We start from the raw sequence: 288358 nt of genomic DNA, 5'->3' as shown, positions 1-288358 counted from the left end.
CTGCACAGAACACAGAGTCAGGACTAATGGCTGTAAACAAACTTTATGGGACCACAGGAAACTTAGTCACACCCATGATAAGTGGTTGTCCGACTAACTAAAATCATACTGGATTACAGATGCTGCCAGACAAGAAACTGTTGACTAGACAGTAATTATTTTCATTAGAATGGGGCTCAGTTCCCCAGTGAGAAGGCACTGTGCAGACCCATACAGGTGCAACATACCCTCGGACACTGCCTGCCCCATGTCCTGAGAGCTACAGCACAAGAGAGGTCACTCCGCCTATGCACACTCATGAGATGTAGGCTACAAAAATTCTACTGCAGAAAACTAGAAACCTGTCTCCCTACCTCACACAGAATATTTCATGTGCAGCATGTAATCGAGGCTGAGGAAGGCTAACCCTCCCCAAACTTCAAGTCATGGGGGGAGGGGTCAGTGGAGGATTTGGGGTCCCCAGAAAAGGCTCCCCCATCATGTCCAAAGGAGTGCTGGGGCACAGAATTTTTCCCATCTCAGGGCTGCAGTGGGGAGAAAGGGGAAGGAGCAAGCAAGAGTGAATCTCAGGAGGGAACAGATGGAAAGGGGATGGGGCTTTGGATGGGACCACCAATGGAACCTGGTAGGGCCCTGGGCTGAAAGCTCCAGCCAAGGCAACTTCAGCACAGTCACAGGTGAGGCTGAGAGCTCAACCCTGACTGTGGCCGAGCTCTCAGCCCTCCCTGCCCATTCCGTACCCCAGCCAGGGAGGGAGGGGCTAAGAGCTGTGAGTGCCACAGGTGAAGTCATATCTGGAATACCGTGCCCAGTATTGGGCCCCCTCACTACAGAAAGGATGTGGACAAATAGGGGAGAATCCAGCAAGAGGCAACAAAAATGACTAGGGGGCTGGGGCACACAGGCCTGCTGGCAGGAGAGGTTGCACAGGGGCCAACTCCCATAACACCCGGCAATACATACAGCAGGACCCTGAGCTCCTACCTGCCACCACTGCTACTGCGATGGTGACAGTGGCTGGAGCCCTGGCCTGTTAAATCACTTCTGGAGACCTGCATGGTGCACTCCAGGCAGCTGGGAGGGCTGTCTGGGAGAGGTATGGTGCTCTCCAAGCAGCACTGAAGACTACCTAGTCCCAGGCCCTCCCCTTGTGCCCAAGACCCCACTCCTTCCAGGGGTGTAGAGCAGGTCTCTCGCTGACCCTGGCTTGCCCAGGAGCCTGCTGAGACCATCAGCCCTGCTGGGGGCACATGACCTATGAGGAGAGGCTGAGAGATTTGGGCTTATTTAGTCTGCAGAAGAGAAGAGTGAGGCAGGATTTGATAGCAACCTTCAGCTACTTGGAGGGGGGTTCCAAGGAGGATGGAGAGAGGCTGTTCTTAGTGGTGGCAGATGACAGAACAAGGAGTAGTGGGGGAGGTCTAGGTTGGCTATTAGGAAAAACTGTTTTGCTCAGAGGGGGTGAAGCACTGGAATGACTTGTGTAGGGAGATGGTGGAATCTCCATCCCTAGAGATTTTAAAGTCCCACCTTGACAAAGCCCTAGCTAGGATGAATTAGTTGGGGTTGGGCCTGCTTTGAGCAGGGGGCTGGACTCGATGACCTCATGAGGTCTCTTCCAATCTTAGTCTTCTACAGTTATTCTGTGACATCAGCCTTCCCCCATCAGTGAGCTTGTTCCCTAGCTAGCAAGAGTGAGACAGATCCCCAGCTCCTCTAGGGAGCAAGTGAACAACTTTCCTGGGGCCCCCAAAAAGGAGAAGTGACATCAGGCTCCTCCCATTTTTGCTTCCACAGGCTGTTTTGCTCTTCCCTGTCTCTGCCAGAGGGGAGGGAGCATGTGAACAGTGTGCAGTGGGGTGGAGATGGGCAAAGGTGAGCGGGGCAGGGCCCAGAGAGGAGAGTTAGTGATACATTTGAGGGGCGAGGAGGGGAAGGGAGCAGACAGGCAGCACCTGAGAGCTGGAGGAGAATGGAGTGGGGGAACACAGGGAAGATTAAGGAGAGCCTGGAAGAGCCCACTCATATTTCAAATGACTAATTTTTCATTTGAAGGAGCTGAAGGAGTTTAGGGGCCCAACTCCTGGTGAATTTTTTTTTTTGGGGGGTGGGAAATTCCTGAGGTGCTTCTGCAAATCTTAGACCAAGCCATAGAAAGAAATACTCAACAACACGGGTAGTTGGTGGATGCTCGGTTGCCATTGATTTTCAGTGGGAGATGAACATTAACTACACTTTGTGCTTTTGAAAATCCTCCCTCTGAGTTTCCAGGGGAGTGTAATGGAAGCTACAGCCAATTGCAGGTTCACCTCCAACTCAGACCAGCCCCAACTGACAGGTGTTACCTTCTGACAGCAGTCTGGTAGCCTGCATGAAGTGAGATTTTGATCTCTGTGCAGTTCTTTTCTCTGCAGAGAAGCCAAGTGCAGAGTAGTCATAAGAGCTTGTTACACTAGGAGCATGATCTCCAGATCAGGGCTGAGGACCACTTGCAGATCAGAGCAGGAAAATATGAACAGCAGCAGCTTATGTCTTACCAGACCAGTCGAGAAGAGACATCAGTTTCCACTACAGTCAGTCTAATGACTTTCATGCGCAGTAATAAGACAGACAGAAAGAGATATTGAGAGCTGCCATAGGAAAGTCAGATCTGGAACTTTGAGCATGCAGCTACATGTAATAGGACTTCATTGACCTATTATATCCATCTTGACAATCATTATTTATTTATACATAAAGCAAGTACCATCATCATAGCAGTGAGGCAAAATTTTACCAGTGTTAGAAATCAAGCACACAAGAACACCCACAAGAGATGGCTCTAAGACAATGTTCTTTCCTAAGGGATAACAGAAGCAGACAAAACACTGTAAGTCAAAATATGAAGTAAATTAAAGGAAAATGTTTTACATTTTGTTCTGAAGCTCATTACAACAAACGTGTATGTAGCTATCGTCGAGAGCATCTTCCTCCCCCCACAACCCTCATTCAGGTTACAAAGACATTTTCCCTGGAATGCAGTTGGACCTCAAACTGACTGTCATTATTGCAGGTTCAGTTGCACCTTGGTAGGGCCCACATTCAGCAACGAATGTTTCAGTTATTCTCCAGATCTGAAGAAGTGGGTCCGTCCCATGAAAGCTCATCACCTAATAAATAATATTGTTAGTCTTTAAGGTGTTACAGGACTGCTTTTTTTGTTTTATGTGCACAGTTAGGCTGTGTTTGGGAAAGGGGAACAGCAGTATTATTCTAACTCCCTTTTCTGTTTTATTGTGCACTAAGACCAAGACTATGACAGTGGATTACACACGCGCGCACACACACACACACACACACACACAGAGGAATCGATCCTTGGCCCTTTGTAGACATCATGTTCTCAGTTCCTCAAGAAGAAAACCATGCTTCCACACTTTTCCATGTGTGCCCACTATAATTTGCCAGCATGCTGACTATGGCAAGTGACACAGACAGCTGGCACAACTCCCTGGGAATGACTGATCTCGCTTGGAGTGGGTGTTACCTCAGAAAAAAAAATTCAACAAAATCAATAGTGACTTTGGATTTCCCTCAGAGTATCTGAATCTTGCCCCCGAGATCCTTGGTTCTGTATTCACATCCGGGCTTTAGCTTTGTCTTTTTGTTTGGTGAAACTGGAGCCAGCTTTGTATCTGGCCCCAAATCGGGAGCACTCTTATGCCCATCCATTGGTTTAAGCACAGGTGGTTGCACTGACATCGGTGGGGTTATCTGCACTTAATGCAAAGCAGCAGAACTGCTCACACGCTCCAGGTAGGCACATTGCGAGCAGGGTCTCATTTCTGTGTGCCGCTTTTTTGCCCCTGCCGTGTTTACACCTATCATCTCAGCTGATCTCTTGCTCCTAACTCGTGGAATTATGGAGGATAACTTTACTCCTCAGTAATCCGGATGGCCTGGATGAGTAAGGTGAGCCATGCAGCCTCCTTTCTCCCAAACAACCCTCTAAGGACACCGGGAAAGGCAGGTGTTTCCCACTGGACACACTCAGTAATCATCTTCACACGGAAAGGAAGACCCATACAGGTGCAGTCATACAAGTCACATCTGCACTTTCATTAGTCAGTCTAGTGTTACTACAACCTTGAAAGAAGAGTATGGGAGGTGCCCAGGTGTAATTCATTGCAAATCTTCACTTATCTTCCCGCTCCTACCCTGACACAGATGTCCCTTATGCTTCCACATGTTTTACCCACCACCTGCATTAACCCTTCCAGCGTCAGCAGCTCTTCTAAGAACCGACCTGCCCTTGACTTAGGGTAGCAGTGAAGAGTTTTCAGACCCATCTGTTGTGTGGTTCTTATTTTAAAACACAACTCCTGCCATGAGTTCAAAGGCCTTGGCACTTGGAGTTCTCAGTTCTCTAAGGATCTGTCCCAGCTTATGGCTGCACATCTGATCGGGTTAATGGGAATTGGCAATGACTTCTACACCAATGCGCCATGACCATAAACAATTGTGTGGTCATTTAGAGATAGACTGTCACATAGGTGAGAGTGGCATATATAGAACAGAACAGCGTTATAGTCTGCCAGCAGTGAGGGGCAGGGCACATTTCCCCAACCCTAAGAAAAGACCAAGCCGACTCATATTTCACCATGCTCTGTGGAGGAGGAAGTTCCTGCAACTCTTGGCATAGTGCAACTTACTCCCTTCTATATTGCCGACCCGCCCGATGGGTACCAGAAAAGACGAAACGTGGCCTCTCCTATTCCAGTCTTCTCTGCCTCCTTCCTGCCCATCTGTGGCAGTACAGGGTATGTAGGCTTCATTTCCCCACCGCAGCCAGAGTCACAGTGTGAGCAGAGCTGAGAACAGAGGATGGGGCTGGACTTATTGCCATAAACGGCTGAGTAATGTCTGACAGCCTAGCCCAGGGTGGCATCCCCCATTTCACTGCTACAGGTTGCACCTCCTTCACCCAGCACCCTCAGGACCTGATTGTTCCCAGATGAGGGAATTTGCCAGAGGAAGGGAAGTCCTCCAGCCACCCAGTCTGCTACCTGCTCCTCTTATCCCTCACCCCCAGCTCCAGCCCCAGGGCCCCCCTTATCTCCTGCCAGACCTTGGCCCCAGCTGGGCCGACAGCAGCCAAGCCACCTCCGGATGCTGGCTGTGGAAGCTGGTTCCAGCCCCATGCTGGACATGGCCCCAACCCTGCCTGTGGCCCCAGCCATGTGGGGACCAGCTCTGCCTTGACTGGGCTTCTGGCACGGCCCCAGCCCTGGCCGGCATGCCAGACACTGCACCAGCCAGCAGGTGCCTGCCCCAGCTCAGAGGCTGGCTCTGGACCGTCCAGGCTGCCGGCATGGTCCCATCTCGCAGGTGCATGGTGTGGCCCCAGCGGGGCTGCTGGAATGGTCCCAGCCCCATGGGTGCCTGCTGCACTCCAGCCCCACAGAGGCTGCCTCGGGCCAGCTGTTGCCTCTGGCCAGGCATTCAAGCCGAGCTGGGCTCCCCTGCCCAAAGTGACTGGGCTCCCCCACTAACCTCCCAACCTGGAGCCTCTGGTCCAGTAACATCCCTGGTCCAGCCAGATGACAAATTTTGCCGGATGAGAGAATTCTGGTTGGGGGAAGTTCAACCTGTACTTCCCCTCTGGGAGGCCAATGGGACTAATCCTGCAGCCCTCATTCACAGCAGAAACCACTGAGACGGTGGCAACTCAAAGGGGAGATTCAGCTGAAACCATCATATCTGGACTGGTGCTGCACCAAAGAGCAGCCATGTGGATTTCACAGAGATCAGATGACAACATCATTGGCAGGCCCAGGCATAGGCGATGTGTAGGGGAAGTACTCAGAGGCCCACGTGCACCCCCCAGCACTGACCTCCCACACACTCACTGTCAGCACTGCACCCCTTCCAGGGATTGCAGGGGGGGGGGTCCTGCCCCTCCCCCCCAGTGGCATGGCTCAAAATCAGTGAGAGCTTCTTAGCTCATGCTATTCTCCAGCAGTGCACATCCAGTGGAGGCAGGGACTGTCCCGCATGCAACGGAAGTGGCACAGGTCTTCTGCTGGAAGGTACGGGTGGGGGTGGAGCAGGGGTGGAGAGAGAGAGGAACTGTGGGTGGGGCAGGAGTGGGAAGGGAAGGGGCACAGGCAGATTAAGGGTGCGGGTAGGGCCATGAGTGGGGAGGAAGTCAGGTAGGGGCACACTGCTGATGCCCCCTTAGAAATCCTCACACCGGTTGCCTCTGGGCCAGGAGCATAACTGTGGGAGCCAGGTCCCTCCAAAAGCAGCGCATGTTTTAAAGCTCATTGCTCTGATTTGAAAGAGACAAGTCTCCCATTTGCAAACCTGCATTCCAGCAGAACGCTGGCAGGCCGAGTCAACAACTGCCGGCGAAAAGCATCCGCTCTCTGTGGCCAATGTGGATTATTTCGTCAAAAACTAAAATCCAACGCCCGAAAACTTTCAGTTTGCATCCAAAATTGTTTAATTTTCTTTTGGGGAAAGAAACCCATTTTCTGAACAGCTCGGCTGACAATATGTCATCCTGACATGAATTTGCAGCACATTATTTAGCCACTAGATATCCCTTGGTGCAATGTGGAATTCCAGGTGGGAAGTGGCGCACAGTGGACCAGACAATAGAAAGGATGCTGTGAGGAAGCCCCTTTGCTAAATAACAATACGAGTGAACTAGAGTGCCTTGTATCTACCTAGAGTGCCTTGAGTGTTCTATCAATATCCCCCTTTAATACGAGTATCAGAGAGGTAGCCGTGTTATCTTTGAGAACAAGAAGTCCTGTGGCACCTTAGAAACTAACAGATATTTTGGAGCATAAGCTTTCATGGGCAAAGACCCAGGGTCATTGCAGTGGATCTTTGCCCACAAAAGCTTATGCTCCAAAATATCTGTTAGTCTCTAAGGTGCCACAGGACTTCTTGTTGTTCTCAAAGAGAACATGGCTACCTCTCTGATACTCGGATTAAAGGGGGATATTGATAGAACAGGCATCACAGAAACTTGGTGGAATGAAGACAGTCAATGGGACATAGTCCAGACCCAGGTACAAAATATATTGGAAGGACAGAACAGGCAGTGCTGACGGAGAAGTGGCATTATATATGTAAGAAATGTAGGATCAAATAAAGTAAAAACCTTAAATGAACCAAAATGTTCCATAGAAACTCTATGGATAGTAATTCCATGCTCTAATAATAAGAATATAGCATTAGGGATATTACTGATCACCTGACTAGAATAGTAACAAAGAGGAAGCTGTGCTAGTCTATACACTATCAAAACAAAAAGCAGTCAAGTAGCACTTTAAAGACTAGCAAAATGGTTTATTAGGTGAGCTTTCGTGGGACAGACCCACTTCTTCAGACCATAGCCAGACCAGAACAGACTCAATATTTAAGGCACAGAGTCTGTTCCGGTCTGGCTATGGTCTGAAGAAGTGGGTCTGTCCCACGAAAGCTCACCTAATAAAACCATTTTGCTAGTCTTTAAAGTGCTACTTGACTGCTTTTTGTTCTGACTAGAATAGTAACAGAGAGGAAGCCGTGCTAGTCTATACACTATCAGAACAAAAAGCAGTCAAGTAGCACTTTAAAGACTAGCAAAATAGTTTATTAGGTGAGTTTTCGTGGTCTAAAGAAGTGGGTCTGTCCCACGAAAACTCACCTAATAAACTATTTTGCTAGTCTTTAAAGTGCTACTTGACTGCTTTTTGTTCTGACTAGAATAGTAACAGAGAGGAAGCCGTGCTAGTCTATACACTATCAGAACAAAAAGCAGTCAAGTAGCACTTTAAAGACTAGCAAAATAGTTTATTAGGTGAGTTTTCGTGGTCTAAAGAAGTGGGTCTGTCCCACGAAAACTCACCTAATAAACTATTTTGCTAGTCTTTAAAGTGCTACTTGACTGCTTTTTGTTCTGACTAGAATAGTGATAATGACTATGAGATGCTAAAGGCAATTAGGCTATCAAAATAAAAACTCAATAACAGTGGTGGAATTTCAACAGTGTGTGGGCAACATCTCTAAAAACCAGCCCATTGGTTTAGCAACAGGGCTTTTCAGAGGTTTCCAAAGTGCTTTGAGACTCCCAGGTAAAGGTAAATGCATAAAAAAAACAGGAACCCATACCTGTGACAAATGGCTTGCCCTGCACGGTCACAATCAGTCCTGTAGCTTTCAGAGTTGCATGGGTGGAGGGGCAGCTGAAAAAATTGGTGGGCCCTTGGCCAAGGTGCGGGGGAGGAAGTAGGCTGACTCCACTCTGCTGGAAGAACATAAGAACGGCCATACTGGGTCAGACCAAAGGTCCATCCAGCCCAGTATCCCGTCTGCCGACAGTGGCCAATGCCAGGTGCCCCAGAGAAGGAGAACAGAAGACAATGATCAAGTGATTTATCTCCTGCCATCCATCTCCTGCCCTTGTACTGAAGGCTAGGGCACCATACTTTATCCCTGGCTAATAGCCATTTATGGACCTAACCTGCAAAAATTTATCGAGCTCTTTCTTAAACCCTAATAGAGTCCTGGCCTTCACAGCCTCCTCCGGCAAGGAGTTCCACAGGTTGACTGTGCGTTGTGTGAAGAAAAATTTCTTTTTATTAGTTTTGAACCTACTACACATCAATTTCATTTGGTGTCCCCTAGTTCTTGTATTATGGGAAAAGGTAAATAATTTTTCTATATTCACTTTCTCCACACCATTCATGATTTTATATACCTCTATCATATCGCCCCTCAATCGCCTCTTTTCCAGACTGAAAAGTCCCAGTCTCTCTAGCCTCTCCCCATATGGGACCCGTTCCAAACCCCTAATCATCTCAGTCGCCCTTTTCTGAACCTTTTCTAATGCCAATATATCTTTTTTGAGGTGAGGAGACCACATCTGCACACAGCACTCAAGATGTGGGCATACCATAGTTTTATATAGGGGAAGTATGATATTTTTTGTCTTATTATCTATCCCCTTTTTAACAATTCCTAACATCCTATTTGCTTTACTAACTGCCACTGCACACAGCGTGGATGTCTTCAGAGAACTATCCACTATAACTCCAAGATCCCTTTCCTGATCTGTCGTAGCTAAATTTGACCCCATCATGTTGTACGTGTAATTTGGGTTATTTTTTCCAATGTGCATTACCTTACACTTACCCACATTAAATTTCATTTGCCATTTTGCTGCCCAATCACTCAGTTTGCTGAGATCTTTTTGTAGTTCTTCACAATCCCTTTTGGTTTTGACTGTCCTGAACAACTTGGTGTCATCTGCAAACTTTGCCACCTCACTGCTTACCTCATTTTCTAGATCATTGATGAACAAGTTGAACAGGATCGGTCCCAGGACTGACCCCTGGGGAACACCACTAGTTAACCCCCTCCATTGTGAAAATTTACCATTTATTCCAACCCTTTGTTTTCTGTCTTTTAACCAATTCCCGATCAATGAAAGGATCTTTTCTCCTATCCCATGACCGCCTAATTTACATAAAAGTCTTTGGTGTGGGACCATGTCAAAGGCTTTCTGGAAATCTACGTATATTATGTCCACTGGGTGCCCCTTGTCCGCATGTTTATTAACCCCTTCAAAGAATTCTAATAGATTAGTTAGACACGACTTCCCTCTGCAGAAACCATGCTGACTTTTGCCCAACAATTCGTGCTCTTCTACGTGCCTTGCAATTTTATTCTTTACTAGCGTTTCTACTAATTTGCCTGGTACTGATGTTAGACTTATCGGTCTATAATTGCCAGGGTCTCCTCTAGAGCCTTTTTTAAATATTGGCGTTATATTGGCCGTCTTCCAGTCATTGGGTACCGAAGCGGATTTAAAGGATAGGTTACAAACCACTGTTAATAACCCTGCAATTTCACATTTGAGTTCTTTCAGAACCCTTGGGTGAATACCGTCTGGTCCTGGAGACTTGTTACTATTCAGCTTATCAATTAACTCCAAAACCTCCAAGGTGCAGGACCTTGGACAAAAAGGATGGGACTAGTGGCTAACATCCCCAACCTGCAGTAGTGTGGCAACAGTCGGGAGCCCTGTGCCCTTTTGAATTTTGTGGCCCCAAGGAAGTTGCCCCTGTAGCTTCCCCCTTTCCCTGTTAGCAGGCTTGGAGTTGCATGCAATGAATTGAGAGTCCATACAACACAGAAGCCAGAAGGTACGTGTGTAATACATGTCTGGTAGAGATGTTTTCTTTCAACTTGATGGGATGTTTTAACTGAGCAAAACTCCTCGCAGATCTCATATAAAGACATTCATAACAGGACTAAAAACCATTTCCTGAGAAAGCCAGCCAGGCAATTCACAGCAGCCATGTGCATGGAAATCCATGGCCATTTTTCCCAGCATCCCCTTCTGAAATTCAATATAGAGGGATGGTGATAATAAAAAGGTGTGATTGATATGAAATGTCAGCAGAACATCAAACCATACTGAATTTAATAACCACAGGGGTCCAGCATCAAAGAAACCAGAGTGGGATTATGAAACAGCATACGGGATAACGTTCAAATATGTGCTCTTGGGTTGGAAAAAAACCACTGGTTTGCTTCCACTGCTAGCGGCAATTACACTCATACGGTGTTTTTCATGCTGCGAGGAGCTGGCCTCGCTTGCTTGGGACTTTATGGTACTACAGTGCAGAATCTAAATCTGATGCTAATAAAGATCTATAGGTAGGTAGTACTTTTCTGCCAGAAGACTCATGAAGGACTTACATTGATGTCCTCTCTGCTGGAGGAACTCAGACAGTTGGTTTTTCCAGTGATCCTCAAACCACAAAATTCACATCTGGGATCTGCATACTGAACACACCATAATCTTAGGATGTTTGGATTCCAGGTTGTGGCTTCAGCCACTCCCTACTGATGGCCCATTTCCCCTGTGAGCTCAGCACACAAGGGCCCACTTGATAACCAGTGAGTATTAAAATGGACAAAGCATTCTTCTCTTCCCCTCCTCCATGGCTGGGCTGTGGCACCGCACACAAACTGCTGCTGCAATCCAGCCCACAGGTGGCTGCATTTCAGTAAAAAAAAACAAGAAGTCCTGTGGCACCTTACAGACTAACACATTTTTTGGAGCATAAGCAATTGTGAGAAAAGACCCACTTCATCGCATGTATGTAGCCATGCATTTCAGTCGATTATCGGACTCTGCTGTAACCACCTAGTCCTAAAAAAACAGTTTGCAGTCTCCAGAATAAAGTATCCTCTCTCCATGTCCATTCTCCTGGTCTTCCCAGATTTGACACAATGCAGAGGAACTCTCCTGAGGCAATTCTACCAGCTGTAGTAGGAGACCTAAGCTGGCCTCTTCCCAAACTACTTCAGTCTCCAGTCTGCTCCTTTATCCAGGTCCACATTAGACCTTACAGTCGATTGTAGATAGGCAATTCCAGCGACAGCAACTGCATAGCTGGAATAGACTTATGTATGATCGACTTACCTGGCTGTCCTCACTGAGGGAGGTCAATGGGAGAAACTCTCCCATAATACCTTCCTTACTCCTCACAATATTGAGGAGTACTAGAGTCAACTGCTGAGCCCTGGTAGTTTGATTTTGTGCATCCCTCCTACTTCTATTTTGGTTTCATTTTCCTCTCACTCAAACGGGGCGGGCGGGGGGTAGAGTCAGCTCATCTGTTATCTCTGCGGCCATCTGACTAAGAAAAGCAGCTGTTCCTCTATCAGCGGGACATTTCCACTGGCACCTCAAAGGGAAAATGGGCTTCTCCCTACATTTGTACACACTCCTGCTTCCATGTAAATTGGTGATAATGCTCTGCTCCCTTTCAGGTGGACCTAACTTTGGATTCTTGTGCGTTTTTCTCTCCTCCTCAATTTTTCTTGCAAACAGAACTTCTGTGAGAGACCTCAGTTTTCTGGTCCAGACTTGCCAGCTTCAGACTAATTACTTCTCACCCACCTGAAGCTTTTTGACATCACTGGTTGCCATGGAGGAGACAGTTGATTCTGAGGTCACAGGAACACCTCCTCAGGTTGGGAATAAGCAGCAAAAGCTGGGCTTACATTCAATCCCCTCTCAGGGGCACTCAACCCAAGGAGAGATGGGAGGGCAGGAAAACAGGATATGGTTTCTAACTAGGCTCCCTAGCAAGTCACAGAGCTGTTAATAAAGCCAGGTAAGATCAGAGATTTTCAGCCTCCTGAGGGGAGGGGTTATATGAATGTCAGGGGATCGTGTGCCACTGGCCCTTCCCACGTTGTCATATGGGAGAAAGGCAAATAGCAAAAACCCTTGTAAACTCTTTGAGCTGTCTGTGGCTGCTTGAAAGACAGACTTTAAAAGAGCCAAACCATTCACACCACACAATGCAACCAGCTTGGGTGATATGGACTCCACGATGCTGATGGTGTGATTGCCAATAGTTGAAGGACTTAAGCCATACCATCTCTTCAGCTTCCCTTGGTAGATTGCAACAGCTTAACAGACCACTGTGTTAGGGAACGCAGAAGAAGGCTCAAACCAACCAATTCAGATTTAAATCCAGCTTTCAACATCCTTAACCACTTTGTCTAAGTATTTGGATTCAGCTCCTTATACCATTTGTCTCCTTTCAGTCCGGGGCTGGATTCAATCTCACCTCTAGGTTTCTGACATGTAACCTACATTTTCCCTTTGCTCGGTTTCTTTCCATTACACCTGGTAATACGACTGTGGGCCATGCAAAAGAAATGCTTCTCCCTCCTGGAAAATTAGCACCTGCCCAGGGCTCAGGTTCACTGAAGGATTCAAGGGCACTTCACTGAAGTCAGACAGACTTCGCCAAAATTCTTGCGGGGCTCTGCAGGGCAGCACTCACACCCCAGTAATGAAGCGTGTGCCGTGTGTTCCCTATGGCAGGCCTGGTAGGTGCAAAGGAATAGCTAGCACTAGCACGGAACACAGACTGCAACTGGTGTGGCTACCGTTGCAGGGAAGCAGACCCAAGACAGGGAGAAGCAGGTTACTTCCTCCCCTTGCACACCTCAGCAATGCTCTGGGCCTTGAGGTTTATCCCCTCCCCACTTGCAGCTCACATCTTTGGAGCCAGTAGGCTGAACAGAAAGGGTTTTAAGAAGGGTCATCTCTTCTGGAGCTCACGTCCCACGCTGGTCCACTAAGGTTCACTCAAGCAGCTGCTAAGACCCAGGAGGGATTTTTCTCTTAGTGTAAGTGGACTGGGCACTGTAGGCCAGATCCTCAGCTAATGTAACTTGGCCTACTCCAATTCATGTCAATGGAACGGGACTGACTTACACCCAGTGAGCCGCTGGCTAGGTGTACTTTCTGACGCTGCTTTCCACCGCTGTACAGGTGTGATCATGCTAGGTCCGCGAGTGGGAGAATGGTCTAATGTCAGCAGGGGGACTTCTAGAACCAATGAGGGTTTGAGGGTTGTGCCTGGGGTACATATAGTGAAATAATATTTATCAAATATTTGCAGCTGATATCCCCTGTCATCTATCCAAATTATAGAGCTTACACGATCTTCTCTCCCCTTCTCCAGTGAGTGTGGTCGTCGTAAAAACAGTCAAGGTGACAGCCTGTTGGATGCCCCCTTTGATCCTGAGTGGCAGCCATATAAGCACATCACATGCAACTCCCCATCATGCCTACACCCTTATTAGGAGGGTCCAGCTTATTAGGTGGCTCAGGGAAGAATTCAGTCTCCAGGACACATTTCAGTCCTTGGCCTCTCTGCTTAGTAACCAGGTGTAGTGGTGGAGTTAGAAAGTCCTTCCTGTCTTCATCAGCACCCAGCGGAGGAGCCCAGAACTTCACAGCAAGCAAAGACCCTCCTAATAAAAAACATTCTGGGTGATGTGGAACAAGCAGACATAAGGCAGGTGGAAAGAGGAGTTGGCCAATCCCATCTCCTCTCTCCTGAGTCAGCAGCCCTCAGTGAAGATCGCTAAGAAACAGTCAATATTTTCTGGAGTGTGAAGCTGATCCGTCAAACTTCACGCTGTTTCTCTCCTCTTCACAGGGACTTCCCTCCACCATGCTGATGATGATTCTGGTGTTGCAACTGGTCATGGCCATTCATGGTGAGTGTCACACACTTCGATGTTGCCGTTGGGACCTTTCAAGGAACATGGACAAGTTCTGAAAGTCCCAAAAAGGGCTAGTAGCAAGTGCCAATGGAGTCTTCACAGCAGAATGCTAACTTTTATGGTGCCTGAGCCTGGAGGGTGGAATTTTTAACTGAGCATAAAGAAACTGAGGATCCAATTCTGATTAGAATTCCACAGGATTCCACTGCCTAACCCCTCCTAAGACTTCAGAAATCCCTCATGTCCTGAAGAATTCAAATATCTTAATAGCAGCTTGGGTTTGCTGGCAGTGTCCCCCAGAGCAGAAAAGCTACAGGATTTTGTTGGAGTGGATGCACAAATGTATTTGGGGAGGATGGAAGGGAGTTTGAAGAGACTGAAGACAAGCTTAAAAGAGCACTGCCTAAATGCAGATGCACCTGATAACCAGGAGCATGGCTTGCTGCCTCAATACATAAGCCATGTCCAGGCAAGAAGGCTAGAGAATGAATGTAAGTGGTGACCCGTTACAGGTTTTCTACCTCCAAAGCACAGGGTACCCCTGCAGGCACCCTGCCTTAGTTTCCTTCAGAAGTTCCCAGAAACATCTTTAAAACAATATCCCCCCGCCCCACCACCACCACTACTCCTGGGTCTAATTTATTTAGCATCCTTTAACTCCCCACATAAGATTCCTTACACCTACTTCAGGCACTTCCAGAGGGAGCCTTCAATTCCACAGCTCTACAGTTCTGGCCTTGCTAGCCTGTAAATTTGCCCCTTTACATCAGAGTTTCCACAGCCTTCTTTCTAGGGACTGAAGGCTAGCTGGGTTCTTCCTTCCAGCAACCCCTCTGACTCTGGGGGTGGCCAACCAGCTGTGTTGCAGGTGGCTCAGAGCCTGTAATATTGCAGGGGCAACTGCTAATGCACAGCAATTTAGTTCCTTGAACTATACATACAAAGGGAGGTTTTGACTAGACATTAGGAAAATTTTCCCAACTGTCAGGGTGGTTAAGTCCTAGAATCAGCTGCCTGGGGAGACTGTGGAATCTCATCCTATGAGATTGCTAAAAGCATCTCTCGAGGTCCCTTCCAGTCCTATGATTCCATCATTTCATCCTGCACTGTGGATGCTAAGTGCAGGTGTAGAACATATGGCCTGGGTTTAGTCAGAAGCAAAGTGGGGTCCTGATGGCTAATTTTAAAAGGTGATGACAGGAGGTGGCCATGGTGAGCTACGTAGATGCCAACCCCCATGAACAGCTTGTCCCACTTTCCTACTGCCCAGTAATCCGTGACAGGAAGATGGGAACTGAGGAATGGCAGCAGCAGAATATGGCTTTAACAAAGAATGCTTTTGTACCAGCGCTAGGGAGAAGCTGGAGCTTCTGGACAGCGAAAGACACTCAGGAGGATAGTTTTTCCTGGTATTATTCTTCAAAGGTACTTTGCAATACATTCATGCACGTAGTGGTGTGGATGAGACCTTCTAAAACAATCTTCCAGCAAATCCAGTGGTCTAGACATTCTAGATCAGGCCTGAGCGTGGGTAGAGGGAGAAGATATGAGATGTATGGTTATTCCAAGTAGGACAAAACTCTCCAGCAAGATCTTTGTCCTGCTACTCTAATGAATGCAAGTGAAAGTGGTCAGTATCTGATGCACACTTTAATAGTACTTGGCCAGCACCATGTGCTGGGCTGGTCAAATACATCAAAGAGCTATTCAGGAGATACATTATTTCACCCAAGCAGCTAGTCAAAGTCTGGGGCTCTGAGAATGTTCCAGTGAAATTAGTGATTGTCAAGTCTCTGATGGGGTTTTGGTGATTTACAAAGACGATAAAAAGTCCCCTGTCTCTGAAAACAGGAGGAATCAAAAGGTGAGAAACAGCTTCTTTCGTTCATGACACCAAGAACAGTCTTTTCAGACTGCGCCTCTGAGCCAAAAACCTCTCCCTGGATTTCCTCCCGGATCATACATTGTTTTCAGCTGTTCCTTCAGGCTGTCTGTGTATCCTGCTCCTCCTCCAGGTTTTGCCTTCCTTCAAACTCACACTTCCACTAAAAAGCCGTCATTTACAGAAGCTCTTGTGCAGTTTCGCATACTCCCTTTTCCTTAGGTGGGGGCATACCTTTGCAGATGAGTGAATTGAAGAGTGAGTTCATACCTATCAATCTAAGTCAGGTTTTCACTCAATCAATAATGAGGAATCACCCATCATATAAACTTTAATTTCACCAAATTCTATTATATGAGCAACTTTCCTGCCTGGATCACTGGGTGTAAGTCCAGTGGGGGACACTCATCTAAAGGGAATTCAATTAGAGACAGATGTCATGACAAACACCCAGGGTAGGACCTAGGGAAGCGGGAAAAGAGGAATTTAAAGTTGGATGCCCAACATCATATTAAATATCCACTAACTAATTTTAATTGTGATCTGAGACATCCAAGTGGGACACATTACATAGCATTGTCCATACTGTGTCAGACCAAAGGTCCATTTAGCCCAGTATCCTGTTTTCTGAAAAAGGCCAATACAAGGTGTCCCAGAGGGAATGAACACAACAGGTAATCACCCACTGGTCCATTCCCAGCTTCTGCCAGGGACACCATCCCTACCCATCTTGGCTGATAGCTGTTGATACAGCTATGCTCAAGAAACTTAGTAGTTCTCTTTTCAATCCTGTTATAGTCTCGGCCTTCACAACGTCCTCCAGTAAATAGTTCCCCAGGGTGACTGTGCATTGTGTATTGAAATACTTCCTTCTGTGTCTTTTAAACTTGCTGCCTGTTAATTTAATTTGGCAACCTCTAGGTTCTTGAGAAGGTGTAAATGTAAAATGTGTAAAATAAAAAAAGAAAGCTTTGGGGAGTAGTCATGTGTTGTTACAACTATCAGAAAGAAAGGACTCTTGGAGCAAGATGCGTACACTGTGCACAGCCGGCTCGGGGCAAACCAGGGACAATATGCTTAAGGCATGAGGCTTTCAAAGGCAGATATATGATCAACGGTGTCTGATTCTGTACTGAGGTTAAAGAAAATAAATAGTAAAAAGGAGTCACAATCAGCAGCAGGGGATGTCACTGACCTTCCCAAGGAGGGTTTGGGTGGATGATCTGGGGACCAAAGAGGGCGAAGCCAGCCAAGGGTAGCCATGACTGGGGGAGGAATGGGAGGAGGTAGGCAGATATGAGAAGTCAGAGCAGGGTAGAATTAGCAACCCACGTGCTATTATGGATGGCTGTTAATTGAATGATAAATCCTTGGTATCCTGTGATGGAAAGATCAGACGAGTCATGTGGACATAAGAAGAGAACCGATAGCGCTGGCAGTCCCCATGGGAGTTTCAGGTGTGTCCATGCACAGGCCTCTCTCGCTCATGCATGCCCTCTGTGCTGTTCTCTCTAACTGGCTTATTCTGCATTGTGTTCATCAGACAGCGGGGCAGAGGCTGGACAAGCACATCAAGATCATAGACAGACATCTTGAAAAGCACATGGAGACCTTAGGTACCTGGATCGACCAACATCTCTGGAGCCTCAACAAGTGGGTGCAGATGCACACGGGGACTCCAGACAACTGGGTGGATGAACATAGGGAGGGCCTACTCGGTTGGCTGGATGAGCACATTGGGGCCCTTAACAAGTGGCTGGACAGATACGTCTGGACCCTGAATGAGTGGCACGAGGAGTACATTGAGGGTTTTGACAAGGGGCTAGGCAAGAACATCCAAGAGAGGTGCTGGAAAGACCACACCACAAACATAGTTACGTGGCTGGACCACAACAGGACCCTCCAGGCATGGCTGGATGACAACATCATGCTACTCTACAAGTTGCTGGAGGAGCACGATGGGACCCCAGACAGGTCACTGGTAGAGTACACAGAGATTCAGGTCAAGCTGCTGCAGAAGCTTGTCAAAGTCCTAAGAGAGTTCCTGCACCAGTCCCTGACCACCAGCAATGACTGGCTGGAAAGACATGCCAGGGCCAAAGCAGGGCCCGCAGACAAGCATCCCCAGTGCCTGCAGAGTACATGTCTACAGGAGCTAGAATCTGAAAAGGCCCAAGAACAGGGGCCAAAAGACACCTGCATCACAGCCATAAGGAACTGGTTGGGGAAGCATGTTGGCACCATGGGAAAGTGGCTACAGGAGAACTTTGGAGGCCAATATCCAAAGAGCCTGATGTAGGGGTTTCATATGATGCCCACAGAGAACTGTGTGCCACCTCCCTCGTGGGCTGCATATTATTGTAGCTTAGTCATCATCCTGGGGGCAGATCCCAGAGAGCACAGACTGGAAACACTATCATGAATAAACCTGAATGCCAGGCCTCTGATCTCTCACTTCATTCATCTCAGTTACCTCCACCCCTTCTATCCCTGTTCCCAATACCCTGTTATGCTTCCCCACTCACCAGACCTATTCTCACAGGGGTTCGATAAATACCTGTGATTGGACAAAGAGACAGACCCCTCTTTCCTTCTAGTCCTCATTCTCCCTTTCCTTTCCAGGGGTCACCAACAAGCCTTAATTGTTCCTTCCTCCTCCCCCTTATTACACTGCCCCACAAAGTGGGAAGTGGAGGTCCATAATGGGCCATCTCCTGCACTCCTTCCAGAGACCATCTCTCAAGGAGCATAGAGCATTTTCTCCCTGGAGAGACTCCAAAAGGGCGCGATCAGGAAGAGGGTAGTGTCAGATGAGGAACTCCAGGCTGCACTCCACAGACCATCTTCTGGAAAGCAAAAGGGTATTCTTTCCCATCTGGCCTCCACCGCCCACCCTGCAGACAATCGCCTTCCTTTGTTTTTGTGTCTTAGGCACACAGCAGTGATCAGCATGAGGGGACTCCGCTCTCCAAGCCTTGCCAGGGTGGATTAGCAAGACCCCTCTTACTGTGCAAACCTGGAGCACACCTATGCCTCAAGCTGCAGCCGTCATTTTCCATCAGATAGATGTGCACGCACGAGTTATGACTGAGTTAGCCCAATTACAAAAAGTGTGGCCACGCTGGCACAGGCAGTGGGACGACCTAACTGCTCACCCAGGGTGCTGGGCACTTAATCAGATGGCTAGCTTGTTCCGCGGCCTGCATCACCTGGATTCAGGCCCACCAACAGGGGCTGGGGGAGGGTCAAAAGGGACAACTCCCCTGTCCTGCAGTTCAAAAGAGGCCAGGGCTCCCGGTGGCTGACACTACTGCTGTAGCAGCTGGAGCCCTGCATCATTTAAATTGCTGATGCAACCTGGGGCAGTGTTGAGGGAGGCTAGCCCCAGCCCCGCCCCTTCCACCCAAAGCCCCAATCCTCCTGAGGTGCAGAAACAGCCCCCCTGCCTTGCCCTGCGGCCCAGTGAATCTGTGGGCCCCACTGCCTGGTCTATTTACCCTGCTAGCTTTAGTGTAGTAGCTTAGGGTACATCTAAGCTTACCAGGAGATTGACTCAGTCTGGGTCGATCTCCTGGAGTTCAAGTTCACATGTTTACTGGGGATGCGTGAAATTGACCCCTGTACTCCTCAATCTCATGAGGAGTAAAGGACGTTAATGGGAATTAAGTTGATATGTCAGTGAGGACAGCCAGATATGTCAATCCTAGACAAGTTAGTTCCACTACACAATTGTCATCACTGGAATTGCATGCCTAGGACCAACGTTCAGGTCTAATGTAGTCCTGCCTGAGTCTCAGTCACAAAGATGCCACTTTCATTGAGTTGAATGACTCTCAGAGGCTTGGAATCAATCCCTTTGTTTCTAAGGCCTAGGCACAGGCAAGCATGCCTGGTCAGGAAGAGCACAGAAGCATGGACTTAACTTAAGCATATGCTGAGTCAATAAGACTTCAGCCATGAGTCAGTGCTTCCTTGAATCAAGGCCACGAGGCCCAACATGTGGCAGCAACATAGAAGTTTTGCATTGAGTCCTAATTCCACTGGAAGGACGCAGACTACAAAGCATACCAGAGCACTGTCAAACCCCATCCAGTTACATTTCAACTACAGCCTACTGGCTCCGTCTTCTCTCTTCTGGGATGGGAAGGGAAATGCAAAGGGTCAGGGCAGGCAGAGTAATCTCTTTTTAATGTAGTGCAGGGTGCAAAATCCACTCACAGCTAGCCAGAGAGAAACAGAGATTAATGACATGGTCTTGCTCGTGTACAAAAATTGAAAATTTCCATTAATCAATCTGCTTTGATGGCTCTCTCAGTACGGAAATATTCTAAACCACTGGGGCTGTAAAAGACAGCCAGAAAGACTATTAAAAGGCTTTTTCCCAAGTCTGCTACAACGTTATTGATTTCAAGTACTTAGATGGCTGTGTTGCCAAAGCAGCTGGACACTGCGCAAAATGTAATGTATTTATCCTGTGAGGTAAGGCAATACATTCCCATTTTACAGATGGGGCATAGAAAAACTAAGGCCAAGATCCTCAAAGGAACTTCAGGGCTTTGTCACTCAGTGTCCAAAGCCTATGTTTAGGTGCCTTGAATAATCGCAGGAAGACACATACACAAAGCTGAGGTTCAGGGAGTATATGTTTCCTAAACGAATGGGGAGAGATAGGTTCTGCAGAATGGTTTGTGGATCTGGAGTGTTTTGATGTCTGTTTTGTGCCCATTGACCCTTTGTCTAAGGGACAAACCTTAGACAAACCAGTTAGTCAACATTTTGATGGAATGGGGCATTCTGTCAATGACCTAAAGGTATGTGTGTTACTGAAAAGGAATTATCGCACCGTTTTGGAAAGAGAAGCGGCCGAGCTGGCTTTTATATTCAAATTCGGCACAGTAACACATGGTTTAAATCGTGATGGGAACTTTCTGAGTCACTATAGGGGCTCGTCTGCATACTTGGCTCAATCTAATTCTTGACCTTCCCCCCCACCCCTCCACTCTCTGATTTGCTCATCTTGATTATCTTTTTCTGATTTGTCCTCCTTGCTTACTGTTTTTGGTTCTCTGTGCCTTAAATATTGAGTCTGTTCTGGTCTGGCTATGGTCTGAAGAAGTGGGTCTGTCCCACGAAAGCTCACCTAATAAACCATTTTGCTAGTCTTTAAAGTGCTACTTGACTGCTTTTTGTTTTCACCTTAAAAAGTGATTTTTATTAACAAGGACAACGTACTTGTTAAGTATACTTGGTTGCTAGGTGTTACAGAACAACTAAAAAGGCAGATTAAAACCCAGAAAATTACTTCTCTGGGATTCAGTTTAAAAGTTACAGTGTACAGGGGGATGTGTCAGCCAGCCTGAGAAGTCCCACACCAAACCCAAAATAAAAAAATAAACCGATCACATCTGACTAAACATTCCCTTTCTACTCACACATCTGTTAAGCAAAGCTTGCTCTCGAGGCTTAGCTAGTACTGAAATCCTCCAGGCCTGGTCCCAGACTTGATCCATCTCTGTATCTCTTCTCTGGTCACACAAAGGACTCACTCAGCAGATAACTGCTTCACTTCAAAAATCCACCGCTCTCTTCACGTTGGCTCACCTGGCTGCTTGTCAACACAGGTCCCACTATCTCTAGTTTAACCCTTTACAAGTGATTCAGTTAACTGAATACTGGGGTCTCTAGAAAAGTGGTAGTAGCCTTCCCATCCATCACAAAAATAAACAGATCCCAACTACCTTATTCCTAACATGCAACATACCTGCCTAAGGTATTAGGGTCTAATTGAAAGTCCAGGAGAGACAACAAAAATAATTCCATTGATTAGTTGACTATATTTTCCAAATCAGAAGCAAACAATTTTATGGCAACATGTTTTCAGTCTCAGAACAGTGGTAAGTCAGCAAACTAGCCTTACTCAAGAGCAATTTTCCCAGGGGTACATTTGAGCAGAAGCTTGCGTGCATAAAGCACAAACCAATGGTGTTCTTGTGACTTCCCCAGAACAGAGTACAATGATGTTAAAATTTTGTTTTATTGTTTTAATGGAAGACCATTCTTCTTTTCTTTTATTTGTTCCCAGACTGATTGGAATTTCTCAAGGTTTGTCAATATCAAGACAAAATGCCAGTGCTTTGCACGAAGACATAAGGGAGGGCTACAAGCATATGGAGAATTTGTTTATCCTGAACTTTACACAGTTACAAAGCTAGACTTGTTGAAATCACCCTGCTGGGTGGAACCAGCAAGCATCCTGAAGCTACCCATTGTCTCAAGTCAGCTGATGAGACCAGAGTGGGATTTTTCCCTTGTCTTGTGGCTGACAAACATATTTACATATTTCAAAAGATGTTTGTATTCGTGGCTTACTTTCTTCTTTTCTTTTTTCAACAATGCGGTTTTCCATTGTTGTGAGAATGTCATAAAAAATAACCCAGCATCGCTGTTACCTAACCTCGTGGGTGTTTGCTTCTAGGCACTCCTGCTACGTGCTCTGATGTTTCCATGGGAGTTATTCCATACATGCGTCAGATGCAGTGTTTCCAACCTCAAACTCTTGGAAATCTTGAATGGTCCCCCCCTTCCCACCCCGAGCATGAGCTTGGCTTAAATATCAAGAGATTTTATAAACAGAACAGAACAGCAAACCCCTCCCACCCCTTGCATTCTTGTACAGGGAGCTCATGGGGACAAAGACTCTGTGTAGCTCTGGGAATGAACTGCCCCTCTTTGGCTTCTCAATAGCCAGCGTTCACACTGTTCAGCAGAACCTTGATAGGTCCATAACAAAGGGGGCAGCTGTGGAAGAGGGGGCTGGATTTGTTGCTGGGAGAAGCTGGGGATGGGGGAATACACCCAAGGCTAGAGGACTAGCCCAGCTTGCAGGAAGGTCTGGGATCTGTGCCTGTGGAACCCGAGGTAAGTCATTTAATCTCCAGCGCCTTCAGCTTTGTAGCGTTGAGGAGCACCTGTCCTCTCCTACCCTCCTGTGCACTTGCCCAGTGCATAGCTCAGGTCTATTGCATGGGACTCACACTGGATTCAGGGTCTTAAACCTACTGGATCTGAGCAGAGTTTCCTCTAATTTTGTCCATCCATCTGAAGAATAAATTTTGTTAAGTGCGCTGAGGTATGTGCAGATGTGCACCACCAGTAGAAACACAAGCTGCCCACTGTGGGCATTCTGCTAATGAGCTGGGCAGCATCTGACTCTCTCCTGGGTGGCTGCCCAAGCACTCATCTTACAGGGAACACTGGAGCTGAGTGTCATCTCACTGACACTCACTGTGAACCAATGCAAGTGCATTGACTTGGAGAGGTTGGTCTCAGTTACTATTAAAAGGGTGAGAAGTATCAGTCCCAAATGCATCCCCTTCCCATCCCTCCCTTAGCCAATGCCATATCTCCTGGGGTCAGAGCAGGTCAAGAGTTCTTTTCAGGGGAATAAACCTGACAGCTGGTGATCCTGTTTGCAGGGAAGGACTCATATGCCAAACAGCTTTGGGCTACGCCAGCTTTCCTGCATGCAGCTAGTACCACTGTGCACATCTATGTGACATCAAGTCTTTAGGCTCACCTCATGCTCAGTGAATGCAATTCTTGACCCTCACAGGTTAAAATGGATACAGTTGGTCATGGCTCGGCTGCCAGGTCCCCTCACCTAGCATGAGGACAAGCAATGTTGCCTCTGCCAGCTGGTGACAAGTACCAGAGGGGGAGCCATGTTAGTCTGTACCCACAAAACCAATGAGAAGTCCTGTGGCACCTTCTAGACTCACAGATTTTTTGGCGCATGAGCTTTCATGGGCAAAGACCCACTTTGTCAGATGCATGCTCCAAAAAATCTGTGAGTCTAGAAGGTGCCACAGGACTTCTTGCTTCTGCCGGCTGACAATGGAGGTTCTTGGACTCCTCTCCTTCATCACCCTGTTAAGAGGTCCATTGCTTACAGGGGGAAGAATGAAATAAGGGAGCATCTCAAAAGCTCCAGACCAGGCCTAACGGAGTACAACAAAGCAAGAAGGAGTGTTACAGAATGTGAGCGTTCAGATCCTTAGCCTTGGTCTACACCAGGCGGGTAAGTAGACTGCAGACACATAAGTCTAGTTACGGCAACTGAGTGGCTAGAATTGACTTATTTGCAATCTACTTTCCGGGCCATCCTCACAGAGGGAGGTCAATGGGAGAAACTTTCCCATTGGCCCCCCTTACTCCTTGAGATATCAAGGAGTACTGGGGTCAACTGCCAAATCCACATAGCTTGATTTCAGGCAACTCTACCAGGCTGGGTTGATCTTCCCAGTCATGTAGACATACCCTTAGATTGTATCTATTTTTCAGAAGCATATGAATATTTAATGGTTGGTCTGGGGATAAGGATATCACCCCTGAGATGTGTGGTGCCCATAACTAGTGATACTGACTGGGACTGGCTGGAATCGGTGATTTTCCTTTTTTGACAAAAATGCAAGAAGTTTTCAAAAACAAAACCAACTGCATTGTGCACACACTTCTGCTTCTGTGGACACCAGTAAATGCACCCGAGGAGCTGTGTGACAGCTGAGCCGATCCCAGCATACAACGGTCTAGACATACCACTTAGAGCCATCCCCTCACTGCCAGCCAGGCTGCCCTGCATTAATAATCCGAGACATGGGAGACACAAAGCTCTACTAAATCCTCTGACCTTCCCCCTTGCCTACTCAGCATTGTTGCCAAAAGAACATGGTCCATTGTTTCATTCTGCCTTGTTATACACTTTCCAGGAGACAAAGATTCCCACAATGTCCTTAAAAGACTGTATTTGATTCCCTCTTATGTCAGATCTGAACTAAACACTGCCCTAGGGCCATTCATAAGTTGAAAGTTCGGGCTACCATGTAGTCAGAGGCATAAGAGGATGGATCCAGTGCCTGCTGAAGTCAGCGGAAGACTTTAATTGGCTGGCACGAGTTCTGGATTACGCCCACAGAAAGAATCCTACACTGAATGACTCCAAAACCAATCTTCAAGATCTGCATTAACTAGGAAACTGCAGCACAGTTCCCTAGCCGAGTTCCCTCTAATTTTTTACATCCATGGGCAGAATAAATTTTGTTGTGTGCAATGAGGCATGTGTGGATGCGCAGCACCAATAGAAACATATGCTGCTGGCTATGGGCAGTCTGTGTTCCCTGTGAGCTGAGCATTTGGGTGGCCACCCAGGAGAGATTCAGGTGCCACCCAGCTCATTAGCAGTGTCCACCACAGGCAGTATGTCTTTCTATTGCTGGTGCACATTGGCACATGCCTTGGCGCACATAAAATTTATTCCACCCACGGATTGGAAAAATTAGAGGGAACACTAGCAACTGCCCCAGCGCTCAGCTTAGAGGAAACACTGCTCCTCATCTACACCTTCTCTCTTCTCAATCTATGTTCGCAAGAGCAACCTTTCACTGTGAATCGTGATGCCATTTATCAGGAGGGGGATTTGCCTGCCACTGCAGGGTAGCCAGCGTTTGCTGAGCATATGGTCTCCAAATGCCCATTTGGAAAGAGTGTTCAGTCTCCAGGGACAGCCCTGAGCAATCAGCTATGCACACACCCCATAAAACAGCTTTACAAGTAGCTCAGATACAGAACGCAGGCGCTTCCTCACAGCCGCCACGGACCACGGGGTGCTCCCCAGATGGGCTGTAGTAGCCAGCAGCATGGCAGCAGGAGCAATGAGCAACTCATTTACTCTCCCCTCCTCAGCTCCATGATCGTCGCATGGAAGGCGAGATCGGTGTGGACACAGTGCAGATGTGCACAGTTGCCATGCTGCATGTTGCTATGCCGGGAGCAATGTGAGTACATGAACGCTGTTTCCGCTGCCTCTCTCGTGCGAGCCATTATTTACAGTGCACGATTGTGCCAGTGGGGCCAACAGTCCCTGGGGAGCCCTGGAGCAAGGTGAGAGGGGGGCCAGCTCCATCCCCCCGGAAGGGGCAGGGCCAAGGGAGGAAGGGGCAGTTGGCCCTTAGCACCACTCAGACCACAGCACTGGCCCCCCACCCCCTTCACAAGCCACACAGAGTGGCACAGCTGCACCGCCATGCCATTTCAAAGGGGCCCAGGGCTCTGGACGCCATTGAAACCCCAAGCCCAGGGCAACAGCCCCTTTGCTACCCTCCCCTTACCCCTTCCTCCCCTGTCCGCAGACCTGGATTTTGATTGGAGCAAGGGCAGGCCCTGAACCATCATTTTCAGCAGTGTCACAGATTAGCCATGTATCAGAGGGGTAGCCATGTCACTCTGTATCCACAAAAACAAGAAGTCCTGTGGCACCTCACCTCAACAAAGCCCTGGCTGGGCTGATCTGATGGGTTTGGTCCTGCTTAAGGCAGGGGGCTGGACTTGATGGCTTTTTTTAGGTCTCTTCCAGCTCTATTGTTCTATGATTCTATGACCTCAGAGACTACCCGATTTTTTGGAGCGTAAGCTTTCATGGGCACAGACCCACAAAGATGAAGTGAGTCTTTGCCCACGAAAGCTTATGCTCCAAAAAGATCGGTTAGTCTAGAAGATTAGCCACGGAGACTGAAATGTCTCGCTTTGTTTCCGCTACAGCTGGTAGAGCTATCCATGGAAAACAATATTTATTGTAAATACAGCCCTTTTTTCCTTTGTGGATGGTTTGCAGACCAGTCCTGATTTCTGCAAGAGTTCTTAGTTATTCAGTCCTCCACTTAGATCTGTCAAAGACTTTTCAGTTGAAGGCTTGCTTTCAATCTGTATAACTAGCCATTATTCCTGTGGTTATTGTTCTGATCACTGATCTGGTTTCTGACTGAACCACACACCTGGAAAACAGAATAAAGATCAGCCAATAGCTTTGCTGGCCTGTGACTGCAGGTAGGTGTATAAACTGCAGCCATTCCTCAAATATTCATGCCAGCAAAAACCTGCTTACACAAATATTGACAGTGTAAACAACAGAGACAACTTAAACAGGAGTCAGAATTCAAGAATATGTTTACAAACATTGTTTCTCACTGTTTAGCTTACTCTAGCCTCACCCCAGGAGGGGATATTTTTGGAAAGTTTTACAAAATCCATTCAGCTGATTGAGTAAGATGAATATGGAAAAAAAAATCATTCACAGCTGTCAACGTTTTTTCAGATTGTGAGTGTGTGTGCACGCGCGCGTATGTGCGCTTGTATAATTCAAAGAAATGGCTTTGATTTAAAACTTCAGACTTGGCACACGCCTACAGTAGCCTTGATTGAGAAATGAGTGCTTTGCCTTGTTTGAAATTTGTTTTTGAAATAACCAAGTGATGGAAAGTAGGCTCCAGAGCCTGACACAATACCAAGCAGCAGTTCTGTGAATGCTAACAGGTGCGGGATCAGGTGTCGGAAAGATTGCCACTGCTGTCTCTGAATCTGAACATGCAACTGTTTGAAACACTGCAAGAAGACTTCTTTAGAAATATTTTTCTTCATGGTTATGTGCCTGCTAAATGGCTTGCTTGACTGAGCTCAGCTCAACCACAGCTTTCTCCCAAGACTGCGCCTTTCCTTAACTTGTCGACACTTTGCTATGGTTTACAAAAGGTTAAAGCCAGCAGTGTAACTGTGTCATGCCATGGCACACAGATGAATAAGGACACCAAAGGGTGAATAAGTTACAGGAGGCCCAGTAAAGTGCAAGTGAAGGAGCAGTGTCTGGCTGCTTGAAGACATACTCAACAAGGCATGTTCTCATTGGATTTTTTTAAACTTCATCGTGTTCAGTTCTGATAAGTACAGGTTGAACCTCTATAGTCCAGCACCCTCAGGACCTACCAGGTGCTAAACCAGAGAATTTGTCAGACCATGGGAGGCCAATATTTTCTAGCACATTACCAACACTTCCACTGTTTACTGGGCTCTTAAAAGATATTTGGGGCAAATTAGAGCTAAAACAGCAGCACAGAGCACTGAGAGCCATAGGCGGTGTCTGGAAACAAACTGCATGGGGCCACAGGAAATCTGGCCACACCCAAGATAAGCAATCATCCGGCTAAATAAGATCATGCTGGACTATGGATGTTACCAGAGCAGAGAGGGCCAGACTAGAGAGGTTCAACCTATGTAATTGGGCTGGTAATACTTTGAATAGCTTCAAGTTCCCTTCACAGGGAGTTTTACCCTCTTGTAATTGACCCCATGCTCCAAGGTCTGCATAAGTAATTTTGCCCAACTCCACACTAACCAACAGGTTGCATGCAGCATATGGGGATCCTTTTCTTGAGTCAAACCATTTAATCCAAAAATTTACATTTAAAAAAAATAAACAGCTTTGATAAAACAGAGCTTTCAGCAACCCTCTTTCGGTAGCCAAGAATTAGCAAGGAAAACACGACTTCCCATTTTCTAATTGATGCTCACGCCAAGACGCCTCAGGTATGTACAATCCCGAACAAACGTCTGTGGGGGGAATTTAAGCCTCAGGAAACCCTCTCTTGGGCAACGGGTGGTTTCCTGAAGTCGGCAGTTCTTCAGCAGGAGGCTGGATGTTAACTTTCTTAATAAAAAAACATTTTTCAAATGAAAAATGACTTGTTAAGCCACTTTTATGTCACTTTTGCAGTAACACATTAAAGTAAACAAACCCAAGATGTAAAATAAAATAAAAAGCCCACTACACCTGCAGAGTTTTACCAGCTCACATTACAAAGTCCTCTCTGAAGTGGTCAGGGAGCTATTTCCATTACAAACAGCGCATGATCTTGAAAGTAATTCAAAGAGCCAAATTAGGCAGATTACATCAGGGTGTATTTCCCTGCCGCATAAGGACTTTTGAAACACCTGCCTGACACATTCCAAATATTCAGAGGGAAACTGGACCCTGTCTGGCATCAGGAATTGTTGAAACATTAACAAAAATAGATATTTCTGTTCTAGTAAATCAAATTGGTTTGGTGTCCAAACTTTTCTTTTTAAAAAAACAAACCAAAAACATCCTACACCAATCAACAGTAAGGAAAACCAAGGGCAGCTCTATGTATTACATGCTAGCTGTGTATCATTAGAATGTAAAAAATGACACTTTCCTTTTTAACTTCCTCTGCATGTCAGTGTCCGACCTACTGCCTTTGCTGACCAGAATATGTTTGTAGTAGTTTGTAGAGTTGACCCTGGTAACACCATCATAGATGCTCAATTCATAGGTAACAGTGTGGCTGTCTGGGGTCCAGCCTCTAGCAGGAACTTAGGAGGATAAGCCTGCTACAGCCTTTGAGGTAACTGAGCTAGGTCTTCTAATTCACAGAGCAGACTTGTGTTTTTCAGATCCAGAAATCCTGGTTCACAATTCACAGCCGCCTGCCCCCTCAGAAGCAGCACACTGCGTCGAATCCTATGATGGGAAGGGACCTACAGAGCTCATCTAATCTAGTGCCCTGCACTTATAACAGGGCTAAGTATCAAGACCATTTCTGACAGTTGCTTGTATAACCTTCTTTTAAAAATCTGCAATGATGGAGACCCACAATCTCCCTCAACAATTTATTCCAGTGCTTAGCCAACCTGACAGCTAAGAACATTTTCCTAATGTCTACCATAAGCTGGCAGACTCAGGACTAAGCTGAATTCCTTTGCAAACAGATTTTTCCACTCTTTACATCTTCTCTCGTCTGTTTTTAAAATGCAAGCAGAGCAACGGTTTAATGGGCTTCTGCATTTGGTGACTGTGCCTTCTGCTTGTTTGATGAATTCTTCAATTTGACAGCCTCACAAGACCCTCCCTCCTCTGCCCCCTCATCCTTGAAAAGACAAAATAAATTGTGCTCAAGTTTTCATCCTACATTGTGTAGTTCGAGGCAGAGGGCAGGGTTCAGGGTCAGACAAAGTGGTCAGTGGAGCTGGTGACAAATGCCAAGTGGTTTTTCATGAGCAACAACTGGTCTTCTTGAATTTTGTTTTAATACCAAAAAAAATAAAAGTTCTTCCGTTTTTCAATTTTAAAAAAAATCCTGCCAAAGTGAGATTTTTGTATTTGGTTAAAAATTGATTAAACATAAAGAAGTACTAACCAGCCCTCATGCCGACTGAAGACTTAAATGTGAATCAAAGCTGAATGATTTTATTTTCTGGTTGGAGTGCTATCTTCCATCTGCCATTGCAACATTGCCTACCTAGGCCTCCTGGCCTACTTTTGGCAAATGAAAGCATGTTAGCTAGTTGGATGCTTTTCAGAGGCACAGATGGAGATTATTACGGACAGGTTACACACCAAATGGAGTGTAGGACAAGCTGAGAAGTGAATGAAACACTTAAATTCACTCACTACTCAACCTTTTGTTTCCTCTGTCAGGTTAAAACAAAATATTTGTTCTATAGCTGGAGGCGGACTGGGATGGCAGCGCTAGCTGGTTTAGTTTTGTTCTAAGGAGCCTGCGATAAGTAATGGAGGACAGCTGAGCTGCAAATAGAACTTGTAGGAAAACATTTTTTTCAAAGGGAAAATACCACAAACATTGCAAACAGTTTAGCAAAATTTTAGCAAAAAAAAGTGTTCAAAATAAATCAAATGGTTCACTGAGGGAGAATACAGATAGAGTCTAGTGTCTCCATTATTTCTATATGCAGATGATCATTTCAGCACCTGGTCTCTGGACAGTTTGGAGAGCAGAGAGAGGCGTAACAGTGCAGCCAAAGAGGCGGTTGCAGGGGCAGCCAAGTCACCAGGCCTGTAGCCATAAGAATCAGGAAGGAAGGTCTGATTGTGACAAAACACACTCTTGGGCCCACCCTCTACGCACACCTGCAATAACGTTTGCAGAAAGTACGCCTTGTAAAGTATCATCTGAAAGCTTGCGATTTGCAGGTCAGTATTGTCCTAATAAAATAGGTGGGACAACATCCCATATAAAAGTATTAGATCCCTCTTATGACCTGAACAGCCACCCCTACTCCCTACAGCCTCATAATCACTTCTGACATTTGTGCCTCATTTTTTGTACTCACGTTAAAATCCCTCCTCCTCCTCAATAAACTTATTTTATCTAATGCCGGGCATTGAATCTAAGTGCCTGGGAAGCTCCATTCAGGATAACACGATGTGTGCATATAGGTTCTAGTAATAAAATGACAGGCTTTGTATAAGTTTGTATCGGACAAGAGTGGGCTGCGCAGTGCAGGACATACATTTCTGAGGGAAAAATCTAGGTCAGGGAGCAGAGGCAGTTGTGGTCATCCCCCAGTATTACCAAGGCTGGTAAGAGCCAAGGTGTGCCTGGGTGCACACACACACAGGCAGAGGCAGCTGTGACTTTTATGCTGGAGGCTATAAGCAGGCCAGCATGGAGGCCAAAGGGAAATGTCACCCAATTAGGGGCAGGAGTGACCCAACTACTCAGCCTGGATTGCACGCTGGGTGTGCCACACTGCTATGTTTTAATCTTAGAGAGGAAGGAGCAAGAACTTGATGAGAAGGGGAAATGGTAGTGGTGTATCTTTGTCTGTCATCACTTCTCTCTCACGCTCTCCCTCTCTCTCAACCCCCTGGTGCTTTTTGCAGTCTTACATTTATTCCACACTCTGGGGACTCTGAGTAGGAAGCACTTTACAAATGTAATGAAATTGTTTCGGCAAACACTCCAGCAAAGGGCACATTTTCCCCACTTCGGTACACGGGGCCAACTCCCATATTAGTTCCCCAGAGCTACCTGGTGTCACTGAGAGGAACCTTTTGTTCTGAGGATGTAACAGAAAATGGAAATTGCAAAGAGGTCTCTTTTTGTCTTACATTTCGACAAGAAGGTGGTCACCTCTTTGTGTGACCACTGTCAGAAACGGACACAAAAAGACAGGATAATTATGAAAGCCCACGTGCAGCTTCACTTCAAGAAATGACCTTTCACAATGAAATGCCAAGAAAAATCTTTAAAAGAAAAGAAATGATCACACTGGCTGGATTTGGGAAGGCTGTGGGCATTGATTCAGCTACTAGCAGTGTGTAGAGAGGTGTGTGGCTTTTTTATCTATAATTTCTACAGCCTCATTGGCACATCTGGTATTTTCATCACTCTCCCATGAATAAATTCCAGTCTAAGTCCCAGCTTCGCTTGATACTGATGCAGTAACACCAGTCATAAAAATCGGTCTACGTGGAAAATTGTCAAAGCCATTTCTGACACTGGCACCCTACGTCCCATTTCCAAAAGGGACTTAGGAATGCTGCCTCAGGTATTTAGGAACCAAAAGATGCACATAGGCATTTTCATCCACATAGGATCCAGTAGTACCCTACAAAAATGAGGAGATACAATTTAGCTCTGAGAAAGCAGCAGGGCTCTTGCCTTCCTCTCTTAAGAGAGATTCTTACACAAAGAGGGGCTGGTGGTGGATTCCCTCTGCATGAGATTCTTTTCAAACATACATGTTGGGGGGGGGGGGGATGCTTGAAACCAGCTTTAAGAGGGTGAACTTCAGACATACCCAGCTCTCCAGCAGAAGCAAGTTCTTTAATCAGCTGTCATTCACATGGGACGCTGGCTGTTCTCAGGTGAGCCCTACAGGGAATGTCCCTGCTGACGTACAAGGTAAGCAAAGCAGACACATGAGATAGAAGCCGCAAGTGACTACAGGTCTTCCTTAGCTAAGAAGGAAATGTGACCCAGAGAAGGGAGATGGGATGAAGGGTGTCACAAGATGGTCTCATTCTACGGTTTGCTAAGCAGCGGAGTTGCAACAGTACTGCTCTGTGAAAGAAGTACGTGTATCTATGTGAATATAAGGTGTCGGTAGAGGACAGTCAAGAAAGGATGCAACATTCCTGAGTCTTGCAGGAACAATATGCACTGTAAGCAGTTTCTTAACACTCTTCACGTGTATCCCATAGGTACCCTTTGATGCCCTTTGTGGCAGGGTCACTACCATGCCTGGGCCCCAGACCTCTGTTTGGTCCAGAGTCCTGTGGTATGGGGCTGCCTACCCTTGTCTAGGTTCAGGCTTCCATCTGTTGGTGTGAAGAGCATTGGGTAGGAGCCCCCCCGGTCTGACTGACCAGCCCCCTCTAGTGTCTGGCTGAGCCCAGAGGTTACCAGGGACAGGGAGCTCAAACACCCGCCTGCAGGAGCCACTCACCTCCCCAGCTGTCTCTGACGCTGTTGGTATTCTCCTTTGCTAATCTCTCTCTCCTCCTCTGCTCTAATCTGCTCACTCCTCTCCAAACTCCTGTTCCACCCTCTCCCGGGCAAGGCCTTTACACCACCTCAAGTGAGATCAGCTGCCCCTAATTGATTTATAGCAGCCTCTTCCCCACTGCTCCCACTTTGCCTGTGATAACTCCTGATTAGCCAGGGCTGTTCCTACTGTTTAGAGCTGCCTCTCTCCCCTTCTAAGCTGCCCTCTGGCCTGACCCTGTCACACCTTGTTAACAGTTACAATCAAAAACTGTGTGTGCTTCCTCCTTAACATATGCAGCAATGCCCGGGTGTGATGGCAGATGAGCTACTGAACAGCATAAAGACTAGCTGGCCAGCCTTGTGGACAACTGGCAGCTCTGTTGAAATTGGATACTATTGTCCAAAGTGCCTTTTTCACCTTGTCTCACTTCTGCCATCCACCGTGCACCACACCACAGGTCATGCCAATGCACCAGCATTTTAAATGGCAGCCATTAGCTGAAAGCCAAAAGAGAATTCAGAATGTGCTTCTTATTTACTGGAAAAAAACAAGGAAGCTAAGCACATCTTCGTTACTATGTACTCAAGAAATAAGCCCGGGCATTATTCCTTCACCAGAGAAACCGCCCCACCCACCCACCCACCCCACTCATGTAAAATTCTTAGGATTCTGCACTGGAAAACCATTCAGAAAACAGAACTACCTGGACGCACTCAGCAGGGATGTATGATATCATTCAAAGCCTGTCATACACACACACCAACAGCACTGTGGGGTTAGAAAGTGCTTCTGACATGTGGGAGCTGTTGATTTTTATAGGGTTCTCCCGGGAGGAGAGGAGAGGGGCTGTTTTCATCAGTTCTTACCTCTTTATCTCCTTGAATTTTAAGAGGCAACTGCAAGACTGCTGTCACCAAAGTGAAAGTTGTTCTTATTATGTAATGGATCCCAGCTCTGTCTAAATGTTTGTTTTAATCCTTTCATAGGTATGTGCTGGGGATCATTACTTTCAAAATGCGCCTGGGAGTTGCATTACATAAGGCACTGGAGCTCATGTGTAATGAGGATGTCATGGTAAAAGTGTCTATTTTTATACTATACAAGTTTTAAAAGTGTGAAACCAGCACTCTGCCTGGTTTTATGGAGTTGAGAAAAATAGCTTATAAACCCAATAAAGCATTTCTTGGGAGCCAAGTAGATTGGCACATCAGCGCAAGAGAGGGTCAATACTCACCTTATAATGTACCGGGCAAGCTGTTGTCCAGCAAGACCTTGTATATCAGGAAGCTTTATGAAGAGGGAGGTTTTTTAACTCTTAATCACCTATGCTTCCAGCATTAGCCAACAGTTTCCTCCTTCATGCAAAGTGGAATTCTAAGAGCTTCCAGATGCACTGCTGGGCAGAGCTAAAGTAAGTATCAGTTAAATTAAATAACTAAATTAAGTAAATTAAGTAAAGATGCAAGACCAGCATTTGCTACAGTTTTCCCCACTCTCATTCCCCTGTGCTATTTTGCCTTATTTTTCTACCAAATCTACTGCATATTTTAAAGTTTATCTGTTTGATCAAGAACAACTCCTCCTAAATGTGAAGAGCTGGGACCACCAAATTCAGTATACAACTTCCTCTTATCATAGCCTAAAGCCACCAAAGGGTTTGCCCGTGCCAGGAAAACAGGATGTGCCTGGACTCTGAGTGCTTCTTATAAAACTGAACAGGAAACAGATGATCACCAAATCAAGTACAGGCCTCAAAATCGACATTACCATGTAGATGTTGAAAGAGACTGAACCAAGCTGAGCTAGAAAAATAGAATGATTCTGGAATAGGATTGCTTCACAATAAACCTTACAGAAATGAGATAAAATGAAGAAATTTGGAGTAGTGCACTCTTTTGGCCCACCTAAATCAATGTGTAAGGTTTGAAAATTATAAGAAAATGTTATTGGAAGCCAAATTGACCATAGCCCTTTTTTATTAAAACTTTGTGAACGATAAGAGGTTATAGGATGAAGAAAAAATATTTAATGGCATTCCCATTTTAAAAATTTTACTAAAATATTAAATTGAAAAAATTAACAATCCCTTTTTTAAGAAATCTGAAATAAAAGTTAACTTCTTAAAATAACACTGTATTTTTTAAAAAATATGAACATTCAATTTAAAAAAAAAAAAGTCCAGATTTGAGTTAAGGACCCAAGCAAAACCAGGTAAATCTGTTAGTAAATTAATATTTGCAAAACCCTTTTGCGTACTTCAAGCCAAAAAACTGTTGCCTCAGCTGCTCTGTTTGAAACATCTATGGAAAGTTCAGGATGAAAAAACACAGCATATCTTTAGAGTAGCTGGAAACTGTCGCTTTTAGGCAGAAGTCAGAGGTGGTTCTGCACTAGATGGTAGCTGAGCTTCTGTTCAATTTATAGATAGTCATATCCTGAACTAGATTTTTTTTTAATGTTGTAGCCATGTTGGCCCCAACAGATTAGAAAGAAATAGTCTGCACTTGAATGCTATTCATGTCACCTGAAGGTCCAAGCATGCAACTTGCTGGTGTAATCAGTTCCCCTAGGCACCTAACTAATGCAAATAGTATCTGCAGCTGTTTGCACCTGCAAAACATGCACAAAAAGGCAGGCCTGGTCAAAATCTGACTTGAAAAATTAGGCCCAGTGTTTGCTAGACTAGTGTAGTTCTACAACCCTTTCAGGACAGAGAAAACCCTGATGGAAAATCCCAAGCAGCCCTGAAGAGCCACTTTTTTAACCTGGGCCATGTTTCAAGAAGCAAAATTGAAAAAGATGCATGGCCTTTGTGGGGCAGTTACTGCACCATATGGCTTTGATACAGAATCACCTTCCCTCCAGCCCTGCACTCATGTGCCCAAGGGTCAAACCTGCAACTGATGCACATTTGACAAATAACGAATATTTAGATGCTACAAAAGTTACAGTCTCAATGCAGCTTACAAACCTTCATTCATTCCACTTCCTGACTCCCTGTGCAGTGGGGAAGCCCTCCCCATACTTTACAGAGGGGGAACCTGAGAAGTTAAGGACCCAATTTTCAATTTACGGCAATATAAACTGCAGCAACCATCGGTTAAACTTCTCTAGTCTGGAACTCTCTCATCTGGCAACATCCATAATCTGGTATAAATTTTGTTAGGGGAACGACCACTTATCAAGGGTGTGGCCACGGTTCTTGTGGGCCCATAAAGTTTGTTTCCAGCCACCAGTCCTGGTTCTCAGTGTTCTGTGCCATGATTTAACAGTAATTTACCCCTACATTACGAAGCCAATAAGCAGTGGAAGTGTTGGTAATGTGCTAGATAATATTCGCCTCCTGTAGTCCGGCAAATTGTCTTGTTCAGCACTGGTCAGGTCTGGAGAGTACTGGACAAGAGAGGTTCAACCTGTACGGTCCCAGACCTTTCCAACAAGATCCCTCTTCAGTAGGTTGTTGTATGTTAAAATCTCAGACACTTGTGCAGTAGTGCAATATAACATACCTAGCTGGAAAAGACATGTTTAAGATGTAAGTTCTTTCCAAACAATAGAGTCACTATTACAAAGAAACGTAAAGCACAAGAGCTATCCTGTAAAACAATACAAGTTTTTTTTATATTATTTATTGCAACCCTCCATCCTAGAGCTACATTTCTCTTTTTTTTTTTTTTTTTTTTTTTTGGTTTAGGGGTTTATTGTGTCCTTTGTGCATGTAAAACAATTTAGGAGGAAAACTTTGCATGGGCTATTTCCTTTACAACTTTCAAAACAAGTCCTGTTTCCCTTCCTTCCCCAGTTCCCATGAATTACCCAATTAAAAATGATTTACAGGATTTCTGGCATAGAATTGTGCGGGGGCCGGGGGGTACTGAATGGAAGAACCTTTACAGAGCACAAGATGAAATGGTGGGTTGTCTTCATGTTATATTCTTTTGGGGGCTTGAGCCAGATTTAGTTAAATCATTAACCATAGTGAAATGTACATAATAAAAATATTTTGCAGTTATAGCATGTATTCCCGCCAAGAAACTCAAAGCACAGATCAAGAGGAAGAATGCCTTTTTTTGTTAAAATACTCTCTGGGGACAGTCTCAGAGGCATGGTCATGCTAGTCTGTAGCCTCACCAAAAAAAAACAAAAAAACAAGTAGTCCTGTAGCACCTTAAAGACTAACAATTTTATTTATTAGGTTTTATCATCAGATCTGAAGAAGTGGGTCTTACCCATGAAAGCTCGTTACCTAATAAATAACCTCGTTGGTCTTTTAAGAGGCTACAGAACTGTTTGCTTTCTCTGGGATGCAAGAGAATAGGATTTAGTTCTGGTATCTACTCCATAATTGCTGCGTGACCTTAGCTAAATCATTCATAGGTCCACGATCCAGTTCCCCCTCTGGGAAGCAAGGGGATAAAGGGATATTTCTTTTCCAAGCCTGCTGACTGGTGGGGCAGCAAAGGGGAAGTCACCCCTGGGCCTGACCTTCCAAAGCAGCTCAGCACTCCAGCCTCCACTGCTACTTTGGCAGCAGTTGTGACTGGCACTCGGGGCCTCTTTGAAGTGTCACCTCAGCACTGCTCTGGCTGTGCACAGCACTGAAGGAGTGGAGAGACAACACTGTGGGCCAGGTGGTGCTGAGAACTGACTGTCCTTGTCCCCTCCCCTTGCAGAGCTGGACCCCCATCCCACCTTGCCCTGGCGGCTGTCAGCCCCACCGTTCCTTTCCCCTCCCTCTTTTCTATCCAGATTCTATGCTCTTCATAACAAGGACTGCCTCATGTCTAGAAGAGGGGTGCCCGGGGCTTCATGGACTTCTCACCACTCCTGTAATACTAATTATAAATCTTGACTCTTTACACAGTAACTTTAGGGTCAGATGCTGAGGTTCTTGTTCAGACAAACCCGTTGTGAACTGGAGCTGGCTTCAAGGGAACTAGTCTGGGAAAAAGATGGAGTAAAAATGAAGGATTTGGCCCATGATGTTTAATTCCACAGGTCGGGTTGATTAAACGCACCCTTTCCAGTGCAGTTTATGCTGCCATTTGTTCTAATTAAATGTTGATATTTTGTTTTGCCCAGTGCTGCTTCCACTTGCCTCCTTTGAGGCAAAAACCCCAAAACCACATCCAATATGGCTAGTCAGCCAAAAGCACAGTGACTTCTTTATTCCACTCCAATGCTACCTAGAGTATGGACAGACTGACATAAAGGAAACGTGTGAGTCAAGGCCACGAGGGTAGGAAAAATAAAGGTGACCCATAAAGTACTTCACCAACTTTCCTAAAGACTTCATGTTTGTAACTTGTAAATCATGGAAGTTTGTTCCATAATGGCTTTGCCAATTATGCTGCATTGCAGTGAAGATCTTTAAGAGCTCATGGTGACACAATGACTTGTTGACTGAATGTATTTACACAAAATTTCCTACATCAATCTTGGGGCACAAATAGAGGTGATGTAATAAAGCTGTGAAATAACTATCAACTGTGAAAAAAGCCAAAGCTGTCTCAAGGGCTCGGAGTCGCATTTAATTTTCAAAACACTTATGCTGAAGGCCTGGGCTTTGGCGTGTAATGTCCTCGTGACACAGAGCCTGGGAGAAGAACTTTAGTCAAAGCAACAAGTTTCACATTGTGTCTGCCTAGTGCTTCTGCATAGGGGTACCCATCAGAAAGAAACACTGCAAATAGAACAGCGCTGGGCAACTCGTGGCTCATCTGGGTTCTTTATGTGGCCCGCAATACATTTTGCTGCCCACTGCCCATGTGCAGAGTAGTCAGATTCTCATGGTTTCTGTCCACATCGGTTTTTCCTACTGGTATTACTAAAATGACACACGCATTGCGACAGTTCAGTTGGCACACCCTGCAAACTCTAGGTACACAAGCTCAGTCAGTAAAACTACCCTATCATGGGAGACCATCTTGGTTACCGCCATCTGGTGACCCACTGAGATGCAGGAGGTCCACTCGTGTGCCACACTCAGTAGCCTAGGTTGCCGAGTTAGAAGCATTTCAATATTTCCTGGAACTTATAACTCAGCCATAAAAATGTGTTCTGGACACCAGCATGCAGGGTCTTAGCCTAGTGTGAGAGAAGGGGAATGGTGGTGGGGGGTTAACTAATTTACAAGAAAGAAATTCTTTCCTTTTCCATATATAATTACAAGAGTCTACTTCCTCGCTTTCCTGGAGCAATTTTTGAAATCCCTGTTGGCCAAACTTCTAGAGAAACCAACAAATGATCCTTCAGAAATAAGCCTGCAACTGTCATGCTCTCAAAACCACATACCTGTGCCTGAGAAGAACCCCACTAACAAAGTTCAGGGCTGCGTCTAACTGAACCTCAAATCCACAGCCCAGAGATCTGGATGAAGTGTTCTCCCAGAATTTGACGAGACGATCTGGACAAGGTGAGTGGAAAGAGTCACAGAGGGAATCCCAATGTCTGCACACATTTTAGTCAAGGTATTGCTCACAAAATTGGAAACATGGACACACTGAGGCATGCCCTGTCATGATCTGATAAATGACAAGGGAGAGGTAAGGTAACAGACTGAGCAAAGCTGCAGCTGTGAGTTTGCAAAAATGAGCTGCAAACTTTACGAGATCAGAGTTTCATACAAGATGTCCAGTAAAGCTGCAGCTTCTCTCATGGTGTCAGTCAAATTCTATATTAATGACCTGGCTGAGGGGTTGAATTGCACTCTTAGCAAGTTTGCAGCTGACACTAAACTAGGGGGAAAGGTTGATACACTGGAGGGTAGAGAGAGGATCCAGGGAGACCGAGATAAATTGGAGGATTGGGCCAAAAGAAATCTGATGAGGTTTAACAAGGCCAAGTGCACAGTCCTGCATGGAGGATGGAGGAATCCCAAGCACTGCTACAGGTTCAAAACCAACTGGTGAAGCAGGAGTCTGCAGAAAATGACCTGGAGATTACAGTAGACGAGAGGCTTGATGTGAGCCGAAAGTGTGCCCTTCTAGCCAAGGTGGCTATGGTGTACTGGGGTACATTAGTAAGAGCACTGCCAGCAGAACTAGGGAAGTGATTATTCCCCTTTATTTTGCACTAGTGAGGCCACTTCTGGAGTAATATGTCCAATTCTGGGCTCTCCATTACAGAAAGGATGTGGACATGCTGGAGAGAGTCCAGCGGAGAATGACAAAAATGATTAGGGTGCTGGAGCATGTGATTTATGAGAGGCTGAGGGATTTGGGTTTATTTAGTCTACAGAAGTGTGAGGGGGGATTTGATAGCAGCCTTCAACTACGTTAAAGGGGGTTTCAAAGAGGATGGAGAGAGGCTGTTCTCAGTGATGACAGAACAAGGAACAATATTCTCAAGCTGTGGTGGGGAGTTCTAGATTGGATATTAGGAAAAACTATTTCCTCAGGGGAGCAGTGATGTTCTGGAATGGGTTAGCTAGGGAGGTGGTGCAATCTCCTTTCCTAGAGGTCATTAAGTCCCATCTTGACAAAGTCCTGGCCGTGATGATTCAGTTGGGATTGGTCCTGCTTTCAGCGGAGGGTTGGACTCAATCATCTCCTGAGATCTCTTCCAACCCTATGATTCAGTCTAAATTATGCCAAAAGTCCTTTCTGATATTAATATCTATGAATCTATTTTGGTCATCCCCCTTTGGTTCCTATCACAAGGTAGAGAAGCCTACAAACTCATGAAATTGTACAATAATGGGAAAAGACTCATATAGGTCAAACTTGCATAATGGTTTTGGATTGCATTTTGGCAAAAAGTTGGTTCTAATTCTATCCCATAAGGTTTAGGTAACAGTCATACAAATCACCATTCCGGGGCACAGGTGTGTAAGGGTAAAGGTGCCCCTTAAACTTTTCTTACTAGTGTTATTTGCATGTTGGTGGTGGGACGGAGACAAACCCACGTGATCTAAGCCAAGCTGTACAGGATCAATTTCTGATGGTGTGCTTGATGGAAACTCTCGGTGAGGTTTTAGGGCAGTCATGTGTCTAATATTATGAGACGCAACGTTACATAAAAAATAAGATCATGGGACAGCAGACTGACAGACGGTAAATTTCACAGTAATCCTGAACGATTAAAAACACCAGCCTGGCATCTATTCTAAACCAGCCTAACATCTGGGAGATCAAGTCATAAGAGAAGTTGTCAGAGCTGTGCCCTTTCACAAGAAATTGCAAGGACGTTTGCCAGTTGTGTGAGGCACGATTACAGACCGTGGCCTTTTTAAGCAGGTGATTTCTCTGCCTGACTTGTCAGTTCTCATTATTAACAGCACAGCCTTCACTCTCCTGGCCCTGAACTGCACAGGCCCATTTGCAAACTGGGTTTGAGGGGAACCCTGAGAATAGTGAGTGATCTGGCAATGCTAATCGAAAATTCACATCTGCCAGCAATTACGCTCACTCACCAGGCACAAAAGAATTTTGCTTGTTTGTACAGAACTGTAAATGAAACATGGCACTGGCTTTCAAATACAAAGATAAGCCTGTCATTGCCTCAGTTGCACATTAGCAAACTTTTAGACATGCCAGCAATTACTCTTTGGTTTCCAAATTGTAATGTGGCTGCATATTAACCATCAGTTTGCTCCCCTGGCATATTCTTTTCATTCAGAAGAAATTAATCCAGTTCCCAGTGCATGAATACACCTTTTTATAACAGAATTAATGAACAGGTAAGTAAACTCATGAGAATTCCTCCAGATTAATGATCTACAGGTTTAAATCAGCCAACTGTTGTAAAATAAAGAAGGTCAAATCCTGATAGGCACCGAGTGCCTCCCATGACATGCTGAGCATCCCTAATGCCTACCTGTTGCAATGGGAAGGTATCTCAAAGCAGGTGCTCGATACCTTTCAGCATTACACTGTGATTATGAAGAAGGTTGGCATTGTATAGAACAGCATACCTGGCTGTATGTGCTCTGCAACACAGTGGGCTGAACAGGGCATTGATGAGTTCAGCTGTTGCTAAAGGTGGCAACTGGAAACTCATAAGTACAGTAGAAGCCCAAGATATGTGCACTCAAGTGGTGTGGTGGGGAGCTGGCACTTGGCTGAGTGGTGTGGTGGGGAACTGGGCTGGCTGCCACTCCGGGGAGAGGGGAAACTAACCAGTGCTGCAGCTGCTGCCCTGGTCAGTTTCCTGGCTCTATCAAGTAACACGAAATTTGACTAATGTGGGGATGCACAAGAACACAACCGCCGCGTAAGGCGGGGGTCTACTGTACTCTAAAGATCAGCAACATGGCTGAAGTCTGGTATCTGTGACACAAGTTCTTCTCACTCATTGGACGTGCACCTCACCATCATTCGTGAACGTGCTGCACCTGTACACATCACAGAAACCCAAACTGGCAACGTCTCACTCGCACATCCATTGGACGCCAAGTGCAGGACTGTGAGCTGCACAACTAATACTACGGGACGAATTAACTACATGGGCAACGATTCAATCACAGATTATTACACTCCTGCCAAAGAGGAAGAAAACGAAAGTAAGAGTTTTGTATACAGCTATACTGATGTGTAATACTACCCAGTTACGTGGAAGAAGCATCCCCGGTATCTGTAACTTGTGTCAAATGTGTTTTATGACTTCATAATAAGGCCCTACTCTGCCTTATGATATGAGTTCAGCTCCTGGGCACCTGCTACTCCATGGCAGCTGCTTTGAAGACAATGGCAATTGTACTCACCAGAGCTAACAGGTTCTGTGGGCCCAAGAGCAAAATGGAAGAGGGCTCGCCTCAGGTCGAAGGAGCTGGGGCCAGCTAGCGCTCAGAACTGTCCAGAGCACAGCGCTGCACTCCCCCACACCCTTGCCATCAAATCCACACAGAGCACAGGGCTGTACTCCCACAACAATTGAAAGGGCCAGGAGCCCCAGGCCCTGGGACAACTGCCCTCCTTCCCCCAGCCCTTCTCCCCACCATTGGTAGGCCTGGTTGTACTGATGTAACCACCATGAAAATTTGCCATTTGCTCTCCAGAGGGCGTTTCAGGTGATGGGCCTGTGGTATTTAACTGACCAGGTCCTTGACTGGCGGCTCAGGGATAACCAGTAGGCCAGAGAATTGACTTTAGACAGCAGGGACCTTTCTCAGTTAGTCCAGAGGAAATGGCCATGAGATAGTTGACTGCTGAGCAGCCTTCCCTGTAAGCTGAGCACTTGGGTGGATGCCCAGGAGAGATTTAAATGCCACCCAGCTAATTAACAGAGCGCCACGCCCCCTTACTGGCAACATGTGTTTCTATTGGTGGTGCACATCTGTACATGACAAAACTTATTCTGCATTTTGATAGAAAAATTAGAAGGACCATTGCTGATGAGCTCCTGTGGTACACAGTCATGTGGGCAGGTGGGGGAATAAGAGAGTCTGTGTTACAGGCACTGATCAACACAGGGAACACAGAGAATGAAAGACTGAGGTATCTCTCTCTGTGTTGTACTGCTGATACAGGGAATTGTGGGGAAGAGACCAGAGATTGGCCTTTTGCCCCATGCACCCTCTTTCCACAGCCCTTGAGACCAATAGGAGAGGGCCCAGGTTAAGGCACCAGCCTCACAGGTTCCTGCCCTGTTGTGGAGATTGGAGGTTCTTAAACTCTTCCAGCTACTGTACCCCTTTCAGGAGCCTGATTGTCAGTAACTGTGCTGTGACACCTCTCTATGTTTATGTCTGATTTTGTAACACAAGTAGTTTTTAGGCCAGCTGAAATTTGTGGAGGTACGCAAGACAGATTGCTGGCTTTCTCATTTGTATATACACATGTGGAGATACACATCTTGTACAACTGGAAGGGACCTGGGGAGGTCATGGAGTCCAGTCTTCTGCCCTCTTGGCAGGACCAAGCACCATCCCCAGATCCCTAAATGGCCCTCTCAGGGATTGAGCTCATAACCCTGGGTTTAGCAGGCTAATGCTCAAACCACCGAGCTATCCCTACCACATACTTGTACAATAAATCAGTTACAATACAGGCCATGTCTACACTAGACAAAGTAAATCGACCACAGATACACAATTCTAGCTATGGCAGTTGCGTAGCTAGAATCAACCTATCTGCACTCAGCTTACTTGGCATGAAATTAACCTCTCAGGGGTCACAGTTGACCCCTGTACTTCTCCCGTCGACCTCCCTTACTCCTTTCATCTTGGGAGCAGTACAGTGAGTCAATCTTCCGGGCTAGTGTAGCCACAGACATAGTGAACTAGCAGTTCAGGAGAAAACATACAGAGCAGTATAAACAAGTCAGCTATATGAAATTTTAGTTTAGAGTGACTTCTCTAGTGCTTTTTTATTCAGCCGCTTGTAAAACTAAGCAAGTATCTATCTAGATGAGTTTGGCTACCCCCTGGAAAACCTTTGTGTACCTCAGGGATACAAGTACCTCTGGTCCAGAATCACTGGGGTAGATAAGTTCTGCATCCAGACTAGGGAGCATGTATGACCCTGCCAGGTACATTAGCTGAGAGCACACAGCGCTCCTGGGTCAGGGCTACAGCAAAGTTCAGTCTTGCGTTGATCCCTTGAGCTGCTACAGAATTCTGGCCAGCAGGCTCCTGGTAGCAGAGGATGCACCTGCAGAGGGGAGGATGGAAGGGGAGACTCCTGTTGTTCTCCCCCTCTCCTCCACCCCACATTGGGCAAGGAAGGCCCAGGCCCTGCATGTGTTCCACAGACATACTCCGAGTTGGTACGTAACCAAAGTGCTGAATTAGAAGCACATGTGTTAGGGGAGATGTGTGTGATAGAAGGGGCACCACAGAGACTTGATTAAAGCAAGACATTGACTTGGAGATTAAATTACGATGGTATTGAACTAGAGAATGGATGAAGCAAACAAAGGAAAAGGAGCAGTGACAACAAGAGGAAGGGAGAACATTGTGTCAGCAGAAAGAAATGAAAGGTTTTTGTAAAGGAGATTTTTGCTGACACAATAGAAACAATGTGATTTACACAGAGAAAGAAGGAAGAAAAGCTGGTCCTTGGTGGCAGATGCCCAAGCCGTCAAGCACCTGGGGAAGAGAGCCCAGGATATGTTTTTGCAAAAAAGAAGAAGTCATTGTAGCTGTCAAAGAGCCGGAGAGTGTATGAGAAAACAAGAGTGCAAAAAGCCAGGTGCTTTCTCAGGGCTGCATGCTTCCCCTGCTCAGGTAAACAAGGTTGGAGACTCTTCTGTGCCGAATCACTGGAAATAATCCAAGTACTACGCAGAAAAAAGGGCTTCTGTGAATAGATGTGCACCACAGATTGACATATTCCCCCCTGCACTAAGGGAGCCACAGTGTCAGAGAAGAGGGCAATAGCACCAGATAATGGATCCCGGAACAAATCCATTTCCCAAGGTGAAAAAGAAGTGCAGGATTAAAATAAAGGGATGCTATGGGGATACAACTCCCACTCTTCTCCTTGACTGGGGTAAGCAATCACAGAGGTCTCTGCTAGCTCCTCCTCCTCAGCTGGAACCATGCAAATTCCCTCCCGCTTCAGAAACTCTTATGTAGGCACTAACCTTTGGGATGCAGATGCCATGTGTGTGCAGTGCCAAGAGCAATGCGGCTCCCACTGACTCCTACATAAAATTAGTAATCTCTCCCATAACCACTGGAGGAGGAGCTCTGGACAGATAAAGTAAGTGATTTCCCCGAGTTAGAAGCACTTACAGTAGACAGCATCAGGTCTGGATAACCGTCACACACAAATGTTAAAGGCAGGAAGCACAGATAGGGGAACTTTTAAATACTATTTGATTAGTTCCACAGGACTCAAGTCTCACCCAGGGCTGGAAAGTGCCTGATTTAACAGCATTAATTTTGAAAAGGCTCAAATAGCAAGGCAGGCGCCAGAGCTTTTGTGGAGCTTGCCCCTTGCTGGACCACTCAGTGGCCTGTTAGGTTTGGACCATATTCTGGGTTCACAGGCTTTTAAACCCTCCTGATCTGGCTAGCTTCTATGCACTGGCCCTTTCCCTGGTCTGTAGGATCACTCCCTGGCATAGGTACTGCCTGGTACCCTCTCTCCAAACGAAGGATGACCCTCAAGGCCAGTGCTGAATATGCTCTCTCAATCAGACACCAGGAATCGGAATACACATTAGCTTTTAGGGAAATACTTGACCCTCTGAGGGCACATTTAACCTGGAGTTTAACAGAGATCTTAATTAGCTTACCCATGACAAGAATAATTTCCCCACCTTTGATATTCACAGGAATGGCATCCATCCCACTTAATTTACTCCTTCCACAGGTCCTGTTAACGATAGGTGACTTCTCCCCCAAATCCCTCTTTTACTTCTCCTTCTTCCTCCCCTCTGTCTCCCACCTCTCTCTCTCTCTCTCTGTCTCTCACACACACACACACACACACTATTATTTTTGCTCCAGATCTGAAGAAATGGATCTTATCCATGAAAGTTCATTGCCTAATAAATAAAATTGTTAGTGTTTAAGGGGCTACAGTACCGCTTGTTTATTGTGATACACCCTCAAGGCACTTCAGTGGCTTAAAGCATACTTGCCCCATGCTCTTAGGTGTCCCTAAACCCTCAACTGCCAGAAGTTGGGCCTAAACAACAGGGGACTGATTCATTGATAATTGCCCTGTTGATTCCCTCTGGCACTGGCCAGTGTCAGGAGGCACCATACTGGCTGGCCACCCGTGTTCTCCCTAGAGGTCTACTACTGGTTTTAGTTTAGCTGTTCTGGGACACATGATACCAAGTACCTTAAGGAACCAATCTTGCAGAGTGATTTCTAGACCAAATTCACATGCTTTGGTGCACATAACAAAATTTAGTCCAACCATAGATTGAAAAAATTAGAGGGAATACTGATCCTAATCAACTACATTGTTCCTTGGCCTTCATTCATTGACACTGACATTTAGCCTTGTTTGCTGCTGGAGTATTAAACAACCTCTATGCTGATTTCTACCATTCTAAAGCCATTCCACTAGCAAAAAAATTAAAGATACACCTCTTGGATTTTGCTGCTAGCTACATTTTCTGGCCCTTACCAAAAAGCCTTATGCAAAATTTGCAGAATACCATGGATGAGAAGAGGTCTAGAATCCAAGAGAAAGGAAATGTATAATGGGAAATCATTCAGAATTCAAGGTAAGGTTTCTGTCAGGGAAGTTAACAATATTTTTCAAATGTCTGGAGAAATGACTGGCAGCCTCACTATTGCAGAGTTTTATACTAGAAGAATATTTCAAACACAGTATGTATATCTGAAAAAAAAAAATCCCCTGCATAGAAAAGATGAGAAATCGGATTTTTTAAAAAGTAAACTAGTGTCCATACAGTTAAAGTGAAACGTATTTGAAGGATTTTCAGAAGGGAGATTATTACGAGCGTCCTTAAATGTCTATGCTGGTATTTGTATTATTATTTTGAATAGGAAATATTAAATATGAAAACCACATTTAAATGTTACGTGAACCTGAACTGTCAAAAGCCAAGAAATCCAAAGTTAAAACTGGCACAGTTCTCAACCTAGGCAATTAAAGGGGAGAAAAAAAAATTGAAGAGCCATGTGGCCCAAAAAGGGATCTATAAAAATGGCTTCTGGTCTTACTCAGCACATCTGCTCTCTGTGTTTATGTTCAGAATCATACTCCAGTTAGAAACATCAGCTTTGACTGTGGAGTTCTAAGACGCGTATTCCAGAAAAAAGCTGGATTTGATTCTGGCTCACACATCATCAGATTTGTTAGAGGGCCCTTTGCAACCTCAGTGTAGCTGTCTAGATATTAATGATGGAAGATATTGAGTTGAAGAATCTGTTACTATAAATTATGCACAAGCCAGAAAGAACTGACTTGGATTGTCAGATTCCAAGTTGAGTTTTCAAGGCTGGAAATTTGAAAAAAAAAAACAAAAACAAAACAAAACAAAACAAACACCTTTTTACTTGGAACCTAAAATCATTTATTAGGAGTTATTGAAATCTCAATTTTAAAGATATTTAGGCACATAAAGATACAGCTGGACATCCAGAGACACCAATATGCATCTTTAGCCACCTACATACCTTTAAAACTCTGGCTTTGAGAGACAATACACGTGCCAAAACTAATTTTCAGACCAAATTTGTCTGGTCTGGAAAAAGGCAAGATTTGAGAGGAAGAACCCAACTAGCCTTAAATTTTTGGTTCTGCATTTTTCCCCACACCATTATTTATTAAGGTGATTCTGTGGGTAATTAAAAGTGAATGTCAAACAACTCCAGCAAACAGTTTTACAACTGGACATGAACATTCCTTTTTCTGAACCACGGGGAGTTACATAGGCCTGGAGTCCTTGCACTCCAGCAATATTCATGGCACAGAGGTTGGCTCCACCAGTGCTCAGGGCCAGGTCTTTCCTCTGGCCTGCCTCCCACCCCCAGGTGCCTCCCACGTGTCCCTGTGTCCAAAGAATTTACTTACTGCAGTTCTGAACTCCCTCCAAGGGACCCGATCCCTATCTGCTCCACTCTGGCAGCTTCCAGCCTTAACTGCCACTGCAGTTCTCCTTGCACCTTCCATCCACCAGTGCGAGAGCAGGCTGATCCAGGGTGACCATTGGGTGGATCCTTCCCTCTGCCAGCAGGACCATCCACCAACACTGGAAGACCCTCACCCCGATCCCTAGCATAAGCGAGTGTCTGCAGTCTGACCTGAGCAGTTGCCTGGGGCTTGGCTGAGTGTTGCTTCACCCTGCCCCTCCCCGTCCACAATCCCTGCTCCAGCCCGAAGCTGGCCAAGGGGCCATCCCATCCCCCTAACCCCAGTGAGTCAGCAGCAGCAGAGGAGCCACACAGGTGATGGCAGGAGTAAGGGGGCTTCCTGGACCTGTAAGGAGTCTGAGGCGGACATACAGTGACAGTGATGTGGGGTCTGTGTGCTACTGGGGGGTGGGGTCTAAGGCCCCCTAGCCCAGATCTCACTGCTGCCAATGAAGAGAGGGCTGCAGGAAGTCCTCCTCTCTGGCTTGAGCCCCAGGGCACCCGGCCTGCACCCCTAACCCCTCAGCCCTGCACCAGAGCCTGCATCCCAAGCCCCAACTCACCTCCTGCACCACAACCCTCTGCCCAAGGCCTGGGCACCCTCCCACACCCTGAAACCCTCATCTCCAGCCCAACCTCACAGCTTTCACCCCTACAGCCTAACCTCTGACTGAGCCCCTTCCACATCCCAAGCCCCGCATCCCCAGACCCAATCCAGAGGAAGTGGGGCAGTACTTGGACACCATCAAAAATCAGACAAACCTGCCACCCCTGCTGATTAGAGATTTTGTCCTTAGAAAGCAGCACAACACAGGGATATGCTCTGTCACCTCATCCATTTGTCCTATTTATTTAGCTTTTCACAGTAACTGTGAGAGTTTGAGGCATCATAATCCTTGATAACCAAGTGTACTGCTCTTTTTGCATACGATATCCTGCTTTATCTCAGTGAAATATTGAGGACCCTAAAGAAGTTTTAATGACCACCAGCACCACATCTAGTTTCCACAGAAATAAGACTAACTCCAAAACAATGCTCTTAATTATTCTTTCAGTGACATAGATTAATTTTCCCTGATAAAAGCCTCTAGAAGGGACCAATCTCACCCAGTTTAACTAACTTCATAACTAAGAATGATCCACAATTTTCCATCTCTTCTTTTCTACGAATGATTTGGTTTTCAAGTAAACTTTTTTCTTTTCCCCCCAGGAAGCATCAGCTTTCCTCCAAAAATTGATTTTTAATTTTAAATCCTAAAACCTGAACACTGAAATTTTGTCAGTTTTTCATAGTTTGGAGCCAAAGATTTTCAAAATTGCTTCTAGCTATTTATTTCAATGTTTTGGGACCAACATTTTTGTTACCAAAAATGTAAACAAATCCAGTTTTGATTACCTGGGAAAAAATTCTGATGAGAATTTTGACAAAAATGATACTTTTTATCAAAATGTTCTGTGGAGGAAAACATTTTCTGACTAGCTCAGATGTATCTGCAACTCCTTTCATAAATTCATATCACGACTTCAATGGTGTGATAACTACAGGTTGAACCTCTCTAATCTGGAACTCCCATCTGCCAAACTCCATAATCCAGGATGCTTTTAGTTAGCCGGACAACCACTTATCATGGGTGTGGGCACGTTTCCTGTGGTCCCGTAAAGTTTGTTTACAGCCACCAGTCCTGGCTTTTAGCGTTTTGTGCTGTTATTTAGCAGTAATTTACCCCATCTGTCTTCTAAGAGCCCAGTAAGCATTAGAAGTGCTGGTAAAATGCTAGAAAATTCTCTCATCCAACACCAGTCAGGTCCCAAGAGTGCCAGATGACAGAGGTTCAACTTCTAATGTTATTTACATAGGACTGAGACAACTTGATATAAGTGAAGGGCCTTCCTCATGTCTTGTTCTTCCCATGAATCCTATTAGCATATCTACTATTCTTGCTTAGAAACCAGAATATACAGCTGTTGTACATGGCAGGGAAAGAGAGTTCACTTTTTAAAGGCCCCCAGAGAGAAAACGAAAGGTGATATTAGCCCCTCCAACTGGGATTTCCATGGCTCAACAGCTGTAATTCAATGTTAGGAACCAATTACAATTTACAAAAATTTAAAAGACACTCACATGAGAAAGCAGCAACACAGCCTATTACTCCTTCTGCCAATGACAGTTTGCTCCTTAACAAAATAGGAACTACTCTGCAATCATGGACAAAGAAATCAGTTACCCCAGAATAAAGATACAACTTTTATTCACCAATGCCACACGGACCTGGCAGCAAAGTTGAGATACCTGAGTCCACTTTACAATGTGGCGGGGATGTGATGGGGATTTGGAAACCTCCACAAGGGCAGGCTCACAGCACAGTGCAGATGTAGCCTTACAGGGAGAGGAGGGCTGAGCTGTCTGGATAATGCTCCTTTGCACATTCACACGCTAACGCTGACTCAAATACCAGAAACAAAACCCACCAGGCTTCTGCCTTCAACCTGAGCACAAACTTTCCCTTGTGAATGATAATCCTCAGCTCTTGTACAGATTCAAACTGATTTCCTATCACACACACTAAATAATGCTCAAACCACCCCCTTGGAGATATCATCAACCCCATTATACAAACAAGCATGGAGCGGTCAAGCTAATTCTCCCTAAGGCCACACAGCTGCTCAGAGCAGAGCTGAAAGCTGGGGCCTAACTGATGACCACTGCAAAGTCACTGAGTCACTGCTCTCACACACGTACCATGCCCCAATACAGCACATGCTGGAAGATGTGTCCAATCCATACGTCATTTCTAATCTTACTTCAGTGGGTAAGAGACATACTGTAGATAGAGATTCTCTCTCTTTGTGGGATTTCTGACCTGACCCCTTTCTGACCTGGGCTGGACCCCTTCTGAGGCAACTGGGTGACCCCAAGTTTCCAGGGACCATCGTATCGATGCAGAACAGAGTACAGACACTCAGTCTGCATGGCACAGGGCAGCCCAGGACTCCAAAGCTCAAGTGATCCACCAGCCTCAGCCACCCAAGTGGTTTAGATATGTGCACAGCTGCACCTGTCATTTAAGCAGACTGCAAGGAGAAGACCAACTGCTTCCTAAGCAGCCAAAACTATTTGCTGGGGAGGTAAATCATCTTCAACCCAAACGTGCCACGCGAGAGAGCCATTAATTCAGCATGTCGGAATGGCAATCTAAAGGAGGCAGTTTCTGTCCTTTCACCACACTGTTGTTTGCATCACACGCAGTGGGATTGTTCAAGATGTTACAGCATCCATCTGCTGACCCTCAGCAAGAACTGCCCCGTGCACAGCCACAAAGGCACTTGGTGACAAAATGCGAACCACTCCGACCTTCCACTCCCTCCCATCTGATTGACATTGGCATAACTCCCTTGGGGCAGATCTTTTTAACAAACACCGACACTTGATTTAACAATTGCCAGGGATACAGAGTGTACCACAACCCTTGCTAAGCTGTTCCAATAGTTAATTACCCTCACAATGCAAAGTTAACATTTTCAGTCTGATTTTCCTGTAGCTTCAGCCTGCAGCCATTGGATCATGTTACACCTTTGTCTTGCAGACCAAAGAGCCCATTGTCAAATATGTTCCCCCTAAGTAGCTACCTGTAGACTCTAATCAAGTCATAGTGATTGCAAACCAGTACTGTTCAGATGTAATAGCATTTACACCCATTTTGCCCTCACTTTACACTGTGTAAACGACTACACAAGGCGCCCAGTATCAAAAAGTTGAGACATCATCCAGGATAGTTTCAGTCCTGGCGTGAAAGCACCCCAAGGACATGACGTGAGAACAGCAACACAATAAAATCCATTCCTATTTCAGTTTTGGATGGGCCTATTTGGAATCACTAGAGCAGTGTGGACATTGCAGCTTTCTACAAACAAGACCACGCACATCTTGGAAGCTTCAGCCAAGTAACTGGGCAACATGGTGCAATCCGACAAAGTGTTTAAGCATGTAATGGGTTCTGCTAAGTCAGTGGAACAACTTATGCTAAGTGTTAAGTACATTTTCAAGTTATCTGCCTCACTGGACCGGACTTCTTGGCCACAATTGCAGGGCAGAGCCTAACGAGTTGATCAATGCCTGAGTTAGTAAATTTACTACAATTAGCTTAATCTGCATAAATGTATTTGTAGTGCTCTAACTGCATCCACACGCAGTGGAACAAGAGTTAAATCGGTGCAAATAGTGCATGTAGACAAAGGCCTAAGGGGCTCCTCTGGACGGCTCTCTTTGCATTGCTGGTGTTCAACGTGGAGTCATTCCTTTCACCACAGTGAAGTGAGACTGAAACACCAGAAGCTAGTTATTCTCCTCATCAAGGCTTTTTTTTCTGGGAGAATGCATCACCACAGAATTCCAGCACCTTTTTCCCATGAGAACACGAGAAAAATTTTCACCGCCAGTTCTGTAGCAGCGCAGGGACCAGGGCAGGAGCCCCCCGCCAATCTTACAGCAGCACAGGGACCTGGGGGAGGAACTTCTGCCATCCCACAGCAGTGAAGGGCCTGGGGCATTAAAACTGAACACCCTAATCCCTACGAGGAATCATCAGACTTGAGTTCTGGCACCCTTTTTTCTAGAAAAAAAGCCCTGCCCCTCATCATGTAATAATCAAATTCCCTTTCATGTGATGCATTTAAAAAAAAACTGGTTGACTCAACCAAATCCACTCATATTAACATCTAGTTACCAACCCACTAATGGTTCATGGGTTCATCCTCATAAACTATTAGAAATACCCATTACAGAACACTGGTTGGTGGAACTTTGATCACCCTGGGCTTGAGAGTTTTTTTGTCAATCATCTGTCACTTTACGTTATATCAGCATTGTTGTTCACATCAGCAAAGATGCTCTAAGGGAAGTAACCAGAGGCAAAACTCTGATGGGAGCCCTGGAAACAGACAGAGTGCATCCCTACCCAAGTTCAGTACAAACGTGCTTGACAACTTCTCTGTTTCTTCCGGTGAGGGGAAAAAGAGAGAGTGTGCCAATGAATCAGCATGCCATTTCAGTCCAATAAAGTTTAAAAGTCGCTTTGGTGGGAGACCAGATTTCAGTTGTTATCCTCTAGTCTAGCTGAAGGCCCAGAAAAGACTCACAAAGCAGTTTAACAATATGGCAATATACCATGACACCAATGAACAGTTTGATCTTAACACAAGGTCTGGTCATGAAAAATAAAATAGGTGACTCAAAGAGGTGAGGTATTTGACAATTCTGGATGCAGTCTTTTGAAAATCTGATCCAGCAATATTTTTTGGGACGCAAAACTTCAGAGAAAGACTTCCTGCAGTTTCTGGTGTAAGAATATAATATTCACAGAAGAGACTAGATGAGGCCCTAAATGGTTTTGTGGAACATTTAATGCTGAAGTGCAGCTAAAAGCTCCAACCCATGAACAAAGCTCCTAGATGACAAGACTAAAGAAGATTGAAGAAACCACAACTTAGTTAGGAAAAAAATCCTTTTTACCTCAAGCATGTCTGAAAGTTAACAGCTGCTACCTCCGTCTTGGGCTTTCCATAGACATCATTCCAGGAAGTAATTGTTTAAAGGACAGGCTAGAAAGTAAATTACTGTTTGAGGAAGCAGCTAGTGAGGAAAAGGAATGATGTGACTGAACATGCATGGGTCAAAGTTTCAAATTGCCACCTCTGTGGTACAAGATCTGCAGACCCATCTCTTTGAGGGCACACAATGGTCCTAACCAACAAACCTGCAAAGACACACACAGTTAACTTCAGTGAGATGGTTCACAGCATGTGAAGTGACAGGCATCAAAAATGGCACATGTACCCATCTTTGAAGAACCAGAGCTGTAGACTGTACACTTTTCAGGGCCTGGAAACAGGTCTATCTTTTTATTTGTACAGGTCCTAGCCACTGGCGCCTGATCCATATTGGGACATCTAGGGTTGTACCATAATATAATAAATGGTTATTTTGCATGTGAATTGTGTAATTAGATGTATTACCCAATCTATGAGCATCACATGGTAGTTTTTAAACCCCATTTTCACAGAAGCCAAAAGAGACATGAGGTTTTTATTCCTCTCTGCTTTAAAGAGCATGAATTACTACCATTTTTGTTCACTGTCAAAGCCCATATTTAAAGTCTGTGGCCAGCACAGTAATGTTTACTGTTTAGCATATTTGAGGTTACTTTAAGTTGAGCCTAAGTGGATGTTTTGGAATAGTTGGTTAGCTTTGGCCTCAGTTTCCATAAAACGTTGTGTGTGGTAGAGCCAGTCACCACACTTGTAGTCAAATATTTTGATGCCGGGATTGGGTTGGTTAAAGGTAGAAAAATCAAAAGATTTAGCATAAGGGGACAAGGTTTGGCAGGGTTTCCTGTTCAAAGCAGCATGGAAAAAACCTGGTCTGTTATACAGAATCACAGAAATGTTAGGCTTGAAGGGCCCTAAAGAAGTCATTAAATCCAATCCCACATCTGAACACAGAACTGTGTATAATTAGACCACTCCTGGACAGATCTAACCTCTTCTTAAAATCCCCCAAAGGGGAATTCCACATCTTCCCTTGGAAGCCTATTCTAGTGCTTACCTACTCTTTTGGTTAGAATGCGTTTCCTTACATCTAACCTAAATCACCTTTTTGCAGATTAAGCCCATCACTTCTTGTCCTGCATTCAGCTGACGTGAAGAACAAATGATCACAGTGTTTGTTCTAACACCCTTACCATATTTGAAGAATTAGCAGGTTTCCCTAAATGTCTTCTTTTCTCTGGACTAAATATGCACTGTTTTTTGGTTTGTTTTCTTTTAACCAACCCTCATAAGATTAGGTGCCCTAAACCTTAAGAGATAGTCCAGCAGAGAGCAGCAAAAATGATTGATGTGTCCACATCGCTTCTAAAGGACAACACCTAGAATTGGACACAGTTAAGACTCAGCAATGCCAGGCAGAGTAGGACAATTACCTCACATGTTGTACATACTACTCTCCTGTCGATACACCCCTGACAGTATAGGCTTTTTTCACTATGTCACATCGTTGACTCGTATTCAGTTTGTGATCCACTGTAACCCCCCAGATCCTCTTTAGTAGCAGCAACTCCTAGCTAGTTATGCCCCACTTATAGTCGTGCATTTGATTTTTCCTTCTCTTACCTCAAGCATGTTAACTATTATACTTGATACTTGTCCTTATTGAATTTTGTCCGGTTGATTTCAGAACACTTCTCCAGTTTCTCAACGTCCTTCTGAATGCTAATTCTGTCCCCCAAAATGTAGGCAAAAGTAGTAGATATACTAATAGGACTCATGGGAAGGACAAGAGCGTCAGAGCCAAAATGAGAGTCTGGCACTGAGCCCAGGGTCAGAGCTGGACTGAGACACCAAGGGCAGGGTTTGGTAACAGATCTGGTAAGCTGGAATCAGGAGTCAGGTGAGCAAGCAGAATGCAACGTAGCAACCAGACAGGAACTAACCCTGTTCCATAGACAACTTTCTTCGGCAGAATGGCTACCTTCCAACAAGGGGGTGTGATTGCTCAAACCTCCAGCCTCTGTGACTGGAGGAGGCTGTAATGTTGCTTTGATTGATTGGCAGGCTGAGCTAGTTCATTATATGACTGGAGTTGCCTTTTCTTTTGCTACCGGCTAGTAATCATTTGTGACTGTAAGTCCATTTAATCGTTAAAGTGTCTAGGTTTTGTGTTTGGGTGCTTTAAATTGTCTTCTAAAGCAACATCTATGTTATTGATTCGTTTAAATTAACTAGTGTTTGTCAAAAAGAAACTGAAAGACCAAAGTAAAGACCATGAGCAGCAGCCAAGCATAGAATTGACTCATAGAACTGGAAGGAACCTTGAGAGGTTATCACCTCCAGGCCCCTGCACTCACAGCAAGACCTAACACCATCCCTAGTAGATGTTTATCTCATCTGCCCCTGGGTAATTGAAAGCTGTTATTGTGAAATACATTTGAGGCCCCAAGAAGGGTCAAATTCACAACATGGAGTTTACAAGTCCAGTGCACTAACCACTGAGCTGTTCCCTAAGGTGGAGCTGGTATTTAGCATGACGTAGCAGGGGAGGTGTCAGACAAAACTGACAGAAGGATGGAGGCAGAGTGTAAGGAAAAATTCACTCCTAACCCCAGTACAATGGCCCACAATCCCATACAGCCCGCTAAGCACTAGAAAGCTGTTACGCAACATTTTGTTTCTTCAGTGTTCCAGGTCTTTTGTGAAAGGTAGACCTACCCTGGATATTAGCCCAAGGATTTAAAAAAATAGGGCTTGGAATGAGAGGAAGAGGAAACTGAGAAAAACCAGCAACGTGGACAAGATGCTGGGTTGAATGGGCAAAGAGATTCGTAACCAGGGCTGAGTTTATATGACTAGTTTCCTTTTCCAGTCCGTGATGTCTTCCTGAAGCAATCTTTCCAGCCTTCATTCATCATGAATCAAATCCAAAGCCAAGAGAATTGACTAAAGAGAGGTGAGTGGTATTGGAAGAGGGATTCAGAGGTGAGTTGGGAAGAACAAGGGAACTGAGAAGACAGGAAGGGTATGAAAATGAGGAATATGGTATAAAAGGAAGAGGGAATTGGCCACATTCAAATGGCTGGGGAAAGAAGTAGCCACAATGGGTTAGATTCTCAGATGGTGTTAGTGGGCATCACTTCATTAACACCACTTTCCATCAACTGAAGGTCTGGCCCAGTGACCCTAAGCTTCAGGCTAGGCCATATTCGTCTTCAGACTGCAGGCTTTCCCCACCCTAAGAAAACAAGCAGCAGCATCTGCTTCCAGAGCTTGTTTTAGCCAAATGGAAAAGGTGCCAGACACCTGGAAAGCCATATGTGAGGCTCTTTATGTTTTACTGCCAAATAAGAGAGATCCTGCTGCTTTTCTGCAGAGAAATCATGACATCCAGTGGTCAGTTATGTTAATCACAGGGCTTTTACCTTAGCCCTTGCTAGCCAATACCTGCTCTTGGAGAGATCCCAGAAGTTGCCTCCATCCTGATTGTGTGTTCGGTATTATTTCACTCTCTTGGGGAATTTTTGAAGCTGTTCTTGCTACTTTGGCTTCAAGACAACAGAGTGATTCTGCATTTTTCTGTCAGTGCATCTTTGAAGCTCTGTTCTGTGGGACTTTAAGGCACTAAAGGAGGGGATTAATTTTGTATGGTAGAAAGAGGTCCTTTCATAGACTTCCATAGATCAATAACACCTTTTCAGTGGAGCTCTAGATCTGGGTCCCACGTGAGAATAACCTACACAGAGAGAAAAACTCCATGTCTTTCAGGAGATGGGTATTTCCTCCAATTTCTGCCATTGTGGGACAGGGTTAAGAGAATGGTTTTGCCCAGAAGTGCAGAAACACCCGCCTTTGATCCATACAGGTTGTGCGACATCAGGAGAACACAACTTGATGCAGGTTCCCGAGTTTCCTCCAAACTTTTCAGAAGGGGAGCAAACATGATGCCAGATCTGGCAGCATGACAATCCTCCATGCATTGGGCGAGTCCTTACGCGCCTTCTCATCTCCAGACCTGGACTGCCATTGCTGGGGCAAAGTGGTAGCCTGCAGCCATGCTGGAAACGCCCCCACCCCAGCCCCCCCAAAACAGGGGCAGAATCCATCTAGGTATGGATGCTACAAAGAGCACCAGATCTTTGCAAAGTTTAGAGGCCTGCTGCTGTCTGTGCAAACAGTAGTGCCACAGATGTCAATGCAGTAAGGAAGGAAGAACTCTGCCCTTGTGAGGGAGTCACCAAGAAGGAGAAAAAGCCTGTGGACTCCACTACTGCCACACTGAGAATGTCTTTGTTCCTGTGTTTCTATAGCACCCCATGTCCCTCACACTCTATAGGGTGTTTATCCCCACAGCACCTCCATGAGGCAGGGCAGGAACGTTACCCACACCATGCAGATGGGAGCTGAGGCACAGAGAGAATAAGGGTCAGACTTGCCACATGCTGTAGGCAGCTGAAGATGTAGATAAATACTGAGGAATATAAAAGCGTACAAGCACCTAACTCCCTTTGGTTTCAGTTGGGAATTAGGGACCCAGGCACTTCTGAAAATCCCTCCAGATACCTAGCTTCACCTTTAGGCATCTAAACACATCTAAATAGCTGACCTTACGTGGCTCTTCCAAGGTCACACAAGAAGTCCGTGGTGGGGTCGGGGGAGAGGTCAGTTGAACCTGGTTTCCTAGCAACCAGACACAATCCCAGCTAAGACCCCACTGCCAACTGGAGCTTCAGGGCACAGTTGTTGCGGCAGGGTAACCTAATTACACTAACACTTTTTTTCCCCCCCCCAACATTTACTGAGAAAGCCCCTAGGATGAGAAGAGGCATCACCAGCAAAGCAATCGGCTTCCATTCTCCTGCCCGCTGTGTTAAGAAGCCAGCCCTCCAGCCTCCAGGGTTATGCTTGCATCAGAATTATCATAGTTGGAATTAAGTCTTTGTAACCATTTTATCACAATCTGGCTTGATCGTTTTAGGACAACAGTCAGGGAAATAACCCAGAGGATCTCTGAATTTTCACAGTACTCTGGCTTCCTAGACTGCAGAGTTGGTTTTTAAAATCCATTTCCTCAGCAGTAATTACAGAGCTTTATTTCTCTGAGGTTTTTTTTTATGACTGTCTCCTCATTTTGTATTGAACACTTTTGACCCTGAAAAAATAAAAAATCGTTACACACAGATAGAGCATCTCTGATCAGTCAGACAGATAGGTTGAACGGAAAACCCACCCAGAGGGAAAGTATTTAGCAGTTCACCAGTTTACAGCAGTGGAGCAAACACGACAAATTCATCTGAAGAAGTGGGTCTGCCCCACAAAAGCTCATAACCTAATAAATTATTGTTAGTCTTTAAGGTGATACAGGACGGCTTGTTTGTTTTGTTAGAATACAGACAAACATGGCGACCTCTCTATTACTGTGTAACAGGGGCATTCTCTCCACAGCACTCAGCGCAGTTCTCCAATCCTAATCCCCAGGAGGGACCATTTGCTCTGAGAGCAGGCTGGGGTTCTGAAAGCCAAGGCAGCAGACTGGAAGTCAGGAATCCTCCCTCTGACAAAAACTCATTCTATGGGGTCAGTTCAGTCCCTCATTTCTCCCTCTTTCCTTCCTCGTTATCATGAGGCCCTCAGGTGAGGCGGTTTAATTGGAAATGGTTGCATTTATAAAGCAGCAGGAAGATGCACAGTGCAAAATGTCATCATTATAGTCTCATTAAGGACATAGTATGAGTTACCCAGCCACAGGGTCCAAGCAGCGTAGCCAGCCCCTTGCGTGTGTACAGGTCAAAAGGTCAAAAACCCTCAAGCAAACCTTCTCCCCAGCCCATGATGTCTTTGGCCAAGTGTCTGAGAAGACGTATAAACACACCTCCTTGGTTATATGCCAGTAAAGGCCCACGGGCAACCACAAATAGCTCTGTAACCACTGCAAACAGCTGGAGATTGGCAGAGAAACACAGAGCTGGCAGAGCTCTCTCTAGCCATTCATAATGGCACCCACTGTACACACACCCAAAGAGAAATGAAAGAAAAAAGCTATGTGCAGCTAAAAAGGGCAACGTGGTTTCATGGCTACAGCAGTGGAGTAAGGTTAAGAGGTTCATGTACTCTGGTATTAGCTTTCCATAACCTCAGGCAAGTCACTTAACCTCTCCATGAGCCAGTGCCTCCAGCAGGACACTGGACCACTCCTCCACCTTGAGATTTGTAAATGAAAAGCCCAATAGAAGCTCAAAGGTGTCTCTGGCACTGATGTAGAATGTGGTACCCTGAAGGAAGGAAAAATAAGAGGCAGCAATGGCAAAATCACTGTAGGTGAGCCAAGTGGGTGAAAACCTATCCTTCCAGCCTAGGGTGAATGAACATTACACCAAACTCAGAAGATAGAACCCAGCTTCAAAGCAGCTGAGCAACACACAGGACAGCCTCCAGTCTGGTACCAGTCATTGCATATTTTGTGCTATACCACAGGACCTGCAAAGTTCAAGATGAGTCATGGCGCATGTTTGTAGGAGGAGGGGGAAGCAGGCCAACGGGGTAAAGAGAGGAAAAACATTAGACAATAAGACTGTTCTGGTAGGACCATTCTCAATTGTCTTCTTTCGTCAATGATAAGTTGACTCAAAGGCCTGGATTCTCAAAGGTCCTATACATCCATCAGTGAGAATTAGCCTTTGAAGAGCTGAAGCCAAGTGATTTGTTGCTGACTTGACCCGTGCTGGATACGGCCGAGGAAAACATGTATAGTGCCATGCTGCCCCTAGCAAAACCCTAAAGACAGTTGCAATTTTTTCCAGCCAAAATGGTCTTTTTCTCAAAAACACAAAGCTTGATAGAAACTTTTTTTTAGTGATTTTCAAAACGTGAAATTCTTATTTACCTAAGTTTCTTTTTTTTTCTGAAACATACTCAGCTAACTTATTATTTATCTCAGTGATATCCTGGAGCACAAAGTCCCACAGGTTAACCATATATTCTGTGAAAAACAAAATGGGATGTCAGAGGCATGACACTTTGTCAGGGGGTTTGTGCAGAGCCTTGGCACATCCAAGGATGCGGAGGTGGGGCGGGGGCTGATGACTGCAGACCCTTCTGTGTGTTAAGTTTGTTAATATTTGTATTGTGATAGTGTCTAGAGGCTGGAACGCTAACAGACCCTTGTTGAACTCGGTCTTGTTCAAATACATAGAAAGTCTCTAGGCTGAAAAGCTTACAATCTAAATGGACAGGGCAGACAACTGTGAAAGAGAGTGTGACAAAGTCAGCCCCTGTGGGTCCCTGCGCTTCCTGGCGGTTCTCTGTTGTGCCTCAGAGACTCACGGAGACCCCTTATCTGCCCAGGCCTTTCCAAAGGCAGGAGTCTCCAGTTAGTGAGCTATCCTCATCATAGGCAAGTCCAGAGTGGGGAGGATAAAGCCAGTCCCCTTGCAGGCCCACGCCTGCTCCAGTGAAGTAATCCCTCTGGGGAAGGGTGGGGGCAGTCCAGACCCACCCTCTACCCTGGACTCCGGCCCAGGGTCCTTACGAGGACAAGAGGCAACTGGCAGGGTCTCTACTCCTACCCCAAAGTAGCAACCTCACCCTGGGCCACTTCACCCACCGCGTCCCTGTGGTACCTTCTCGCTCGCTCGCTCTGCTCTGCTCCTCCAGTGCGTCTTCCAAAACCTTCCCCCCTGCTACCAGATGGGGAGCCTTTTATAGGGAGCACAGGGCCCCTCTGACCAATGGGGGCCTGGGCCTAGACAGGGAACAGAAACGCATTGGCCCACCACCCAGTATACTGTCCTTCTAGAAGGCTCCAGAAGCTTCCAGGTAAGGGTCTGCCACAAGATGCATAAGAGAAACTATACGAAGGGCACACACCCGATCTCCTAGCTGCTATGTGGCTTCTACCTATTATCTCCTGAGAACAGAACTTCTACAGACTGACTGAAGATCATGATGAATTTCCTTTGCTCCAATTCCATTCGATGATCCCTTTTCCATGTTCTGGGGCAGTTAATTTGAGGAACTGATAATTTTTTGTGGCATCTTAATCTTAAGATCTTCCTTTACACTCCTTTTAACTCTTCTCTTTTCCAGACTAAACAAACATTGAATCATGAACATGTAGGATTGGAAACAACCTCATAAGGTCAGGTTCAGCCCCTGCACTGAGGGCCAGACCACGTGTCCCAGGACATTTCTTCAGCTACCAAGAGTGTGCTGAAGCCTAGCCTAGTTCCATCACCCCTCCGTTACAACCAGGCTGTTCCTCTTTCACCACATCCACACGTACCATTATTTTCAATTTCTCCAGCAAGCGTGGAATATAACGCAGGCATTCTGAGGTGGACGACGCTTCTACCCAACACAGTCTGAACTCTGTTCCCCAGGCTTCCTGTTCATTCCCATTGTAACTTCCCATCTACTGCTAATCCACTCATCAGTCCAGCAACTAATTCCCATGTGTTCCTAATGCCCCAAGAGAAAATGGCTAACTGCTCTCCACTAAGTCTGCAGTGATTCCTGTGCCACAGTAACATGAGTGAGCAGGCCGCTACAGCTCTGTCACACCAACTAAACCTAAACAAGCCCTGACAGGTGTTTGTCTACCCTATTCTTAAAAGCCTCCAAAAGCTGGGATTCCACCTCCTCCTTCAGAAGCCATCTCTGTAGCTTCACTACCCTGACAGGAAATATCTTCTAATGTCTATCCTACATCTCTCTTGCTATAGATTAGGCCCATTAATTATTGTCCTATCCTCAGTGGACATGGAGAACAATTGATCACCATCCTCTTTAACAGTCCTTAACACATTTGAACTTGGTTATCAGGTCTCCCATCAATCTTCTTCTCAAAAGTCTAAACATGCCCAGTATTTGTAACCTTTCTTCACAGGTCGGGTTTCCTAAGATGTTGATCATTTTTGTTGCTCTCTGGACTTTCCAATTTGCCCGCACCTTCCCTGAAGTGCAGATCCCAGAGCTGGACACAGTACACCTGCTGAAGCTTCATCAGTGCAGACTGAAGCAGGGCAATTCCCGACCTGTGTGTTACATACAACACTCCTACGAATACCCCCGCACCCGACCTGATGTTCATCTTTTTCACAGCTGCATTACATTGATGATTCAAACTCAATGTAATATCCAGGATAACCCCCAGATCCTTTTCAGCCAGGCTACTGCTGAGCAAATTATTCCACGTTATGGTTGTGCATTTGATTTCTTCCATCCTCAGCAAAATACTTTGCATTTCTCTATTTCATCTTGTTGATTTCAGACCAGTTCTCTAATTTACCAAGGTGATTTTGAAGTCTCAGCCCATCCTCCAAAATGCTTGCAACCCCTCCAAGCTTAGTGTCACCTGCAGACTTTAAGTGTATTCCCCACTGTGTTATCTATCATAAAAGAAAACATTGAATCGAGCTAATAGCAACCACTCCTCAAATCTGCAATCCTTCCGCAGATATAAACCCCACCCAGACCTCTAACCAGCTTCTAGCATGCTTTTGAGGGATTTCCAAACCAATGAGGTTTCTAAACTGAACCTCTAAAATGTCTGAGGTTTTCCCATCCCTGTCTAGCACTTTCCAAGGGCACACTCCCACTGATGCTGAATGCAGACTTCCAAAGGAACCAGAGCATGGTCAGGAACCCATCTGGTTACTCTATAACGAGTTAGTAGGCTCTTGGGAAGTATCACGCAGTGATGGATAAACCTCAAACACATTGGGAGGGTCTGTGCATAAAACTTTTTGATCTCAACGTCTGAACTAGGGAGAGGATGAGCCTGCAGGCACACAAACAGTCTGATTCAAGAGTGCTGCTATTAGCACAAAAGTCCTTGGTTTTACAAGTTAAAAATATATATATATATATATATATGCAGCTAAGGTTACAAATCAGCTTGCCCTACCTTATAAACTCCTATTCCTGTTAGTTCTGGATGGGCCGGTTCTGAGATTGCGTTCAGATCCTCAGTTGCCTAGGTCTCCACCCAGCGAGGACAGGTTCAGATGGCAGTGGGATCTGTACCTCTCAGTGCTCCAGCACCACATGAAGTAGAAGCAGGTTTGAAAAAACAGAGCTCTGTGGGGAGGACCTGCTCTTTTTTGCCATTGCTTTTTCTGGCTCCATATTAATAGCAGTTTGTACATTGGAAGTGCATAACGTGCTCTTGGAATAGGTGTAACTTAATGGTCAGTGCATCTTACCAGTTCCCTGCTCTGATGGATGCCCAGAGGATAGGATTTTGTTACAGACAGTGTTCCTTGGAAGCTGAGTGCTTGGGCAGCCACCCAGGAGAGACTGAGGTACCACCCAGCTGATTAGCAGAGTGCCACTATACCCACAGCTGTTCCTACTGGTGGTGCACGTCCACACATGCCTTGGTGCACATAACAAAATTTATTCTGCCATGGATGGAAAGAAGTTGGAGGGTACACTGGTTACAGCCCCCAACTTTAAAGTCTGGCTTGTTAGCTGGAGCTATAAAGACTCTTGGTCTTCGCCTCTGAAGGCCCCCAGTTCAACCACATGGTGGCCTTCACATCAAGAAAAGTTCTGGCAATGAGATAGGGGCTGGACAACAAACCACGAGTCTAGTCTCCATGGAAAAAACTCTCTCCCCCCCCGTCTTATGGGCCAGCTGCTGAGCTCTGCAGATGAAGGGTCTGAGTTTCATTCCCACAGTGACCCGTTTCCCATCACTCAGGCAAGGTAAAGGAGCCACTTAAAGGCCTCATTGCTCTGCCCAAGCTATGTAAGTGCTTGAATGCAAGGAAGAATTAGGCCCAGGGGAGTTGCAAGGCTCAGCACATAGTGCTGTAATATCACAGCTGCATGCTTGCACCATGCACCACTGTAGAAACCCCAGTTGTGCAAAGGAGTTGTGACAAGTGAGAGTAGGGTTATATACTGGCACTGCCCTCCCCCCACTACAAAGAGCAGGTCTTAAAGCAGTCAGTGGGGGGATTCAAAGGGCATATGAGCAACTGCTACTCTTGGATGTCCAATGGAGTAAGATCGGATTTCTAATTTTAGCTTTCAGGAGGAACTTTGTGTTTGGTCTGGCCTGGCTGGAGAGCCATCGGCAGAGGCCTGCAGCTCTAAAGCTAATAGGTCAGGAATTCAACCTGGCATCCTGCATCCCTGTACACTGATGAGCCTTTGTTATTTCTCAGTGAACTCTCACTTTCCTGCCTGCCTTCGGAGCTGGCCTCTAAGAAGGTCACAGAATGGGAAGTTAGCAGGTCCGGTGGCACCACTCCCGATGTGCTCTCAGTGCACAAATGACTTTAACTGTGTGCACCGCCGCATCAGGTGAAACTGAGTTCTCAGACAACCAAAGCACCTAAGAAGTGCTGTCATTTTTCAGCTGACGTTTCATGCGACTGAAGGGTTGTACAAAATAGCTTGAAGGAAGAACTGGACCAAAACAAACCTGGTCAGATTTAAGGCATGAAAAAAGCAGCATTAACTTTTTTTTTTTTTTATTAAATATATAATATAAGTACAGGTTGAACCTCTGTAGTCCAGAACTCTCTCATCCAGCAACAACTGTAATCTGGCATGATTTTAGTTAGCCGAACCACCACTTATGAGTGTGGCCAAATTTCCCATGGTCTCAAAGTTTGTTTACAGCCACCAGTCCTGGCTCTCAGTGTTCCGTGCTGTAATTTACCCCTAAAAGTCTTCTAAGAGCCCAATAAGCAGTGGAAGTGTTGGTAATGCTGTTAGACAATATTGACCTCCCATGGTCTGGCAAATTCTCTGGTTCAGCACCAGTTCCAAGACTGCTGGACAACAGAGGTTCAACCTGTTGTACTGGTCCCAGCCAGTGGTGGCTGCAGGAAGTGGTGTCCAATGGGCAGCTTCCTGCATCTCCCATTGGCCAGGAATGACAATCCATGGCTGAAGACAGCTGAAAGCAGCCCACGCCTGCAGATGCACATGTAAATAAAGCACCAAGGGCCTGCCAGAGGTTAACCCTGGTGAACGCTGGTTAACCCTGGTGAACCACATCCAGCCTGCAGGCCACCTATTGCCTGCCCCTACCTGCATAGACCAGAAATCACCATACAGTCTGAGCCCTGGTAGGGTCAGAGCTCTCACTCTTTGGAGCCAAATCAGACACCCTGGGCAGCATTTAAGGCAGCACTCCGCCAGCCACACTGCTCTGGGAGTAGCAAGCTAGGAGGAGCACCTGTAACGCACACTCCCATCTATGCATGAAGTGAGGTCACCATGCACAAATCACACCTGTTCTATTGCTGGCAAGGGAGGAGCTGTGAGCACCAGCCACTGGCCACTGCTACCTGAGACAGCTGAGAACTGCCACATTCCACAACAGCTGAGAATCTTGCAAATGACAGAGCAAGGGCAGGAGCAAAGGGTGATGGGAGTGGGGCAAAATTGGAGCAAAGGATCTGCCTTAATAGCTTGCTGCCCATGGTCCTAAGAGAGCCATTTTCCTCTGAAGGCAGCAGAGCCACCCCTAGCACAGCCTGGAAAAGCAGCCTCGCTCCAATCTGCACATACAATGGATCCAGGAAATATTAAATCCAACTGCTGTGGAGAAAATGTGTTTTATCAACAAAAAAGCCCATCTGATTTATTTTCTAGCCTCTCGGTCACTGAGGTATGCTATCTAATGTGGTGAGACTACTTCTAGGAAACTAGCCTCTCTCTGCCATGAGTCATGGTGTTTGCTTTTCCCCTCTTGCTTTACTCATCTGAGCCCTCCCATCTTATGATTCTAGACTAGTTGAAAGGTCATAATTCATAGTAAGGGCTGTGGCTTTCGTCCATAACTTGAGCCAGGGGACTGAGTTTTTCTTGCCCTTCCCTTGTTTCTCTGTCTCATTCTCTCCTTGGCTGGGGCTCACCTCAAGCTAGACCCTACTAGGCAGTACCTGAGCAGGCAGGAAGGTTAGTTCACTGTCTGGTGAGCTTCCCTCCAGTGTTACTAACATTGTAGGCACTGGCTTGGCTAATTTGTGCTGGGTTACACAGTTCATCATTACTAATAACTTACCTTGATGGAGCACCATTCACCCCAAAGGCTGTCCCAATGGTATAAATCACTTCAGTCTGCACTCAGATACAGCCAAACCTCACTGCAAGGATCGACAGTCATCATGGGTATGTGCTGTCCCTCAGTGGGACTCTCTGCTGTGCTCTCTTTGGACTAAAACCCTTCCCTAAAAATAGGACTTTCAATTTATTTATTGCACCCACTCCAATGAGAATTTGGGACCAGCCTTGGTCTGTCGTGATACCGGTTGGTACTTGCATAAGGACCCTCCTTAGGAGGCTTTGTTGAGATAATGTTAGAAATTCTCAACTGGCATCCATCCTCAGAGAGTTTAATAAAAGAACTGCTGGAATTGCTCTCTTTCCAACTGGGCAAAGGTCTTGAAAGCTGCTATGGCAAATTACAAGAGTAATTGATGTTGGCTCCCTTGGCCAAGGCACATGCAGAGCTGATCCATGTAAAATACATGGTACTAGCCTTAAAAATGACCCTACAGTATTTTGAATTGAAACAGGTATTCTTAATTGTGTAACAGCTGTGCCCCATGGAACAGCTGTGGTGGTCCACCTCATGGATGGGTATACTTCAGTGGTAAGTGACAATTCTTGTTAGCTATTTAATGTTATTTGGAAACCCCTGTGATAAAAGACACCATATTAATGTATATTATTATTAATAGCATTAATTTCATAACAACCTTTTGTCTCACATTGTGGGGTGATCAGCAGAACCTGGGTCATCCTGAATGTTTCTTATTCTCCAGTTCATGACTCCTTTAACATTGCAGCACTGTGGATCGGATTCTTTTCCCATCATTCCAGTTCACGGGGCTGCAGACTGTATTTCTGTAGAAGTACTTCAAAGTATTTTCCTCCATCTAAAATAAAAGCCCAGGTTATTTGTTAAATGACTGTTTTGAACTTGAATCCAATATTTTTAGTTTAAAAATGTTTTTTTTAAACTGGAAGCCATCCAAACTATCCACAAGTTTTATAGCCCAGCTTCCTTATGAGTCAGGATATTTACTGCCAGGTAAATATTATTTTAACTTTTTCTCCATGTTGTAGCAGTGACATCTAGTGGGTAGTAGTCAGCTTAATGAACTGCAAGGAAATAGGAATCTGTTGATAGACAGGGACTGCTCCAAGTCACAATATCGAAAGTCCATTAGCTGTAATGGAAACTGGATCAGCTCCTTAGAATCAATCAGTTCTTACCAGAAAATGCTAATAAGGAACCCTGCATTGTGACAAGGGTTAGAAGAGGTGACGGTTGGAGTCCCTTCTAACTCTACGAGTCTATGACAGGCTGTAGCTTTTCTGGAGGCTCTGTTTTTGTCAAGCAATGTGAAATGCAGCCCAGTCCCTTCCTTGGTCTATTTTGGACACTCTCAGCATGAACATGCCTTAGCACTGTGAAGCCCAGACATTTTATTACAGTAATCCACCAGGTGTATCTCTGTCACTTGAACCCAGGCCAGGGCAGAAGAAAGGTCCAATGGGGAGGGGTCAGAGCATGAGCCCACTAGGAGCAACTCCCTTGACTGTGGCCATGTTCTTTGGCCCTCATGACTGAGGGGTGGCTGGGCCAAACCTGAGTCATGTGTTGACCCCACACAACAGGTCACAACTCTCAAAGTGGAGAGCCAGGGCAGCTGCATGGGACAGAAGCTGCTGGGTGAGTAAGGATGGACATGCACTCTCCCACCCTTCCTCCTCTCTGCTCCAGGCCAGGGAAAAGCATACATTTGCTGACAGGCTCACAACCACAACCCACTGTTGTGATGGAACCCAGCATTTGGGCAACACTGCATTAGCACACGCCAGCAAGCATCTGTGCCTCGAGCAAAAGCGAGAAGAAACAGCCTAACTTTCCTATAGTATCATACACCTCAAAGCAATTTACTGCTTGCAATCTAAATACCATGGCCATGATCCAGCACCCACTGAGAGCAAGAGTGGGACCAGCGCACACAGTCATGCTTAACTTTAGGCAAGCAAGTGCACAGCCCTCAAATTTTGACCCTGGAGTAATGCAGCATCAAGGTTGCCCAAGTGAAACTGGAAGCATCAACACATGCATAAGATAAGGTTCCCAATACAATACTAGAGTGGCTATTTCACTTAAGTGTCATGCTGTATATTCCTAATAGAGGAGGGGTCTTTTAAATCTGTAGCTTAACATGTTTTTGTTTATTATGAAATGTCATTAAAAGTACATCCTAATTCAATGATAAAGCTCTGGTTTTAGCTCCCCCCCACCCCCCGCCCTTTCAGTGCCTTTGCCTTAGAAAAGGTCTTGGGCCCTAAAATTGTCAGATTTCCTCTGAAGGCCAAAGAGCATGTTGTGTGTAACGATTGAAGAAAATTGGTCACATGGCTCTGGAGTGAGAGGTCATTAAAATTGACGCTGGTTTCAAAGTTAATGTAAATGAAATGTTTCTTTTTGTTCCTCTAGCTTGAAAACACTTGTTCAGCCTTTCCATGGAGTCAAATTGGCACCCTTGCTCAAAGAAAACAAGTAGTAATTAATAAAGCTATGAATGAGGAGGGTTTTTTTGCTTCTAGTTCTGGATCTTCTCCGCTGCTGTTAGTTTGCCACATAATTCAGGAGGTGGAGCAGCAGCAATGTTACGCTTTGATATGTTTATGCCCCGTGGCAGCTGCTTACAGCTTAGAAAGACCAGAAATATTTTTTCAGAGCCAAGCGATCTCTCTTCAATGCAAGACAGACGCTGTGTGATACAGCTGCAGGATCAGAGTTCTAGTTTTGGCTCTGCAGGTGTGTCTGTTTTATTGTGGAGGGAATTACTTCTCCCTTGGGCAGCAGTGCCAAGACTCCAGAGGAAATATAGCTGGCCCAGGGGGCTGCTAACTTAATATTTGCTATGAGTCTGCCGATTGCATGAGCTATTGCCAAGTGAGCCGCACCTCCCCAAGCACAACCCAGGATTGCTAGCTACTCCATGCGTGTCGCTCCGTACGATGATTAGTTCTGAAATCTGGATGCTGAGAATTGAGATGTTTTTTTCCAGGTTTGTAGTCAAGCTGCTGCCTTCTTTCTCAATGGCAGGCTGAGGTGCTGAACAGTAAGACCCCATGGGCAGCTCAAGCACCAGAGCGGGTAACTCTTTCAAACCCATTGCTGTGTGTCTCCAATACTTGGTGAAGCTCACATCCAGAACCAAACTGTGCCACTTGGATCTGACCTCATTAGGCCCCTTCTGTCAGGAGGAACAAATGCTCAAATTAGATCCTTAATTCTTATCAACCCAACTTGCCTGAATATACCCCGGGCAGCATCCTTTCCAGAACCAGCCAGCATGGTCAGATGTCATCTCCAGCAATTACACACTATTCCGTTGCCCAAGGCAACATAGTGTACACGCTGAAAAGTGGCATCTTAAGGCCATTGGCAGGGGAGATCTCAAATAGTCCGTCAAACTCAACAGAGATATTTATACACCTTCACTTTCAAACATGTGCGAGCTTCTCCCTTTCTAAATTCATGCAGAGCAGGTAAGTGCTCGACCTCCCTGAGCCAAGCCTGCCTCTTTTGTTTGACCAGCTAGTTCTTTTTCTAACCTACTCCCATAAACATATTTGCATGTTGATTTGGCTGTTTAATGAAGGGTTGGGAGGAAACAGACTGCAGACCATGCATGTGACTTTGGTATGGGCCCAGCTACCCTATAGAAACTTCTCACCCTGTCCATTCGTCTGTTTAGTTTACATGACTGGAAATGGCCTGTAAAGTTTACACAAACAGGTCCAAAAAACAGGCTCAGAAGTTTCCCCCCACACGCTTTTTGGAGTATCAAGTAGAGACAGTTTTCCTCAATGACTGGACTGAGCATTAACAAGGGAAAGTCCAACACAATGAAGATTAACCAGTGCAACACCACCACCATAACTCTTGGAGGGGTGGGGGTGACCTAGAAGAAGTGAAGCAGTTCACCTAATTGGGAAGTATTATGGGCATAGATGGAGGAACAAACAAGGATATCCATGCCAGGATAGGGAAAGCAACAGCTACATTCAAGACTCTTCATTCCATATGGAGTTCACAAATATTTCCATGCTTTACATATTGAGTCTGTTCTGTAAAGCTATGATCTGAGAAGTGGGTCTGTCCTACGAAAGCTGATCACCCAATAAATTATTTCATTAGCCTTTAAAGTGCTACATGACTGCTGTTTTGTTTTGATAGAATACAAACTAACACAGCTCTCTCTCTGTTACTATTCAACAAGCATGAAGAGTGAGCTCTTGTATGGATGTGAGACCTGGCAAACTAAAAAGTCTCCAAATCACAAGCTACAGGCCTTCATGAACAGGTGCCAGAGGTACATCCTTCACATCAAATGGCGAGTCTTGATCACAAATGGGGAAGCTTTGGAACAGAGCAGGACAAGAACCACTTGATGTTCAAATCAAGAGAAAAGAGTGGGACTGGCTAGGCCACGCTCACAGAAAACCATCATCCACCATAGCCCATCAAGCTCTCACGGGGAACCCTCAGGGAAAATGCAAAAGGAGGAAGACCTTGGACAACGTAAAGAAGCTCTACTGAGACTGAAGGACAACAACTGGGGTGCTCCTGTGATCAGCTAGAAATTTTGTTCCGAGACAGAATGAAGTGGAGGAGACTTGCAGATGACCTGTGCTCCAACTGGAATACAAGTGTTAAGTCAAATCAAGTAAATTGTCAACCAGAAGTGAAAGTAAATGGCTGCGCCCTGGTGCACAGCTCCGTCAAGAGTTGGCTGAGCTGTGGCAAAAGCCAGTAGGGAGCTAGGTGAGGAGCTGACAGGGACTTGGGCTGCAATAGGACAGTACCTGTCAGAAATGTTAAGTTACTTTCACCTCTGATATCAATGAACCAGTTTTGCATGTGAGATATACCATGTTCAGTCTGCAGTAAAAAGTCATCTCCGGCTATGATCTCTTAAGCAGAAAGGTCAGTGATTGGTACAGAGTTCTGCACAAAACTCAGGCTCTGGGCATGGCTATTCAGCGGATGAGAACTTTTCTTTACAGCGAATCAATACTAGAGTTAAGAGCCACTGTGCTGCTGGAGCTGTCTGTCACCTGTTGACAAGAGGCATCAAATCAAGGTCTTCACAGCCAGTGCTCACTGAAGATTACTAGCACTTTGCACCTAATATGTGCAAGTTTCATGAGATGCTGTATCCATTGCTTTAGCACTGGGGCTAAGGAGTTTCACAGCCTGGCATACTTGATACCCAATGCAGAGGCTCACTTAGCCTCCTGCCCCTCCTTTCACACCCCAGCACCTGACAAAGACATGAAGGGAGTGCACATGGGCAAGAGCAGCTGACTCTTAGGAGGTCTGGAACATCCCCAGGGCCATAGGAAGTCATGGAAGCTGAGAGCACTCAGTGCCATAGGATTTGGACCCTATGATTTTCGGAGAAGACAGAGAAACTCATTCGCCGTGAGATGGAACTGGTGGGGTTTGTTTCTTACCACTTGCTGAGGAACAGAGGAGTTACGAAGATAAATACGACTCAAAAGCCCGAAGATATCATTCCACAGGCAGGCCAGGAAATTAGGCAGTTCCAATGACCAGCAAAAGCACAACATGTTTGTACTGAAGAAGTTATCAAGAAAGCTTCCATCCTGGTTCTGGTGAACAGTAGGGGGATGATGCTTGTGGAGTCTTGGCACTGGCAGCTGCCTTGCTAGGCCCATGCTGAGCAAGGTTAGATGACAAGGTACTTAAATGCAGTCCGGTGTGGCTGCCTAGCACCCTTTCTAGGATGGAACCAGTGGTAGCGATAGCAGGAAATCTATGGCAAGGAAAGTCTAGTGTAGATTCCACACTGATGTCCAAGTTCCGCGCTTATCTTTCCTGCCATCTTGCCTTTGTGAATAGTCATAATTTACACAGCAGTCAAATGTTGCCTCCCAATCATCTTCATTCCCTTGTTTGGGCTTCTGTAGCTTCTTCCCCCATTGATGCAAACCAGCTGTTACCCACAGTAAAGATTGCAGCTTGCTTTTCAATGGTAGTCCTCTCTTCTCCCCCACACCCCCAACTCAGATCCCATTGGAATTCTAACAGCCAAACTCCCATAAGTTCAATAGTAACAGAGAGGGAGCCGTGCTAGTCTATATACTATCAAAACAAAAAAGCACTCAAGTAGCACTTTAAAGACTAACAAAATAATTTATTAGGTGAGCTTTCATGGGACAGACCCACTTCTTCAGACCATAGCCAAACCAGAACAGACTCAATATTTAAGGCACAGAGAAGTTTCTTAGAGAGCATGTTGCATAGATGCTCGCTGAAGTCAGCGTAAATATTGAGTCTGTTCTGGTATGGCGAACAGGTTCTGGTATAGGTTCGTGTGAAGATCTCAGACTGTATGTGGAAGTTAAAGGTCGATCTACTTACTCATAGTGTTGCAAGCAGGTGAACTATAAAGAATAGTTTTGCTCCCTCCCCACCTGGCTTCTGGCGATTAAATGACGTGACAATCTGAACCTAGTCATAAAGTTATAACGGGATGTCAAGAAATTTATTGCCATGCCTGAAAAAGAAAAACATTTCAACATCCCTCTGGCCTCTCCACAGTCTTACAGCCTGCTGAGAAGTAGGATCTAAAAGTGTGGGCCTCACCAATTCCTGTGACCTTTGACTTTATTTGGTGGCATTGTTTTTCACTCAGCTGTAAAAAAAACCTGAATTCTGAGCCTTTTCAAAGAGGCACGCATCTGGAATGTTCCGTGGCAATGCTGGTGCATTAACCCAAGCGGTGTTCCTAGGCAGTTAAAGGTAATTGCACATAGAAGTTGTGCAAAACCTCAGTAAGGCGATTTACTCCTCACAAATCATTCAGTTTAGACCGGGGACTTGGCCATATTCCCTTGAGGGCCAGATCTGATCTTCCCAGTTCTATTTTTTTGTATCGTACCTGAAATGTATCACCACTATTTAATATTTTGTTCTAGATGCTGTTGTCTTCCAGCCCAAATTTCAGACACAGGAGAAGCTAGGGCATCATACTATTGTAGCTAAGTAAGCCATCAAAGTTCACCAGTTGGCAAAGTCTGTTACCATTTTAATCAAATTAGTTATTTTTCTATTCTATAACTAAAAATATCACTGATTTCCTTATTCAGTGCAATGAGGGGACTCAAAAAAAATATCCAAAACACGGCTGTTGTGTGTGTAACTCTAGGAGATTCTATTCTTTAATTCTACAGCTCACTACCAGACAGGGCACCACGTAATGAAGAAACCCTGCTCCTTGAGCTACATTGGACAAGGTTTGGAAGGCTAATGACAGGCATGGAAGCATTCCTAGGAAAGTCGTGAAGGACAAGAGTAGAACTGCTTACAAAGTGGTAAGGGATATTTCAATTGTTAAAAAAATCAGCAAAAATTAACATTTCTTGGTCATTTTGAGTTTTCGTCATAATATGGTATATTATGACCCAAGTCAGTAAAATATTGATTGTGTCATTTTTCCATAGAAAAAACAACATTGACCAAAATGGTTCAACCATCTCTAGATGACAGTAAAATATTGGCTGAATATTAAGCACAGCGCTTGGCAGGAGGTAATTGTGACATCTGTGGTCGAAACAGGGAGTGAATATCTGGGTGACCTGCTGAGCCAGATCCAACAGTGTCCTGGAGGCAGGGCTGGGATAGAATGGAAGCTACTTGTGCATCTCCTATTTGAGTACTGGTGGCTGGATTGCTGCACTGGTGCAGAATGGCAGATCCACTGGGCTTCTCCAGCCATGCAGACTGCCACCTTCAACCTGCCCCCTGCTCCTGCTGTCCTGCCTGACAGCACCCCCTCATTAGCTGGGCTCCTACATACCGTGCAGAGGCTCCATGAGTCTGGGATATTCCCTGAGCAGAAGGGTTCTGTGAAGCCCTTCACAGCAGCCAGCTGAAGCAATAGGGCCATAGGCCAACCAAGAATCAGCCCCCAATGTTAAAAAGAGATGGAATACTGACCCAGCCCAGGATTTTCCAAAAAACTTAATGGCATTAGCCACCAAAACCCCATTGACAATCTGTGGGATTTGGGAACCCTTTTCCCTAAGCCCAAAGTGGGGTATTGAAACACCTAGAATACTCCACTGCTTGTATGATATATAGTCATTGAGGTTTATACCCATCATGCACTCTGCTAACATGACAAAAAAGCAGTCATGTAGCACTTTAAAGACTAACAAAATGATTTATTAGGTGAAGAGCTTTCATGGGGCAGATCCACTTCTTCAGATCTGGAGACAGTCAATAATTTTCACTTTCAGTCCCCTTGGGTACAATGTCCATCTTTTTGCACTTGGAGAAAAAGATGATGTCTCTCTGGATCTGTGCAAGTTTTTTTTTTCCGTATAGTTAGTGGATCTCCAGATCTGAAGAAGTGGGTTTGCCCCACAAAAGCTCATCACCTAATAAATTATTTCATTAGTTTGTAAAGTGCTACAGGACTGCTGTTTTGTTAGGATACAGACTAACACGGCTACCTCTCTGTTACGATTCTGCTTACATGGTGTAAATGGCTGCGTGATTCAGGGCCGAACAGGGCCCATGCTGTCTCAGTAACAGGAATTCCATCCAGACGTGATAAGCTAAAATGGCCCGCTCTCCGTTAGCAATACAACCCCAGAGAGGCCGGCACTGACTACAGACTGAATGACTCCACTTGCTCAACACCAGAGCCAAGGGAGGAGAGCGATTTCTGAGTTACAAGCCAACAATGTGTTCTTAGCATGGGACGTGAATGGGTTTGGGGAAGATTTAAGACTCCCAGAATCTCAACATCATGAGATGCTTTGGACAGTAAAGGCCCTGCTCTTGGCAGGAGGTGTTAAGACACAAAATTGCTCTTACAGGAGTTATGAAGATAGTTCTGCACCTGTTTGCTGCAGCTTTGCCAAAAAAAAATGTTGGAGGGTGTGAAGAACTCATCGATAAACTAGACGAGGAACAAATGTTCTGTCTCCATTCCTGTCTCATGCCATCGAGGAAATAGCCCCAGTTCAAACCCTTCCTCATCACTCAGCAGCCAAAACAATGAGTTACCAAGACAGCATGTTAAACAGTGGAGAGTAAAAGGAACCGGACGCACAATCAAAAACAATTCAATGCCATGTGTCCCCATTACTATATCTATGTTAAAATAATTTAGTGTCCATTTAAAAGATGACTTGAATGTAACCAAATGATGGGAATGGGCAAGTGACAGAGTATGTCTCCCAACCTCTCTGAGCCACTCCTGTCTATTGTCTGTCTCGTTTATTAGAATGTCAGCTCTTTGGGGCATGGATTGTTTCTCACACTCTCTGTACAGCACCTTGCACAATGGAAACAGGATGTGAGTTGGAGCTCCTCCAAGCACCCTGTTGTGCACATAATACAGTGATAAAGGGCATCTAATATGATAGGAAATGTTTTCAAAATGACTAGCAATTTCAGTAGTGTCTTTTAGAGGAGAGGCCATTTGAGGTGTCATAAGGGGAGTTGGTTCTCTCAGGATGGTGACGGGCACCTTCTGGTAGTCAGGCCACTTTAAAGAGTCTCATATTGGACAACCAGAAAAACCGAGACACCCTAAGATCACTGGGCAAACTTGGCCTGTAGTTTTCAAGTGGAAACAGGGAAGTCATGCTTGTGTTCAATACAAGAGCAGAGTCAAAAGGACCAGGGTTGCAATCGACATGGTTTGAAAGGACCCTATAAAGAAAAAAGTTGCTCACAACATTTTTCAAGAGTGATAGATTCAAAAGCAAGAAGGGTCTGAACAGGTCTGAGGGGAGCAAGGAAGCTGGAGGAACAGAAGCCCAGGTAGCAGAGGGAGCATACGTGTGGAATAGAGTCATGCAGAGAGGAAGAGAAGCTGCAATCATACAGCTAGAGGGAGGTTTTCAAAAGGTGCTCACTGTTGACCAGGGTGTGAAAGTGACTCAACAGGTTCTTACAGGTACTGTCCTATTGCAGCCCAGGTCCCAGGCAGCACTTTAAACAGCATTTGCATGGATTTTGCTGCAGCTCAGCCAGCTCTTGCTGGAGCCCTGGCACCAGGGCGCACCTGCTTACTTTCACCTCTAGTGATGACTCAACCGTGCTTCCATGGACTTTTAGCTGGATCCAGCTTGGGCTAGTGCTCACCACTTTGAGGAATCCAATCCACGCTCGATGAAAAGACAGAGAGAAAATGTTGCAAAGAGAACACAGAGTACAAATGCTGAGCATCTGGGCCATAAAGCACCAGAGAGATGGTGATCTAATGTCAGGCCAGCTCCTCCTGGCTCGTCACCCACCTCTACAAATGCTTCTAGTGCTGCTGCCCAAGAGGAAATGGATGTTCTTGCTGCACAGCACCTCAGCCCTGGCTGAGTCCAAGGACAAATACCTGGTCAGACATGTGTCATTCCAAAAATCACTATGCACAACTTCTTGTTGAGTCAGCATAATCTACCATCCAGCTTTGAAAAGGTGTCTCACTAACGAGTAATTACCCTATCATCTAATGTGGCTGGAGCTGCTGGAAATGGTGATTGTTTTTCTATGTTATCTATTGTTTCAATTTTATCAGGCCTCCAGTTTGGGGGGAAAAAATGGGCCATAATTTAAGGATAACAGTCTGATTTTGACTGCCATTTGGCAAAAGTCTAGTACAAACAGCATGAGCTACTTAGTACCACGTTCCAATGTGGTCATGTGAATTGTACTAGCTGGGGTTGCATAAATGTAGCAGAAGCCAGACTTCTGGAGGAGAAGCCAGATATATATCACACCCTAGTTGATAGCCAGAAAGTAGTACACCAGACTGCCAGGCCCTTTAGTGGTGTTTGGCAGGAAACGGCAATTGAGCAATCTCTCAACAAGGATGGTGGGAGGAATCGGCGTCTTTGCACGAAGGATCGAGCTCTGACCACGTATTACCTGACTGCACATTTTAAGGCAGCCATAACAGCGATAACACAGCAATACCAGATTGCGGCAAACAAGCTACCACAATGTGTCTGGCTGCCCATGAAACTGCAGTCCAAGCTATTGATATAAAAGTTGTGACTGAAAGTATTAGCAAACCCTCTTAGCCCTTAACCTGGAACGAGCCCAGAAAAGACAGCCAGCTGTGAACAGTACAATGTCTGCTTGGGCCCCCACCTGAAACTGCAGCATGTTTGTGTGTGAGCACAGGGAACGACACACCAGAAATGAAGCTGTAGGCTGCAGAGGGGTGAAGTGGACCTCTTTGATCCTGTTAAAAGGCCTAATCTCAAATTATTTGGTAATTGCATTCAAACAGTTGAAGAAAAGCAGCAGCGGACAGCACAAGCTGTAGTTATTCGTCAGGAGATGTTCAGCTAGCTGACAGTGTCCAGTCCAGCTGCTGATAACCAGAGCTTGATGAAATAGGAGCTGGCACCTTCCCCACTCGTCGACTTGGATGGCTCTCTCCAACTAAAAACCCAAAAGAGCAATGCACTGTTTTAACTGGATAAAAAAACTCTGTCGGTTGTTGAGTTACCAGCATCTGATGAGCCAACATTAGCTATTACTGACTCATGACGCATCTGCAGATGGTGTTTGCTGAAACTGCCAAGTGCAAAACTTTGGGGGCTTTGCCTGATCAGCTGCTGAATATTAGACTTGGACTAGAATGACAATACACTGCTCAGAGAGTCCCGAGAGGGAATGTCCAAGAGCATGAAGCTCAGAACCCCACTGCATTTGCCCCATGACCAAAGCAACATTTAGCGATGATATGAGCTTCCAAGAACACATCAAACATTGCCAAGTTTGTCCCAAGTGATGGAACTGTGACATGTGAGTTGAGAAGCTCACCTGGTCATAAAGCACGCCTTGATAGAGGCTTTCGCAACATTGTTCCAGCAGTCACAGTAGAGCCTGGCACAAAAATGTTCAATACCAGACTTCAAGACAGATCACAAGGAAGCAGGTTCATGGTGGGAGAGAACAGGACAACAATGTGGAGCTTGGACTCTGACGTTGTGTCTATGTGCCCAAGATATTGCTCTGTTCTTGGAGTAGATGAATTCTATTTCAAAACTGGCATTGGCCAAGAAAGAAGAGATTCATTCCCATGCACAGAGGGGCTCTGGAGCTGGGAACAGAGCGTCTTAGATTGCCAAACATTCGTGCTACTAATGGATGTGACTACTTGAAGCTTTCAGTGTCGTGGGAATAACAGAGGACTGAAGGCAAAAGCTGCAAAACCCAGGGCTGGCATGGGAAAGGGCTTAAAACATCTTGTGAACAGCATATCTCAGAGGCAGGGACAAAGTCGCTCTCTCTTTCTGCTGGTATTTTTATTGTACTGTGATAAGAGGCAAGAGTCTGTGGACAACATGGGCTGCGAATTGTTTGTTAGGAACAAACAAGTATGGACTCCTATTGGTGGTCTCTGAAACATGCAGATTAGCAACCATGCACACACAAAAGCTCATCATCTCGTCCTTGCTAAACAACAGCTGGCTCCTTCCGTAGCACAGGACAGCTGGTGCCTCGCATGATGGTGCAGCCACCTACGCCAGAAGCCACCCTCACCTTTGTGTAGAATCACTGTGCCCAACAAGGAGAGGCAAACACCTCGAGAAAGATTTGGTGACCTCAGACTCATGCTGCTGTGACAGTGACAAGGGGGCAACAGAGCACCCAACAGTCACAGATTCGGAGGAGGGGGAGGAGAAATGTTGCAATCATCTGCAAATTACCGTGACTGTTTTTGTGAGCCAGTAGAGCTTGAAGGGGTTGCCCCTTAGACATTCATTAGCTCAGAAATGTACACGGGGTGAGACATTACTCACATCATATATACACACAAGACATTCTCTGGTCCTTCTACTAAGTGTCGTTACTGTTTTATAAGCAATTTACATGTGTCATCATAATTCTCAGATGATCATTATGGTTGGACCAAGCGTGCGCTCGAGATGTATAATTGAGGAGGAAGGGTCTTACTACCAGCATAACTTCGAAAAACAGACAGAAAAAGTTCTCACATCAGTCTATTCTACAAACAATGAGAAATATTTTCACAAGTTACCTGGTACAAATAAGCTTATATTGTTGTGTGACAACAAACTTTTGCTGAAGCCAAAGATAAAAGAGTTTGGGGAAGATTCATAACCCCATCACCTGAGGCTAAATATTTCCCCAACTGCATTATTTTGAGTACATACTTACACTATCCATTGTATTTAGAAGCTTCCAGATCATTTTGATCAGAATCCAACCATATTGCTATGAGTTATGGCTCTTTTTTAATTTTGTTTTGGATGCCCAATAATATTTAAACATTCCAGGATACAGAAAAGCTACATCCACCCTTGGGATTGCCACCAGATACGTCCCTAACATCTGGTAGCAACATATTTTTCCAGGTGACTGGTTACCCCTTAGTGCCCAAAATGGGTTTGAACTGCATGAACAGCAACTTTAAAGGGATATCTCATCAGACATCCTATCGCCATCAGCACGATGGCTACGAAAGAACACAGCACAGTTTCTTCACTGGAACATTTCATGTGGGCCAAATTAAAACCTCAGCCATTCAGGAGCTTCCAAACTGTGGAGAAAATGGTGGAAGAAGTGAAACTCCCAGCAAGTGTCACTTGAATGTGTGTCTTTGCACAAACATTCATTCTGGAAGTCTTCATGCCATGAGCAGAGTCATTGATTTCACTGCTGTTTCAGTTATCAAGTCATAAAGGGAAAAAAAAAGAAAAATAGAATCATAGAACACTAGAACTGGAAGGGACCTTGAGAGGTCATCAAGTCCAGTTCCCTGCCCTTATAGCACGACCAAGCACCATTTGTATCAGCCCTGTTAAGATATTTATTCAACCAGTGCTTAAATATTGCCCATGATGGAGATTCTACAACCACCCAAGGCAGTTTATTTCAGTGCTTAACCACCCTGTCAGGAAGTTTTTCTTAATGTCCAACCTTAACCTACCTAGCTGCCATTTAAACCAATGGGTGCTTGTCCAACCCTCAGAGGTTAAGAAGAATAATCTGTCTCCCTCCTCCATCATCTATCTCAAGTCATTGATTGCACACTCTAAATGCCGATCAGCAAATAGTCAAAAGCGGATCAAAGCAAATCAAAGCAAATCACTCATCCATAGCCCTGAGGCTGATGCAAGTTCCCAGGGAGTATTCAGAGTCTTCTGAGCAACAGATTCACACAAATTGGGGTGCTTGCAGGAAACCCACTAACAGAAAGGAAGGTCTCAATTTGTCAGATAAATTATGTATTTCCATTTCAAACCCTTTAAGCCAGCTGTACTCATAAAAAAAATAGAATCGTAAATATAGTGGAAGAGGGCATGTATGTACTGAAATACAGAGGTAACTAGCAAGTCACAAGAAAACTGTTTGTCCTGGAGGAGCTAACATCCCCACAGGCTACCAGCAGAAATTAGATCAGTACTTTGGAATCCACTCTATTGGGCAGGTTTCCAATTACTCAGCACATGCTAAGCCACATTATCAGCAGCACCCAGTTTGCTTTTTTTGGTTCCCAGGTAGGAGCCGAGCTCAGTTGAAAACCTGGCCCTAAACAGTCAAAAGTGACAACCTGGCTTTGGACCTACCATTTCCCTCCATGGTCATAGGATGCAAGAGAAAAATGAAACCGAGGGTAAAAGGAGACCCTGTCCAAGAACAGCAGGCAGAAATTGTTCTGCTAACTTGCTTTCAAAGTCCCCTTATTCCCATGAGGGCTAGTGTAGACGTAGCCATATAGCTGCAAATAGACTGCTATACGGTGGTGTTTCATTTTGGATTTCTGAGCTTGCCAGCAGATTGACTACACACACACACACACACACACACACACACACACACACACACAGAGCTATTTTGAAATATCACATCAGACACTTTGGCTGCATCTATGCTAGCAAATACTTTCAAAAGAAGGAAGCTCTTTCAAAAGAGCCCATGGAGCGTCTACACACAAAAAGCATTCTTTCGAAAGCAAATTGAAAGAATGTGGCTCTCCTTTCGAAATCACTCTTCCTTTCAAAAGCTTCTTTCAGAAGAAACCCTGTCTAGATGCTCTGCAGGGCCCTTCTTTCGAAAGAACAGGATTTATTTTCCATCCCCAGCCCATTCTTTCAAAAGAGCAGGGGCTGTGTGGACGCTCTCTTTTGATCCTTTTTTTGCATGTGGACACCCTCTTTCAGACGAGATCTTCCAGAAGAGCTATTTTGAAAAGTTATTTTGAGAAAACAATCGTTATTTTGAAATAACTCTGTAGGGTAGATGGAGCCTCATACTACTTATAACAGCTTCATTAATAAATAAACATGCAGAGCTTTACCATTCAGGTGGCAGTTAGTAGCATTATATGGTCTTTTGTTAATCCACAGGTGACATGGCTTTAAGCAAGCTCCCAGCTGCATGAGGGAGGAGGGGCGGGGCTGAGCTCCCATCTCGCATGCCTATGAAAATTAGCTCACGTGCCACTCTTGGCACCCATGATGGAGGTTGCTGACACCTGACCTAGTGGCTCCAGGCAGGATCAGGGCCCCATTGTGGCACGGACAGTTGACCTGCACAGCAGGTCAGTTACCAAACTGGACACAGACCTCAGGCCAGTGGACTCATCTGACCCACTGTGTGCCAGGGCTCTGCTCAGGTGTACTGGGCACTCTGACTGTGGGCCTTGTTTAATCTGGGCTGGGATACTGGTAAACACACCATCTCTGCTGCAAGTGTTCAAGCATGCTAGCTTAACATTTGCTGACCATGAGTAGCTGTGACATATCACAGCACAGTCAAGGCCAGTAGTGAGCTGTGGCACCTCTGCTCTGCAACCTTGGGTGTCTTAGAATGCCTGGCTGAACTAGCTCCTACTTGGGCTGCAGACAGACTCCCAGTGTGAAAGCCACATGCGGCATGTACTCTTGGGTTACACTCTGGTTCTAACTGGTCACACCAGTAGTGTGAGCCCTAATATACTCCCAGTCTCAGATTTCCCCCTGAAATGCATGTCCTGTATGGCCCAGCCCTCCCAGACAGCACAAATATTTTAAGCCAATTGGTCCTTTAAAGGAACATTACTCCAGTTTGTTACCTTAAATGGTTATCCAGACACTTCTATTTAAACATACTGGATTAGATGAAACAGGCAAAAAAGTTTATCAACTACAAAGAGAGCTTTTAAGTGAGTACAAGCAATAAGGCATTAAAGTCAGAAATGGTTACAAGAAGATAAATGTGTGTTCACGGATGCCTAACAAACTATATTAGATTGAAGGAAAGTTTCTCACTACATTCTCCAGTCAGGTACTGACCAAACAATCAGGTCAGAACCCCTCTGCAGAGGTCAAAGAATATTTCCTCTCTCTCCAGCTGCAGTGAATGTGATGAGCAGGGAGAGTATGAGGAGTGCTTTGGGTGTTTGTCTCCCTCTTTTTGACATTTCACTCCACCATTCGAAAAACATCTTTAGCTGGGCATTAGGAGACAAAAGCTACGTCTACATGTGAAGCCTACATCGAAGTAGCTTATTTCGATGTAGCGACATCGAAATAGGCTATTTCGATGAATAACGTCTACACGTCCTCCAGGAATGGCAACGTCGACGTTCAACATCGACATTGCGCAGCACCACATCGAAATAGGCGCTGCGAGGGAACGTCTACACGCCAAAGTAGCACACATCGAAATAAGGGTGCCAGGCACAGCTGCAGACAGGGTCACAGGGCAGACTCAACAGCAAGCCGCTCCCTTAAAGGGCCCCTCCCAGACACAGTTGCACTAAACAACACAAGATCCACAGAGCCGACAACTGGTTGCAGACCCTGTGCATGCAGCATGGATCCCCAGCTGCAGCAGCAGTAGCCAGAAGCCCTGGGCTAAGGGCTGCCGCACACGGTGACCATAGAGCCCCGCAGGGGCTGGAGAGAGAGCGTCTCTCAACCCCTCAGCTGATGGCCACCATGGCGGACCCCGCTATTTCGATGTTGCGGGACACAGATTGTCTACACGTGCCCTACTTCAATGTTGAACTTCGAAGTAGGGCGCTATTCCCATCCCCTCATGGGGTTAGCAGCTTCGACATCTCGCCGCCTAACGTCGATGTTAACATCGAAATAGCGCCCAACACATGTCGCCGTGACGGGCGCTATTTCGAAGTAGCATGCACGTGTAGACACGGCTAAAGTGTCTGTGTGAAAGGATGTTCCCTGATGGTTTCTCCTCACCTGCTGGAGCTTCCTTTCCTATTTGATGATTTTTGTGCACTGCTTAAATGCCAGTTAAGGCGAGCATATATTTCTTTGTTTAGGGGAGGCCTGTTTGCCAACATCTGCCTGCGCAGGGCTGTGGTGTTTGGCATAGGTGTTAATATCATACAGGGGGATCCTATAATTTCACATGCAATATTGCCACACGCACACATTGTCAATCACAGAGAGGTAGCCATGTTAGTCTGTAGGTAGATTTTGTGAGGCAGACCCACGAATTCCAGATCTGAAGAAGTGGTTCTGCCCCATGGAAGCTCATCACCTAATCAATTATTTTGTTATTCTTTAAAGTGTTACACGACTACATTTTTTCAGGACAGTGCTGATCAGCAAATTATGAGCCTTCAGATGCTACTTTGCAAGGCATGCTTTGTACAAGGATTATTATAAGTGTCTAGGATGGGAATACCAGGGTGTATTCCAGAACAAGTCAAACTCACTCAGATTTACTCCCTGTGAACATGCAAAAGAGGCATGAGCATGGACAAGGCCAATTCATTTGTTAAGACTTGAACATGTCAACAGCAGGTGAGCTGTTGCAATTAGCCCAGTGGGATTACTCACCTGAGTCACATTTCTCACATGCGTAAAGTTTGAAGAGCTGGACCAGAATTTTGATCACTGCTTCTGCAAGCTTGTCTTCTGCATCTTCCCAGGATGGTATGCAAGAACATAACTGCCATACTACATCAGACGAAAGGTCCATTTAGCCCAGAATCCTGTCTTCTGACCCATTCCCTGTCACCCATTCCCAGCTTCTGACAAAGTTGTTGAGGGACGTCCTGCTTCAATGACTACAGTAATTTAGTACACAGAGAAATACAGAGAAACCTGGACAGTAAGCTGTGCTGAGAGGCTGTGCATGTGAATACGGTGATATAATTTCCAGTCTTGTTCGGCAGACCCGAGCAGGCTGGATGCTTTGGAAGTGGCCTCCAATATTCCTTGGTGCTTCTCTTACTCACGCTCTGAAACACAATGCCTGTTGTGATTTGCACCTGCAGAGAAGAGCTGGACCTTATACGTGGAAGGAAACTAAAAGTTTTATGCCCTTGCTAGTGATTTCAAAGGGAAAACTAATGCATTCGCCACCATCACTCTTCACCCTACTATCATCCAGGGCTATTTCAGTCCCGTTATGCTGTAATACTTGCCATGAATGTGATTTGTTCTTTTTTCATTCCAGTTTTCTTTCTAAGCCTCATCGAGGGAGCCCTCTTGGAACTTTATTGCCTTTCCCTGAAACACGGTTGAACTGCAGCACCTTGGACAATTGCTGCCTTTCTACCCCGTTCAGAACTCTTAAGCCATTCCATGCAACAAGCTAGGGCCAAAGGTACCAGCCTGGCAGGGTATACTTTCACAGAGCTGTTAAGTAAAGCGACAGTCTTTTCTGTGAACACAAGCATAATGATCCTTTGGCTTGGTGGAGGACAGATCCATGGAGGTGCTGAAGACCAGTACCTGAAAAACAGCAAACAGAGGTGAAAACCACCTCTCCAAATCACTGAGACAAACCTTCTAAATAAAGACACAGCTACTTCAGGTACCAGAGTCCAGTCTGGCATGCTGGCTACCCACAAGCCTAATTTCAAAAACAGCCCCTTCCAGGCTCACCGCCTTCCTTTACAGCCCTGGCTCGCCAGTGGGAGTGCCTGGCTGGAGAACCCTTCTTCCTACAGCCTTTCCCCAGCATACCTCTCAGGTAAATGGCCATGTCCGTTTGTCAGGCACAAGCAGCATCAGGTACAACCAGCCTTAAAGTAGCAATGGGCAGCAGCTACCTGCTGCTTTTCTAGCCAGTAAATATTCCTGTCGTGGCCCAGGTTTTTCTGCTTATCAAGGAGCAGACAGACTCTCTGAGCTGAGGTAATGAGCCCTGTACCTCATGGGGGAGCCCACAGCCCAGGTACTAACCTGTGTATTAGGCAGGTGCTCCACTGTCGGGTATCCTGTGTCATCTATTTCACTCATCTAGAAAGGTGCCATGGCCAGGTGAACCCGCTTCTGGCTATGAGTCAGCCAGTCACTGCAGAGAAATACCCACCACTCTTACGTCCTACAGCACTCAAAGGAGTTGGCATTCCAGCAGTGGAGGGGCAGAGCTTGGGAGCTGAGGGGTCACTCCATGGGACTGGAATAGACCATCAGGGGGTGGACCAAGCAAGAGCAGGTCTCTGGAGGGATGACAGGAGGCCAAGAGAGAGCAGGCCGCTGGCGGGATGGAGTGGGAGTCTGAGAGCAGGCCACTGGCAGGGCAGGGTGAGTAGCCAAGAGAAAGCAAACCTCTGGAGGGATGGTGGGAGGCCAAGCAAGAGCAGGTGGTTGGGAGAGGAGGATGTGAGGTGCCCCTGGAGTCCATGGAGGACGAAGGGCAATGAAGGGCAGCACAACCACAGAGGTGAGGGGCAACAAAATGCAAATTAGCCCCAGGCACCATTTTCCCCCAAATTGGCCCTGCCCAGGAGGCAGCACACAGAATAGCTCCAAGCCCAGGCTCCCAGGGGATGCAGCCCCTGATCTCTGCTCCACAGGGAGGGCCTGACAGCTAGGTGTGACAATCACAGGGCCCCACTCCACTGTGGGAGCCTGTTTCCAATTCACAATCGCAGGTCAAAGTGCCTCAAGTCTGCTGGAGGGGGACAAGTGACACTTGCAACACAGTCTATACGCCCTTGGGAGCACAGGTCCCACCAGGGGCGCAGCAGGAACTTGTCTAAGCATGGGCAGCAGGAGGGGATAGGGGAGGAGCCACCAACTAGGGCTGCACTGGGCAGTGCTGTGAGCAAGAGGGAGGAGAGGGGAAGCCAGTATAGAAAGCCAAGGAAGGAGGGAACACAGCCAGCTGGACACAAGAGGAAGATGATCTTGGCAGCAGGAAGACAGGAAGGCAAGAGAGGGCCCCAAGCACCGAGCAGAGCTCCTGGCATTAGGAGCAGCAAGGACAGGGCAGATTCTGCACCTGTGAGAGAGGAAAACCCAGAGGGAATTTACAGAGCCTCCCAAGCAGCATCCAGAAGGACCTCAGGGAGCGACCTCTGGTTCCCCCGAGTCTGCAGGAAATGCTCAGGGATCTGCCAACAGCAATAGCACGAGTGCAGCCCAGAGCCACTAGAGCTCTGCAAATCTACAACCGGGGCTTTTCTCTTTGGAGAAAACCAGGTGCTGGATCTCAGCCCCAAACCGCCCCACCCCCCGCAGGCTTAAACCCCTCTCAGCCCCAAACCGCCCCACCCCCCCCGGCTTAAACCCCTCTCAGTGCCAAACCTGCCCCCCCCCAGGCTTAAACCCCTCTCAGTGCCAAACCTGCCCCCCATCCCCCCCCGGCTTAAACCCCTCTCAGCCCCAAACCTGCCCCCCATCCCCCCCCAGGCTTAAACCCCTCTCAGCCCCAAACCTGCCCCCCATCCCCCCCCAGGCTTAAACCCCTCTCAGCCCCAAACCTGCCCCCCATCGCCCCCCGGCTTAAACCCCTCTCAGCCCCAAACCTGCCCCCCATCCCCCCCCAGGCTTAAACCCCTCTCAGCCCCAAACCTGCCCCCCATCCCCCCCCAGGCTTAAACCCCTCTCAGCCCCAAACCTGCACCCCATCCCCCCCCAGGCTTAAACCCCTCTCAGTGCCAAACCGCCGCCCCCCCCGGCTTAAACCCCTCTCAGCCCCAAACCTGCACCCCATCCCCAGGATTTACCTGCCTCAGCCAGCAGCTCGGCGCGCTGCTCACCTCCCTCTGCTGCTGAAGTGTGAGACGGCGGCCTGGAGCCTGTGCCCACCCCCCCCACGCACTGCAGGCGGATGGTGCGCTCCAGGCAGCAGCGGCACTAGCGCCGGGTGCTGCGGATGGGCGCTTCCAAGCCAGCAGCAGTAGCAAGGAGAGGGGGAGCAAACAGCTGACAGAAGAGTGGCTGCCTCTCCTCCCCCGCCGCAGCTGGAGTGAAGCTGCCCGCTCTCCCACTGGCTGCTGCCACTGAGTGCAGCGCCCGGCACAGGCTGCAGCAGCCGGGCAGCGCCAGTCAGGCGGGTGGGAGCAGGGCAGCAGCTAGAGAAGGATGAGGATGCCTGGGCTGGGAGCAGAGGAGGCGGCACTGGCCATGGGGGTGAGCTGGCTGCTTTCTTCCCCCTTTCCCTGGCACAGTCAGGAGGCGCCAGGGGGGTAGGGGTAGGGGGGAGCCAGGCTCAGCCACCTCCTTCTTGGTGCGGCTCCGGTAGGGGCAGGCTCAGCCACCCCTTTCCCCAGCTGTCCTGCAGGCTTAGCCCCCCGACCCTGGTGGAGCGTGCAGGCGGCTGGGTACAATGCCATCATCAACACAGCCATGTCCTGCCAGCCCAATGCACAGCTCTGCCCACAGGCGTAGCCGCTCCCACCGCCTGCTCCGAAACATAAGGCTGCAAACAGGGCCTGGGAGGGGCCCCCTGGGTACTCTCTCTCTGGGTCCTCCAGGGGAACGTGCTCTGTTCACCAGCGTAAGGTTCTTTCCTAACTGCCAAACCCACAAGCTCACCACGGGCTCGGGCACAGAGGCAGCCCTCTTGCCATGCTCCACCAATTGCAGAGGTCCCACAGGCTATAGCCGGCGCTCATGCAACACCCTCCCCCACCCGCAATGCAGCCCTCGGGGCGCTTGTGCAGTGTGGTTGCCAGCAGTGGGCTTGCCCAGGCCTGGGAGATTGGAATGGAGCAAACCGTGCAGCCGCTGTATGTAATGGACTGAAATCTGCTGCTGGCTCAGGCCTCCACCTACTCAGGGCCACGAAGCTCCTTGCAGGAATACCCCACCTACAGGCAGCGTACAGAGAAGTAGCTCTGACTGCCCCCGCAGGAAGCATTCTGGGGATGATGGAGGGGCCCATGGTAGCGCGACTCTCCAGCAGCAGGAGAGCTGCACTGTCTCTCTGGGTCCTTGCACAGGGATGCATTCAGGCCTCAGTCCGATGCCCTTGTTCTGCAGGGCCACCAGGATGAAAAGCCAAAGAAACCAATTTCCGTCACTAAAATAACCAGTCTGTCAGAATACATCCACCGAGCGTGCGCACAGGGCTGACTGCAGGCCTGTGGGCACCTACCACCTACAGAGCACCTTGAGAACAGCTCTGACATTACCCCCGTGAAACAGTCTGCTTGTGAATGGGAGTGAATGTGCACGAGTAGAGGGCACTCTGACTGTGAATAGACGTGCACCCCCGCCCCCAGGACCCTTTGAATGCACATGCACAGACGGCAGGTCCGCTCGTGAACATGCACGCCCATGCATGGAGGGCTAGTCCCATTAAGAATGCATCCATGTGTGCCTGCACTAGGGGCAGGTCTGCCGGGAAGGTGCCTTTATACTTCATCGCTTTTTACAGTAGAGCTGCATTTTAAACCCAAATCGCCACGCCATCCCAGGTGAATCGAATCCAGTCCTGACTTTCCATGAGTCACCTTTAGGGCTGAAAATATCTAGATTTGCTATCAGTCTGAGGAAGAGATTTTAATATATGACTTTCAGTCCACACTGTGGAGGAAATAAGACTTTTCCAATCCAAAATATCTCCAGCTGCACTTTCCTCTAGCATTTGAGCCTCCGGATGGGATTGCAGGAAGGTGAGCTGACTAACTTAACGCAGCAGACTAGCTCAGAGGTTACAGGGCCAAAAGTAATTGAACTCCAAGTCCCCTAACAACAGCACCTCAGCTATGCATTTAGAGCATAGACCAGGTATGTCCAGCCCGCGGGCCGCATGCGGCCCTGGACAGCTAGTAATGCGGCCCCACAAGATAGTAAACTTTTAACAGTATTATGTGATTTACATACATTAACTATATTATATATTTTATATGCGGCCCAATACAATTCCTCTTCACTCAATGCAGCCCAGGCAAGCCAAAAGGTTGGATACCCAAGGCATAGACCATTCGCATGACCAGACAGGGTGAGTGCAAACGCTACATCATCAAGGGCCACAAGCTGTAACCAAGTTTTGATACCCTGATTTGGGTGTGCAATTTCTACCCTGATCTTGCATGAATATGTGAGCAGGGACCAGCTTGTCCAGACAAGACAGAATGTTCCTTTCCAACCAGAGAGAAGAAATACAATTTCAGCACAGTAAGGGCATAGTGGCACGAGAAGCTGTGCGGATACCGGCAATGTCCAACCTTGGTATCAATTGTCATCCGTCAGTAAGGTCCTCCCCAGACTAGTTACGCTCTGTGTCCCAGCCAGTGCCCACACATCAGCAGCGTCTAATTCTGTCCCAATGGCAGGTTGCTGCAGGGTCCAGAGTTAGTGTGTTTAATCCTGGCTCTGCACGGGAGGGTAACCTCCCAGTCCCACTTGCATTTCTGTTTTCCCTAGCTCAGTGCCATCTCTCTTCTCTCGTCTGGGGCCAAGAAGCTTTTGCTGATTGCTTTTCAACATTGGATGAGGAAGTGCTTCTCTGCCTCACGCTCTCCTTGGTCGCATTACCTACCTCACCTCGTTTGCCTGGTGTTGGCCTCTAGGTCCTAATTTTACAACCCTACCTCTTCTTGGTGTTGGTGAGATGCACTTTCTCCCACATGCACACAGACACCAACTGACAATCTAACGAGCATACCCTGCACCAAGACGCGACACAAAGCCACCACTGCATTTCAATCAAGTTCTTCCCCATCTCAGTCTGAAATATGGAGGTAGCCTACTTACCCTACAGCAGGCACTAGCCTGTCATTAACACTATCAGGACATCTGTTAGCCCGACACAGATAGCAGTCCCTCAAACTTTTAGTCCTCTCATCCTAGGCAAAATTCACCAACACAAACGATGCCCTGACCTTGACCAGCGATTGAATCACCTTGTTCTACTGCCCTACAAAGATCAACATAAAGCAAAGCTTTATTATTGGTGAAGGCAAGACAAATGACCTCATGGTTAGCATAGACAACTGGGACTCGGGAATCTGGACTTAAGTCTGGCTCTGCCATCAATAGTCCCTGTGAGGCCATAGATAATTTATTTGGGCCCCTGTTTCCAGCTATGAAAGGGGAATAATCCTTCCTTTCTCCAAAGCATTTGTCTTGTCTGTTTAGATCGTAAAACTAGGAACCACTGGTATGGGTTTGTGCAGCACCTATCACAATGCATGCTGCATTATTTTTATTTATTTTATTTGTTATTTAATGCATTTGTGCCTTTGCTCAAAGTCACCCAAGAGAGCAAGCTGTTCCAAGTTTGAAAGAAACCATCAATTTGCAAATGGACACTGAGCAAAATCATCATGTAAAAGACAGCGGGAAGCCTTGGGACTGGGGAAAATTAGATTTACCCAAGCAAAACATTTTTTTTAAATTTGATAACCCCTAGCAGTCTTTAGACATGAGCTGCGCCTCAAATCTAGCTAGCAGGAAAAAGCAGCTTTCCATTAGCAGGAGGAATTTTATATAATGCTAAAACACTCAGGAAGCATTTGCTTCATTTCTGATGGAGAGTTTCACCTATAAGCAGCATGCACTGGTACGTGTTTAAAAAAAAATATTTCCATATGCTAGAGGAATGCGCGTGGCTCGCCAAAGAAACGGGTTGTTTCACCAGCGGGCCCAGAGCTGTTTTTCAAAGAAAAACTATTGCAGAAACTAGGTATGCACAGAGGTGCACTAAAGCAAGACTAACTGCAGTGACCTTCCAATGACCTCACCCTCCTCCGATTACAAAAATGAAAAGGGAGTTAGAAAAATCTGAGGCTAATTAGTCGCCTTTTTCTTTTCTTTTTTTCCTGGAGACATGATGAAATTTCCTGAAACAAAAACTTGAGCAACTTCTATAAAATACTTCTAACTTTGGTGGAAAAATAAATGATTGTCCTTTTATCTCCTCATTCCTGAGGTGCAAAACTGGCCCACTTCTGTTTGCGCAGATGGACTGAAGGGAAAACACCCAAGGAAGAAGTAAATGGCGAGATTCTTGGCACCGGCCGTTAAGTGTGAAGTTATTCTCAGGGCTGCCTGTTTGTTATTGCAGCCGGAATCATTAAGATGATATGGAAAGCTGCTGTCTGGGAAAAAAATGGGAAGGCTCGTGTGTCCTGAAATATGATTTGGAAGGAAAGCCCTGTCTGCTGTGCGGGACCCGTGGGACAGCGCAAATGGGGACCACTCTCAGAACACACCCGTCGCACTCCAACTGAGCTTCACTTCCTAGAGTTGCCGTAAATCTTCTGAACTATTTGTCCTGTTGGGTCCTAGAAACAAGGATGAATTGTTGCACTGTGGAGCATGGGTCCATCCCTCTGTGATAGGTCCATCTACAGCTGCTGTCCAGTGAGATGAATGGCCATGCCACTAAGGCTCAACTTTCACAGCTGTGCATTGGCAGAGCAGCAGCTGATCACACCCTACAGCTAGTAACTTTTAACATAATGGAGCCTTTTTGGACAGCACTATCCCTGTTGTCAGGGAGAAAGCCTGAGAAGTGCAGAATGGTGCCCAGGGAGGCAAAATTGGCTGTAGCTAGCTGTGATCTGACATCTTAGTAAAGCATTTGATATGGTCTCACATGATATTCTTATCAAAAAACTAGGCAAATACAATTTAGATGACGCTACTACAAGGTGGGTGCATAACTGGCTGGATAACCGTACTCAGAGTCTCGTTCTTAATGGTTCTCAATCCTGCCGGAAACGTATAACAAGCGGGTTCCACGGGGGTCTGTTTTAGGACCAGTTCTGTTCAGTATCTTCATTAACGATTTAGATATTTAGATAGTATGCTTATTATGTTTGCAGATCATACCAAGCTGGGAGGGGTTGCAACTGCTTTAGAGGATAGGGTCATAATTCACAATGATCTGGATAAACTGGAGAAATGGTCCGAGGTAAACAGGATGAAGTTTAATAAGGACAAATGCAAAGTGCTCCACTTGGGAAGGAACAATCAGTTTCACACATACAGAATGGGGGGAGACTGTCTAGGAATGACTACAGCAGAAAGGGATCTAGGGGTTATAGTGGACCACAAGCTAAATATGAGTCAACAGTGTGATGCTGTTGCTAAAAAAGCAAACATGATTCTGTGATGCATTAATAGGTCTGTTGTGAACAAGACACGAGAAGTCATTCTTCTGCTCTAGTCTGCACTGGTTAGGCCTCAGCTTGAGTATGGTGTCCTGTTCTGGGCACCACAGTTCAAGAAAGATGTGGAGAAATTAAAGAGGGTCCAGAAAAGAGCAACAGGAATGATTAAAGGGCTAGAGAATGTGACCTACAAAGACAAGCTGAAAGAACTGGGCTTGTTTAGTTTGGAAAAGAGAAGACTGAGGGGGGACAGGATAGTGGTTTTCAGGTATCTAAAAGGGTGTCATAAGGAGGAGGGAGAAAACTTGTTCTTTTTGGCCTCTGATGATACAACAAGAGGCAATGGACTTAAACTGCAGCAAGGGAGGTTTAGGTTGGACATTAGGAAAAAGTTCCTAACTGTCAGGGTGATCAAACAGTGGAATAAATTGCCAAGGGAGGTTGTGGAATCTCCATCACTGGAGATATTTAAGAACAGGTTAGATAAATGTCTATCAGGGATGGTTTAGACAGTACTTGGTCCTGCCATTAGGGCAGGCGGCTGGACTCGATGGCCTCTTGAGGTCCCTTCCAGTCCTAGTATTCTATGATCTTACTATTTTTAACGCAGTTGCATAGGAAGCTATGTTAGGCTGTTTCAGCAAAAACAATGAGGAGTCCTGTGGCACATTAAAGACAAACATCTTTATTAGGGCATACACTTTCAGGGCAAAGCTTTCTCCACCCTTCCCTCACACAGCCCCAGTAGCATTGGCTGCTTTAAGGCCAGTTACAAGGGAAGAGTGGTTGTAAAGAGACGTGTCCCTGAATTTTGCTCACTGGGACAAGTTCCGTGGACAACTGACTGAAATGGGGTACCACAGCTGTGAACCAGATGGCAAGACAGCTCAGCCCACCTCAGCTGGTGAGCCTTATCTTGGAGACAGTTAGCTCCAGCATCCTTAGTGGAGATAGCTGCCATGGCTGATCATGGCCATGGGAAGGGTAGCAGCCTCTGAGAGCTGTGACACTGTTCGTTTTGAGCTGTCCAGATCAGGTCTTTCCGTTGGAGCCAGTGCAGTGAATACAGCACAAGGGAGACATACTTGTGTCACCCTGTGTGGCTCAGGTGAGGCGATGGGATCCCTGCAAGCATGATAGTTTTAGACAGACGTTGGGCTGTGGAACCAACTCCAGCTTCCTCATGATGGTCTGTTGTCATCTCCCCCGCCAGCAAGAGCTCCAGACAAGTCATGCCTGGAATTATTTTTCCTGGGGCCAGTTCTGGCTGGGACAGGAGGGGGTGCACCCCCTGGGACAGCTGATGAGGAAAAAGGGCATTTCTACAAAACGAACTCTTAGCACCGGATCCCCATGGAGAACTGCGCTCCTGCTCCTTCACGCCAAGGTCCTGCCCACCAGATTCCAGCGCCTTCTTGTGATCCATTTCTTCTTAGGCCCATCAGGCCAAATTCAGAGGGGATGCAAGTAGTGGGGGGAGTCATCTATGGGAGATCCTCTGTCAATGCATACCACATTCGAGTGGGGCAGGAACACCACCCAAGTGCTCTGCAAGGATTAACTGGCATAGGTGACCTTCTTCGATGTATCTCAATCAGCCCAACACTCACTGTTCCGGGACTTGCCTATCCCATTCATAGCTGCTGGAATGAATTGGGCCTGGGATGCTGCCAAACTTTGAAGGTTTTCCATCATACACAGTTTGGTTCAGTGGCTCCCAGCCACTCCACTATAGAAATTCTTCCAGTGCCCTGATCCAGCTAAGCATTTGACCATCACTAAGGTATCCTGACTCCACATACAAAAAGGATACAAGTTTTTCTGTCCATGGAACAGATGGCAGAGAATTAAGGCACGAGCCAGTTCCCTGGAACTTGCTTCCTAACTCCTGACTCAGTGCATTCCCTTTTGAGTGAGAAATGTTGGCAGTTCAGGCCAAATCCTCGTGGTTTGGACTTTTCCTTCACATTTTGATCATCAAGCAGCAAGGGCGTGTCCTGGCCTGGAGTGCGTGCTGAGACCCACAGATGTGTGCATGTCGGAGAGAGATGATGAGAATGTATTTGACTGTAATGTACCAAACCAGTCCAGAGGGATTTGGGATGAATGGTGGACATTGTCAGCAATCCCAGACCCTCCCCTAAACCAAGTCTGAAGAACCACTGAAATATACAGACAATCAGTCTGCAGGGTGACACGTGCTCCCACATATGCCAAATGAATCACAGACTCACCAGACTTGGTAGATCATCCAGCATGTCCACCAGCTACTTCAGTCATTGTACTGACACCAAAACCCCATGCATGATATTGGATTCCCCCACCACTGGGAGATGGCGTTTTTGCAGTGGTGACAGAATGTTAGGAAAATAAGGGAGTGGCCTTTGTAAGTAAATATTTACCACCATATTCTGTACTCCCTGTCTGAAGAGCAGAGGCTCCTGAGATATATACCTATCTCATCAAAATGAAAGTGACCTTGAGAGGTCATCAAGTCCAGTACCCTGCACACATAGGAGGACCTAGCATGAGCCCTGACAGATTTTTTTTTTAAATCTATTTGCCCCAGGTCCCTAAATGGCCCCCTTTGAGGACTGAACTCACAACCCTGGGTTTACAAGGCCAATGCTCAAACCATTGAGTTCGCTCTCCCCCCAACTCACATTTCCTGGGAAATGTTAGCTAGTGAGCAAAGAGAAGACAGTCACACATACAGAAAGATTATAAAGCCAGAAGGCTGCATTAGACTCAGATAATCTGACCTCCTGGGAAGCTTGAGCCATGGGCTTTTCCTGAATTAATTCCTGTTTGAACATGGGTGGAAGGAGGAGAGAATATATACCTACACTTTGAAGAACCATACTGTGAACTTCCATGACCTGACGGAGTCTCTTCAAGAGACCTGATCCTTTTTCCAACAGAACTTTATTCCACTGAACAGTACTGATTACATCAAATGCTGAGATTTCACCTTTTTGCTCTATTTATTCTAGCTAGAGAAATTAAGGCAGAAAAATTCCTCTGCTGCTTGCCACCATTCCTTTGGAAAGAAAGTGTATCACAAAAGACGTCACAAAAACATTTCTAAAAGCTAGTCTGCATCTCATGCAATGGCTTGTTCCCCTCTTCCCCCTCATCTTGTAAATACCAAGTCACTTGTTTGGAAAAGGGACTGAATTATTCTAAGTTTTTAAAGATGGGTAGCCCTCAAAAATATTGCCCTTTGTAGCATTCAGTGAAATGGAATGAATGAGGCATTCGCAAGACACCCCCACACATTAAATCAGCCAGGTCTTGCCATGAAGAGCAATGGAAAGCAGCCAGCCAGCCAGGCTGGAAAACCTACACAATCCCCATAGTTTAAGAGAGTCGCAAACAATGCAAGCCAGAGCTGAGCTAGCTCACACACAGGTTGTTGGGCTAGATCTAGGACTCACTGAGCAAAATTCCATGGCCAATGTTATGCAGTAGGTCCAAGCAGATGCTCACAAAAGGTCCCTCTTGGCCTTAATATTTATGAGCTTTAAAGCAGTGCACCATTGAGAGATGTTCGTGTCTGGCCCCACCAGATCCCACCTTGGTCCTTTGTCCTTCCTACCCAACTCTTTCAAAGTTTTGTTCGTCCTCAGATCACAAGAGCTGGGGAGAGGGTGTTTACGTTCTTTCCATCCTAATGGGCCGTTCCAGCTCCTGTCTCGACAGAAGAATTACTGAAGGAATTCACTTTTCTTATGAGAACTGTGGTCCCACAAATTAAAATAAATACCCCAAGCTTTCTAAAAAAACCAAAAATCTAAGACTGGGGAAAAAACAGACAAGAGATACAGACGTCTCACTTTATTTGTGCTAAACTTTGCCAAGAAAAAGATGAAACTGCAATTCTTCTGAAAGTTCAGACAAGAAAAGCTGTTTCTACTTGAAACTTCCATCTGAAGCCTGTCTGAAGATAAAAGGCCACCCAGTCAGTGGGCAGATTTACCATGCTGGCCACTGCAAGGGATCAGAGGATAGTTTATGGGATTTGGCAGGCAAGCCACCTTGTTTGCAGTGCAGTATGAAAAGGAAGTTATTAATAGATTGATACATTTCACATGAACATGCTGGAGCTGAGTAACTTCACCACCTACCAGAAGAGTCTATAAAACAAGTAGTGGGAAAATGTTTTACAGCTTGTTCTCCAAGTCTGGAAGGGAAAACCTTGTATCGGGAACACTCATTCTCTTGCTCCTGTTGGCAGGGTCAGCTAACTCTTGCAGTTATTGTTGTGCATGGGATCCCTGAGACGAGCACCAGGAATAAGCTTTCAAGCTTACATATTGCTTTCATAGCTCCTTCAAAATTACTGCCCACTGCTCTTCCAGAGGACATGTATCTGAATTCCTGGCACCAGGACCACGTGCTCTCCCTTGACGAAACTCTTTAAAAGGTGGACTGAAAAGTTGATGGTGCATAGAACATTGCTTTGGGATGAGTTGAACCAGGGACCCATCCCCAGGTCTGAAAAAGCATCAAAGTCTCATACCTGAACTAAACAAACAATCAGACTCCTCACTTTCACAGCTGTAGAAGATTTGAAAATCTCCAAGTACTCTTCCCAGTCAAGGGAGACAAAGCCACAGCTGGTTCTTCCTACGGGTTGCTCATAGGATTCTTGATTGTTTGTATTGTTTTAAGGGATTTGATGGTTTTGGAGGAAAAGTTTAGAAGAATTTGCAGGAGTATGAGGGGCAGGACGCAGAACTAGAGAGGTTTTCAGGAGTCAGGGGCAGCATGGAGGCACTTGTAGGAGAATAGAACAAAGGGTCATAAAGGTGGAATAGCCAGATGTATGGTCCAAAGAGGAAGCTGGAACAGACAGATGCTAAAACCACAGGCATAGCTACACAGAACTTTGGCTGACATTGGTAACTGCTCCTCACTTTGCCCTCTGATCACTTACCAAGGTCAGTATTGCCATGTCTCCAATTCCTTGAAATCTCTCATAAATCCCTAGGTCTAAATGGGTCACGACAGTGCTATGAATCCCTTATGTTTTGCCTATCCGCTGAGGAGAATGGCTCACTCAGCATGCACCAGGGATGGTGGTAGAAGTGCTTGCAAGTATTGTCAGAAAGGATCCTGGTTAGGAAGAAGAGAGTTTTGACTTCTTTTGCTCCTCAGTTAGAACTTAGTTGAACAGAGGTTCTCTTCTGCAGAATAGAGCACTGTGAACATTTTTGATTCCATTTCATTTTGGCTTAGTTCAACATTAGTTTGGGTTCCCCTGAGCTGCCACACAGCCCCATGGAACATGTTGTTTTCTTCTGTGAGCAAGGCTCCCCAGCCGGACTACAACTCCCACAATGCACCTTACTCACATGACTTCCACAGGCCACAGCAGTTCAGCCAAAAGGAAGAATAAAGTGCATCATGGGAGATACAGTCCAACTAGGGACCCCACTCAGACTAGACTAGGGCCTGAGACAGCAAAGGAATCACGGAGGAGATGGCTGCCTCTCACTTTCTTCCAAGCACCTCAATCTCTTCAATAAATCAACAAGCCAAACAGCCTTTCTGCATTTTCAGGGCTGCTGTTCCATTTAGTCTTGGAAAAATCAGTGGTGTGTCTGAACACACGTCATTGCCATGGGCATGAGGGTCACGAGAATTAGAGACCATCCCGCCCGAGGATATGGCAATGCTCTGACACCACACGAGCATCATGGTGTCTCCATTAATCTCCTCATTGCAAGACCATTGGCAAAGGATGAGATGTTTCTCCAGCTTCAGTGAACACCACAGCAGAGCCTACCTCACCTCAGCTCTGGGAGTTTTACAAAATTACAGATTAATTCTAATGTGCGGCTGTGAAGCGCCTCATTCAGAAAGATCCCTAAAATTAGCTTCGTCTCCTGCACCAGAAGTTCCTCTTGAGGTACTGAACTAAGCCTGTTTCCCTTCCCCATGTAGTGATGAGATGCATGTCACTGTGAGCACACTCTGGGTTAAACATAACCCTTAGTGGTTTCTCATAAAACTTTTCTTTTGCTCAAAGTGACACAGATGCTATATTGCAATCTTCTCCATCAAGCACTGGTGCTGGAACTAGAGGTTTACGGGAGGACCAAAGCATGTTGAAGCACCTGTCACCTGCATCAAAGGCCTTTGCCATCAGACTGCAGCGATTCCACGCAGCTGTGGTGCTCATTGTGTCTGGATAAACCAATAGGCATAACACGCCACCCCCTCCTGCTCTGGATCACAAGACAGCACCCTTCGTGCGACCATCAGACTTAGCCATGGTGATCTGCCCATTCATGATCGCCAGGCTCAGCCACTAACATCCTGGGCCTAGGAATTAAATTTGTGGAAAAAAATCTCCAGTTGGTTCAGTACCCAGCAGTTGGCTTGTTCAGTAGCACAGGATGCCAAGCCCACATTCACGCTGTGTTCTGCTCTCTTCGCTGACTTCCTGTGGAACACTGGGTCAGAGGCCAGGTTTCAGCCCTCAGCTGCCAAGCTCTCTACAGGTTCTGCCCAAGTCACTCAAGGAACTGCCTCCCTCCATGTGATCACAGCCTCCCACGGCTGTCACAACCTGCCAGCAAGGAGAGAGGTAGGTTTGTGTGGGCAAAGAGACTATATGACCAAGTGAACTCAAGAGCAAAGACTGATAAAAACCAGACACCTACAATCCCTGCTTAGATATTTGCTTATTACTAACACATTCCAAAACTTTGACACCATGAACAAGAGTTAAGGGAGTTCACATTTGCGAGTTACTAACGGAAATTTGCTCTTAGACTGACCCCATGGATTTTCCTCTCATCACAGCATTTCCAGAGCTAGAAGTTGATGGACTGAGCCTGTTTGCAAGAGGGGTTGGTTTCACAGATAGGGAAAATCCCACAGATCCTCTCAGTTACTCCTGGGTGAATTCTACAATTGTTGCATTTGGAGCCCTGGTAAAATTTCAGAATGCCCCCAGGACTGTTTTAGCGCAGGAAGATTCTGTAATATTTCCAGAAAGCTTGTTTGCACCCTTTGCTATGCAATTTAGGAAGGGGAAAGAAACAGTCTGTTCTAGCTGCTTCCTTACTGTAGTTCATGAATTGACTGAAATGTGCTTTTTACTTTCAGCAGCAATCACTTCAAGAAAGGTGGCAACTGCTTCTGAGGCCGGTTTGCTGTATCCTACCCACTTCAATTAGGGAACAGTGGTATTTTTCTAAGGCTGTATTTGCCTGGGATATGTAGGCTTAGTATGAATTTGGTAAAAGCCAGATAAAGAATTTTTCTGTTCAAGTGCATCTGAGCTGAACAAAGGAAGGGAAAAAAAACTTGATAAAATTATGGCCAAATCTTGCAACAGTTAACTCCAGATTAACTCCCACCAATGCCGTGTGATGTTCGCTTGAGCTACTGGGAAGTGCAGTTTTGTTAAATAGAAACTGGCTATCCAGGAAAAGAGACAAGTGAGCAAAGCGTTAACATATTTAAATGGCATGGTTAGCTGTACATTCCTCTTCTCAAATAGTACATCTGGCTAGCAAGGCCTGTTGGGGGAAGGTCAGAGGAGCTAAGAAGCAGGTAAGCACATTCAGTACCATCCAGCTCACACATACCTAGAATGATCACAACTCTGACGCACTACAATCCAAAGAAGCTTTGTAACCGCATTAGGGGGGTGCAATCCAGATGAGCATGGTGTACTATCACCACCTGCCTTTAATCCGGGGTGCCTTAAACGTTCTGAGGCTGGAGCTCACAGCCTGGACACTGACAGCCTGCAGACACGCATGCCCTGCCTGTGTCTTAAGCAGTGCTGATTCAACAGCTCTGAGTCCACCTGCTTGCTTATTGCACCCCATTCAAACTGGTATATGCTGGCACTGGTTACTTCTAGCAAGAGGAACCCAGTGCTCTATCCGTGTCAAATTCCCTCCCGCCTCCCCCCTCTCCCCTGCCCTGCGGCCTGCCCTCCCATGGGACAGTTAGAATACATGTACACTTCGGGAAAGAGTCACGAGCTGGCGGTCGATCTTACAGGATTCAATTTAGCACACCTAAGTGCTCACCTGAACAGTCATGGCAACACCATTGATGCCAGTACTCCTGATGGTCATGACGGGCAAGGGAACTTGTGCCAATGTGGATGGAGGTAAAAATCAGCTTTAGATACATCACAGAATCAGAAGAGACCTGAGGAGATCATCAGGCCAAACCCCTACTTAAAGCAGGAACAATCCCAACTAAATCATCCCAGCCAAGGCTTTGTCAAGCCAGGACTTAACCCCTAGGGGTAGAGTTTCCACCATTTCTGTAGGTCAGGGATGTGCAAAGTAGGAGGTGGGCTCACTCGGGGAGTGTGTGTGAAATTTCATAAGTGGGGGACAGCATGATCAGCTCTGATCATGATCATCTCAGGACCACTGATCTCATGAAATATGTTGAAACACATTACTGCTTTTATGCATCTGTGCACATGTACATACAGATTAATAAACTTTTCACATTCTACATACTCGTTTTCTTACACATGCCAAAAGGTTGTTCCCCCCCCCCACACGAACATAACCGAAAGTTCCATTGGTTTGGATTACATTGGCAGGTTGGGGGACCCCACTAATTGCAGGGATGAACGGTGGGGCATGACATAAAGTTTGCTCCCTGTTGTTCTAGGTAACCTGTTCTAGTATTTCACCACCCTCCTCGTGAAACTGTTTCCTAATATCCAGCCTAAAACTCCCACACTGCAGCTCGAGACCATTGCTCCTTATTCTGTCATTTGTCACCACTGAAGACAGCCTCTCTCCATCCTCTTTGTAATTCCCCTTCCAGAGATTGAAGGCTGCTATGAAATCCTCCCTCACACTTTTCTGTACACTAAATAAGCCCAAATCTCTTAGTTTCAACTCATGTCATGTGCTCCAGGCTCCTAATAATTTCTGTTGCCCTCTGCTGGACTATCTCCAATGAGTCCACATCATTTTTGCAATGGGAGGGCTCAGAATTGGACACAATATTCCAGACGTGACCTCACCAGTGCTGAATAAAGGGGAATAATCACTTCCCTAGATCTACTGACAGTGGTCCTACTAATGCAGCCCAATATGGTGTTAACTTTCTAGTCTACAAGGGCACATCGTTGACTCATGCTTCTCATGCACTGTAATGCCCAGGTTTTTTCCTGCAGAACTGCTGCTTAGCCAGTCTGTATCCAATCTGTAGCAGTGTTTGGGATTCTCATGTTCCAAGTGCAAGATTCTGCACTTGTCCTTGTTAATCACCATCAGATTTCTTTCAACCCACTCTTCCAATTTGTCTGGGTCACTCTGGACCTTATCCCTACCCTCCAGTGTATGTACCTCTCCCTTTAGCTTAGTGTCATCCACAAACTTGCTGAGAGTGCAGTCTATCCCCTCATCCAGGTCATTAAAGATGTCGCACAAAACTGGCCCCATGACTGACCTTTGGGGTACGCCACTTGATCTGTCCAGGTGCCGATCACCAACCAGACATTGATCACAATCTGTAAAGCCTAACAATCTAACCAGCTTTCTATCTACCTTACAGTCCATTTATCTTCCATACTTCAACTTACTGTCAAGAATACTGTGATATCACAATAAAAGTTTTGCTAGAGTCCAGGTGTATCACATCCACCACCTTCCCCATATCCAGAGAGACAGTCACTTCATCATAGAATGCAATCAGGTTGGTCAGGCATGATTTGCCTTTGGTATATCTATGTTGACTATTCCTGATCATTTTCCTGTCTTCCAAGTGCTTCAAAATGAATTCCTTGAGGATCTATGATATTTTCGGTACCTGAAGTGAGTCTGACAGGTCTGTAGTTCCTCTGATTCTCCTTCTTTCCTTTTTAAAAGAATGGTACTAGATCTGCCTTTTTCCAATCATCCAGAACCTCTCCCAATCACTATGAGTTTTCAAAAATAATGGCCAGTGGTTCTGCAATCACATCAACCAACTTCCTCAGCAACCTCAGATACAATAGATTCAGCCTTTTGGATTTGGGTGTATACAGCTTTTCTAAATAGTTCTTAACTTGTTCTTTCCCCACTAAGACTGCCCACCTCCTCCACATGCTGTGCTGCTTGATGCAGCAGTCTGGGAGCTGACCTTGTTTGTGAAGACAGAGGTGAAAAAAGCATTGTGCACTTCAGCTTTATCCAATATCACCTGTTACTAGGTTCCCTTCCCCATTCAGTAACAGCCCCACACCTACCGTGGCCACTTTCTTATTGCTAACATGCCTATAGAAATCTTTGTTACCTTTCGCAGCTAGCAAGGAATGTAACTCCAATGATGCTTTGGCCTTCCTGATTACAACCCTCATCTTCAAGAAATCGTTATAGTTTTCCCTAGTCACCTGTCCCTGTTTCCATTTTTTCTAAGTTCCCTTTTTGTGTTTAAGCTCAAAGATTTCTCTAGTAAGCCAAGCTGGTCGCCTACCATATTTGCTTTTCTTACTGCACAATGGAATGGTGCATTCCTGTGCCTTCTGTGGGGCTTCTTTACAATACAGCCAGCTCTCCTTTCCCCCTCATGGTAGTAATTGAGGGGATCCTTCCCATCAGCTCTCTGAAGCCGTGTCTACACGTGCACGCTACTTCGAAGTAGCGGCACTAACTTCGAAATAGCGCCCGTCACGGCTACACGTTTTGGGCGCTATTTCGAAGTTGAAATCGACGTTAGATGGCGAGACGTCGAAGCCGCTAGCCCCATGAGGGGATGGGAATAGCGCCCTACTTCGAAGTTGAACGCCGAAGTAGGGCACGTGTAGATGATCCGCGTCCCGCAACATCGAAATAGCGGGGTCCGCCATGGTGGCCATCAGCTGAGGGGTTGAGAGACGCTCGCTCTCCAGCCCCTGCGGGGCTCTATGGTCAACGTATGCAGCAGCTCTTAGCCCAGGGCTTCTGGCTGCTGCTGCTGCAGCTGGGGATCCATGCTGCATGCACAGGGTCTGCAACCAGTTGTCAGCTCTGTGGATCTTGTGTTGTTTAGTGCAACTGTGTCTGGGAGGGGCCCTTTAAGGGAGCGGCTTGCTGTTGAGTCCGCCCTGTGACACTGTCTGCAGCTGTTCCTGGCACCCTTATTTCGATGTGTGCTACTTTGGCGTGTAGACGTTCCCTCGCAGCGCCTATTTCGATGTGGTGCTGCCCAACGTCGACATTGCCAGCCCTGGAGGATGTGTAGACGTTATTCATCGAAATAGCCTATTTCGATGTAGCTACATCGAAATAAGCTACTTCGATGTAGGCTTCACGTGTAGACATAGCTTGAGGGAGTCAAAGTCTGTTTTCTGAAGCGCAGAGTCCATATTCTTCTGTTCTTCCTTCCTTCCATCAGGATCATGAACTTGACCATCTCATGATCATTGCTGCTGAGGTTGCCACCCACATTTATTTCCCCCTACCAGTTCTCCTGCTATGCAACTCTTGTAGCTGGATTTGTGTATTTAAAAAAAAAAAGATTGATTTTACTTCCTAGTCTAGCTCTGGCCTAAGAGAAATGAGGTTTGTACATGTAAAGCAGTGATTCCCAACCTTTTCTGTGCTGCGGCACACCTTAATGACACTAATTATTTTGAGGCAGACCACCATATTGTCTCCAAATGATCTCACCCTCACATTTCCTCTAAAGAGTTTACCATGCTTGCCTTTCAGTCTGTACAATATAATAAACGATGCTGGCTTAACAACTTTGTTGTATAGTGACAATATTTTCAGTTGAATTCCACATTCACAGCGAGATGCCACATAAAAACATTGTTATGTGATGAATAATACAAGTCCCAATCAAGAAACATCAACTAACAATATTATCATCGATCAAGACTTACCCATTACCTTTTACTCTTTGAAGCACTGCTTTTGTACGGCTTTGGAATCAAATACAAAACTCCATGTCAAAGATCCAACCCTGGCACTACCTCACATGGAATGGAACTCCAAAACACTTCCCTGAATTCAATGATGAGCACAGTGCTACACGCCGATTCACAGGCTGTAACGAACGACCGCAAATTCTATAAAAAATAAACACGGAAATTGGTAGCGAGACATCTGAGCTTGTCTTGATGTGCAGAGTCATTTAATGCTGGGAGGAAATGCTGACTCTGCTGCTCTGAGCTTTTCATCCACCAACTTCAGATGCTCTTTGTTTATTCTTGATGTAAGTGAGGCTTGAAAAAAACATGCTGAAAAGCACAAAAGAATGCTCTCAGCACTTCTCTGGATCCTCAGCTCCTTTCCACATGAAAATAAGCATGCTCAGTTATCCTCAGATGTAATAGATCTCGGTCTTTGATTCCAAAGGGCTCAAGGACATGGATGATTATGCCATTGCATGGGAGAATTAGAATACACCAGGAGAGTTTTACTGGGAAATGGACAACATTCTGAGCACTACATTTATAACCTTAAAAAACCAAAACCGAATCAGTCACTGAGACACTCGATCTATCAAATTCTGCATTGCTAGAGTAAGGGAGATGCACCTAAAGTATCTCACACTGAAATAAATCTAGATTGGTAAAAGGATCCTCTTCCCGGCACCTTGCTGGGATGTGAAAAGATCCAGTTCTGCTATCTAGCTCAGTTACACTGGTGCAATCGCCAACCTCAGTTTGTGGTCACTTGAAAAAGAGATTTATGGGAATTAAACTGAAATGAATAATTGGAGCATGAGACTCACCAATGCCAAATCTTCTTTGTTTGTAATTATAATTGAAAGCCGACAGTTCAAGTTCATGAGCCCACCAGCCTAGATGCTGAAGGTATGATACTTTCACCTCCAAGTTTCAAAACCCTTTCCATGCAATTCAAAATTCGCTTCATCTACAAATCTTTACAAATAAGTCTATCCCCTGCCTGTTAATGCTGCCAGCCCCACTGTGCCTGTCTGCAGATCAACAGATAAATTAGTGCACAACACACTTGAGGCAGAAAGGAGAACGTTGGCCCAAGTGATCAGGACAATCCCGTTGTTCTTCAAGCATAAGATCTTTAATATGTACACACAATAGATGAAACCTCATTTTCAAGATTAAAATCAAACCATCATTCCATAATTCGTGCAGTAAACTGCACATTAACCTTGTTTTGCCCTATGGAACAATGGTGTTTCTTACACAGGACTGATCAGGACCACCAAAAAAGCCTTTTGGCAATGAACAGATGGATCTAAGATAATCTAGCTACAAAAACAGATCAACATTTGAATCATGTTTTTCAAGAGGTTACTAAGTAAGAGCTACACATAGTGGCCAGTAACACTGAAATCTGACAAAGGAACAAGTGGAAAAGGAGGGGAAAGAATTGAGTTCGTGGCAACTCTGAAGTGCTTGGCTTCTTAATACAGAAGGCTAGCTCAACTATGAAATGGGGTTCTACTCAGTCTCCTTTCCACCAATCTCCAGATTATAGCACCCAATCATCACCGTGGATCCAACGGCTCACACTCAGTCATCAGAACTCAGCTGACAATTCAGTCAATGCATGAGGCAGAGTAAAAACACAGTAAAGCAGATAGATTGACTCACTTTTTCGGATCACGAGCACACTAAGTGCTGCTTGTGAAACAGTTTGGACAAGGAACAAACATGTTGAGCTATGTAAGACTTTTGCTCTGTAGCTAGTAAACAACTAAAAGGAATGAAGGCGAACATTCTGGAAATACTTTAATACATTCCAGAATGTGTGGTTGTGCCACCACGTATGACAGACTGCTGCAAATTCTAAGCTATTTGGCCTTTAGTCTCATGCATCACACAACTCCCAAGCCAGCATGGAAGTATTTCATATCATCGTATTACTGGTTAGAAGCACTGCCCTGTTAGAAAAGTCTTCAACATATTACAATAAAATATAGGAACATTTTATTAAGAGCATTAGTTTGGAATTAACATTTGAAGGAACTGTGCATTAAGGTTGGATAAACTGATGGGTAATACTGACATAGGTTTAGATGACATTACATAATGATTTATTGGACAAATGAAGTTCAATTTTTTTTATTAAGCACATTCCACAGTACAAAGCTTTAGATCATGAACAATATCTGTACAATTTACCAGTTTCAATCAGCTGTTCATACACAGACTTTCCAAACATGTCATTGGCAAACATAATTACAAGTTAGATTTAGACTACCCCAGTGCTTTGAAACATTAATATAGCAGTAATGTACAATTGCTCACTTATGGTTAGCAAAACAAAGTCCAGAGTGCAGCCAGGAAGGAGTCCCAAGAGCCCAGTTCCTCGTGTGCCACTCACAAAGTCCACTGCTATGTTACACAAAGCACAATCAAAGGTGAGACTGCATGTTCAAATACCATTATCTCCCACGGAAAAACATGAATTTATTCTTACACATGCATAAAAAGGGACTCCATTCTTCATAAACAAAGAGTTTTTTTCTTCAGGACTGCAACTGATGTCTTTTTTTAAACAGTTTAATATTAAAGCTATTAGATGAAAAGGGTAGAGTAAGCCACTTTCACAAACTACTGTCAAGCTTACCAAAAGGTGATCTTACAGATGCTTATCAAAACATGTTATCTTCTGTACTTCATGAGGTTTGATCATCTCGAAGCAATACATATCTTTGTAGTAACAAGTGAAAGGGAATTTCCTAATTTAAACACTGATCCCAACCGTCTCTCTCTCTCTCTCTCAATGCAAAGGGCGGGATGAAGGACTAACCATACGTTGCACTTTTCTAACATTTCTGTAACATCTGATGTGCGCTTTATTCTAAATTTGCCTTACATGCAGGTGGATGAGATCTAACCATAGCTGTTGCACTGTACGTTTAGTATTAATTCATTGGTCATCAAAAGCACTACTGACATTCTTTAACGCCCCTTGACCAAAAAAGGGAAAATCTGAAACCAAAAAGTGCTGCCAACAGAAGACGAAATACACAACAAATGATGACAGAGAACTGTCTGCTGCCTACATTTCTGTGACAACATATTTCTCCTCCCAGGACAATAGCTACTATTTTTACACACTTGTGGGTTTAGTGCATTTTCAAATTAAGCATTAAAGAAAACTACTGAAAACTGTAGTCGTACATGGCATCTTCAGAGGACAATACTATATAGATGGCATTTATCGGCTTTTACCAAGAAAAAAAGATTAAATAAACATGAGACTGTATAAATTAGAGACAGGAGAACCGTGACAACATAAGGAACTACTACTAAGACATTTTGCAATATGGACATGCTAATGAAGAGAAACATTGATGCCGCATCATAACAAGGTCATAGTGTAACAGCTATGGATAAGTGATCTTAATTTCAATTTTAAGTCTGGGCATCATAGTTCTGCCTTGAAGGGGCCTCTACCCACCTCTATAGTCATTAATTACATATTTTAAATAAATTTGACTTTTGCTAATGGCATTTTTTCCATTGAGCAGCCAAACTAATGCTGTGGAAGGACATCTATAGGCCTATGTGGCAACCTACCTGTTTAAAAAAAAGTTTTGTAAATACTGCAGCACAAAATATAAGATACAGAACATAAATTAATTTTTTTTAATTTTTAAAAAGTTTAGAAATTACATTTTAAAATATGTCGCTCCCATTAAAAAATCCTAATGAATACTGAAAACCTCCTTTTGCAGCGAAATAGTTCTAGGTAATTCTTAATCCCGTCAGTGCCAGTAGTTAGAATGTCCTGCTGCCAAGTGCTAACACATTTTGTATTAGTGTGTAGTGTCAGGAAACCCTGACTTCTAGCACCTGGAGGTTAAGCTTATGTACATTATATCTACATGCTTATACAGTATTTGAAATTGTGAGGCAAGCACACATGTAAAGATTTTACTATACCAAACATTAGGACGGTTGTATTATTACAGGGCACAGTTGACAGAAAAAAAGACTGTGCTATACAACTAGTTTAGATATCTAGCCTGATTTACAGGTAATCTTTAAATTAAAAGAAATTATTGGTGCAGAAACAAGTAAACTGTAATCCAAAAATATTACTGATCCATTCAGAAATATTTCTAATAGTCCAGCGTACACCCTAGCAAACAAAACAGGCTCTGAGTTTGTCATGAAGTCTAAAGGAGCATAGTGACTCTGAAAGCAAAGCTCTGTACATTCTGGGTATGTGTTTGGCACCCAAATTTCACTGGAGAATAATTTTTCTTTATAAGTCAGACAAAAGTGCAAAGCAATATAAATTAGGCCAAGTCCTTTCTTGACTTCTGATTTATCTCTGGAAAACAAGCCATCCTAGTTCAGTTTATATGGACAATTTACACATGAAGCTTTGGATTTTTCACTGCGGTGACAGATCGGCTTCTGATTTTCATGTAGTTGAAGTCAGTGAATTTGTAGTAAGTTCCTTAGAGGAGACCACTGGGGACTGAAGGGGAGCAGGAAAGTTTAAGAGAGATACAGAATTGTGCTGCTTTGCATCTACACAGCGTCTATAACCAATTCTGACTTTAGCTGTGAATCAAAATCTTCAGGCATATATGTAGTAGCCAAATATCCAGTAGTTCAAGAATATGGAATCCTGAAACAGATAGAGACAAGCTGAAACAATAGAAACTACAATCAGGCCCAGTACAATCTATTATTTGTTGACATATGGCAGGAGTTAGTTGGTATACATCACAGAACAATACTCCTATTGCACTCTGAGTTCACATTAAAGCATTAGCTTGCTAAAATAAGGCATCTAAACACGCCAATCAGCATAGCACAGACTCCTTAGAACAAAAATGTTAAAGGGACCTTTCGAATAACATCATCAGTTTAGGGTACATCTACACTGCAGCTGGACACCCACAGTTGACCCATTGAGTTGGGGCCCAGATGCCAAAACCACAATTGAAGAATCCCTTAGCCTGAGACCTGTGAATCAGAGCCAGCTGGCAAGAGCCAACTACAGGTGTCTCACTGCAGGGCAGACATACCTGGGAGACAATAGCACCTCTATAGGCCATTATTTTAATTCTACTGGTTGTGGAACCTGAATCATACATTAAATCGGATTAGTCTGCATTGTGAGATTTACAAACTTTTGAAAATTCAGCCCTATAAATGCAGCAACTTTGAAATAAACTGACCTTTTCCTACATGTGAAACAAAACAAAATCATTTGCTAAGTCTCTGACAAACGACTGGTGGTGAAGTGGGGGAGGGGGTGGGCTGAGGGTGGGGGGGAATAATTGGTACAATGGGCCTTGTTCAAGGTCAGAATTTCAGCCTACACTTAACACCTCAGGAAACAACCCTCTCCTTTGCCACACCAAAGAACACTACAGAGAAGTGAGCTAAATGTTATCCCCTCCAGAAGCAACATGCGTAGGTTATATCAGGCTGGACTGTATTTTATCATCACAGGTCTAAATAGTTGGACTGGGAAAATTGGCTTGTGAAACCATTCACTTTTTAAAATCAATCTAGTCAAGTAAACTATCCTTTAATTTAAGTAGAACTATTAAATTCAGTTACTTGTTACATTAACACATGAAAATGAGACTTAATGATCTTGAGAAATGATCCCACAAATCAGATAATTAGAATATTTCCACAAGAGCTACTTTTTCCACACAGTGATATGATTACACTATTTCATTAAATAGCTTTTTCCAAATTGAAAATTCTTACTATAATTAAGCTTAAAATAATTAAATCTAAGGTCAAATTTCACTTTCCACTCCCAGAACACATGCTGCAGATTTTGATGAACTGTTCTATTCATGAGATTTTCACAGCTGAAAGGTTAAAACATCTTTTCCCCCCTCCAGTGCTTAAATTTAAGAATATTAGACTATCATATGGTAACAATTTTTATCATGTTACAATAAACAAAAGGAATTCAACAGAAGGCAATAAAACTTTCTTATAACCCCCTGCCAGGGTTGTCAAAAATGATCCACTTTGAAGAGGCATGTACACTCAGAACCTTGTAAAAACGGGTACAAAGCTTGTTTTTGAGAATGCAAAGACGTACAATGTGCCGGAGCACATATACTTGTTCCATGAAGTATCACAATAAAAAACTGAATATTAAGTGTTATTTTATATAGATTTGTGGGTTTTTGGATTCTGATTATGAAAAAAATTCAGGAACGTGACACTATGTTGTCCCTTCTAGACAAGAAACAATTACATAAGGGACTGTCATTACCAAGACCATTCAATTACAGGGATACGCAGCTTTGCATATTTTACTTCTCTGTGTAACAGGATAAGTCAGGCACAAACTGCTCCAAACTGTGCCAAACGTATAGAATCTGCAGGGACGTTGCTAACAATGCCAAAAACTTCTAATTTTGCACCAGCAAATCTTTATAACCAAAAAGAATTTGAGAGTGAGGGAGGAAAATGAAAGACTGAAAACAAGTCATGCCACTGGTGGGCTGTTGACCAAATGGAGTAAGATGCAATGGAGTGGATTGGAGGAAACTTTTCTGAACTCTTAAGATGCTCATGTAGTTATGCTTCTGACTGGCATGAAAAACATGGTAGTGCTTCTTCCATGACTGGCAAGTAATATAATATAACTATCCCAATCATATTCCTGCACAACCTTTAAGTCATTACAAACTATCTGCTTTGTTGGCAGAAGAAAGTTGTAATTGGCACATGTCAACTGGTGGATTCTTATTTGTCACCCAGAAAGTATGGTTTTCCACCAGGTGGCTTGTTCGAAAGGTTTCAGTCGGTAACAAAAAGGGAAATTGTTCAGGCAGAGTGTAAACCACATTATTACTGTTTGCTGTCTCCAAAATACCAACTCATGAAACCTGGGATATGAGAGCTGTGACAGCTGTCCTGTCTGTGACAGAATTCAATTCCTGTAACCCTGATCCAATACCCATGACAGCCAATGGGAATCTTTATCCATTTCATTAGGAGCAGTATCACATCCTTAGATACACCACCACAATTAACTATGGGTAGGACAATCTCATCCTGAAGACAATACAGTAATACTGCAGCAATTCAAACAAAATGTAAAATTTTAAACCGTGTAAGAAGCTGACAAGCCACTGGTAGGCAGTGCTGAAGGAACTATCTAATAGGGCTCTGAAAAGTCCATTCTCCTTGCCATGGAGGCATGTAGGAAACTACAATAAATTAGTAACTTCCCTGAAAACACCACCCTGTCCGCCACGGATGTAGAGGTTCTTTACACCAATATCCTGCATGAAGATGGACTTCAAGCTGTTAGGAACAATATCCCTGATGAAGCCAAGGCTCAACTGGTGGCGGAGCTTTATGCCTGTCCTCACCCACAACTATTTCAGATTTGAGGATAATTTATACCTTCAAATCAGTGGCACCATTATGGGCACCTGCATGGCTCCATGGTGTGCCAGCATTTTAATGGCTGACTTGGAACGATGCTTCCCCAGCTGTCGTCCCCTAGTATTCCTCCTCTACTTGCACTACATCAATGACATCATCATCATCTGGACCCATAGGAACGAGGCTCTTCAACAGGTCCATTGCGATTTCAACAGTTTCCACCTCACCATCAACCTCAGCCTGGACCAGTCCACACAAGAGATCCACTTCCGAGACACTACAGCACAAGTAAGTGAGGGTCACAAAAACACCACTCTATACCGGAAATCCGTGGACCACAATGGTTACGTACATGCTTCCAACTTCCAGCCAGGCGCACCATACGACACACTGTCTATGGCCAAGCACTAAAGGTATGACCGCATTTGCTCCAATCCCTCACAAAGAGGCAAACACCTACAAGATCTTTATCAAGCTTCCCTAAAACTACAATACCTACCTGAGGAAGTGAAGAAACAGATTGACAGAGCCAGACATGCACCCAGAAGCCAAAAGCTACAAGACAGGCCCAAGAAGGGAAAATAACAGAACACCTACAGTCCCCAACTAAAACCTCTCCAGTGCATCATCAGTGATCTACAATCCATCCTGGACAATGAACCCTCACTCTCACAGACCTTGGGAGGCAGGCCCGTCCTTGCCTACAGACAGCCTGCCAACCTGAAACAAATTCTCATCAGCAACTACAGACCACACAACAGTAACTCAACCTGGAACCAATCCCTGAAACAAACCTTGGTGCCAACTCTGCCCACATACCTACAGCAGCAACACCATCACAGGACCTAACCCCATCAACAACCCCATCAGGGGCTCATTACCTGCACATCTACTAATGTAATATATGCCATCATGTGCCAGCAATGCCCCTCTGCAATATACATTGGCCAAACTGCACAGTCTCTACATCAAAGAATAAATGAACACAAATTAGATATCAGGAATGGTAACATACAAGAAGCTGTAAGAAAACATTTCAGTTTCCCTCAACATTCGGTAACAGATTTAAAAGCAGGTAACCTGCAACAAAAAACTTCAAAAACAGACACCAGAAACTGTAGAGCTACAATTCATTTACAAATTTGACACCACCAATAAAGGACTGAACAGAGACTGGGAGTGGCTGGCCAACTACAAAAGCAGTTTCTCCTCTCTTGTCGTTCAAACTTCCACTTCAGGTGCTGGAAGTGGGCCACGTCCTTCCTGAGTTAATTGACCTCGTCAGCTCTGCTGGGTCTTGGGTGTAGAGGAAAACCAGCCAGGTGTGGCCCTCTTTCTGGCCTTCTTGATGCAAGGGGTTGAGGCAGCTCCACACAAAAGTGGTACCCCCCCAAAGAAGGCGAAGTCAGTCACTAGGTTAAAGTGGATGGAAGAAATCAACTTGTCCTCTTTGGATTGGTCATATGATCTGTTATTAGTTTAGTAGGCTGCCAACCGTTTTTCAGAGGCATGCAAATGAGATGTGTTTACATCTCAACAAAAGCAAAATGGAATTTCCTGAGATAAAGAAAAAGACATTTCACTAACAGAAGACTAACCCACTCAAAACACCAAAGATTTTCTGCAAACAATGAAATAATTCACGGAACTCATTGCTACAAATTATCACAACCATGATCAGAACAAGACTTAAAACAGGAAATGCAATGTTGTTGCAGTCAGGATTGTCCCAGGGTATTACAGGGACAAGGCAGGTCTTTTTTTTTTTTTTTAACTGGACCAACTCTGACTGCCTCAACCTCATCCCATCTTTTTCAATTATATAAATTAGACAATCCATTTACATTTGATAGGAAAACACTTTTCTGGCAAGAGGCAATCTCATGCTTTCAAGCAGAAGCCACACTATTACTAATTGCCCCCGGTTCCAAAATATACTTGCCCTTTGGGCAAACTTATTGCATAATTGTACTCTTTGGGGTGCCTGACCTTCCCCTACAGCATCTGGTATTGGTCACTGCCAGAGACAGGATACTAGACTGTATGAGACTCAGATCTGTTCTTGTACAGCAAATTTTGTTTCCAAGTCTGAATATTCACTGCTATTTATAATATGAAGTCTAACTGTTGGCAACAACCTGAATGACATTAGAAAAAGACTCCACTGGTCTAGCAAATGGATCTATGGAAGGGGTTTTACCCAGTATATTTAGACAACTAAATATATGACTGTTGCACTGAAAAAGAAAAACTTTGTGAGCCTCTTCAAACTCATTTTTCCTATCCTGATGCATTTTTTCCTTTTGAAAACATATATTTATAACTTGTGATGATCACAGAGAAATGTTACACGCAAGAATACTTTTTTCAATGTCACTGTAATTTACAAGCACGCTTCCATTATACATCTTTCCACATGAAGAATTTCATTTCAAAGTGCCAGATCATTAAGGCTCGCTACACCCAAAGGAAATAAAAGTATGAAGAAAATCTTGGCTTACAGGTCACTTTAGTTTCTCCAACAAAGGGCAGATCTCTGCAGTAGATGTGCTCTGCTGAAAGGAAAATCTCTACTTTCCATACTACTACTGTGTGACAAGCCCAAATAGAGCCATCAGAAGAACCCAGGACAGAATCTGAGGCTGGGATATTGGAAAGTGCTTCATGTTGGGCTTATGCTGCTCCCCTTTGAAATAAATGGCTAAACTCTCAAGACCATCAACACAGTATGAGCACTTTTTAAAGTCCCAACTCTCAGGACTAGTTACTGGATCACAGGTTCCTCACACACTACATGATAAACTTTAGGCTCTGCAAGAACCTTCTCATTCTAACCAGAAAAATGCCTAGGTAGTAAGCAAGGCATACTTGCTAAAATTCACAACAAAAATTCTGATGGAAAATAGTAAAATACATGGCCAAAGCATTGGTTATTTTTAAATTGTACATTCTCTTATATTGTGTCATTTTAGAACCTTTGGTTTCAGAAATATCATTCACAATCTGAGTTTAATGACTACCGAATCTCTTTTTTAATGACCTAAGAGCGTTGCAAAAAATAGCGGTTAGTACTTCAACTATCTGCTTTGAGGCAGGAGGAACTGAAGATCAATTAGATTCTATGGCATTTTAAGCTTTAAGAATTAAACCCCAATGTCACACAAAGGCACCAGGAAAATGACACGGAATACACAAGTACAGAATATAACAGAGTTACCTTCTGAGGCTAGTAAAGTGCAGACTGTTATCTGGAGATGTATGTGTACGTTCTGGATGGAGAGCGTGTCTCATTCTGGGCACTGGGTAGCACGTTTAAGAAATCCCAAATCAGAATGGTGTCATCGTGGGAACTACTAATAATCTGAAACTCATCAAACTGGAGTCTAAACACACGTCCTGAATGCTCCTATAAACAGTAAAATTTTAGTCAGTAGGCCAGGAGATGTACCATCTTCACTAATTTCATACTCAAAACACTCACTTGGACACAAAATTGGAGATGAAAGTTTAGACTCACTGGTCAAGGATCTACACAGGTCTATGAAGAACTATTGCTATTTAAAGACTGCAGCAAAAAGAATGGCTTCAAATAAAGTGCATGTAAGGCCACAAATTCTACTGTAAAGCTGACAACCAGGGAGATAAAGGCTGAGAGAATTACAGGCCAGCTGGACAGATTGCCAATTGAGAGTAAGCAACTTAAACAAAAAAAAAAAGACTGTCTAGCACTGACAAGCTGCCGGTGTTTATCTGGTACACAAAACAAATTTATTATGTTAAATAGCAATACCAAAATGGGGCACCAAGACTCTGCACTACCACAGGAGAATGCAAAGGTCTGTCCTTGGCCCTGCTGACTCACCACAGTAAGTGATGCACTGTACCCTTTTAAAGCTGGTGAGAGGTTTGGCCAAAGGTACCATACTGACAACATGTGACTGAAGTCAGCATACACTGTAACTGAATTATATGCAAACACTAAGAGGTCAGTGGCCTCTCTGTGCACATTCAATACTCAACCTCTATGTCAAGGCTGCTGATCAAATAGTGAGCTACTGGTTTTGGGCTGCAGGCTCTTCTGAAGAAAGTGGACAAACCCAGATCATTTTGAATAAGTCATCAAACAGATACTATATAAGCAATGCCTTTGACAAGATTCAGTTTCATCTCTGGGTTCACATACTATCTGTATATTCAATAACCATGAGACCATGGTGTATCTAATGTCCCTAATATACTTTTAAAAACTAAGACTATTGTCATAAACCAAAGCCTTTATTACAAAAAAATATTATCTAAAGTCTGCTTGGAAATGGCTGGAGTTTCTATGACAATCCTCTCCACACAAGATCCCCTACCTTCTGCAGCTATTCTTTCCATTTCTACAATTAGGAGAAAGGGTTAAGGAAGGCAGATAGTATTGCAAATTGTTTCCATTTATTTTATGAGAGTGGTACAATATTTATATGACAGTAAAACACCATACCAGGAACCAGAATAATCTGGATGCAGGGTCACATTGATTACATTTTTAGACCCTTCAAGAACACTGAGCCAGAAGAGCTTAACAGCTCATTTTTTTCTTCTATGCTCAGAGTCAACAAGAATTCAGTGCACACAGCAGCTTGCCCAATCCTGTTAGCTTGTTCCCAACTCTGGGACCAGAGCAGGATTTGCAGAGCATACTGAATTTTCATCTACCCCCAGTACGCTTACTGTAGCTGCAATAAAATGTAACATTAAAAAGTTCTTTTGCCAAATGTAGTGTTACTGCATAAAATCCCAGATGTATCAATGCTTACATACCACCAATGTCCGCAAGCACAATGTGCTTGCTGGGGCACGAGGGTCAAGAGCAGCTTGCAAGTCCCAAACTTTAATTTTGCTATAAAATGAAATAAGAATGTAGGTTATTTTATTATAATAGAAATGTTGCTTTAATTATAAGTGTTACAAAAACATCTGAATCAACGAAGAGCAAAAGTTAGAATCTCCCCAATGCCACCCTATTAGCACTAAGCAAACATTAACATTGGATTAAAGAAATTCTATGACTAAGTTTGTTGGGAGCAGGGATTGTCTTATTTGAGCACAGCAGCTAGCAGAACAGGGCCTTGACTGCTGACTGTCTAACACAGGATGACATTCTCAGAATTATTCCCTTCCATGGTCAGGGAATATTTTGCATATGAACTTAAAACCAAGAAGACCTCAAAGATCCTGCATACTGCTGATGAAATGCAGGGAGAACAGACCCTGGGAATCAATTTAGGATTACAGATTAAATAACCCAATCAAGTTGAAAGGAGTGCCTGTCTTGTCTTCCGCAGAATTATGATTTTTTGGAACTATAATTCAGGCCAATACCAGAGGTGACACGCTAATAAGGAGTGCAAAGACAACAGGATAATTCACATCCCTGTACAGTTTTCTTGAATTCTCTCAATTGTTAGGTTATTTTTGTTTACAGGTGACTCCTGGGTAGCAGCTCCACACCACAAACTTAAGCACAGGAGACACTGCTGCCTTCTGCTGGACTGTGCAGCTTGATTTCAAAATTTTGTGAGCTCTACAATATATAGCTTCAGAATACAAACAGGTTCAGTGCTGGTGTCAGACCAGCTGGGAAGCAGCAGGTTTCTCTAGGAGTGATGTCTGTGTGGCAGAAACAAAGTGAAGTGTCTATTCATAACAGACACTACTTAACACAAACTATTTGTCCATTCTAACCAGCTTGAGCTGTACAGCCCAGCTGGTGCATCCCAGGCCCACGGCAGACAACGGTGCCCCAGCCAGGTTGGAGCACCCCACCCACAGGACTTCTGGCCTGGGCCTGCCATGGACAAGAGCAGCTCAGGCCACACTGGGAGTACCCTCCACCCACTGCAGGCCATGCGTGGCAGCGCTGGGCTGCTCCCGCCCACAGTGAGAGAGCGGATGCTCCAGCCCCCACCAATTAATCATAACTGGTAAGCCTTATCCATTTAGCATAAGGCTTACCAGTTAACCACTAACATCTCTAGTAATTCTCCAGGGAGCTACCACTACCTACCTACCTACCTCAAAGAACAGTGCTATAAACCCTAAGAACAAGTTACTGGAAGGCGCTGCGGAATAAAACAAAACAGTCAAAAAAAAAGCAACAGTCAGTATAAGTATTCTGCATTGCTGAAATCTATAGGAAGTGAGCAACACCCATGATAAGTGTAGATCAGTCTTAACCAGATCACTTGAACAGTGGAATGTAAACCAAAAGAGAATCCTCATTGTGTGTGCTAGCGATGAGAATTTCAAAAGTGTGCTTTACTGGGACATACACGAGTAACCTTCTCAGCGTGTTTGAAGCACATACCCATCATAGGCTCCACTAACAATTCTCTTGTTATCAAATCTGATGCAGCGAACCAGTTCTTCATGGCCTTCTAGTACTCTTAAACAGGCACCACATTCAATATCCCACAACCTTAGGAAAATATAAAAAATGAATCTTTGAGAAATTCACATGGGACACTAGCACACCAATCCACTTACTAATGCTGCAATTTCATTTTAACATAGTTGTATTGGTTCTCAAAAAAACTACAACCACACTGCACTGCAAAAAAAAGTGACTACAGAATACATCTGAGGCAGCTGTACACAGTCTCCAAAAGGGAACACATTGACACATTCCTGATCAGTCTACCCCACTGAATCAGACCAACCATTTTCTCTCTTAGGCCATGCCTACACTAGCCCCAAACTTCGAAATGGCCATGCAAATGGCCATTTCGAAGTTTACTAATGAAGCGCTAAAATGCACATTCAGCGCTTCATTAGCATGCGGGCGGCCACGGCACTTTGAAATAGACGCGCCTCGCCGCCGCACGGCTCGTCCCGATGGGGCTCCTTTTCAAAAGGACCCCGCCTACTTCGAAGTCCCCTTATTCCTGTGAGCTGATGGGAGTAAGGGGACTTCAAAGTAGGCGGGGTCTTTCGAAAAGGAGCCCCGTCGGGATGAGCCGCGCGGTGGCGAGGCGCGTCAATTTCGAAGTGCCGCGGCGGCCCACATGCTAATGAAGCGCTGAATATGCATTTCAGTGCTTCGTTAGTAAGCTTCGAAATGGCTATTTGCGTGGCAATTTTGAAGTTTTTGGCTAGTGTAGATGTAGCCATGATGTATTAGTTGTTCCCTCAGAAATGTTTGCCCCTTCTAACACTGACTGTCACTTAATATGGTGGGGGTGTCAATGTAGCATAATTTCAAGAGCCCTAGTGGGAAGAAAACCCCTTCTTGATTACATTTGCAAAATGTGCACTCTCTCCAACATGCTTTTAGCAAGAGTCTTCTACCCACCTAATGGTGTTGTCTGATGATCCGCTCACAACTAGTCGATCCCTGTACTGTAGGCATGCAATGCCACGCTTGTGCCCATTCAGAGTACGAACAAACTCACATGTGCTTGTACTCCAGACCTGTGGGAAAAATGAAAAACGTTCCATTTTTAGAGAGCTCAAGATTTTGTAACAGAAATTATAGTCAAATTTCACTTAAAATGTCAGGACTTTAAGTAGAACTTTGAGGGAAAAAACAAATGAAAGTTTAGACTAAGCTCTTCAGGGACTAGGACCATGAGGCATTTTGTATTTGCACAATGTACAACAAAATGGAGCTCCAAAGCTAACTAGGTCCTCTCTGAACTGCTATAATACACAAACTGGTTCAATTTGACTAAATCAGCTTAAATTTAAAATAGTAAACACATTTAAACATTTTTAAAAGCAATTATTGCTTAAGTAATTTTAAAATTGATAGGATTTAAATTTTGGCTGTCTAGTAATCAGATCACAAAGTAACAGGTTTCTGGATACAGAAAGACAAGTCTGGACACACTTAACCTATTTGCTATCACTGACATGGACAACAATCTACTGCTTACTAGAAACAAGGCCAAGGACTCTTGACTTGAGGCTGAATGAACAGAGTTTGAGAGTGGGAAGATGGGTTTACTGATAAGAGAACTGTTTAGAATCTTTGTGCCCTTTTATTTTTAAAAAATTTATTTTAAGTTACCTAAAGAGTCCAAAAAGCCATTTTCCATAAGACTTTACAGGCTGGCCCTCTATAAACCAGACTTCCCTTGTCGAGCAAAATCCCTGGCCCAGCATCCATGGATGCTCCCAGTCTGGGGCACTCATGGGCAAAAGCCAGGGGCCCGGTGCCCAGTAAATCCTCCCTGCCCTCCCAGAGCACCACAAATAGCTCATTGGCAGAGTTCAAGCTCGGGGAAGGAAGGAGGGGGAGAAGTACGGAATGGAGCAGGGGTGCTCAGGTGAAGAGGCCAGGAGGCTGCAGAGGCTTGTGGCCAGAAGCAGTCTGCAGCTGATGGTGGAGCCCCACAACCAGCAGCAGGGACCAGAAGCGCAGCTCACCAGCCACACAGGGCTCCACCCCTGGGCCCCAGCTGTGGGACTCCACAGTCATCCTGTCTCTTCCCCTAAGTAGCCCCCACCCTCACTCTGCCAAGGCCAGATGTTGTGCTACTGCTGAAGCAAAGCCCCGTGGACAATGGCAACAGAGGGGCTGGCACTGACTTCTCCTCGTCTGGCAAATTCCCTTGTCAGGACCAGTCAAGTCCCAGGGCTGCCAAACCTGGGAGGTTCAATCCGCAGTACCTTTTACTTGTTTCTGAGATATAGCAGCTGGAATTAGGGACGCTGCCACATCCCTGGCTTAAAAAGGTTTCCATTATAGGCAGGTTTTATCGTTTGGTTCAACAGCTCGCAGCACTTGCTCCACAAAAATCTATTCCAGAACTCCTGGTTTGGGACATAACTACTAAAAAATACCCTCTTGGTATAGTCTTCACCAGCTGTGGTTCTAGTGAGAGAGGGATGGAAATGTCTCTTGCATTAGTAAGTTTGGGACAACAGAGCTTCTGACATGTAATATGCTCATCAAATACAGTCTTTTAATCCCTCAAGCATGGTGAACTTTGCTTTATTTGCTGAAGTGGTGTGGTAGGGAAAGCAGGCTGCTAATATGTCTGGAACAGAATCATCAATTTGTATAACACAAATCATTTGGAAAAAGCACAGGAAAGTACCACATTTAATGTCTAGATGGTTTCATGACCTAATTCTAGTTTAAGCATGTCATGAGGAGATTTTAAGTTTTTTATAACTGCATGGAAGAAGATATAAAAAATGTTAGAAGCCAAGCTATTTGCATAAAGGCATTAACATCTAACAGGAAGAGACTAGATGAACAGTAAAGAAAGAGCCACAGAATTGCTCATGTTCACATTGGGGAATTGGATTTTAAAGCACACGTTCAACTACTAAGCAACTACTACCTTAAAGACTAAGCAAACTCCTCTGAGACTATTCAACAATCGGATGTTTTTCTGAAGGAGACTCTTTTAAACTGTTGAGCACACAGTCATTCTGTTTGTAATTTCCTGAGTAAACAAAGCAGGGCTCTTTCTGAAAACTTACTTTAATGGTCCTGTCACCTGATGCAGAGACAATATACTTGTCATCAAAGTCTACAACATTAACAGCAGCACGATGGCCAACCAATACACGACGCAGGGTGATATCAGTAGGTGACGCCATATCCCAAACAGCAATGGACCTGTCCTTTGAACATGTCACCATTAAGCCATTACAGAAACGCAGATGAAGCACTGCCTCATTGTGGTGAATCAGTGTGTTCAGAACTTCGCCTGTATTTACATCCCAAACTCTAAGGGGAGGAAAAAGTGAAATTGATTCTGAATTATAGCATGACTACACACATTACAAATAAGAAATGTACACAATAAAGTGTGGTCTGCTGGTCTGAGGGACAGGTCTCCTCAACCATTTTATCCTTCTGGATGCCCAAATTAAGTTTCATGCCTTCATTCCAGAAGTCATTTTAACAAAGCAGCTTATGTATAAAAAGCACCAAATCAAGCAGAAGTTGAGGATGGATTACACAAAGGACTGGTCATGAGGTATCAATCTTTCACCTATATGAAAAACGCCAGGTCAAGTCCCAATCACTATCAGCAGAAAGCTACTGCCATCCTATGGCTGTTCAGTAGCTCAAGTGAAAAGAGGAGGGGGTACTTGCCACTCAATTTCTATTGCAAAGGCCAGAACACCAGAACAGAGACCATAAATGGCTCTCAGAGATTAAGAGCTGAATGGCCATGGAGAATGAAGTCTCCTTTGGGCCAACGTAACAGCAAAATACACTGAAGAAACCTACATTGCCTCAGACTGTGCTGAAACTCGCTGGAGTGTTGCACTTTCCAGGACCGTCACAGAATTTTTTTTTTGACCATTAAGTTCACACAAATTTAAATATAAGAATACAAGAACTTCTGGCGAATCATTTAATATCTTATCGCCAACAGGGGTCAGATGTTTCCAAGGAAGGTGCAAGAAAACCTAAATTGGACAATTATGGACTGGTCCACCCATTTGAGAAGTTTCTTCCTATCCCAGGCAGGTGTTGGCCTGTGCTCTGAATCCAAGAGTTAAATTCTTTCAAAACTTTTGGAATTCATATCCTACAAGAATGCAATTCTAATACCTGGGGATCCATACTGCATACAATCAATCATCTACTGTACCGTGTACCTAGCTTTTAAAGGCACAGTATTGTGTGTGTATTGTGGTTTGGTCCTTGCACTTCAGTACCTGCAGTGGATTATTTGTTCCCAGTGCCGCTACCCCAGACGTGAGTTTGTTGTGCTGATATTTGAAACTCACCTCACTGTGGAGTCTGAAGATCCAGTTACGATGACTCTCTCGTCATACTGCAGGCAGAGAACAGAGCCAGTGTGCCCTGTTAATACTTTCAAACATTCCAAGCTTGTTTTATCCCAAATCTGTCCAAAAACAAAGATATGAGTCCAAATTTTCCAACGGTGGCAAAGAAAATCTATGAGCAACACAGCATGCACATTCTCCTGCAGTTCCTCGGTGGGGGTCTTGCACCTTTTTCTTCTGCTTTTGCATCCTCTTGCCTTGCCAAGAAGACAAGCATGCTGCTAGACAGATAATGAAACTACCAACCATGATATCAGACAGGAGTTCGTCCTCCATAAGGAAACACTTTGTTTAATATGAAAAGAGCTGAAATTAGTAATAATCCAAACCATTAACAAAACCAGAAGATGCAGCCAAGCAAGGGGGCACAAGCCGTCTGTTTGTAATAAACCTGATTTCACAGAAAGTGTTGATTTTCAATCTGGTCAAAACTACCACAACTAGCAGTCCACAGTATTCACAAGGCAAAACAGGAGCAGAGAGAGGTTACCAGCCTCCCTCGCAAGGCCACGTAAAACATGCCACCCCCACAAAGTTGCACAAAAAATACTATCCCACAAAAAGACGAGAGAGATATGCCCCAAGGAAACAAAACCCTTTCCAAGTCTAAAGCCAAAACACAGGCAGCGAATCATCACTCAATGAGGAAGTATATTTACCTTAATGGAGTTATCCCTTAGGCCACTGATGATCTTTTCATCATCATACTGTAAACAGTAGACACCTTTGCTATTTTCAGAGCGGCACTGAATTCTTTGCAAGTTGTGTCGTCCACATCGCCAGTTAGATTCTATAGTCTAGAAAGAGAGGCGAACTATTTATTCCAGGAGATGAATAAAACTGTGTACCTTAGTTAAAACCATAATTTCCATGGCCAAAATGTAACTTGGGTTTTTCACCTGGAGTAAAACTCATTATGAGCACACTGAATACTCTTCCAACAGGAAAATATGTAAAATATGACTAATTAGAATTACAACTTTTTAATTTAAGACAAAGCTTCCCTCATTGTTACAACCACCAAACTTGCACCAGGATCTCTAATGCTGGACGCACAGATCGTCCAATAGGAAAAATTCAGTTTGTTCCTTTAATTAATCCATCATCTGCTATAAGTAGCAAAGCCGTCATTTTATAATTCATCAACACCACAACATACTCAGCTCTCATTTGGGACCAAAATGGGTATTAGGTCCCAGCTTGCAAAATTCAACATATCAAATAGCAAAATATATTAACCATGTATATTAATGTTGTAAAATGTTTTTGTTTTACATCTCATTTTAAAATCTGATGAAAACCAAGAAAAAATAAAATGAAAACATGAAATAGGCACTGTTTTAAAAAATGAAAATTAACCATTGGGAAACTGCCTTTAAATTCTTTTTCAGATGTTATCGACTATGTGTTCCTCCTAAACTCTCTTTTAAACATGAAATAGCTCAGACTCTCGATTTGATTTTGTGGTGTTTACATTGCTGTGGAAATAGTAAATTCAAATCTGGTGTATTGTAACAAATAGGCTGTAGTCAATTTAAAATTGAAAGCAGATTCACATTCTATCTTTTAATCAACTACATTGGCAAGAAGACACATGCTGAGCCATTTCAAAGAAATCAGGGATCCTGGTTAGAAGATTTATAATGGTATTCAAAGAGTAAGTGTTGCGGAACAAACAAGCAAAAGCACAGCACAACATATGGAACCCCTAGATACACTGGGCTAGTTCTCATTCTGTTAACACAGAGAAGGTAGATCAGTCACGTGACAGAATGCAGTGTTTGAAAGAGGGGAAAAAAACCAGGCGAATTGGAATCTGGCAGTTGATGAACTGATTATTTGTTCTGTAGAACTTATCTCTTTGATACCTTGAAGTTATGCTCAATTTATAATCTCCAGTCTTCTCTCTCTCACTCACACCCCCCCAACACCCACCACCCACCCCCTGCATGGCAATCCTACTAAACCATCACCCCTGAATCAAGAGTCCTGAACTGTTGTGTGTTCCTTCTTCAGGTTTCCTCACAAAAAAGCCGACAAAACCACACCCCACCAAAAAACGGATCTCCCAATTTTTAAAAGATGTTGCGAGGGAGAACACAAGAAGTGGGTCTGTCCCACGAAAGCTCACCTAATAAACTATTTTGCTAGTCTTTAAAGTGATACTTTACTGCCCTTTTTTTTTTTTTTTTTTTTTTTAATAACTAACCCACAACACTCTTCCTGAGGCGCCAGAAGGGCGCAATTGTCTTACACAAGATAGGCAAGGGTGGTGAGCAAAAGAGAAAGCTACGCAGACAAAATCGCCCACTTCTCCCTTGCCCTCTAGTATCGTTTATAAGAAAACAGGAGGCTGACAGTTTCTGCAGTCCCCCTGGGCAAGATGCGTGTGTGGTAAATGTGGGGGGAGGCTCTGCACCCTCCCAGAAGGAACAAGGCCTCCAACCTTCAGCACTGCCTGGAAGTCAGTGCTGGGCTCATGCCAGAGCCAGAGCCACATGAAGCAGTGCTGTGCAAGCAATTTTAAGGGCCTGAGGTTCCACCCACTGTCACAGTAGCAGTCCTGTCACTGGCCACCATCAGTCTCTACCACTACATCTGGGGGAATGACCCCGAGAGATAGTGCCCCAGCTGCATTCACCCCCTTGGGCGAGCAGGCAGATCTGGCAGCACTCCACCAGCTCCGACTGGTGGGACCGGCTGGTCCTGGGGCAATGGGCTGACCAGCAATGGACACTGTTTTAGGATGCTCAAGGACACATTGCTGGAACTGTGTGGCTGGTTTGTCCCTGCCCTAAGACATCACAACACCAACATGCAGCCAGCCATCCCTGTGGAGAAGAGGGTCGCGACTGCCCTCTGGAAGCTGGCCACCCCTGACAGCTACTGCTTCGTGGGTCACCAATTTGGCATCAGGAGGTCCGCTATCAGGGCCATTGTGATGCAGGTAAGGAAACCATGTGGCCACATGCTGCACATAGGGGGTGGGGAGTCACAGGAGGAGATTGGGGATGAGGGGCAGGGGGCTGAGGGGCTCACCTGTAGCCCAGGTTCCTCACCTCCCCCAGATCCTCACACGTCTGGTCTCCCCCACCCACAGGTGGTACGAGTGCTTAATACCATCGTGCTGCAGCGGTTGGTGCGGATTGGCGACGTGGATGCCCTCATTGCTGGCTTCGACTGCACTGGCTTCCCCAACTGTTTCGGGGTGGTGAACAGGACCCACATCCCCATCCATGCCCCAGAACACAGCAATGGCCAATATCTTAATAGGAAGGGATACCACTCCATGGTGGTGCAGGCCCTGGTGGACCAGTGAGGACAATTCCTCAACATCTACTTTGGGTGGTCGGGACAGATCCACAATTCAAGGGTGTTCCAGAACTCCAGCTTGTTCCAGAGGACAGAGGCAGGCACCTGCATCCCCCACCAGGAGCTGGCCATTGGGGACATGCAGGTGCTCCTGTGCATAGTCAGCAGTGCAGCCTACCCGCTCCTTCCATGGCTGATGAGGCCCTATACAGGGCACCTGGACCCCACCCAAGAACAATTCAACGCCAGGCTGGCATGGACATCGAACCCCGTTGAGCTCGTCTTCAGGCATCCGGAGGAAGTTCCAGTGCCTCCTGAACCAGCTGGATGTGGGGAAGCAAAATGTTCCCCAGGTTGTGGCTGCCCGTTGTGCCCTCCATAACTTGGTGGGGCGGAAGGGGAAGGACTTTCTGCAGGGGTGGGGGCCAGAGGGTGGCCTAGCACCTCACCCACAGTCCCCAATAGCCCTTCGTGAGTCATCTCCATCCCTGAGGCCCTTCCAACCCCCCACCATTCCACCTCCCAACCCTCCACACCACCCTCCTACCTGGACCCAAAAGTAAGAATATGGGTATGGACTAAACAACCAAACCTTTACAACAAAAACCAAAACCATATGTCAAACAAAACTGTTAATGACCTAGACCAATTAATTACTCAAAAATAAAGACCTCTACATGGACTATGGACATCAGTGAACTATACACCTAACTATGGGAGGAGTTGGGGCAGGAAACCTCTGATTGCTCATTTCAGTATCTGTTGGTTTGCAGGGGGTTTTTTGCAGGGGGTTTTTTGCAGGGGGAGAAGGAGCCATTTAAATGTCTGACATGCAGTATTCAGGACAATATTTAATGTTCTGAGAAACCGAAGAAAATACTATTTTAATTCATTCACTGTTTCTGTTTAAGTTCAATACTCAAAATTTCATCACTGGAAACTATTTAATAAGGTTACCATATGTACATATTGGGCATACAAGTGGGGCACACAAAATTATTTATACCTTTGTCTGAGCACTATGAAACAATGTCTATTTTAATTCTATGAGTAAATGTCATTTCGTTTTAGATGTTGTGGTGTGGCTACTGTGGGGAACACATCTCATGTTTTTGGGAACCTGTAAAATCCCCTTACATGGCGTAAATTTTCAATATACTGGGAAAGTAGCCATGATACACAGCGAATACACTGCAACATTACAATTGGCAATAGAGTAGAAACAGATGTGAGCACAGAGCAGTAATACTTAAAATGACTAAATACAGCTGAGTGGGTGGGCAACTGGGAAGACCCTCTGCAAAGAGCATGTTGAATATAGTACTTGTGACCATATAAGAACTTCTTGCTACATTGAATTTCTGTTGTGACTCAAAGGTGAAGTGGACAGATTTCTCCTACAACCTCCTTTAGCTGATATTCAAAATTAATTCTGTATATACAGATCAGGTAAAGTGTTTGTGTGGAGTTTCTACATTTTATGCAGCAATTGTTGAATCAGTGCTGCAGAAATCAAAGCTATCTTCACAAAAATTATAAAACCTTTGCCACTTGTTACCTGCAATTTTTATATACATCCCCTCAAAGCATCACATCATAAATTTAACCTCTAAACTTACTTCCCAGAACTACATGCCAGATAAACTGAAATGCTGATATATCAGTTTCCTACTGCATATATACACCACCCACAGAATAAAACACTTTTAAAACCAAAGTCAAAACCAGCAATTGAAAGTAGCTATCAAAAATACTGTAATTACAGGAGACTCTCCTCCACCCAGAACAGAATTTAAATCAAGGTGATTCGGAATAATTCATTTTACTCAGGAAAAGAATAAAAATGAAAAGTAGATTTAGTTTGGTTCCCTAGAAAAAATTACCTTCTGAGAAAGGAAGATGGATGTGCCTGGGACATGATAGGAAAGAAGCCAAAATATCTCCCATGTTAGCTGTATGACAGCTACAGTAACACAAAAAAAGGGATGGCTGAAAAGACCAATTGGCAAACTATACAGAGATTTAATATAGACAGTATGCAAAGGGGAGCCCAGCATAAAGAAGAATGTTAGACCCTTGTTAGTTCTCTAAGCAACGTCTGACTGTGGGGAAAGGGTTTAAGATTCAGCTGTCAAAAGCGTTATAACTAAAAGACATTACCATCCACAGATTCCCTCTAGAAAGGTGGAAATTATACTGTTATGGCATGGTTTTGTATTTTGATAAATCCATGTTGGCGTTTGCTCTTTACCCAATTATAATCTAAGTGCTTACAAATCAGTCGGTTAATAATTTGTTCCAATATCTTTTCTTTTTGTTCCCCAAGCCTTGAAGCCATAAGAACCTCATGGCCGATGACAATCTTTCCACTACAGGCTGAACCTGTCTCATACAGCACACACACATCTAGCAATATCTGTGGTATGGTGTGATTTTAGTTAGCAGGATATTACCATGGGTGTGGCCAGGTTTCCTGTGGCTCCCACTAAATTTGTTTACAGCCAGCAGTCCTGGCTCTCAATGTTCTGTGTACGTACTTAGCTCTAATTTACCCCAACTGTCTTGTAAGAGCCCAGTAAGCAGTGGAACTTGTTGGTAAACCTGCTGGACAATAATGACGTCCCATCACTCATCAAATTTTCTAATCCCGAGGGTGCTGGACTAGAGAGGTTCAACCTGTAATTTACTCTAGCAGGAATTTTTTGGATCATACTCCTGTCGGCATTTCTGGTGTCCCCCTCTACTGTTGCATTTTCCATGTAGCAGCAGAGTTCAAATTACATGATTTTTGCTGCTTCACTGCCCCCAGGATTCTGAAGAGCAGAAAAGAAAGCAGAGTTTTCAGTTTCACTCTGCTACTACTTAGGAAAGGTAAGAGAAGCAGATGAGTCACTGGAGCTCTGTCTTTGCAGCCTCATTAAATGTAGGCATCATATCACATTCATAAAGTTGTGCTTGTGAAGAGAAGAGAAGAGAATGTGTTTCACTTTCAAATGTAAGCTTGTATTCTGTAGAAATTGTTGGCTTAGGCCCTACTCACCAAGAAAGTTCCCACTTCACAATGTGATAAATCATTAATGGAAAATACAAGCAAGATTGTCAAGGAGGAAAGATTAACTTCAAAAATGACTGCATCTATTTTATTCTTGTAAGTAATGAAAAGTTGTTTTCTCTCAATTGCCTCCTTCAGGAAAATGAGCTGAAGAAATACATTTCCACCAGTATAAAGGTTCAATAGGTAAATCTCCAGAAAATAAGATTCAATTAAAAAAAAAGTGTGAAATCAACTAACTAGGCTGATTACTTTTAGTGTGTGTCTACACTTGTATTCCTCTTTCGAAAGAGGTATGCAAATGAGGGAGCTCAAAAATGCAAATGAGGTATAGATTTGCATATTTGGCACCTCCTTTGCATATTCTTATTTCAAAAGACCTTCTTTCGAAAGAAGAAAACCAGTGTCGATGCTGCTCTTTATTTCATAAGAAGGGTTCTTTCGAAGATGGGGTTTACTTTTGAAAGAGCGGCGTCTATTCTGGTTTTCTTCTTTCAAAAGAAACTTTTTTGAAATAATATGCAAATGGATCACTAAATATGCAAATATGCACCTAATTTGCATTATGATTTCCCTCGTTTGCGTATGTCTTTCGAAAGAGGAATGCAAGTGTATACGCATCCTTACAGATGCTAGAAGTACCTAAGTTGGTGGAAAAACTTCTTTAACTGCCTCAGTAATGTTCTTTCAGAACAGAATAACCAAAATTCGTTACATCCCTATTTGGATGTACCATCATATAAAAGTTTAAGAAATGTATTGTGAACCTGAAGAAAGTTTTTAACAAACATAAGGAAAGGTCAGCTTTGCCAAAGATGTACCAGAAAAGTATTCACCTTGAAAGAATCAAAGGCTTCCTGTCCTGCTTAATAATCATCTTAGTCCTTACAACATCACAGGATAATTAAGATATGTTTCAAGAACTGTCTGCAGTAAAGCAAAGCAAACAACTAGGGATAGAATGCTGAAAGCCAAGATTGATCTGAGTATATAACATGTACCCAACTCATTTTGGGGTAAATAACGCTTATATTACCTACTCAAAGATCAAAAGAGGACAAAAAACATAACAAAAGGCAAGGAAGTCTGAAAAGCTCACTCACCAACTCTGTAGAATAAGCTTTACCTTGGGCACAGCAGAGACACTCATTAAGTTCTGAGGAATTTAATAACTAAATATTAAAATCTTATCTGAAGGTTTCCAAATTTTACCACTCAATTGCAAAACAGGGGGTCACAACGTCTTAGCCAGACAGAGTAAACATGGGGGACTACAGCATGCCAGTAAGGTCTAGGGCAATCCACTGGTGAGCAGAACCACACCAGCCTCTGGGAAGCACAGTGGTAGATATAACAAAGATGTAGTACACACTTGCACTGAAGTTGAAAAAGGGATTGGGAAAAATATATGTCAGGGATGGTGCTTGGTCCTGCCAAGAGGGCAGGGGACTGGACTAGATAACCTCCTGAGGTCCCTTCCAGTTTTAGGAGATGTGTATCTCCAATTATACCTTATATCTATATTATACATCATGGTAGCATCTAATGCAGATCACCTAATCAGAAAGAAGAGGTACATGAGGCTTTTTTTAAACAACAAAATAATTCAAAACGCAGGACTTAGCAGTTCCTGGTGTTTTATCTTCCCAACAGGTGTCTGGGTAGTTGAAGTCCCCTACCACAATTAACATTTTGAATGGGGTCCCACAGATATTTGTCCTGTGCCAGGTTCTATACAGCATCTTCTTAAATGATTTAGATAAATGATAGAAAGTGCATATATAAAGTCTGCTGATAGACAGCAAGCTGGGAAGGGTTGCAGGCACTTTGGGGGATAGGATTAAAATTCAAACAGATTGGACAAACTGGAGAAATTGTCTGAAATAAATAAGATGAAAATCAATAACGGTAAATGTTAAGTACTATACATGTAGGGAGGAAACACAAAATGGAAAACTCCCAAGACTGTTGAAAAGTTCTTAGTGGATCACAAACTAAATACAAGTCAACAATGTTGCAAAGCAAAAAACAAAAACAAAACAAAAAAAACACACACCACATTCAAGGATATAGCAGCAGGAGTGCTGTAAGCAAACAAGAAATAATGCTTTCATTTTACTTCACAGAGATATGGCCACCACCGGAATATTGTGTCCAGCTCTGGGGCACCACATTTCTGGGAAGATATACAGCAACTGGGAAAAGTTCAAAAGATTGTTACAAAAATAATCAATGGTCCAAAAAAACACGACATATGCGGACAGATTAAAAAACTAAGTTTGTTTAGTTTCAAGAAAATACCAGTCTTCAAGTACATAAAAGACTGTAATAAAGAGGAGGGTGATAAACCATTCTAATCACTCAGGACAAGAGAAGAAGTCATGTGCCTTAATTGCAGTACAGAAGATTGATTGAGCTTAGACATAGGAAAACCTTCCTAACTGCAAAGGTAGCTAAACCCCAGAACAAATTAACTGTGCAGGCCGTGGAATCTGCCACTGGGGGGTTTAAAAACAGGTAAGATCAACACCTGTCAGGGATGGTCAAAACATGGTTTCTCAAACTGAGGGATGTGCCCCCCTGAAGGGGCATGAAGACATTCCGGGGGGGCGGGGGGTGAGGCGACCCAGCCCCCTCTTGTCATTTGCCCCACCCAAAGAAAAAGCCTGCCGTTGCTTTCGGCTCTCAGCCCCTGCCATTTTACACCGGTGACCCAGTGCAGCTACTATAAAAAGCAGGCAGCCAGCAAAGACCTACGTGGAGCTAGCTGCCTCCTGCAAAGGTGAATGAGTGTGGGTTGGGGAGGGGTGGGGGAGGAGGATGGGGTAAGAGTGGGGGCTGGTGGTGCCTGGCTTTGGGTGAGGGGAGGGGAAATGCTCGGGCGGCTCGTAGGGCTTGGGTGGCTGGCCCCAGCAGTGCGGGGCTCACGTGGCTGAGGCTGGTGGGTGGATGAGTGGCTGGCCCTGCCAGCGTGGGCAGCTGGCTCACGGCTGGGACAGCTGGTGGGTGGGCAGCTGGCCCTGGCAGCTGGCAGGATAGTGGGTGGACAGCTCTGACAGTGCAGGCCTCAGGCGGCTCACACAGACAGTTGGGGCTGCACCAGGCACCCACAAGAGAACAAGAAAAACCGTTTGTACTTATTTTTAATTTTTGTGTTTGTTTTAAATTACAAATTGAATTTTTTGTTAAGGGGGGCTGGACGATGGTAAAGAAGAGGTGGGGGGGCATGACGATTTCTCAAAAATCAAAAGGGGGGTGTGACGCTGAAAAGTTTGGGAACCACTGGTCTAAATATTACTTGGTCCTGCCAAAGTGCAGGGGACTGAACTAATGACCTACTGAAGTCCCTTCCAGTCCTACACGTCGACGTTATGGAACAAAGTAAAGGAAACCATTCCCTGCTCTAGGTGTAAATTTTTTTTAAAAAATTTAAATTACACCCAAATAAAGACAACTGACAGCTGCTCAAATGAGATGGCACTGTCCCTGGTAAGGACTACAAATTGAAAAGATAAATTACTTTTTCGAAGACACAGATATCAAGGTAAGTACTTCCCAGCAAGGAATCTGAAAACCTTGTACTTAAATACTCAAATACATGAAAATTAAATCAACATGTCACCTTCCAGACAGAAGTACTCATGCCTTCAGGAGAACAAGGAGAGATGTCTAGCTGAATTTTTTGTAACCTGATGCCTGGGCAATTTAATTATATCACATCCAGCTCTCAAGGGGAGATACAAACCGAGTGCAAGGAAAACGGGGAGGGCAAGCATATGGGTTATTGCAATGGTACATGCTTCAATACTAGACAGAATATCTGGCAGGACAGAACTAGCAAACGGCTGCTATTTTACACATTTGGGTTTCCATTTGGAGATTAACATCACTTTAAAATAACTGACTGTGATAAATATGAAGAATATAAAGTTGGAAATATATTAAAGTAGGTACTTATTTGGTCACAGTTACTGTCACCTGAACACACCCCAAGTGCTTAACACTCATAAGCACCTCCCTATTTGTCAACATTTTTAAGGAAGCTTCATTACCCTTCAGAAACTCTGCCACTAAGAGTCCATGACTTCAACGATCAGCTCTCAAAAGGACAAACGCTTGTACGCTGACTAGATTTCCCAATAAAGATTCAGTCATCATCTCACTCGGATGCTATACGTTTTTAGTTCTTTTGAAATCACACACTAGAGCATTGGCAAAAAAGATAGAATGAGCATGTTTCCCCACCAGACCCTTCACTGAAGAGCCTCTTTCTGCTTCATGTTGTGTCTCTTATGCCTAAGATTTTAAAAGCTAGCTCGTATTTTTAACAATGCAAACTTCCTTAATTTTGGTAGAACACATGGAGACTATTTGATGGCCTGGCCACATTCTTTCTTTGAGGCTCTCTCACTTGATATTCTCATCTTAATTAAGCAGACTGCAGTCTCCATAGAAACAAGGATGAAAACTTCCCATGTCTTTCCAGATATGAATAATGTAAAAATAATCTTGACAAATCATATGGAAAGGATTGCACTTGTGCTAATACTGAAGAGAGAAATAAACCCAGCTTCATAAATCATATGACAAAGGTCCATGGATTTGATATTGTGGGATCAAAACTATAAAACTCACCCTATCATTTGGCAATCTGCCTATTTATATAGTCCATTTAAAAAGTTCTACCTGCAACAATATTTGTGGACTGTTTACAAATACAGGGTTAACTTGAGCAAGTTAGGATCTCCACACAAATTTTGTACACCACACCTGGTTTTCTTAAACACCTGCCTAGCTTTCTCTTTAAGGAAGCTCCTAAAGTACTTGGCTTGAAAACTTCAACAACTGATTTGGAAATACCTGATATTACTGGATTACCTGTTACAAAATAAAACCTAATTAAATACTTGGCTTTAACAACTTTTCACTATAGCTGTAGAGGGTTGCACGCCTCTTTCCAGAGCTTTGGTTCCAGTTCTCTAAAGTCTTTTCTCTTTCAATGAATGCAGAAGAGACAGTATATTTTCCAAAGGTGCATGGCAGAGAACACACAGATATTGGCGCTAATAAATTTTCAGAGGCCCTCTGAAGCCTTCTTGAGAATCTCAATTTGCCAAATCATAGGCAGTGTTACCTTCCAGATAATACTGTGTGGTTGAATGGACTTTAGACCCCAAATACGAACAGAACCCAAGGTGAAAAATTAATTTAGCTCTTTATCAATCTGTCATTTTTGCTTCCAATTGTCAATTTGTTTTTTTTTTTTGATTAATTTTTTAATTCTGTCAGTCAATCCAGTCTAGACAGACATTTTTCTACAACACTTATCCTCACTTATGATGCAGTTTAGTGCCAACTGAAATTAATGAAGTCTCCTTTGTTGCTAGAAATAGTTTAGCAATGGGTTCTGGGTTATCCTTGTACTTCACATACCAATATTAAACTGAGAAGTTCTTAAGTCATAATATGTGCATTTGGTTATACTAAAAATGCAGTCTTCAGGTAAATGTCTTATAAAATTTATTTTTGCTTTCTGAGTGCTAATGTGACAGTCAATTGGAAAACAATTTACGTGGTGAGCCAAAATAGAGATACTGAATATAGGGGTCCCATGGAAAGGCAGGGATCACAAAGAACATGACAAGTGGATATTACAGAATATGGTTTGAAGTCAGAGTGACACTTCTTTTAAAAATCAGCAAGGACAGAAAATCCTTCAAACCCTGAATAGGCCTCCAAGACGAAGTATGGGGATGGGGGAAGGGGAATGGTAATAATATTCTGCATGATTTTTTAAAGACCTCAAGAATGGAGAGAGGATAAATTTAAAAATTAAGCCCTGCCCTTCTACTTCCACTCTTTATATATGTATCTATATAGCTCTCTCTCTCTCTCTCTCTCTCTCTCTCTCTCTCTATATATATATATATATATATATATATATATATGGAGATAACACATCTCGAAGCTGGAAGGGACCTTGGGAAGCCATCAAGTCCAGTTCCCTGCCCTCTTGGCAGGACCAAGCACCATCCCTGACAATTTTTTTCTTTTTTTTAAAAATCTATTTGCGCCAGATCCCTAAATGGCCCCCTCAAGGATTGAGCTCACAACCCTGGGTTTAGCAGGCCAATGCTCAAACCACTCAGCTATCCCTCCCCCATATAAGGAGAGGCTAAAGAGACTGGGACCTTTCAGTTTAGAAAAGAGGAGACTAAGGGGGACATATGACAGAGGTATATAAAATCAGCAGTGGTGTGGAGAGGGTGAATAAAGAAAAGTTATTTACTTGTTCCCATAACATAAGAACTAGAGGACACCAAATTAAATTAAAGGGTCGCAGATTTTAAACTAATAAAACAAGGTTTTTTCACAGATCACACAGTCAACCTGTGGAACTCCCTGCCAGAGGAGGCTGTGAAGGCTAGAACTATAACAGAGTTCAAAGACGAGCTAGATAAATTCATGGAGGTTATGTCCATAAAAGGCTATTAGCTAGGGAGTAGGAATGGTGTCCCTGGCCTCTGTTTGTCAAAGGGTGGAGATGGATGGCAGGAGACAAGTCACTTGATCATTGTCTTCAGTTCACCCCCTCTGGAGCACCTAGCACTGGCCATTGTCAGCAGACAGGATACTGGGCTAGAGGGACCTTTGTTCTGACCCAAGTAATGGCCGTTCTTATGTTTTGTTAGTCCAAGCGCTGTAGCTGGCTTTTTATGTTGTAGACTTTGACTTGAGGACTGTGTCAAAAACTTGTTCTGAGAGCTCTCATGGACAGAGCCCTTTATGAATCATGCCTTACAGAGAAATTTACCAAATTCATCCCCATACTTGGGCTAATGTACGAATTCTTAGTTGGCTATTATTTGTTGAGTGCCATATACATATATTTTGCTGTAGAGGGTTTCCCTCCTTATCTTGTGGCTCGCAAGGGGTAACCAGCAAGATATACTCAAGTTTCATTCCTCTATAAACACCGGTCTTTTGGGGGAACTCTCTTAACCTTATTTATTGGTGGGAGCTCAACAAACTGTACACCTGTCAGCCTCACCCCAATCCCTCGAAAAATCATGGAGGGGAACCTCAAGGAATCCAGTCTGAAGTGATCAAGAACAGTCAGCCTGGATTCACCAAAGGCAGATCACGTCTGCCCAACCGGAGCGCCTTGTACGATGAAATAACTGGCTCTGTGAACATAGGGAAGGCAGCAGACATCATATGCCTGGACTTGAGAAAACTTTTGATACAGACTCTCACAGTATAATTGCCAGCAAGTTCAAGAAGTATAGATTGGATAAATGGACTGCAAGGTGGAGACAACGCCGGTCATATCTTTGGGCTCAATGGGTTTTGATCAACAGCTAGATGTCTGATTGGCAAGTGGTATCAAATGGAGTGTCCCAAGGGTCAGTCCTGGGGCCGGTTTTGTTCAATATCATTAACAACCTGGATGAGGGGATAGATTCCACCCTCAGCAAGTTCATGGATGACATTAAGCTAGGGGGAGAGGTAGATACACTGAAGGGTAGGGATAAGCTCTAGAGCAACCAACACAAATGAGAAGACTGGGCCAAAACAAATCTGGTGAGGTTTAACAAGGACAAGTGCAGAATCCTGCACTTAACACACAAGAATCCCAAACACTACTACAGGTTGGATACGGACTGGCTAAGCAGCAGTTCTTCAGAAAAAGACATGGGCATTACAATGGATAAGAAGCTGGCCATGAGTCAACAAAGCCTTCTTGGCTACAAGGCTACAAACAACATATTGGGCTGCATTAGTAGGAGCACTGCCAGGGAAATGATTATTCTCTTTTATCTGACATATCTGGAATATTGTGCCCAATTTTGGGGCCCCCATTGCAAAAAGGATGTGGATGCATTGGAGAGAGTCCAGCAGAGGGCAACAGAAAGTTTAGGGGGCTGGAGCACACAACTCATGAGAGGCTCAGGGATTTAGGCTTATTTAATCTCCAGAAGAGTGAGGAGGAATTTGACAGAAGCCTTCAGCTATCAGAAAGGGAGTTACAAAGAGGATGGAGAGAGAGGCTGTTCTCGCTGGTGACAGATGACAGAACAAGGAGCAATGGTCTCAAGTTGCATTGGGGGAGGTCTAGGTTGGATGTTAGGAAAAACTGTTTCACCTGGAGTGTGGTGAAGCCCTGGAATAGGTTAACTAGAAAGATGGTGGAATCCCCTTCCCTAAAGGTTTTTATGCTGGCTTGACAAAACCTTGGCTGAGATGATTTAGCTGAGGTTTTTCTTGCTTTGAGCAGGGGGTTGGACTTGATGACCTCCTGAGTCTCTTCCAACCCCTATGATTCTATGATAAACCATAATTCACTGTCAAAGGTGATCTCAGTCTTATACGAATCTTCACCTCTAATCAATTCCAGGGTGTCCTTCTACTAAGAGTATTGTCAGCACTGTCAGAAAATCTATCCTCACTTCTTCCAAACAAGAATCCATGCATGAGTCCAAATCTTAAAATCACTCCAGATGAACAATAACTTATCGAACTTTTGAGCGTCAAACCTGCTATTTTTGCTGGTTACTTTAATTTGGGAGTAAAGTCTAGAGGCTCCAAAAAGAAATAAAACTGAAGCAATGGAGAAAAGCCTACAACCTAAGTCAGGTGCCAATCACGCCAAAGCAAAGGTTAACCAGTACCAGAAAAAGGCTTCTCTGCTTCCTCCTTTTTCAGAAAAATCAACTTCAGCAATGCTGAAAGAATGAGAAAAGGATAGGCAAGCCAGCTCCCCACATAAAGTATGTAAAGGTGTAGAATGCACAACCAACAAGTACTAATATCATGGCTCATTTTATGTTCAGCTCTATACTTGAAAAAAATCATTTGAATTGCTCACAGTAGCTTATAAAAATATATATTAGAAATTGAGTGTTAAAGCTGATTTGTGGTGCAGCTACATTTTACAGACAGGTTGTAGTTTTGAATAATTTTGTTCATGAAGTGCCAGCCACACAAGCTCACATTTGCCATAACAGAATGATTCCATTAGTTCACATCTGCCTTAACCAAACACATGTTTCTTCACTAATGAATTTTGGACCAATAACTTTTATGTCCATCACCTGGCTGAAATAAATGCATTACAGTTTTCGGGCTGAGTACCACATTTTTATGGCAGACACACAGACCAAGCTTTTCTTCTAGTAAGTGAACACTGATGACCCTGATCTGTCAAAAACATATGTTGAAAAGTAAATGAGCCACAACTTTTACAAGGTAGGCAAAATATCACATATTGTCAAACAAAAGGTCATTTCTGCCTCTTCCTTATCCCTAAAATGCACTTTATAAGCCTATAACCAAAATATAAACTCCAACCACAGTCATTCTGCAAAACTTAAATTTAAGAGACACAAGATAAATACAAGGTGGGAAATGAAATATAAAATAGATTTTGATATATGAATGTTTAAGATTAGCAGTTTAAATCTGGGCTTTTTACAAAAGAACAGGATGATCAAATTATATAGACAACATGGTTATACAGAACACACATAATAATCTGAGGTTGCAGAAGTTAGATTTCAAAATTAAATTTCGGAACTGTCCCAAAATCTGTCAGAACAAGACATGTTTCCAATGCTAACATTAACAAGTTACCTTCATATTGTATTTATTCTATCCAATAAATTACTGCACATATTTACCTGTTTTTCCTGGGAAACTAGAACTAGCACAAGAAACTAATCAATTACATAATGTATTATATGTACAATCATACAGTTCATGAACGTATCAGAGTAATAAATGTACTAGCTTGAAAAAATTATTTGAATTACAAAAGTTGTGGTAGAAAACATACCTCTATATCCTGTATTATCTTTGGGTATAATGACCTGTAAAATGAATTTGGGGGGCCATCTGTGGGTCTGTTTTTAAACAGGTACTGATCCCTAACAAAGAACAAAAAAAAAAAAAAAAGGTTACATTTCCCATTATGACACGTTAACTTCACAATCCCTGCAAAATGGGTAACTCTGCACTAAACTAAAACTTCATATCTCTCTCTCTCTCTCTCTCTCTCTCTCTCTCTCTCTCTGTGTGTGTGTGTGTGTGTGTGTGTGTGTGTGTGTGTGTGTGTGTGTGTGTGTGTGTGTGTGTGTGTGTGTGTGTTCATTCTCAAAAAAACATTTGATACTATAAACTCACTTATTCCATAGAAAAGAATGTCTACAGCTATATACCTCAATAACAGCTGTATTTAAAAATGTTCAAAAAAGGAAAAAAAATTCTCGTGTTCTATAAATAGGGATTTGCTATTTTGCCAAGCTCCTTTTTTCAGACTGCTGGATTTCCCACCTTTGCCAGGTCTTGAGTCAGAGTCTGCTATTACAAAGTGCAGCTAAGCAACACGCTAGAGACGAAAAAACACCATGGAACCTCTCTCTGTCCTTGCAAAAGATAGAAAAACCCAGTTTTCCTAAATCTGGAAGAAAGTGTTACCAAGAAAGAAATGAAATTTTGAATTCTAATTGGTCATTCTGAAAAAGTTTAAGTGAGAATATTGAGAAGGTATGTAAGCATACAGAGTAGCTTTCTGTACTCAGTGTTGCACATTGGAGTTCACTGGTAATACGGGTAAATATGCAAAAAAAATGCTGAAGTGTGGCTTTGCCTAAATTGAAAGGCAAAGGGGTAGGTAGTGAAACCAAGCAAGTTATTTGACGAAAAAGGGAGCATATTAAACTACAGATTTTAATGAGATTCATGACCCCCTTCCTTCTATCCTTATGCCCCCAGCTCCTCCCCCCACATTTTTCCATGGAAGATTTACAAAGACCAGCAATACCATACATTTACCTTTTGGCAGGACACTTGTTAGGGATATTCTACAAAACTGGATGAATTAGTTTACATACTGCAGCGGTACTTACCAACCCCTTCTTTCAGAGAGCCCTTTCCACAGTGGATCTGTACGCACCATTCTCTCAATCAATTTCTTCCATAGCATTCCCTCAGAGATGACTCTCTGCCATTCCTTACACACCAGCTCTGCGGCACAGAGTGATCTGGCATCAAGGTAGGAAAGGATATTTTCTGCTATGTGATCTAAGCCTTGCTCTACAAAAAAATAAGGACAATCAGAATGTCAGACTTGACAGTAAACCACTAAATCATCTCAGCTTGTGGTACACTAAGAAAAAAGATAACAGTTCTACTTAAGTGGTTCTGTCCCTTAAAACCTCACCTAATAAAGTATTTTGTTAGTCTTTAAAGTGCTACTTTACTGCTTTTGTGTTTTGATAGTTCTACTTAAGGCACTAGAGAAGTATTAATACAAATATTTGCTTTACAGAAAGGCTTCCTGCTGTATTCTTATGGATAAATTACCTTATACTCCACAAGAAAATAAAGCAGCATTATGATCTAACAAATCAAACTTGCAAATCAAGTACTAATAACCTGAGAAACACTTCAACTGCACTGAAAGTCAAGCTTAGGAAATAGATAAGAAAACACAAATACTAGTAAAGAAGCACTGAATTCAAACTGACACAAGAAACATTTTGAGCAAGTTTATAATTCTTTATTCCCTCTAACATCGTTTGCATACCAGAATTCCATCTGTGAAAGCAGGGTTATAAGAGTAAATCAGAATTATGCACAGTGCATGAAGAGCACAACAATTATTCTGCAGCTCCTAAACTTCAAATCATAGGCCTTTTCTGTTCCACGTTATTCCCTCAGATATGTGGCAAGAATGCTGAATTCTTTTACAGAATATTTCAGTTGGCTAAACACCACCACAAATTAAACATTGCATATTTCTCGTCTTACCATTCTCTCTTTAATGATTTAATTCCTGCTCCGGCAACATAGAATAAGTGAACACAGTACACTCATCCCTCACTCTACAAGCACAATTGGTTCCCAACTTTGTGCTCGTAGGCGAAAACTCATGAGACACACTAAATTCTCATTAAATACATGTAAAAGTCTCAGATTGGTTCCTAGATCTCGGCAAAGGAGTGACAGCATGTGGCTCTGCTTTTGAAAGGTGAGTGAACCTTGGGTTTGGGGGTTGGAAAAGGTTAAAGGCTGGGGGCAGTTTAGGGTCATGAGTGGGAGGGAGGATTAAAACCTGATGGCTGGTTAAGTCCATGGGGTGGATGGGGGGTTCAGGCTGCAGAAGGCTGGGTGTGTGGTCTGGCTGGGGGGTCGGGGGGTGTGAGACTGCATCGGGTTAGGCGTACTGGGCTGGCAGGGAGGGGAGGCAGGAGTCAGGCTGCCGCGAGACCAGTCTGTAGGGCTGGCGGGGGTGGTGTGTGTTAAGGCTGCCACAGGTTGGGGCTGGCACAGGGCCAGACTGCCAGGAGTCTGGTAGCTGGGGAGGGTGTCAAGCTGCCATGGGGCCGGCTGGGAGTGTGTGTGTGTGGTGGGGGAGAGAGTCAGGCTGCCGCGGGGCCAGCAGAGGTGCAGGGGTCAGGTTGCCATGGGGTTGGCAGAGGGAGGGGGCTCACGGGGGGATGAGGGTCAGGCTGCCACAGGTAGGGGCTGCAGGACTGGCGGGGGGGTCAAACTAGGGCAGGTTGGAGCCACGTGGAGGGGATTAGCCTTGTATTAGCAGGGGGAGTTCACTCAGAGTGAACTAAGGTAAGTAAATGTGTCCCACGTTTAAGTAAGTACTCGTAAGTGAAGTACTCGTTTAACAAGGGATAACTGTATATGCTCAGATTCCTCTTGAGAAAATGAAGGCACATCCTTTTGAGCTGGTCTGGAGAAGTACTAGAAAGGATGCTTTAGAGACACTTTCCACTAGCTGTTACCACCACTGGAGAACATGCTGCATGGCCACTCCTGACCTCACTTCAGAAGCTAAAGGTTCTTAGCTATATACTAAAAAGATCACACATGACCTTGACTTCACTACCTCTCTCCAGTGGCACTGATGTGAATGCTCTCCTCTGACTGGTAACTCTACCTCAATAACAGGTAGAAACTATGTCTATGGGACTGCATCTCCCACTGACATCACAAAATGGAGACGTTGGTTTAAGACTATGCAAACTTCCTCACTCAGGCAGGTGTTTTTTCACACCCAGGCAATGTAAATTACACTTAAGCAGTAGTGTAGACAAGCCCTTTATAAACTAGGAAACAGTAAATGAGAATTAGTTATCCTATTCCATTTATTTGAATGATGCTTTAAAATACAAGACAACTGTAATGGCTCATTAACTTGAGCCTGTCATCTTAAAGAAAATATTGATTAATACGAGAAGCAATATTTATATGAAATCTCTACAGCTAGACCAAACACAAAAGTGGTCAATAGTCTTAAAACCAAATTAAACTTGAATATTGCGGTACGGTTAATTGGCCCAAAAATAAATGCCATTCTGGGGAGTGTCGCTGTTTTTTTTGAAAACCAGTTGAGCTACTTCTGCAACCTGCCTTCAAGGACACAGGATGTCATCAGAAAGCAATTTTGCTGTAGCTATTATATCATAAATCCCAGAAGTGGGAAACCCTCTTTATCTTGACTTTATGAAGGCAGCAAAATATTACAATTTAAAATACCTCTAACTACAGAGAGAGAACAGATATACTACAGTATAATCTCTCCAGAGATCTCTCCATAAGCTTCCACCAGTGCTCTTGATGGCAAAAATGGCACTCCATTAGTAAGGTTCCAGTTTTGTCAGTTATTCGTAGTACAAGTCATGGACAGGTTACAAGAAATAAACAACAGTTCATGGAAGCTGGTGACCCGTCCATGAGTTTTACTACAAATAACTGGGTGGTGAGGAAGCTGACTGACAGGAGGACTAAGAGTCCCAGCTAGTGGCAAAACAACTATCCATTCCTGCTGCTGCAGGGGACAGGACACCTCCCATTCCCCAGCTGTTGGGGAAGACAGCTCTGGTAATTTGGTAGGAAGAGGAATAGCTCTAGGCCTAGGCCTCAGCCACAGATCAGGCACCAGCTCACAGCTGTGCACTTGTGGGAAGGAGCTTCAGCCTTGGCAGCAGCCACTCTGTGAATGAAACCAAAGTCACAGAACCCATGACTAGAGCTATAGGCACTTCCAAAATATGTATCTGCATCTATAGCTGCAAAAATGAGCCACAGCTATCTGCACTGACATCTGCAGATGCAGATACCCATAGATATAAGGCAGATATCTACAGGGTACTCTCCAGGATTAAAATGTGTCCTTTACTATCAGATTCTCACAAGCCTAAGCTTCCAAGGCCAAAGAAATAATTCAACAATGCTATTTTTGTGACAATAGAGTCGAGAGACTCACAGGTGAAGTAAAATTATGCCAAATGAGTAATGTTATACCACAGCTCCCTTCTTTGGTTGCAAGAGATGCCACAAGCCATACCAAAACATGCGTTTTACTCTGTATTCCTTAAGTCTGTTCCCTGGAGTTCCAAGTTTCCAGCTCAGTTTAATGCTGGCTTAACCACGGAGGTTAATGTGTTTATTCAGCCACTGAAAGAAGACATTCTACCAAGAAGCTGTTTTCTTCTAACGACATTTGCTGCTGTCACACACGACGCAGAAGATATTGTAAATGCATTCTAAGAACATTATAATCTTTTGCCCAAGTCCAAGGCTACAGATGTCCAGCATCTAGTCCATCTACTCGTGCAGATGCTAGTTGCTGTTCCATACCACTGTGTCTCATAACAGAACCCATTAGATAAAGTCATTTTTATTCAACAGCTGGACTACAACGTTAATATCTGAGGTGGTTTTGTAACATTAGCAGTACACAGATAGAAAAAACTCCACTGAAGTCAATGGCGATGCACCCAATGGCTTTCCCACATCTCAGTGTACTTCATTACATAGATGGGAGTGCTGCGTGCATCCCTTTATGCATCTTCTCTCTCAGGTTAGATAACTCTGACTGAGAGTACTACATAGGAAGCAGATTGTGCTCATGTAAAGTTGAACAAAGTTAGAAACAATTTAAATGGCAGGTTAGGGATTCAGTCAGATTAGCTGTTAAAATTATTAGGATCCAACTTTAAGCGTGCATATCCTTCTGAAGCATCATTGGTAGATAGGTGAAAAGGCCTCCTGAGAAAGTTTCATCACAGGTCCACTGAGAAACCAGTTTGGTCTAGTACATATTTTGAAAAGCTGAGATTTTTTCCATGTTAAAAATAGCACTACTCAGAAATAGATACCTCAGATTTAAACAGACGTGTGTCAAAAATTTCTTTGCCAAGTGTAAAAGAAGAACTTCTGGGTCAAAGCTATGACAATTTTTTCATTATCTACTGTTCCTCTTGATTGTCTAGTTTAGATCTAAAATGTAGACCAGCAAATAAAATTCTATTAATTTTGAAAATAAATCTATTTAAGAATGTTATAGAGTCCTTTACTCAACTGCATATTAATTATGCAAGCTTTGTGGAAATTACTGAAGGGTGAAGGGAAGAGAGGAAATTGCAGAACAAATGGCTATTAAGCAGTTTTAATTGATATTCATGCAGTCCGCAAACAATGAAGCACTTTCTGGAGATGATTATCCACATTTTGCAACTGCCAAGTCAAATTAGGTTTATTTAAAACCTTCTGTATAAAAGTTACAGAATCATAGAAATCTAGAGCTGAAGGGGACAGATAGAGGTCAAGTCCAACCACCTGTGCTGAGGCAAGACTAGTAGCCCTGGACCATCCTTGGCAGGAGTGTCCCCCAACCTGCTCTTAAGAAACTTTCAGTGAGGGGATTCCACGGTCTCCCTTGGAAGCCAAATATAGAAGATTAACCATCACTATAATTCAAGTTTTTCCTAATATGTAACCTAAATTTATTTCTTCTTGTCCTACCTTCTTGCCCTACCTGCAGAACAATCCATCACCCTCTTTAGAATAGATGTTAACAAATCTAAAGATTAAAGATTTTTCCCCTCAATCTCACCTTTTTCCAGATTAAACATGCCTAATTTAAAAAACTTTTCCTCATAGGTCAGGTTTTCCAAACCTTTTAACATTTTTCTTGCCCACCTTATAGCCTCTCTCCAATTTATCCACATCTTTCCTCAAGTGTCATGTCCAGGACACAGTACTCCAAATGAGTCCTCACTAGTGCTGAGTAGGGCAGGACGATTACCTCCCATGTGTTAATACCACAGAAGGGTATTAGCTTCTTTCACAACTACACTGCACTGCTGGCTCATACTTAGTTTGTGGGCCAGTACAGACCCTAGCTTCTTTTCAGCAGTACTACTACCAGCCAGTTATTCCCTATTTTCTACAGGCGCACTTGATTTTTATTTCTTACGTACTATGTACTTGTCCTCAATAAATTTCCTCTGGTTGATTTCAGATTAATTCTTCAATTTGTCGAGGTCCTTTTGAATTCTATCTCTGTCCTGAAAACTCAAGCAACGCTCTTACTTTATCCAAGATGACATTAGTAGAAACTACATTTGATTTTTGTATAAAAAATGGTACTGGATCCAGGAGCGACCCCAGTGACCACCATGAGTATGGTCTTTCAAGCCGTTATACGCACATTGTATAGAAATTTAATTTAGACCATATTTCCCTACTTTGCTTATGAGACTGTCATATGGGAATGTGCCAAAAGCCTTACTAAAATCAAGATAACACATCTAATACTTCTCCCCAGCCACTAGGTCAGTAATTCTGTCAAAAAAAAATTATTACACTGGTTTGACATAATTTGTTCTTGACAAATGCATATTGGTTACTCCTTATAACTATTATACACTAGGGCCTTACAAATTGTTTAATAATTTGTTCTAGTATCTTTGCAGGTATCAACAAGTCTGTAATTCCCTAGTTTGTCTTTACTATGTTTAGCCTGCTCAAAATAATTGCTAACACATCCATAATAGCTTCAGCTTGTTCCTTAAGTACCCTGCTGACTTGAATACATGTAACTTGTGCTTTAACCTGGTCTTTACTTATTTTGGTATGCAATTCTTCCCCCTTGTTAATATTAACTGTATTGAGAATCTGGTCACTATTAATCACATCTGTGACGACTGATGCATGCAAGAGAGGCATTTAACAATTCTGCCATCTTCATGTCAGCAATTATTAGCTCTCCTTCCCTGTACTTCCCATCATTTTTCTCTTGCTCCTTGTCTATTTAAAGAACATCTTCTTACATACCATTTATATCATTTGCCAGCAGTAACTCATTTCGCACCATAGCCTGACTGTCACTGTCAGCTTGTGCTATTCTTTACATTCCTCCTCAGCAATTCATCCATGTTTTTACTTTTTTAGGATTCCTTTTTTATTTTCAGACAATTAAATAACTTTAGATGTAGTCATACTGGCCTTTTACTATTCTTCTGATCTTCCCTATGTCACCAAGTTCAAAAAAACAAGATATTTTCAGTCTGAGGTTCCCAACATTCATTGCCTCCAAAATGACAAATTTCTTTTCTGAGTACCTACCTTCTCTGACTGAATATCAGGACTATTCCAGTAATACCTGCTATTTCAGCATAGCAAAGCAGACATTTCAGGTGTTCTACAAGGCATGATCCATTATGGTAAATGTTCTTCTAATCTGCACCTGTCCCACTAAATCTAGCACACATTACAATTCTAATTTTCTAAATCCTTTTCTTTAGGACAATTTTCTCTTCTTTGTGCTTTTATTTCCTTAGCTTTTTAAGAAAATTCAATCACAAAGTGGTCATTAAAAAGTTATTTTAAAAAAAACTGATTTGATTACTGAAATCAAATGTACCAATTTGTGAGAAAATAAGAACACTTTCCAAGGCTAAAAGTAAGGAGGACAATAAATATGTATTGCATGGACAGTTTTTAGATTTTGAACCTGTGGGGGTGGAGGAAAGGGAAAATATACTCATTTCTTAGAAGGGAAACATTTAAAATAGCTGCAATTTTGTTTTTAAAATTTCAATAGAAAAATGCTTATTAAATATCATTGCGTAAGTCAACTTTTAAACTTAAGCCCAGATCAAGTGCCTTACCAATACTTACACAGAACTACATCTAGTTACCAATAAATTAATGCAATGACACATTCTCAAAGCAAGATACCAACCATCCCCAACAAGGAGGACAAATACATAACACCTGACAAAGGAAAAATAAAACCCTTTACACATTAGCATGAATAGCTCTTAAAGTGACTGGAATGCTGGACTTGGCAATTAATCCTTTTACCCTGACACTGTAACACTTAAGTGGAATGCAGGGGTTACTGTGTACAGTGAGCAGGGGTAGGTGCACACTGAGCCAGAAGGGGAAGAACCCTTCCCTGAACCCTAGTGAACAGAACTTAGCCCTGCTCCCTTACCTGACCAGAAGGCCAGGGGCGGAGATACAGGTACAATAGACACAGCCAAAACCTCATCCAGCCACCAGGGGAGCCAGATGTAGGTCCTGAGCTCCCAGGCTGGGAGGCTGATCCAGCACTCCAGGAAGTGGAGGCCTGACCCACTGATGGATGACATGACAGAGGAGCTATCAGTGGAGACAGATACTCCACCCCCCTTCAGACCAGGACCTGCAATGAGCCAGGTATGAAGGGGGTGGGGGGAATCTGGACGTGACCAGGAGATGGCAGGGTTGGCCTGTTGCAGTGGGAATCCCCACTGAGCTTTGTGGGAGATCGCTCTGCTGCTAAAGGGCCATGGGCTTGGGCATAGTGGAGTGGGTTGACTTGCTCCCCTACCTGTGGGTGGTAGTCTCCCCCCACCTCACCATTATAGACATTGGGTTGCCTGGTGCTTTCAGTGCTTTGGGTTGCCTGGTGCTTTCAGTTTTGGGAGGGGCTGGACCTAGTGACTCACTAGAGAACTGCTTGTTTATTGCCCCACCCCACACACGGGCCTGGGCCTGGGACTGGGCCTATTGACTATATTGAATAGCTTGTGTGCTGCCCCACACTGCAACAGGGCCTGGGCCTGGGCCTATTGACTATATTGAATAGCTTGTATGTTGCCCCACCCTGCAACAGGGCCTGGGCCTACTGACTCTGTAGTGAACTGCTTGTGTGTTGTGCCCTGCACCAGGTCCTCCTGACTTCGAACAGTTTTGTTGCCTGCTCAGGAGGAGGGTGTGGGTGTTGCCCACACACTGTCCTGGAGCCCAGGACTGAGCCTAGTCGCTGACACTATGGAAACAGAGATGCCCCCATTCCCTGCTGCACCTGAGAGACCAATATATTTATTAGGTCATGAGCTTTTGGGGGCAAGACCCACTTCTTCAAGATGACTGGAATAGACAAATAGATTCCAGGGTTTATATAGCAGCAGGGGCAGAGGGGAAGGGTTACTTGTCACTACGGGGACCAGTTGATGACGCAAATTAAGTATTGTGTCCTATTCCTGTGACTATCAAAGATGAGGGAATTGCCCTTGTAATGAAGCGACAGACTCACCCTCTGAGTCCATTCCCCTGTATCATTTCCATCTCAAAGAGCCAACATACAGCCCCAGCTCTCACTCATCCACCTGCCTCTCCAAACTACTTGGTTAGTTTTCCTTATCCCTGTAATTGTACAAAAATACAGGGTAACAATGTGAACACACCTAACAGTGATGGTATTTAGATATATGGTTAGACAAGCAAAAAATCCACATACATTTTAAAAGTGTTATAGCTCTGTTTGGCTGATAGCTGCATCACACCCTGCAACAACACTGAATACAAACTTAGGGCTTAACTGTAAAACCTGAAGTCTAAAGAACATTCTTTATACTAGATCACAAAGTGCACGGTCTAGTGGTCTGAAGGAACTAAATTTATAATGTAAAAGTACATTAAACTGATGCGCCAGGAGGTAGTCTTGTTTCTAGAAGTCATTTTTAAAATGAGCTATATGATTCTGGTGCCCACACAATTAGCTTTTTAAGGCATTAGCAGATCTGCAAATTCTGGATTTGTCCACCTGCACCCCCAGTTCTCTCTCAATATAAACTACAGAAATGTTATCTTTCCCTTCTGCCAGAAGGGTGCTTTCTACACAGCCACAGGACCTAGAACTATGTTAAAATGAAAGCTTAGAAGGCACTGCAGAAGTAGCTGGCACATGCCTAAGAAAGTTTCCTACTTGTTACTGATAAGTGGATTTTTCAAGCCCTGGTTTATGAAGTTTCCCACAAAAACGAAACACACCTTTTTACCACAACAGTCCATCATTCTGCATTACGTGTCAACAATATTGCACTCACCTGTGAGAGCAAATATTAACAGGTGAGTGAACAGAAAATCATTCAAGGCAGCAAAACATGTAGGATGCAATCAACAACTATCAGGTAAGAACAAGTGATTGCAAGAAGTTACAGGAGACATTACTAGGTTACCAACAAACCAAATACATTTTTAAAATTATGTTTTTGCCCTGCAGAGCAATACTTATCTTGACTTTAAATGTGGGGAGAGGGTTGTAATCAAATCTATGTTGCAAGCAAGAACAGATAGAAATCAGAGTTTCTCAACTGACTGAAAGTTTAAGGAAAAAAGGCAATATTTTGTAAATTAAATGGTTTCCATAACATGCCAGCTGAATACTCAATTTTTCTCTTTGGGATGGAGGAGTGTTAGTACTTTATGACTAACCTTAAGCTAACATGTACAATTGACATTACTCCACTCAGTAATTATTCCACTATACACCTAAAGGGAAGAGCAGACATTGATTTACTTTACATTTTTGAGCAATGTAATCAAGTGCCAGTCTTTCAAACAGGCATGAAATGTATCTTCAAGATGTCAAATGGAGAGAAATAATTCCAAATGGAAAAAAGTGACAGAGCAAATATACTACAAAAGCTCACATTAAGTCAGCCTAAACCCTAAATCGTATAAATTTATCTCTTGCTGCCATCTCCTGGTAATAAACGAAATAATTATCCTCCCTGAAATAAATTGGAACATTTGCCATTGTTATTTTATGTTCTGTAGAACTACAGTTAACTGTTTTAGCTACTGAAATAAATTACATTTTAATAGCATCAGCTCAACAAATGTGCAGATGTTTTATTTCTAGTACAATGTACTTAAGTTGGTCTTGTATATTTAAATATGAATTAATTTTGAAGCCCCCTTCCACAGCTAAGGGCCAGTGCCATTTTTGTTATTTTCTAAATGGCACACACACATTTTGAAATTGAGCTTGAAAAAAACTCAGAGCTTTATTCTTCAAAGCATTTAAAAACCAAACACTTGAGAATTTACACTGCTCATATGATCGTCACATATAGAAAACTGACAATCTGTACATTTATTTAAAGTGTATTAAATTGCTGATGTATCTTAAAATTAAATTATATTTGAATCTCTTTTACTGTATGTGGATATGATACAATATGTAACAATGTATGTAACAGACACACTGGGCCAAACCAATGATCCATGTGGCCAAGTATCCCATCTTCCTGAGGTGGCCAGGGCCAAGATGGTTCAGAGGAAATAAACAGAACAGGACCATTTTCTGACTGATTCACATTATATCATCTGTTCCCAGTTTCTAACGGAAGTTTACGAATTCCCGGAGAACAAGTTTGAAAAAGCACATCAGGTTCTGAAAGCATTTGTTTTTAGTGTTGGATTTACCTTTTGAGGTTAAACATGGAATAGCACTTTGATCATAGTTAAGGCTGATGTGTGGTGATGAAATATGCAATTCCTTGTACTTTATTAGAAAGCATGCTTATGTTCATCATGTGGGTAGATTTTGAGTTCCTTACACTTTTGTTTTACATCACAAGGTTTTTAAGTGATGTGATATGCATTTCTATTTTAAAAAAAAAAAAAAAAAAAAATAGAAATAGAAATAGCCTTCATCGACCTGACCAAGGCCTTTGACTTGGTCAGCAGGGATAGTCTGTTCAAACTGCTCCACAAGATAGGCTGTCCTCCACGGTTACTCAAGATGATCCAGTCGTTCCACGAAGACATGAGAGGAACCATCCAATAGGATGGAGCATTATCGGATGCTTTCAGAATCAGGAGCGGTGTCAAACAAGGATGCGTGCTTGGTCCGACATCGTTCAGGATCTTCTTCGCACTCCTCCTGAAGCATGCCTTTGGATCTTCAACAGAGGGCATCTTGCTGCACACAAGATCTGATGGGAAACTGTTTAACCTTGCAAGGCTGAAAGCTAAGTCTAAGGTGTGGGAAGTCCTCATCAGAGACATGCTGTTCGCAGACGATGCTGCTGTAGTGTCTCACACAGAAGACCAGCTTCAAAAACTACTGGATCAGTTCTCCAAAGCGTGCAAGGACTTTGGGCTTACCATCAGCCTAAAGAAGACAAACGTACTCGGTCAGGATGTTGCTGAATCCCCATCAATCAGCATTGACAACTATACGTTAGAGGTCATCCACGAGTTCGTTTACCTCGGGTCCACCATCACTGACACCCTGTCCCTGGAGACTGAGCTAAATAGGAGGATCGGTAAAGCAGCCACAACTCTGTCCAGACTCAGCGAGACACTGTGGAATAACAACAAGCTGTACACTCACACCAAAATGCAAGTCTACAGAGCCTGCATCCTCAGCACCCTCCTTTATGGCAGCGAGACTTGGACCCTGTATGCCCGCCAGGAAAAGAGGCTGAACGTCTTCCACTTGCGCTGCCTCAGGCGCATCCTTGGAATATCAAGGAAGGACAGAGTGACCAACACCGCCGTCCTCGAGCAAGCTGGAATCCCAACTATGCACACCCTCCTCAGGCAGCGTCGACTCCGCTGGCTTGGCCACGTCCACAGGATGAATGATGGAAGGATTCCAAAAGACATCCTGTATGGTGAGCTAGCCTCTGGCAAAAGACCTCCCGGACACCCCCAGTTGCGCTACAAAGATGTCTGCAAGAGAGACCTCAGAGAGGTAGACATCGAGCTGGACAACTGGGAAGAACTAGCAGACGACCGCAGCAGATGGAGGCAGGGGTTACACAAGGGCCTTCAGAAGGGCGAGATGAAGATCAGACAGCTAGCAGAGGAGAAGCGAGCACACAGAAAGCACACTAAGGACTTGCCAGACACCCACTACATCTGCAAGAGATGCAGCAAGGACTGTCACTCTCGTGTGGGTCTTCATAGTCACAATAGACGCTGTAAATGAAGTCCTCAATTGAAACTTTAAAGGGCACGATCCATAGTCTATGCAGACTGAAGGATGCCTACTACTACTGATATGCATTTCACTATATTTAGCCATTATTTTTAAAAACATTTTTTGTTTTGCAATTTCCTTTATACACATTTGTTATGAAAGTACAACTTGAAATAATTGTGATGAACAGATCATTAGATTAAATGAGAGTGAAGTGAGCTGATGAAACTAACGTCTCTTCATCTTTTATGTATCAGCTGAATTATCAAAATTCTAGCCTAGTTTTCAAATAATGATGATTAAAAATGAACGTTTGAAAACTGTCATTTGTACAAGTCAGTATTCAAAGCCACCTAATGTTTCAAATTTGGTAAAGTAATGACATTTCAATGGGTAGAAAAAGAACAGTCATGTTAAGCTTCATAAAAAGTCTCTATCCTAAAATTTTAAGTCTTAATCTCAAAAACACTTGTCTTATTTGAAAGTTTCAACACATTCTAACCTTGGTACAGATGAAGACACCAACTTGGTATCTTCATCTTCTGCAATATTTACATGTCATTTTGAATAAATATGTTTCTAGCTATTATAGCTGAGAGAACTTTCCATTCATGAGTTGACTGTAAAACACTGCCGTGATTTCTCTGAGCCCACATTTCCTATTCTGCAAAAAACAAACACTCAAGGAAAGATCCCCTTGCACACAGAGTGTAATCCTGCTACCACTGAATTAACAGGCAAAAAATGCTGTTTATCTCATGTCTGTTTATATATATTTAGGGAAAAAAACACTTGGAACTGAAAGAAGACATAAACTAATAAACATTTTCCATAACAAGCATGTCTCACATTTATGAGTATACTTTTCAGGGAACAAAACAATAACATTAGCACTCCCACCCCCCAAACACACACACACACACACAAAACAATAACATTAGCACTCCCACCCCCCAAACACACACACACACACACACACACACACACCCCCCCCCGAGGGAGTTGTCTGGTAGTTTTATATAAAACAGTGACAAAGTACAGCTGCTATTGATTATAGGTGCCAGATGAAGGTTTGGTTTAATTTCAATAATAAATTAAGAACAATTAAAACCCAAAGAGATTTCAAAGCTCAATGTGTAAATATCACTTTGTATGAAAATGAAACCCAAATGCGGGATGTCAATTCCATGCAGCTGATTAAAGTAGGATATGAAACAGTAGCTTAGATCATGAGACTGCACAGATTTTTGTTATTGTAGAAACAAATTTCAAAGAACTTTGGCAGGACTGTACTTGCTCAATACAGTGTGCAGCTTTTTTAGTTTTTAATACATACAAAACAGCTGCAGAAGGGATCTTATTTTTCTAGGCAAAGGCCACATAAGATATTATTACAAAGTTGGAAGTTGACAAAAAAAATCCATGATTTGCATAAGAACAGGCTAAGCATTGTAAAATTCATTTAACTTTCATTTAACCTTAAATATTTAAGGCACAAAGATGAAATCAATTACTCTTACAATTTACCCACATTCTATTATGAATTAGCATTTCTTAAATACAAATAATATTTGACATAATAAAAGAAACATGGTCAGCACTGTAAGGCAAATAACATACTATTTGCAACAAAACTGACTTGACAGTCTCTGGCAATCCCCAATCACCTTTGTGAACTGGTAAAGGTTTGTCTCTAGTTTGAATGATATACAGTTTTTCCTTTAATAACAGTACTTACTAACCACAACCTAACCCCGCAAGAACAAACCCTGTAGACTAAACATTCTACTAGTGCTTTTAGAAAAGCACACCGTAATTATCACTTTTTCCGCTCAAGAGAAAGGAAGCCAGAGACCACAAACATTTTCCATTTTCCTTGCATTCAACACAGGTGTAAAATTCAGAATGGACAGTACCAAGTGAGAACTACTAAAACTTTCCCTATTGAAGTCTGAAAAAAGGAAACTTATTTGTTTCAGGCAAGATATTGTTTTCAAAAACTGGTAATTTTTAACAGTTTTAATGTCATTTGAGCCAAATATAGGACTAATTTATTACAGCTGAGAGTAAGCTGCCTAGAACGTGTATTCATGAATTATTCATGCATTACATATTTAACTAGACTTTTTTCCTGGTAATTCTAAATGTTCATCACTGTAGCAGTAGCACACATCAATTTCCATGCCCTAATTACTCAGAGAGAAATTAATCTAGCCTTAACACAGCAAAGATCTAGATATCAAACCTGCTGTTTCTAGTTTAACTGCATGATCCTGTAGGACATAATGAACATCTTTCAAAGAGACAAAAGACATACTTCATAATTGTATTCTGAGGTTCTATCTTATAAAGATCATTCTGTGCACTACAGACTAATGCAATTTAAGACAACCTCAAAGTACTAGAAATCCACTCTGCATCCAGCAGGGGCGTATGAAGCACAAACCTCTTAACAGTAACAGAAGTACAACAAATCTTCTGTGCTACAGAAATATGGGTTGGAGATGGATGATCTTTTAGGCTATGTGTCTTAAGTAGACCAATCACAAGCAATTGTCTTTTCTTTGAAGACACTCAACAAATGGCCAAGCTCTAGTGATATCTCCAGGAAATCACATGCTACATTAAAGAGAAAATACAAGCAGTCTGAAAGTGGAAACAAAATGCACACATCATAAAGATGTGTGTGGGAGGAAGCTGAACAGTATTAAATTTATTTACACCACCTTAACTAAAACTTAAGTTAAGTTATGGTAAGCTTTCTGTTAACCCTGCCAACACCCCACAAAAAGTTGTACTGAACTCTCAGGGATTATAAGAGCATTTGAGTTCAAGAACAACTGAACCGAAAAGGCAGGAAAAGCAGTAGTAGATTAAAAAACTGACACAGGACACTGATCACAGGTTTAGGTAGCATCTGCAGATAGAAGCTGTGTGGTTTTTAATATGACTTAAAAGCTGAAGTGGAGGGAACTTTATCATTTTCAAATTTGCCCATTAAATATAATGGATCTACAGATATAGGAGCAACAAGGTTCCAACTGTGCATCACTGTGACTTGTGGTATGGCTCAGCTTTCTAAGAGGCAAAAACAGCAACTGAAATGTATATCCCTTGTGACTTCCTTATGGCAAGTTGGAGCACAGTGAGTTTCTACCTTCTACAGCTGGGCTGCTGCAAGACATCTCCTTAAATCAACAACTTTAGAATCTGGAACTTATAAAGCAGACCATTCCACTTCATATGAATGTTCAGTTGTATCTTAAACCCTAATTTTGTTAAATACTTTTATTTTAATTCAGTATCCTAGTGCAAAACAACTTACCCTTACAAACATAGATGAGGATGATATGCTTAATTTTCAGTGTGCCTTTTACTACAGCTCTTCCCAAAAATTAAAAGGTTTACAAAAGATGGTGTGTACTGCAAACGATGGTCTGAAGATCTGAGCAGACTCCTCAGAGACCCAGAATAACCTTTTTTTAAAAAGTAATTTCAGGCCATTCACTCCTCCACAATGCCAATCTAGACACAAGAGAAGCTGTAATACATTTCAAGCATTTTCTCTAAATCCCTTTAGCAATTCCTACATTTTTAATCTATTTCCTATACAATTGAAACCCAAATAGCAATATTTGCTATTGATCTGATTAACTTCTATTATGAAAGTCTGTAAGTGATTATAAAATAGATTTACACTTGACTTGTTTGGGTAAATTAGACAAGTTAAAAATCAGTATTTTGTGTTTGTTATTTCTGATTATTATTCTACTACAAATGGCAAAAAAAAGTTAGATAATTTCTTAATGACAGATACTCAGAATATTAGCTCTCTCTTTTAAAATAATTACAGAAATAAAGCACTTAATACCTTTCTTAAATTCTTACGGTATTCATCTGTCTTCAAGAATGAAATTAAAACTAAAATGTGTCTAAGAAAAGAAAAAATTATACAATATCTATCCTGGCACCAAACAGCATCATGCAGTTTCTGTCTTGCAGAAAGTGTTAAAATGGCTTGAACCAACAGCTCTCTCACTTTCCATGGTTCAGGCACAGCAAGATCTCATAATTGCTGCTCTCTAAGCTAACATCCTTACCTCTAACAATAAAGCATAAGAAAAAGCAAGGTAACATGTTGCAACAGAAAAAACGCATAAAGAACAACCTCTACTCTAACACATACACTCTTATTCTGCAAGGTGCAATGCATAAAACGAATCACTGAATTCAATGTGTGCCACATATTTCAATAGGGATTTCTGTGGATATAGAGATCTGCTCAGACATTGAAGTTAACAGGACTGGGGCTTTAATAAGCAACATTTACCCAAGCTATACTAAATGATCAGGTAAGATCCTTCACACAGAAATATAATTAAGTATGTGTGCACAGGTCCAGGACAAATACAATATACGCTTTGAACGCATTTTTATAAATATCTCCAGAAGAGCTAGGTGACAAGCATCACAACGCTAGGCATTCTCACAATACATAAAAACCAAGTAAATCTGAGTTCAGGTCATGACATTAAAGAACAAAATTACACATTTAATGAGATGGTAACACCTTTTTATATATAGATAATACATATCTACATGATTTTAAAACAGTCTGGAAAAATCAGCTTTATAGTGGTACAGGTGCTTAAATGCCTTTAATAGCCTTACCTCTAATGAGTCATGGTCTGGATTATGTCAAACCTGCCTTTTACAAAGTGAGAGAATGTCAATGTGTGTCATATCTCGGGCAGGTGTTCTCCATCTATGGCCAACTTTATTAGAGTCCTCTAAGTGGAGATTACCCACACCATCACTGAATATCTTTAGTATAAAAACAATTCTAATACTCTCTGCTATTCAGATTTCCTTTAGAAAAGGAAAGTTTGCTAATTTTTTTTCTGAGCATGACAAAGAAAACTTTGGATAAGAACCTTATAGTGAATTCAATACACAAAAAAGATTGGACAGGATGAAAGGGAAGGAGTACAAATTTATGGTCAAGAAGGAAAACAATCCTATTTTTCCTCCAGTGTTTATGCTGCATCTAAAAATACATACAAATGAAATTTTCCAATACTACTAAAAAAAGCTAAAGCCTGGGATAAGTCTAACTAATACTGTAAGGCTGCTTCAGTCAATGTCACATCTGCATTACAGCTGTCAGAAACATCAACAATCTTTTTTGAACAAAAGAGCAACCATGCACGGCTGATTGGTGTGTGTAGGGAGACACTGAACTCCTTTGAGGGATATTACCTTCAAACACACAGGACTTGAACTTAGCATTTTATTAACATTTTTTAATTTAATGCCCCCCCTTTATTTTCAGAAAATGTCATCTATTTTCCAACAGAAGTCTGAATCCAATATATACAATAATTTTAATACTCACAAGGTAAATATATGCACGTTTGGAAGGTTTTGTTTTTTTTAAGTAAGTACTTTTTTTTTTTTTTTTTTGACAGTAGAAGTTGCTTGCAGCGAGTTTATTAAAACCTCTTAATACAATACCGCAAACTAACTTACAGCATAACATTAGCTACAACTGACCAGAAAATATAAGCATTTGCCTCTGCGCTTTGTGGAAAGACACAGGGGAAATGAGACCTTGAGAGGCAAACATGGGAGGGCATGTTAATACACGTGCAATATATTAACTCTAAACATGCATATGTATATATGAGGACTTACATGGGTTGTATTTGTTATCTAGATTCTACAATGACATTCAAAACAAAAAGCTGCAAACTCAAACTCGTGTTCAAAATTCCACTTTTTAATTGAAGACCACATGGCATAAATACCTTGATCTGGCATTTTTTTAAGTAACACACTTTTTAAGTATCTCCAAGGCAAATATAAAGCAGATGTACATTTTCAACAAAGAGAGTGGGGCAGGAAATCTACAGCATCTAAAATCAGTGTGGTGTCGTCGCTGCAGAAAAAGCTAGAAAATTCACTTTTGCCAAAAGAAGCAACCCACAATTAAAACAGATTGAAAAATCTTGCCCAATGCCAATTTCTCATAAAACTGATCTCATTTTTCTCCCTTTCTTTCTTATTTCCACCTTTGATTCCTGCATTTTTCCTGTCCAGTTCTTAAATCCCTCCCCCCTTTTTTCCTTAATCTAACTCTGTCATCAACTGCTGAATCCCAGACCCTCACTTTTGCTTATTGGCATCCACTTTTGAGCCAGCACCTCTGCACTTGCCAGGATAAGTAGAACATTCCCTCCGCCCAGTGAAAAAGAGTGCAAGCAAAAACAGAGTGAAACTGATGAATATCTGGTTGGTTTCATTAGTTTGCACTCTCCATTGTGAAAATGGGGTTCATCCCTTTGTTGATCTTGTCTCTTAAGACTGCAAATTATTTAGCATAGTAACTATTTCTTACTGTTGTGTATGTACAATGGGGCATCAGTCTCAGAGAGGACTGTTAGATAGTATGGTAATACAAAACACCACTGCTTTGGCAATTAACTTCCATGAAGATATGAATTACGTGAATCATGCAGAAGTAACCATTAAAATACTAGCATTAGTGTTTACAATCAAAATAAATCACTGGTTCCTAGCATCTTTTCTTTTCTCCTTTCCTTCCAGTTTCTATGGTGTCCTTTACCAGGTTTTCAGGTTTCCTAGAAGTGCTGATGTCTTACCAATATTCAGCATGCCTCAAGGGAAGCAGTTACCATTTTAATTGAGAAAAACGATAGAAGAAAAACAAGGATCTCACTGCTCATATTCATAGAGTTATCCACTTCAGACAGATTTACTCCTTCAGTGTGGCATCAATTCAGTCAGCTGCCTCTCATTAACAATGTTTCTCAGTAGTTCAGGCCTGTTTGACTCAATCATCATAGACTCATAAAATGCTAGGACTGGAAGGGACCTCAAGAGCTCATCGAGTCCAGCCACCTGCCCTCATGGCAGGACCAAGTACTGTGTAGACCATCCCTGATAGACATTTACCTAACCTGTTCTTAAATATCTCCAGCAATGGAGATTCCACAAACTCCCTAGGCAATTTATTCCACTGTTTGACCACCCTGACAGTTTGGAACTTTTTCCTAATGTCCAACCTGAAACTCCCTTGCTGAAGTTTAAGCCCATTGCTTCTTGTTCTATCCTCAGAGGCCAAGAAGAACAAGTTTTCTCCCTCCTCCTCAAGACACCCTTTTAGATACCTGAAAACCTATCATGTCCCCCCTTAATCTTCTTTCTACCAAACTAAACAAGCCCAGTTCTTTCAGCCTTTCTTCACAGGTCATGTTCTCTAGAACTCTGATCATTCTTGTTGCTGTTTCTGGACCCTTTCCAATTTCTCCACATCTTTCTTGAAATGCAGTGCCCAGAACTGGACACAATACTCCAACTGAGGCCTAACCAGCACAGAGTAGAGCAGAAGAATGACTTCTCATGTCTTGTTCACAACACACCTGTTAATATATCCCAGAATCATGTATTTTTTTTTTTTTGCAACAGCATCACACTGTTGAGTCATATTTAACTTGTGGCCCACTATAACCCCTAGATCCCTTTCTGCCATACTCCTTCCTAGACAGTCACTTCCCATTCTGTTTGTCTGAAACTGATCATAAATCATGGTGTGTTGTGCTGGTGTCATCTGACAAATAAGTACAATACCAGCATAAAAATTTGGTACTCTAAGGGCTTGTCTACACTTGCCCCCAACTTCAAAAGGAGCATGTTAATCAAGGTAAGGGAGATTACTAATAAAGTGCTACAGTAAATATGCAGCACTTAATTAGCTAACTTTCCCCTGCAGCAACTTCAAAGTGTCAGACTTGGAAGTGCCAGCATGCCTGAAAGTGCTCGTGCTATTTCGAAGTGCCTTTACTCCCCAAAATGTTGAGAAGTAAAGGCACTTTGAAATAGCGTGGGCACTTCTAAGTGCCCACGGCAACACACATGCAGGAACTTCAAAGTTGCCACAGGGGAGAATTAGCCTAATGAAGCACTGCATATTCACTGCAGCACTTCATTACTAATCTCCCATCACCCTGATTAACATGTCCCCTTTGAAGTTGGGGGCAAGTGTAGAAGCAGCCTAAGTATTGTTTCTACAACTGCTCAATGCAGAGGACAGAATAAGAGATCAAAGAAAATAAAGGACTGAGAATATGCATACAGGAGATGACATGAGAATGTGAAAGGCTAGGAGAGAAGCAAGATTACAAAAAAAGAAAAACCTCACAGCTATTAGGCCAAACAACTCCTCACTTTACACTAACAGAACACTTGAAGCAATTTCTTTACTTGACTGACTCATACCACTTTCACCATAACAGCATGGATTTAATTTAGCAGGCTCTTCCAATGGCTGGGTAGACCAGGTTGTGGACAATGACTCCAATTTTTCATTAGTTACTCAAGCTACATCAACTAAGAAGGACCCTTCCTTCACGTGGTTTCTTGAATTCGTAATAGACGAGTCATTTTTTGCCTCATGGCCTTTACTCCTGCAGTGGTTCTATTGTATCTAAATCCTTAATTATTTTAAATCATCACACGCTGAAATTATACTTCTTAAAAAATTATAGCTGCCTCCCAATATCAGAACGAATTCCAGGGAACCAACTTCCTGCTGCTCTTGATCAAGCTACTGTGAAATGGGTTGCCCGCCAAGCAGAAAAAGTCTAAAGCCAGAGAGATTATATGCACCTGGAGCATAGTACTCCATATGCAGAGATATGAACAGTCTGCTAACATACAAAATACCAAGGCTAGGTCTCTGCTGACCTGAGGCCGTTCCAAGACTGAACATCTGAAGAAAGGAACCAAAGTTGAGCTGCATAAAAATTATACAATTAACTTTTTTTGATTAAGAGTCAATAGCAAGACAGCCTAGATGTCTAGACTAATTTATCAAAGCAGACAGCTTTAAAGTTTGAGTTCGGTTTTAAAAAATATTTGAGAAAGCTAGGACAAAACAAAAAATGCAGTACAGTTTTCACAAATCAAAGCCATGCAGCCTAATGGTATTTTCGTCATTAGAGGGTTTGGTATGGAAAAGAAATCTAGGATAAAGTTTGCAGTTGAGAAGCAACTTTTACAACAATTCAGATCCAAGTTAAACATAGACTGTTCTTTAAAGCATATGAGTTAAAACGTATTTATGTGGAACAATACTGGCATCCAGTGGCCAGTTCAATTAAGCACAGAAATGCCTGACAAGTTGTTCTAATATGTATTTATTCAGTTATCAAACTTACCATCTATTTATAGGAAAAAATAAAGAAATGGCGACTGTCCAGAAAGAGTGCACACTATTAATAAGGTAAAATTATTTATAGCAAAATAGGTACTTCTCTCCCAATTCCTATAGATACAAAATTTGTTACCTGGTAAAGCAGTGATGAAGTCCCGTTGTAACATGGGCTTCAAATAAGAGTTAATATGTCCATGCTGATAGTGACACATTCGTGAAATAAGGTGTTCCACAAATTCAACCTGATCTGATTCAGACCACTGGTCAAAATATTTAATACACAAGTCTTTTTCTTTTTCGTAGTTTCCTTCCGATGGTCGTTTCCTTGAGACTATCACAGACGAAGTTCCATGACTTATCTATTTTTAGAAAAGAGGTATAAGTTTATAGTTAAATATCTGTATGCAGTGCCAGGTAAGAAATTTGAACTGTGGGAAAAAAGGTAGTGTGAATGCAAGGAAATGCCTCTTAATTGAAAGAAATGTTTAAGTCTATAAATTAAAGCAACCATCTATGCAAAAAAGATTGTTAGTCTGCTTTCATGGATGGGATTACTGAAACTGTTTTCTCTTACATAATTATAAATTATCAATTATGCTGATGAAGTAAAAATCCCTTCTCATTTACAGTTATTTAAAGAAACAGTGAAGTGCTCATTCAACATAGGGAAAAGGCTCTCCTACTCACATCATTAATTTCTACTGCTGTATTCCTACTGTATACCACTTCCACTGGCTTCAATGGATGTAATTATGCAACACTCAAATGGAGAAAAAGATATGAAGTACCGATAATCTGAAGGGTAAAAATAGGAGGTTGCACTGCCCATTTCTTGCCCCATCACTGAAAATTGACATGAATATGTAAATTATGGTTCCTTGCCTTAAGGACTATCAACTATTGCCACAGGAGGTGCAGGGGGGGAGTGGAGAGGAAGAATGCTAACATCTAACACCATTACATGGGACCTTAGTTTTTAATTTTCCACGTGGGCACCATAACAGATCTCGCCACTGATGAGACAACACTACAGAATGCAGACATTTTCACTCAACAGAAGAAAAGAGTTCAAGGCCGCAGTGTCTATTTGGTACTTCTCGGTACCAAACAATCTCAATATTTAGCAAGAATTTCTAAACCATCACAGTGCACACACTACTACCTAATGTTTGAATCACACAATGAACATTATTATGGGATGACAAAACATCCTGGAGTATAGGCAGAAATAGTGATCACCACAAGCAATAGCTCCTCTAGGAACTATAGTATGCTGACAGGTTATTTTTTTCACTTGTGCCCTGAAAATATGAAATTATAGCTTATAGATTGATCTAAGTTATGCCTTATGCAGTCACTTAGATATACAAAATCAATCCACAGAGTATTTCAAGGTACACCTGCAGGCTCTGTAGGAAAAGTAGTGAGTTTTCTTGTCAATCTCAGTTTGCTCTACGATTCCTTAAGTTTCCAAAAGCATCTTGAAACTAAAGAACGCAAACCACTTAAACCAGCAGAGAGGCTGTTTCATGCCTTTCTTTGCTGGGTGTTGCTCCAGTGTAAAGTTGACCAAACCTCAAATTACCAAAACTGCACATAAACAGAATACAGGACAGAACTGTAGGGTAAATATTCCCCAATTCCTAACGCATATTATGGTTTATATTAAGACCCTATCTCAGCATTCCTAAATTACATAGTCTGGTGTGAAACTAAACAACAGGTAAGATATTGTTTGCTACCTGAACTGCTTTCTGAGAAGATATGATACAAATAAGTCAATAAACACTTCCCAGAAAAGGAAAATAAACTGAACAGGATTGAAGAGGCGCACGTAACCAAGCTGCCACACATATCACAAAGAGATATTTCTCTTCCTTTTACTTTTCACAGGAAAAAAAACACAAAAACCTCTGCACCTATGGTGAGAGAGACGAGGTCCAAAAGGTTATTGGTTGAACAGAGGAATCTCAAGAAGTATTTATTGCTGACATTCAATATTTTATTCATCTACCTCTTCTTTATACCTAACAATAGTTACACACTACCCCATCTTCTGGATTATTCCTCTTATAGTAAGCAGACTTCATTTAAATATAAAAACAAAAGCATAGAGGGAGAAGGGGCCCTATAATCTGCTTTTTTAAAATGACAAAATTTTATGGACAGGCAATTTTGACAGCTTATTTTACATTTTCCAATGGGTGGTCTCTCAGGCCAGGATCATGTGGCTGCATTTACACAACGCTTCCCCCTTGTTTTAGAGTCAACTCTGGTCTAAGAACATTCCATACAGGAGGATGAACTTCTCAGGAGAGAAGACTGACTGCTATCTAGCAGTAATTGATCTAATTAAATCCAGAGTCAGGAAGCTACTGTGTTTCAGCTCTTAATGGCACACATTCCCCTAGAGAACAGTATCTTTTATGCACATTTCACCACAGCCAGTTCCCCTACTGTGGTACGACAGTGCTACACTTTGTTTTTAACACTTATAGACACTGCACTTTGTCTCTAATGTTACCGATTTGTACTGTAATGTATGCTTTGGTGTTGGAATTGTCTCATTTCAAGGCAGAGTGAAGAAAGTTATACAAATCTGGAAAGAACAAGTCATATATAAATTTTCAATCAGTGTCACCTTCTACCTCAGGGCTCCACTTAGCTAATTATACAATAGCATCAAATAAGAGGACATTCAATTTGCAGGGGCAAGTCACTTAGAAGCTCTCTCAAAGACAAAAACATTGAGAATAATGAAATCTAGATATCATTTACTGCCTTCCCTTAGGAACCTCAGTCATACCTGCCATAGGGTATTTTTCTTTGGAGATTCATCTTCATTCTGATCCTCCATTACTGACGTGTTCTAGGAAAAAAACAAAAATGTTATTTGCGTTTCCCTCCATTGTGTTTAAATTCTGTGGCAAATAGGTGCCTGTGCAAACATTTTGAAAAACATATCCAAAAAAGATAAAATCATATTTTCCTAGAGTGTGTTAAATTAGGAGAGATTTCTAGATACCATAAATGTTTGGGTTTCCCAGGAAATAGCTTGTTTTCTCTGATGCAATTTACAATAAAAATAAATCCATTTTTGGCCCCGCCTTCAATTTCCCTCCATAGGTTCCCATCTATCCTTTTAAGTGATCTCAATGTGAAATTAATCTATTTACGAATTAGACTTAAAATCCCTCAGATGAACAGCAAAATCACTGAAGTTATTAAACAAGCAGCTTCTGATGGGAAGTCAAAATACATACATTGAGGCTAAAAATATCCAGTTGGTAGTACTTCTACATGTAATACTATGATATATTAGAAAACTATCAGGTCATCCAGCCCACTGAAACAATGGGGATTGTTTTATATAGAATATTTTGTAGTAGATCTCCAATTAAAGTTAACATCCCAGGAGATTTGACAGCTGCCATTTTTCTTTAAATAATTCTGGTATCTTTTCCCTTTCCATCTTTACCAGTATAAATTTCTTCTCATCTTCTTTTCCCTTCCACTTTCTCCTGTTTTCTTCCCTTTTTTTAAATGGAACACCTAACACTGGCCACCTCTGTCATTCGTCCTCTATTCTCCTCTCTTCCTACAGTTCACTCCTTTTCTTCTCTACCTGCCCACATTCACCCACTCAATTCTGCCACTGAAACAGTCACATATTCACTCTACCAATCACACTCTTTCACGCAGACTTAGTCACTGCTTCCCCCACCCCCCTCTCTCCCCTATGCAATCACTAGTCACTGGACACACCCAGCATGCCCATTCCCTCTCCTCCCCACCATCACTCAGACCTACAAGACAATGACCAATCGATAATGGATTGGTAAAGGAGCCATCAGGAAAAACTGTGTTTTTCCAAAATGAAAATTATGGACATTTATACAGAGGTGTACATTTTGAGGTCATCCCTCTTCCCTTGTCCTTCATATAACTTTTTCTGGGAATGAAGATGTGTCTTATACGCACTTCTGCTTATGTACTTCCCTGCCTTTTGAGGAAGTGTGAGGGGGTACAGGCAGAGAGAGCTAATAATGGAAGACAACTCCCTGACAGAAACTGTACACGCAACTACTTAGGAGCCACTCCTCCTTCCACTAGCTGATCTCAACACATTTACCTTCTCTTCCTCCACACAGTTTTTGTCATGTGATAATAATGAATCATAGAACTCAGCTTTATTTCAACACCAAAGGAGGAAGCTTACTACAAAAACAAAACAGCATTACCTATAAAGCTGCACTCACTGACACCCCTTTCCCCTGCCCCTCCCTTAACTGTAATGCTTCCTTTTTACCAATGAGCCCCGTCCCGTTCTCTCCCCCCACCCCCACATTCTGGCTTCCTTGTCTAAGGAAATGGCACGATCACACTTTTGAAAAATTACATTATGAAAGTTCTGCCTATTGCTGGCAACAGGAATTTGCCTGGAAGCAAAAAAGCCAACTCATCTCCTTATGATGCAGCAGCAGAGACATACACAGCAAGAAGTAGAGGAGGAGGAGTCCAAATACAAAGACAGTACTACACAGACTCTAAAAAATTTAACACACGTCTTTGAGGTGCCATTTTAAACAAACATTACACTTGAAAAAGCTACATACTTTTGCCTCAGGTTTTAAAATTTTTTGGTTTTTAAATGTAGAAGCACAGTCACAAACGTCAACACCTCTTCTCATGCATGATTCTTATTGCTACTGCACAGCCATCCAGACGGATCACAAATTAAATTGACTATTACTGGTACACTGTCAATCCATGCCAATCAAGTGATACTGGAAGACTAACAAAAGACCAGTGAGCTGTCAGGGATAAGGACCATGCTAAAAATATTTGTGAAGTGAAAAATTTGCAGTAAGTACAGATGCAATGCTGAAAATTACGAGCAATAGAATAAATTAGATGCCCCTTGTTAAAATGTACACATCATCTCCCTATAAGTGTGAAGTATAAATGTAAACAAAGAGCTGTTAGTTTTGCATGCTAGCATAGTAAGAAACTCACCGGTTGCCATGTCACTGAAATGCAAAGTTGTTTGAAGGCTCTTTTAATCTCCTGCTTTGGGTGGATGTACCAGACCAGGTGAAAGGCAAAATTTTGCTACTCCCCCCAAAAAGTCCAGCACATTAAAATCAGCCCTGTTTTCCCCAAATAAGTCAATTCTAGACTGCCATACTACCTGGCCTCTACTCCCTCTACTTTTCTGCTTCTTGTTCCCTTCCCTCAACACAAGTGGCTCAGAGGGCATTTTTCTTCATTCGCCTTACCACTAAGAAAAATGAGCAGTGACCAAAAGGCTGCTCTGCTGTCTTACTCTTTTCCTTCCTTAACACAAGCCAGTAGCTCCCCAGACCAATCTAATCAAGCAACAAAACTATTATAGTTAAATAAATCTTCCAGATTGTACACTTCTCAGAACACAGACTGTACTGACACCTGTGTGTCTTGTATAAAAGTGGCTCATGCTGTACTTAAGTTGCAGATGCTTTTCAAGGGCAGTGCTGCCATCTAAACAATTAGTTTGTAATACTGTCTTAAAGAAAGATAAAGTTTGTGTCTCCCCCAACTTGTATTTTCACCTAGCTAACATTTGGCCTTTTCCACTTTAATGATAACACAGCCAACCTGTTTTCTTTTCAGCCTACATACACCATCAGAGAGTTTATCTAGGACAAAAGTGTGTGTTATGGGAACATTATCTAACGCTATAAACTTTAGTAGAGCAAAGGGAGAGTAATATTCAACTGAATCATCTTGCATATGATAAAAATAAACAGTGCCTAGTCAATTAAAGTAGTGGTTTAGAATGAGCTGGCTAATATGTTCTGTGTTATAGACAGAGGTTTCCTATTGAAAGTGGTAACTAACTGGATCAAAAGATAGTGGTAATGATAAAATAAAGCTGCTTTGGAATCTAAAGGATATTTAAGTATTTACTACAGGTTAAACCTATCTAGGCTGGCACTCTCTCATCTGGTAACATCTGTGATCTAGGATGATTTTATTTAGCCAGATGTCCACTTACAAGTGTGGCCAATTTTCCCGTGGTCCTATATAGCTTGTTTACAGCCGCCAGCCCTGGCTCTTGGTGTTCTCTGCTGTTATTTAGCTGTAATATACCTCTAAATATCTTTTAAGAGCCCAGTAAGCAATGAAAGTGTTAGTTATGCTGCTAGACAATACTGACCTCCTGCAATCTGGCAAATTCTCTCGTTTGGCACCATTCAAGTCCCAAAGGTGCCAGACAAGGGAGGTCTAACCTATATAAGCACACTATCCAAGAATCTTCTATTTAACTTATTAGAATGCATGTGGAGAATGAAATAGGGAGTTAAAGCATATACTTGCATATTCCCTCATGACCCTTTTCTTTGCCCTGTTTAGACATTTAACTTTTCTAAGTTATCCCTTTAGTTGTTACAGACAGCCTTGAGACCTCAGATGGATCCTTTGTTCCCTGATGTAAACAGCATGCATAGAACCTAGAGCATGTCTTCACTGTTGAGGTTCTGGGCTTCGCACAACTAAGCAGTAAGGATCAAACAGTATGACTGAATGAGAAGTTAACCAATTGGTGCTGTTCATAGATGGGAGGAGAAAAAAAAAAGGAGAAATACAGAGAAGGGGGAAAAAAGTGAAAAAGAAAAACAATGAAAAACAAAAGAACATTAATGAATTAGACTCAAAGCCTCATACCATAGAACTGAAATTTTAGTTAAATATAAAAACTTCTGATCATGCCAAAACTTTACAGGTCATTTACTTCCCAGATACATTTAGAAAAATGTCACAAATGTATCTAACATAATATTAGGAAACCTTAAGGTGGGGGATTGGGAGGTGTTCTGCCATTCTCCTTACAATACATTGGATTAATACTAATGAAGCATAGATTAGCACACTGACACTAACTTGCTTAAAAAATAATTAGAAATGGAAAGTATTACAAAATCCTGATGATTAACCATTGTTTCTAAAAAATCAATGGTTTGAGCCCTGTGGCACCTATGCCCTAACAAATCTATTAGTCTCTGAGGTGCCACAGGACTCCTTGTTTTTGCAGATACAGACAAACACAGCTATACCTCTGACACTCAGGCTACATCTACACTTCAAAATAAATTCAAATTTAAGGCAGACAGCTCGATATTACAATGTGACTGTCTTCACTGGAAATACCATTAGCTCAATTTAGGAAGCATTAATACAGACATAATATCGTCGGAACTGGCTGGGTGTAGTGACAAGTTTGAATTTAAAAGTTCGAATAAAGGTCAGTGTGGAAGCGCCATGTCTTAAAATTGAATTTATTAGCCTCCAGAGCTGTCCTGTATGTACCCCACAATGCTCCACTCTGGCCACTGCTCTCCAGGTGCACAGGAATTAGGTAACAGGAACACCATAAATTTTAATTTGGGACCAGGAAGCCCATGGCTGTGGAGTTATGTTCGTATGAGAGACTGAGAAAAATTTCTCTCTCTTTGCTATTAGCACTGTGAGCACATCTTCCCATTACAAATAGACCCAACACGGTTCTGTCTCTACCTCTGCTAGCTGAGTGCCTGATGTTTTTTTTTTCTGCACTGCCCAGCACCAGCCACTGCCCCACCACACCACATGGCAGCAAGGCTTTTGTGGGGGTCATGCTTGCATGAGAGGCAAAGAAATTTCTTCTCAGCGGTTTACATTTGTGCAGGCCCCCCCTTCCTCCCTCACAGGCACCACGCAGTCAGGGCCTTTCCCGCACCCAACAACATCACATGGCTAGCCCCCGACCAACAAAAGCACGTGCCTGCCATTCAATGCTGACCATGCTGTCAGACATCACCATGTCCTGGCTTGCATGCAGTGAGGGCCCCAAGGGTGAGAAAGATTTTTCAGGGTCTTGCCATCGGGGGGGGGGTCCCCCGGCCACTAAGATTTTTGGGGGCTTGCAGCTGCATGGGGGGGCGGGGGGGTCGCATCAACTGGCCCCCACCAAAAATATTTTCACAGCATTGCTGCCACCAGAGGTGGGGCTTTTCTATCATCTTCCTTCTAACTTTGGACCCCTTCACACAGGCAAGAGTGGGTGAAGGGCCAATTGAGAATACAGACTGTGCACAGAAGCTATATAATGGATTGGGGACCCAAAACCCCTTCCCTCAGCAACTCTCTTTTTTCAAAACCTTTACTATCTACTCTTTCGTCATGCTTTTCATTGTCCCTGTATTATTTTCAGGGATCAGATGTATCACGGGAGTAGGGACAGCCAGTGGAGAGCAAGACACACCTGCGATTTTTATAAAATCCTTCATAATTCAGTTACAGCTACAGTTTTAAAAAGCAATTCAGTTATAGAGGAAAGAGATTTCTGTGAATTTGGAAATCTTTGTTGATGCACTAGTTTTCCTTCCTTCCACCTGGAAAAATGGATGCTTGCTCAGCACAGGAGGGAAATAAGAGCAATGCAATGTGGGAAGATGATATAAAATGCTAACGACCACTCACAGGGCATTTTTCCTCCCCTGCTGCACCAGCGAAAGTATCCAGAATGCTACGGGGATGAGTGAACTGTGGGATAGGTTCCCAAAATGCACTGCTGCCACAGTCAATTTTTTCTGATTGAGTGTGGCAGCAATAAGCTGACTGTGAGGAGCACGTGGGAAGCTGAGGACAGTCAAATTCAAATTTATAAAATCCATTTAAAAAAATCGATAATAAATTCAAATTTATCTCAGTGTAGATGAAGCCTCTTTTTTTTCAGTTAATGGACACCACAAGGTTAGAATTAGTTCAATTTATTGCAAGGGGATTGTCAGAAACCCCCTGTATTAAGGTTTTCTGACACTTCACATTATGGACATACTCGTGACATTTTTAAGAGCACCATGACTGCCGCCGCCACCCTCACATCTACAGGACACATCCATGGTAAAAGGAAGTGTCCTTTCAGCAACATGCCATATCCATTCTATAGCCCTCCCAGCATACCTCAATATTTCAGACAGTTCTTACTCCCTGCAGGACACAGACAAAACAGATCCTAATGCTGCTACACCTCAAAATGTTTTGTGTCTTGTACTAGAAACTAGGAGACTAACTTCTTCTAACGAGGGCTAACTATTCTGAACCACAACAATCCCTTTTTAGGAACAGCTCACACCCTACTGAGAGGTTTTACAAGACAAAATTAGAACCCAGATCTCCAATACAAAAGGCCCAAATCCAACTCACCTATTCACACTGACTCTCAAGCCACCTGCCATCTCTCAATCACCAGTTTTGTTGCTAGTAAAAGGGGGCTACTCAGGCAGACAATCCACTGTTATTTCACATCATGCTGACAGATGAAGCATATGGCAGCTGCACACAATAAAATGTATTCCTTTTCCTTTTTAGGCCCCCCAGAAAGTTTCATACCAGACAGTTAAGAAATATCAGAATTAAGGTTGTCCATGAAACTTGTGCATTACGAAAATCTTCTGGGCCCTCCCCCCCACCCTGTCCCAAAGTAACCTAAGTAGCTCAGAAACCTCTGTTGTCATGAAAATCCTCTGAAATTTAGCCATTAGAAGACCCTGAAAAATTGCATTTTGTAACATGATCAGCAGAGGCTTAGAGGCACCAAAGATACCATCTGCACTGAGCATGCTCCATCCCCATACAACTCCTACATGCCAAATGGACTGCATAAAATCTATCCTCAGGAAGTGAGTGAGTATGCTCTATCCTTTAGCTACATATACTGAGCACATTTCTTCCTGCAGTTGCATGTCCTATCTGCCAGGGGCAGCTGCAGCATGAGGCAGAAAGTGGACTCATACTCAGGCATACTGGAAGAAGGAATCAATTTGACTCAGGTGTAAAAGAATGGACATGGAGGGAAGGTGGAATGTGTGGTGGTGATAAGGGACAATTTGGGAACGAGAAAAGCAGTGACGGCTGAGGCAAGAAGGGTGAACAGAAAAGAACCAAGCCAAAAGGATATAAAATGCCCTAGTTTTGCTGTTCCTCTGTCAACAAATAGCTATAAATCCCACTGCCAAAATGTTCCATCTCCCTCCAATGGTTCACGTAGCAGGTTAGAGCTATTATTGCTACCTGTAACTCCACTAGCCCAAGATCTATGCTGTTTATTTGAAGATCCCAAGAAGGTGTGACCCACATGAGAATCAATATGGCTCCAGAAAACAGAATGCAGTTTTTAATTCACCTTTTCTTTTTAATGAAGAAATTACATTGAAAGTGTTAAAAGAACAGAAAGATTGTGAATTTAATGCAAGGGACAGACAAGACTGTGTACTGACTGGATGGTTGCTTGTAGGAATCCTCCATCATTTGCTGCAGAAATTAAGTGATGTAATGTGTATGGGACAAGGGAATGCTGGAAGGAAATGACAATCTTCTAATTAAGGCAGTAAAAATTGACCCTGAGAACTGAATTCTAACCCTACTTCTTACATGGCACTTCTGTAAAATCCTGGAAAACCAACAACAAAACATTTTACAGGTTCTAACATAACCTAAGACCTGTGCCTGAGGGCTCCACTTGTAAACGGGGATAACACCAATGTACTTCAAAGGTAACCTTAAGTTCTGGAATTTGGTAGCTTTTGAGCACTTGACTTTGCAACTTCAATGCTGGCTTTTTTTTTTTTTTTTTTTAAAAGGAAAGAACCCAACAGCAAAACATATTTTTTTAAAGCCAGAGACACAGAGATTGTCACTTCAGTTATGCATACTCATCGCTTCTGAGGTCATTGCTTCAAGTACAAGAGAAACTTATTTCTGTCAGCCACCAGCAACACTCTGGTTCAAGTATTCATTTAGAAGACCCTAAATATCTGTGCCAGATGAGAAGTTTTTTTCTACTAGATATTTTGTATTTATAAATTCAGTCACTGAGTTAGTAGAGTCTTTTATCCTTCAATAAAAAAAATCAAAATCAAGCTCTTCAGTAGTGTTTGGCAAGTAATCCTGACTCAATGAAGATCGCAGAAAAGAGTTCTCTCAGGCACAGGAAGATGGGCCCACAAGGCCTTAGACATTTGTTTTTAGATGACTAAAGCAGCCCCTACATTCTTCACAAGCCTTAATTCAAAAACGTGTGAACAAGGAAGGGGAAATGTCCTACATTTATTTATTTGGTTGAATAGGCTGGCTGGGTTTTTTTTTTTTTTTTTAAACTACATTTCCTTAAGCCACTGCCACAGGGAACTAAATCTGCATAGCACTTACAGCTTTAATGGGTCCTATTCAGGAAAAATACTGACCAGCAGTGGAGACATTACAAACTTTAAATCATGGTTTTCCCAACTGGGGAGAATGACAACCCAGCCTCAGCCACCACCCCCCCGCCCATTTCCCCCACTCAAAGAAAGACTGGGCCTTTGCTTCCAGCTCTCAACCCCTACCATTTTATGGGGGTTACCCAACACCTCCACTACAAAAAGCAGGCAGTCAATAGAGACCCATGTGAAGCTAGCTGCCTCCGACAAAGATGAATGAGTGTGGGCTGGGGGAAAAGGGGAGGAGGAGGAGGATGGGGTTAGACAGGGGCCTGAGGTGCCTGCCTCAGGTGTCAGGGTTGGAGATGGGGTAACAGCAGGGGCTGGTAGTACCTGGCTTTGTGGGAGGGAAAGGGCTTGAGCGGGCAGCTTGCAGGGCTTGGGCCACTCGCTCCAGCATCACGGGGTTCAGGCAGCTCGGGCTGGCCACACACAAATGCGGGGCTTGGACGGGCAGCTGGCCCTCGTGGAGCAGGGCTCAGGTGGTTCTGGCAGCAGAGGTCTCAGGCAGGTAGGCAGCAGGCACGGGGCTCAGGAAGCTGGCCAGCTGCACCAGGCACCCGTAAAGGGCCAAGAAAATCTATTTGTGCTTATTTTTAATTTTAAACAACATTTTGATATCAAGTTTGTGTTTATTTTAAATTACAAATTGATTTTTTTTTTTTTTGTTAAAAGGGTGTTGGATAAGAGTAAAAGAAGAGGCGGGGAGGCGTGAGGATTTCTCAAAAATCAAGAAGGGGGCTGTGAAGCCGAAAAGTTTGGGAACCACTGCTTTAAATGGTAGAATTCACTATCTCTGCACAGGAGTAGAATGTGTACAATTAAGCTGTGTAAGTTTAACTGTTGCCAAGTCATATGGTATAGCCGACATAGTATTTTTTAGCCATTTTTACCTGATGTCCGGATAATAAAAGCTTCTTGGCGCACAGGCAATAGGTATCAGCACTCTATTTGAATTTAACAGCTTAACTCTTTGCTGAGGAAAAAAATTATATGAGGCTACAAAAACATTACAATTAAAAACAGGGGACAACTGATGCTATACTATTTTGACATGTTGTTTCCATGGTGGTCATATCTTTTGTTGGTTGTATCTTTTATTGGACAGACTCCTATTAATGGAAGGGATGAGGTTTTGAATATTTAGTATATTTTTCATCTACGATTTAGTACATCTCTTGCTTTTGTAATTTCTTATAACCCTTCTGGCTTCCCTCTACTCTCCCCTTCTGTATCAAACTAGAGCTCCTTGGTCTTACAATAAAAGCAACATGCAAGAATGAGTAATCATTTCCTAGGAAGACTGCAGTGCCTATTTCTCCACCTGCTCCTGCCCCACACACTCCTCGCTCTCTCAGCACCCAAATATATATATTGTATCTCCATACCAGAATTAACACGGAAGAAGCCAAAAACTTTCCCTCTCCAAACGTATCTGAACTACTGGGCAAAAAAAGGCTCTTGGAACGCCTAGCAGTTTTTCTGGGATCTTACTTATCATAGGGGTAGCCATCTTAGTCTGTATCTGCAAAAACAATGAGAAGTCCTTTGGCATCTTACAGACTAACAGATTTATTGGAGCATAAGTTTACATGGGCAAAGACCTACTTCCCCAGATGCATGCATTTACTTTAAACTCAGATGCACCTGACGAAGTGGGTTTTAGATTTATTGGAGCATAAGCTTTCTTGCACGAAGACCTATTTCGACAGATGCACCTGAATTTAGAGTAAATGCATGCATCTGACAAAGTGGGTCTTAGCCCATGAAAGCTCATGCTCCAATAAATCTGTCAGTCTATAAGGTACCTCCGGACTTCTCATTGCTTTTACTTAGTAAGGACATCAACTTTTTTATGAAACTGCATTAAGGTGTCTGAAAATAAAAGCTCCCCATCCAGCCTATTCCTTTGATTTCTGGCAGGGAGAACAAACATTCTGTTTCCTCCCTCCCCCCTGCATTCCCAGCCCAAAGCATCACAGGAGGCTGTTATAGTTCTTAAATTCCCGGGACACTATGCCATTCTAATTCCAATTAGATTTAAAGAGTTGCTATAGTGATTTCTCTTTTCAGACCAAATCACAAAAGTGATCTACAGAAAGTTAGTTAAGATCCTCTATCTTCCCAAAAGCCCATCCAATGAAAAACTGTACTGAAAAATGTCAAAGTCCTTCCATGGCTTTTTGTTTTAATGCATGGGGGGCAATGGTGGGTGGATTCAACCAACCATGAAAATTAACAATGTTAATCTGTTTCAAAAGCAATGGACACAATTTTCCAATTTGATAACTTGCTAGGCAGTGTTTAGGCATGACATTCTGATAGGAATGGATGTCACATGAGCGTGAATGAGATACAGTCTTACAACAGTGAAGGTGTCCATAAGATATTTGTAAAATATGCTCTGCACTTTAAGATGAAGGACCTCAAGTTTTAGATTAGGCAATGAGATGTTAACTAATTTACAACAAATAACATTTAGAGTAAATACGTGCATCAAAATCCATGGATGCCACCTTGCACAGAAATGCTACTACTGCAGTAGCTCCAATTTTGAGCTTAGAAGTAGGTACCTACTGGCAAAAGTGGAGATCTGTCAGTATTTGTTTATACTAATCAATGAAGTGATTCACCCGCTCTCCTGGTGGAAAGAATTTTGCTTCTGCATTTGATGGCAAGCTACAGTGGAAGGAAGTGGGCAGAGTTTCCACCCTCGTTATAGCTGGAAGGGGGAACAGAAAGAATTAGCCAGCTAGCCATAACCAACAATGAAACAAGGCGGTATCTTCAAGGTCAAAAGAGGTGTTTTTATTGCAAAATAACTAATATACATTAGCTATCTTGGTGTAAAACCCTAGAGGAGACAAGGGGGAAGCAGTTTTTACAGCAATATAACTAGGTTAGGTCACAGGCGGGGAAGGATGACTTCTCCAATCCCATGATGCAGTAAAAATTCCCTGAGACTTTGGGTATGTCTACTTTATGCAGAAAATAAAACAGGTCTGGGCCAGTCTTCCCGGGTTCTATTTCATGCCTGGTAGGGATGCATGAAATCAAACTATCTGGGGCCAGCAGTCGACCCCTGTACTCCTCAATATCCCAAGGAATAAGGGACGTTGACGGGAGAGTGAATATTGAAAAGTTATTTACTTGTTCCCATAATATAAGAACTAGAGGACACCAAATGAAATTAATGGGTACTAGGTTCAAAACTAATAGAAGAAAATTTTTCTTCACATAGCGCACAGTCAACCTGTGGAACTCCTTGCCAGAGGAGGCTGTGAAGGCCAGCACTCTAACAGAGTTTAAAAAAGAGCTTGATAAATTTTTGGAGGTTAGGTCCATAAATGGCTATTAGCCAAGGGTAAGTATGGTGCCCCTAGCCTTTAGTCAAAGGCTGGAGACAGATGGCAGGAGACAAATCGCTTGATCATTGTCTTCGGTTCACCTCCTCTGGGGCACCTGGCACTGGCCACTGTCGACAGACAGGATACTGGGCTGGATGGACCTTTGGTCTGACCCAGTATGGCCGTTCTTATGTTTGTAACCTCTCTATGTGAGGACAGCCAGGTAAGTCAACTTTGGTAAGTTGATTCTAGCTATGCAATTGCCATAGCTACAACTGTGCATCTACAGTGAATTTAAACATCTAGTGTAGATCTGACCTTTGTCTTCCCAATTTTTTTTTTTATTATTTTTTGGAGTGGTAATTAACAATGGGTTATAATTTTGAAAACTCCCACACGTTTTGGACAGTGAAGACAAAGCCTAGATCAGGGATTTCAAACTCACTATGGCTGGAGCATTTTTGCAACCCCAGACCCCCACCGCGCCAGTAATTCCAGAGGTTGAATCCCTCGGGGGAGGGGTGCACAGTGGGGAGGGAGTGGTGAGGAGACACGAAGGGGCAGGATTTTTGGGTGGATATGGTCAGCTCCCTCCCTCCCTCCCTCCCACCCATCCACGCCACAGGAACTCTAGGCCAGACTGCAAAAAGGCTCTGGCCATAGATGTGTAATAAGTTTGAGAACCCTGGCTTAGAGGTAAGATTCCCTTGTTGAGAAGGGGAAAATATAAGGTGTAAAATCAATGACAATCACTTTTAAAGTTTGCTTCTATCCATTCACTCAATGTTTTTAGTTACTTCTGAGAGAATTCTGCATCAAAAAACTAAAAATTCTGAAAAATTCTGTACATTCGTCAAAATAACAGTATATAATCATTCAAGTTTCAATTATGGCGGCAATTTATTTCAAAATACTCGTCAGCAACTAACTTCATTTGCAAACAGTAGAAACAAAAATTCAATGAGTTTAAAAAAACCCCTACAATAACCCAGCCCCTGCTTCTCTGCCCAATCCCAGCTCTCCTACTCACACCCGTTCTCCTTACAAACTTCTCCATTAGGACCAACCCTATTAGCCAGGATGGAGAGGGAGCCTCTCTTTGTCAGAAGGTGGGAACAGGAAAAGGGGATGGATCATTTATTGCTTATTCCTTCTGTAGAACTTGGCACTGGCCACTGTTGAAAGACAGGGTACTAGGCTGCATGGTCCTCTGGTCTGGACCAATACGGCTGCTCTAACATGCCACCTCACTGCTGGGCCCGGGTCTCCTGGGGCAGCTGGGACAAGAGGGTAAGGGGGTGGCCCAAATGACTGCAGGGTGATCTCCCAGCTCCGTGCAACCAACTGCCTCTGCTCCCCACTGTCACACCTGAATATCCACATTTATTTGTTGACAAAATTTGGAGAATTTTAAAATATCTGCAAATTTTTATTTTTTTGGTGCAGAAATTTTAACATTTTGGCAGGAGTGAATATATTCCATCCTGTAGCATTAGTATTGCAGTATACTTGTCAGATCCTTAACTTTCAGCAACAATATAATTTGTCCCAAAGGCAGATCATGCAAAAAAGTTAACCTCTGACTGGCAATTTGCAAAGGAAAAAGTATGAGACATTACAGGGCTCTTTAAAATAAGACACAAGAACATAGCAAGAGCAAAGGGCTGTCTATTTCAGAAGTCTTACGGACAGAATTTTATTTTCCTCCCATTGCCCCTTTTTAGAAGAATTGTTGTTGCCAGGAATACAGTCAGTAATGCCAAATATAATTTATTAAAAGCTATTTAAAACATGCTTGATCATTTCTTGCCACAGGAAAGCTTCAGTTACTTGACTAAGCAACAGTAAACTTCAGTGCTCTAAAATCAGACTGGAAAACTCTCAAGTTCGGCCCCAGTTAGTTTCACATATACCGGAGCAAGAGTTCCCCACAGCTGATTACTTCAGAAAATGCTGGTGGTAAAAGGAAGGAGTGTGTGTTTGTTTTTTTTTTATTTTTAAAGAGGCACCCATAGGCTAGTCATGACATTGTCAGTAAAGGTGTTTGTTCCATTTCCAGACTGAAAACTTTCACACAAAAGATAAGAGAAAGCTCACAGTGGCTATGTCTACACTAGCCAAAAACTTCGCAACTGCCATGCAAATGGCCATTTCGAAGTCTGCTAATGAAGCACTGAAATACATATTCAGCGCTTCATTAGCATGCAGGTGGCCACGGCACTTCGAAATTGACACGGCTCGTCCAGATGGGAATAAGGGGACTTCGAAGTAGGCGGGGACCTTTCAAAAAGGAGCCCCATCTGGACGAGCCACGCGGTGGCGAGCTGTGTCAATTTCTAAGTGCCGCAGCCACCCGCATGCTAATGAAGAGCTGAATATGTATTTCAGCGCTTCATTAGTAAACTTCGAAATGGCCATTTGCATGGCCATTTCGAAGTTTTTGGCTAGTGTAGACACAGCCAGTATGTCCCACTTAAAGCCATAAAAGTAGAAACTCCTAGATTTTGAGAGACGAATTCTAAAAGCTAACAAGCATGTGAACCTGTAAAGTAACCTTTTTAATAAGACACGCTTTACTGCTTATGGAACTGCAGAAATTTCAAAATAGACGCTGATTAGAGGAATAGAGTGGGTAAAATGGCTTTGAACATGGGTAAGGTCAACTGGAAACTTATTTTTGTCAACTGTTGTTACAGGTGTTAAGATGTGGCCTGGACAAGATGACCCGTCGAAGACCTTTCTGGTCCCACAGTTCTACAATTCTATGATTACTTTTAACAGCTTAGCGAATTTTTTTTTTTTTTTTTAACACTGCACTTTTTACAGCACTTCTAGTGTCAGTTTCACTCTTTTCCATATATATTCAGTTAGCTTCTACCTTGCCTATATATTTTATAAGTTAGGGAAACATGAATATTAAAATCACATGGGGTAGGCAGGTGTTTCCAAAAGCAAGTATAGCTCCTGAGAGTACATTTTTTAAACCAAAGTTCAAGTCAACAGTGCCCCTTCAAATAGCACATTAAAAATGGTCTCCTGATTACTTCCCATGGGTGATCTGAGTCAGAACTGCAGAACCACTCCTAAAACATTTTATATATACCAGTACACAAGAATTGTGGTTTAGCACATATGATAATCACGGTGAATGGAATACAGACAGTAGGTCTCAAACTGCTTGCTTCTATCACACTAGTATTATTTTGCACAAGGACAATAATACTGTACTACATAACTGTAGCAGTTGATGAGTCATCCCTGCACCATTCTGATTACTGAACCACGAAGGTCTGCACAATTTGTAGATTACACTTTGGTATACTGCCTGCACCTGACAACAGATTTATCTTTTTCAATAATTTTTCCAACCCTGCCTCTCAGAACAAAGCTTTACAATCTCATGCAGAATCACCTTATTCTCAAAGGAAAATTTATTTTGCAACTACCAGGTCTCCATGGTTAATTTTTTTAAGCTTAGTTCAAACATTTTTCATGCTGCTTGCTGTCCAGTTCGAACTGAAGGTTAAAAAGAGTCAAGTCCAGCCAGAAAACTCAAATACTAACAGCATCCAGCTGTGAACAGCCCATTTCTGAAACTCACTGGTAATACTGCATCAGAATCTCAGCAGGTCACATTTACTCTGCATCAACAGCTACCACAGCAGTTTCTCTCCAGTAAAACTCAAAGGAATAATTCACTTATCAAATTCATGAACTCTATTTATGTGAATAAAGCCTGCCCCATACAGAAGATACACCCACTCATGCATCTGACAAAAGACGTCTTTGCCCACAAAAGCTTATGCTACAAAATATCTAAGTCTATAAGGTGCCACAAGACTTCTTGTTGTTCCCCAAGATACAGACTAACATGGCTACCTCTCAAAGAAAGAAATATTTTCTAATCATCTATTGAAACAAGACATTTAACCATAACCTCGTTCTGTCAAAGTTTTGTTACTCCTGTCTAATGATATACAGGCAAGCTCTCTGGGATCTCAACATATATGGGCACCTTAAAATTATACAGGAAGGGTTCCATAAAAGGTTGTGATATATGCGAGTAATTCCCCACTGTTGCCTAGGATGGAAAATAGTGTATCATTCGCCACATAAGATAAAATGTTTTAGAGCAAAGCATTAGCTTCACAACTGACAGTAAATACCAAGGGTATCTGAGATTAATGAAATGTAGTTTTGAAATAGCTTTTTCCACTTCCACACATCACACGACTACATTTCAGGAGGGGAGAGGAAAGGACATTCGAGTTTACAAAAAATCCAAGTTATTCCAAGATTTGGTTCCCTGAATTTTTATTTAATTTAAAACACTACTCCCAGTTCTCCCATGTGAAACAGAGCTGATCACATGGCTTCCTATGGGTCACCTAATTTATACACACAATTTCCAACAAGCTTTAGAAACAGAAAATACAGACCCTTCCAAGTATTAGGCAAAACACTTCAGTGAAAAGCAAACCTTCCATTATATGCATGTGGCTATTTAGTTCCAGGAAAAACTTTAAATCCACCAGCTACATAGTAAACAGGACCCAAGTGATCCATAAGCACACGGTTCTTCTGCCTAGTTCCAAGCCCATTAAAATACATTTCTTTAAAATATTAACTTCAAATAAAAATATATTCTGTAGGATGAGGGTAAAATTCATCTGTCAAAAAAGATGTAAGTTATATGGAAATTTTTAAACTAGTACAGTATTTTATAATAAATGCTTTCTGAACAAGAGGAAGTCTTCCGAGTTTTCAGCAACCTTTTAATTTCCCTATAAACAAATCAAGAGCAGAGTAGAAATCTCAAGGGCAAGCATTAGTAGTAGTAGCAGCCTCCTTCAGTCTACATAGACTATGGATCGTGCCCTTCATAGTTCCGTTTGGCATCCTCCTTTGCAGCGTCGGCTGTGACTGTGAAGACCCACACGAGAGTGACAGTCCTTGCTGCATCTCTTGCAGAGGTAATGGGTGTCTGGCAGGTCCTTGCTGTGCTTTCTGTGGGCTCGCTTCTCCTCTGCTAGCTGTCTGATCCTCAACTCACCCTTCTGAAGGCCCTTGTATAGTTCCTGCCTCCATCTGCTGCGATCGTCTGCCAGCTCCTCCCAGCTGTCTGGCTTGACCTCTACTTCCCTGAGGTCTCTCTTGCAAACATCCTTGTAGCGCAGCTGGGGGCGTCCGGGAGGTCTTTTGCCAGAGGCTAGCTTGCCATACAGGATGTCTTTTGGGATCCTTCCATCATTCATCCTGTGGACGTGGCCAAGCCAGCGGAGCCGCCACTGCCTGAGGAGGGTGTGCATAGTTAGGATTCCAGATTGCTCAAGAATGATAGTGTTGGACACACTGTCCTTCCACGATATTCCAAGGATACGCCTGAGGCAGTGTAAGTGGAAAACGTTCAGCCTCTTTTCCTGGCGGGCGTACAGGGTCCAAGTCTCGCTGCCGTAAAGGAGGGTGCTGAGGATGCAGGCTCTGTAGACTTGCATTTTGGTGTGAGTGTACAGCTTGTTGTTATTCCACAGTGTCTCGCTGAGTCTGGACAGAGTTGTGGCTGCTTTACTGATCCTCCTATTTAGCTCAGTCTCCAGGGACAGGGTGTCAGTGATGGTGGACCCGAGGTAAACGAACTCGTGGACGACCTCTAACGTATAGTTGTCAATGCTGATTGATGGAGAAACAGCAACGTCCTGAGCAAGTACATTTGTCTTCTTTAGGCTGATGGAGAGCCCAAAGTCCCTGCATGCTTTGGAGAACCGATCCCGCAGCTTCTGAAGCTCGTCTTCTGTGACAAGCATTAGGTTAATTTAAAAAGGTGATTATATTTATTGGTTGTTTACCAATAAATGTGGCAAAAGTAATATCAATCTTGAATAGAGGCTCACATGGATTTATGGGTATACTCTTCTACAATTATTTTTGTGTTTTCCAAAAATCCTCTGAATTGTAAGTCTAAATTCTATCAGAACTGTCATGCTAAGGCTTATCGAAATTCAAGGAGGCAAAAAAAACCAAGCAGTCCCTCTGATGCAAAAATCAGCTGAAGCAAAGTACAGTTAAACATCCTTCAAATATTGTCTTGGAGGCAGAAAGTCAAATAACTAAGTCCTCCGATTTTAGCAGCAGAAATGTAGCTCTTTAAAGACTAACAAAATGATTTATTTGATGATGAGTTTTTGTGTGACAGACCCACTTCTTCAGATCAGTTTCATTTCCAGTGCAGACACATTGATAAGTATAGATGCCTTTCAAAAAAAAGGGGGGACGGGGGGCGCAATAAAAACTAACAGATCAAATGGGACTGAAGGAGGGAGGTGAGGGGTAGGGGATGTTAACTGTCTTACACGTTAGTCTGTACTGGAAATTAGATTGATCTGATGAAGTGGGTCTGTCGCACAAAAGCTCATCACCGAATAAATCATTTTGTTATTCTTTAAGGTGCTACATTTCTGCTGCTTTGTTTTGTTGGAGTACAGATTAACACGGCTACCCCTCTGTTACTATTCCTCGGATTTAGGAAATACACTGGTCTGGATCAGGGTGAATACATTTGCAAGCTGGATTCTGGAACAATGTAAGCCATTTGATATTTCTGCAGCAATATAAAGAGAATGAAACCTACCAGGCCACTTTAACTCCCCATCCCCTTTAAATTTCACTGGAGTCAGTGGATTTACAACAGATGAATTATAGTGCCCATTTGTTTCCCAGTTACTGCTTTTGGGCCACCCCTTTCTGCCCCTTTCCCTCCCTCCATACCCCCAATCCTTGCCTAGCTAGCTCCCTCATTCCCCAGGGCAGGGACAGATTAAGATAAGGGCTGCACCCTAATGGTTCAAATATCTATTCCCAAACAAATACTAAAACTTGATGAATAGTAACAGAGAGATAGCCATGTTAGTCTGTATTCTACCAAAATAAAAAAAGCAGTCCAGTAACACTTTAAAGAGTAACAAAATTTATTAGGTGGTGAGCTTTCGTTGGACAGACCTGCTTCTTCAGACCATAGCCATGAAGAAATGGGTCTGTCCCACAAAAGCTCACCACCTAATAAATTATTTTGTTAGTATTTAAAGTGCTACTGGACTGCTTTTGTGTTTTGATAAAACTTGATGGAAAACCCTTATCTGGAAATCCAACTCTAACTGAAAAGTCAAACAAATAAACTAGCAAAGTTCTTCTTATTTTTAATTTACCATGCATCAATTAGTAAAGTAACAGGGTATTTTTTAAAAAAGTATTGATCAGTTTTCAGATAGCTACAAAACTTCAAAAGAATAATGTTGTAAAATGAATTCTTTCCCTTCTAAAACATTAATACTTATGAAAAGTGGAGCAGCCAAATTCCCTAGCCCCACCACCCTATTTCTGCCATCAACTCACCTTTTCCCACCTCTTCTCAAAGGGTGGTGGGCTGTGGCTCCAGCCATTGAAGGAAGGCACAGGTAGAAAGAATGAAGCAGGGGGTTAGCATCCCCAAAGGGGGAGGAGGGTGTTCCACTTACCTGAGCAATTTAAAAGATCTGGGCCTCCCTTTTAAATTGCCAGGGGTTCTGGACATCTACCGCCTTTGCCACCCATCTGTCAGTGAGCCAGGCTGAGTCCCTTCCCACACTCCAAACCCAGGGACCCCGCCTGGAACCCCCTTCCTGAGGCAACTCAAGCCCTTTGTTCCAGGCTCTACCTCAGAGCATGCACTCCTAGCCGGAGAACCCTCATCCCATTTCACACCCCAGCCTTCTGGCCCAGCCTGGAGCCCTCCTCCCATGTTCTGACCCTATTATTTCTGTGCTCATCACAGATCCGAGGGGGCCCCACAAAATCTAATAGCCCTCGTCTCTAGAATAGTTAATCCAGTCCTACCAGCCCTCCTCCATGATTCACCTTCCTTGTCCCCTTCTTCCTGTCTCTACTCCTTCCTGAGTTCTGACCCCATCCTTCATGGGACTCCTCCAAACACATGAGCCCCAATCTAAGCCTCGGCCCGGGTCAAGCTGCCCTTCACTCCAGAGACTTTCCTCGTACCTATGGGCTACCAAGCTAAGTGCAATCCCCTGCAGCAGCTGTCCCCTCTTTCCCCAAAATGGCTGCCCACCTGCCCCCACCAGAGGGCCCTGCCCCACCACCCCAATCTTAATACCAGCCAGCAGGATGTGTGCGGGGAGGAATACCTGAGAGACAGCCTTCTCTGTCTTTCTCAGGCAGTGTGAGAAAAGAATGCACAGCAGCCACAGACCCCCTTGCCCCTCCCTCCATTGCCCCAAGAGTTGCTGACAACAGTATGTTTAAACACTCTGTTTAAGCAGCCCACCTGCCTCCTTCAACCAGCTCTTTAAACAGACAGCTCCTGCTGTTTACAGAGCTGTCTCTCTAAAATTCAGGTCCCTGCTTTGCAACATAAGGGACAATTAGCCTGTTTTGTTTTTGTTTTTTTTTTTTAAAGTCAGAAATGCTCTCCAGGGAGCTAACACAAATGACAGTTCCAGCTAAAACAGGACAGATGGTCACCTTTAGACAGACCACAGTAGCGCTTAGGAATGCTGTGTAAGGAGACTGAACAGGGACTGCCTGTATTAAGGTGGAGCTATAAATTCCCCAATTACACAGGCACCAAAATCACCATAGTTTTTTAAAAAAGAATTATACCAGATCACCAAACATTTCCTTTTCCCCCCACAATATAAGTCTCAATCTCTGGCTAATCTCTGCCACTATTAAAATATTTGATGGAGGCTTTTTTATTGTATTTCTTCATTTTATAAAATCTGCTCAAACCCAGGATCTCTAAAGCTATTTTAGGGTTGAGTCCATCACCAAAATTGTACTGTAGAAAAGAAAAATACACATAAAAGTGGCATACATGCCTATAGTAAGCAAATGAACTGAGTGACAAATACTTGCACTGCACACTGGGAAAAAAACTGATGAACAAAACGATAATTTAAGTGATTCACGATCACTTCAAAACTACATGTACACAGTGCCAAAATGTCATTGTAATATTTAATAATCACAGATTAAAATTCCAAAGAACCTACAGTTGCAACTATACATTCAAGCTGATTTTCTTTACAGATGCCTCACTTTGTTCTTCACAGTTTTCAGGCTTGGCAATTTGCACTCTTTTCCACCACAATCACTCTCCATCTCCCTATGGCACAACACTGTTTCTGTTGATGTTTTTGTTTATTCCCCCTCCTTCCCAGTGACTGGCAGTTTTAATTGGTCATGTAGAGATAAAACTACATCTAGAATTACTTCAACCAACCTTCGGGGTGCAGTGTGGAAACTGACGAAACCAATAAAATCAACCAAATTCCAGAATGCAAATCCCCTTTGGTAGCCTTTCCTTTAATTTTCACCATTTTAATGTTTTTCCCTAACAATAAACAAGCATGAGCATGGAAGTGGACAAGAAAGCCTATATAAAGCTGCAACAGTATCAACAATGAAATATGAGTGATGCACTATAAACAAATACTAAAATAGCTGGCTGTTCTAAAAACAGGGCCATCTCCTATAAAGTCCATTCTTCTCTAAAGACAAAACTCTAGCTTCATGTCCTGCATGATCTTGCAACAAGGTTACAGAAAATACTCTTTCAGCAATTTATGCCTTTTTTTATTTAGTGTTATTATACATTCTGCAGTTCACTCATTAAGATGCACTATTCCATGATATTCCTCTTAGCCACAGCTTTCTGGTGAGTCTCCAATGTAAATGTACTTCTGTAGTACTGGTTACATGGACATCCAAACACACTGAGGCCAGGTCTACACTAGACCTTAAAGTCAATTTCTGATACGCAATTCTAGCTACGGCAATTGCGTAGCTAGAATCGACATATCAGAAATCAACTTTGTGACTGTCTTCGCTAAGGAAGGTCGAAGGGAGCATTTCCTCCATTGAACTCCCTTATTCCTAGCAAGGAGTACAGGGGTCAACTGCCAATCCCAGACAGATTTTCCATGTCTCTACCAGGTGCACAAAAATCAAACTACAGAAGATCGACTCTGACCCTGTGAATCTTCACGGAAATGTAGACAAGCCCTGAAAATTCCTAACGGTCTTTAAAGCCACAGATTGACAATTTACAGAGAGGTGCCCTCAACAATGTTAGAGGGTCCTGATTTTTCACAGTGCTTTTTCCAATCTTGCTTGGGTTCAGCCTTAGCTGTCTTTTCTTCCTTCAAAGTTTTTGCTCGGTATTAACTACAAATTAGATGGAAGGGGATCCATACACTGCTGGCCTTTTAGCCCTAGTCAGTTCACCAATCCTCCCAACAGTTTCAAACAGATGTTGAATAACATGGGAAAGAGTAAACTCCCTGGGACTCTGGAGATTGAGCATTAGTTAGCCAATAACTAGATGCATTCAGTCATTTCAAAGAGTCCGTATTCATCACAGAGTTTTTTTGGTGATCAGTGGAATCAAATGCCATTGACGTACCAGATGAATACAGAAACAGTTATCTCGTCTATGAACAGGATGTCTTTTAGATCAGTAACTACTGTCTGTGCCACGTTGGTGCCATAGTGGGCAGGAGGCTGTTCCGGTTCTCATCAGTTAACCAGCTAACCTATAACATCTGTATATCCTACATACTTCTCTGGATTAGAATGGTGCTACAGCAAACATCCTTCCAGAACTGCATGCATCTTTCACTCCTGTTGTCACACATCTCTTCAACAGACTGCTATATAGAGACAGAGGGTATGATTTTCCCAATTGTGTGCACATCTATAGAATCATAGAATAATAGGACTGGAAAGGACCTCAAGAGGTGACTGAGTCCAGTCCCCTGCCCTCATGGCAAGACCAAGTACTGTCTAGACCATCCTGGTTAGACATTTACCTAACCTGTTCTTAAATATCTCCAGAGATGGAGATTCCACAACCTCCCTAGGCAATGTATTCCAGCTTCTGACCACCCTGACAGTTAGAAACTTTTTCCTAATGTCCAACCTAAACCTCCCTTGCTGCAGTTTAAGCCCACTGCTTCTTGTTCTATCCTCAGAGGCCAAGAAGAACAAGTTTTCTCCCTCCTCCTTATGACACCCTTTTAGATACCTGAAAAGTGCTATCGTGTCCCCCCTCAATCTTCTCTTTTCCAAACTAAACAAGCCCAATTCTTTCAGCCTTTCTTCACAGCTCATGTTCTCTAGACCTTTGATCATTCTTTTTGTTCTTTTCTGGACCCTTTTCAATTTCTCCACATCTTTCTTGAAATACTCCAACTGAGGCCTAACCAGCACAGAGTAGGGTGGAAGAATGACTTCTAGGGTCTTGTTCACAACACACCTGTTAATGCATCCCAGAATCGTGTTTGCTTTTTTTGCAACAGCATCACACTGTTGACTCTGTGAATGCAAATGTCACAGCCACATACAGAAGTGGCACATTACTTGGATTTGTCTCGTAGTCTTACTAGTTTTGTTTTTCAATCAGATTAGGCCTCTAAATAATAGCTGCTGAATATTTTATAAAACAGAGCATCTAAAACCACCATTATACATTAAATATATTCTGCAATGAGGTATATGAAATATCAAAGGAAACCATTTTATTTTATTAAAACTTAATTTTCTTTGATACAAGCAATTTTTAGAATTTAGTTTTTCTGTCTACTTAAAATTTCAATTTAAAAGTAGGGCTCCAAAGCCACCCTACATATTGGTGTTCTAATATTCTAAACTTGTCAGTGAGGACTAATTCTACATGATCTATATAAATGTATTAACCTCCAACTTCAATCCCACTATCACAACACAAACCTACATTAAATAATCCACAGCTATGTCAAAAGCAAGGAAGATCTTTCTTTACTTTATATATTATTCCTTGCTTACTGTTTTTGGTTCTCTGTGTCTTAAATACTGAGTCTGTTCTGGTCTGGCTATGGTCTGAAGAAGTGGGTCTGTCCCACAAAAGCTCACCTAATAAACTATTTTGCTAGTCTTTAAAGTGCTACTTGACTGCTTTTTGTTTTGATAGTGTATAGACTAGCACGGCTTCCTCTCTGTTACCATTCAACATGCAAGGCAATAAAATTGTGTGTTCAGTATCCTAACCCAAGTACGTGTCATTTTTCCACTCAACACACAGCTATTTCCTACAGACACTTTCTAGATTATCTCCTTAATTATTAACTATATAAACAGGTCTTGCATTTAGTGAGTTGAATTTTTTTTTATTTATTTCATCTTTTTTTTTAACTTTGTTTCTTTTCTCACAAGCACCTGACTACATAAGGAATTGTTTAAAAAGGCACTTCTGGGTAGGCATGTGTTTTTATTGGCAGGTCTATTTGTATTAACATATCTTTCCAAATATGTAAACTTACAGCTAGAAAAGCACTTCATAAAAAAAAAGGGAAAAAAATTTGAATTTATACAAAGCATACTCATGACAGCCTCAGACAATAATGGAATTTATAACTTCTAAAGTTACTGAAAAAAGGATGTGAAACTCAATTATTTCTGCTCCTCCCCAATACCTTAACATTAAAAGTTCTTTGTTCAACACAAGCAAGCACACAGGTCTTACAACAGGATTTTTTTTTTTGAACAGTGCACATAAACAGCTAACTTTCTTCCTCTTTTTCAGGGAGGCATGTCTCCTACACTACCCCATTAATAAACCCAAACTCCCCAGCACTCCAAGCTGCTATCAATAGTGACTGACCAAGTTACGTCCACTAGCATAGGGATATAATTACCTCTGCAGTAATATCTGTGAGCAGAATAAGCATCCACTTGGGTGGCAGTAGAAGGAATATCTATAAAGATCACAGACACAAAAGTTGGCCCAATGGAGAATTTCTAGACAGAAGAGCAGAAACAGGGTGAGATGCAGATCACAGCTTCTTCTGCACTTTTCCCCACACATAAGTGCCTGCATTAAGATGGAATGATTGCATCTGTCCACACTCCCAGATGAATGACTGCAATGGTATGAATTGGCTTATATTAGAAACGATTAACTACTATTTACCAAAGTGTTGATTGTATTTACACAGTTTCCACTTTCTGCAGCCAGGGGAGGTTTAACACCCAGTCCCTTCTCATGAAGGCCACTAGGGCAATGAGGACTTTTTATATTAATGTGTTGGGAACTGGAAATAATCCAAAAGATAGAGTCCTGCCCTGAAGCGCCTTTTACTGAAAACATATGGCAAAAGCCATGGAGGCTAAGGTAGATATGCACAAACACGACAGACTCAAAAAGGAGTAAAACTTCCTGACCAATGGTCACCAACATATTCTGAAGTGTTTCCATCACATTTCAAGGTTTGGGGCTATGCTTCTGCAGAAACATGAGATGGTAAACTAATCTAGTGATCGCACTAGGGCACTAAAACAGGCTGTGGGGTCTGCATCACGTCCTATCTTGTGCTGAGGAAACTCACACACAGAGAATCTGAAGGTAGTGTGAAGGAAACCGATGCACATCTGATCTATTCTGTGTTCTTTTTTTAAGGATACAGACAGGAACAATTTATCCTAAGGATACTGAACAACTGTATTACAAAACTTTCTCAATTGTTTCTAAAACTCATTTGCCTACAGTGGAGAGGCCACTGCTTTTCCATGAACAACAAGTTACCCACTTTCATGAAGGCTTTTGGGAGGTCAGACTTAGTCGTGAAAGTACTCTGTTCCAGATGTGAATTTTCTGGACAATCTGCCTCTGCCATAGCTGGCTAATAGGTTTCCACAAAAGTCCGTTCAGTCATGTTATATTCTGTTAGGTTAGGAGAGATCTCTGAATTTACTGAAGGTTTCCATTGCCAGTTTGTCAAGCAGCACCTCCCTCCCCCAACCCCAAACACCCTTCCATCTTAATACACTTGATACAGCTAGGAATTGAGTACGGATGCCTCATTCCCAAGATCTTAACCTCTCACACAGGATACTGCTACATGTCCAGGCCTTCCCAAGAATTCCAGTGCATTCAGTGAATTGAAGAATTCCAGACCACACCATCTCTATCTCCTTTGAGTTGAGTTTTCTTAGCTTTATAATGTAAGCCTCACAAAAACAAAAAAAATCTGTCCAACCAAGAATGGCCCTAGAACAAGCTGATTCTACCAACTGTATTGTCATCAAGTCTGCTTCCCAGCTTCTCTTATGTGAGGATTCCATCTACCTATCATGGGTTCTTTTGGTAAGATGTCTACCAGTATGTTTGCAGGATAACATAGGCGTTCAAATTCAAATAAGAGAATTTCCCCTTTCATCGTTTCACTGCCCTATCTTCCAGCTCTTTCCTGGTGTCTCCCAAGGAACTGACAGACCAGCAATAACGCTCCCAGGAAAAGCAGTCTTAAAATACACTTGGAAGCAGTCTGTTCTGTATTCCTTCCTTCTCTGGTGACAGAGCTGTACTTTCTCTCAGGGAGAGTGTGCACAGTTTTCCTATCTGTGACCTGCACAGCAGTTTGTCACAAGAAGTCAGCAAAGGACAATGACAAATGACTTCAGATTTCATAAACTGCACTCTTCCTTTTGGCCAATGCCTCAGATTTCATTATTCCAGGCAGACCATGGAATTCAGAGGCTGAAACAGCATTGTAACAACTCTCCCCTGGAGCTGGCCCTGTATTTATTTCTACTATTTTGGGGTACATGAAGATTTGGCTCCCCCACCTTCATCAAGAGAAAAATGCAAGAAAAATTAATTTTTCCTCAATGGAGTCAGAAGAGTTAGGTGAATGGTCCTTTAAAGCTCTGGTGATCTGACCTCTTCACATATCAAAGAGAAAAAGACGCCTCTGGATTAGTTGGGAGGATTTCACAAACAAGACACTTCACCTAGGACAGCAAAATCTCTTGACATCAGCACTGGATCTGAGGGTAGACTGGATGCTAAGAACCTGCCTCCTTCACTAAATCTTGATTCAGGCTGGGGAGGGTGTGAATTTGACTGTCTGAGAAGATCCTAAGAAACAGTGCCTGGCATATGGCCGGTTAAGAGCTGGCAGGACTGAAATGCCTCTTCCCCACGAGCAGTTAAGCCTACTGAGCTGGCATTGAACTGTACTAACTCCCTTTTGGAAGAGGTGGGTTGGGACGAGTTTATGGTAGAACTGAGGACACAGATTAACTGGAGTGGCAATCATCAGGAGTGGGGCAGCAGAAGTTAATTCTGTTAGTTTTTGTTGCTTCTGAAGAACTATCCATGGATCACTGACCTGTGCTCGAGAAAATAACTGGTGTATATTTTTTCTATAGAGGATCCCTACTTCACACCTGGTCTACACTAGGGAACAAAGGCAGTCCCAGATATGCAGTTCTAGCTATGCCATTAGTGCAGGCAGCATCAACATATCTGGATCGACTTTGTTCTCCAGTGAAGATCAGGGCTCTTTGGTCTTGCACCGATGTCCATCATTTCACACAGTAGCGTGCAGTATCAGGGTCAACGGCCAAGCCCAGAGAGATCAATTTTGGTGCAGCAACAAAGGGTCCTCTGGCACCATATAGACTAACAGAAAAGTTTTGAGCATGAGCTTTCGTGAGCACAGACTCACTTCATCAAAACTTTTCTGTTAGTCTATAAGGTGCCACAGGACCCTCTGTTGCTGTTACAGATCCAGACTAACACAGCTACCCGCCTCTGATACTTGACACAATTTTGGTGCATCTTCACAGACATGGCAAAAAATCGAACGCCAGAGGATCAATCATAGTGCGTCAAAGGGAAGAAGGTCGGTGAAGTTTCTCAGTAGGGAGTCAAAGAAGCAGTCTCACCCTAGGCACACAACACTACACAAAGAAGCCCCAGAAGGTGACAAAAAGTACACCCACTCATCCCTCATTAAACGAGTACTTTACTTACACAAGGGACACATGTACTCACCTTTGTTCTCTAGACAAGTGAACTTCCCCCGCTAAGATGAGCCCTTCCTCCCTTTCCCATAACCCCAAACCCACCACAGCCTGACCCCTTGCCAACTTTAAGGCCCCAACCCACCCCCGCTTGAACCCCCAGCCAGCTCTGTGCACCCAACCCGCCGCAGCCTGAACTCCTCCACCAGCCCTGAGCACCCAACCCGCCGCAGCCTGACCTCTCCCTCCCCAGCCCCACGTACCCAAACCACCGCAGCCTGACCTCCCCCTCCCCAGCCCCACGTACCCAAACCACCGCAGCCTGAAACCCACACCCCTGCCCATCCACCCCACAGACCCAACCCGCCACCCAACCTCCCTCCCCTTCACATCCCCAAACTGCCCCTGCCTTTAACCCTCCCCAACCCCCCTACCCAAGGGTCACTTACCTTTCAAAAGCAGCACCACCTGCTGCCACTCCTTCGCCAAGTTAGGAGCACTAGGAACTGATCAGAGACTTTTACTGTATTTTAATGGTAATTTAGTCCTCCTCTTACGAGTTTTTGCCCACAAGCAGAAATTTGGGAACCAATTGTGCTCGTATAGCAAGGAGTGAGTGTACAGACATATCCTCAGATTCAGCGGCTTGCCCTTCTCAGGACAGAGAAAAGGTGAACATCCTGGGTCTTACTATCAAGACAGTTGATAGAACCCCACTATCAAAGGTGATAAGCTGGAGGAGCAAATCTTCCATTTATTTTACTCATCCATTTGTCTCAGCACATTGAAAAATGGCTGGTGCACAGGGGAGAAGGTCAGCAAAGTTTTGCAGTAGGGAGTCAAAAACGCAGTCCCACCCTAAGCACACAACACAAAACAAAGGAGCCCCAGAAGGTGACAAAACATATTAAATTGGTAAATTAATGTATTAAACTTTGTAAAGAACTCAATAGAAGCAAAGAGTTCTCTGTCTGAACCCTCACAGCTGCAAAGGCAGAGCAAACTAGAAAGCTGTTCAGAGGGAGACAGCTAAATCCTTAACAGGAAGGCTGGTTCTGTTCTCAAAGCCACAGTAGGTTGAAGATCCATGGGAAAATCCCTTGATTTGCATGTGCAAGTGTTACTCATCATAAATGTACATCTATTCACACCAGATACAACTGGTGGACTTTGCCCAGGAATTTTTAAATTAACAGTCTGCCAAGACAGCCAAAACCCCCATCTCCTAACAAAGGCCATTGCAATTACTCAAGAATTCACCACCAATAAAGACTGCAAGTCACCCAGAAGTGATATTTATATATGAACAAGCTACCCACATTTTATGTCTCAGAAGTGATTTCTACAGTTGCACTTGCATGCCACAAAGGGTGGTTAATACAATCTGCTCCATTTGATGCAAATTAGGTGAGATTTTTCAGCTGCCTCAGAAGTTGCTGGTAAAATCCCCTCAAATGGTCAAAATGTGGACATGGTCAAAATAAAGATATTTGTAAACTTAAATAGCATAGCGAAAAACAGTGAGAGAAGAATTATACAAGCGTTAATGAAAAAGACTTTCTAAATTATAAGACAAGACTAAGTGGAGAACCTTTGTTGCTGCCCTACATGCCAGTAGGCATAAAGGACAATGATGATGATATGCTCTTTCGGTCATGAAATGTACCAAATGTACCAAATGGGATCCAATCAGTTCTGAAGCAGTAGCCAACATAGCGGCTAATGCTATAGTGAACTAGTCCCATTTTTCCCATTTATTGTTCAAGCCAACTAGCCACACTCAATGGGCCAAATACCCACATGTGGCTAGTGTGCTGGACACTAGGGCTTTAGTTCACAATAGGATGCTAGGTCAGAGAACACTAGGTACAAGTTGAAATGAGCAGACCAAAGAACCATTCTGCTCTACTTAATAATAATCAGATTTATTTAAGTAAATGTAATGTAATTGGAGATACACATCTCCTAGAACTGGAAGGGACCTTGGGAGGTCATCTAGTCCAGTCCCCTGCCCTTTTTTTGGCAGGACCAAGCACTATCCCTGACATCTATTTGCCCCAGTCCCTAAACGGCCTCCTCAAGGATTGAACTCACAACCCTGCGTTTAACAGGCCAATGCTCAAACCACTGAGCTATCCCTCCTCCCAAATTCTAAGTGAAAAGAATCATAAAGGTTTAAAGAATAAAAGAGGTACTTTAACACTTTTTATTACGTTCTACTGTCCGAAACCAAAGGCAAAGGAAGGATGTAAGTTTGCCAGTCCTATACTATACATTTGTTTATTTAATAAGTATCAACACAACAAATTAAGCTCATGACAATTCCACCATATATCATGGAGAACATCCTCTTTCTTTACCCCACCCAAGAGATTACAAAAGTAACAGAAAATTACAAGGGATGGAATTAGGCTATGTCATCATTTTTATAGTTAAAAAAAAGAAAAAGCTAGAGTCAGAAGATGCAAAATTGCAACATATGTTCTCACAGAAACCCTAATTCCAGAATAATCTGATGTTTCATCACATGTATTTCCCCTAGTCTACATGCACAAAAAAAAAAAAAAAAAAAATCAGGAAAAGTTAATTACTCAGCTACAATAAAACAGACACAGCACAAGTGTATATTATAATTTGAGTTTCTGGATAAATAATACACACACATGCTTAAACTTCAAACTTCACTGATTCTGAAAATTCTCAAGTAAGTGAACAAGGGAGTGCAAGAGATACAACATATTTAGCTTTTCACAAAGCATTTGGAAGGTGGCGAGAGCAGGAGGAAAAACAACTGAAACAGCTACAGCAATAAGAGAACTGGGAAGTAATAAAGCTGAAGAACCAGAAAACAAAAGTAGTATAATTACACATAAGATTACAATCTAATCTAGCTAAAAATAGGCCAAAGCAATTTGGGGCCATATAAATATGGTCCACACAGAGTACAAGGGTTAAATAGTTGTAGTAAATAAATGCATGTCACAGGACTTAGAAGTAAATAGTATTCCTTACCAACTCTGGTGATACCGCATTTTCATTACATTTAGTTCTTGATAGCTCTATCCCAGAAAGACGCACACAGACAAATTACTTGAGTTCAAAACAAAGGACTAAAAGGAACTGAGGCAGAAAGATTTGGAGAACTATTAAGACCTTGGCTAAACAATTATTATGGGATTGGGGTTAGCCATTTATTTGAAAGGTGTATAATTAAGTCAGTACAAGGAGAAATTCTGAATTTCAACTGAATATAAACAGATATCCTTACAGTGAGATATGAGACTGCTGACCAGTCTCTCAAGAGAAATTGTGGACATTCTGTTGGGCAAAACAAGAAAATGTAACACCACATGTATGATTTAGTTCCACAAGCTGTTCCTACAGCATAAAAATGGCAGACATAAAATACTTCACAGAAAGATCTGTGATTAAATCGATTATAAATTCTGAGAAAACTGTAGATCATGCTCACTAACTTGCTATTTATTCCACCTTATAGACTGACAGTTACGTTAAAAGCAGACCTTGCTTTCATGTGAAAAATCATCACAAGCGGCATTTCAAAATTTGACTGGAAGGATAATATGACTAAATTCCAAGCCTAGTCTAATCACTATAATCACCAAGACCTTAACTTATTCCACAGTTCTGGATAGCAAAGCAAATGGAAGAAAGGCATAAAGCTGTACTGTTGGGTCATCAGTGAGAGGATACAGCGCTACCCCCTCCTTTGTTCTTGTGTATAAAGAAGATCTTGTCAATCTTGGTGGACTGCTTGGATGTGAACAGGTGCATAATGGGAGTGCAGAATTCCTAGGTCAACTATTTAAAATGTTAGGAAGGAAGGCTAAGATGGGTCCATCTCTAGACCTGAGCTTTTCTTCAACAGGTAGAAAAAAATCTTTTAGCTCATTTGAGCAGGAAAACTGCTGTCTTGTGCAAAGGGATCTGACTCTCTCGTTTATTCACAGGCCACAATGAATGACTACCTATCACCACCAAAAGGTGACGGTTCGAATGATCTTTCGGGGAATGCCATACAGATGGCCATAAGCTCCAGTGAACCTACACTCCACGAGCCTTCTTGCTAAAGCCAATAGCCCAAATTAAGAGCAATGAGCACTCCATTCAAATGTGCTGGCCAGTTGCAACCCAGATTCCATTTAAAACCTTGCTTTGTGAATGTACAGAGTCATCTGCAAAGATTCCTACTGAGAACCACAGTAAAGTTCATCTGTGGACTTTGACCTATGTTAACACATCTACGTAGGAGACAAGCATACTCAGCAAACTTGCACTTAGGAGGAAGGAAGGGCTTGGACGCAATCTTGGGTTACTCCAAAAGAACTTGTAATTGTTCTTATTTGAAGGCTCTGAAAATGTATTCCCCTTATGTCGACAGATGCTAGATATATATCCTGACAGAGAACATCCATCCCAGACTTTTAGAGTCTTGATTCTAAATTGGAGTTTCTTGCAATATTTGTTCATTGACTTCAGGAGCACAACTGCTCAATTCTGCCAGACCGCCTAGGCACCAAAAGAAAGCTGAGTGGGCTGATGGTAGCACTCCCACTTCAAGGATGATGGGAAAAGGAACACATTCATTTTGTTGATCTCTGAAATTGTACGGGAAATGGCCAAAGCTGTACACCTCCCACCTTATCAAGAAGGTGTCTTCTGCCTGCTTTATTAACTGCCCTTGATCTGTAAGCGAAACAGGGTCTAGGAATCTGTTGGATACAGAGAAAGCAGCTGGAAAAATCTAAAGTAGAAGTCCCTTCAAGTCTGATTCATACTAATAGATGTTTACAAACTATCCAGCCAAGCCTAAATGGAAAACAACTGTATGCAGGAAAAGCACTGTAAATCACAAAATCTAATAATCTGCCCTTTGAAAGAATAACTACCTTTAACTCGGCAAATGCTATAACAATTTTAGAAGGGTGATACAGCTTTGCTTTAGTTTTTGGCCTTCTAATTAAAATTTATAGTTGAACATTCTAGTCAGATTTGATTCCCTCTTCCTGCTATCAATATTAAAACAATAACATTCAGCATTTCAACATGAATTCTCACAAAACCCTCAATGTGTAAAATGAAGATAATGCTTCTCTCAGAATGAGAAACAAATATTTTATGATCTGCTCAAGGCCATGGAGGGAATCCCTGGCAGAGCCAAAATTACTCACTAGCGCTTGACTTCTAACCCCATTTTCAAGACACGGGCTAAGCTGGTTTCCCCTCCTCCCCCGCCTTTTTTTTTTTGGGGTAAGATTTTGTTCATTGCTTCTACAAAACTGGTTCTTGATCAACTAGCATCAGGATATGTAATGCTGTGTGGTGACATGGATTGAATTTTATGTTCTGATTCAGTGTCTGAACACAAAACTGCCTCTGGCAGTTTTAGTAAGTTTCCTTTCAGCTGTGCAGATGTTGCAAAGCAACTATTGCTTAAAGGTGAGCACACAAAAAACACCACTTCTGAAAAAGCATGCAGACTGAGCTATGACAGACCATCAACTATCACTTTCCAACTTTTGATATTAAGAATGGAAGGAGGGACTGTAGGGAAGCAGCCTCATAATAGAGCAATAACTAAGTCAAGATGGCTGGTTTCTGTTCCCCACCACCACCAACTCCCTGCATATCTTTAGTCAAGCCACCTAAACTCTGCGCTTCATCAAGTCCATTCAAAACCCATCTGATAACATCTCTCTAACTCTTTCAACATTTCTTTGAAAAAGAATGATCATAAAATTTTGACAGACACAAATGAAAGGTTTTAGTATTTAGCCTTTAAAACATATTTGTTATGATTAATGTATGAAAAGCTTCCATTTTTTGTGCAGGTTGAAGCTCTGGATTTCTGACTTCTCTGGTCTAATAGCCGGGAATGCCCTGGGCTAAAGAAGTCACAGGGAAAAGATGTGAGCCCCACATGCTCAGCAACTCCTTCCCCACTGCCCCTGCTCTTCCAGAACTTCCAGATGGCCACAAAAGCTCATTTTCAGCATTCAAGCAAAGGGAGAAGCAGGGATGGGGGCACTTTGGGGAAGAGGCAAGGCGAGTTGGGAGCCAAGAGTGCAGTCCAGGGTCAGAGCCCAATGCAGTCCTGTGGCTGGTGGTGGAGCCCTGGCCATGCGGATCTGGAGCTGTCCTGCCTCTTCCCACAAGCATCACTCTGATCTCCGCTCCATCAATGCCAACCCCTCTGCTGCTGCTGGAATGCAGCCCCACCACCACCACCTTCAGTCTGAAAAAATTCCTGGGTTGGGACCAGACAGATCCCAAAAGTGTCGACCAGAGACGTTCAACCTGCACTAACATTTGATGCTTGAATGATGGACTGATATACCATATTATTATTTCGGGAAGCTACTTTTGTTATGAAAGAATACCAAAATGCACTGAAGCAAGCGAATACTAAATTGCACTTTGCGAATTAACAAAGTAGAGAGAGAGTCTACCCTTTTAAAAGCAATGGTGATGAAGTTTCTCACTAAGCTTTCATTTGTTCTGCAAAATACACTGGTGTCAGTCCATTTAAGTTTCTAGACTTTACTATTGTAAAGAAAACATCCATAAGGTGTTTGAAGTGGATGTAAATCAATACACAGTCTTTCCCTACCTTACAAGGGTACTTCATTCCTGGAAAAACCCTCTTAGGGTGAGTTCTTGTAAGTAGAAAACATAATTACCATTAATTTCAATGGGGAAAAATTTTGTGTGTTCCTGAGCTCCAAAATTTACACCATTTATGCTAAAACACCACCAAATCCCATTAAAATGAACACAATTACTTCAATAGTTAACGTTAGTTATCATAACACAACCTAACAAGCCATTTTCCCTTCACTAATTACTGTACAAAAAATGGGGAGGGAGATCTGCCAGGAAGCCAATGCCGCCTTGTTTTGCATCATCACCAGGATGCGGTGGCTGGGCTGCAGTAGGAAGTGGGAGTTTAGGAGACGCATGGAGCTCAGAAAAGTCCTCCCGGTAGTATGGCCTGGGAAGCAGAGCTCGGGGTCAGAGGGGCTATCCCAGGTGCAGAGACAGGGCTGAGAGGGGAAAGGAAATCGAAGAGCACCTGGGAGGTGGGGCGCAAAGCTGGGTAGCTGCCCGCAGCTGCAGAAGTGGGGCCGGTGCAAGGGGGTGGGGGCAGGGCAGAGCAGGGCACAGGGAGGCAGCCCAGCCTGAGCACAGCTTAGGTGAAGCAGGGATGGGGCAGTGCCCGGGGCTGGCCGCGGGGGGAGCAAGATAGGCACCAGGGGCACCCAGCTGGCGAGGGGAGATGCCTCGCTCATGCGGGGTTGCATGGTGGAGAGGCCCCACCAGCGGCAGCCGAGGCACTAAATGTGATGAAACGCCTAAGGCGGCGAGTGGTGCCCAAGGCACAGCCGCACAGGGCGGGTGGAGGCGGCACCCTAGCCGCCCAGGGGGCAAGTGGCAGAGGCGGAGCCAGGATGGACTGCACGCCCAGCATCCACGTTTCAGAGGAGCTCCTGGGAGCCTGTGGCCTCCAGCTGGGCTGGGGCACACTGCTGCTGCAGCACCGAGGCGGAGACCCAGACCAGCCACAGCAGTGTATCCTCATAAATTTGAGGAAAGGCCTCGTAAGACGAAGTAGAGGTATTATATGAAACTCCTCATAAATTCGAATTCTTGTAACCCGAATGGGCGTATCTCGGGGTATGACTGTAACATCTTCCTAACAATGCAACCATTTTTTCCCCCATTACCCCCAGTCCTGATCTTAACTTTCCAACAGGCTCTGCCTGTGTTCATGGATATTCACCATCCCCTTGGGCAGCAATGAAACTAATGATAATTGAGAGAGTTTTATTCTGCTGATGCATGGGAAAATTTTAACAGCAAAGAACATAAAACTGATCCCATATGGCAGACCAATGGTCCACCTACCCTAGTAGTCTATCTCCAATGTAGGCCAGTCCTCCTTTCCAGAATCTTGGAGAGGCACTGGACCTCCTGGGATTTTTCTGTTCATGGCTAATAAGCTTAGTTCTCTGAAGAATCTGTTTAAATTTCCAAACCTCGCTTGTGGATTACAAGGTGAGCACAGGAGGAAGGAATACAGGATTGAATAGTTTAGTACTGTTTCTGTTATTTGACCAGCTCTGGTTAATCTGGAAATATATCTCTCAACACACCAGTGAAATTTGAATACTTGGACATCTTGCTGCTGTTGTACCACCCCTTGTAAAGTTAGATTTTAAAATAATGAAACTGAAAACTGAGCTAAAATTTAAATGCAGAATGCTATATTTCATCCTTTACAAACAGAGGAGCACAGCTTTGTATAATCATGGCATCACCTATTTCTCACCTTGTCTAGGAAGCAACAGGTAAAATTTAGCACTAAGATAAATTCTCAAATTATGAATGTTCCTACATTAACCCATCTGTTACACAACGGAAATAGAACCAGTGGTTCAACACAAATAGGTCAAGTTTACTGCTCTCCCATTTAGGTCTCACACATTGCAATCAGATGCACGCCAGAGGAACAACTTAAGTTAACTGCTTTTTGCACAAGTGCAAGTGTTCGCCTATGTGGTAAGCTTTTTAGGAGCAGGGACAGTCTATTTTAAGCGTGTAGAAAGACCGAGTCAATAAGACACCTCCCTCCCCCAAGATTTACACTGGCAAGTACATACATAAAAGGTTTTTAAAACACCCATCTTAACAATAAGTCCCAATGACACTATTTCAATTAGTAGAAGACAGACTCTCCAAATGACTGTAAATGTATTAAGCAACAGAGCAGCATAGTACAGAATTTAGCTTGCAGAAATTCAAAGTAATGCATGTTGACAATAAATATTTTTCCCCATATTTATTGATTGACTCAATTTGGAAAACCCACTTTGACAAACTGAACATGCTTGATTAGCATGCAGCAGCAATTAAAAATAACAAATTTGCCCACATGAAAAAAGCATAGCAAATAAAAACTGCCAATTCTCATTTGGAGAAAACATCCAGTTCTTTGGCTTCAAAGAACATTTAATCAAACTGGAGGGTGCACCCCCTGCGGGGGGCGTGAAGAAATTCGGGGGGGGGGGGGCATGAGGTGACTCAGCCCCCGCCCCACCCCTCACACTCCAAGAAAGAGCCTATGCACAGCAACAGACTGGTTAACCACCAGTTGAGTCCTTTCTTCAGCACACAGGGGTGTCGTGAACAGCCCCTGCAGTTTTACATGGGGAAACCCTGCAGGCACTATAAAAAGGAGAAAGCTGTGAAGACTCACGTGGAGTAACCTCCTGCAAAGGTGAGTGAGTGAGTGAGTGTGGGTTGGGGGAAAGAGAGAGAGGAAGACGGGGGGCTGGGGGTGTCTGGGGTGGGGGGTGCTGGCGGTGCCTGGCTTGGGAAGTGGGGGAGGGGCTAGGGCAGCTGGACCGTGGCTCATGGGGTGGCAGCAGCTGGCAGGTGACTCACGTGGGGGGACTCGGGCAGCTCACGTGGGGGGGGGGGGGGGCCACTGGCTTGGGCAGCTTGTCCCAGCAGTGGACGGCCCGTGGCTCTAGTGGGAGGCTGGCCCACAGCTCACAGGGCTCCAGTGGCTCGGGCTGCAAGCGCCCGTGACTGGCCAGGGCTTCAGCAGCTTGGGCTGGAGACTCATGCAGCTTGCCCTGGCAGTGGGCAGCTTGGGCAGGCAGCTGACCTGCAGCTGGCAGGGCTTGGGTGCCTGGGCCCAGAGGCTCGCAGGGCTTGGACAGCTGGATCTGACAGTTTAGAGTCTCCAGCTGCTCAGGCGGGCAGCTGGCCCTGGCATTGCAAGGCCCAAGCGGCTTTGGCAGCAGGCTCACGGAGCTCAAGTGGCTGGCCTCAGCAGTGTGAGGCTTGGGCAGAGGTCTTGCGGGGCTCAAGAGGCTGGCCTCGGCAGTGCGGGGCTCAGGCAGCTCAGATAGGTGGCTTGGGCAGCTGGCCCATGACTGGTGGGGCTCAGGTGGCTGGACAGGGCTCGGGCAGGTTGGGCCAGAGACTCATGGGGCTTGGGCAGCTGGCCTCAGCAATGCGTGGCTACAGCGGCTCGGATGGGCTGCTGGCCCACAGCTTGAGTGGCTGGCCCTGGCAGTGCAGGGCTCTGGCAGCTGGTCCGCAGCTCTGGCAGCTGGCCCTGGCAGTGTGGGGCTCAGGCAGCAGGCTTGAGAGGCTGGCCTCAGCAGTGTGAGGCTTGGACAGGGGGCTCAGGGGGCTTTCTTTGGCAGTGTGGGGCTCAGGCAGCTTGGGTAGGTGGCTTGGATGGCTGGCCTAGGGCTTGGGCAGGCAGCTCTGGTGGCTGACAGTGGGCTCAGACAGCTGGCCAGTCAGACCTGCACCAGGCACTCACAAAGTGGGGGCTGTGCCATTAGCCTGGCCAGTCCATGGTTAGCCTCCGGGCTGAGGCCAGCACAGTGTCTGGAACCCTGGCCAAGGCTGCAGCTGATCTGCTGTGCCTGCAGGTCTGGGGCTGTGCCAGCAGCCCAGCTGGGGAGGAGCTGGTGTCCACGTGGCTAGAGCCATGTCCAGCATGGGGCTGGAACCAGCCTTCACAGCTCATGGCTGGGGCCCAGCAGTGGTCGAGGTCTGGAAGGAGGTAAGGAGGCCCTGGGATTGAAAGGGCACTAAGGCTTGTTTGATTGGCACGCAGCTTGAGGGGGCATGGCTCCACTGAGACACCGGCAGTTTGTGTGGTTGGAGGTAGCATGCCTGATAGGGGAGTGGGGGAGTAGGGTGCCTGGCTGCAGGGGGTGGCACTTGGCTGGGGAGGGGGAGTCATGTGGCGATACACAGGGAGAACAGAGGGTGGTGGGTGGGGGCTTGGGGCTTGCCCTGACATCTAAAAAGTGATCTTGGGTGTAAAAATATTGGAGACCACTGCCTTTAAAATTTTTTAAATTTCAAATTTCATACCACCAATTTCACACCACCAAATTTTTTTTTTTTTGCGCCTTTCGATATGTAGGGGTACTGGTTCGGATGCCGAAGAACGATGTAGAAGGCAATGGAACTTTTTCAAACTTTCTAGCATGCTCGCGGGAGTGTTTGGGACTATTCTATCGTGGGAGTAGGTAGTCAGTCTTGTGCAGTTATGCAGTTACTGGTGGTGGGTTATATATAAGGCAGCACGCATCCATACGTAATAATACTAAATAAACGCTCGCTATAACGTTATCAAAGTAACTTGCATCCATTCAATTTATTCTAGTCAGGAAAATTATTTTTATAGATTTTTTTAAAATATAGCAGCAATTAAGAAAAGGAATGACAATGAAGACTACATTAAGTATGGCTTCACTGTCATAGAAAAAAATGGCATCGATCATCCTCAATACAAAGAATGCCACACAGTTCTCAGCAATGATGCCTTGAGACGTAGTCATCTTGAGCGATACTTGACAAAGAACCACAATGCTTTGACAGACAAACCAAAAGTTTTTGCTGCTAAACTTCAAAATTTGAAACACATGAAGCCAGACAGTACTGGAGCTTTTCATCAAGCATCAGCCAAAGCAGTAGACACATCTTATGAACGATCATTTCTCATCACTAAAGCCAAGAAAGTGTACATAATCAGAGAAACTCTTGCTTGTTGAAAAGAGCTGATATTGTGCTTGGTGTTCAAAGCAAGAGAAAACTATTGGAAATTTCACTTTTCAACAATTCCGTGAAACGTCGCAACCATGACCTGGTAGAAGACCTTAAACTTCAAGTTGTAGAGGCAGTGTTGGCTTCTCCTTTTTTCCCCACAATTCAGTGTGACGATACTACAAATGTAGCACAATGCTGTCAGTTGCTTGTCTATATGCGATTCATTAACAATGGAACTGTGAAAGAAAACTGCTTTTTTCAAAGGAATTGACGACCACATCAAAGCCTTCTGATGTTATGTAAATGACTGCTAGCTTTTTTTTTTCTGCGAAAATAAATTGTCAATTTTGTGAAGACCAGTGCTTTAAATATGAGACTTTTTGCTGCTCTTTGCAAGGATTTGGAAGCAGATCATAAAACTTTTGTTTCACACAAAGGTATGATGGCTTTCCAAAGGTAACATGCTTTCCAGATTATTGAAACTGAAAAACGAAGTGGAAATTTTCCTCAAGCAAGAGAAGAAAGAAGAGTTAGATCATGCATCTACTGACCAAATGTTTCAATTTTCACTGATGTATCTCATGGATATTTTTTAATCTTTGAACAATTTCAATTTGAAGCTGCAAGGAAACAACGCTGCAAACATTAGAGCTCACCACAATGCCATTAAATCCAAAGCTGGATTTTTTTCTGGAAATGAAACTAGCACAAGCTCAAACGCCTAACTTTTCATCTTTTTTGACATTTTCATCACTCACTGAAAACGAAGGCTTCCAAGAACTTTGTAAAGATAATGTGAAGAACAAAACTGTGTTTCATCTGGACTGTCTTGCTGACGAATTCATTTGCTATTTTCCAGACAACTTTTCTGGCAACCCCATTCATCAATTAGTACACAACGCATTCAATGCTGATGTCGACACACTGTCAGAAGCATTGCAAGAAGCAGCACTCGCAATGAAATGGGATTCAAGTGCAAAAGATAATTATGAAAACAAGCTTGTAAGAATTTTAGATAAAATATTTGCCAACGTACTCGAACGTTGGAGAAGTGCTACATATTATTCTTCCATTTTCATCAACGTACCATTGTAAAAAAAAAAAAGCTGTTAAGTTTAGTCACTTTAAAAACAAAACAAAGAAACTGAGTCAATGTCAAAAATGATTTGCATTGTGCACTTACATCTTTCAAAACTAGGATTTCCCAACTCTGGAAGAAAATGCAGCATCATCCTTTACATTAAATTCATTGTGTGTCTGCTGTTTGACATTAAATTACATTTTTATTAAATTTTTGGGCCAAGAAAAACTATTCATGCTTATTTTATTTTTAGATAACATTTTTATATCCATTTTTTGGGTTTATTTTAAAATATTAACAATTTTTTGTTAAAAGGGAGATGGATGATGGTAAAGAAAAGGTGGGGGCATGGGGGTTTCTCAAGCATCAAAAGTGGGGGCGTGATGCCAAAAAGTTTGGGAAACACTGCTATAGATGGATTTTAAGAAGTTCTACTTAATTTTATAAATGCTAATGACATTTCTCATTATGCAAACTAGGGTAAGAGTAAAGTTAATCTCAAGATTCATCGTTTAAGAGGCTCATACTTTCCTCTTGAAGTACTACACAATTTGAAAAAGGTCAAAGATTCAACAAGGGCTCACTGAAATCCCAAGTCACTGAGTATTCACTTTTTCCTCTCACCTATACTTTCCTCACATCAGGAGATATTTGTGCTCATAATTGAAATAAGACTTACACAAGTAACCACATGCACCAGTGAATGAAGGGACCTTTTAATTCCCTTCTGAAACTGCAGTCAGTCATTGCTTTACTTTTATTTGACATATGGGGCACAAAGCACTGCCAGTCTTCAGACTTCAATTCTTTTTAAACACTGACAGTTAAAGCAACTTAGATATCTAGCCTAGAAAAAGTGAAGGACAAGAAATGCATCTGCTAACATTTAAGAACAAAACGTGGGTTCATTTTCAGATTCCCAGTGTGGTATTATTTGGATTGCAGATATCAGAGAGGAATTGTTTCCTTTAAAGCAAATTTCCATTTTAATTGTGGATACATACTATTGCTCATGAATTTGTAAAAGCTGGCTTTTCCAGACATTTATGTTTTGGGTCAAATATCAGTTGTCAGTGACCCATGATCCTAGCAAATCTTATTCCATTTACAGCTCCATTAAATTATAGCACACATTCTATGCCAACTGTCAACAGAGCTCACCCTAAACTAAAAGATACCTAGTGAATGCTCAAGATTGGGATTTGCAACATACAAGACCAATGCCAGGGAGGAATTTCTACAGAATAGAGCTCCAGAATTCAAACAGGAATCAGACTGCAAAAACACACTGTTTATCACTGCATACATTTCTGAGCCCACTCTGACCAATTTCACAATAATCTCTTCATTGGAGATGGCATCTGAACATTCACAGATTATTAGACCTTATTAGTGCCATCTGCTAAAACTGATACTTAACATATCCCGCACATGTTGCACCCTGATACTAACATTTCACTTCTGTGACTTTGTGCTAAAATTAAAGCAAACTCAGATGAGAGCTTACAAACACTAAATATCACAAACTGAGACTTTGTCAGGGCTTCCAGACATCAAAGAATCACTAGCTAGTATCTTGCAGAATTTTACTTGTACGTCACATCAATGATATAACAAAAATTTCCAAATTCTATTGGGGCAATAGAGAGAATATTCTTTAATTTGCTCCTTTAATGGCAAACTATAGCATGAAACATGGCCAAAGTAAGAGCCCAAAATAATAAATGCACTTCACACTAAGTAACACATATTCTCCTCCAGTTTTACCTTCTCTCTTTATAATTTATAGAGCACCATAGCATCTAGCTGTCCAATGACACCGTGGAAGGCTATCTAGTAATAGCTCTTATTTTCCATATCTTTTCTCTATTTACTAGTAGTGATATCCACTGCACATCTCATTTGTATGCTTGTACTGATACTGTGAATTGCTTTAATAAAAATTAAATTTGGAGAAACACCACATGGCTAAGTTGATTTTTGAACAGTGACTGATGACTAAAATTTCTGAAGAACTGAGCACAAAAGAAGTTAGTGATAGTTTTGACGTTATTTGAGAGTCAATGGTAAAGGAAGTCTGGCAATGTTCGAGTCTTATGGATGATACAAGTGAATCAGTATAAATCCTTCGCAGAACATGCAATTAGAACTTATCAGCTAGGTTGGCTACATTTCTGACAGTTGACCTCTGCAATCATGTGGGGACCTTGCAAAGAGTTTCTCCTTGAGATCTGCAGCCCAGTTAATGGATATATTAAAGAGTGTTCAGTAAAGTGTTACTTTAGCTTTTTCATTCTGAGAAACCCCTCTAACATTCTATAAAGATTACACAGCCCCTTTCTCTGCATATCCAATACATGAGAAGCCAGGGCTGGCAATAGGGATAGCAAGCAGGGCAACTGCCTGGGGACACAAGCCACAAGGAGCCTAAAAAAAGCTGTTGAGTTACAGCTTCAACCCAGGATGGTGGGGCCCGGGCTTCAGTTTCAGTCCCAAAGACTAACAGCGACCTGCTCTCTGGTTTATTTTGACACTCTCCTGAATCCTTCTTGATCCCCAAACCCATCCCTGCTAAAAACTACTGCTTTAGAAAAAAACCCTCTCCCCATTCTGAAACCCAAACTTCTCAACGTGGGTCATCACAAGGGTAGAGACAGGTTCTGACAACACAGGCCTCTCAAGAACAGGTGAGCAACTGAACTAAGGGAAGACGAGCAACTCTAGCAACCTTCTCCTCTCACAACTGTGCTGTGCTCCAAGGAATACTATTTAAAGGTTGCACACAAGCAGCTTCCCTAGCCCTATTGCTCACAGCAGTCAACCGCTTCCTGAACCCCACTCAGTATGACCTTCTAACAAGTCTTCAAACATACTAGGCCACAGGACACACCACTACCTTACAGCACCCAGCACATTTCATATCTTTCAGCATTTCCCATCAGCCCTCTCACAAAGCCCACTGTGAGTTTTTGCTGTAACCCAAATTTAACAATAGATTGTGGATGTTACTAAAGAACGATAGTCAAGAGAAATACCTCAAGTAGATTTTTGGAAATTCACATGCAAAAATGAGAATTGCTGCTGTTAATCTCTCACTTTACGTCACAAAAAGTACTTCCTCCTACTTCAGGGTACAGCGTGGGCATTCGATAAGGTGGAGACTGGCTTGTATTAAAGCCAAATCATGAACACAACCCAAGCACCATATAAGTATGGATCGGCGCCTCCATTCCAGTCAACCTTTGGTAAGGTTTTATAATACTGATTAGTATTACTTAGTTTCCGAAGACTAGTGTTTGAAAGCGTTGCTAAGAAACCAAATGTAAAAGTAAGAGAATTTTCTTCCCTGCTGTGTGTCTAGGGATGGATAGAATAATCCAAGACTAGAGTTTTCCTGTTATTGTTTACATTTGTATTGAAACAGAAGCATTCTGTAACTTTAAAATAAGAAGACTGTAATCTGCCAGAACTACAACAAGAAAATTTCTTGAAATCAGAGGTAATTTTCAGGGAGACATTTCACTGAAGGGTGTTTACAGTTGGCTGATTCACTTACATTCAAACAGAATCTGAACTGCTAAGACTTCCATTTACAAAAGCAACTACCTTCCATGTTTAAATTCCTGTGCACATGAAACGTATTGCACCACTGAACTCTGCTATTGTTTAATTTTTTATAAGTACAGAAGGACTGATAGTATATTTATGCTGTTAAATATTTTATGCTAGTGTATAGTAGTTAAAAAATATTACACAAAGAATTGCTACACATGCTCTGTACATTTTTCCACCAAATTATGTTTCCTGGAGACTCAAAACATTTCACTCAAACCAAAAGTAGACTCTTTTTTAAAAAATTTGCTATTTTGTAAACTTGCTTTGCCCAAATGAAACAAATTCCCCTTCCCCCACCCTTTACTGCCGGTAAACAAGGCAGGCTTGAGTTATGCAATTTACTACAAACGAAGAACAAAAGAATTTGAGATTTGCGTGTCTTGAATTAATAGGAAACTCCCATTTTTACCATATTACCTTTTAATTGACAACTACATAATAAATAAGTCAAAACAACTCGAGGACACTCTGCTAACAAAACTGCTCTGTATTCAAATATGCACAATGATAGTAGTTCAATGATGTAACCAGGACCACATAAGTAAAAATCTCTTCCTCTCAAGGACAAGTCAAAAACTGCATTATAGACCATTTAGGACATCGCAATTAGTTTTTTTAAATAGGCAAAACTCAATTAAAACAAGTTTTAAAACTAAAAATGAAAAAGCAAAATGCAACAGGCAACATGCACAACTAGACTATTTGTATCAACTTCAAGCAATGAACACAGGCTCACCATCCCCCAATGAAAAAAATTATCAAATTCATACAGAGCTCTCTCAATTACTCCTACAAAAACAGACAGAAGATTTCAGAGAAGGATGCACAAAAAAGTAAAATAAAAAACATTTAGCAGACTTAACAATTTGATTAAACAGAGCCCTGAGAGAGTTTAACAATGTTCACAGCATACGCATAACACATTTACAACAAGAAAGAAGAAAGGCACCTGGAGACATCTGACACTGGGCATGCTCTGCAGGCATCTCAGTGCGCACATGCTCTCTACCAGGTTGGAGCAGCCTAGCCACAAAGACCTTGGCACAGAACACTGCAGGGTGACAAAAAGGAAGGAAGAGAAGAAGCAGTTAGATGCCACAACAAATTACTTAATGCAGGCAACTCATTAGTATGTTAAAGTGGATACTCTACTTATTTGTTTACTTCTGTGTTAATACACCATCAGGGAACAACAGTAAAAACAACTAAAGATTTTAAAATATGGAATCCCTCTGACAGAACAAGTGGGTTTTCCCAAATGCTCACTACTCCTTACGCCTACTTGGATATTTTTGCCCATAGGGCACACTATTAGTGTTCATAACTCTCATTTAATATATTCTGCTCTTGAATCAGTTCAGAATCTTGCACAGAAGCATTGCTATAGTCAGAAAAGTTGACTACATAAAAGTGGCAACTTCTTCATTTGTTTCATGAGTATGCAGTCATGCCTGCTTGTTTTAATGTAAAATTCTACTGTTTTACTTTTGCCTTGTCCTAGCATACAGAACTATGTGCCTGCCTTCACTAGAAAAAGAGGGGTCATTAGAATATAAACTTGAGAAGCAGGATTAAACATGGTATTACACAAGACTTAATCAGACCGTAGGCTCATCCATGTACTGTGTAACTATGTCAAATATGACTTGCCCCTGTCTCAACTGGACTGCATGGTCTCCCCTTTAAACATCATGTTAATTAACACAACCACTCTTGGCCATATACTAATTTGACCATATTTTCCAATAAAAAGCACAAGAGCTGAATTTTTATTCTTCCTCAAATAGAAAAAACTTTAACAAAAGGACAAACAGCAGTGCAAAAATTCTACCCTCAGTTATATACGTGCTGCCACTCAATGAATTGGCAAAAAATAGTGCTCCGCTATAGGCATAAGTAAGGGAAGATTACTACCAATGGCAAGCCTGAAAGGACCGAGCTCATCAACCAGACTGCAAGTTATTGGCAATGGAGGTTAGAAAAGAGGCTTTTTTACTTGCAAGCTGGAGCACATGCAATGTGGAAGTCCCCCAAAACTTTGTAATTTCATAGTGCCATATTTCAGAGTCAATTTTCAGGATTTGGAAGGACACTTTAGGACCAGGGATTCGCAGCTTATGAGTTGGGATCCAAACATGGGTCACCATTAGATTTTCTAAGCGTTGCAGTTTGGGCAGCTGCAAGTCACATGTGGCTCTTTATGGTGCCATTTGCAGCTCCTGCAACTGCCGGAGCTCACTCCTCCAACTCACAGTCCCTGCCGCACTGAAATGGAACTCAATTTAATTGGTTTAACAGCTGGCAAGTGGGATCCAATCATTAAACCAATTAAATTGAATGCAATTTCAGCATGGAAGGGCAGGGAACGGCCCATTCTGCAGGTGGGGGAAGGGAGTAGGAGGGCTGGGGGAGCTGCACGGAGGAGGCAGCAGTGGCCCAGTGAAGGAGCACTGGGGGGCAGCACTGGCACTTGTGTGAGGTGGGGGGGAACATTTTGGGGCTGCAAAGAGCTTAAGTCTGGAGGTGGACAAATCAAGATTTATAAAAAATTCTTTCCCAGGAAGAACCTACACACAACCCTCCTCGGCCACTTTTGAACTGCCTTACTGAATTGTCAAAATTGGTCCCCATCTCAAAAAGGTTGCAAACCACTGCTTTCGATAAAGATCAAGTATTCAAAATGGATTCTATTACTCATTACTGAGCAACGCTAAACCCAACTCTAAGCTTGGCAGAATCCTAATTTTCAATTACTTTTTATGGTCACAGGTGCCCCGTGTACCTTTTACTACAAAACACCAAGTGAAACTGCATCTAAAAACTTCCCAAATTAGTTTGTACATCAGAATTAAAGCAGCATAGAGCCACAGATGAAAACCTTTCAAAAACTTCAACTGTGACTATATAGGGAGGGAATCCTGAGCAAGACAAGTTAAGGGCATATTATCTGTGGCTATGTCTACACTTACCAGGAACATTGACATCTGCTATGCAATTTTAAGTACATCAGTTGCATACCTAAAATTGACTTTGCAGCCGTCCACATTGGCTCCTGTTTTCAGTGCAGAATGTCAACAGGAGTGCTCCTCCCACTGACTTTCCTTAATCCTTGCATTTCACAAGGAGGTTCGGATTCAACATTGATTCCAGAATGTACTGTTTTGCACATGCGTGAAAGGGCATCCCAGAAGATCTAACCTAAACATTAGTTCTTCCATGACTAGTGTGGACCTAGCCTATGTTCCCTTATGTTTTTCCATTCAAAATTAAAATTCTTAACACCGTGCTAAAAATAAACTATAAAACCCAAAAATACCATAATTGTTGCTAATTTCAGAAAGTATCGAAATTCTCTCCTAAAACAATGAACGTATTTGGGCTGTGCCTGAAAAGATACCACCGAGTAGGTGCATGGATCTCATTTACAGACAGAAGACTAAAAATGTAACTAATCCAAAGAAGTTAAAATAATTTTGCCTCCCATAGCCAAGTATAATCACATACCCTCTATCTAGTTACTGACAAGTGCATATTTAAAACTTGAAAAAAGGTGATTTTCACTTAACTACTAAATTTCAAGTTTGGAGGTTTATCTTAGCTGCAATAGCTGATGCACCACCCACTTACAGCCTCACTTCCTGAACTTTTTAAAGCCATTCATTGGCTATAAGCATGGGAAAGTCAGACACCTAATCTCAAGAAATATTAGCAAGTAAGTGAAAATATTCAAAAAATAATATAGAAGAAAAATGGGTAAGCTTTAAATCTAAAACATTAATCCTAATAAAAAGGTAGGTTATTAAATTTACCAAAGTTCGCAGTTCACCTGAAACTCAACTCTCTGGCTTAGTGGGTTCATCAAGCTATCAGATTTTTCTGAGAACTGCACACAACCACAAATGGTCCATATTAGCCGGTTCATGCTGCGGGACTATCTGAGCATAGTACAGATGTTCAGCAGTTGGGAGGGTCTGAGGGCCCGTACTCCAGACTGAAGCCGGAGTCTTAGAATCTACAATGCAATTGTATAGGCCCTCAGGGCAAGCCCCATGAGCTTGATTTAGCTGACCTGGGCCCCAAGTAGTTCTTCCTCTGTTTTTTCCATGTATGGGTGAATTAAGGTTTGTTATGTGCACCATAGCCTGTGGATGTGCACCATCAACAGAAACACATGCTGTCCACTGTGGATGCTCTGTTAATCAGCTGGGCAGCACCTGAATATCTGCCAGGCAGCCGCTCAAGCGCTCAGCTTACAAGGGACACTGGTACTGAGACCCGCTGCCATGTTTTGTTTTGTTTTTTAAATCATAGTATGTAGCTGATTAGTGGTTTACTCATCTGATCCTATATGTGGGTGGGGGATCAAATATTGATTTTTTTAAACACATATATACTTTATGTCATATCACCATGTGACTGAAAGTGCATAAACATCTCAGGGATAGCACAAACTTTGTAAATATTTTGGTCATTTTAGACTCAGCTAATTTGAAGAGCCAGTCCAGTGACTAAAGCACTAACTACATTTTTGTTTGTAAAACAAAAGTTAAATGACTGAATGACTAGGAAGCTTTGGAGATCCAAATCATAAATGTTCCATTTGGCTAAACTATTGGACAGGAACATCATATATTTTCAGACCAAGCTTAGGCCACATGGGAACCTTTTCTTCAGTGTTACAAACTCCAGAATAGAGAGATTTATTAATGAAAAATTAAGACTCTCGTCTATGACAGTATTATGATTTACTAAACACAAGACAGCTTTAGATAGTGCAAAATAAAACAGGAAAATGTAGATGAAACATTGATGCACTTCAATAAAAGTCAAAGATGTTTTTGATCTGCAGTAGTGACCCACTAACTACAACTGGACACACAGAAGTCCTATCACAGACTGTGTAATGCATATGAAGTTGCTTTATCTCTTGCTTTCTAATAACATGGATCTTGGAGTGGACTGCTAGGCTAATATGCGGCAGTGTCCAACAGGCCTTTAGACATCTGCAATGCCCTAAAACTGATATCAAACCAAGATGGAGAAAGGGAGGACTGGAGAGGAAAGAGCATATATAAAAATAAAAGTGAATTTGGTGGCTTTATTTCAGACTTATCTGTCACAGCCAAAAGGGAGAAATAATTCCTTTTGGGGGAAGAGCAGAATTTATCATGGACATACTTAATGCCAACTGTTAACTTTCTATTTGGTGGTCAGCTAGTATAGCACTGTACTTAAGAATTCCTAACAGGTAAATGCACCCAAAAATCTGAAGCAATGAGACATCTCTACATGAGAAACACTGAAATCAATAGCAGGGGTGCGGTAAATCAAATTCGGGTCATTGGACGGGATGGATGGTAAAAGTTTCCACAGCTAAGTCAACTTATGTTTCTTACAGAAGAAAACAGTTTCATACTCCTAGTTACCAGCACAGCAAGTCCTAAGATCCTGGGAAGCAAGACAAAAAGATTAAAACGTATAGCAAGACTTCCAAAAGAACAGATTGAAAAAACTAGGAATACGAGACTGCAAGACCAGTTTGATAGGGTCTTCAGAGAATAACTTATTATGAAGCAACACCACAAACTGGTTAGGCAGTTTTATGCTTAGTCACTCAAAGTCTGTGACTAAAAATCAAAAGGTCCAGCGAAATATTTGACATTGTACAGGCCCTATGCATTATTCACTGACCACCAAATTGTAAATGTATTTATCAGTGAAACTGATATTATCACCAACATTTGGGGTTAAGACAGCTGAACTAAGGCTAATCAAATCACTGATACAAGATGATTACCTTTGGGTGGAATAGCTGGTCAAAAGGTCACATGCTCCTAAGTTTAGTGTCACAGAATTTTCCAGGTGACTTATCTGAGAGTAACAGGACATAAGCATTGTTCCCTTTTCCTTAATTCTGTTCTTCAATCATCAGGTATAGATAAGTATCAGAGACAGAAAAATATTGTGCTCAACCACTGTTCTCTTCTTTGAGAAGTCCCATGCTCCTAAGACAGCTACATTCATTTTATTGTGATTAAAATCAGTTAACCTCCTACAAACAAATTAATTTGGCTGTCACCAAAAGGGGCACTTCAAGATCTTAATATTTATTCTTTTTAAATGTAAAATGAAACTACTTGTACGAGCGCTTGCTGCCCCACGGCCCACCACCGCAAACAAGATTGGAACATCTTGGGCTTGTCTGCACTTGCCTGCAACTTCGAAGGGGACATGTTAATCAGGGTGATGGGAGATTACTGAGGAAGCACTGTGGTGAATACACAGCACCTTGTTAGGCTAATCCTCCCCGTGTCAAACTTTGAAGTGTTGGCATGCGTGTAGCCGCAGGCACTGCAAAGTGCCCACACTACTTCAAAGTGCCTTTACTCCCCAGTGCTACACTTCGAAAGTTGCTGCGAGGGAGAATTAGCCTAAAGAAGTGCTGTGTATTCACTGCAGCACTTCGTTAGTAATCTCCTGTTGCTCTGATTAACATGCCCCCATTCGAAGTCAGCTGCAAGTGTAGACCCAGCCCTTGTGAAATGTGGGCAGCTAGGCCTTCTCAGATGAGGAGTCAGAAGGTGGGAATTTTCTTTTTTATTTTTTTTCCCACATAGCCCAGAATTGGTCTGTGATATCTTAAAGGGAGGATGAAAACTCTCTCCCCTGTACGCTTTGTTATTTAGATCATCAACAATTCTACAGTGGTTATATGCAAACAGTGTTGCTATTTTGATTTAGGCTATTTTTGTTCAAGTACTCTCCAGATCAGTAAACCACTGGATGCAAGAGTAAAAATTATAATTCTTCTTAAAGTTGGAGACCAGAATGTTTGTAAACTAGTACTTTAACATCAGGCTGTTTTATAATTTCCCCAAAGAAAGTCAAGAAAAAAGTATCCCCCAAAATGGAACCACTACTGTTTTATATCCAACTGTTGTCATATTACAGTGCTATAAGTTAAGGGCATCATCATTTTTATTTAAGGTTTTAGACATTTCTGTTCCAAAAACAGCAGCTTTGTCTTTCAAAATGAGATTTTTGCTGACTCAGTCCAATACGGACATGATCTATTTGTATTTCAGAATGACAAAGAAATACAAATCAAATGACATTTAAAAAGTAGTTAAAACATACCACTTCATTTTTAGAGGCTTGCGAATTTAAAGCTAGAGATACCTGAACAGTCCATGCATACTTTGACATTCTAAGGTTTTACAGTTTAAAGAAAATTAAACCAAAGAGTTCATTCAATTATATTTAGAGTCCCATTTAAAGACAGAATCTGAAGTGCCATCCCTAGCCCACCCTCTTGATGAATTCATCAATGACTAACCAATGAATACATATTTGCAACACTAAACTACAGCTGGAAAAGTTAAGCCTTCACTTTCCTTCATTTGAGGATACCAAAGAGGTGCAAATTATCAGTGTCTGCTGTAACACGGGGCAGTTTAATTTGCTTTGGTTGAATTTCAATGCTAGTGGAACTGGAGCTGCCTCTGCTAATCTCTAACACATATATGTGCATTAGCACTCAGAATTGGAAAATTAAGACTAATGGGTTAACTGTTGCTACTTAAAACGCTGTTCTAGGTCTGGAAGAAGACTAGCCAGTATTGAGAACTAGTATTTAAAGATCTGCATGTGGTGAAAGTGCAGATTCCATTGGAAAATTCTATTTGAAAAGAATAATTCTATTACAAAAGTCTGTTTAAAAGTTACGAATATTTTGTGGGAATAAAGTGTGAGGCTTGCATGTAATATGAATAACCATGTTTCACAAGTGGCTGTTCGACTTCACTTATGAATATATATTAAATATAATTGGAGATACACATCTCCTAGAACTGGAAGGGACCTTGGGAGGTCATCTAGTCCAGTCCCCTGCCCTCCTGGGGGGACCAAACACCATCCCTGATGTCTGTATGCCCCTATCCCTAAATGGCCTCCTTGAGGATTGAACTCTCAACCCTGGGTTTAGCAAGCCAATGCTCAAACCACTGAACCACCCCTCTGTATATGTTTATGCTGTGCAATGAAATACACACACAAGGTTCAAGATTTCTTTTGCAATCTATTTCTACTAAAACCTTCTAAAAATGCAGGCAACGTATTCCTTTCATACCAAAGTACCACTTTCCCCTTTCATAGCATAACCAAGTTCTCCTACGCAGATGCAGCGTATGCACATACTTCCCAGAAAGTATTTTTTGGAATATTGATATCACACCAGTACCTATTCCTAAATAAAATGCAATTGGTGTATCCAGTCCTAAGCGGCATATCACCTGAACTGCATGTTCACAATATTTCCACAATATGCGAAATACCAAATGCATGTTACAAAATCAAAGTTGTAGTTCAACTCTGGGATGGCATTTAGATACCTGTTCATTTTATTCTCATGTCAAGAAAGCTCTCTCTGTTCAACAGTCAATTTACTTTTCCATTTTAGTACTTGAGATTAAGCAAAACACTTTAAGATTGAGTTTCTGAGAAGTCAGTGCATACCTACTCTGTTGCAATCAAATTCATCTTAATGACTTCTTTGTGAAAATTGTGGTGATTTCTTTATTGCTTAAAGTTCTATGAAGATTCAAGAAACTGATCTTGGAGTTTATTTCATTTACATAATAGCTCAACTAAACCAAACAAGCATTCAATAAACCAATCCAGTGATACAGCTTCCCAATTTTCATGGGACATTTGTGTATGATTTCCTGGTATGCTGGGAAGGCTCTAAAAAACATTAATAAGTTAGTTTAAATTGAGCCATAAATGGAGAGTAATCAAGTTCTACATCTGTCTGGTATCTCCCTGTTACCAAACAGATCTACACATGACAATATGAATCCAGAAGGGCGAACAATACTGCAATCCCACTTTGCTTCTGAAGATCAAGTACGTATTTGCAATAAAAGTTGTATAGGTTCAGTGGAGGAGATACAGAATTGTTTTTACTTGAGCATAAGAACTTTTATTCCATTTTAATCTGTTCATAAGGATAAGACTCATGAGATGCAATATCTTGTTTTCATGAAGATCCAAAGGGACTACCAGAGAAAACACTAATATAACTACATCCATGTTACTAAGTGATATTAACTGATTCTTGAAACAAACTTCTATTTTCCAAAGTGTATTAGGTCTACACTAAACTTCCTCCCCCACACATTCATCCATTCCAATGACACTCCAAGGGGGCAGGGGGAATCACGCTGCCTTCTAGACTGGCAAATTGGCTGTTACAGTGAAATAGTATTTTCAGAGGGACAAAATGAAAAGTAGCACCTTACTTTCTATTTTCTCACACACTAAGGCCTTTTCTACAGATGCCACTTGTTCTGAAAGCACCATGCTAATGAACAGCCACAAAAATGCTAATGAGGAACAGATGTAAATTTCTTGTGCCTCATTAGCATACAGTCACATGATTCAGAGTCTGGAAGAAGCTCTTCTGGACTCCAAAATAGCCATGTAGAAGCCCGGCCCCCGGGATCTCCTGGAAGGAAATCCTCCCAGGGCTTCCAGAAGGAGGATTTCCTTCCAAGAGATCGCCAGAGGCCGGGCCTCTACCTGGCTATTTTGGAGTCCGGAAAAGCTTCTTCCAAACTCCAAATCCTGTGGCCATATGCTAATGAGGCACAAGAAATTTACATCCGTGCCTCATTAGCATTTTCCCGGCCGTTCATTAGCATGCCGCTTTCGGAACAAGCGGCATGTGTAGAAATGGCTTAGGAGTGGTGTCACCTACCTGTCTGGAAATACCGGCAGGTAATGATAACAGTGTACCATGTCTGAGAAATAAGATTATAGGTAGAAAGTGGAAGTGGGGAACTATCGGAGGACCCAGCAAAGGCTTACTGCACAGCAGTTCAGCAATTAGAAAATTAACATTGAAAATGACCTTAGAAGTTGCAGTATGAGTTAAACAACAGTTTCAGGTCTGATGTCCATGGGCTTGCCTATGTTACGATTTAAAAGTGTGCTAGTTGTGCTAGCTAATATTTGATAACCAAAATGTTCTAACCAACAGTCTTGCACACAAGGTAGTGTGTAATTTCACATATGCAAAACTGATCAAATTAAAGCCTTGGCTGGGCACATTATAAAGTAGGCTTTCACTTTGAGGATTTAAGTATTACAGGAAAAAGTTTAAACACATTGTAATTTTAAAAAGTTGTGAAAATAATTTCCACTGGTGGTGTGTTTTATAAACACTTACTTTTAAGATAAGATTTAATTACTAGGCAAAACTTGGGCTCTGAACCTTTGAAAGTTTGTTTATGTGGTTAACTTTACAAACAAGTAGATCCACTCAGTTCAACATGAATAGTCCTTTTTTAGCTTTGAAAAACTGAATAAAATTTCATACAAACCAGCATATACTTAAATACAGTAACTTTGAGTGATTAAAGTTTCCAAGAGTAGCTTGTTTTCAGAATCCATTTTCAATTTTATTAACAATGGTTTGCTTTAGGTAACGTGAAATGTAGTTTTCCTATTTTGATGTCCTTATTTTTCAAAAACCACGTCAGGCTTGTTGCTGAAATCATCATGATTTAAAACACACCATCACCACATATGCGATCAGTAGCAAATTCCCCATTGTAATTCCAGAACTAGATTCAGCCACTCAAATACACAGGACCTAAAAACCCACAACATGTGATCTTCTCCCATTTCAAACAACAGCAAATATTTCTTAAGCTAATGTTAGCCTGAAAGTTTCCATTTGTCCTCTACAATTCAGAAACTGAAGATCCAACAGGAAGAAACATACCAGGACTTCCCTCATCTCAACCAAATAAAACCCTAAAGCAGCCAAAATAAAACAAAAGCTGCAGATGCCATTGGGGAAAATCATTAATGTATGTTTTAATCTGCTAAACCAAACTGCAATTATATATATAACTAAAGACTTAGGAAATGACTGTGTAATTAAAAGAAACATCACACAAGAGCATGAGACCTAACCACGGAAGTTACTTCTATATAAAAAACTGATTATCTTAAGGATCTTTGTTTTATCTACAAGCAACGATTCTCTTCAGAAGAGAACACAAAAGATGCCCTCAAAAATATTAACACTGGATGGTAGTCAATGTTAAAACAGCCAAATCCTAACAGAGGAAATGGGAGACTCCTAACAAGGGGTGTATTGTCCTCAACAGACTGAGTTTAGTGTTACTACCATTAGGACACATACATAAACAGGTTGTATATGAGAGGACAGAGGATGAAGAGCATTGGAAATATATGGAATACCCTGCCAAGAGAAGGTCAACTGAAGTAATTTAAGTGAGCATAAAGCTGGATAACAAGACAGTAGAAGGCCTAGATGATAGTACCCTTTTTCTGTCCAGCAATCTCCTGTGTTTTTTAAAACAAATCCCTACCTCCCTATTAAACACAAATACCCTTCAGAGCTCTTGAAAAAATTCTAACATTGAAACTTCTCTGAAAGACTACAATCAGCCAAAGAAATCTGTTGTAGGTCATGTGAAAACTACAGCTGAGCTAAAGCAATCTGTCTGCATCAATCTACAGTAAAATCAGCCTGCTACAACTCAATATTGTTCACAAAAGCCCATCACTAAAACTGGCTAATTTGTGTTTTATAAATTAGCTAAGCTATACTGTAAATGCAACTTTTATAAAAGGGTTTAAAATATCACAGAAGTGCTATATATTCTAGGATTTCTAATAATGTTTTAGCTCATGAATACATGCACAATCACAACTGTCCTGCCAAGAAAACATTTTTCTTTATAAATTAACTGTAAATTGTAGAGAACGCTGTTTAAAAAAATGGCATTACAGATAATCCTGAAGAGTTACATTGCTGATCCAAACCAAAATGGTCCTCAAAGTCTGAATTTAATTAGCCCTTCAAAAAAAGACTGCAAAGTTCCCCTGCCCCCGCCAACTGTTGTCTTGTAAACTACATACTTTGAACATTCATTTATGCCTATATATTGTTTTCTGCTTCATTGAAAGAAAAAGTTTATGGATTGCAATCTGTTCTAAAAATGTAGTCATGAGCAAAAAGTAACTTGCTAAAAAGTTATATGTTTATATAATGAACATATTTTGTAACTGAACATACATGGTAAATAGCTAACATTTTTCATCCTCTAATATTTTCAGAGATACTGCAGAAAAAGCAAGGTGTTGAAATTTCAAATTCAACTAAGCAGAAGCAGTAAGATATAGTACAGGGTAATTTCTTACCTGAAACTTTGTTTCTGAGCTCCAGATCCACCAATCCAGAATGAATGGGGATTCGAATGGGGTTTCCTTCTCAGACTTGTCTGTCAAAAGAGAGCAGCCAATCATCTTCAGCTTGGTGTACCTACTTCCTTCTTGAACGAAATCCCAATTACGTACTTCTATTGCTGTTAGAAAGACAAGGCAACCTATACAGCTTACCGTGACACTGGCAGCAACTAAATTTAGAGGGGTCACCGGATTGGTGGATCTAAGACAAAGAAACTAATTTACAGAGAAGAAATTGCTCTTTCCCAGGCCCTGAAACAACCAACCAATCTAGAATAAGTGTTTTTAACTCCAAAAAATTAATCTACCAAGAATAAGAGAAATGAGGACAAAGTACAACTCAGAATGAAGCACTGCAATAGCCTCAATCACTGTTTACTCCCAAGAAATGTTTCATACGTTACCAGAATGTTAATTTACAAATTTCCAGAACAGACATCCCTGAACTCATGATGTTGTGAATCTTTATTCAAATACAACTCTAAAAAACTGCCACACGCACAATCTGAACCATTTTACTATAATGATTCTTTGCCTTTTTCTCCAAGTCCCAAAACAAATTAGTTTTTTCCTGAGTAACCCTAACAACAAGTAAACTTCACAGCTCTTCTAATCTGAATTATGCCAGAATTCCGTATATTTGTAGTATCACTGCCCATTTGAAAAACTAAACATGGAAGACTGCAAGATAAGATAAACCATTCTCTTAGCCAACATACTGAAAAAAAATTGTCTTTTATACTGCCAAAAACAGATGATCATCCTACAACCAAAGGCAGTCCATATGCTGCTTTTAGGTGTATACTCAGATTATAACATGGTTTAAGAGGCAAAACCTGTTAGGGGAAGCCTTCAAGAATGCTAGAAAATGGATCCTACAGATCTTATTGTGCCTCTAGCATCATTAATTATGGCCATGAATCCTAAAGAGACTGAATCCTAAACTCCCTTTCTTCTTTTGCTTTTAAAAAGTCTGAAGTTTCTAGATAGCCATGCTATAAAATTATACAGCCTCATATTAGAAAAAGATTTTTTTCCCCTGAATTTGGGACAATACTGTCAAGGCTACAGAGAGGCCCCATTTTCCAGTATCTCTACTTTCCTCATCAACCCCTCCCAACAAGCATGTACATTGATCTTTTTAGTCTCTCTTCAAGAAGTACCAAAGACATCAAAAGAAAAGGATTTTGAAGAAGGATGGGAGGGGGGAACTGCCATTCACACAGACATTGTACACCATTTATCAAATTTGATACTGCCTAGAGCTAACTGAGGAAAGAATCTTCAGCACGTGTCCATTTGTTACTTTATTGCAGGCATATTGGTAAGTTTCTTGCAAAGTAACAGTCCGAGAAGACAAATGGTTTGAGAATCTGACATTAGGCCTATAATCTATGATTATAAAAGGACCTCAGTCTCTACCACATACATCACAATTAAGCATAGTTCAAGATGTACTAGGCATGTGACTCAGAGGTAAAGGACACCATATAGCTTCTCAGGCAGCAAGAAAGCCACCCAAAACACCTAAATGTACTGTTTCACTAAGCAGCAATAGAATCAGAGGGCCACGAGAAGGAATGACCAAATCACCACGAAGGCATCTTTTAAAATTTCTTCAGAAATATACTGCAGCATAGGTCTCGGTTTCTCTGGAAACTGAAAATCTGTGTCATGGAGACCCAAGTTGAATGTCACGTTTGTTAACTGCCTTGGCAGAGAAATCTTCCTGTTTAACAATTATAATCAACAATAAAACAAACTGATAAACTATTTGCTGTACACACAGCTTGAGGATTTACATTAAAATGTTATACAAACTGCTGCCACAGACTAAAACTTCCATTTTCAATTAGAACTGCTACATATTTTAAAAAGCACCCTCAACTGTTAATAAAATGAAGTTGTTGTTGCCATTACCTCAGAAAAATACACACTCCAAAAATTCATAAGTGACATACAAGTTGTAAAGATCCATGGAAGCCAAGATTCAAGGACAGAATTTATCAAAACTAGAATTACTGATGCACGTGTATGGCTCAGACTTGACATAACACTTACATCCCTTCACCTCTACGTCATCTGTTTGAAAACAATTCAGGTCAGCAGTGACTTAAAGTTGATCCCAACAGCAATTAGCATTTATGTAAAACAGCATTTCCCAAAGTGTGGTACGTGGACCACTGGTGGCATGTGAAAGAATTTCACAGGGTACACAGCAGAAAATAAATCACTAAAAATCAGGAGAAGCACTGGGATGGCACTGGGAGAGGGGGTATGCCGATAAGGCAAAAATCCCAGAAGTTGGGCAATACTGACGTAGAAAGAACCTTAGTCTCAATTGCTAGTGAACAGGTATTCACATTGATAAGTTCACTTTGTAACCTTATTTGTAGAAATTGGACTTGATAGCTGAAATACCTTCTAACTCCCAGCTGAAGCCCATGAATGCAAGTGTGTGGAGACTGGGTTACTACTGCCAGGGCTATACCTGCGTGTGACTGAAAAGAGGTCATCAATTTCCCCCATTGTTAATACAAACTCTTTTTACTGGAAGCATACTTACTTCATACTAATAAAGTTGCTCCTTTCTCAAACTAGGTTTGTCGGGGTTTTTTTTGTTTGTTTCTTTTTTTTTTTTTTTTTAAAAGAATGACATGCACTCAAGTATTTTAGCACCAGAAAGCATTGGTCATTTTCTACTAAAACAATGGAAAACAACTTGTTAAAAACAGTACATGGAACACAGACTCTACAACATAGCAAAGAGAAGTCGCAACAGGGAGGTCACAAATTGGGAAGGAGGACTGTTATGAAACAGGCTTGCAAAATGGTTTCCACCTACCATAGTTTAATAAAAAGTCCTTAATGGCACCATGAGTGCATTTGGGAAGCATATCATCCAATAAGAGAAAGGAAAAAGTATCCCCCCAAGTCCACTGTCAAAATCTTTTCTCCATGAAAATGTGAAAAGTTCAGAAAAGCGAATATTTTCTACAACTAATGAACCACTAACAATACTCTCATGGGCAGGTGTCACACTGAGAACTTAGATAACACAGCGTAGAGAGAGTAACATCAGTATAAAAGAACATGTAATTTTAGGGAAAAGCAAGAACATAATCAAGTGTATTAAGAAACATTCATTTAAAATTGCTCTGTACACATTTCAATTTGTTTCCTCACTCACTTCTTTGAAAAAAAGTTTAAAACAGCATTTCCTTACCTCTATGCTTCCTTACTCTCCCCCGTTTTTAGCTTTTCTATTGGCATCCTTACTATACCCTCTAGTCCAAGAAGATCCTCTGAGCTGCACAGTAAGAAGTAATAGCAGTTTCACTCTGTACACCATGCCACAATACTTAAAAGTACTAAAATGTATGACGTTAGGAAAAAGGTCTAAATTAAGATGTCAGTGACACCTGAAGCAGACAACACTACCGCAATCATTAATATGGAAGAAAGAGCAGATGCCAGATTGATTCAGCAGGTACCAAGGGTGTGGAAAGAAAAAAAAGTGTACTGCATCCAATCTTCAAAACACATCTCCAAGCTTCATCTATGGCACAACCTGCCCTGAGCCATTTACTGAAGTAACCAGGAAAGATCACGCAATGAATACCTGAAGTCCAGATCTGCAATGCTGTGCTTAATAATCCTTATTAAGGATGCTGTTACCATCAACATTGTCTGTGAAATACGCAAGATACACGGGATACACATAAGAACAGCCATACTGGGTCAAACCAAAGGTCCATTTAGCAGCATCCTTCTGAAAGTTGCCAGTGCAAACTGCTCCAGAAGGAATGCACAGAACAAGTACCCCTCAAGTTGAATCCATTCCATGTCACTCATTCCAGCTTCTGACAAGCAGAATCTAGGGACACAATCCCTGCCTATCCCAGCTAACATCATGCACTTCTGATCCGTTTTAGAAAAAGGAGAGGCCCAAATGAAAGTTTCAGACCACACAAGCGTGAGATAACCACAGAAATGCACTGGCATGTAACTCCATAGTTCTAGCAACACTACTGTCCATCAGCTCTACAATCAATAGTCTAGAAGTTAAAACTTCAGTCAAAATATTCTGGTTCAGGTTAACCTATTTAGAAAATTCAACCCAACTGTCAGGCAAGTACCTCACTTGTGTTTTGGATATGGTAAAAAGCTGAACACAGCAGGCAAGCTGCCATCAACTGGAACTGTGCAATATAAAGCAAATTCCATAGCTCTCCCCAAAAAATGCAGAATCTGTTACTAAGTCCTCTCTATGACCTACAAGGCTGTTACAATAAAAATACAGGTCAGTGCATAAAGATTCACTATTCCTTGTCCCTAATCCTTCCCCCTCCTCCCAACTCGAACTCCCCGCCTCAGCTCTACACCTCTACATTCCAGCACACCATCCTTCTTTCTCTTGTACATTCTTTTCTCACTTCAGCGTCTGACATAGTCTTTTTCCAATCTCACCTTACTTCCTTTTACCCATTTCCCTCACTCCACCAATGCCACTCACACTGTGAACTCCAATCACATAGTCTCATTTCCTTCCCCTTCCTGACAGTGACAAAGTCCTTCATCCTTCAGTCTGCATTGATTTGTTTACTCTGCATACTCATCACCACCTACCTCCTGGAACTCTTTGAAATGTGACTCTCCCCTTCTGCCTGCCTCTGCAGCTGCAGCCTTCTCACATCTCCTGCACCAGAGACAACTCCTCTCCCCCTGTAACATTAAGACATTCCTCTCCAATCACTTCCTCCACTAAAGCACACACCACCTCTCCTTTATTTTTCCTTTGCATGTGACTGTCTATTATCCTGCCAGCTTTGTATTTGCCTTTTCCCCTGACATCTATTTGCTCTCCTCCTTTTCATCCCAGTTCTTGACTATCACAAGTGATTTCAATCTCCATGTTGCTGAGCTACCAATTTAGGCAGAGTAATGAACGACTTGAGGTTGCAAGAAACTAAGGAAAATACTGGTGAATATCAATCTCACAGAGTGCACACTCACCAGTTATTACCCATGCCCGCAACCTAATCTAATTAGTTCTGCATTTGCTTCAGGACTTCTCAGAGACGTCACCAAGATTATTTTATCAGCTACACTTGACAAGAAGAGCCCCCTTTTTCTTCCAGATGTAGACATAAGTATTATCCATAGCTCTTTGACCCCAAAATGGACTATTTATTATACAGTGTACATTGGACTTTACCTAATAACCATTCAGAAACTTAAGATGGTGAAGAATGCAACTACCTACTTGCTTAACAGTGTTTTAGACAACAGTGTATCACAGTGCTGCTCTGAGAGCTGTCAGAGTGGCAGATTAGTTTGCAAGTGGAATCTGAGGGAGGAGAAGGGGTGTTATTTTTAAACCTTAAAATTGTTTGAGTGATAGCTACCTCCTCCAATTGTGATCATAAAAAGTTAAAGCTAGCACCCACCTGGCTTACTAGAGAAGGAGTTGCTGATGAGCTATTCCCATGTGAAACACTTGATTCTGGAATTCAGTTGTCTTCTGGATTGAAGACCTTCAGCACAAAATGCACACGTGTAGGCATTGAGATTTTTGGTCTGCAGTTCAATTATAGTTCTATATATATTTTTTACATTGAGAAATTTATATGCTGAGCTGTTTATATCAGATGCACAGAAGTTCCAGGCAATAAAAGTAATTGTTAAGGAGGATGTGTTTCACCCATACATTTTTAAAACACCTGCTTAAAGACAAACAGATGCTCTTCAAACCTTTAGGTTAATTTTATTCTAGTCCTTATTTTTCTATAACCCTCTGACTCCACTGTGGTATTCTATTTAATTTGGACTATAAACTCTTCAGGGCAGGGACCTGTGTTTGTAAAGGAGACATGCACACCCAGGATGCTGTACAAAGGCTCAAGACAGCAAATTCAGCACTTAAAAATCTTTGAACATGCTTGGCTTCCTACCTTTGTAAACAAGGCTGATGGATCCACCAAGACACCTAAGGTATGAGAAAAGGAGTTTGTGTTTCCACCCTTAACCAGACCTTAAGATGCACCATTAGTCTTACAAACTTGTACTTCATGTTATATTACATATATATTTCCCTCTGCAGTGCCTCCTTTCACAATCAAGCATTATGCAAATCACAAGTTGCCAATAAATTTTCTGCTACAAATTAAGAAACTTGGTGATAAAATAAACAGTGAAGCAAGAATGAAAAGGATGCTCATAAAAAAGAAAACAAAATGTGTAAGTTGCCATCAATAATCATTGTTATATTTATTTCTAGTAGAGGCGAATACCACAGAACGGGTTTTATTGCAAGGATACAGAAACTGAATGTTACATTACAGTCAGTTTACATGCCGTTCAGAATATGCAGATAAAATTATCATTTACCGAAAGAGATGGCTAAAAGGTTTGCTCATTTTCATATCTTCTTAGGATGCAAGTGCAGGAAGGGTAAAGCTACCTAACTTTACAAAGTGCAATCCAAAGGAATGTGTGTTCAAAAAAAGATAGGGAAAGAAAAAAGCCTGTTGGGCTACTCTAGTCAATTATCTGTTCTGATTACTATCTCACTATGTATTTTCTAGACGTGTTCAGGCTATATAATGCATTTCACCAAAACTGGGCAACCACTACTTTCCTGTGATATCTGATATTAAAGATATATCAGTTATGTTAGATTCATTCCCATAATCACATCTGCTGCAATCTAGAAACAAATTAGAATCCCAGGTTTCACATTTCCAGGGTATATTCTCCAAGCCTTTGAAAAAGGCTATTCAACTTTAGCTACTACTACCGCCACATAAAAGCCCCATAGTAACATGGCTAGATAATCAACCATCTTCACTCAAGATTAAGTACTCATAAAGTTAATACGTCAAGGTGGAAAGATCTGCAAAATAAAATAAGATTATCTAAAATCCAAGATCCCCAGCAGAACATTTAAATGAGTATTAAGTAGCGCACTCAATAAAGCTTAACCAGAACATAACAGCTGCAACTTAGAAATCAAAATATTTTACACGTAGCTTGACAAATAAAAATCAACGTTACCAATCCAGTATTAGTTTTTTAAAATAAATGCAATCAAGCTAACGAACAACTAAAAGCTAGAACATCATGTACCGAAATGCTCATGCAATTAACATCTTGATACATTATCTTGAGTTCAATCACTCAGAATTACATTCCAGTTGCTACTGAAAACACCACACTTCAGCAAAAAAAAAAAAAAAAAAAAAAGCACACACATAAGCAAATACATATTCATTCCCAGCCTAGGTACAAAAAGCAGCAGTAAGCAAAACCAAAACATTAATTACTATATCAAACAAGAAAGCTTGTCTTTATAATTTCAATGTTTGTATCTTACTTCACTTACAAGAAACATTCTGAAATGCAAAAGCACTGAAATAAAGCTTGAGTTTTAAAAGTGGTCTCCATTTTAGAGATGCTGGATAACATTGAGAACAGTTGACAAAAAAGCTTGGCTATTCTATTTAAATGACCTTCACTATTCCTTTTACACATACTGTTTAGCATTTGTGCTTACTTTACAAATCTAAATTTTCCACGGAATCTTAAGTCTAAATATTCCCTTTGAGGATCAAGGCAAAAAATTATCAAGTTGTTAAAAAATATGCTCGTTTATGAAGATCATAGATTCAGTATACTGTAATGTTTAGCTCAGGACAAGAGTATGTTTTAATACTGCCTTGACTTGCATTAAATATAAGTAAAAATGTAGACATTTATAAACCGTTTTCTACACAATAATCTGTAAAATATATTTATTCCTCCTTCATCTCAAACTATTTTTATTACTTTTATAGAAAGCAGCAACTCTGACTTTCAGCCCCACACATTCACTCTTTACAAGCACTGCATGTCCATGTATAAATTACCTAAGCAACTATACATTTTATTGTATTCCTATTGCACAACATGAAGATCATCATACTTTCAAGAGATCCAAATCTTCTGAAGTATTTTTGTTAAAATCTCAATTGCTTTTCACCATTTCCTGTAATGGATCAAAGGTATGATTAGATTATTCCAAATAGTTATTTGCTTCTGTTAGTTAGCAACAAAGCCAAAAAACAGAAATTACCAAAATAGAAGTGAGGCTGTCAAAGGACCACCCAGAAAGTTAAGTGAAACACTATGTACCTGGATTAAACACCCATTAAATTTTAGTACACAACTACTGTAAGTAATCACTCATTATTGGCACAAAACACACATTAGAATTCAACTTACACATTTTATATTTAATACTCTTTGTTACTTGTAGCTACCTAAAACTCATTCTTGGACAGCAAGTTTTTTCCTCCAACTGATGTCTTGACTGGTATCAACAGATATTGTTTGCAACATTATAAGCCATTAACATGAACATAATCCTGATAGCATCAACATTAAAAATGTGGGACAACTAAATCATCAAGGATCAAGAAAGTTAACTAAAAACAATATTTAGCTGGACCCTTCAATGATCAGCAATGAGTTAATACAATGCAGAAAGCTCAACAGTAAAATGACTGTCAGAAAGGATCTTGAATTTCTGCTTAGTAAAAGAACAAGATTTAACATATTAGCCATGATGTGCAAATTTTATAAAGGCAGTTCACAGGGCTCCCAAATCATGTAGCTTGCTCAGACTATATTACTAAAAGCATGTGGAAGTACCTAAAAAATGCTAATTTGTTGCGTTTTCCCTACCCAGCATTCTTCCAACAGTGAGCTAAAGCATGCACAAGATAGCTAGATACCTACTGTATGACTGAAAGAAAACTGGCTACACTGGCTCACACAACACTCCATCTAGTCCAATATCCTACTCTTAAATGGTGAATAGTGCCAGATGGTTCAGACAGAATGGATGAAACAAGGTAAATATGGAGCATAACACTTAAGAGCCCGATTCATGGACGAGACCCCCACTGTACTAGGCACCATACAACACAGAACGAGAATGTGCTCCATCACATTTCTAATTAAAGTTCTAAATTAATAGGTGGTAATATTTAGTTCAGGCAAAGCAGTACATACAAAATATTGCACTTAATCATCCATTCTAACCTTCCCCAACTTCTAATTAAAAAAAAAAAAAAGACATTCCCCTAATATTATCTAATTGTAATTTCCCTAGCCTTTTGTGACTGATCTTACTATTTCAACAAAGAACCCCCTCCCACTGCCCCACAGCCAACTATCCTAAATTTTGTGGCATGAAAATTTACTCTTGTTGTACAACAACTACAGAAACCAGGTTTTGTTAAGTTACACGCAGTTTGGAGACTTACTTACTGCATTGCACAAGTCATAAAATGCTTACTACCGCTGCTGCAAAATATATATTAATTCAGTAAATGTTTGCTCAGTGAAATAAAAAAACCTCTTTTCAAACAAAGGGCAAACTTCAGACTTAAGGAGCAAAAATAATTCCCAAAAAGATTTTATACACTAGTCATTGTAAAAACGCAGTATTAATTACAAAATATGGTTGGCTGAAACAGACCTGAGTGCTAAGCTACAAATTCTCTGCATTCTAAGGCAGACCCTTTTACACGGTTGGTGATCAATTTAACCAAGTGATCCAAAAATCCTGGGCTGCACAGGCTATTTCATTATGATCTATTCTCTAGTGAAAGTTAAAAAAAACAGGATGCTGCATCTCAGGAGGCTCTCCATGAACAAAAAAAGGATAATGGCTAAATGCTGAATATCATCTTATTTAAAAATGCATTTGTTTAGCGTTTTTCAATATACGTCCGCATAATCCACACAGATCAGCAATCATTTGCAGAAGTCAATAAATCTTTAAAATGACTTGTCAGATCAAAAGGAGAGAAAAAAAAATCACAGGCCCTTCTCACTGGCTGTCCGAACGACGGCTTTCAGATCGGGGGGGGTGGCCCGGATTTTGGGGAGGGAGTGGCTTATTTGATGAATGATAGGCCGAGGTTATTCTGGGGAACAATGAACCAGACGGGGTGCGGAGGGATTTGGGGCCAGTAGAAGGAGCCGGACTAGTACAGGGCACCAGCGAAGAAAGGGGAGGCCCGTTTTGCTAGCCCTGAGGGTCCAGCCTGAGAAAAGGCCGGGAGGCTCCCTCAGCCCGGCCCGGCCCCCCCAGGCGCCTAAGGAAGGACGGGAAATGATACCAATCTCGCACCTTCCACAAGGCCTCAGTGGACTCAAATGTCACCTTCACGCGGAGCGGGTGGCGAGGCGGCGCCGCCCCCCGCGACGGGCTTTGGTCCCAGCGCCCCCGGCCGCAGCGGCCGGGGCCAGCCCCTTTCCCAAGGCCCAGGCGCGCTCCCCCGCGGCCGGGCCTACTCCTGGACCAGCGTGGGACCCAGAGGCCGGCACGGCCCCGCCCCGCCGCTCTCCTGCCGCCGGCGGGACGGAGGGCACCGCCTAGGGAAAGGCCGGGAGGGCAGCGCCGGGGTGGGGGAAGGGCGGTTCCGGTCGGCGGGCGCCCCGGGCACCGGGGAGGGGGTCACTCACCATCAGCTCGATGGTCTTGTCCTCGATCACCGAGTCGGGCTCCATCGCGGCGGAAGGCTCCTCGTGCCCCCTCCCACCCCCCCCGCGGCGCGGTACCGAACCCCGACTGGCTCCGACCTCGGGCCGCCGCCGCCGCCAGCTGCTCCCTCCCCCCAACCCGCCGGACGCACGCACGCTACACCCGCCGCGCGCCCGGAACAGGAAGCGCCTCACCAACGCCCCCAAACCGGAACGGCCGACGGTCCTACAACTCCCGGCAAGCTCCGCGGCGCCTTCGCCACACCGAGAGGAAAGGACTACAGCGCCCAGCAGGCAAGGCGCCCCCGGCTCTTCCGGGAAGCTGGAGGAAACAGGAGGTCGTGATGCATGCTGGGAGATGGAGTCTTTTGGAGGTAGGCCTAGTGGCCCCTCCGAGAGTCTGTGCTGGGGTCACAGCATCATGGTCCACCTGCCTCAGCTGAGCAGAAGTGATGAGGGGCAAAACTGGGCCCATGAGGCCTGTCTGTGCCCAACCCCCTCCTCCTGAGACCCGCCAGCCCCTTGCGCTCTCCGGCCCAGGGCAGATCTGTCAGACCCACAAACCCGCCTGGCCTGCCCTAGGGCAGGGGAGACACTTTGGCCCATGGCGACAAGTGTCAGAGAGGGAGCCGTGTTAGTCTGTAGCTTCGAGAACAACAAGAAGTCCTGTGGCACCTTATAGGCTAACAGATATTTTGGCGCATAAGCTTTCGTGGGCAAAGACCCACTTCATCAGATGCATGAGTCTGCCACAAGACTTCTTGTTGTTCTCCAGCCAATGGCGTGGGCTATCTGTGCCACTGGTTCCCTGGCTGTTTCTGAGCCCTGCTTAACAACAGCCCTGAGCCATTCCACGTAGGGTTGCAATCGTATTTCAAACAAAAAGCACTGTTTTCTTAGCACCCCACTCTGCTCCGCCCCCAGTACCAATTTTAGTATTAGTACAAATAAGCACTATTCACCTGCATTTGCATTTCTTGCTGCTTTTTGCAAAACTCAGAAACTCCCAATTTTATTATACAGAGATGAAAATATAAGGGATGTTGTAAAGGCCTGTTGGAAACCATAACATCAAGCTCCAGAAAACGCGTCAGGTTTCCACAGGATTGCCATGTCATAGGATCACTCCCTTTACTATTCTCCCTCCCTTCGTGTCTCACATCCTCATGTAGCACTTATATTGGTCTATATAGCAAGCACTTTGAAACTTGGTTTGGATCCTTGGCTAGCAGTTGAAATTAACAGGAGCTCTGTGTGGTCAGTATCTCCGAATAATAGATTCTATATCTTTAACTGTATTAAAATGCAATATACAACTCAACATTGCTATGTAAAGAGCAAGAAATAGATTTTTATCCTCATATAGACCTATCTTCTTCTACCCTAAATCTTCCTGACTCCAATTTAAAGTCTCCCTCACTTCAATCCTGTCAGAAACTATCTCCATGCAGCTACCTATCACAGGGAGTAAGAACTGGGTAGCTAAGAGCACGACAGTGTTCTGGCTTTTCTTAGTGGTATATAGTGTAGGTGGTCATAGGCAGATTAAGTGTAAATTACATCGGACTCTCACAGACTTTGGCCTGAGCAGCGTCAGTGGGAACTGAAATTCCTCTGTCAGTGTCGTTGCTCTTGTAAGCTCTTATATTTCAGAACAAATTATTACAGTCCCTGTGTGCTCATTCCAACTCCAAATGCAATGAATTTCAGGCACCCAGCAGGGCTTGAGGAACTGACCAGGACTGCAATCTAGTGACTCCTCCTGAGTGTTGGGGCTATTTTAGCACCTTCCTACCACGCTCAGTGCTCCTACTACAAGTGCCAGTGTGGCAGATTAGAGTTTGAGCCAGAGGTCTGTCATGGCAGCCCTGCCTAAAAAGGGTGGTGGAAGCTACCTGAGCAAACCCAGGCCTTATGACAGGCACTTGTGAGCTCCCTGAGCAGAGGGGTATATAAGGCAGCTGGTATTGAAAGGAAAGGGAGAAGCTAGGGAATGGAAGGCTCTGTGCCACTGTAGCTGGAGGTGTTTGGTTGTCAAAGGCTAGCAGCCCAAGTACAAAAGAAGCAGAAGCTAGCTTGGGTAACTGGAGGGGTTGCTGTGACCAAGAACTGTAACACAAAAGTTGGTGGGACTTGTTACACATAACAAAAGCACAAGTGCAAGTGGGAGGGTTCCAGGTGTTATCTATGGGCTTGCATTAGAAATCCACTCACAAACTAAGGATAAACTTTTTTTCACCAGGAGTGCAAACTTGTTGCTATCATCAGTTTCATTCCAACTGCAGTATTCTCAATACTGGCATCCCACCTACAAGGGGTGGAATTCATCTGTGTGTAGTGGGCTGGCACAGGGCCAGTGAATCACATAAATACCACAGAAGTCCTCAAAATCAGGTTTTGTTTATGTTTTGCTAGCCTCTCCCTCAGGATGACTTTTCTCACAAGGCTGCAGCAGAAATGATTGAGATCTCCATCATTTCTGTGCAGAGTTTTGAACCAGGTCCTAGAAATCTATTGGCAGAAGGTTTCATAAATGATTATTTTTACAAAGTAGAGCTGGGAGGGTCACATTTAAGTTCTCAACATTCTTTTAACCTTTTCATTTTCATCCTTATTGTTTTTTTGGTAATAATCCTTTCCATTTCAATTCACCCTATAATTCAGAACTCAAAACAAAACCAAAAAAATCCCCTAAAACCTGTCTCATTCAAATAAGCAAACAATTCTACATGTGGTTGCAGTGGCAAGATGTCAAAGATGATGCCCCATAAACTAAACAACAGGATACAGTGATAAAGCCCAGGTTTTACATATAACATACAGGCTGGTATGTACGTGCAGCACTGCCTTCTACTGGATTGAGTTTGAAATGCTTATTTCTGTGAAACTATACAGGTTGAACCTCTCTAATCCAGCACTCTCGGGACCTGACTAGTGCTGAACGAGAGAATTTGCTGAACCACAGGAGGTCAATATTGCAGTAAGTGGGACTTCTTATTTTTATTTCACTGAAGAGAATAAGCAGAACAACACTTGCAATGTAGCTTAATAATGTATGACTGCACTGATATACCCTGTATAAGCCTATACCTAGACAAGGCTTATCAGCTGTCTTTTTAACAAAGTGTTAGTTACACAATTTTACTGCATTGGCACAAAGACATAAGTAGACAAACCATAAAAAAACATTCCTATGCTTATGAACATTACCAACATTTCCAGTGCTTGCTGGCTGGGCTTTTAGAAGACAATGAGATGTCATTTAGAGCTAAACAACAGCACAGACCACTGACAGCCAGGATTGATGGCTGTAAACAAATTTCGTGGGACCACAGAAAACTTGGCCACACCTATAATAACTAAAATCATTCCAGACCAAGGATGTTGCTGGACCAGAGACTGCCAGACTACATAGGTTCAACCTGTACAGCTAAACGCTAACAGTATTCTCCTTTGTTCAAATGGTAGCAAGCTCTGCTTTTACAGGAGGACATTCTGAATTAGATCCCTGTTTTTGACATGAAATTTTAAGTTGCCGTGGTTTTCAAAGTCCTAGATTACATGAAGGTATTACACTTATGTCAGCACTGAGCTCCTCTGAGATGCCTGCTCTTGAAAACAAACTGTCTGATTAGGGCATTACATAATGAACTGCTTTTTGTGTATATACCAGGACCCTGTACTGGATGAAATGAGACCTGCTTCAGCTCAAGTGGTAGTGGCCTGTACTTTTTGAGCAGATTTATCTGAATTGTATTCTCATCGCTGCTCTTAAGTTCTGAGTGGGTCTGGTATGCAACATACGAACAACTATAAAAGTCTAGGTGGCCACAGAGTACAAAGAAGGGGACAAACAGCTCAAAACAGAAGCAGTGCAGTCCCATGGTACAAATGATGCTTCCAAGGAGCCATTCAATTGCTTGACCACAGGATGGTGGCCCAGACAGCTCCATCAAAATAACTGCCATTGGCATTCTTAGTCATGAGCTGCTTTTTGAAACATTTGCCAAACTCCTTAGTGTCTGCATCCCATTTCCAGGCAGCCAGCCTGCCAGCAAGGAGTTCAGATCATCCTCCACAGGCTCCATCATGGCGATGCAAAGTGACAGGTTCAGCTCAAGCATCTGCAGACTTTGGCTGAGGAAAGACTCTTGGCGCGACAATATGGTAATAAGTCTGGCGACAGAGAAGTGGTGATTAAACCTCAGGTGCTTTGGGTTACCAAGGTCACACAGGCTGAAATCTGATGATGCAGCAGGGTCTCATCGCAGCTGGAAGCATTGAAAATAAGGGGCAAAAATGTCACAAACGGCAATCTGCTATAACAGTGTAGCCTTAATGATACCACTGTCATGGTGAAAACTCACTTAGAATAAAAGTTACTAAGTACTTTCCTAACAATGATCTTTGAGGCTGATTTTTTTTTATGTTTCTTGTTCATTCTGAAAGTCATTTTTGGTGGTATGGATAAAGAAAAAACAAACAAAAACTGTTACATGTTCTTTCAGTTATTCTTTTCAGATACCTTTATCCCCTCCTAGTTCTGTTTAACTGACTCCCCAAAGAGTCGCTCTAACTCTTGGCTGGTGCACTTCAGAATCCTCAGTGAGAAGCGTGTATGTTTTTTGAATGGCTAAGAAATAAAATATGAACAAATGAAAATAGCATGTACAATCTTCTCCTTAGTGATGTAAGTGCCTGCTTCAGGCCTGCTGGAGCAAGAGGAATTTATTTTATTTATTTAGAAGCATAAAAATGCTACTAAACGTGCCCAGCAATTCACTCGTTCCACAAAAATATTCCTCCTGCCTTCAAACAATTCCCACCTTTACCATTATCTCTCCCACACCCACTCCTATTTTCAACTGCCTGGGAAAACAGAGAAGCCTACCGCTGTGCTCTGAGCAAAGGTCATCAGATTTGAGCTATTGCAAACCAAGTTGGAAGTGAATTCCAAACCTATGGGGCACTCACAAAGGGCACCCAGCATGCAGCCCTTCTCATTTATACCAGCAAAATTCTAGCTCAAACACCTCTGCTGATGTCAGCGGCGGCCGTACGAGTGCGCACCGCCTGCTGTTCAGGCATGCTCAGTTTATAAGTCAAACTACGTGAGAGTTTTATTCTAGCAGCCAGACCTAGAAACTCAGCTTGGAATCTGCAGGCAAGCCTTCTTCCACTTCACACCCAATAATCGAGGACATTCAGGCAGATTATACCATCAGTGACGTGCATGTAAGGCCAATGACTTTAGCGACTTTAGCATGTTTGCAAAGGTATACCTGACTGAGATGCTGCTTATGATGCGCAAGATGGAATGAAATTCATCTTTCTCTGAAATGTGTTCACTCTACGTGGCCAACAGAAGTAAGAGTTACTAGATACTTATTCTTTGCCGCTAAAATCAGGAGATCTAACCCCTTATACATACTGAGAGCAGAACAGCTAAGGAGATACAATGGGATGTATAACACCGGAGTCTAATAATGACAGTTTTAGTGTCAATGTTAGTTAATTTTCATGCTGCCCATCATAGCAGAAGCATCTCGCAACTTGGAGATTGTGGATAAGTAGTAGTGACTGGAGACTGGTCAGAGAAATGTTATTCTTTTAGCACCTTCTGTCTAAGCACATTCTTGATTAGTCTCTTGGGCTGCTCTAAACTTAGGAAACTCTTCCATAGGAAAGACATTTTGAAATTTCCTTTCATTCCAAATGAGAACAAAATGGTCAAAACTGAAATATTGAAAAAATTACTTTCCACATCAAAACATGACACTTTGAGAAAGTTGAAGCACTGTGTTTTGACTAGCTCAGCCTAGCCCCAGAATTATTCCCACTGAAGTTTTAAATTGGTAGAAATCAGAAAACACTTAAAAATATAGGTATCCCTCAAATGTATACAAAAATTAAATTGAATTCCCCCCCTACACTCCATTTGCATTGCATGCATAGCCGATTAGATGTGGCTCAAAAGTCACCAACTGGGCTGTAACAAATTGCTACACTAGAATACAAGGGCAGCTACAGAAGCAAGTAAGACCTTTTAGAAAAATAATTGTTTAAACATACAGCTAGTGAGAGGATGGTATAATAAAAAGTTATTGTAGTAGCAGAGGCACAAGCAAAATGTTTACTCCCACCTTCGAGGAAAATACATTTTATCTGAAAGGTGTCAGAGAGGTAGCCGTGTTAGTTTGTATCTTCAAGAAAAAGAAGTCCTGTGGCACCTTATAGGCTAACCGATATTTTAGAGCATAAGCATTCATGGGCAAAGAAAGCGTATGCTCCAAAATATCTGTTGGTCTGTAAGGTGCCACAGGACTTTATCTGAAAGGTAACAGTGCGTCAGCTGATGGATTTTTAAAGCACTGAAAAAAATGAAGAGATTTTTAATAACTCTACTTACCAGTGACTTACAATAGACATAGTAACTCCAGCTAGACACTAAGGGATAAACAGTTTGGAAAAGAGAAGATTGAGGGGGGACATGATAGCAGTTTTCAGGTATTTAAAAGGGTGTCATAAGGCAGAGGGAGGGACCTTGTTCTTCCTTGCCTCTGAGGATAGAACAAGAGGCAATGGACTGAACTTGCAGAAGGGGAGGTTCAGGTTGAACATTAGAAAAAAGTTCCTAACTGTCAGGGTGATCAAACACTGGAATGAATTGTCAAGGGAGGTGGTAGAATCTCCATCACTGGAGCTATTTAAGAAGAGGTTAGATAGATGGCTTTCAGGGATGGTCTAGAAAATGCTTGGTCCTGCCATGAGGGCAGGGGGCTGGACTTGATGGCCTCTTGAGGTCCCTTCCAGTCCTACTCTTCTATGATTCTTTGCTTAACTATTCCTCATACAGATCTCATATAACATATGATAACTAGATTAGGCAACATATCTAGGCTAAATCTGCAAAGCTCAAGCCTGACAGAAAAATTAATCTTGCCCATTTGTTTGACATTTTTCTTCTCTTTACAAGACAGAATTGAAAGGGGCTAAATCACGCACACAATAAGGCACCAGTGCTTATGGGTTCTACCAGTGTCACATTATCTGATGTCTAATGGAGCTACTTCAGGTTAGCTGATCCAGCTCTGAGAAGAGCTGCCTACACAGAAGAATTTTCAGTGTAGAGCCAAGATTTCTGTAGCGGGGAAGAGACTGTGGGTGAAAGGTGCAAAACATATGCTCTTTTGTGACAAAGCGATTGTTGCTTCAGGTTGAGTAAGAGTCCCAGTATGTGTGGATCAGTGGAACTTATGCTGTTGTGCTGTGTAAGGTAGTTTCAACCGTCAAGAGATCATACTGGAGGACAATGGCCTCTTTGTGGACTACAGCATACTCCTCAGTGATGTCTCTTGCAAAAGCTGGGGCGGTGGGGAGGATTTGGGAAATGGGGCGGGGCAAGGGCATAGCTCATGAGTTTGTGATTATGTGGAACCAACTGGTTACATTCTGCACCAAATCTGCAGAACTGAAAAATGCATTGTGGCTCATGAAATCTGATCTCCCCTAGGAAATTTGGCTTTTGTAGGGGAGTGGAGCTAACACTGTGCCTTGGGCTCCAGCTGCTAGTCCTGGCCAGTTCAGACCCTCCTCTGAAACCAGTGCACCCACAGAGCTTCCGGCAGTGTGGGAGGTCCCCAGAGGTAGGTTTGAATCAGCCCCTGTGGCGGCCATGCAGGCAAAGAGAAAGTCCTGTACTTCCCCTGTTCTATGGGGACTAGCAACTGTTGCTTGGTACATGGTAAAGGCCCCCAGCTGGCATGCCCCCAGCCTGACCCACCCCATCTATGGTCCCAGGGCTTGAGAGTTAAAGGGGCCTTGAGCTGGCCAAAGAAGGAAGAAGAAGGAGGTCAACAGACCTGACCCTGTGGCTCCGAGTGGTCACTTACCCTTTAGGCCAGCCCTGCTCCCCCGTCCTGCTCCTCCAAAAATGTTGCAATCTCCCCCATAGTCTGCAACCCTCCTTTCTGCACTGCTGCTGACTGCAGCACAGACTTCAGAGCTGGGCAACAGGCCAGCAGCTGCTGCTTTTCAATTGCCCAGCTTTGAAGATGGAGCAGAAGCAAGGGCAGCAAGCACATGGTTCCCTTTTGGATCAGGACCTCACCATTACATTTCAAATAGAAACATCTGAAACCATGAAACTGACTATTTTAAAAATCCTGTAATCAAAACGAACCATGGGTATGTGTGTAGTCGTCATGTAGATGAGGCTATTCACTCAGGATTGTACCTGCATATTCGGAGACAGAAGTCCATCTCCCCACCCACTCTAGATGCAAAGTTCTTTTATCTTTGATTTGACTAAGATTTAGACATGACATACCTAGAAAGAGAGCAGGTAAGATGTATTGGAAGCTAGAAATTAAATTACCATAAGTATGCAGATTTTAGTCTCCTGTCTCTTACCTGTTGCCAGGAAACATGCAGGCCCCCTCAAAATATTTGTTCTTTTCAGTAGGCACTCTTCTAATGCATAGTTTGTATGGTTTTGCTGTGCAAACAGTAACTGTTCATGGGAGTAGCTAAGATGCCAAGTGAAAAAGGCCACAAGAAAAACAAATGCATGTGATGCCTTGAGCGAGAGCACCAGGAGAATGATGGATTAAACCACCTGTGGATCTTGGTCAGAGAAAGAAAAACCACCAGCCTAGTTTTTGAACTTTTTAATGGATTATTGCCCTGGATTTACTCACTTGCTTGTTCTCAGACCCCTGCAGTGTTCAACCAAACCCATCAAGCATCTCTTCTTACACAGCCAATGGGAGCTGGATTGCATCAAGTCTTTTTCCAGTGCCCACAGAGTAAAATAAATCCAAAGCTGTTTGAGAAGTCAGATCCCCACTGCCCCTTTTGGCATGCAACCACAGGCCTTGCCTTCAAACAGATGGAAAGTTTGGAAAGGAATTCCATTTCTTTTAGCAGACTTGGGTATACTTTTACATATTTATAGCATCTCTTTAATTTCCATAATAACCTGTATTATGAAGGAGATTAAAAACTGTACTGGCTGGTGCAGGGAGAAGGGAGTTGGATTCCCAGAGCATTGGAATGGTTTCAGTGGTTGGGGCCTCTTTGGATTACATGATCTGCACTTGAACTGGAGAGATACTGATCTCCTAATTAACAGAAACTGGGCCCCAATTTCTGGCCTGCTGTGTCTCCTTTGTGTTACTCTGGAGCTGTAAATGGAGCCAGAGACTGTTCAACTCTCCGCCGCTGAGGATTCCCCCAGCATGGGGTGGGAACAGGTTGCTCCCAGCAAGTGCACAGCTGATAGTCAGCTCTTCTGCTACACCTCTCCTTTTGCTTCCAACACAAGGGAGCTGTGGCCACAGCTTGGTTCTTCCCAGCTGGAGGATGGTTGTGGAGGACCACTGCCAGGGAAAAGAATTTAAAGCAGCCCCTACATAGCTCCAAATTTGGCTGAGGCTGGTGCAGAAACTGCCAGCATATCAAACCGCTGTAACCGACTCATGCTTCCCCCAGCACAAACCCATCCTTCTGCTGCAGTAAACTGGCACAACAGGGGATCTAGGTCGCTATTCCATCCAGTGTGGCTTGCCCATTTAGCTGGGAGTACTTCTTTACATGACACCACACTCTCCAGCAGTGGCCCCCACATCTGCATTGCTATTTTTAGCCTTGTAATATCTTGTTGTCTTCCCCATTGCCGTAGTCTTACCTCATGACAGCAAAGAGAGCTGCCAAAGCCTTCACCTGGTCTCGCAACTGCAGGGTGTCGCATCTGTCCGTAGTGAGAAGTGTGACCGCAGCCTGCTTTTCACAGCAGCCTGGGTCAGACCAGAAGTCCATCTAGCCCAATATCCTGTCTGCCACCATTGGGCAATGCCAGGTGCCCCACATGGGGATGACCAATACAGGAAATAATCACGTGATTCAACTCCCCTGCTGCCCATTCCTTGCTCTGGCGCTAAAGGCTAGGGATCAATCCTCCATGCATTATTTAGTTCTTCTTTAAACCCAGTCAAAACCTTGGCCTTCCCAACATCCCCTGGAAGACAATTCCACAGGTTGACTCTGGGTTGTGTGAAGAAATCCTTTTGTTTTAAACCTGCTGTCTACTAATTTCATTTGGTGACCCCCCCCCTACTTCTCATGTTTTGGGAAACAATAAATAATTTTCCTTATTTACTTTCTCCACGTCAGTCGTGACCTTCTAGCTCTCATCATAGAATTCTAGGACTGCAAGGGACCTCAGGTGGTCATCTAGTCCAGCCCCCCACTTCAAGCAGGATCAACCCCCACTAAGTCATCCCAGCCAAGACCTTGTCAAGCTGGGACTTAAAAACCTCGAGGGATGGAGGTTATCTTATCATATAGCCCCCTTAGTCATATCTTTTCCAAGCTAAAAAGCTCCAGTCTTATTAAACTCTCCTCATACGGCAGCCGCTCCATATCCCTACTTATTTTTGTTGCCCTTTTCTGAACCTTTTCCAATGCCAATATATCTTCTTTCAGGTGAGGTGACCACAGCTGTATGTAGTATTCAAAATGCAAGCCTACCCTTGATTTGTATAGAGGCAATAGGATATTTTCTGTCACATTATGTGTCCTTTTCTTCATGATTCCAATACTTGGATAGCTTTTCTGACTGCCACTGCACCTTGAGTGGAGAAATAACCATAGTGACCCCAAGAGGTCTTGATAGATAATAGCTCATTTTTAGACTTGAGTCTTTGGCGAGGGACCTTGCGGAGGGCTTTCTGGAAGTCTAAGTACATTATGTCCACTGGATCCCCCATATCTGCATGGTTGTTGCCCCCACCCAAAGAATTCTAGCAGACTGGTGAGGTGGGTTTCTCTTTTTGGAAACCCTGTGGACTCTTCCCCACATATGACGTTCATCTATGCTTCTAACATTTCTGTTCATATGAGTTCCTTCAAAATTCTTGTGTGAATGCCCTCTAGTCCTGCTGACTTATTACAATTTAGTTTATCAGTTTGTTACACATATAATGCCCATTCTGTACATGTCCCTCTAAGCATAGACAGCTTTAGTGAATGTCTATCCCACACCCTTGCTACACTGGAGCTGCAAGGGCCGGGAAGTTCTGTCCTCACGTACAAGCTGGAGGTAAGAGTGAAATGCTTGCTGGGAGTTTCCAAACTTTCATACTATCAAGGTAGAAGAATTATTCTGTGGAATGAGAGTGTCTGAGGTGGGAAGAACTCCATAGTTACACCAGGCTTAGCTGCTGCTTAACAAAGCTTTTGTTTACTAATTGTCCTGAGAACACGGCAGTCTAACTATCTAGACAGCCAGATTCTCTTCTGGTGCACACTGGGCCAACCAAGCAGATCCAGATTGCAGTACACTCTCCTGCCCCATCTCCCACTGCCAGTTATGGAGCTCTGTCACACCCCAAAAACTACTCAGAGGCCCCAGTGAAACCACACACAGAGCGAGAACACCCCCATTAATGACTAGTCATTCCATCAGGTGACAGCCTTGTCTCCCTACCACCAAACCACGGATCACCAGCAGTTTCAAAAGTGCATGAAAGAAGCGTTAGCAAAGGCAAGATCATAAGGTCTGGAAAATCCTAAGCACTGGCAGGTGAGGAAGGTGGCCCCATCATTTATACCAGGCTGAGAGCCAAACTGGCTTGGAGACAACAGGCCCTATTCTTTGGATTGCACTAGAGCTGCTCCTGCTCTGGTCAGCTTGTGCCTGGCAACATTAGCAAACTTTGAGCACTCCCCAACAACAGACACCTGCTTCCTGGAAAGGAGACACTCCTCTCACAGGCTGTCCACCCTTCACATGTGGAATTGCCTTATTTTTCGAGTCATATCTTTGGCCTCATCCACCTCTGTACCCCTCCATGTAATTGTGTCCTCCATGCTGCTTTCCACAGAGCCTTTCCAAAGCAGCTTACGCCATCAAAATCCATCAAAGTCATATCCACTCATGTTACATCTTAGCGAGGAGAACAGGCCCAATTTACGAGCCCTTGGGAAAGCAGTAAAACAAAGTAAATGCTCAGAAACTGCCAACCCATGTGAAAAAGAGAGAGGCACTTCCTGCAAGAGAAAACTAATTGGAACCATTCCGTTGAGAGACAAAACTGTTTTTGTGTCACGGTGGTTGTTTACATAGGAACCTTGGACTTACCACCCCAGGTCAGGTTGTCTAGCCAGCACTCCTGGCTCCAGCAGCTTCCAGTAGCTGTTGTTTCAAAGTATTGCAAAACCAGCACTAACCCACATTACAGCTACTGGGTGTGGAAACGACTTCCTGAACATGGCCCACAATCAGCTCACACCCTACTACACTATTCCAAACCATAGCCCATGTCCAATTGCGGCTGTGCTGAGCCCTTGCTGGTGGGGGTTGCAAAGGAATGCCTTGTCATGGGACACTTACCCATCTCCCTGTTCCCATGCAGCGATTGCCTCTGGTCATTGGAGCACCAACAAATCCGACTATCAAGTCACAAACCACAGACACCAAGAAATTGAAGGATCAGACAAATCACATCCAACCCCTTTGTACTGGGATCGTTCATTGAAAACAAACGCATCATCTCCAGTACTGCTGTGTGGCAGAGGCAACAGCCTCCCTGGCGGAGCCCCAGGGGAGCAAATTGTCAGGCATCTGAGCAAATAGGGGCAAATCCAATCAAAGAGAAAGGGCTTGAGTCTCAGCTACTACAGCACAAGTGATTACTGCTGACTGTAATTCTGAATCTCTTGCCTTGGTGCTCACAAGACCCATCCGTCAGCTGAGCACATTATTACACCTCCTAATGGTAGGGGATGACCAGAACCTGTTTTTCCAGGGCCAACACAAGTTCAGATTCATTCTAGAGGACTGAATCAACACAGAGGAAGCGCTTTCTCGTTAATGCCGGGAGATTCCACATGAAGCAGTATTAGGGACCAGTGAAGCCAGCAGCTTGGCCCTCCTGTGCCATCTACTTGTGGAGGTCAGAAACCCTTGTATCAGGATTAGGCTTGGGCCAAGGAGAACATTCTCCCTACCAAGCTGTCTACATCAGGCCCAGCACTGTGGTGTTCAGTTGCCACTGACTGTGCACCCCAAGAGCTTGCAACTACAAGGGAGGAAGGCTCCTTCTCACCAACATTGGGCTTTGTTGTAAATGCCCCTCATGGTAGCCTAGGATCATGCAGTCCACTGCCTGGGTCTCCCTGCCTAGTGTGCTTGCAACTGCGTGCACTGGAAACTTTGCAGAAGGAGAATAACTCAGACAAGACCAAAGCCAGACTGGGAGGATAAGTGCACACGAGGGGTGGGGTAAGGGGAGGAATCAGACCAGACACAGCAGGGTTTTATACCCACCTGGTTGTGGCACTTAGCCCCTCTCTCTCACCTCAGGCAGGTGCAGAACAGCATTCTGCACCTGCAGCTTTGGGTTCTTAATCCTCTCCCAGAATAGCCACAGAAATACCATCCCCCAGAATGAAAGCCTGAGGATGTCCACATTTCCCTGGAACACGTGGGAAGCAGGTGTTCCAATTGCGTTTGTGGAGCATCCACCTTCCTCAGGATTGTTGTGGGGAAGGGTTGAGACTTACATGGAGTAGGTGCTGCCTCCCAGCTACCGCCTCATCTGCCTCTGAGCCTGACAAGGTCCACCCAGCAGCACTGTGTTCCTATTCAGAAGCTGTCTGGAATCAGGCAGACTGGGTGCAGCAGGTCTTCTACAGGCTGCCAGAAAGTGATTGGCAGAGGAGTGTACAGCGGCTGGCATTCACCTCTGCAGCTTCCTGAGAAGCTGACTCTCATGACGGTACTTCCCAGCTGCCATGGAGGTGTCTTGTCCCTCTGGACTCCACCTGCATGACTCACAGGTATTCCCCTCTGCTCAGTTAGCAAAGAACACCAGACCGAACCAGGTAGTTTTGTCCTACTTACTTGCTCAGTATTTGGAGAGGAAAAGCACTGAGGCTGGCTGGTGTTCAGCATTGGAGCCTTTCCACTGCAGTGTGAGGAGGCATGTCTGAGGGAGTTTGCTTTATGGCAGCTGCACACCAAGCGTGCAGCCTCAAGAACACGGGAAACCCCAATGAAGGCCACAGCCGGAAAGGGAACAATGACGCCATCAACGGGCGGAGGCCTGGCCGCTGTCTGTGCCACACAGGAACGTTCCCTTCTCCTCCTCCTGGCTGCATAGTCTTGTCCTTTTCCCTACGCTCCCACAGCCTCTGCTCAGTACACCAGCAGGGGATAACTTCAGAGATGGACTGACCTACGCTTCAGCCCAAACAGAGGCTGCCCCAGAAGCAGGTCAGACTCTGTTTTGCCCCTTCGGTCTCCCTCTTATAAGGTTTCCAATTCCCTTCCTGGCACCTGTTCTCGTACAGCCCAAGAGATGCAATCAGGAACACCTACAGAGTGAAAAAGCTGGGAGACTGGCACTGCAGCAGGTTGGTTGCTACCCCCCAGGGAGACCTGCTTTGGCATAGGGTTGTGTACGAAAACCCTCCTCTGGAGTTTAAGCAAGCATGCAGCTGACTGCGTTCAGAACCAGTGCACCGTTGCTGAATCAGGGTTTAGGTCTTCACTGACCCATTGCTGCCCTTAGGCAAAGCTCAGACCAAGTACTGCCCTCATCTGCAGGGTCCAGTCCCAGCTGTAAAGTCAATGCAGCTACAGTCACTCTGCACATATCCACCTGTTGGACAGGAACTGCCATGAGCAGATCCTGAAGGATGCACTTTGCTTTAATGCGGTACTGCATCCTTTACCCGCTGGGGCTGGCTGTGTGCAATAATTTAACAGGAAGATATAATAGTTTTATGAACAGGGTGCATGACTTGAGCAGGAAGTGAAGTTAGTATATGCAGATGTAGCACTTGGCTGTGTGACTCCATTGATGTTGCTTAGTAGGGGGTGCTGGAGAAAGCAGTCTAGTGGATCTACAAAAGCAAACTTCAGAGAAACCACTTAGGGGTAATAAGAGAGAGGGAGCCGTGCTAGTCTATATACTATCAAAACAAAAAAGCAGTGAAGTAGCACTTCAAAGACTAACCAAATAATTTATCAGGTGAGCTTTCGTGGGACAGACCCTCTTCTTCAGACGGTAGCCATGGTAAGTACCAGGCAACAGGAAGAACTATTTCCTTGGAGGCCTTTATATCCAAAGAGGTGGAAAACTTTGCTTTGCCAGGAGGGGGAGGGAGAAATGGCTTGCCTTAAGGGAATGAATGACAGTCAGACTTCTAGAAAGCCTGAAGGGGTGTGTGTGCGCCAAGTGGCTACAGGCAGCTTAGACCCAAGATCCCCCTCTGCAAAATTGAGATGCCTGCCTGAGATCAGGAGGGCAGTTAGCCCAGTAACTCGCACACACCCTAAATACCATGCAGGACTGTTCTTCCAACATCTCAACGAGTCACCTGCAGGGAAGCAACCACTCCCACATACACATAGTACCACCCCCCCACACACACACAAACCCCCATTTTTATCCCTTCTGCTCCTAACATTACCCCACCACAAGGCACCATATGCTTCTCTCCCTCCTAGCCTTTAATGGAGGCTTTTCCAGTGATTCCCTCAGCAACTGGCTCCTGTTTTCCTCATGAGGTCCAACCCCTATTCTTTCTAACCTCCAGGGTACAGTTTAATGTCCTTCCAGGACTTCCCACCAGCTCCAGCAGAAGCCCCTGAAGGCAAGTCACATGCAAACATGACAAAATGTTCTCAAACTTGCAGGTTGCAACATAACCAAAGAGGACAGTGGTTTAGCAAGATGGTGCTGATGGACAAGAAGTTTAAATAAGGGACTTCCTAAATCAATGGTAGGCAGACTGGGTGACGAATGCAATTTATGGACCACTCTCCTCACAAGGTCCGATAGCTTGAAAAGAAATTTAAAGCAAAAAGTCTGAACACCTCACCTGATGCCTCATTAAAACAAACACACACCCAGCCACAGAAAGCAGCCAATGTACAAGTGCTGCAGATGGACAATTTACTCTTTCCAAAACACAGTATGAGTGAGGGACTCGCCCTTCTTAACCAACTCGGTAAAGGAACCAGCACCAGATGGTTGATGAAAAGGCACATGTTCAAAGGCTCTGGGGCAACAGTTAAAATCCCTGCAAACTTTAGTTACGGAATTATGAGGATGTCTTCCCGACTATGCACAAAGTTAGCTCTCTGCATACTGAGGGAGCACTAGTACAAGCGAATAAACAACATGTGCTCGCAAGATTGTACAGGTTATTTGAAGGTTTTAGATGGAAGTTCTGAGCCAGATGATTGAGTTACTTAATGGTCCCCAAATCTCTGCATCTCAACAGGGTATCCATGCAAACTCAAATGACAACACGAACAGAATTCTGGATCCCAACCCCATGCCACTGCCTTCACAGCTGATTAAAATGCTCTCAGTAACTTCTGCTTGTAGAGCATCCTAACATATCAAACAAAGTGGTAGCTTCTCCATCTCCTGATGCCTTCAAATCAAGCCCAGATGCTTTTCTAGAAGTGCTTCAGCCAACCACAAAACATATGCTTTAGTCAGAAATGTGGGCAAATTTTAGCAGCCTGAGACATACAGGAGACAACCTTACGTGTAATGATCCCTTAAAGCCTGAAGTTTTAGGAATCAATGTGAAATCTCCAACCAGCTGTTTGGAAGTGTGCAAATTCACCTGTGTTCCATTACTGTAGTGTGAGCTTCTTTCCAAGGCATTACCGATAGTGCAGGTTAAATACAAAAGCAATCACGTGTCTGGGGGACACTCGACCCTCCCAGCAGAGTACACGTGTAAATGGAGATTGCTTTACAGTGTGTGCCACCCCATGGATGAAGAGGGGTTTTTGCTGTAGGCTGTATTGGAGCTACCCCAAGTCTGCTCTAAAACCCTCATTTTCCAGGAAACACCCAGATTGAGACACACCAGAAAATCTGCTGTGGAATCTGCCTTTGGTTGGGACCATCACTTGGAGCTAAGTCATGAACTACACTCATTTCAAGACAACAGGATTCCATCCCACACCCTCACAGCCTCCTGATTGTTCTGGTGTGTTGATTTCTTCCAAAGAGTTTGTATCAAAGAGCACGTGCCTTCTGACTGTTGTTCCACTAGGGGTGTGTATAGAAGTGACTATTCCCCAGACTCACACAGCTGCATTCTTGCTTTTTCACTGAAATGCCAAGTATAAGGCCCCCCACCAACTGAATTAGCCCTGGGGAGATGCAACAGCAACTGTAGCAGAGTAAGTCAGAGCCTCAGAGCAAACCTGGCATTGATCATGTGTGACCCAATGCCAAATTTAGGTAGGCTACTCTCTGCTCTTCTCTGTATCCAGACTCAGTCATGCTGGCTATTTCCCCCTCTGTGTTGCACTGTTCAGGCTTCACAAACTTCAGAGCAACAGGCATCACCAACAAGTTTGGCCGTGTTGCAAATGTGCCACTTCTAGGTGCTGAGAGATAGATGAGATTCAATGGACTGCATCTTGAGGACCCTGCAGTAGAGTACAAACTCCAAAGTGGCCTCCTGGAGAGCAATAGCCCACCCAGGACGTTTTCTTGGATCTGATGGATTTGTATTCATTTCATCTTGATTATTCTACTCTACTGTGAAGTCAAGTGTTAGCCCTGGTTTGCAGATCAAGACTGGCATAGCCATGGCCTTGTGGAACAGCCTCTTACGTTTCCATTCCAACATCCATGCTATTTGGCAGGGTCTCTCTAGACCTACCTCCCTGAACAAGACAAGGACCTTAAACCATCCCTTAGTACAAACTGGAGCAAAGCCCTTACCAGCAACTCAAGTCTGACTCTGCCTCAAATTGTGGAGCAGAGAAGCCCACTGGTGAACAAAAGGCTAAATGGCATGGTTTGGAGTGCTGCTATAAAAGGATACATGGTGCCAATAGTCTGAAGTCACCATTCATCTGCCGTAACAGGCTGATCTAAACCAGATTTGGTGGCTGTTAGTGGCAAGGAAAAAGTTACTGCCAAGCTGGAGTTCAGACGCCAGCCCTAGCTCCCTTAGAGATGTAGCTTGTATTTTTCTAATAAGGAAGCACTAAGAATTACAGAGGGATTCCCCGCCCCTCCCAATGTAAGCCACCCAGAAGTTTCCGAGTACTACTACAATGCACAGAAGAAACATTAGATACTGAACACTTCTTCAGTACTAGGGCATGTTATCAAAACATTTCACCACCTGTACACCCAGTGTTTAGATATGAAATGCCCAATCCCACACCTGGCCAAAGTCATGTCAACGAAGGGCTGGGGAAGCCCCACCTAACTGCTGCAATGCCACGCCTGACAAGGAAGGCTGTTTGTGCTTTTTGCTCATGCTGCTTTGCTGTCCTTGAAGACGTTTTACCTGGTGGTCTTCCACCTTCAGACAAGTTCAGCAGTGGTACATTCTCCCCTTCATCGCCTATTAAAGAATCATCCCAATTTGCACTATTCCAACTTACCCTTTCTGTTACTGTTCCTTAACCTTTGCTGTGCTAGGAAAACCACCTGCACCCACTGAGTCATTTGTAGCAGGTGAAGCGATCAGCCACACAAGACAGCGGCTCTGGGTGGTGGACATCAGCCTGCAGCTCATCTTCAATTGGGAAAGCACATTTCATGACAACATGCAAAGTTATAGGACAGCCTATCAAAACAAAGCAGCCAACGCAAGCAAACTTCAGTTGTAGTTACCCAAAGGAGATGGTGCTGTACTGCAAACTGAAATCCTGGTGTCCCCTGCATTTCATCAACAGGGAAGCTAAAAGGTGCTTCCACTTAAACCCAGACTATTTGCCATTTTCCAACCACTTTGCCCCCCCTCCCCCCCCGCCGCTGAAAGTGGCATCACCTGCTGGGGCGGTCCTATTTAATGTAACCATTTGAGACAGGAAGTGGACACCACGATCACTGGAAAAGGATGGCCCACAAGCAGTGGCCCTCTCCTGAACTGAATTTACCATACTCCAAGGAAGAAGCAGTCAAAAAGTACTGTGAGTTCACTTTGATACAAGGCTTTCAAGGAACATGGTTTCTTTTCCTATATCTCTTCCAATGAGATGACCACCAACTGGTTTGCAATCATTCCAGGCACTCTCCAAGACTTACCATGGTTAGTTCAGCAGATGAGCACCTCACCTTTTAGAACAACTTGCAGTGTTTCAAGGACTTGAGTTTGATTTTTCTCCTGTCAAGCACCTAAAATTCTACAATTTCAGCCCAACAATAGGGAAGCCAAACAAGGACCTGTGCACTTTGTGCTGCCAGTTAGGAAAGTTTTTATGCTAAGTGGAAACTGTCTGGTTTTGAGAACTGAATATGATATGGTTGTTTGACTAGGTGGCCTCTGCTGAGAGTTCATGAAGTCAGAGTAATTACTGTACTAAAAGAAAAATCAAGAGTCCATGTTATATTCTTAAATATGGTTTAATACTCTTCTCCATTTCTGTACATCACAACACCAAGATATCACTGCTTGGGATCTCTCTGCAGAGGTTATATAGTATGCGAAGGCTAGGATGTCTCACCCACCTTGTAATGTGTTTGCATGTGTAAGTGTAATACATATCAGTATATATTGATATACACATCAATATATAATGCAATATATATCACTGAAGAGAACACATTGATTAAAGAAATACAAAAAATTTGGCATCATTTCCAAACTTAAATAGTAAAAATAAAAACTACAAAAAGGAGCTGCATACCCTAAATGTATCATGTGAAACAACAAGCAGTATATTCAAAAATGTAAATTTACATCCAATTTTTCTGGTCTTGTCATGTCACATTAGACCCATTTACAATGGCAAAATCCAAACATACTGCTTCAAAGACCGCAAACTCACTGGCGCTTGGGTTATGTGCAAATTTATAGCAGACCCAACCGCAAAAAACTTTCATAGGAGACTCCAGCTTTGATGGGAACATCCGTTGTAGACAAAGGCAAACACGGGCTGTTTGCTGGGTTACATAACAGCGGTACAAGTTATATTGCTCACAGACAAAGTCATTTTGGACCTCTTGGAGTACAGTGTGACAGTCAGAAGCTTTGTTTTAAGACAAACACACCCCACCATTCAAGTGAAACAGGATTATTGGAACGATATGCAAGTATGCCACTTGGGAACCAGAAGCTGCTTCCAGCCAACACACCAAGAGTGACTGAGGAAGAATCAGTGAAGGACAGCAGATAGGCACTAAAATGTCAGTGTACCCATTGGAAAACCCACTATCACAAAGGTCAGCTGTGTGCATTGTGTCTCATGCCAATGCTGACTTTGGCTCTAAGGAAATGTTTTTGCATTCTATTAACAGGCATTACAAAGATATAGCTTGAGAGTCTGGGTAGAATCAGAAGTCTGAACCCACTTGTAAGAATAGACTAGACTTCAGTCTCAGATGTACATGACCGCCTGCTGATCCATTATGAAGTCCTTGGTGCTGGGGAGCTGGATTTTCCCAATGGAGTACATTAGTGTTCAGAAGTAGCATCAAGTTTTCCAAATCCACCAGTGCCAAGGGGTTTAATCATAGTCACATCTGGTTAGTTGCTCCTGTGAAATACCTGCTTCCATTTAAAGCATTTATGGGTTTAACAATCAAATCACATAATCAAGGAAATTTTATGCAGTCCTAAAGCAAAAAAAAAAAAAAAAAGTCTTACCAAGAAACAGACCCAGCCATACAAAAGGGTTCCCACCTTACTTCCTTTACATCATGTGTTCATTTCTGTCAAGCCTGAAAAAAGCGAAGGCCATACTACACAGTTGAAGCCTGCTAAGACTCTGGCAGCATTTCCATTGCAATCAGTGAAGTGTGCTTCCTAATTTGTACAAATAGCGCTTTTGCAAAATGGATTACAGTAAGAGTTTGGCTTGTCAAAGCAGCTCTCCAAGCTATCAGTATTTGCCAGCCACACCTTGTCAGCTGGCACTCAGAGTGCCTTTTCTCTTATGCTTCCAACATTCAATAGAGAGAGACAGTGGCTCCAATATCTTACTACGCTTCTGCAGTCTAAGCTGAGAATGCCATGTAAATGGGTCATGTCACTGCAAAATGCAGTAATTGATTTTCTCCAATCAAAATAAAACAAACCAGTATGATCTTACTTCTATTAATTTTTGAAGGAAGAAGGTTTACAGCAGTTAATGTATCATGACGGTTAAAAAAATCATTTTCATAAAATACAAGAGCAACCAATTTCACCAATTGAGTAAGAGTAAAAACTGGGATTCTTTTAAATTAGTCCAAAGTGGCATATAGGAACTTAGTAGTTTGCTGCTGTACTGACACTATGACAAAATCAAAGTGTAGGGTTTTGTTTTTTTAAATCCAATGCTTATGGATCAAGTTCTGGAAATGTTCCAATTCTAAGGCAGGGATCTGTTTGTTTTCCACCATTTGCTCCTTGGGTTGGATGCTGGAGGGGTGAGGCACGTTTTGCCGGACCCAGGTCGACTACCTAGTAGTCATCAAGATCAAAAAATTCATCATCTCCTCCTTGGTATTCCATTCCCTGGAAATCCACTCGGTACCGCAAGATACCTAGTAAGAACAAAACAAGACACCTTTTAGCTTCTAAGTTGTGTGTGCTAGCAAGGGATTAGTACAAAATATATCTTAGAATGTACTGTGAACCTATTTGACCTGTGTGCTAGTCAGGGATTTCTGGATCACAGCATCCTAAAACTTGACTTCCATCCTGAAGGAGGGAGGCCATGATTTTTCGATCTGTATGGAATCCCCCATGGAAGGTAGCTATGCAGAATTAAGATGCTATAGAACAGTGGTAGACAACAGGCTGACCATGTGCCAAATCCAGGCTCCTGGATGGCTTTGAATGGACCGTGAAACTTTTATTTACTGATTATTATTGCAGTGTGAAAAATATTTCTCTGGAGTCTGGACCCTAACCAAGTAAGGACCTTGGCAAAAAATAATGGCCTACCCCTGCTATCGAAATTTTAAATTTTTTTCTCCAAATATTTCATGTGTTTCCAAGTCACTAGACTTCAGGAACAGAACGCTTGGTCCACAGAAGCAGTAGAGCAGTCTGACCTTCATTCTGAGTAATGGTAGAGACCAGTAACTGACAGACATTGGGCGAGTCAGCAGGCAGTGTGAAGTGACTTGGAAGTCCCAAGCTGGGCCGAGAGCTGTCCAACCCCACTCCACTCAGCACTTCCCAAAGCACCAATGATTGCACTGATCTCCCCCACCCAACACCCGGATTTGGCTGAGGCAGAGTACACGGTGCAGTGAGCCATTCTGCAGCTCAGGACTGGGCACATGCTGCCAAGTTGAACCAGTACAGCTAAAGCAGTATAACCCCCAGACTGGGATGCAGTTATCTTGCAGAGCCTTATTCCCATAAAAAGGGGGAAGAGGCTATATCGGTTTAAGAAACCTCTGTACTGGCATACTGGGTCCATGAGGTGTGGTGCCTAGGTGTGCCTAGCTATAAAAGAAATCACCCTGGACAGTGACCGCAGTATGAAATTGTTTAAATTAGGCCTTCACCTACGAGTCACCCTTTCGCCCTGAATTCATCTCCACCCAGTGAGGGCCTCAGTAAAATAGATGACTCTGGGGAGCATGAGCAGAGTTCTATTTGACACCGAGTAGCTCCCTCCTCACACTGGTCTGAAGGCCCTGACCTCTACCAATGCTTGCGTAATGAACCATCACCAGGAAGTCTATCCTGCCTGGAATGTAGGTGGACGCTAGCAAATTCATGGCCATGAAACACACATCATGGACCATGAAATCTGGCCTCCCCGTTAAATCTGGTTTTGTGTGTGCTTCTACCCTGTACTATACACATTTCACAGAGGAGACCAGCATTTCTCAAGCTAGGGTCCTGACCTAACAAAGAGCTATAGGGGTGTTGCAAGATTTTAGAGGGCTGTGCTGTCGCCACGCTTACCTCTGGGCTGTCTTCAGAACTGAGCAGGAACTGCTGGCTGGGTACCCAGCTCTGAAGGCAGTGCCCTGCCAGCAGCAGTAAGGGTGGCACTACCACACTACGCCACCCTTACTGCTGCCTTTGGGATTGGGTTGTTGGAGAGTGGTGGCTGCTTACTGAGTGCCCACATCTGCAGGTAACTACGCAGAAGGGTAGCAGTTCCACTGCGTTCCCTGCAAAAATCTTGCAACTGCCCAACACTGGAATTGTCAGGGTCCTGATGCAAAACTCAGATTTCCGATTTAACTATGGCAAATTATGAAATTTAAGGTTTTTCAATTCCCATCACCAAAACAGGCTGAAATTGGGAGGGCCTTAAGCACGGCAGTGAGTGGGCAATAAAATGCCATCAGGGAGATAAGTATTTAAATCCAGCAGGCTTTTAAGAGTTCCTGGATTCCTACAACACTCCCAATTTACCCAGAGGGAGAACCTGCCTCCTTTACATAGGGGTGGAGCACTAGGAAGATGGACAGGTGACAGATTTTTCAAAGGAAGGGGCAGATACCAAATGCAGGCGTACCCTAGAAAAAACCTTGCCATTGGCTCAGACACCTCCCTTCCCATTCATGAAGGCCTAAGATTCTCATTCAACTACAGCAACTGCTTAGAATGATGGGGCAGTAACGTCATTTTAGTTGTCTTCATGAAATTTTGCAGTGCGATACCTGGTGAGCCAGCATCATGTGCCTGGCCACCTCTCCACTGAGAGCCACAGTGCACTCTGTGGCTCACCAGCTGTTACCGGGCCACAGCTTGAGTCTCACTGCTAGATGCTGTCGGAAACGCAAAGTTGGGGCCTTCACTCCATAGAGAATTGAAGACACACACTGAGCAGAGAGAAACATGACATGATGGGAATGGAACCTCTGCTCTTCTGGTGTCAGAACTAGATTAACAGCAAGTCATACAGAACCACTTTTCCCCTCTTGCAATTTACCTCCAATTCCTCCAAATCCTTTCACAAATTGGGATCCTTCCTGGGACTTGTCTGTAACTATTTCCAACGTTGCTCCAAATTTCTTGTAGTTGTTAGCAAACCATTCCAGAAGGGGCATGCTTTCTATCAGTTCGTGTTCCTGGCCAGTCTACAGGCAAAGAAAAAAGTAAGGCCTGCCCTACACTCAAATGTTCAGACAATAGCCATGTTCCCCCTCTCCCCACAAAAAAAAAAAAATGCTGCAGCTATATCTAAGTTGTGGCGCAGACTCAGCTGCATCAACAGAAGTGCATTTCCATCATCCTAGCCGCTATCACTCAAGGAGACATTCCTACCGCGACAGAACCCCCCCACATGGCTCAAGGATGAGTCTACATTATGGATGCAACAAGCTGCATAGCCACTGAGCTGTAGCGGTTTCTTCAGCTGCAGGTATTGCATCATCTACTGAAGGATTACTTTATCCCTAATTCGTATTTGCTTTGCGAGACCAAAGAGTATTTATGAACCCCAACCCTGCTGGTGCTATAGTTTTGCCCCCAGACCCCAGGTTTCTAGCTCTGTAGTTGCAGTTGTTTAAGCCTGTGGCTGATGGGCCTCCATGCACGTCCACAGCACAGGCCCGAAGAGATGCTCTGGTGTGGGGCATGAGTGAGAACTCAGACAGGAGAAGTTCATGAAGGTCTTGCCAATGTTTAGTTTCCATACTCAGGCGTGAGTGCGCGGTAAGGAATCTGAGGCAACGGGATGAACACACCCATCTTCAGCCATGGCCTCTTGTGCAATCTGACCGTATTTTAACCAGACCCTCTCACAAACCTCCCATGAACTCTCTTCATTTTGAGCGACCTAGGAGAGCACTAAGGCAGAGGGCTCAGGGGCTTGACAGGATGGGAGGTATCATATGTCTACTGACTACACTAGCTACATGGTCAAACTACTGCAAGTCAGTGTCTTTTCAGGACTGCCTTCTCTAATGGAAAAGGGTCCTGCCAGACAGTCACAGCAAGCAGAGGAAAGCGGGAAGTAATCTGGAAGAGCACTGAACGTCATCAAATTCAAGATGGGCAGGCCTGCCCACGCAGTGGTGGGCAATTGTCCACCAAATCCTTGTGTATCTAGGAGCAGTTTCGCCATTGCCCTGCATCTTGTGCAGTCACTTAGGCCAGTGCAAATACCATTCAATTAGAACGGCGATGTTTCACACCCACTTTGCACTCATGTAAACTGTGGCACCAGGTGTGGGGCAGTGAGGAATGGACCAAAAGAGTAAACACTCAAGTAGAGAGCCAGGTTCAGCTGTGCTCATCCAGTCCTTTTTACTTCATTTTTCAAGCTCATATAACCTGAGAGTGTAGACTGAGCACAGCCAGGAAATCAGTTCAGAAGACACCCAAGGTCAGAATCTGGAGTAAAATTCAAAGCGAACAGGGAAGACTCAGAGCAGCCCATCAAATGGAGACTTTGTAAAGATGCCAGAGAGCATAACTTGGTGAGATATCCTTGCATTAGCTAAGTGTAGCACCCTAAGCGTAGTTGAGAGTTGAAGCCATGCACCCCTTCAGCACAATCATCCTTTGAGCATACTCCAAGGCAGGAGCTGAAATACCTCTTTGTCTGTGAAGTGGGATTTATCTTTCTCTTGTTCTGGTGTCAAATAAAGAATCTTCTCCTCTGAGAGAGAGTGAGGGAGAGAAACAATGTTAGATTTGATGGAACTAGCAGCAGGCTAGAAATGCTGTAGCACACAACACAGGAGACTTAAAACATTTCTGAATCCCTTCCTTTCTGTTTGGGGACACACATGGAGCACGAGGCTGTACATGGAGGCAGTAAGCACATTAGGTGCAAGAAGTCCTTGGATGGGTAATGCCCTTACTGGGGCAGGAAAGGAATTTTGCATCTAACCAAATGCAGAATGGAGGAATGTGAACAGTGTTTGGGAGGGAGAGGGCAGAATGGGCTGGTGGCTAGTTGCTGCAGAGTCACGTCACTCTCCGTCTATTATGGAAGTGTAAATGAAGTCACAACACAGGGATTCACACTATTTCACACAGCTGTATATTCAAGGTGTGCTCAGCCAAGCCCTGTCCTAGCTCTGCAATACCACCCTCACCCCATCCCTGCTTGTTTTCAGCTTCTCCTCCCACATCATGCAAGCAAGGAGGTAACAAGCTAGTGACAGTCTCCAGGATTTCTGTGAGTAATTCTGTCACGTGAAGTTTTGAACACAGGCTTCAGTTTAACAGCAGCAGAGTTCTCTAAAGGAACACTGAACAGCTCATCCCTCCAGTGTCCTAGTCAACCTCTGAAGTGCAACATACCTTCTGTGCCTTGGCAATGGAGAACGTATCTCATTATATCCAGATTTTCATAAACTATCAGTATCTCTACTGCTCCCATTTCCAAAGCTTTCAGTGTATCTTCAACACCAAAGCAGTACTTCCCCGTGTCCTGGCTGATTTCATCGAAGTATCGGCCTGCATTTGGGAGACACCACCAAATCACTCGTGAACAGAGATCACGTTCCAGGACATTTTAATAAACCTAGTTTGAAGAAAAGCTACAGGGAAGTGTGACGTGACAATTCTATGCCTGGCTGTACAGAGCCGCTCGCTTGTCTGACAGGTAGAACCAACGATCCCATCACCAGCAAGATGTCACCCTGGAGCTCTTAGTTCAGACCTCTCAATGCCAGCTAGTCAGCTCTGCCAGGAACACAGTGATGTGAGATGGAAGCTAACCTTCAGTCTCAGCCAGGCTTTGAACTTTACCCTCCCTTCAGTGTAAGGCAGCTGTTACTGTCCCCCACAATGGGTCATAGCAAGTTTCCTCCTGGTGAAGAGTCTGCTCACTGGTGTGACCAGGGGATCATTTCGATTGGCGTTTTTAAAGAAAAGCAAAAACCCTAACTCTCATCTTCTCGGAGATCCAACAAGGAGTCCGGTGGCACCTTAGAGATGAACAGATTAGGGCATAAGCTTTTGGGGGTAAAACCCACTTATGCCCTAATAAATCTATTCATCTCTGTGGTACCACAAGAACTCTGTTTTTCAAGATACAGACTTCTCCCCTGAGATTTTCTGGGAAGTGAGAGAGATCAGAGGAGGCCTGAAACTAATGCTGGCCCTCAGGAAAGGATCAAGACTAAGGATGAAAGATCCCAAAGGAGGCAATCTGGTAGGATGGGGGAGTAGTCCCCCATGAGCTCCAGGGTATTTAAGAGTTCCCAAGCTACAGAGTCACAATATCGCACACCACCCTGCAACACTGTAATCAAGGTAGGTAACATGCAATCAGCCGTGTTTAGACAGAACACCCTTCCAGGCTGGAGAACTGAGGCACAGGAAACCTGTAGCAGGACCAGGAATAGAACCCAGGTCCCTAAAGTTGAAACCCAGTGTTGTCAACACCACACCACCAGCCCTCTCCACCACACAGGTTGACACATTTGGTTCTCTGAAACACAGCAACTGATAGCACTTCCATGTGTCGCAGTGGACTGGACCAGCAGTGTATGTCGCAAGAATCATAAGGCTGGAAGAGACCTCAAGAGGTCATTGAGTAGAACCTCCTGCTCAAAGCAGGACTGATCCCAACTAAACCAAGTAAGTCAAAGCCAGAGGCTGTGATGTTTCACTTCACATCATATGCAGTCAGCGGACATGTCAGAGGGTACTTCTGTGGCAGGACAGAAGAGTGGAGGATTTATTCTAAGCCGAAAGCAGTGTTTGAGGTCGTGCTACCCAACTTTCACTATGGGACTGAGCTAGCATACCAAACACAACAGCAGCACCAGGACAAATAGCAAACAGGGCCAGGTTGGATATTGGACTCATGAGCGGTGAGCTGTATAGATAGATCTATTCATACCTATTAGTTTCTTCTCTTGAATGAATTTCACATTGGAGAGGACCTCAGTGGACAACTCAATTGCTTGATTGAATCCATTTTCTCCACCATATGAGATATCAACTAGTTTCAACACTTTGGACTGCAACCGCTACACACAAAAACAGTGTTAGACAATCTATTGAGCCGCACTACTATACAATTACTTCTGAAACCCATTAGAGTAAAAGACTTCAGAAGCTCTGCCATGCAAGTGAAAGAAAACAGTGTTCTAAGCATAGCATGTGCTTATCTGCAACCTTCAGAGAGCAGCACCAAAATCAATGTTTAGAACAGTTTAATTATACAGAAACTTCTGCCTTTCATTTTGGAATGTAATGAATGAACATGAATTCTGCTCTTAGCAGGAAAAAGCACCACCACATCAGGTATATTTTACATTTTAACTGTATTTTGCACTATGATACTTCAGTTGGGTTCTCCCTGACCAGCATGCATCAGCCATGAGCCACTGCAACCACCAACACCATGAGGACATTAGCCTGTCCTTACACAGGCGGGCTGTACATTTCACTTAGCCCAGGAAGTTCACTTTAACTTACCTGATCAAACATATCAGACTGACTTAGTTCAGTTTTGAAGTCAGCTGATCCAGCTAAAACAAGACCAGCCACATTCACTTTATCACCGGAAATGAACAGTTGCACAGCCGTCTCCGCTACCTTCCTTACGTAGTTGTGTCGCTTTTCCATCCTCAACCGAGCAAAACGCAAGGCAGACTGACCTCCTCTACCTACAAGAGAGAGTGTGGGTGGGCTGTAGCCATTGTGAGGCCTATTGCCATCAAAACTGCTGGCACGTGCTTTTTTGTTTAATGAAGATACAGACTGCCACAGCTACGTCTGAGACTATCCACTTATCAGGTGACTTTCTACATGTTTCACACAAAAGTACATCACAAGAAAACACTGAAGAATGACGCATTAAGACCATTTGTAGGCATGTAAGTGAACTGCTTTCCCTGCACAGGCTCTTCCTGGAAACACGGGACTTACACCAGTGGAGCTCACTTTAGTACAAGACTGGACTATGCTGTACTAACTTAAGCCTTGCTTCATACTGATATGGTGCCTCTGCTCTCCTAGTCTGCACGGGTTTAGGTACGTTGGAACAAACTTCTTTAATGGAGATAGGACTGGGCAAGCTTAGGTGAAACAGATAATTAACCAAGCCTAGGCAATGGCTGGTTAAGTACCTAATTCACTAGTGTTTAGAGCAGGGATCCCCAACCTGTGTCTGGATCCAAACATGGGTCATCATTAGATTTTTCTAAGCGTCACCAGCTGGGTAGCTCTGAGCCTCTTTAAAGAGCCATTTGCAGCTGCCACCACTGACTCCTCCAGCTCTCAGTCTCTGCCCTGCCACACTGAAATGAAACTCAATTTAATTGGTTTAATGGCCAGCAAGAGGAATCTGACCATTAAACCAATTAAACTGAGTCCCATTTCAGTGCAGCAGGGCAGGGAACTGCCCATGCTGCAGGTCAGGGAAGGGAGTAGGAGGGCTACAAAGAGCCATGTGGAGGCAGTGACCCAGTGAAGGAGCAGCAGTTTAGAGCTGTGAGGAGTTTAAGCCTTGGGTGATGCGGGGGGAAGGGGGAAAGTCAAGATTTATAAAGAAGTTTTTCCCAGGGAAGAACCTCTCCCGCCTCACACCCCTGTTTTTGAACCACCTTAGGTCACAAAGTCTTACTGAATTGTCAAAATGAGTCACTGTCTTGTTGGGAACAGCTGATTTACAGACACAAGGAAGACATTTAACTTCAAATAACCTTGCTTACATCAGACACAGTGAATTGAACATTCAGAAGGCTAGTTTACTTAACTCAGTAATTAAATTAACCTTCTGTCATCTCACATTGCTTTGGGAGAACCTGGGGCCTCATCAGCTCCACTAGGATTTTTATGCAGGAAGTCAGTGCCTGAGGTGCACACACTTTCAGGGAAAGACTCAAAGGCACTTTCCACCACACATTAAAAGTTGTTGTGATTTTGCAAAAGTGATTTCTGAACACCCAAATCTGGGGTCAAATTTGACTAAAAAGTCATTGTCTGAGTCAGGTAGACTTTCCTGAATGTTGAATTACACACTGCCTCAACTTCATTAACTCGGCTTTAAAATCCTCTCTGCACCTCCACATTCCCTTTCTGCTGGAATCAGTTAAGATCTTCGTTTCTGCATTACCATGCTTCTTTGGGAGATCCACAGTGAACTTGTGCAGGACTTCTCTTGTGTTTCCTTGAAGAGTTCCAAAGAGTGCACCGCTACCATCTATTACGATAAAACCAAACTTGCTGTCATCAGACAGTAGCGCTGTCAGAGCCTGAAATGTAAATACAACATGGTTAGCAAGAAATGCTCCCAGCCAACATCAGCACTTTGGACTGTTTACTAGGTAGACCAGCAGTTCATTAATGGAGAACACCAGGCACAGTGCAGATCACTTGAAACAATGGCTTGGTGATCATGGATATATTTCTGAAGTAGTCAAGATGAAACTGAAAAATACCCAAGAAAAACACTCTTATTCTGTTACCTAGTACTACTGAGTGCTTTGCAAGGTGTTGGTGCTTTGAGTTAGAATTAACATTTCCCCATTTGCAGAGCCACTGATAAATTTTCATTGCTTAAAGGAACAGGGTTAGCAGGAGAAAATCTGGAGTTACCTCTGTGTGCCCAAATTAGCTTTCCAAATTAAATTCCTATTTTGCTTAAGGTGCGTGGAGAGGAAACTGAACTCATCTTCCTAATATTCCTGCCCGGGAGCAGGGAGGAGGGAAGGGAGGGAGATGGTGTTATGTCTGATTTAGTTCTCTAAGGGTAGTCTACACTACAGGGGAAGATCGGATTAAGATAGGCAGGTCCACCTACGTTAATTATGGCGCTGAAGTTGACATACCTTAAGTCTAGCTTCCGCGCAGTCTCCACTAAGGGAGGTTGATGGGATCCTGAACTCCCCTCAACTCCCCTTATTCCTAACAGTGTGCAGGAGTACTGCAGTTGATAGTGGCACTCTGTACGTTCAATTTAGCACAACTGCACTAGGCATGCTAAACCAAACCCCAGAAGATCGACCGTGGCAGGGTCAATCCTCCTCATAGCGAAGACATTCCCTGGGTTGGTTCTCAGCATAATGCTCTAAGTATTACTTTTTTAGTCACCAACACAACCCAATCCTCAGCTTGGTGGCGATCAGAGTGTCAGTATTATCACATCTGTCTACCAGCAAGAGTCTCATGATGTTGATAGTCACAAAATCCACAACTACTATGACAGAAGCTCAGTCTTGCAGATTAAGGGATGCTTCCTAATGACAGGTTTTGATTTGTTAGCGCTGGGTGAAAGAGGGACAAAGCCACAACATCTATTGGAGGATGAAGTATCTTTTTCCTATTGCAGTGGTGAAGGTTTAGCATGGGATTCTTCAGCCTATTTTAAGCTGGCCATTCCCTTCTGAGCCAGCAAACCTTGTTTGTTCACAGGCTAGAATTTTTAAGCAGCTTCCACTTTTCATTTCTGGAAAGCGGGGAGGAATATTAAGATTAACGTATCAAGTTAGACCATTACTTGCCCAATCCTAATTCAGGAGTTTCAGAATCTGTAACCCTAACCCCTAATCTGAAATTAACACTAACTTGACAGGTTCTCGGCAGCTTGCTGTATGCTGGCAAAGTGTCACTGATCAACAAGCCCTTCTATTGCTACCAAAGGGGATTAAACTGCCTGCACATCTGCCAGACTATGTTACTAGACTGAATGGATAGAACAGAAAGCATCAGTCATCTTTATCCAAAATCCACACAAGCAAGCCTGGGGCTTTTGAGCTAAATACCAGGGAAACAAAATGATATTACTGGGAAGGCCTTGGCCAAACTAAATATTTTTAATTAGTTTCTGAGTAGTAGTTCAAATGGCATATAACACTGCAATCTATTACACTGGTACAGTGCCAAGCAAACTGTGTGATCAGGAGTACCGTTCCAGCCAAGGTATCAAACAGCCATTGTAAATCTACTACTCCAATTTCAGAGTTCAAACTCCCCTTGGGAAGGCACTTCAATTTTATACATGCAATAAAATAGCTTGAGGAAATCTTATCAGCTCTCACGATTGCCAAGGTGTGACTAAAATCTCTATGTTCTTGTTTTAAATTAAGTTTCAAATGGTCACCAGTGATCTCCCCTTCATTGTTGCCCTGCTATGGATGCTATTGTTCTAGTTACAGAGCCAAACGAAGGGCTTGGCTTGTTGCTTTAAGGCTGTTCCTTCAGGCTGGATTCCCTTCTTTTAAACCAAGGGCCTCTTTTGCTGCTCCTTGACCTCCATCCACTTGTTTGCCAAGACAGAAGTTCCACTTCCTGTACCCCAGCAGCAAACTGGGATCTGAGGAGTCAAGTGCTCCACCTTCCATTTTACCCAACAAAGTAAACAGCAATTGTGCCAGCTGGATCTAAGTGGCCACTGGCACTACAGAACAGACTGTGGCATGCTCTTTCATTCGTATACTGATTCTGCACGACAAGTAGAGCTAGGAAAATTGGAACTAAGGCACATACTCACTGAAAATGGGAGATGCAGACAGGTCAAACAACAAGGTATCATTATCGTGTCACTTTCAGACTGTAGCTATTGCAGTTTCCAAAGTAAATGATACTCTCTTGCTGACCAATACAAAAAGTCAGCTAAGAAGATATTTGCGTGGCCGCAGCTACATTTTTCAGAAGGTTTAGCCCACTGAAACCAAAGGTTCTACCTCAGTTGGAGATCTAATGCCGGTGACAGATTGCAAACTACTGCTCAGGTCTCAAACCTCAGGGTTCCCACACTGCATGCTAGAGCAGGTCCTATGTTACAGACCTTTGTATTCCTGGTCTTCCCAGATCCCTAGGTTTGTTGTATTTAATTTTTTTGGACATTTCCCTCCCTTTCTTCCATATGATCTCTTCCCCAGCTGTACGAGATGGAGCCTCTAGCAGCCCTTGTCTCTCCTGGACAGCAGGCTGTTGTGCCATTTCAGCAGGGAGAATACCACGAGTGCCACCAATTCCTGGCAGGTCAAAGGAGTGTTTGGGAGTCCTCCCAGCAGCATGACATCCCCAAAAGGAGGGATCCTGGAGCATGTACCTCATGTCCTGTACAAACACGACAAAAAGCTGGTTCCCATCCAGAGAGCTTACAATCCACAACGAGGCTGGCAATGCACCTTATTGCTACTTGAATGCAACAATCCATGCACGGATGCTTTTGAGAGCAGTGGTCAGGTCAGACTCCAGCCAAAGACTGATTTTTCCTCACTCAGGCATGTGCTTTCATTTTAGAGGTTTGGTAAGCATACCTCAGAAAGATGCTTGCACAATTCACAAGTGCACAGTGCAGTCAGAACTCTACCTTAAAGTTTAAGGCCTGTGCGAAGTGCAGATTTGGCCATGAAGGACTACATATTCCAGCGGACCATGTTGTCCCCACCACCTACCTATGCCCCAGGCTGAAGGAACTCCACATCATTTTCAGAAGGTTGGCTGAAATCCGCCTCCTAAGTCACTAGTGCAGCTGCCTAGGTAGTAATTAACCATCTGCTGTCACAGACAAGAGTGGGGCTTGCTAGAAATGACATAACCATGGATCACAGAGAAAATGAGTTTCGACTGTCCAAGATAACAATTATGCTAAGCTAATTAGCTTCAGCCTAGTGTTTGCTCAACATGGAGTGTGGTTTGCAAAATTCATCCTTACGGACTTCAGTCACACTTACAGCTGCTATGTAGGATAAAGGGGATGCTTTGTGCTGTGTTGAAGGCCATAGGTAAGAGGAAGTTAATCAGTACAACACACAAGACAGCAACAAAAAGTTCCCATTTTTTTTTTTTGGGGGGGGGGGGGCGCGATGGCATGGCTGACAGGACAGAAAAGTCCCTTCCTTGAACAGTGTGATCAGAGTAAACCAATGGGAGTGATTCAAAATAGCATGGACGGCAAGTGTGATGTAAACTGAAGTCTCCTCACATATACCGTAGAGGTTTTGTTAAGACAACACTGATTGGATGGCCAGATAATGTGGAAAGGATACATATGCCGCATCATTAAGGGATAGTTGGACCCTAGAAGGAGACACTTATGCCTATGCACAAGGAGTAGGTATGGCACCAACACCCTTTTCTGTATATTTTTCAATGTTCACAGTATCTGTAACTGCAAAGCCATGCTTTTGGTTCACAAAGGTGTGAATGAATAAGCAGCTTGGTCAGAGTGCGTAGTAATCCTCACCCAACATGCTGCCCCGCTTCCTTCAGCAGGGAGAGGGAGGAAAGGTTGGCAGCAAGAAGAGTGTGAGAACTAGTGACATTAGCACCAATAGAGCTCAAGTCTTTTTGATGAAACCTCACTTCAAGCATGGCTCTAAATGAGGTCCCAGCGCTCTGATGCAAGACAAGGCCTGCCACCAACTCCACAGAAAAAACACACAGGCTTCACAAATTCAGCCAAACTATCCCCTTCAGTTAAGTGTAGCTGCAGCACGGTTCTTGAGGACATGAGGAGCTCTCCATGACAAAACCCCTATCAGCAAATACCATGCATTTCTAATTACTAGCCACTTCAGAAGGTCCCCCCACGCCATTTATACACAGAGAGCTGGTTTCTTCTGTTAAGATCTGCTTCTCTTGAGAGCCTGGACACAAGCATGACAGAACTTTATTTAGTAAGTCCAGCACAGCCGTTTGAAATGCATCATGATGCTCTGGCTACAAGATCTGCGAGCAGTACAGGATGTCTCCTACCTCCGTATGGAATTTGTTGTCGCACAAATACAACGATGTATTGATTGGTTTGAAAGGCTCAAAGTCAATGTTCACTTTCTTTTCTTTTCCTTCTTCTGTCACAATTGTTCCACAGTAAACAACGAGGCCATTTGGAGGTACTGTAAAGGACATAGGAAGCACCACAATTTTAGGTCACCAGATATTGCATTCCATGTTGCCTACAATGAACATCAGCTGACTTCCAAGACCTGAAGACACATGGATTTAATTTGAAATTTCCTGAACTCTACTACAGAAGCCCCTATCTCTCCCCAATTACCCAACCCCACATGTTCAAGAAACCTGAAGGACAAATTAGTGTTTTTTCCATCTTAGCTACAACTGCACTTCTAGAAGCTAGCTCCAAGCAGTAAGCTTGCCAACAGTGCATGACCATCGACTTCCCTGTACCCAGCACTCAAACCACCTAGAAGGCAAGTATTTACTGTGTGGAAGAACTGGGCAAGAGTTAAATAGTATTACCCCATAAATACCATCAAATCTTACATGACAGCTCTCCGAAACTGGCCCAATCCTGCAGCCCTCAGATGAGAGTCAGACTACCAGTTTAAACAAAGGTTTTATTTCATCCCCAGATTTGCACATTTCATACAGAGCGGCTAAAAGATAAACCCAGGCTAAGTCAAGCAGAAAAATATGGATTTACCACTGAAGAATCCACAATCTTTTAAAGTCAGAATTGGGCCTACAAAGACAGCCAAAGGAAAAGGCAACCAGGAGCCCACTCATGACTGTGCTCAGAGGTCCTCACAGTAATGACTGGGCCCCACTTCACTGGCCCTTGGCAAACATAGTGAAGGCTGCATAGTCTTTACAGAAAGGATGAGCGTTTCACAGCAGACAGAGAGTTTCCCCAAGAAAAATTGACTAGTGCAAAGCAGCAGAAGGATGGTGAGCAGCAGCAACAGGCAACATGTTTGAACAGCAATTTAGGGTCTGCCTTGGCCAGCCTGAGGTAAAAGCCAAAGCAAGTACCCAAGAAAGGACAGTTTGCTTTGAGAAAACATAGCAAGCAGGAATCACACACGGGCCATGTGTTACCTTTGTTATAGAGTTTGAGTCTTTGCTGTACAGATGTAATGGCTCCGAGCACTGAAAGGCGATTCACCCGAGACTTGATGTTTGACGCGGTTCCAAACTCATCTGCCAACATTTTTGCCACTCGTGAAATCTGGTCTTTGGGGGGAATGATCAACGAAATCATGCTGGTGCCATTGCTGAGGAAGAAAAAGCATGGGGTTCATCACAGAAATGATGACAGCACATATTGCTTAGGGTGGAGAGAATACAAGAGTCTCTTGGGATGAGCAATACCCTAGAGCAAATGAGTGTGTCACCTCCCCATTCAGTGTGCGCTCATTCTGCTTCCACCACTTCCACCACTGCTTGTTGTCTAATGGGACAAAACTCATCTCACAGGAATTCTTGCTCCCTCACTGTGATGCTATTAACAGACTGGCAGCCTACATATCAGCATTTGGGTCAGCCCCTACCAAGCAGGGGAGTCAGCAACATAGATCTGACAGAAGCATGCTTTTTCAACCAGATCATATTATGGCTCAAAGGTGTGGACATTGCAAAGCAAATGAGAACTGTCTAAATCATTTTTACTAAAATAGGATTTTATAATCAGTTCTATTTGTTCTCATGGGACAACCTCCTAAGCTGATTTCAGCACCTCCTTCCATTTCAGTTTTATACAGAAGTCTGACATGAAAGTGACTCACAGTTTGCACAGGAATTAAAAGCCCCTTCCAATCCCATGACCACGGAAACCATTTTAAGCCCTGTCTTCCAGACTTGGGTGGAAGCCCACTTTGCTCTAAAAGCACCCTGACATACCTGGAGACTAGAAGGCTCCCTAGATCACGCTATTAGTTGAAGGCAGTTTATTTGTAGCTTGAGTTAAGAAAATTCCTGCTCCAACAGGGAGAAAGGCTTTTTGCCACGTGTAGGTCCATATACTTTGTGTGCTCCTTTCTGACAGCAGAGCCCTGGAGATTTCACCCAAGTCTCTATCCCCTCCTCCACAAAGCACAGTTGGGAAGAGATGATAGGCAGATGCAAAAATGTGCCCTGGTGTCAAAATATGGACAGATCACTTAAGAGGTTCCATAAATTTGCCTACTAGCCTGGATATGTGTTAGGTAGGACATTCATCTTCAATGAATGGCAAGATCAGCGTTCAATATGCCAATTTTATTGTTCTTTCCCATCAGCTTATGTTCCTGAAGGCCCCTCACCCCAAAATTTCACACTATATACTCTAGGCCTGTCACAGATATATGGCATACCTCACCTAGCTCCTGCTACCATTTCCTTATAGGTCTACCTAAGGACAAGCCCACAGCCCACATCTCGATAGCTTCCCTGAAACAGGGGCATTACTCCATGCCTGATTACTCATCCAAGTTCATGCTAGCATGACAATGTCTGGGCAACACCACATGGTTAAAGTTATTGGGGAAATTAGAGGATAGTGCCAAACTACCACGCCACCTATAAAACCCATCTGAAGACAGCGGTAATAACCCCATTGCAATGAATCATGCAGCCATATTCAAAACAGACCAGAACATACAAGCCAGTGGATTTCTTCCCACTACCCCTGACCATAATCACATATCTGGCTCCTTATGGGCTGCTACAATAGTCAGCAATGCGAAAGAAAGGGCACCCAAAGAGGATGGAAAATGCACATTGGACTGCTCTGCTCAAGCCAGAGTCTGATTAAACTTAACACTCTGCTTTATACCCAGCACTTCACTGAAGTCTGCCTCCTCTGTTCACAGGAAAGCACGCTAAGAGCTTTCCGCTGATCTGACGTGCTTCACCTACATTTGCTCAGTGAACACCTTTTCGGCGTCAACCTGGTCCCACAGAATCATGTAAAATAGCAAGCTCACAATTTGGCATTAGAAAGGCATTGCACTGCCTGAGCTTGAAGTTGGCATGGAGAGGCAGACACCTTGGTTCTTCAAGTGTCATTTTCCAGGTTACTGAGCCATCTCAGTCAGATTCTACAAAGACTAGGCAGGTCCTCTTAGCAGTTTATGATGAGCACTCTGGTACTGCCATCTGCTGGGTAAGCGAGTAAAAGCAGCCAAATAATTTTTCATTAAAACATGGATGGTCAGTGGCCAGCCCAAAAGCACCGTCATGTTAGCGTGCTGGACTCACAGTAATTTTCTTTGCTCTAAAGTAGTTTCATGTACCTGACCTAGGATGCTTTTGAGGAACAGGGCCATTCATATTAAGTTGCAGAAGCTAAGTAAACCTAGGAAACTAGGAATCCAGTAAAACACTACTAGTTCAAAGGAACATATATTCAGAGTCACTCCCTTCATAGCTGGAGACCTGTGGCTGTCACAGAAGTATGACCAAGACAAAATTCTCAGAACTCTCACCTACATCAGCAATAGCTTACCACAGGAAAGCTGCTTTCCTGCCTCAGAGCGATTGCATATGTGATACTAATGGTACCGCATGGTCAGACTATTCCTGCAAATCCAAAGTCATCTGTCAGATCTGTCATCTTCAGGGCAGCCCTGTTCTTTCTGTAGTAGTAACAGAGAGGTAATGGTGTTAGCCTGTATTCTAACAAAACCAAACCAGCAGTCATGTAGCACTTCAAAGACTAACAAAATAATTTATTAGGTGATGAGCTTTCGTGGGATGCACCCACTTCTTCAGATCTGAAGTGGGTCTGTCCCACGAAAGCTCACCACGTACATCTATTTTGTTGGTCTAAGTGCTACAAGACCACTGGTTTGTTTTATTCTTTCTGCAATTCAATATGCCAAGCCCATAGCCCAAAATGCAAAAAGAAGTGCTTCTCACTGCAGCGATGGGCACAGCATCGGAACCCCTGTTTGCAGCCAGACTGCCCCAGCACCAGAAGACAAATTTCTGCATATCCCATACCTTGCTGGGTTGACTGCTTTAACATTTGTGTGCCTGAGACTTATTCTTGAAATTATTTACGGGAAAGTGCACCAATTGTGAATCCCGGCAGGAATGCTGTCTGAACAGTGATACAAAGCCCAGCTACTGACTATGCAACTGTATCTCCCACCTGGACAGCATCTGGCAATGCACAGACTCCCTACTGCAGCTGAGCTTTCAACAAAGCATGTGCCACAATCAAGTTTTACAGTACAGTGTAAATGAAGCATCAACAACCTGGCACATGACATAACAGTTGTTTGGACTAAGGGAGTGTTCAGACTGGTTGCTAAGCAAGCACCACTGTTTTAAGACTTCAGCTGAAATGGACTCTGGCCATCACCTTCCTCTCTGAGCTGACCACGAAAGGCTGGGACTGAAGAGAGATTCCTGCCTATTCAGATACATATGGGGCTCCTTATTTAACTGAAGGCTGCAGTGATTTTAAGAGGTCCCCTCTGAATTAACTGCGCCACAATGAAAACTATTCTAGATCTGCCAGAAGCATGGTAACTAAGGCCCTTTGCATGGGGCATTTGTAAGCTATTAGGGACACAATTTCTCCTGTTAATAGGCAGTTCAGCTTGTCTGCACAGCAGCTTTCCCATCATAATCTTAATGGCCTCTGCAGATACAGTTCAGCAGGGATATCGCTGCACTCAGCTTGAAGCACTGTGGGACATTTGCTCAGCAAGAAGGGAGTGTCTTCTGGAGCATGCCTGCAAAGAAGCAATGAACTCAGGACACCCTCCCTGCATAGAGCTGGAAGAGAGGACCAGCCAAACATGCATATGAGGACACTCCTGTCTATGCTGCATGGCAGGGAAGCAGTCATGTGCCAGCCTTTGGAAAGGAGGAAATACTTAAGACTTTGTTACCACAGAGCCCTACCACTTAGTGTGCCAACCATGCCAGCAATTGGCAATTAGCTCAGATTTAGTGTGGCCATGACTTTGATAGATGCCAGCATGAGGAGCCCCAGAGAAGGGCCAAAGTTTGAAACCCTTCCCCAATCGTTAAAGATTGCGGCTCCAATATATCCCTATGACACAACTGTCAGAATGAAGCCCCTAGGACAGTAACATATCTTCTATTCTATCTACACACAGCAAATTTTTAAAGGTCTTAAAAAATAAGCTGCAAGGGACTGAAGAGTAACTAATTCTAGACTCTTATTACAACTGTGAAATTTCTCTATGTCCTCATGGTGCTATACAAGAGAAATCTAATAACTGTAGGAAGGCTTCAGGGTTAGCAGAAACGCCTGCTTCCCCAGTGATGTACGTGCTCTGCTGGGTCGGTAACCAAGTTCTGAAAAATGAAAAACAAAGCTGAGCAGCACAGATCAGAGCCCAACTGAGCAGACACAGAGATGTTCAGCAACAGCTTGCACTTCAATATTCTTGCTCCTTGTAAAATCCTGTTGCACCTCCCCAACTTCCTCACCCATCTCACTGCAACCTACAGGGACTGTTGCGGAATCTGCAGGGCGAGAAAAATGCCTTCCAGGTGCTCTTGTGAAGCAATGGTGGGGACTTCCAGAGCAGACATTTTAGATGACTAGTCTGACATAGCTGTGCTGAACATCCGGCTTGCAGAACTGCGACTCCAAGCTGCGCTTATTTCCAGTCCACCTGAGGAACACAACCCTCACATGAATGTTCACAAGACAAGCAGCGCATTGCACTGGATCAAGCTTTTCTACTTGCAGGAGGTTATTTTCATTGCCGCTGACACTAGAGTTTCCAACCAGAGACAGCCATCCTGCTGAGAAGGGATAGAAGGGATTTGATTTCTAGGGAGAGCTGAACAAGTTCTCACACTTTCAAGTTTCAATGGTATGGCAAGCTGGCAATCAGTTCAGTCTCTTACAGAGGTGGGAGGATGTGGGGGGAAAGACAGCATCACAGCAAACTGGCTGCCTCTTGCCCCAGCCTCCAGTGCAGTTTGGAACAGCACAGGCCATTTGTAGTGACAGCGATCTTACTTCAGAACTTTTCAGGGTGCTAGCAGAACATGCACTATTAGAAATAGAGGAGTGAGGCTCGCCCTAGGATGCCTCAACTCATGCTGAGGAAAAACCCCTTTCCAACCAAACTTGCTACAGTGGTCTACGCTGAAATACCAGAGAAATGTTAGTTAGATACACAAAGCAGATGACCAGTAGCTGTTCTAGGGATGTAAAATCCCATTTAATCGGTTAACCAGTAAAGCGATAGGTTTAACTGGTTAACTGACCAAAGGTGGGGTGGCTGGGGAGGCGGTTCCAAGCCAGCTAGAGCATGCCTGTGGCCAAAGTAGCCCTCATCCACAGCTAACTGGTTAAACATTAACATCCCTAAGTTGTTCCACAATTGATGGGGTTTTCCTCTAATACCACAAGGTGTAATGAGGAAACAGCAGCAGATATCAGGAATCCCAGAAGTTAAGAGAGCTGATCTGAGGGACTTGAAAGCTTGCCCTTCTCACCAACAGAGTTTAGACCAACGCCTCCCACCTTGCCTCCCCAGTTCTGACTGCTGTCAGTCAAGTCCACAGTTGACTTGCTTTACTGAAGGTGTACAAGTTCGGAGTTGTTTTTAAAGGGCTACTCTAAACCCTTAAAGAACAGAGATGACAGGGAGCCTCACACAGATATGCTGATTGCGATCCTAGCTACATATTGTAGTTGCAAGATTTTTCTACATGACCGCTAACCCCAAATGCTGCTATTGGAAGAGTCACTTTCCTGGGTGTACCTGTGGCTCTGTCTCCCTGCAGAAGTGGTTAGAGTTAAAGCAAAGTCTCAACATATTTAATGTATTGGCAATGGGCTGGGCAAAAGTCCCCACTGTCATGTAACTAACATGCATGTTATGCCTCACTGAGGCATGTGCCCATAGCCAAATGGGAGATTTGATGGAAGCTGTGCACAGAGTTACAGACAGTACCATGGGCTCATCCAGATATCCACACTTCTGAAAGATCAAGAGGCCTCTAAGTATCAGGGGCTCAACAGTGTCCATGACATTCAATAATCCAGTACAGCAGGTAAAAGGAAAGCTACATTAGTGGGGGATGAAGGCTCAGAAAAGGCAGTGACTTGACACTGCCTTTCCTCTCCCCACGTCATCGCCACAGCTGAAATGAGGCCCATGAGCTTGACCCACCCGTCCCCTTGCTCAGGAGCAATGGGCAGTCCTCCAAGGCCTCCTTGCCTTTGGAGTGCTCTACCCAAAGGGACGAAGCAGCCTGAATTTGCTGACCCAGCACAAAGCTGAGATTGCATGAAGTAGGGCTGGCACAAAGCCGAGGGTGAACTGCCTTGCAGCGAGAAAGTACAATGCATGCTGGCCACATGGCTCAGAGTCAAATGATTTATGGTGCTGCTGCTGCTGCTTTGGCTGAGTTTGACTTTCTGCATTCCTATGCCCAGAGCGCATGGATGGGTGTTCTTCAGTGTGGCCTCTGCACAACTAAACCCTAATAAAACTACTACTAGTTTTGGTTCTCTCTTGAAATCTGCCTAATACACATACACTATGTTACTGAATACGCAGTCACCCGCAAGCTAGGCAAGCCACCAATTCTATTCAGTCTGCATTGTAGGATGAGTACCTGACGCTCTGCTGCCGAAGCTATACCCTGAAAGTCACGCTTCAGAGCTCATGCAAATAGGTGAAGCAAGAGCATTCCATCAAGGAAAGGCAGGCTCCAGCAGCCACTACCCAATCCCATTCAAGGCTTGACAGACTAATATCACTTTGAAACGTATTCAGTAATAAACAGCCCCAGCTCAGTTTTCATGGAGTTGATACCATCTGCTGCCAGAAATCAAGTAACAATCCAACAAGGGAAGTGAAATCTTGACCCATCCCACAAGCAGAAACATGATTCACACAGATATCTATGGAGAACCAAGGGATAAGCAGACAGCTTGGACTGGGCAAGTTTCAAGCAACTGCTGGTCAGCCCCAAACGCAGGCTGAGTCAAACCCAGGTCATCTGGAGCATTTAGATATTGTCTGTGGCAAATGTTTTGTCACTCCAGATACAGACTCCATGAGCACCTCTTGTTCTCTTGCCTCTATATGCTGCCATTTGCGTGGGTTTTCCAAGCTTTCTGGATGGTGTCCTGCCAAAGGAAAGGTGTAGGGTGTGCTGGTGTTCTGTGCAGCAGCTTCACGGGACCATGTGGAAAGTTCTGCTCAATACTAAGGAAAGAGCCAGTTGCTAGATGGAAGGCACCTGGGCTCAGTATCTGACAGCAGCTGGGAAAGAAAAAGCACCTCTGTTTGGAACTGTGGTGGCAGGAGTCTGAGCTGTTCCTCCAATTGAAGCTCTAAGGCACGGTTTCCCAAACTGGGGGGCATGAAGAAATTTGGGGGGGGGGGAAGAGATGACTCAGCTCCCCCCGCATCATTCCCCACACCTGAAGAAAGAGCCGGCCTTTGCTTTCAGCTCTCAGCCCATCATTTTTTGTGGGTGACCTGGTGCAGCTGCTATAAAAAGCAGGCAGCTGGCAAAGACCCACATAGAGCTAGCTGCCTTCTGCAAAGAAGGGTGAGTGTGGGTTGGTGGTGGGGAAGAGAAGGATGGGGTAAGAGTGGGGGGGGCTGGTGGTGCCTGGCTTTGTGGGATGGGAAGGGTTCAGGCAGGCAGGTCGGGCAGCTGGTCCGAGCAGTGCTGGGCTCAGGCAGCTGGCAGGTGCCTGGCCCGGGGGCATGGGGCTTGGGCAAATGGCTCTGGCAGCGCGGTCTCAGGTGGGCGGGCGGCTGGCATGGTCAGCTCTGGCAGCTGGCCAGCTAGGGCTGCACCAGGCACCCACAAGGGGCCAAGAAAAACTGTGTTTATTTTAAACAACAAATTGAATTTTTTGTTAAAGGGGGGGCTGGATGACGGCAAACAAGGGGGGCATGAGGGCTTCTCAAGAATCAAAAGGGGGCATGATGCTGAAAAGTTTGGGAACCACTGTTCTAAGGGCAGTGATGAAGAATGGAGCTTGCAGGAGATGGAATTCCTTGCCACACAAGACATTGCTGATCTGTGCAAAGCTGGTACCCCAGCCGCCCTGTAAGGCCCCACTCCACTGTGCTGCACAGTAGCGCAGCCTAGAAGCACAGAAGAAAGCTGCAAAACTTAACAGCACCATGGACCAAAGTGACCATATGGGGACAGTCTCCCGGCTACCATCCTGTAACTCAATTCTTGCTCAGTCCCATTCATCAGAGGAGGCTGCACCAAATAATCATACGCGAAGAACCATATGTATCATCCACCTCCTCTGTGCCACCAAGACTGCTCTGGGGAACAGGTGCTGCCCGCCCCTGCCCTGCCAGGAAAAGAGCCTTGAAGCGTAGCTGGGGGACCAGTCAAAAGCTGATGCACAGCCTGTGGACGCAAGCTGGGAAGCCAAGCTCTAAGACTGAATCCCAGCCTAGCAAGAGAATAGCAAAGCTCCTCTACTCTCACCCCAGCCTGCTGCCAGCACTGACTCTTGCACTCAGCCTGACTGACTCCTCTCTGGGGACAGCAGAAGAGCTAACTGAGGAACCAGGTCATGTGCCCCCTCTTACTTCCACCCACAGGACGTAGGCCAAGTGCCTGCCACTGCTGGGCTCTCGCAGTTTAGCCATTTGCAATGATATGTCAGACCCACCAACTCGCACTCTGAAGCCTCTACAACCACGGTGCCCAATATGCTCCCTGTTCGCCACAGTAGGACAAGTGCGTGGCAGCTCGCACCATGTGGCTTCAGTGAGTAAAATGGGGGTAGGGTGGCCTAGCAGGGAGGGGAGGGGATCAATGGTGGTTGTGGCAATCCGGTAAGTTACTTTTGGACATGACTGCTCTAAGGTTAGCCTCTTCCCTTCGCCCACCCCCCTGGATGTCCCCAAGCTGCAACTACTGCTCCAATATCTTCTCCCATTTGTCTCTTTACCCAAATCAGGTAATTCCATTTTGTCACCCTGAATTCCCTGATGTTCCAGCAGGCTGTGGCATTTTTGGCTGCCCAGGTACTCCTGCAGACTGCTGACATAGGATGATAAAGGAGCCACACACTTTGGTGGTGGGTAGGTGCTCTCTCTGTATCTCCCATAGTCCCACACAGGGGGACGGAAGCTGAAACAGCTCCTGCCACTTTGCTGTACCACCTTGCTGCAGAGGATTTCGAAGCATCAAAGTATGGGCATTTTCAAGTGGAGCCTCACATGCCAGGAACACCAGGCTCTCCCGGGGCAGTGTCTAACTGTTAATCCACACGGGCACTTTTACTGCAGACACTAATGACTCACAGGCAAACTTCATTCCACCTCCAATTACTGTACTTCCCAACTTCAAAAAATTTTAACCTGAACTATATTAGACAACTCAGTCTGGTGGAGGATGTCCCCTACATGGCTGAAGCAGCGTGGCCAGATTTGCATATTCAAATATTCATGCCTCAGTGGGATATGGGAAAAGTGAACTGACTGCAAAGCACTCACCAGTGGACATAGCAAGATGCCTCCTCAAGTTTCCCACTCCCACCACTCACTAGGAGTTTGTCTTTCAGTGAACGCTGTTTCAGTCATGAGCTATTACAGAATGATGCTCTGTGCAGGAACCATGCTGTTTGACAGTGATTCATGCAGTTGGGAAGGAATATTGCAGGCCACACAGACACCAAAGGACCCTCCAAATGTTCTTCTTTCCTGGACATCATGTGGCATAGTTTTCCAGATGCATCACAGTTTGGCCATCAGGAGCACACCAGGAGTTCTTTACACTGACTACCAATGCATCAACGATAAAAGCCACACAGCAATATATCCTGGAGCACACCTGGGCTGTAACCATAGCTCCATAGAGAAGCTAAGAGCAGGGGAAGGAGAAAGCCCCATGAAACACTTCTGGACTTGACAGACAAGGAAAGTAATGGGCAAATGGCCAGCTCTCCTTTACAGTTACCAGTTCCTACTGGATAACACATGGCACATGGAAAGCTGCTGTCCAGGAAGACTGGTTAGAACAGGGGTGTCAGACACGCAGCTCATAATTTACAGTTCTCCAGCTCGATGGCAGAAGGCTACAAAAGAGTAGCGCCCCCTCAGAACCTGCTCCCAGGGTGAATGATAGCCACTCAGCTATTTGCATATATAACTCCAGCCTTAAGGACAACATAAGAGCCAGAGTTCAAGTAACCCAGGTAACAATACACATGAACAAATAAATTAAGAGTAGCTTAAGTAATTGGAGTCATTGTGGGTAGTTCTTTGAAAACATCTACTCAACATGCAGCAGTCAAACTAAGCTAACAATGACTGGAATCTTTAGAAGAGCGATCCATAATAAGACAGAATATATCATCTTGCCACCATAAAAATCTATGGAGCACCGACTTCTTGAATCTTGTATAGACGGGTCTGTCACAGCTCAAAAAAGAAATATTGGAATTTGAAATGGTACAGAGAAGGTGAATAAAAATGATTAGAGCTATGGAACTCCTTCCCTGTGAAGAGAAATTAGTAAGAATAGGACTTTTCAGCTTGGAAAAATGGGAGATTAGAAATCGATACAATCATGACTGGTGTGGAGAAAGTAAATAAGGAAGTGCTATATACTCCTTTTAACACAAGAACTAGGGGGTCACCAAATGAAATTGATAGGTTTGAAACAAAAAGGAAGTATTTCTTCACACAGTGCACAACCAGTGGAATTCTTTGCCAAGATTTTAACAGAGTTATGAACAGTTAATAGAGAAAAGAACTATTAATGCCTATTACCCATGATGGGCAGGGATGCAAAAGCATGCCTAAGCTGAAGTCTAGCTGCCTCAAAAGCACCGTACCTTACAGTCTTTCTGCAAAAAAAAAAAACAAAAAAAAACAAAAACACAAAAAAACAAAAAACCCTCTTACCAAAAGAAGTCCAGCTCAGGCAAAGTACATTTTGCTCTCAACAACCCAGATTTTAAGGGTTTTCTGGTTAAAGTGGACCAACATCATCAGTTACAGACTATAAGAGTGTTTTACGAAGCCCTGTAGCGTCTGTTTAGCAATCCCATTATAATGCAGGACACAAGAGTGACCAGAAAGTAAGGAAGTCTATTTTCACTGGTGCCTCAGCTTGAAGCAGGAAGGGATTTGTTAGCAGGACAGAGGAATCTGACATGAAGTGCACACATCAGTTTTAGTCCCCTACCTTTTCTTGGAGGAGCAACTCTTGCTAACCTGCAACATCCCGCTAGCTGGGCAACAACCACTGCTCTACCTCCTACAGCGTTCAGAGCAGCAGGACACTGCCTGCCAAGGCAGAGATATTTACTGAGACTCCAAAAAGCTGACTGATGAGACAGGAATTTCACACCAGCACCTAATTCAAGTTATGAGTCTAAGCCTCTTTCCTAAGGTCACTAGTTAACATCACCATCCACTGTACAACTTTTAATGCACTTCTCATCTACCAGAGCAGTAAATATTCAGAGAACTCCTCGGAAGCTAAGCAACATTTCCATTAAAGAACAGATTTATGTGAGCCTTTTGGAGAAGTATGAAATTCAGAACTCTTCTCACATGCTGAAGACTTGACCAAGAAGTGCTCAACCTGACACAAGAGGCTTATTTTCCCTTCAGCAAGGTAAATCCGCTGTAGCATTCCTGGCGGATAAGTGTCTAGTATTTGGGATCTGACCCAGTTCAATCCTTCTCACTCTCAAGTTGAATATGAAGCCACTTACGGTGGAAGTGCCCCAAGCCTGATGCAAGAGCAGGGAAAAGGGTTTTATTAAAAGTGAACCCACCATGTCCCAGATTCCTCTGTTCAGTGCGTGGGAGGAGTTGCAGTGAGTGTGCTAGCCAGATCTAAAGCTTAACATGAAAGCAGACATGCTCTGAGCCTGTACACATAGGAGCACCTCTCACTCATTTCTGCACTCCTCTGGCCACATAAAACAGGTAACTTTCCACAATCCTTCTCACCCCACACTAGCTTCAAGAGAATCACAATGAGGGCTGCAAACCCCTCTCGTCTGGAGAGGGAGACACACTGCTGGCGAAGTCCTGCTGCCAGACAACAGATGCGTCCTGTGAGGAAGCAACTTTCTACAGCGCCCCCCGCCCCCTTTTTTTTTTTTTTTTAAATATAACTTGTCACCCTCCTCCCCATGCACATCCCCCCTTCCATTTGCTTTCCCTTCCTGCACTCACGTGTCAGCATTATCTTTCTTCCGCTATTGCCAGTGCCATCCTCTCCCCCTACCTTAAACCCTTTTCCCTCCTTTGAATTTTCAAACATTCTCTTCTAACTTTGCTAATCTCTACCTCTCCATCTCCCACTGAGATCCACGTCCCATACACAGGGTGTGAAGTTTGTCACCTAACGTCCAAAGGGAACACAGGGCTGCACAGTCCAGGGGCATTGCCTAAGTGATAAGCCAAACCACTCTGCCCAGGACTGCTGGATTACTATCAGACATCCCCAGACAACTCTGAAGCCTTTGTGAGACAGATAACCCCCAACCACCCCCACCCCCACACACATTCTGTGAGATCCTCTTCCCTCCCAAAGCTCTTCAACTCACCACATGAACAGTCTCTGCTGACCCAGCCTATCCAACTCAGATTTTATTAGCAGTCTACTGCTGAACTCTGATGCTAAAAAATCATATAGGGTTCACCTTGGTGGAGCAGGGCTAACTGAGCAAGTTGCACTGCTGCCCTCAGGGTTCCACACACCAGCAGAACAGACAATGCTCCAGTCAGTTTGCATTTGGCTCCACGTTGGTAGAGTTCTAAGCAGCAGCAGCAGCAGCATGAGAGCTAGATAGCTACAGGCTCAGGAAGACGGAACAGCTTACACGCCTGGCTCACTTTGGGTAGCTTTTCTGCACACCACAAGGATCTTGAGGAAGGAAACTTAGATTCTGGAGAAGTGGCTGACACTCCAGGAAAACTGCAGACTAACAAGTGTAGCCTTCTACTCAAACAGACCAGTCAGCTTTCCAGCCCCTGCTCACCAGGATCCAGAGGTATGGCAAGGCCAAGATGGAAACAACCTTTTTTTGGGAGGGGGCGGGGAGGCAGAAAGGGGAGAACAGCAGCTCTGGAGTGACATTTACATTGGGTGTGGCCAGAAGTGGGCATTTTCTGCAGCCTGTCCCTTCTTAGGTCTGACTGACACTTGATCACTATGACTGTTCAGGGTCGGAGAGTGAAACTGCAGCAGTGCAAGCCTGAGTGTGGATGACATTTTACTGGTGTCAAGGTGCTATACCAGTTCTCCTCCTCACCTGCCCAATATGGAAGGAGCTGGGGTTGAGCAGGGGATCCACACTAGGAAGTACTACTACAACTGGACCAGTATAGTTTAGGTAGCATAACCTAGTGTGAACAATGATTTATGCAATGCCTACTAGTGAGAGATGGAGCCATTCGCAGCCAGAAGAGCTGTTTCAGGAAATATGTTAAGTACTTGTGTTTCTGCGTTTTGATATATTCTTTATTAATCAAAATGGATACAAGACTTTCTTCAGTGCACAGAAACACAATGACAGCACTGCACATTTTCTTTTAGCCAAAGCCCTGTCCTCAGGCATAAGAGCAACAGGATAAAAGTGGAAGGGACACCTCGCTCAAAACACAGCATCCATTCATTCATATGGAATGTAGCATCAGCCATTCAAGGTTAGTGCAATGTTGCATATGAAATCCCCCCCTACTGAATAAATATTAAGGGTTATTTGTTGAAGAGGCCCAAAATGCCAACACCACCTTGTATAACTAGCCTGCCCTTTCTCCAGAGCCAGCGGGTATGTGAACTTTCAAGGAGCCCACAAAGCTTTGCCAGCTCTCAAGACTGGCATGGTACTAGCATGCACCAAAACAAAGCACGTACATCTTATTTAAACCCTCTCAGCTTTGACACTGTCCTTATCCAGAATGGATTTCAATTAGTGTTGCACAGGGCTGGAAAGCGATGGCAGCCTGAGGCTACTCTCATAACTGGGCCATTCCACATGGGTCAGTAAATTGCCCAGTGGGCCACAGGAAAAGTCAAGACAACAGAAGTTTTCTGCGACATATACTGGTCACCTAGTGTTCAAGTATAACCAGTTTTGAAATAGGGCAGCTATTTTGCAGGTGTCCATGTGAGTCTTTGAACCTCAATCTTTGTATTCACCCTGTGTAATTTCCTACAAAGGAGAGTCAAAAAGAGACTGGCTGGACCACATCTTCCTGCAAGGGCCTGTGCTGCTTTGCCTTCATGTGCATCTAAAAATCCTGATGCTTCTGACACTTTCTTTGCCCCATGTTTCAACACCACTGAGTTGTTAAATCTGTTTCCAGGAGTCCCTCAACTAGGGTGTAGAGCTGGACAGATGTTCTGTTAGAGCAGAGCTGATAAACCCTTCCAGAGCAATTTCATTACAGCTATCCCTCCATCACCCTTCTCTTTCAGCCCAATAAGGATGGACTCACACAGGGGCTCACAGGCTTGGCAGTCCCAAATGCTGGTTTTGGAGATGATTTGCTAGCTTGTCAATGTTAATCCACAACGCCACCTGCAAAAGCAACTAAGGGTCCTGTGGCACCTTACAGACTAACAGAAATGTATGGGCATAAGCTTTCGTGGGCAAAGACCCACTTCGTCAGATGCAGCTTATGCTCATACATTTCTGTTAGTCTATAAGGTGCCACAGGACCCCTCATTGCTTTTGCAGATCCAGACTAACATGGCTACCCCTCTGATACTTAACGCCATCTGATTTCCCTTCCTTCAGTGCCCTCAGGTTATATGATAGTTACAGGTGGCCAAGCTCTGCTGTACAGGCACCATCAGAAGTGAAGCTGCTTTCTGTAGGGACAACAGCTTCTCTATCAGTCCTCCTTTGTACTCCCTTACTATGGGTTTCAAAAATCCATTCACAGGCCTCAGCTTGATACAAGCGTGACAGAGATGGTTTATGGAAATTGACCCTGTTCTGGGTTACCAAGCTGCAACAGCTGAAGTTAATGAGTCTGGTCAGATTCATAGCTATCTATTTCAGTGCCCTGCTCACCAAGGAAATTCAAAGATCATGTCAGCTTTACACTGCTGCTGTAGTGCTCACTCATCTGACTGGTCCCTAACCTCTCTGCCACTGGCAAGTAGACGTTTAGTCACCAAGGCCACAAGCACCTTGGTTTTCAAGCCCTGCCTGCCCTCCTTCACACAACAGACAGCACATGCTAGAGAGGGAGATCAGTCTGCAGTCCTCTAACTTGGAAGAAAGGGGAGCAGCTAACAATAAGACAGCTAGTTTGGACAATCAGGTGCTGACTGATTACAGCTGTTCCCTTGTTGCTGGAAGGGAAAGATGTTTCTGATTCACTGTGTACACTACCCAGATGCTGGTGAGAAAGATGGAGCAGGGTCCATGTATGGTACTTGACAGGAATTCCACCACCTTCCCAGGAGCTAGTATTCTCTTAGATGTTGCCTCAGACCTCTCTGGTGGGATCCCTCTTCTGTACTGGCCTCTGCCTACTCATCATCTAGTGAATATGGAGTCCTGCTCCATTCCATCACTTTTCTGGCCACATCCTGGCTGCCTATGTCATCTACTCCACAGATAGGATAAAAGTTTTCCCTGCTCGTGCACCCACTTGTTAACCCTTTCGAGAACACCCTGAAGATTTCACTGAGCTTTGACAAGTGGTCAGAAAAGAGCAGGAACAGCTTTGCCACCACGTTTCCGTTTGTTAGCTTGTGCTGCACAGACCTAGACCCACTTCAGCAACACCAAGCACATGGAACTGGCACACTGCTTTTGATTACTACATCTCCACCCTTACTTAGTAATGCGCTTCTGAGTTCCTGCCCTTTGCGTCACTCTGTTTCTCCCGGGCCACCCACCTAACCCAGAACTCTGAGCTGGTCCTCTAACTTCAGAAGGAAAGGAAATGACTCCTGGGGACAGGAAAAGCTTGTTCCACTGGCTCATTCCTCTTTTGCCAAAGAACTGTGGGCTCCTAGGTTGAGAAGTGTTTTTGAGTTTGTCCCCATCTGAGGGCCTAAGGTATAGTGTGTTCAACAGGGATTGACTTGATTCCTGCAAGCAACACAAGCTTGCCCCGTCTACACTAAGCTCTTAACACTGATATTTAACATGTTTTTAAAACCTCTCAGTCTCAATCTCAGACCCTTGCTGGTTAACAGGTGGTGAAAGACACACAAAGGGTACATCCACACTATGGAGCCCATCCAAGCGCAGCTGTTGACATACTTCCGTGGGTGAAGGCTGCACCTATGCTTCAGGTGTTTGTCAAGGAAGGAACAGCACCTCTCTGAACACAGGGTTAACTACATCAACTGAAGCCCTCTGCATCTGCACTAGGGAGTTTGTTGGCATAGCTATGTCTTCAGGCCATGTTCCCCCCTCCCCCAACCACCACCAATATAGCTATGAAAACAATTTTTCAGCGTAGACCAAACCAAACTAAAATCCTAATGAAAACGCTGTAGCTGCCATTCTAACATGCTGCGGAGCTAGGATCCAGCGTCTCCCTGACCGGATAGCACAAGTTTACGTAAGATTGCCTTCTCTTTGTCAGGCTTTTACTACACATTAGCCAACCTATAAAAACACACTCCTCATCCACCCACATCATCCTCATTTCTTTAAGTCTACAACACAGTGCTTTGCTTTAATACTATTTAGAGAACAAACTTTACCTATATTCACTCTGCTACTTTTTTCTCTGAAGCTTATTGTGGCAATTTCAGTACTTAGCTCAGTAGTAGTTCTCTCATTACTGATTCTTCCAACAGCCACCTATTGCAAATAACAAAAACCTGGAGAACTGCCTTTCTGAACTAAACTTGCTGGTGCTAACACATTCTGAAACTGTGAGAACCAGAACTGTGTGGAAAAAGTGGGTCTTATCCACCAAAGCTCATGACCTAATAAATGTGTTAGTCTCTAAGGTGCTACATGACTACTAGTTATTTGTGATGCTACAGACCAACACAGCTACCTCTCTGAGACCATACACAAAGGCTAGCAAGTGTCCCCCACAGCCTAGCTATTGTCAGCATCTCTCCAAACAGCCAGGGACACACCCCTGAGCAGAGTAGCTGCCTTCACAAGCAGTTTAACAAGATGCTCTCCCACATCCGTGCCTTTCCACGTGGGCTTAATTTCCTACTGCACTGTAAATTCAAAGAAACAAACTAACTATCTTCAGTAGCTACATGAGAGCTCTAATAACCAGAGACGCACCCCTTCACCATGCAGGACTTGAGCTAGTGTGTGGGAAAAAAAAAAAAAAAAAACTAACATAGATGCTGCAGCCAAGACTTGGCCTAGCCACCCAAGATCAGACCAGGTTTTGGGTGGGCTGGAGCTGTTTAGGCTGTAATAGTCACATAGCTATTTTACCATCCTAGCTTAAAGCCCAGCTAGCACAACTGTCTTCCCCTGGACTACGAGGCTTGCTTCAGGCTGCAGCATAGACACCGCTCAGGCTCCTAGGGAGACAGACTGGATGATGAGCAAAAATGTGCTGGCTCATCAGATTAACCTAGCATCATAACAACCCCCCAGGCAAACATGCATGAGATCAGTATAACTGAAGAGCTCTGTGAAACAGAAGCTGCTTTGATAAAAAGGTATTCCCTCCCCCACCTCGTCTCTATAAGATGGTCAGTCAAAGGGCAAAGAACTGTTTTTGTCTCAATGTACAGCCCAAGAAGCTCCAAACAAATTCCACTTTTTTGCACTTGACTTGCTAAGAAAACACTGGAGCAGGAGCCTGGGACAAAACAGCTGGATTCAGTGGCTTGTAATGTGACTGCACATTTTTGAGAAGGGTTAGCTGCCAGCTTTGGGTGCAGTCAGGGGTTCCCACTCTTTCCCAAGGAGAGGGTCACTTTCGGCTTTGGTAGGAAAGATCCCATTAGTCAGCAACACCAAAGAATATAAAGCGCTACCTACCTGGCCTCAGAAGATCTAAGCAAAAAGTCAAGCTCCCTCTTCTCCAGCCTGTCCTGGCATCTAAGATAGAACCCACCCCAGTATTAGGGCTGTCTACACATACCCTACTGACTAGAAGCTGACATTCTTAAAACCCAGCAGCATGACAACTGGACCAGTAGCAACTCCCAGCTTCAACCTAATTGAAGAGGGAGGCTGCAACCCTGGAATGCTCAGCACCATGCTCTGCAGCCACCAGGAAAGGCAGTGTTCACATCATCCCCTGCTTCCCTTCTGGCTCAGGCTTAGCCTTCAGTGCTGGAAAACAGAGGCCTGTGGTGTTTCTATGGGTAAATGCCTGCAGAGAGCTTCCATTTAAAAACTAAGCCACAGACTTAACTACAACACAAACCTATTTCCTGGGCTCATGCTAATGAGTTAAGGAAGATGCTACATTTTTTTTAAAAAAACAAAAAAAAACCACACCAGTCCCATGCTTTGCTTTTTGTAATTGATCTGTTATCATTGTGTGTCTACAGGTGTGTCTTTGCTCTCCCTTCCAGCCCCACTTGGTTGCACTTAAAATAATATTCCCACCTTTAACACAAAGGTTTTTTATTTTTAGCTGAAGTCAACTGACACATTGAAGGCATTTGCTTTGTTTCAGCAGGTTGTTCAGACAGAACATTATTAGAGCCTGCTAAAGAAAGCCAAAGCCCCTGCATCTCCTCACCCCACTTCCCAGCTGGTGATACTAGAACAACTGCAAGAGAAGGGGAGATATCCTACAGTGCCCTGGCCTGGAAAAGACATTCAGTGTTCTAGCTGAGCCTGGGTACATAGTGGCTACTTCACTGTACAAACCTAACATTCCCCGGCCCTTTGACTCAGCTGAGAAAATGCCAGCTTTTAGGAACTTCATCTGAAAGCACGGCTGACCAAAATGCCTACCACATGGCAACAGCCGGACTTAGTCAGTGATATGTGCACATCTCAAGTAACAAGTTCCTAACGATAGGATAGCTTTACTTTCGGCCAAGAAAGTATCCGATTACTGCTAGTATATGCCAGCAGCTAGTTAACACATCACAGCCAGCTTAACTCTCCTGTCCCCTCAGTTATCCTCAAAACAGCCTGTGGCAGGGCTCCCGAAGCATCACGTGGCACCTGTCTGAGCTTCCAGGCAACGTGGAGAGCCCACTTGTTCTCGAGGCCTGCGCCCATCTTTGCTGGCTAACACCCGAACACAGGGACGGTCCCAGGCACCACCCCCGGGAGCCATCCAGTCGGGTATCCTGCCTGGCCACACTCAATCCCGAGTCCTTCCGAAGACGGTGCAGGACGCCCCTAAGGGACCATCACGAGGCCACTGATCTGAAGCCCAACACACGAAAAGTCAACGTCCCTTGTCGCGTCCCGCTGGTGCGCTGTGCCGCCGGCGGCCCTGCCGGGCACCTCCGCGCTTGGCTCCCGCCAGGCACAGGGCCCCTGCGCTCAGGGAGCCGCCAGCCCGCCTGCGGCGCCGACGAGCTCCGGATCACGATGGCCGGCGGGAGCCAGGCCCGGGCGGAGGAGGGGAGCCCGGCCTCCCGCCCCCTAACCTGCTCGCCCGGGGCGGAGCAGCCTGGGGGCGCGCGGGGCTGGGGCCAAGCCGGACACGCGGCCCCTCAGCGCGGGTGGGGCTCGCGCCGCCGCCATTCGCGCCCGGCCCCGCTTCCAAGGCGGCTGAGAGCGGCTGCCCGGCGCCAATGGGGCGAGAAGACAGAGGCCGAACCCCCGCCTCGTCCCGTCCCGTCCCGTCCCGTCCCGCCGGGCACACGCGGGGTCCCACCGCCCCGCCCGCCCCCTCCCTGCCGGGACCCCGCCGCGGCTCACCCGCGGGCCGCCTCCAGGCTCTTGATGAGCTTCTTGATCTTCCAGATCTCCACGTTCCGGTCGGCAGCGCTGGGGTCGTCCGCCATCTTCTCCTCCTCCGCCTCCGCCTCCGCCTCCTCCCTGCGGCGGCCGGGCCGGTGGACACAGAGCACAGCGGTTAGTCCCGGGCCGCGCCGCGCCGCGCCGCGCGCCCCCCGCCCGCCCGGCGGCGCTCACCTCAGGCCCTGTCCCCCCGGCGGCGGCTCCTCCCTGCGCGGCGGCGGGGGCGGCTCGGAGCTCGCGGCGGCTCTGACGTCGGAAACCGGCTTCTCTCCCCCTCTCCGCGCTGCATGTGTTGCAATCCGCTCACATGGGGCCTGTGACATCACTTCCGAGGGACCCCGGAGAGGGCGGGGAAGAGAGGAGGGCGGGACTTTCCGGCTCCACCAATCGACGCCTTTCTGCTCGCTTGTCGCCATTGGCTGATCCCGCCGGACGGCGCTCGCCCCTTGCTATTGGCTGGCTACTTCTGGTTAGCCTCCGCCCCTCGCGCGTCGCCTGTCGGGGTTTGTAGTTCCCCTGGGCTGGGAGAGGGCAGAGCTGGTCACAGGTGGAGAGTCCTGGCTCTCGCGATATCTCCGCAATGCCGCGTCAGGCCAAGCGCTGGCTCTTAAAGGGCAAGGCGCACGTGGGGGGAAGCACCAGCTGGCGCTGGAGGGACCTGATGCCGGGACAGGGCGGGACGCTGCCCACGTGGCGGGAGCTATGGGAGCAGAACCAGGAGGAAGCAGCCTTACCCGCCAGCCCCATCCCGCTGGGCAGTGCCACCCTCCCGCCTAGCGGCAGGCAGGGCCTGATCCTGATTCCTGCCCCATCCCGCTGGACAGTGCCACCCTCCCGCCTAGCTGCAGGCAGGGCCTGATCCTGATTCCTGCCCCATCCCGCTGGACAGTGCCACCCTCCCGCCTAGCTGCAGGCAGGGCCTGATCCTGATTCCTGCCCCATCCCACTGGGCAGTGCCACTCTCCCACCCGGGTGCAGGCAGGGTCCGATCCTGATTCCTGACTCAGCCTGCTGGAGCCTGTCCAGCCACCCCCAACTAGGGGGTTGTGTGTGTGTGACGGGATCGCATCCTCCTGTTTTCATGGGCACGTGCCCAGCTCCGCAAAGCGATGGCTGCACAGTGCAACCATGTGGCC

At 43.8% G+C, this 288358-nt stretch overlaps 2 protein-coding genes across 9 annotated transcripts; both read right to left on the bottom strand.

Moving 5' to 3' along the window:
• Nucleotides 1-107485: 107485 nt before the first annotated feature.
• FBXW11 (F-box and WD repeat domain containing 11) lies at nucleotides 107486-231883 on the bottom strand. 8 transcript variants are annotated; one of them, XM_075009488.1, is made up of 15 exons: nucleotides 231809-231871; nucleotides 221249-221328; nucleotides 209961-210062; nucleotides 165055-165117; nucleotides 162382-162607; nucleotides 140850-141036; nucleotides 139778-139868; nucleotides 124238-124375; nucleotides 123519-123637; nucleotides 122253-122502; nucleotides 120112-120230; nucleotides 119128-119238; nucleotides 117582-117660; nucleotides 115993-116181; nucleotides 107486-110028 (listed from the first exon to the last, which is right to left on the bottom strand). In XM_075009488.1, the coding sequence occupies exons 3-14, from the start codon at nucleotides 210009-210011 to the stop codon at nucleotides 116020-116022; spliced, it is 1596 nt and encodes a 531-aa protein (XP_074865589.1). In that variant the 5' UTR covers nucleotides 210012-210062; nucleotides 221249-221328; nucleotides 231809-231871; the 3' UTR covers nucleotides 107486-110028; nucleotides 115993-116019. The 8 variants fall into 8 exon arrangements, with proteins under 8 accessions (XP_074865589.1, XP_074865587.1, XP_074865581.1 ...); XM_075009486.1 differs by lacking the exons at nucleotides 209961-210062; nucleotides 221249-221328 and adding exons at nucleotides 226744-226830; nucleotides 227248-227282 and having other exon boundaries at nucleotides 231809-231830; XM_075009480.1 differs by lacking the exon at nucleotides 221249-221328 and having other exon boundaries at nucleotides 231809-231855.
• A 19330-nt stretch (nucleotides 231884-251213) lies between these two features.
• On the bottom strand, nucleotides 251214-287544 carry ETF1 (eukaryotic translation termination factor 1). Its single transcript, XM_075009690.1, has 11 exons — nucleotides 287397-287544; nucleotides 287181-287300; nucleotides 267488-267663; nucleotides 266405-266544; nucleotides 261813-261951; nucleotides 260171-260361; nucleotides 259590-259719; nucleotides 258041-258196; nucleotides 257326-257390; nucleotides 255717-255864; nucleotides 251214-253356 (listed from the first exon to the last, which is right to left on the bottom strand). The coding sequence occupies exons 2-11, from the start codon at nucleotides 287264-287266 to the stop codon at nucleotides 253274-253276; spliced, it is 1314 nt and encodes a 437-aa protein (XP_074865791.1). The 5' UTR covers nucleotides 287267-287300; nucleotides 287397-287544; the 3' UTR covers nucleotides 251214-253273.
• Nucleotides 287545-288358: the final 814 nt, after the last annotated feature.

The sequence above is a fragment of the Carettochelys insculpta genome, chromosome 15 (assembly GCF_033958435.1).
Source record: "Carettochelys insculpta isolate YL-2023 chromosome 15, ASM3395843v1, whole genome shotgun sequence".
NCBI classification, from domain to species: domain Eukaryota; kingdom Metazoa; phylum Chordata; order Testudines; family Carettochelyidae; genus Carettochelys; species Carettochelys insculpta.
This window is presented reverse-complemented; position numbering and strand designations above follow the sequence as displayed.

Coding starts and splice junctions, on each gene's coding strand:
- FBXW11 (XM_075009480.1), bottom strand. CDS start 231,853: ATGGAGCCCGACTCGGTGATCGAGGACAAGACCATCGAGCTGATG. Junction 122,503..123,518: donor TCTTCAGACTCCACAGTGAG/GTGAGTTTCAAA, acceptor TCCTCCCCTTAG/AGTTTGGGATGTAAATACAG. Junction 120,231..122,252: donor CAGGTGACAGGACCATTAAA/GTAAGTTTTCAG, acceptor TTTTTCCCACAG/GTCTGGAGTACAAGCACATG.
- ETF1 (XM_075009690.1), bottom strand. CDS start 287,266: ATGGCGGACGACCCCAGCGCTGCCGACCGGAACGTGGAGATCTGGAAG. Junction 267,664..287,180: donor AGCCTGGAGGCGGCCCGCGG/GTGAGCCGCGGC, acceptor TTTCTTCCTCAG/CAATGGCACCAGCATGATTT. Junction 255,865..257,325: donor CCCACTTCACAGACAAAGAG/GTATTTCAGCTC, acceptor CTTTGCCTGTAG/ACTGGCCAGGAACACGAACT.